Raw genomic sequence first — 242,672 nt, 5'->3', positions numbered from 1 at the left:
GGAGGAGGAGGAGGAGGAGGAAGAGGAAGAGGAGGAGGAAGAGGAGGCCGCCGGGCCAAACATCCGCTGCAGCTGGCTGCAGCTTCTCAAGGTCCGTGCACAGTCAGTGGAGCGCTCGGGGCAAACGGCATTACATATGTAACACTTGTTTCCAGCTTGATGTGTTGAAGTCAACCACAGTCCTACAACTCAACCCCAGCAGACGACTGTTTGGGTCAGTTTGTCAGTGTTTGACCTGTGCCGATAATATATTTCAAAACATAATCCCGATGTGACTGAAACAGCCACACAGAGCTCATTGTACAACTTCTTTGGAGGCAGCGCCTCAGCAGACGGGTGTTTATCCATGTCGGTGTGAGTTGATTGACAGCTGCTCTGGAATGTTGCGTGAAGCCGTTTCACAGTTGGGTGTCAAGGTTATGGAGCGTCGCACAAATCCGCGCTAATCGTAGCCGCGAGTAAGCTCCACCTGACAGTGAGGAACTCCACCAGCGGTGAATTGTTGACATGTTTTCTGAAAGCAGCGTGCCCAGCACATTATTTCCCCTTAAGCCAATTCACAGACATGGGGAGCGCTGAAAGGATTTTGATTGTCTGCGAGAGTATTTAATGCACAGCAAATGTTTTCGCCGCTGCACATGGAGCGGAAACAAAACACACACTTTACTGCATTCTCGGTTAATCAAGCAGAACAAAACAAACCGAGCAAGTGGGAGGAAAGGAGAAGAGAATATTGTCCTTTTGCCGTGTGGGGACGACCTGATTCTAAAAGAGCTGCTCCGTTTATTTCACCTACTTAGAATTTATCATTTCCAAAAGCACACTTTGACTATAAGTATATGATTATTCACCTTATTCTATCTGGCTTGTAATAAATGAATGATGAGATCACAATGGGAGTCTTCAGTGAAATGTAACAGCATTACTCTCAAATAAACTGTTTGCCTCTACCCTGCGGTGGTTAAAAGGATTACTGGAAAAACACAATATCTTCTTTGTCAGCACTTACGGTCTCTATCGCCGTGCCTCAGGATATCCCTTTCCCGAAAGGAAGGATTGCCCCATTTTATTTTATTTTTTCAACTCTCACGCTGCTCATCACGTTAACACCTCAGCTACACTCCAAAGCAGAGACTCCCACTTGTAATTGAATTAGTCAGAGCAAAGTTGGTATTTTCTAATGCAATGTAAAGTGCTGCAGCCTCTGCGTGAAGATAAAATGGATGTTTAGTCTTTTCTGAAGAATGCGAAAAGACACATTCTGCTTTTTTTTGGTGCAGCTCAGATTTCATGTATTGGTTGGACAGAAGCTCTTACTTCTACTGTTCCGACAGTTTTATATTCCAACACGAGAGTGTGTGTTCCTTGCACCATCCACCCGTGTCGTGCAACACCCGAGGCCCTTCACACTCCCTTCCTCCCCTGTCCCCTTCAGACTTTTATTTTTGACTTCCTCTCCATCTGCCATTCTCTCGCTCTCTCTTTGACAAAATCAATATCAAGTCCATTTGCCATATCATACTGTAGCGTCTCCCCAAACTCCGGATGATAATGATGCGATGATAACCCAGGGGTGAGGCGCATAGGGCAGAATTTTAGACTGATCAATACAGCTGGTGTACAGTATGACACAGTCTGCATACGGATGCACCTTCCATTCACAATATCTCACATTGTAATACCATGAACTAATATCTGTTAAAAGAACATGTTAGTGGCACAAGTTGTTGGTAATATTTATTCTTTTGGTGGATTCTGTCCATCATCATTAACTGGTTCAGGGTCAGCATATGGGTCACATACTTGAGTTTCCCCCTCTCTCCGGTCCCTGGACAGCAGCGGTGATATGAGCCACCATGACATCACTCCATTAATGTGCTCCTCAGCCGGAGAGTGGCCCTTCCTTGGGGGGGGTTTCAGCGAGGGTCTTTTGCGTTATGAGCTGCCCCAGCAAACCCCACTTAAAGCCAGCCTTCTGCTTCCTAAACATGGATTTAATACCCTCATTAATGATATATGACAGGGACGATCAATGCGGACTGCAAGTTAGAGCCCCGGATCTGTGTGTGTGTGTGCGCGCAAGCATTTGTACGTACACATGTGTGTTTATGTGTGTGTGTGTGTACTATGCGCTGCCTGTAATAGGTACATGCTGTCAAACATCACAGAGACTGGAGAGCCTCTGGATATGTTTTCACCTCATGGAAGAGAGGCCGGGAACAGCAGGCGGGGGGATGCATTTGGAGGTCACAGCAGCTGATGAATCAGAGAGGAAAGGTGCACCGTGTCGTCTGAACACCTTTGTTACATTACCTTACATTACCTTACATTACCTTACATTACATGTAAGGTAATGTAAGGTAATGTCCAGGCGTCTGCTGTCCCAGTCCCACGTGTGAATGAGACCTGATTGTTGCCGTCTTATTTAATCATATTTATAGAAAGTTTGAGAGTGAATGGATTCAAAAGATAACAGTCCTATCAGGAGAACATGTCAGAGGATGGCAGACCCATTTCAATGACACTGTAGATATCAGCTGTCACTAAAATGATGTATTTAAGAAATGTATAAATAATAGTCTTCTACATTGAAACAGATTTGTTTTAAATGTGTCATTTTTTTTCTGAGATACTGTCCCACAATAATGATTTTCTAAATAATGTATGTATTGATCATCTTTTTTTATATGACGAATGGATATGAAGGATATTATAACCACATTATTATTTAGAGCAGGGCGTCGCTGTGTCGTGAACACCATGTGTCTCCAAAATGCCTTTGTAATGCATATCTCAGATTATTCAACAGGTCTTTAAATTGTTTATTTAATCCAAGAAGTAGGAACATTTTCTCAACTCATAAAGAAACACTTTTCAAAATTGCCCAACATGGAGATTCATGGTTTCCTGTGGACAGCATCACTCTGTAAAGTGTGATCTCTATGTTGCTTTGTCTTGATATTCATTGCAATGTCCAGGATCGTCCTGTATGGCCAATGTAATTCAGAACTATTGTTGCCATAGATACATATCAGTCGGATATTTTATTACAGCTCCGTATACAATAAACGGTTCACCGTAGAGGCAAACTGCCAAAGACATAATATCCAAGGCTGGTATTGAATTATTACAGTTTACTGAGCATCAAGGTTAAAGCCCAAGTTCTAAAAATCAAAAATGAAGAACCATCTACTTGACCCAGTGACACTATATTTGGAAATAGCTGAGGTGATAGCATGTTATAAAGCTCCAAGATCAAACGTTTGCATTTGATTTCCAGCCAGCATGGCCCGCTGAACCAGGTCCAACAAGCCCGTCCAGCAGACATGGCAACCATTCAGCGCTTTATTTTCTTATTAGATTGCTCTCCCAGAATTCCATTTTTATCCACACAGATCTGGCCGGTGAATCACCATTAGAGGGCCCATCAAGCTGTCAGGCCATCCGGAGTGCAGGTGCAGCGGGGCCGCTCCACTGTAAACAAGCAGCGCAGAGCCTTGAATAATGGAGAGCCAGACTGCTTCATGTTGTTCAAGGGGACTTGAGGAGATTCATCTCCTGCTGCTTCTCACCAAGTTTGCTTCACAACTCCAGGAAATATCCTGCTGAATGTTACCGTCTCATATGAAGGGAGGGAGAGCTGGGGAGGAGAGGCAGGGTGGATGTGGAGGGGGAAGGAGGGGCGGTGAAGAAATGGAAATCTGTTCCTACAATCTCAGACCGTCACTGTGAGCCGGGAAGCTGTGTTTCTGGAGAAGGGTCTAAATGGCACATTTTATGCCTGGCTAAGCACTGACACTAAAAAGCTGAGACTTCTTCATATCTGACAGATTTTCTTTCATTATCTTTTCCTCCATAATTTCTTCAGTAGTTAGAGAGGCTGCAGTTCTTTGTAGAGAGGCGAAATGTCCGACTTAACTATTCCAGACACCAGATAATTGCCCGCCGGTCGCCGTTCCCCCAAGGTCAGAGAGAGAGAATGGAAGTGCCCAAGAAAAACAAATGCAGAGCACAGTGTAGTTGTCACACGCTCCACTAACACATGTGAAGGCTGGCTCCTCTTTTGTTCTCAAATAAATTGCCCTGAAGAAGTGCTCACACATAAATGTGTCCCGCATAAACTGAAGCAAGAGGGGCATTTTTCATGATTTGCGAAAACGGTCCTCTGAGTTTATCTTATGTCGTTGAGTTTGAGTGGCATCGCCCCTCTATTAGATTATTACGCATCCAAGATGTGCGGTGTTTGCTAGAATGTGTGTCTTCAAAACCCAACACAGAAACTGGTGCATGTTTACTTGCAGAACAAAAAAATCAAAGTGTTGCACTTATCTAAAAGTAGATTTTTTTTCCCAAAAAATTCTGCCCATTACTATCCAATTGGAAAGTATGAACTTGCAGATGTGTGCTAGATCTAGCTCTGCGGGGTGGTTAGCGCCGTAGTGCCCTGTCTGTGAGGGTGTCTGGTTGTCATTAGGGGTGATGGCCGACGGTGCAGGCAGGTGGGGCTTAGCGCTTTAGGATCGCTGACAGTTTTGTAACTGTAAAAGATATTATCCAAGTGGAATGAAAACAGCACTCAGCAGGTCTGTCAGGGAAGACAGACCCGTTAAAACAGATGATGCACGTCCTGGTGACTGCCCCATCATTTTAGTGCCCTGCTACACATGCAGCTGCAAAGAACCCCGGGTCGCCACATCTGGCCGGGCTTACCTCGAGGCTGGAGGCGGCGGCCTGAGGGGACAGACATGGAGACTAAAGGAGACCTGTCAGACCAAACCACGGCCTGCTGGCTACCAGCTAAATGCGGAGAGGGACCCGGGACGTGGCTCCTGCTCCTGTTCGGTCCCCATCAGCCTCTCAGAATGACACCTCACAGGGAAGGGGATGGCTTTTATTTCAGTGTTTACAGTCTGTGGCTAGCTTCTGTTTACGGTGCTGATGATATAATGATGCATTTAGGATACCCAAACGGGAGCACACAGTACACACAGCTTCCACCGTTAAAGATGATGTCATACTTTGACATGTGTATGCCAATGCTTCACTGAGATACGATTCATTTAAATGCATGTCAAAGTAAACATTGTTTGGTGTATCATCCTCATATGGAACTGAAACCGTCTCCAGCAGGTATGTGAGATATGATAGCATAATCATAATCTTTTGAATGTCCTCATGCTCTAATCGTCTACAGAATCCCATAACCGGGGCGCTGTGAGCGTTACACATTGAGATCACAGAAACATTTGTGATCGCCCATCAAAGCGCTGGATGTTCCTGCTCATTGTGTAGCCGCCCAGGCCCGTGACCTCTGGCCCGTGACCTCTGGCCCGTGACCTCTGGCCCGTGACCTCTGGCTCTGAGGCCTTGGAGGAGGAGAGGCCCGGGCCAGAGAGGGCACAGGGCGACATGGGGTGGCTGGAGGACGCAGTGCGGGGTCACACTGGGGCTCTTCCTGCGCCGCATGCCGCATGCCCCTCTGCTCTGGAGGCCAGGGCCTGATTACTGCGCTGGGATCCAGCCGCAGAGCGTTTTCATTAGGGAGAGGGCCAAGATCATCCAGGAAGGTTCCGGCCCATTAATACATTTGAAACGCAGAATGAAAGGGGGGGGGGCTGTCAGGGGGTTTGAAGGGGGGCTGTGGGTTATTTTGAAAGGGGAGAACCCTGTGGAACGACCATGAGAGCCTTAGTGAATAAATGCCCTGTGGATCATCTTAACCCCCCCCCCCCCCCCTCCCCCGTTCTCTCTCTAAGATCTGAAGCCAATTTTCCTGCAATTTAGGATAAATTGTTTGTGAAATCCTTGTTGATCCTTCCACTGGGAATCCACCCTCAACAGATAGAAAGAGGAGGGCTGCGCTGGACGTACAAGTGCAGTGAGAATGGGAACGATGTATTGATCATGATGAGATCATCTGCTTCCTGTTTCAAACTTGTGCTTTTCTTACAGATAATCAAAACATGCCACAGAAACATTTTGCATTCACACTAGAAGTGATCAACGTTCCCTCATATCGTGATGTCTGCACAGGGCCGTGATGCCGTGGCCGTGTGCTCTGAGGTCAGCGGCTCGGGGTCAACGCGCTCACAGATGCAGGAGCTGAGTTTCACCGGGTTTCTATGATCTCACATGTCCTCTACAACGTCATCCTGACAGAACACGCGAGACAGCAGGTCGGGCCGATTGTACGGGAGGTTAACTGCACATCTAACCTCTCTTTGGTAAATATTATATTTCCCAAGCAAGTAGTTGCACCGCTTTAGGTGTTTATTATCAATAACCCGATCAAGCCTTCACCACCGGAGGAAAAGAAATCTCCTCAGGTCAGTTTCCAAACTAGTTAATATTTGATCCTTCGTAGTGCTGTAATGACTGATATTGATTTGTCATCATCTCTTATTAATGCAGTCTGGTGCCACAGCAACATGCTAATCATATATTAAGCCTCACTACATTTTTCATTTTAACTTCTTCAATTACTGTAACTATATATCTCAATTGAAGGTCTTCGAAACCCGTCGGCAGTCTTTGTAGAAGTCTTCTGCGGCGTGTCTCCCAGTCGGGTGTTTGATGTGAGTTGTTTTAAATAAAATGTTCTCCTCTCAGCAGCCAGCCAGGGAAATCAGTGGTGTCCATGTTCTGCAGACGATGAGTTTCTGTACTCATCCAGGCTTCTTGATTCATTGAATAGATTAACAATAGAAGCCAAACATGACCCTGTGTGCTCCACTGGCCCTGCACACACAGCGGAGAGCCACTCTGCCAAGAACACAAAAGCTGGCCCGGCGAGCCGAGCCGGGTCAAAGTGAGCCGGTCCAGCCTGACGTGTGTTTTGTCATCGAGGCCGACGGTGAGCACTGAGCAGCGCTGTGGAGCGGCGGCTCGGTGACTTGGCAGCGGGGAGCGCGGTGTCTGCCAGCGCAGCTGTCCGGCAGCGTCTCGCTCAGAGCTCTCCCTCAAGGAAGCGACGGCCGATCTATCGGCACAGCAGCCGGCACGCGGGGACGGGAAGGTGTGAACCGGGCCTCGAGGAGAAGGGCTCAGCAGTGTGCTGACAGAGCTTTACACGTCAGGGTCCACATGGACTTACATGAGCTAACGGGATTTCATCGGCCCGTCGGTCTCGATGGGGAACCGATCATCTGATGTCTTCATTAGACGTGTGGGTCAGTTCTTAACTCGCTTTTTGATTTTCTTGAAGGATTCCCAACAGCGTATCTAATGTCACGCGGACTTAAAGCACTACCTGTTCTTAGGAAAGTTTTAAAGCGTGTTGTTCAGTCAACTGTTAATAACTGGCAGGGCGCCGGGCTGCTGGAACCTCGAGTTGAGAAGAATGGAGAGAGGAGGTTTTATGAACAGGCGTGTGTCTCATGTGCCAGGTTGTGTTTACTTTCATTATACCTCCACTATATTGTCTCGTGTCTACATCCTGAGTCCAATCCCGCGGTTAGAGTTTAATCTCCCGACGCACTCGGCTCACTCCCCTCGCTGTCCTGTGCCACACAGGGAATCGGAGAGGGGTTATATTACAGCGCATGAATCACGGCAAAATGAAATGCACTCCAGACGTTTTCAGATGGTTTTAATTCATGGCAGAAGTCCACGGATACAAAAAAATGCATTAAATGTAATCTGATCACTTCATTCGATGTTGAATTTATGAGCAATCGGACCTTGTCTGGCTGAGTGATTTTAAAAATAGACTGTGTGATAGATTACAGATCTTTAACCCTGGAATATGTTAATAGTAGTATTAACAATGAGAAGATGTATAAGTTCTATTACCAAGGGGGAAAGTTAAGAATAAACTGTACCCACTAGATTCATTACATATTCCAATAAAATGCTTTGCGATTTGAATTAGTTTGTTTGGATACCGTATATTTCATTTATTAATCAAAACTGCAACCTCACTGGAAATGAGACAAACGCGGTCCAGATACTCATAACCAGTCATTTGAGGAACACGTTTGATTTTTTCCCAGTGCCAATTCAGCTGGGATTGACTTTCTCCATCTCCTCCTTTGTGGTCTACGTTCCATTGATGTCTCAATTGTACAAATCATCTCTCTTTCTGTGTCCTCAGAGATCCAATCAATTTACGAGTGCTGGATTTCTGTCTTTGGACCAAATCCATTATGGTCAATTCCACCCAGCACACTAAGAGGTCCACAGGCATTCACCGGGCAGTGAAGAGACGCGTCAGGTTTTAATGCTCAAAGCCACAGAAACCGTTGAGGGTTGAGTCTGACTCATCGCTTGACATTAATGCCTCGTGGCATTAAAAAAAGAAGTGCAAAATGCTGTCGAACTAATATTTTGTTTCTTTCAAAACACAAGTGATCGGAGCTTGTTTTTAATCTTTTGCTCTGTCTAGCAGATAATTCATGGCCACAAGCAAGAACATTAGCATACAATCACACCATTTGTTCCAGCTTGTGTGTGTGTGTGTGTGCGAAGACTCCGGAAGTGCATCCATCAGCAGTTTCAGGCCTGTGCTGAAAAACAAAATTGCCTCTTCCTTCCTTCAACTCTGACTCCAGTGCAGCCAGTGACATCTGGCGGGAGAGGAAGTTCCAGTGGATGCAGACGGACGTGTCTCCTCCAAATGTACAGTATCTTTGGAAAACCACAAGATGTGTGTTCTCAGGCTCGGACAGCGTGTCTTCGTTAAGAGGAGATGTTGATGTTCTTTTGACAGCAGCTTGTGAACATCTGTGTGCGGAAGCTCTTCACCCCCCCCTCCCCCCCCTCCCACTCATCCCATCCCCCTCCTCCCACCGCTGTGAAATTAAGATCAACTTCAAACCCACTGCTTGTGCCCATCTGCCTGCTCTCTCACTCCACTTCATAGATGCATTCCTTCCTCCTCTCAGTACCAGGAGTTATTTTTCAGTTAAGTCCCCACGTTGTAGCCATGCCGGCGGCATCGGGATGGCGGTGTCAGTCGGTCCAGCCTTGTTACTAATATCAACATCTACTGAATCCCGTGAACTGTGCCCCACGGAGCCGTGAACACGGCCGCAGACTCTTGGTCTTCTTTATGCGCCACACTCTGTGTCACATGTCCTCAAAACGTTCATAAGATCTCATTTGGTACGAAACTCAACTTAATAAAACTAAATTCACAGTTCTCAAGAAAAGAGTATTTTATTTTCTAATCAGACTGATTTAATTTATACGATTTCGATATGTAGATTTTAGAATATACTCTTGTGCAGTCTGTCAACACTGCAAGTTGCTGTTGTGTGGTTTGTGTTCATGTTTACATCACCAGTAAGTGACTTTTGTTTTGACAATCTTTCAAAAAAGACCCAGAACTTCCTTCATTATTTCATTGTTTTTGCACGAATGACTAAACTTTGAACAACATTCTTCATCTTCAGCATCTCAAACAAACACAAACAGCAAACAAATTGCTTTTACATCTGAAACATCGGTGGAAATAAGTGCATATCTGGACATATTTGTTCAAAGATGATGCACAGACTGAAAACACAGCCCAAGAATGAAGCAATAACTGTGAGGAATGCATGTGTTAAATCTGTTCACTCTGCTGTTTCTCCAGCCGTGCTGCACCTATCTGGGAGTAATTGCTACAACTGGACTCTCTAACTGGAATTGTTAAAGGCCTGTCTGAATGCAAACACACTTTAAAACACAGAACCACACAGAGCGAAATCACAGGCATCCGTGTTTTGACAAGTGCGAGACGAGTGTCCACACACGACGCTGCTTTACAACTGGATGAGCTACCCACAATGCCTCGCTCAGCCCGCCGCCCTGACTGTCTCCCGTCTGACGGCTCACATGAGCTCTTCTTTTAATGTCGAGTTCTGAGCCCAGTTTTGCAAACTTTCTTCAGTTAAACAAAGAGAGACTACTACTGTATTCCATCTCTTTGCTTTCTCCACTGCAAGTGTTGAAATAGTTACGAGGCCTTGGCGGTTGGTTCTGCAAAGATAGTGTGGGAAAAAAAAGAAAGACTTTTGGATCTTGAAGAAATTATTCACGGCTCTAGTTCAGAGGAGCGCTCACATGCTGGGCGTGACAGAGTGCCGCTCTGAGCACGTCCCTGCCAGCCTGGAACTCGGTGCCTTCCACAGACACCATTAGCGCTCTGAACTGGGGGAGAGGCTCGTCATCACACGCCCACAGAGGAACACGGGGAACCGTGGTAACGTTTCTGAGATTTGGCGGCAGTGAAGTTTGTTTTGAAGGCTCGCCAAAGTGCTTCATATGATCTGAGTTTTGAGTTTTGATTTTCGCTTTTAGTCTGGTGATTCATGTCAAAGATCTTCTTACTAGTTTCTCCCATTTGTAGCTGATGGAGCAAATAAACACGTTTCATGTACGTTGGGTGTTCTGGTTCGAGATTTTGTTTCAAGTCACTTGAAAATCCCAAAATTAAGTGTTGGCATATTTGAAATAGGAACTTGAAAAAAGAAAACAGACTATTCTTTCAAACGGACTTCAAGATGCCATGTGTTTTGTCTGTAATTGCCCTGTCCTGTTTTGAGGTCCAGACAAAAAGGATTTATGCATTCAGAGACGATAACAAAGGAGCTTCGCTTTAGGCCGAGCGTCGGGACAGTGACATGTCACCCATGTACACACACATCAGAGAAGGTGATGAGACTGGGGCCGTCCCGGACTACCATAACGACCCCACACTTTCCTCTCATGCATGTATTGAGATATATGTGCCTTTGTACCTTTGGTCTCCTCTGTGTCTGCGACTCGGCCTCCAGCTATGCGGATGAGTTGGAGTTGTGTGCGGCCGCAGACCTCGTGCCGTCTGATGGGGAGATGGAGGGTTCAAACAAACCAAGCCTGTGAATTATGGAGTACAGCTTGCTCAGAGCGCTGTGTAAATTAGCCTGGTTACATATGCACAGGCCTCCTCGTGCCCAGAGGTCACACACCAACCTGGAGACGATGGTGACATCACTCAGACATTCTGCGCTCTGCAGACAACAGAATTAACACAAAAACATAACCAAAGAAGGCGTGTTCTTATTTATTCATGTATTCCATGTTTTTTTATTGTCATGCCAATGTAGCGGAACTTCTCCAACAACATCCTCGTTCGGTAGGTTTTCTGTTCTTTTCGTTACCCACCTGTCTGCTTGCAACTGGTCCAACACAAACTCACCTTTATCACTAAATGAGAGCGGACGGCTGCTTCCTCCTGTCAGGTGATTATTGATCATTTTCAATGCGCTGTCAAAGTTAGATCTGCCAAATTGCAGGGTTGGACTTGGGATGTTGTCCATCCATCCAGGAGCCGTGAGTTGTGAGGAAGGTCGCCAGCAGGCGAGTCAAACCGTCGTCTTAAAGGGCATTTCCGTTCTGACAGTGATCTGCAGGGTCAGAAACAACCAGTCTGTCTGTCAGCATCGTAACACGCCTCTGGCATCTCGTGCGCCTGTGATCGATCCCTCGGCAACGCAGACGTTTCACTCCAGAAAAAGAAAATACATCCACAACATTCTGTGAAACATTTTTAATGGAAGTATGGTCCTTCACGGGATAGTTCAATATATTGGGGAATACGCTTTTTGATTTGTTGCCCAGAGATGAGAAGATTCTTACCACTAAATATAAAGCTACAGCCAGGAGACGTTGAGCTTCATTACAACTGGTAGAATGGGAGAAACAGTCAGTGTGGCTCTGTTCAAATGAAACAACACCTTCCTAACAGCAGCTCTAAAGATACATAATTAACACATTACATCAGATTTCTCTAATAGGTTATGGTTTATGGGTGGATTATGATCCTAAATACCATCTCCTGGTTTTAGCGAGCGGAAATCCACCCCTTTCTTTTAAAGCCTGTTTACAAATCACGAGGAGCACTACGCACACATGCGTGAACACACGCCGGAAGGACCTCCAGAAGGACGTCCGATGCATTTGCCTCAAGTGATGTCACTTGAGTCGGCGTGAGTTGGGTTTGAAGACGACAAGTTTGAGCCAACCAGACTCTGCTTGAGGCTAGAGGCGATGTTCGCTGCTGCGGACCTTTCTGCGGGGGAGATGCATTATGGGCAATGTAGGCGCTAGGTTTTGACAAGGAGGAAGAATGCATTAAATTAAAAAGATGTTGTTACCAGTTCTGCTGCATCAATGTGTAAACCTTAGTCTTGCATTCGACGCAGTTTGAGTGTCCTCTCGGAGCTTCCTGTTTGAACATTTGCTTCCGGGTTTATCTGTTCTTTTCTCTATTTCCCTCGTTTGTCTCTCTCCTTATTTTAAATGGTGGTTTGTGTTATGTGCTTTGTTCGTTTCTGGATTTGCTCCCGGTTACATTCAACATCAACATGTGCGAGTTTTCAATATTCTTTCCTTAATACATGTAGGAACATCGATATATTCTCATCCCAGATCTGAACCTTCCAGACACTCAGACCAAGACATTGGCAGGCGGGATTTAGGCCGGGACTTTCCAGACTGTCAGCTGATGAGCAGATCAGGGAGTATCAGTACTTTAAGTACCAGCCTGACTGCATCGACTACAGTGCTAACCCATGCACATTCGCCCCCTCCTGTCGTCCACGCTGCACACACTCATCTGCAAACAAACGCTCTCCTCCGACTCCTGCCGTTTCCACTGCCCTCCCAATGACTCTCCTATGACTTGTATTTCGAGCCAAATGCTGACGGCCTACTCCAACATCGCGGTGCTTCCAGCAGGCTGCCATTCTGCCCCTCGCTGAATGATCTAAGGTATTACAAATTCATCGAGCTTTTGATTTACTTACCTAACTAAGCTACTCATTATCACAACCATCCACATAACCTTAACACATATCAAAATCAATAATAATTTATGTCATACTGAGCATCTTCTATCACAGTTAAGAACCACTCCAGTAACAAACACTGGCAACGGCGGTTGACACTTTAAATCCAGCCTAGTTTGTTCTTTACAAGTAAGTTGAAAAGCTCCAGCACTGAGAGCACCCGAACTCTACCAGCCTGTTAAAATACCGCCATCCATAATTCCACGTGGACGATCTGAGCAACTATGGAAAATGGGTATGCAGCTGCTCCCCTCAACATCTTCTTAACTGTGCTGTGTTTGCCGTGCCTTGACATTTGCCCGTCGAGTGGAATTGTTAACTTTCCCCAGAGAAACAGTAGCATTTAGCCTCGGCCAGCGGGTGGGTTGTGGGATTATCCTCTCACATTAGCCTGTTCGTCTTTAAACCTATTCTTAAGTTCGTCATTGTACTAATCATATTGTATCTCTCATTATTGTATCATCATTTCAACGCTAATGTCAGTTAATGCACATAGTTCCAAGATTAAATGCTCGGTCATCTGTGAAAGCATTTCCACAGGCTCACAGCCCATTCTGACTTCAATCACACGTCTCCACGATCTCTCATGTCTTCAGTCGCTGCACAGTCCGTTAACATGTGTCTGTATGACCCATCTATTGTCACTTCCCGACGCTGGTTGTTGACTAGTCGTACCGACTCTGAATTGCAGTGATGTAACGCCAAATGTCTACACTTTTCTGCTATTATCAGTCGGGCACAATTCTCGCATACCATTGACTCACGCCACATGCTTGATTCTGGCTATCATCTATCTCTCATTACTACATGACATTTCTCTTCATTTGATTAACACAATTTCATTTCATGAAGTCCAATTTATGGACTAAGCATTGGATTACACTCATGGTCTCATTATCATCGATGTAAATCATATGCTACTGATAAATCTGTGACTCATTGCGGGATCTTGGAACAGTACTTCAGAAGTACTATGCAAGTGATGCTAGTGACAGCGCATCATCAACTTTAATGTCAATGCAGTACAAGCTGACCTACAAGTTGACTATTAATATTGGCAACTACATTGTACCTTAAGTACTTCCTTGAATAGATAGGAATAATATAAGATCAATTGGGACTCATCAGTCTTAACTGGAACACGAGTGAACAAAGTCAGTCTGAACCATCATTATTGTAACGAATTCAACATTAAATCAGCTTGAGAGATATACTTCCTGTCCTGTCCCTACTTGATTAATCTGCTCTCGTAATTCCACATATTCTTAATCTTAACCCAATCGGCTTGAAATTTCGCATACATACTGGAATAAGACTGTGTAAATAGTGAGTGCCGCCAGTGTCTTCGTCACTACATGATCGTATCATATCTACCAATTAAGTCCTAAATTTCCTATCATATTTTCTAAATGTTCTCAGCAATTGTCCACACTTCTCATTGACTCAACTAATGCTTTCGTATCGCTCCGGCCTTCGTCATTACCTGGTCACGTTGACGCTCAAGCCTCGAGTCCCAAGCGTCAGTGAACCCATGAAGCAATCGTCGATCATTTAATCCAACGTAAACACGCATTTATGTCAGTAACATGTCTACCAGCTAGCACATAGTTGACTTCCACCTATGCTGCACCTCCAAGCTCACGGTCACTGAGTGAGTGGTAGTCCAGTTGATCCTGCCTGGATTAATCATGATGACAGTGGGCTGATCCATGTGAATTGCATCACTGCACAGGCTAGGTGTACCTGATCTGAGTAGAGATCCAGTGCTTTAGATGCTGGCTGAGCAGTTAGTCACGGCACGACTGGACTACATCATCCTCAGCCAGTATGGCAAGAATATTCTGTGTAGAGTCATTCAAAACTGTAAAGGATGCATATCCTACAGTAAGTCCTGGGATAATCGTGATGCGTTGTCATTGCTCAGTCACCATCAACATCTGTGCAATGATCATGCTCTGTGTACATCTTCAGTGACCAAACCTCGCATTGGGATGAGCCTACCTGACATCTGGCATGGAGTGATATCGGATGCATCTCTCCTGTCCATGGAGTGCGTCGATCAGTCTGCACGATCGACGACTGCCAGATCACAACGAATTGCAAAAGCATTGCTTATCACTTGCTTCGTTATGCTTGTTGAGCTCATAGACTGGCTTATATGTATAAAGATGGAACGTTTAGTAGTTTTTTGGAGATGTAAAAGGTCTCCTTGGCTAATGTGTCCGGCTGTCACACCTGACTTAAGAAACCTTAAAGTGCTACACATGGTTCAACCGTGCGTACAAACGTTCGTACCAACCAGACACGTCCTGACACGCTACCAAACAGTCCAGAGTCCGGTTAGCAGAACCAGAACCCCACCCACACGACCTCCTAAGCTGCTATCCACTTGGAACCGTATCTACCGAACAACCGCTTGCCACAGGTGCAATCGCTTAAACTGTGACAGTGATCAGTACGAACAGAATGTACATGGGATGTGTTTCCGTGATCGTCCATTCAGCGTACCAGCATCCTGACAGACACGTCACTCCCGATGACAACGGGCATGGAGTGGGAGAACAGCCGAGCAGCCACAGCGACTCGAGGCGTGCAGGTAGACGGCGGAAGAATCTGAGTAGTAACCGCATGTGCTAGACCACGCAGTCCTGCTGAGGGGCGCTGCAACGGCTTACAATGTCCTTGTTTCCACTAGCTTGAGTGACCTGCACATACCAAGTATGACCACTGGCAGAGCACGGTCACACTGTCTACAGATAACGATGTCATTGATGGCGTAACAGATGTCTGAGAGCCAAAATATGTCACTTGAAGCAGCCTAGAGCCTTTACATCAGCTCAGCTGATGAGTACACGTGCTCTGAAGCCTCAGATGGGGTCAACCGGAGATCGTTACGTGATGAACACGCTATCGCGTGATCGGTAGACTACCGACGAGGAACTATTTGAACCCACAGCGATGATTTGGCAGCTTATCATAGTCCAGCCATCTCTCTCAGTAGAATGCAAAATGATTCTGGCAGATAAGCAAGAAATTTCCTTTAGCGCTCACAGAGACGCATGATTCTTTCGTATGAGTATCTAAGCAACAAAACACGCAAGTCGGCAGAAAGGAAATCTGCTTACGCGACGGATACATATTAACTATCTCATTGTCACATCAACTCTGAATAGAATGATTGATCCATTTATTGTGTAAAATGAATGTAAAAATGGGCTGTAAGTTGATAATGTCTCTCGAATTTTCAAAAGATGACTTTACTTGATTGGACTAAATCACAATGTTGACATACAACTCTTCTACAGCACAGCTACACGAATCAGGAAATGATCCCATCAGATGAAGTGTTTTACCAGCTTACGAACTCATACGCTCTCAGTCACTTTATCACTCCTAAAGCTTGCTCATTCCTCAACATGATTAGTATGAGAATTATTTACTTTTACCTGCTAGTAATAGACATTTTGAATCGAAACAGAGCTCTTGTAATGTATCAGATTGCAAACTATTGTTCCTACTGTCCAACACGAGTGATCCTCACTACTATTCCCTTTAGACCTTAGCTTTACATCCTCTGCACACTTCGACTTCTCTTGATCTTCCTCTAATCTTCACACGCCTCTTCTTCATATATAGCCATTCCATCAAGTGCATTCACCGGAGCAGGAAGGCAACGTTGCAAGGCCAAGACTCATTAAACCTTACTCAAATAATATAAGTTTCAGTTAAATCCTTTTTGCTCCAGTCAGATCTAGTTGACAGATCTTTTGGGTATGGCCAAGTTGGCAATATTCTTAATACTTGTTTCCTGTACGTGTTGTTAGTCGCACATACACCTCACATTACCCATTCTCTGCCACAGTTTGACATGTGACTTGGCCGATCTATTATGTTTCCCTTGCCTGTGCATTAAATAACCAGCCTACATCTTTTACCCTATAAGCTGAAGGCAAGCTAAAGTCAGCCTGTGGCGTACATGCACTTGTCTTATTTTGTATATACATGAGTAAGTTCAATGCTACCCGATTTCAAGTAAATGCAAGATGGATTAAACATGTAATAACAAGTGTGACGCCTTTTATTACATTTTATACTAGTATAAAGAGCTTGTCCTTATGGTATTTTTTCTAATACGTCCGAAAGAGTGATTTAACAATAAAAATTGATGATTTAAAAGAGAATGCCGTTCAAATGTTTACATTTTTAAGCATTCACAATTTAAACCTTTCAACTAACATTTTTTAAAATTTAAATTCAAAAGGTATGTACAACTTGAAGTGGGCTAATCATGAGTCCATCTTGTTGAAAGATAGTTTGAATTTTAAGTGGATTCTAATAAAGTCCTTCAATACATCAGGATGCTGTAACATTCCAATGACACTTGAATTATTTACATAATGAACCTTAGCATTATATAATTGGCAGACAGATGAATGGGTAACGTATTTCAGCAGAAACAGTCCATATCAATGGATATTATTAATCTCAATTAAACCTTCTTTAATACAATGGAAAACATTTAACTGTAAGCTGCACGTAAGGAATCTTTTCAGCCTAGTATAGTCCCGTACTCAAGGCTTATTTTTTAGATTCAGACATTCCACTTGTCATTCTCAAGCAGCAGAGCGTGCGCCTTAAGACCAGTCATTCACCAACTGTGAACTTAAGCTTATGTCTTTATAGGCAACCAGTATTCTTGCTCATGAAACAGAGTATGTGGAATTGAGAATCGAAATCTATTCAATTATTACAATGTTTAAAGAGAATCATACTAAAGCAAGTTTTAACTCAATTTTATTTCTCCATATTGGAGGGCTGAAAGGAGTCTTTAAAACCGGGACTCTTCCAATAGTAAGCATTAAGCATTTTCCAGAAAAAATTTATTCTGAATATCAACAGGAAATTCCCAACGATTTTTCCTGTCCACCATGCTTATGTAGTAGTGCTTCTTATTAGATTCATTCCATTCATTCCGATCCCTAAGGCCTATTGCCCATCTGCATAGGCCTCAGCCAATTTAACAGATAGTAACCAAACGCCATGTAAAGGAACTGAAGTTCTCAAAACCATGTAAATAAAGATGTCTTTCTGCAGCTTTGGCTTTGAGGCTTGTGAGGTTGAAGGGCCGCTGCTTTTTGGACATGCTTGAAAGGTTTTGTCTTTATTTCACTCACGGATTTATCTGGACGTAGTGAGACTTCCTCTCTGCAAACCGCCAACGTTCTAATGATAGATTTGAAGAACACCAAGAAGACGGCTCAGATTCATGGCAACACTGCTATTGTCCCATGTGGCGAGTTCTGGAAGTGAATTCAGATTTGAAGCTCTAATGGCAGCAGCATCATCAGAATGATCAGATCAGTATGAATATATAAATGCATTGAACGTTTTGGTTAATGCAGTCAGAGTCTTTTGGAAAATACCTAAGGACATTAACTGAAGTGTACGGTTTGCCCTATCTGTGCTTTACTTAAATATACTGCTCCAAAATGTATGTGCTTTTGTAGTCCACTACATTTATTTAACAGTTATTTAGCCCAAAACAATCACACATTTGCCTTTGGGGGCTTTACAATCTGTACAGATGGTGATGCATTTTTCTAAATTAAAATACCCAACAGTTCCACCATGACCAACTACAGCATGCTTATCATGCACATAATAAGAGTCATTTATCTATCTTTTATAACAAATATATAATATTTAACCAATGGCTGTTCTCCATTAAGTGCTCTTAGTATCTATGCTAACTGTTTGTTGGCCACTTGGGGGCAGCAGAAACAAGCTGTGAATACAACACGTACATATTATCATTCTTTTTAAATGGCGTCGCATAGTTGAAAGCAATCATTGTTTTGGCAAGGGTTCAAATCTGAACTCGGCAAAAAGTATTCAGTCAGCGGGAAATAACATGACTACTGTTACTCCAGCAAAGGAAATCATCTCATTCTGATGGCAAGAATATAGTGAACAGACGAAATGAACCTGCATCGCTATCATTGAATATTCCTTGCATGCGCATGTGTTTCCTGTGATGTGTCCACTGGCAGAAATGAGTGGTGGCTGAGGGGAGGAGTCCATGTCTCTCTCTCTCTCTCTGTCAGCCAGTAAGGAACCCAACACAAGGGAACTTTTGAATGAGCCTTTGTTTTGGTCGACTCTCCTCCTCTAGCTCCCCTGTCATCCTTTGATCATGTCAGGCTTCTTCTCTTTCTCACTCTCTGTCTACCCTCATGGGTCTGATGTCCCCCCCCCCCCCCCTCAGGATCTCCAGTCAGGTGACAGAAGGTTAAAAAACAACCACTTCTGGTTTGGTTTAGAAACCAGTAGACTTCTCCAGCTGAGGCCCATATGAGTCTTCCTTCCAGTGGTGTTCCACTGACCAAGGCTGCAGCTCCACACCTGTGGACAGCATGCCAAATGTCACAACGTGCCGATCCCCAAACTTGACTTGAGGAATGAAGAGAATGTCTCGTGTTATTGTTGTTCTCCAGGTCCTCAGCCTTTTATCGCTGACAGCTCAACCCCCAGGTTCTTGTTGTGTCTTTATTGTTGGAATTATTCACCAGAACTAACCTGGGAAACAGTTTGGAAAGTTTCATTATTACACATCAAAGTGAACCCCGTGCGCCCACTTATGTCCCCACACTGTTCCTCAGTTGTATTTAGGCGGCGTATTGATCTCTCCACACCCCGGTCGTGCCCATTCATCTCTGGCCGCGTCGCCTCGGTCCAGACGCAGGAAGTGTCCGTCCTCTGCTTTGCATCTGGTGCTGCTGCCCAGCTTCAAATGCCCCCGAACTCTGTCAGTAATATTGATGTAATCCACAGCCGTGTTTGAGCGATCCTGCTGTCGCAGGGACGTAATGACAGGCCGCGGAGGCCTGATTGGATCTGCACTACGGCGAGGTCGGCCGGCGCACAGCCAACACAGCCAGGCATTGATAAAGTGTCACCGACTTCAGTGCTTTGATTAGCCCTTCGACTAATGCCATGCTAAGCAGAAACATTACTCTGCCCCCGCTAGCTATCCCGCTAGAGGAGGGGAGGCGCGCTGAGGGAAAGAGAGAAAATATACTCTACAGGGAAATTAACCAATGCGGATGAAATGGTGTACCAAGGAAATTCTTGGATAAATTAACAACGCAATTACATTACATGACACACTGCAAGATGGATGAGGAAAACTTGGCTGGTATTATGTTCTGTTTTCCAAATTGCAATTTATTTGAGGGCTCTAATGGATGCCGTATTAAAACATCTTGGGCTGCGGTCAGATTTCATTGTGTGTCACCCAGACGTGATTGATGACCCTCTCTTCTACACCCTCGACCCCCCCCCCTCCCCCAACCACGTCCTCTCTTGCAACCTCTTACTTCCCCCTCCTACTCTCCCCACGCTGCATTCTCTGCACATTTACTTGGAATTTCAAACATTAGCAACATCTATATGGATCCAGGAGTATGCGATTGATTTTCTTATCACTTAATTTCCTTGCTCGCTCCTGCAACAAGGCGATAAATTCTCTGCTGCTTGCATACCGAGAGCCGCAGTCCATCTCTTCTCTTGATCTTTCGCTTTCTCTCACCCAAAGTAAAATGTTATCAACAATGTCAGTTTCTTGGAGTCCCACCCGCTCATCATCTCCCTCTGATCTTGCGCTGCTTTTCATGTGCTTTGGTTCCAGTTGTAATGATAGCTCCAGCTATTGTTGAAATGAAAACATAATATAAAGTATTTTTATTGCTGTAGCAAATGCATTAGTGAGCAAGAGACATCTGGAAATCATTCACAGCGAGCTTGCTCAGTTATGGCAATATCATAGTGACTTTATTTTACCATAATTACTCACAGGACAGTGAAAAACCACATGCTATCTCTTTGAACTTGGGGGAAGAGGTTTTGCCTAGATTGACCCGAACAAACGTGAGGCAACCCAATCCTTGATACACTTTGCCCTTTTCAATCATAACCCCCCCCCCCCCCCTTACCTTTTACTCTCACTCGGAGGTGAGTGGAGCCTTCCGGGGAGGGAAAGGTTAATAACATTCTGAATAAATCAACGAGCAGCACATCCCCTGGATGACATCAGCGAGTGCTCCTCCAACCCATAGGGCCATAAACAGCTTTGTTTTTTTTCAGGTTTGTTTCAGATGTGAGCAAACGGATAAATAATGAATGAGCCGCACTGACGGGACACATATTTCACTTAGCGGAAATGGCTTTAATGCAGTCGGCCTGTATTACACTCCCAATCACGGAGAAACTGAGACGCTGCATGGGGGAAAGGATGTTCAACAACAGTCAGAGAGCGGTGGACTCAGGTGTATCACAATGTCGATGACCTAGATTCCAACATCCTGAGTCTCACCTGCTGTAGCGGTAGAAACACTTAGAATAAATAATTGTATTAATGCAAATAATAATACTAATCATAGAATAAGGTAGAATGTGAACAAAACAGATGGCAATTCTTCATCAAGAAAAACATCTGGAAAATTACACAATGTTGACTTATTTTTTTGCATTGATTAAGACATTACATTCTTCTGTCAAATCCTTTCCCAAACCACAAGACTGCAGCACTTATACATCCTGGCATATAAATGAAATGATTATTTGTACTTTTTGGGAGGGATATAATAGGAAACTACTTCATATGCACACCCATGAATTTCCACTTTATGGACTTTGATTTTTGGTACGCAAAACGGCCGAGACGTAACTGGCCAATCTTGTTCTAATTGACTATTTATTTATGTAGTCCCAACAGAAGTATTCTCCTTGTGGTTTCGGGGAAATTCAGCGTGACTTTCCCGTTTCCCAGGTCTCGATGGTTAAAAACAAAAGTGGGCCTGAAGTTCTTTTTGGCCATCACGTGGCTTTTAGAGGGTTTGTCTAAACAAAGTTTGGGGTTTGTAAATAGCGAAGGTTATTTGGCCATCGAGGCCTCCAGATGGCGGCTGAGCCAGACCACCTGCTGGGGAAATGCCTTTGCTGTGAGGACTGGGTGGAAATATTCAGGCCCTAATTCTACTTTCTCACTCGCTGTGTCTCTCTCACACACACACACACACACACACACACACAGACACACGTATTTATGGTTAACATGGTTGGAGCAGGGAAGACTTTGGCTCATTTCCTTTGAGCGCCTCTATCGACTCTCTTTTTGCCTCCTCCCCTCTCCCCCAAACATACCCCCCATCACTCTCCCCAGACCTTACCCTCAGAACCAAACAGCTGGACAGGGGAGGGCTTTCCTGCAGGTCCAGACCTATCATGTAAAAAGATGACACATCTTTTGAAGAATCCGGGCAAAAGGGAGAAGAGGCGGTTTCAGGAGAGAAAACATAAACAAAGGTGGTTTAATATGATGGTTGCCAGTGGCACACAAAGAAAAGCGGGAGAGGGGAAAGGAAAAATTGCTTACGATCCAAACCCTTTGAATGACAGGCGGAGACCTGAAGCACGAAGCTCAAACCTTGTGTTCAGAGCCTGAATGCAGAAAAATGGCTTTTGTGCTTGTCTAATAATTTTTCTGTTCGAGTCGAGATCCAAGTGACGATACATTTTTTTTTCCTCTTCTATCTGGTATTTTTAATACTTTATAATCCAGTTAGAGAATCTCTGTTTCATAGCAGCACATCTTCAGTAAATAAGAAGAACATCCTTCCGCAGCATGTGTCTTCGTGTCTGAGAGCAAAGCCAGTAGATCTTCACAATCCCCACACAGCTTCTCCATTGCTTTAAAGACTAAACTCCTCCGGTACCATATCACCCCATTGTCTGTTTTGACACTCGACTTTGATCGATAGAGGTTCGGCGTTGTGGTCGAACACCCGCCGTCTCCCCACAACCCTTAACTGGCCATGAGAAGCTCCACTGTTCATCAAAACAACCGACACAGTCCCCGGCGCATCATTCAACATGACACATGTGAGACAACACTGACCACGACGATGGCTCCACCTCTTTGATGGTGAAACGCTTCAGTGTTTGTTTACATCGCCTTCGGTTGTGTGCGGCGCGGCGGGATCTTTGAAGTCCTCGGGGCGCAGCAGTGACGCGGCATCCCGCCCAAAAAAGCGTGAAGAAAGGCGGCCATATTGGCAGCACTTGTTGAAGACACATGGGCGGAATGAGACTCACGGCGTTTGATCAGGGACGGTATCCGACCTTAACGGCAGAGAGGAGGAGGAGGAGGAGGAGGAGGAGCAGCTATTGCTGCGGTTTTTTTTTATTTGTCCGATGCAAATTGCGGTGCAGATATATTTGGACTCAAAGTGTTTGTGATCAGAAACATCCGTTTGCCTTTCAGAAAGATTTGAGTTAATCCCCATCCAGTTGACTGTATTAGTAATGATTAGGACTGTGCATCGGCAAGAAAGGTGCAACACGATACGTATCCCGATACAGGTGTGACACGTCAAGATATTGAAGGCAATATATTGCAATTTTGTACATGTATTTTCAGAGTATAATGACCACTGTTTTGTTTACTTGCTTCATGCAATTAGTGGGATCTGCATCTTAATTGATCACAGTCCCTGTGACATCGCCGATGATTCTTTGCATGAAATCTATTAACTATTAAAAATGTAAACAGTGTTTCTGATATGGTATCACAAAACATAATATCGTGATACTCGAGTATCGCGATATTATGTTTAATAAGGAAGATACAGGAAACCCACTTGTACCTGAACATATATTTTTCTTTAAATACTGAGAGTGCACATAACATTGTCTCTGATATGTTGATAATTAAGTGACAGGAACATACAGGAAATGTGGAGAAAATGTCCCTGTGTGTGATATCGACTGATTTCATTTCTCAAGAGCACACACACACACACACACACACACACACACCCCATGGACACTCACATGGACACCCACACGCTTTGCTTCATTAACATTGATACAACCACAGATCTGCATACAGGCGCCAGCCTCCACCCCCGCCTCCACCCCCGCTTCAGCCCCGCTTCAGCCCCGCTTCAGCCCACACTGTTAATTAAAGCTGAAAGGTTACAGAAGGTGGGTGCCAATAACAAGGCCACATATTACCTTTAAGTTGCTTCTTTTTCTCACACCCTCTCAATAATTCATGCTATCAGAGTGTCTACAAGGAAGTGAGGCTTCTCTTCCTCCCAGAAAGCCTCAGACAAGGATCATCTGTCCTCCGGACTCATAGTAAGTAAGGAAGTGTGGGCAACAATACATACCGAGTCAGCCCCCAGCCTCATAAATAAATATGGTGATTGTTAATGGGGTTTAAAATTACCCATCCTCTGCTCCCCAGCCGACTACCAGTGTGACCGCTGTGGCACGGAGGAGGAGGCTACACGCTCCTCCAGATAGAATGTCTGGCACCGATGAAACCACAAAATGGCCACAGTGCCTCCACTTCCACTTCGTCCTTGCAGCTTTCTCGTCTCCAGAGGCATCAGCTTCCTCACCTTTTCTCATGTTTCAAGGTGGCTGTTCTGCTTCTCCTCCAGTGTCTGTATTCAAAGCTGCTCTTCATTCTTATGCTCCTGAGTGTTTACTGATTCCTATCAGTGTTTGGATGTCATTACACCTGCGGCCACCGAGGCTATCGGTCTCCAGGTGTATTTTGTTTATCATCTCTATCATCTGAATTGATTTCAAGCATATTCAACAGACTGATAGCCCTACTTGACTCAAAGGAACTACTATTCATGTACAGAATTATGCTGTGTGCCTTTTAAAAATATCCCTCTCTTGGAGATGCTCTTATGACTTTTAAAGAAATGTTTTTTATCATAGAAAAATAATTGAAGCGCAGTCTTTCCACCCACTTGTACTTGGAAATATATTTTTCTGTTAATACTGAGAGTGCACCGAACATGATCTGATATTAATGTAAACTGTCTGTGGTCCATGTTTATAGAAGCACTGATAAACATCATGAATCTGGTCTTAAGGACAGTGTTTATCTTGTACTGTGCAAGAGAGATGATTTATTTGATCCAGATTCCTTTGGTTCTGTTTCAATATTTCTGCTTGTTCGTGTTTATTTCCATTTATAATGAATGTTCGGAAAATGAACTTGAACAGGTTTTTGAATGGTCACATTTATTATTTATTATTAGTGTTATTGTTAATGTTATTATCTCCTTTTTGCAAGAGTATACAAGAAGGTTCTTGATTGTGCTGCGGTGTAGGTCACGTCTCTTTTCTCCAACATGGTGTGTGTTTCTGAGGCTCCATCGCATGCCTGCATCTCCCCCTCCAGGACAACCGGCATCATGGTCCCATTCTCCCTCACCAGCCACAGCTCCTTCTCCTTTCTCAGAGTCTGAAATATGTCTCTCAAATCTCCAAAGGAAAAGAAATCCAAATAAAATATCCAACAGCCAAATGATGCTCTGTTCTGAGACAAAATAGTTGGAGGAGGGACGCGAGCAATTTGCCTGAATTGTGTTATTCCCAGCCCGGTTCTCGTCTGTGTTCTCTACTCCCCAGCGCCAGCCTGAGCTGATAACAAGTGACTGCACTCCCTGGAATGATGGATGGGCTTTAGCCATGGGCTTGTCAGGAGAGGGTGCAGGGCCATATGGAAGTGGCATATGGAAGCTCATAGTAGAAGATGGGGCAAAAGGAGGGGAGTGACAGAGATATACATTAAAGACTCTGCTTTGCTCTTAGAAATGCAAGGTTCATCAGTTTAGTGGGGAATATCAGTCAGTGGCGCTTCCTTCCGTGGGACTGGAGGCAGACAAACACTCGCAGATGCAGGAGGTTGTCCTTTTGTGATTGAAGCAAGTTCCTTTTTTAATGCCTTTTCTTCAGCTGGGGCTGCAGTAATGGTGTGCAGTTCATCCCAGAACTGGAAAAAGTAAGAATTTATACAAAGAGAGAAAGAATCCCAAAGAGCTTCGGCAGAAAATAACTAAGAAATAATAAAATGGAACTTCTGTTTTATATTCTGAGCATTTGTGTATTGATTCCGTGTTGTGCTGTTGTCAGTCACATTTCATTTCCACTTAAATTCGGAGGCGTGCCTGCACACAAGTGCACCCATGCAGTCCTGTTAACAAGCATTAATTATGTCTTCAGATCAAGTCCCGATCAGTCTATTTTTACCCTTCTGTCCTTGTGTCTGCGTGGATGTGTACTCCCAGGCATGGCTGTGTGTGTGTGTGTGTGTCTGTCTTAGTGCCCTGTGGAGTGTCTGTGGGCCTTAAGGAACTCTGTTTGATTGTTTAAAGCCCTTCTTAATTGGTGCTTTGTCTGTGTGCTCCTAAATGAGGCGGGACACCCACGGTGGGGGTTCCTGTGGAGACCGTGGGCCGTTTGACAGCCCCACGGAGGGGCCTGTCCCACAGCCCTCAAACTGCCAGCCGCGTGACAGCGGCCCGTGCTGCACCACCCTGGCCAATTAAAACTCAGCTGTCAGGGCGAGACACTGTACCAACACTGGGTGACTGAGTGTGACTGTGAGATAGCAGAGAGAGAGAGTGTGTGCGTGTGTGTATGTGTGTTGCTGGGGTTCATGTGTTTTACAACCATTCGCTGATGAATCGTTGCGTTTCTTTTTGTGTACAGTATGTATTTGTTCCAGCTGCATAGGATGTCGGTGCTGCATTAACACGTCCATGGTTGGTGTGTTGGCGTTGTGTTGGCGCGTGTGTGTGGAAGTGTTCTCCGTGAAGTGCTCAGCAGACAGGCTGTATTGGGTTACATGCAGACAGATTTGTAATTCGGAGTAATCACTTAGGACAAGCCCGTACACCATTTTATCTGGTCATGACTCTCGGCCAAAGTCAATACTCATAGTATAGTCATGAGTTGGGGCTAACTGAGCACGTTTTATTAAAGCTCTGAGGGGTGAATCTGATGCCAACCTGCTTCCCCATGAAAATATCTCATTCTCTTTCTTTGACACATTTTCTTCTGTCTGCCTCTCAGTCCGTTTCTACCTGCAGCAGCTATCAGACCTCGGGCCTCCCGTTCGTAGGTGGTAGCTGAGCCTCATCGCTCCCTTTTGTTGTCCAACAAACGTAAATAAATCCCTTTTCGAAGAGGATAAGGGGAATTATAATCAGCCCTTGGTAGGCTCGCGCACAAACACAGTTGTTGTTTTGTTTGCACCATCGAGCGAGTCTCTGCAACATGTTCGCTAAAAATATCATATTTAGGTTTTAGACATAAAATCACGGCAAAACAGGTCTTATGTGAGGGGATTACTCTGGAATGACAAAGATGAGTTAAACCCGCCTTTGGCAGGATCCAGATTTGTAATCCAAGATTCCAGCATTGGGCATAGATTCAGTTTAATCCCCGCTGAAGGCAAAACACAGTTATTGGAAACTTCTCACCTCGTCATAACCGTGTTCAAGCATCACATAAAAGCTCACCTCAGCAATATAAAATCCTCAACATTCTTTTCCACAAAGGGGATCGTCTTACCTCTCGGTCCCCTTATTGAATCCTCTGCCTCTCTGTGGAAGATATGCTATATGTCGTGAACAATGTAACATTGTTGAGAAGCTGCACCAGCTCTCTCCCCTTGGGCTACTCGGTGAAGGAGCATGATGTGATTGACAGACAGTTTCTTTGGGGGTAAGTAATAAAGTCAGATTCCGAAACAGTGCAGCTGCATATCCACCTTTCACCTGCTGTGTGGATGAATAGAAAAAAACAAGATATTATTTTCCTTTTGTTAGGAACGGCACCTTTCTTTAAAAAGTTTTTTTTTAAACAAAAAAACATTGATTAATAAGTAGAACATCTTTAAAACTAATTTGCAGGCCAAAGAAACTGAATAATTGAAGGAGTCAAGGACGGCAGATAAAAGTAGAGCAATCATAATGTCCACCTGTAGAAAAGCCCGTCTTCTTACTTCCTTCATTAGAGATATTGACATACATTGTGCTTGACTACGTGGTACAGTAATGACATACACATGGAAAAATACAAACACACACAGATGCACTCATCTCATCCTCGGTGTCCTGCATCTGGAAGTTGCTCCATGAAAAGTGGCTTCTTCCGGCTCTCGCTGGAAACATTTTCCAACCAGTGGAAGGCTTCTTCTGGGAGTTGGCCCGCATCCAGGAACACTCCGGCTTCACAGCTGTCTTCCAGCATTTAAATGCAGCATATGGTACCCAAGTACCATTGTTTCACCACTAAAGACCCCGTTGTTTCATCAAGGAAGAAAAGCCATTTAATGTCAGTTTCACTTGGAGAGAAAAAAAATAAGTTTTCAAAATGAAAACTAAGCTGCAGAAAGAGTGATGCGTTTTGGGCTGAGGTTATTTTCTCAGACCATCACTAATTTTGGCAGTGATGACATTTTGATTCTCAGCCTGTGAGTTTGTGAAACAACACCATCTGTGTGCTTTCCTCTAATTAGGGTAATAGCCACAAATATTGCTGCAACAGTTCCTCATGACAAGCTGTTCCATGCCAGTGTGTGAGGACTGCTCTGCGTTTGATAGGCACAAGTTAGCGATCGCACTGATGTTACTGAACAGCAGAGCTGCCTTTTAATAACCATCAGGATACCTCCTCTCTCTCTCATTTGGCATTGTTCCCAAGTGATAAATAACATCGCAACTATTGTTTTTATTTTAATTGCGTCTTAAACATTATCTCTGTGTTTCTTATTTCCTATATTTTTTTGTATGCTGTTTATTTTTCGGTCACATATTGTGAAATGGGAAAAGACACGACATATTAGCATGCGTTCAGACAATAAGACCTTTGTGCTGCGTGTGATGAGAGCACGACTGCAATTACCGAGCTTCACCTGCTGCGCAACACGCTTCACATTACCTCAAAAACAATATCACATTCATCATCGCAGCCTGACAGAACCATTCATTTCAGGACACACTGTACATCACATTATCTTCTCAATCTACTTACTTCATTTTCTTTGCAACCATTTGAACCCAAAATCTGACATTAACAAATGGAAGTTAATTTGCCTCCCTCAGAACACGTTATAATCAGTCTAAAGGTTAATGTTTCTGCTAATTTATAAATGCAGGATTGCTGTCAGCATGAGGGGGAAATGGTTTTGAAAGGCCTGACATTGTAAATTAAGCCTGTCAGATCGTCTCTCTGCAGCGGCGGATCAGAAGATGCCGCAGTCTCTGATGTCAGACAGGCAGGCAAACAGCCCTGGGGGACAGAGCTCGCTCCCTTACTTCCAAACACCGGAACGTTGGGAATCATGTGGCTTTGGAAAGGTAGCCGGGCGCACAGGCGGGGAGGCGGGCGGTCTCACCTCAAGGGCTGCACTCGATGGTCAACATGTTGTGTGATGTTGACGGCTGATGAGATTTTAGCTAATTTACCGAGACTCACGGGGGAGGTTCACTGGAATGAAGATGTCATGCGTTACCATTGCATTGCATTGTGGGAGAATGGCAGCCAGAGTGTAAGACCATGTGTCTGTGATTAAATTTGCACTGCAAAGCTTCTTTTTTCCTCTCGTCCTTTTTTTCCTATTCCAAGAACGAAAGGAACATAATCTCCATCTATTGGCATTCTTCATGGATAGATAAACTGGATAGTTAAAGTTAGTAATGAATGGCATGTGTGGGGGGATATGGATTTAAGAAAGAAGGTCATTCAGACATGGTCAGTAATTCAGGATTAGGGTTGCATCAGATAATTGTAAATCAGTTTACGGTTTGTGTGTAATGCCGAGCATAGGTTTATGGTAATACTCGTCTACTGGTTTAAACTAGTTCTAAAAGCCACGCCCATCTGAAGGAAGCGTGATCGCTGCACCAATATTCAGATTCAGATTCAATTTATTGTCATTGCAGAGTAAAAGTACTGAGACAACGAAAAGTATTGAGCATCTGACCAGAGAGCAAAAGAGAAGCAGGAGTAAAGGGCAATGCAGTATGTGAATAAATACAATGCTGGACATTATAAATAATATAAACAACAGAAACAGATATGGAACCAAGGGCCGTCGAAATGTGTCTGTAGCGAGTTTAACGCGTCGTCAGCACGCCACGGGATAGTTTGAGCTCCCGATGTCGACCAGGGTTGAGAAATAATGATAGTAAAAGTTAGCTGTTCATGTTAAAATGAACTATTGGGCACTTCCAAACATAATACTGCAAAGCTTATTGATTTTTCCACATTCCACTAAGAACATGTGCATACTGTAAAAATGCTTTAGCTTTAGAGAAAAGGCTTGCTGTACAGACAGACTCACTGACAGGAGGGATCCCACATGTTCCACATTCCTCACACTGATGTCTTTATAGAGGATCACTTTTTGGTTTGGCGACGTCTAAAAACTAAGTGCTGCGTTATTTCCCTGTTGGTAGTGAATCCAACGCAACGGCAGCTTGTAAGCACGTTATTGTTGTTTGCTAGCAGACCAAAGTGACAAGAAGGCACCTTCACGCAGTGGGGGGGGGGGGCTTCATTGAGCTCCATCCTCATAGCATCACAGAGGAACCTGTGGATGTGGCTCTGCTCCTGTGTTGGCTCCAGTTCAGAGCGAGGAAGCCGAGAGATGACCACAACATTCTCACGAAACGTGTTGGAAACCTTAGGAAATGTGAGTTTCTGGTTTTATTTATTTGCAGTTCAGATTGAGTGGAGAAAAAAAAGGAATTTAGCAATTTCCTTTGATGATGTTTGCAAAACGTTTCATTATGTGAGATGTTTTATGAAGTGTGAAGTTGTGTTCCCCATTTCTAACTTTAATTTGATAAATAACCTTAAAATCTAAACAATTAATATATGCACAACCTAACTCCAGCCCTCTCAGGCAGCTCTGGTTGCTGCGGTCAGATCCACCTGGCAGCTCGTCGGCTTTGTGTGCAACTCACTCAAATCTAGTGATGTGCAAATCTACATGTTTGCAAACGCTTGAGTTATGACTGAGCTACCTTTGAACTTACAACAAACTGGGGCATCCAGAACTCTGATGAGTTTTTCTTCAAGAGCCACATAAATGTTGGATTGCTAATTTTGACTGGATGGGGGGAAAAAAGTCATCAATGCCAAGTTCACATCAACTATCCTTCCTCTGGGATTGCTCCGTTCATGCTAAGTATTAAAGAGCCTTGTGGGATGGAAAGAATTACAGGCGATAGTAGAGCCTCTAAGCCAATCAGACATCGGGGGGTTGTTAAAAGGGTTTGGGGAAACAGCCAAGCTCTGACAATCACCAATCTAGTACTGCTAGATGAGGAGGCCAAGAAGTATGATAAAGATTATGTCAAACCTGTGGTAGGAACACACACACACACACACACACACACCTCAAGAATGTGATCATGGCAAATTTCTTCCTCAGTGAGAGGAAATGGCAACCGCCAGATTAGACATCTTCTCCTGTAATCTGTATAAAACTTTGAAATATATGTCGGCTGCATGCCAGATTATTCTTCTTTCTCTGTCTGCCATCTCATCCCATCACAACCACACACACACACACACACACACACATACACACCTACACACACACACACACACACACTTTAGTAAAAATGACCAGAGGACTGAGAAAAGCTGCAGACAGAAAGAGGTCTGGATATAACTGGACACTTGTCCGCCGCGCATCTGTAGCAGCTGTGTGTGTGTGTGTGTGTGTGTGTGTGTGTGTGTGTGTGTGTGTGGATCCTGTGAAAAAGTGTTGGCCCTCTCTTCTACATCGGCGGTCATTACTGCAGCCTGTCAGGACCGTCTAATGGTGTCTCACCTGACAGCCTCCCAGCCCTGCACCAAACAAGCAGCATACTGTAGGAGGTGGAGGTGGAGGGGGGGAACACCTTCTGGAAAATAACAAACTAGATGGAATTTCAATCAATAAAAAAAACAATGAAGTGACAAAGTATCAGACTTATTGTCAGGATGCTACTCAAAGAGAGTATCTCCAGTGCGATGGCCGTGTTGTCCTGTGAAGACCACGTTGCACATAGAAGTCTATCTTAAATAAATGACATTATAGTCAGCAGGTCATTTTGTTGTTGTTTTGGAGCAATTTGCAATATTCCGAAAGTTCTGCAAGTAGCATTAACCCCTTGCACTCCCTCAAGTCTAAAGGTAGCAGCAGTCGGTACTCCTGATGAAGGACAAACAGGAATATTGCTGCGCTGTGTGAATCGGGTGCGATTCCCCGGGGGTCCATTGTCCCTCCGCCGCCGTGTTTCTGTCCAGTCTGTGGCTTCAGGTGAGGAGTGTGTGTGTGGGAATCTTTTGCCTCGTCATCCAGTTTTCTGGTTTCAGTCTTGAAAAGGGTGGCTGATGAAAAGTGTGAAATGTGTTTTGTTAGCAGAACCGTACATATTGGCCAACAGCTCATATTCATGACTTCACTTTTGATTTAAGCAAGCGATGCTGTCTCTGCTAGCAGCAGGAACATCTCTTCTGTTGCCGGTTCCCGGGAGCCTGCACATGTCTGGTTACGTCTTTGAGTTGACATTCCACGTTGTGTGTGTCCCGCGATGACCCCGTGCTGGGCCTCCGGTGCCCTGCCAGAAGGTCCTGAGACACATTCATACACACAGACGCACTCATCAGAATCAGAATCAGAATTGTTTATTGAGATGCACACACAAGGACACAAGCACTTGCCCTCGCATGCAGACACACAGAAACACCAGTTCACACAAGAGCACCGGGCTCATGTCCGCAGAGCGGATGTCGTCCACTGTTTGCACCTTTCTTTCGTTTCAGAAACATACTCGGATTTCAAAATGTAACCATTAGAATCTGAAACAGCGGGAGGTGGATGTGGAATGGCAAAGCTCTAATGACTCACTCCCTTAATAAATCTCTCTCCGCACTAGACACACCTGGCCGCCGCTCTCCTCCCTCTCTTCTTGCTGCTCCATAGCCCCACCCAGTGTAGAACAAGAAGTGCATGACGCTGCTCTCTTGGACATGAGGATTTAATAGGTGACCCTGGGCTGCATGCTGGGTCTCCCGCTGCCTGGGCTCATCCAGCCGTAAAATGAGGCCCAGGCAGGACCCGGCTGGTAATGAGAACTGGCGTTTTGCTCAGGATAACCTCGGGAAAATCGCTTCTATAAATACCTTCGATAAATAAAAGTATACCTTGGCCCAAGACTGCGTACGGGGCTTTCCCTGGAAAGGTCATCTATTGCCCCGACTTTGCCTCGATCTACCGTGTTCTGGTGTTCCTCCCATAACTCTCAGTCTGTGTCCTGTGCTTCTCCCTCTTTTTCTTTCTTTCTTCCTATTTTATAAGGTCTGTGTGTTTTAACTGCAGAGCATGTGGTAGGTTATCCTTCATGTGGTGTGACCCTTTGTGGGGCTCATTCATCCTTTTCATGTGGATCCTCTCTTCTAATGATTCTGTGTATCCGTGACCTTGGTCAGGTGTCAGGACGTTCATCCTGGTGTGGGAGAAAAGGAGCTGCACACAGATTCAGTATGTACAAGTTCAATAGAGATGTAATGAATAAACTCTGCAAGAGACCAGGTTATGGGGTCAGAGTTGAATGCTCCCCTAAAGGCTTGTGGGTGTTTCCACACTCTGGCCAAATGTCATGTTTCAGTGCTGCGCGTAATCAGTCAGATTCAACTGGAGCGACCGTCTTCTTCCTCTCTGAAGACTGTTTACGTTTCCAAATAGAAAAGAGTTGCACGTATAACCTGAGACATCCAACCAAGAGAAATGACTGGTCCACGTTCCAAAACATTACGTATGTTCATGATTGAATGATGTCTTTACTGGTTGAAAATATTTTCCTTCTTCTTAAGATCAATTAATCATTTGAGGGCCTGAAAAATGCATGAACAGAAAACTAAATAAATCAGTGTAGTTTTTCTTCTCACAAAGAAATGACAGTAAGTGATATTCTATTTTACTACAGATGAGACTGAAAATTAAAGTTGCGTGACAGTTTCATAAGTCAATTAAATGATCTGAGATATCAAATGAAAGTCCTTTTCTCCAATCCTCTCCAGGCCCGGTTCCTAAACTTCTCTTAACCCCCCTTTACTGCCCGTGGACCGCTTAAACTGATTAGCCTCGACCCGACTCGGACCGGCTGACCTCTCAATGCATCCAATACCACTTATTGATCAATATTCGTATTGATCCGGGCCCCCCCCTTGCCGGATCAAGGGTGAATATTTCTATTGATTGGACCAGATTAGAGAAGACGAAAGGTTGCCAAATCTGTTTAGATGCAGCCTGCCAACGGGATATGACAGCGGGGTGCGTGGGGATTTCCAGCCACGATTAGATTTGATGAGAGTTAACTGTGAAATTGATATTGCTGTAGGACTCTACCGATCGGTAGCTATTCACGTAACACAGTATGTTAATGCAGTCATGCGTGCCCTTTAAATGCATAAGGTTATAACAATCGATTTACCTGACTAAACCCGGCGTGAGATCAAATGCAGATGGAGTCACTCATAAGTTATAGCTGGGTTTTGATGATTGTGAAAAATGAGGTAACCAGTGTATTGACCATCCATACACGGGTCATGGGATGCTTTTCATACAAGGCTTCACATTTCAAGAATAACAAATAGTCCTCATTTTAATTAGGAATTCAATATTATGAAATGTTTCTTTCAAAATTAGTTTCAATTGCTAGCTTTGTATTTTTCTGCGGACATAAATATCGCTTTCATGTTTTCTCTTCTCAAGAAACCCTAAACCTAAATTTCACCCCGTGACAAGAACCTGACACACACATTCACATTCTGTGCGTGTGTGCGTTGCATGCACACCCTCTTCCTGATCAAGACGTGGGAAAGCATTGTTCCATCACTATCAAATATGGATGTCCTTAGTTGGATAACATGAGTGAATAAGTCATGAAACACTGGCAATACAACTCAAAGAAATAGAGAGCATGTGTGTCTGCAATGTGTGTGCCATGTTCCCACAGAGAGCGAGCGTGTGAGGGCGAGAGAGATACGACGACAAACAGAGAAGCACCGCATGGTAACACAAGTGGTGGTCCTGCCAAATGAAGAATTGAGAAGGAAAGCGGGACACCGTGAAGACGTGGCCGTCCCACTTTGCGGTTTGTTGACACTGAGTTGACCCCACTTTGTTCATTGTGTGCTATGCGCAGCTAGCTTTGTGGGAATAGAGGCGGTTTCTCTACACTTGTGCCTCTGCTACCCCTCGTGGATGCTTTGGCAGCTTCCCGTTGGACAAATAATCTCAAGTGGACCTTTTCCCTTTGAGAGCTAAACGATTATTTTAAAGATCAGGTCTCACCGGCTGACAGTGGCCTTATAACATCTGAAGAAATATCTACTTCTCTTTCGTTGTCCCTGGTGGTCTCATTTTGCGGACATCACTTTTTTGGGTCAGTGAGTTAATCCCTTAAATATGTCCTGCCAGAACCTTGCCATTTATATGGGTGGGTATTCTGTGTCAAGCTCAGCATGGCTAATTCTCTCTGGGACTCCCCTCTGCTGTGGAAGACAGACCTGACTGGCAAACTCTCACATTATCGCCACAGTCATCTGATACGCCTCTTCTCTTCTCCTCCCCTCATTCTTCTACTGGAGAGATCTGCAAAAAAAAAGAAAAAGCGGGCTAAATGACAATGAAGACTTCATGTGTTGTTGGAATACAAATATAACTCTAAGAATACAGCTCTAACGTAATTAGGGAAAACCTTTCTGCTGCGTTCGGTCAGACATTGGATCTTCTTGGTCCTTCGCATGGTATCAGCCCTGAAGACGTTCCAGTCAGTTGGATTCATGGTGGCGTTTGCCATAATGCCCCACCCCCACTTCCAATTTAACCTTTCTTCAACTCTCTCTGGCATCCAAAGGAGAATTTACCGTCAAGCTGAAAATCATTGAAGTTGTTCATAACATACAAAGTCTAAACACACTTACAGAACCCCCCCTCCTCGACGCAGTGTGTATTTTCTCCCATCAGGCCTTTCAGGAAGCGGAATTCATAGACCTGTCAAGAGCCGTGCAGGGGTTGAGTGTGGTCATTTAAAGGAAGCCGAGTGGAGCACAAAAAGAGCAGGAGAAGCCATTTTGGTGCTGTCAGAGGGTTGTGCGGCTCTAAGAGGTTGTGGTGATGTGCTCTGACACTCGGGGTCTTGTATGGCGCTTTTAAGAGCTCTGTGTGGGCACTCACTGCATCACACACGGCCAAGCCAGACAAAAACATACCTGTCACTGGCAAACACCAGCGCCGCTGCACTTAAAGAGACTCCAAGCTGATTCCATGCCAGCGGAGGTCTTGAGGTGACTTTGTTTCATTTCTGTTGTACAGCAGAGCTTTTGCTGCTGGACGTTGAAGCCCCATTATAATTCTTCACGTGCTGAGAGGTTTAATTGCATTTCTCTGGAAAAAGAGTTGAAGTCGTCTCAGGGTTGAGAAGTCTCAAATATAGCAAACAGAAATGTTGTATGTATTTTATTTTCCTTGCTCTCTCCCTCTATCCCTCCATTGCTTTACCATCTCCCTTCACCAAATGACTTTAAGGTATACGGTCATCTAATTAGATTTTTTTCATCAACATTATTGCTGCTCAAGTGTGAATACTGATAAAACATAATTAATGCTGATACATTTTAGTATTAATGCCCCTGAAAAATAAGTGCTATACTTGTTTGAGTTGGCACAGTATCATTTTTTTAGTGAAGTTCACTTTTTGGTCAAACTAAGTGTCCTTCATTTAAATCTGTTGCCTTACAGGAAGGTCACAGTGTGCAAAACAAACAAGAGGGAGGACAAAGGAAAGACAATCCTCCATGACGCCCCCCTTCCTTCCTTCCCCCTTCCTTGCTTTCTCTTTCTCTTCATCCCCTGCTACCTTTATTTGCTGCCCTATTAACAACTGTTACTGCGGCTTTAATTATGCCCCTGTGATCTCCAGGAGTGGCGGGCACGTGTCATCAGCTTCCCAGGGGACCCTGGGTAATTACCAGCATCCATCCAAGGGCCGTTGCTCCTGTTCCTCGGTCGCCGTGGCGATAATCACACTGCCGCGGCTAACATCTGTTCCTTGGGCGAGAAGTCCGAGTGGCCTAAGCCTGTCACACCGTGCCTCCCTGTGTCAGGCTTGACCTCTGACCCCACCCATGGCTTCCCAGGGCTAATTTGTTTACTCTCAAAGGGACAAACCAAAATCATGCACAGGCAGTGTGGTTTATGAACATAGATGTTAAAATACTGTATGCGCTGTATGTCTGATCATGGTTCTTTCTTTGCCTGTTGCTCTTTGTTTGGAGGTCTTTGTCAGCATCAAACAGTTCTGCTCAACATTTCTAGTCTTTAATTATCAACTTCAGATGTTTTCAATTGACAGCTTCCAAACAGCCACACCTTATGTCATTTGTAAATATGAAGTTAAAAAAAAGAGTCAGTTTCAGAGGTTTGGTTCATATGCATTCACAAAATATCAATATTTAAATATAAATCATTGCTTCAGTGATTACTTGTTTTATATCTGATTTATTAGGTTTCTTTTACAGCATGATGCTATTCCAAACAAATAAAACCAGGCGCTGATGACAAACCAAAGGATGTTAGTGCAGATTATGATCCTCAGATTAAATGAAAATAAACTCTGATAAATACAAACCACTCAGTAAAAACACAATTTGAACCACTGTAGGTATTAAATTAAATATGAAATGTAACATATGTTCTGTTGATTGTCTCATTGAAGCCTTTCTCTGAGTATAGAGGGCAGAATTATAGCACATTAGTCTGATGGGACTATCTCTTCGATCCAGAACTGAGGTTTCACAGCAGAGTAAAGGACTTGTCCCGTTTTATATACATCTCTCCAAAACTCTTCCTCCCATGTGCAGCGCTCTGCAGTTCTTTGCCAACTTTTCATGGGAAAAGAAAGACGCAGTTACAGAGTGCGAGTCTGAATTAGGCAGCAATCAGCACACAAATCCTCAGAGACTAAAAAGCTATTTCCCTCTTTCTTACTGATGAGACCCAGCAGCAAGTTTTGACCCGCTCGCAAACTTTTCCCATAATGAGAGCACTTAGATGTCTCTGACCACACTTAGACGCAATAAAAGTCAGAGGATTAAGTGCAGGTACAGTTGATAAAGGGATAGCTGGCTACTCTAAATAAAGATATATCGCGTATTCGCAGCAGATGAGGTGGCAGAATATAAAGAAGCATGGAGGACTAAATAACGAAAAGCTTCCTGATCAAAGGGACAGGAAAGCGATGTATTTAAGCAGGGCAAAATCTCTAAAAGCATTTTTATTTATGCGCTTTTTAAAAGAACGTCATAGTCAATATTTGGCAGCTGTGACATTAACGAGCTACGTAGTGTAGGGGAGGGGGCTTCATAAATATGCATAAATATATTAGTGGGGTGTTAACAGTAAGCACCTGTCTACTTAACTGTGACAGGAACTCAGTGAGTGACTTTACAGAGACCCCCCCCTTCTCAGCGAGCCACATGTGTCCTTCTCTACTTATCGTCGCCCCCCCTGCCAGTGACAGTACCTCCGACAACTCACACTCCAAAAAAAAAGAACATGTTTTCGGAGATGTCAACCAGCGATGGGGAGAGCTCAAGGTTAGGCTGTGCTCGTTCCCTCGTTGGCACATCCACCCGGCTGCTCGCCTGCCTGTTCTCCCACTCTATGAATATTGGCTATTCACATTGTGAAATTAATAATGCATTTTCTTTTTTCCCCCCCCATCTCTAGATGTGGGGAATAGCATCTGTCAAGGCGGTTTCGACACCCAAACTTTTGAAAGTCAGAGGGTTATGCATCTTTTTCTTTCCTGTCGGGGTATTCATTTAGTGAGGGAGCACTTCTTTACCGTCGGCATGCATCATTACGTTTGATTCAGAGTTGTATTAGAGAAGGTTCATCATCATTCTTTGTTTCCTCTCATATGAAATGTGCAGCCTGTAAAGCATTTCTCTCAGTCAGATAAAATGCGTTTTAACAGATCACATACAGAAGTTTAAGTTTCTGCAATAACACAAACTATTTCACTTCTTTAATTACTATATCATTAATAAGAGGATGAAGAAAAAATAATAAATAACAACGGAGTTCCTTAAAATAAGTATTTAATGAGAATAATTGTATTATCTTCATAAGGTAATTGTATACTCGATATCATTACTCCTGAACTGATTCAGACTTTAACCTGAAGTCTTCATCATTACCTTCAGCGTGGCACTGCTACTCATCCTCTCTCCACTGAACACATTCAAGAGGAAGATGTCTAATGAGCTGACTGCGTGTCGGCTGGTTGCCACGTCCCGGTTGTTCGTTCCCGTTCCTCAAAGTCACGCCGAGTGGCTGTCCCCCGTTGACGGGTGGAGAAAACAATGGAGGCGTAGAGAGAGAAAAGGAAAAGGTGATGGCCATCTGGGATGACTCCACGTCTATTTGGGGGATTGCTGAATGCACCGAGCGTCTCTCTAACCGCCGCACGCCGCGGGACGCCGGGCTCAGACACGCAGGACAAGAGGTGTGTTGTTTACTGTTCGATCCCGCTGGCCCGCCCTCCCTTCATCCCCCCATCCTCTCTTGGCCTCCGCGGGAGACAGGACCCTTCCTGCTCCAGTCGAGCCGGCGCTGTGTGGCTGATGTGAATGTGATGGCAGTGTGTGTGTGTGTGTGGGGGGGGGGGGGTTCTGGGGCTGTGGTGGGTCAGAACCCAACAAGCTGTGCTGGGAGGCGTTGCTCCTCTCTCTCCTCCTCTCTCTCCCCGGCAGCAGGTGGCGTGTTACCTGTCTCCACCTGCTCACCTGACAGGGTTCGGGTTCGGGTTGGGTCGTGCAGATGAGTCACCAGCGTGAGCTCAGGAGGCAGACGTGCGTAGGACCCCGAGGTTGTGAACAGGCGTCCGAACTGCCAGCCGCTCTCGTCACAGCGGACTTCTGCTCCCCCTGGGCCTTTTTGAATAACGTTGAGGACTCCGAACGTGAATACAGACTTGATGGTTGATAATGCACCAACTTGGATTTGTAGAGTATTGTGCTGTATCTGTGTTGCTTTTCCCCATTTCTTGTTTTAAATATTTAATCACTGTAATAGACCAAGTCGGTCTGTAACAAAACAATGCCTCTTGACCACGCTATTCATCAAAACACATCCTCCGCCTGACAGAGCGTTGTACTCGTTTCTCCTCTCTCTCTCCGCTATGTTTGTTCTTTGCCTGTTCGGTGCTCTTAAAGGCGGAGAGAGTCGGGCCTCTCGACGCCACATGGGACCGCTGAGAGCCAACCTTCTCAGACTTCTGGCTAACCTTCATGTTTAATCAATAACTCTATAGAGGCTCCATCTTTGGAGTTTGTTTGTTTCTTTTCTCCTACTTGCCCCGCTACTTACATCACAGCCAAGATGATGAAATTGATCAATCCTGATGCTTTTAACCCCAAAATGAACTAGAAAAAATGAGCAGAAAAGACTATTGGTTTCACAACAGAATAAAATCATATGGCTTTTCTTCCGCAGCTGCCAACTGAAGTCTCACAACTTATGCTCAACACTGCAGTCACGCCATAATTTCCCTTTCATAAAATCATAACTAATCTCTTAGTTGTGTGGCCTGGGGTTCCAATTAACTCTTTTATGCAAGTGGGGAGGTTTCCCCCTGAACGCTTGCTATTTGATACCCAACAACAAATACCTTCGGCCTGGAAGATGGATGGACCCTGGCTGCTCCGACAGAGGTCAACGATTTCCCTTCCCATGTCAGCTGAGAAGTAAACACCAGGACACAGGCGGCTATTTTAGCTCCATGTCTGGGCCCACGAACTCTGCTGTGGAGCTCAAGATCTCTATCTCTGAGAAAAGAAAGAAGGCCTGCCCTCCTCCCACTCTCCTCCTCCCCCTCCTCTCCACGCCACCCCGTCCTCTGTCCTCTTACCTTCATTACGCATTTCTTTTGTTTATGCTTGGGCGCAACTGTGGCTGCTCCTGATGGTTTGAGGTCAGGCGTGACTGGCCACGGGTTACTCTAAATAAATACACACGGACTAGCCAGGAAGGAGCGGGTCGGCTGCGCTTGCCGCCGAATCACCCTTGATTAATCAGCTGGCAGATTCAGGGTGACTTTTTGTGTACGCTCCCCACCGCCACCGTTCCTTCCCCCAATCAGCCCCCACTCCCACCCCTCTCCCAACCCATGGAAGGTGATGGAATCAGGGCAGCACAGACGGGGTGACCCAGGCAGCCGGGCAGATGGAGCGTCGCCACCAGGTCCTGCCTCTGCCACAAAGAGACGCGCAAATACACAAATATGATGAGAGAATGCACCTTGCCATAGTCCCTCTGACCAGCTTGTGGTCTCTTCCCAAAGTGACAGAAAGTCCTATTGTCAACGCTGCAGTGAAGCAGAGCACATGGCCTGGTGGAGCCGGCTAAGTGAATAAACAGCATTCTTACTATGCAAATGGTGAACAACGGGGAGAATGTGAACCACCTGACTAACAATTGCACTTCAAATACAGTTTTTGCAGATTAAATGAGTTTTCTTTCCTGCTGCGGCATCATAGTTGCATTGCAGACACGGCTTGTCTGAGGCCGCCACCGATCTGTGATTTGAAACATCAGTTGAAACTAAAGCTTTACACTCAGTAGGCTATCACGGTTGAGTCCATCACTTCTCCCACGACTCGCTTCACAGGGAGAGTGTGCCCGCCAACCTGCACCAGCATCTCCCCAAACTGCCATCATTAGGGCGCTGCTGTTCTCTCACGTGTCAGCTCCACTCCACCATGGATCAGTGGAGCCTCAGCTGGACCGTGCAGACCCCCGTCACAAACCCTGACCCTTCTCTGTCCACCTGGCTAAATATCTCTGCCTCTCACCCCTCGCTATGCCCCCTTCCGCCTGCCCTGACCTTCAGGCTCACGCAGCTGTTGCCCCAGCATACAGCTCGTTTCCCCTCGCCGCGGCTGCAGCTAAAGCTCCCGGCCCCGACTCTAGACCTAGCCCCCGGCTTTAGCCCCCTGGCCCCGGTGTCTTTGTTGCCCCCAGCATGGATGGACCTATCCTCAGGCAAGGTGTGGCCCCATGTGGCACGCCTGTCCAGAATACAGGTTATCGGCTCTGATCGCCACAATAGTCTTCTACCCGAACCTGCTGCCCTGAGGGGACGGAGGGATGGAGAAACTGAGAGAAGAAGAAAGAGAGAGTGAGAGAAGATTGAGCAAAAGAGGGAGTTGATGAGTGAGGGGAGAGGAGAATAGAAAAAGAGAGGCGGTAGGGATTGGGGTGGACTTTTGCCTGGAGGCAGGGATGAGGCAATGAGTTCCCTTCAAAAACAAGCAGCAGTTGGAGACCACCACAGGCACTTCTACAGAGAGAGAACATGGAGGCGTTCAGGTGCTCTTTGTTCTCTGGTTCCTCTCCACAGCGACAGGCTGCAGCCGCCCCATGGACGACATGAACAACTCCAGCCAGACAGCTGAGCTGCTGCTTTAATGACTGTTTGATTTAGTAAACTCCTCTTTTGCATTTAGTTTCAGTTGTCTCCCCCCCCCCCCCTAACGCCCCCCCGAGTACTTTTCTTATTGATCTTTTCTTTGTGTCCATCGAGTTACTCTTAATGAACCTGAAATGGATCCGTTAATGTGGTGCCATATCACTTCCAGTCTAACAGATTTCATATCTGTTGCTGGACGCTGAGTGTAAAAACCAAACCTTATGCCACCAATTGCTGTAAATTACCCGATATCCGGATTATCAGCTGGAAAAAACCTGTCCGAGTTTGAGGCGTCATTAATTCTGCAGCCGTTTTGTTTTGCGATGAGATTGCCAAGCACTCAGTGAGGGTTGGTTTGTTATCGCGGTCGCAGACGTCGTAATCAGGCCTCAATAATCACACTTCCACAAGCGGAATGTGCCTGGGGCCCGTGCCAACAGGCCCTAATGCGGGGCGCCGCGGGCCGCTGGCCTGCAGACACACGGGGCTGGCAGATGGAGGCGGCCGTTAAACACGAACACACAGAACACAATCACCGAGCAAGATGCCGAGCCCAGAGGAGGGCGGCAGTCCATGTGCACGGCGTATTGTGGATTTAGAATCATTCCCAAAAGCTGAGCCCTGATGTGGTTGATGGCAGGTTGATAATGAAAAGACCTATTGACACAAATACGAGTTAGGAAGTGATTTTAAAGAATGGAACGTCTCAACTCCTCATGCAGCGAATCAGATGCACGCGTTGGGGCTTCGGCAGAAAAATATTTAAGTCAGATTTAAAAACTAGCTGAAGATCAAAGGCCCTGAATGTCAGTAGCTTTTCAGTAAAATATTGTAGCAGAATGACGTGATGAACGCGTCACTTTAGCAACGCAACGCAACTCATTATTGTAATTAATAAGTTAGTTAGTAATAAGTTCAAAAGATACATTTTGACATGCGTTATGACACCGGGGGGTGACCTACATGTTACACGATACCCTAGTTAAAGAAAACACTGTAACATTATAATACTCTACATATGCCATAGACACATTTAATATGTTATGACTGGGTGTCGTCATTAGAGCAATGGAAGGCTCAGATACGAGTATCACTTGTTTGCAGTTATAGAGACAATTAGTAGATAATAATCAGAGATTTGGTTGATAGAACCGCTCCTCCACACATGTGTCTTTGTCCCAGTCTTCTTCTTTATTCTGTACTTTGACATCTCTCCGTCCCCGTCATGCAGTCGTACGTCCTCCAGTGTGTTGAAGGACTCCAGGCTCCTTGAGTCTTGGAACATGACTCCAAATGTGTCTGTTTCACTTTCTGAGAGGAGAAGTGTTGGTGGAACTGGAGGAAAAAGTAATAATCTAAGAACTGAATTTAGCAAACTCTGCCTTCATGCCACATATATCAGCGTGACTTGTGGATTGCATCTGCTGTGTTAAAGGCAGGAGAATGAGGACATGACACAGCACAGGACCTTTGAACCCGAGAGGATGCAATGAGGCCACCAGTGAAGTGACACCTAAACAGAGTCCGCTACAGACCATCAGCACTTTCTACTCAGACTTTAAATTTTCTTTAAATAGCACCTTTGTAAACTATAAATCTTTTTCCAAAGAGATGCAGGCTTTTGTGTTTCCTTTCTCTAATTGTCCAATGTCTTTGGATTCGAAATCTCCCAAGGAAGATTATCAAAAAGGGGCTGCCACAGGGACATCACTGGTCCCTTCACATTGAGAGGATGTCCAGAGACAGACTCAAGACATAAGTGTATGGAGTTGCAGTCAATTCACTGGGGTCAGATGACAGCATGTCTGGCCTGGCAGCGCTGCTTTTCATGTCAGCCACCAGCTGGTATTGGGGATGTCTGTGGTTAAAATGGTTTCCTTCTCAACTCTCAGAAGAATTACATGTTTGCATAATAAGCTCCGTGAATGTCATTGTGTTTGGGGCTGTATTCTAACTGCTGCAACTAGTTTACAATGTGATCTGTTTCCTGCGATCATTTGCTTGATGCATCGTTGCCCAACACAGTCGGTACAACACTCAGCTGACTCATCACATTGTAGACAAAACAATGGCATCAAACAATGTCTGACTAAATCAGTGTTGTAGAACACAGCAACCCAAGTCCCTAATGACGAGCAGCTCTTAATATATATATATATTTTTATATATATATTTTATATATATATATATATATTCATATATATATACTGTATATATTTATATATATATATATAAAATATATATATAAAAAATATATATATATATATATAAATATATATATATATATGTATGTGTATATATTCTTTTTTGTACCATCCATGCAGTGCTGTGAGTTGTGTGTTTCATGTGTTCAGGCCTTAACCCAGGGTGACGGCCAGCTCTGGGAAAACAACATTGTAAAGACTTCTCAAAATCAAATATCCTGTCTTAAGTGTTTTGGGGGAGTTTGTGTAAATAAGAGCCGGTCTGTGCAGCAGTGGAGTGATTTCCTGTTACAAGCACAGTGGCTTGCTGATGAACATCAAGAGGGTCACAGCAGGAACTGGCATCATGTAACACAGGCCTGGTATTAACATAGAAGGATTGGAAGGGTATTTTTGCACCCTCCACGTGTGATAAATAGCCGTTTCCATGTTGGGGAGATTAGTTTTTCAGCAAGTGTCATTAAGGAGGAACATATTTTTAAGAATTGCTTTTTACAAAATGTTCCCTTGGCTTTAATTAGATGTAAGTAATTCCCTTCCATACCTGAAGTCGACAGTAATATTATCTTTAATATGGTAATGTTTGCAGAAAAAACACCGTTATGCCTTGACTTTAAGACTGTAGAACAAGTGTGGGGAATTTATGACGAATCTATATGAGCGTACCTTATTATTACTATAAATCATCTAAGAGCAGAGGAACAGAGGTATGAATGACCTTAACCATTTCATTAAATCTAATTAAATTGAATTGACATTAAAAGTCATAATTTCTGGCTCTTTTTTCATAAGTGCAGATTAGATATGAGCCATGCTGGATCTCCTCCGTGTTAAACACATACTGCATACAGTATTACAGAGTTAATGGGACAGATAATTGACAGTGAACCATAGGAGGTTAATAATAGATGCTTAATTGACTCCTATCAATTTGTTACACTGAACATCACTGTCTAAAGATCTCATCCAGGGAGCAGGCATATTCCCAGCAATGAACACATTTCTTTTTTATGATCAGCACTTTTGGGATCCACAAAGACAATGGAGCGCTGCGTGGACCAGTGCAGCAAGAAAGACGAACAGGAAGTGATGACACAGAAAATACTCAAATCTCCAAAATACATATATGCCTCTATGTCACTAGAAATGTTTACAAATGATAAATGTTACCATGTCACATCAATGGTTTAAAATTGTGATGTAAACATTTATTGTAGCTGGTCTTACATGATGTTGCCACTTTCCTACAGCATTATATAATATAATATATACATATTAAAAACAACACTCACCGTAGTGTGTTTTCCTTAACCTGCATGCACAAAATAAATGTGTACTGGCTTTAATCACGCAAGAAAAAAGGCTTCGACATTTAGTCGTCAATATCAGAGTATCTAAGAAATGGTTGAATTGTTTTAGTACTTCTTCCTCGTCCTCTGAACTGCTGTCTGGACCTCGAGAGTACGAAGGGTTTCATTTTTATTACTTGAAGCATTAGGTCAGAATGTAATTATGTAATTGAATTAAATTATAGAGTGAAGCACACATCCCAATACTCTCTCCTCTCCTATGTCATCTGTTTTTCTTACTGTATATGTACTCTGGACCGCCTGACATGAGTACGATAAATGTTTCCCACTGGAGTTTGAACTTGTCCGTCAACATCAAGGAAGTGAGAGTTTATTTTTTCTGACGCCACTAGACAGAATGTGGCAGACCTGGCTCCTCGGTGTGAATGGGGAATATGACGGGTCAGCTACTGTCCCAGGCCCTCTAGGCCTCGCTCGACTTTCTGCAAGACCTCCGCTGTTTATACATATCTGTTTCACCTTTTTCCTCCGAAACAATTAGTGTGCAGGCCGAGAGGAAACCCGTCGTGTGAGAGCCCCGAGCACATTCCAGCCGGCTGCAGGACGACACGGACATCTCCATGGAAACGGTAAATGTGGAGGAACGCTCAACTGTCTTTTTTCATCTGTACAATTCAATTAAATTGTAAAACTGTTTGGAAAAGGAGACAAACAGAACGAGTTTGGATGTCATCATTTCAGCTGACACAGGGAAAAATTCATTTTGTTGCACAATGAAGTTAAAACATTAAATAGTAAATACTCTGGCCCTCTCCCTCTTCCTACCTCTTTAACTCGTGGTAATGTGATGCTTATCGACTCATAATCTGAATGGATGTAAATAGCTTGCATTGCAACTCAGGGTTGGCAGCGTGCCATGCATCACTCGGAGGACTTAAACAGTTTGAGAGCAGACTGATAGATGAACCTCGCTGGAGATATGTGGCTGGATGGAGAAGGGAAGGTGTTGGAAGGTTGAGAATATTAATCAAAGCAATTATTGAAAGTGTTTTTCCATGACATCATCGAGCAGACCCATATATCACCAGCAGCAGCTTATGACTTAGTGACGAAGGCTGAGTGGAGGACATTGAGCAGTAAAAATTAGCAAGTTATGCCAAGTGAAAAACGAAGCCATCAGAAAGCCATAAGCAGCCAACATTTGTTATTCTAAATAACCCAATTCAGGAAGCAGCACTTTGCGGGTGTCATTGTTTGTACCGTCTTTGTCTTTACTGTGAAATGCCGTAACAGAGTTGCTTCCATTGTGTGCAATCATAGTTGCTTGGGAAGTAAGTGGGCCAGAAGACGGAACAGCAGCTGAATGGTATTTCATATCCGCAGGAAACAAAAGAAGTACCGGCATCAATTGATAATGTCAAAGATTCACACGCATGAAATCTAAAAATGCTAGAGGAGTATGTGTGCATGGACGTTGGTGTTCTCTTTGTCCTGCAGCAGGAAGCCACAGACACCACGCTCCAGAATCAGCGTTCTCTGGGCCGGAAGAGACTTCCTTAAGTAGAAACGAACAACAACAGAATGTTCAGTCCTCCATGGAATCAGCTAGAACTCATAGGAGCCAACATGCCGGTGCTATAATGTCACAACCTGTTCTAATTATTATACATGCTGGCTCTTCTTTCTTTCATCTCATTGTGTGTCTTTATTTCTCTATTTTAATGTATATCTCTAACTATCAAGAAGAGTGATTTACGTGTCTTTCATTGTGTCTTCCTCTTCGGGTGTTTAGAACTTTAAAAAGATCTTATATTGCAATGAAATGGAACCAATAAAATAGAAGCAGGGATTGCGTCCCCGGTCTCCATGTCAGCGATGTGCTCATTGTTTCTATCAGCCTTTGATTGCATTGGAAACATCACATACTTCTTTTTACGTCACACTTCGACTCCGCCGCTCCGCGTCAGCCTGTGCGCTGCTCCTATCCCCTAAATCAAAGACGTTGTAAACACACCGCGGCCTCTCCCTCTTTGGAAACTCTTGGGAACGTCAGAAAGGTCCCTGGGTCTCTCACGTCTCCCCTGCTGCTCGCGGCTGCGTCAGCTCCTCTGGGCAACCGCCCAACTGGCTGGGAGTCTGCTGCCCTGACCCTGAACCCTGGATACGAGGGGTTAGCCAAGGGCCAGTGCAGAGGCTGAGGGTGGGTGGGTGGGTGGGGAGGGGGAGGGGGCTATTAAACACAGCAGAGGAAGGCCCATCAGGATGTGTCTTTTATAGCTGGCTGGTACTTGAAGGCATCTCAACCCCACTCCCACAGATGAGAGGCAGTCAGGCCAGCAGATGAATCCTGTAAGGGTGGAAATGATGAGGTCGGGGTTTTTTTCAAGGTCAACACAAGGTTAGCGGAGGGGCAGACACCTCGTAATCCCTCCTTTTCAGTGCAGGACATTGGATGTCCGTTAACTCCTTCACACCAATACCCTCACACGGTAGTTTGTAACATGTTTAAATTCCATGATCTCAACCACCAGTTATTCAGGGGGCTGGAGACCATCCCAGCTGGCATTGGACAGAAGCAGGGTACACCTTGGACATGTCTCCAGTTTATCACAGGGCACATATAGAGACAGACAACCATTCACACCAACAGGCTGCATGTCTTTGGACTGTGGGAGGAAGCCGGAGAACCCAGAGGGGACCCAGAGGGAACCCAGAGAGAACCCAGAGGGAACCCAGAGGGAACCCAGAGGGAACCCAGAGAGAACCCAGAGGGAACCCAGAGGGAACCCACGCTGCCACGGGGAGAACTCCACACAGAAGGACCTCCTGGGGTCGGACCTCGGCCCCTCTTGCTTTCAGGTGACGGTGCTAGCCACTGCACCACCTTGCAGCCCTTGAACTAAGATGCCCTTGAACATGTTGGGAAATACTCATATACGTTTTCTTGGTGAGAGTTAGATGTGAAAATGAAAACTATACTCGCACCTATCCAGTAAATATGTAGCTAAAGCCATTCGCTGCTTAGCTTAGCATAAAGACTCGAAACGGCTAGCCTGAATCCGTCTCAAGAAATCTGCCTTATTTCTATTCATCAAAGTGATACTTTTATCCTCTTCATTTTTTACCAGTTTTATATTCAAACAGCATCAATAAGGGATTATTTGGAAAGCCGGTGATGTGCGTTTGATGGACTATCTGACAGTCCACAGCCAAAACGTCCTGGATTCATAAGCAGTGGGGGAAAAAACTATAAACAAACATGGATATTTTGAAAGTGATTTTTTAATTCATTGAGTTGCTGTTTGCCAGCTGATGTTGAAAGGTACACCATCCGGGTGTCTTGATGGTCAGCTCAGTGGGATTGTTGATGTCTTAATGGCTTCACCACAAGGTAGTCTTACAACTTCTGGAATACTTTGGATGAAGGTATATATCATATCCTACATCCTCAAACAAACATACGTGTACAGCTGATCTGAGTCCATGTCTCCTCCCACCCTCCAGATGACCCCGTCCCACTCACACCTCCTGCTCCTTCACAACCTTTCGACCCTCCAACCCGATCCTCCCAACGCCGTCTCCTTCCTTGTTTCATTTTCATTACAACCCTCCTGCGGGGACTTGAACTTGTTGCCCCGCCTGAACCGGTGTGACAGCTCACTAAATCACGGCCTTTTAGTGGTGCTGCCCCCTTTTTTATACACTTTAATCACCAGACTCCAGTAACCACCAATATTGGGCTCAGTGTATGGAATGTTCCTCATAAAAGGAAAGGCAGAGGCCGCTGATGTGCTTCTCATGGCTAGAATTCATCTTGTTCTTGCTGGGAATTGATGGAGGCAGAGGCTCTTTCTTATGGGTGACAATCAATTGCTCAGGATCAACAGGTTTGAGGCTGTAAACTTGAGGCCATCTCCTCTCTACGCGACAGTTTCTCATCGGGCGTTGCCGATGTTAATGCTGGAGGGAGGCCTTGGATTTTGTTTGTTATTTATGGTTAGTCACATGTTTAGAAATGGTTCTGAATGATCGGAGGCTATCTTTCACACTGGACTTGTCCCCGCTCTAAAATGGTTCCCCCCTGTGTACACACTGTCTTCGGGAAGTATAGAAAGACAGAAGAAAGACAAGCTGGTATCGTGGAAAAATGTAGTTTTAAGAGACAAATGCAATGCTGTATGCTTCTCATCCTCCTCTGCTCGTCATGGACATACAGCCTTGATCAATCCCTTTTCTCAAGGCTCATCCCTCCCCTGCCCTCCTCCTCTTTCTCTGTTTCATCCGCAACCAGCATTAATCCTTCCCCTCCCTAAGGAAGTCCACTTCGTGCAGCAGCAAGGGTATTTAGAGCCAGTGTTGACATTGGACAGCATGTTAGACAAATATCCCCAACTCAAAAACCACAAGACAAATGGCAGACCCGAGCTCGCTGTGTTCTGGCAGTGAGTTTGCTGGTTAGCTTTTCAGCCCAGGTGACGTCTTACTGCAGGAAGAAAGAAAAAAACTGACCACAAATGAGGGCCGGTGGATAGATGAAAGAGAGTGTGGGGGAGTGTAAAAAGCGGGAGATATGTACAGGAAAGGAAAGGAAAGAAGAAACGTGATTAATGCTGAAAACGGAGAAAAAACCCACGGTGATCAAAACCAGAATAGTTTTGGAAGGCTTTGGAAATAACTGGAAAAATGTATTAAACATACAGAATATGTCCGTGGCAAAAATGTTGTGGTGACGATGATGCTTGATACTCAAATGGAAGAGGAAGCAGAAGAAAAAATAACATTATTAAATCATTTGTCTCCAGAGACCCTACGCTTTTGGAAAAGCAGCAACTCCCCCCGACAACAAGGTGGTGGCTTTGATTATGGGTGCTCATGACATCATGGTGGAAACACACACACATCCCCCCCCCCCCACACACACACACACACATCCCCACACACAGACAGAGGTCCCTGTGACTGTGACAAGCTATCTACACTCACTCGACACGTTACCGCATTCAGAGCAACACAAGCACCAGAAAGACTCACTCTTCAGAGATATGGGCTCCGTTTTGAAAACCGCCAAGTTGACTTGGCGTTGGTCGGATTGGAGCGATCCAAGAAAAGCAAAGCGGACCCGCGAGAGGGCTGGGGCTTTTGTGTTTGTGGAGTGTCACACTTCATCACGGGGGAAACCCATAATGGGCCCGGGAAGACCTTTGAAGCAAGGGGAGGGGTGTGTGGGAATCGCCTCTGTGGCTACCTCTGATGTCAACTCCAATATTCTGATTGCCGGCTATTTCCTGGATTAGGATTGTGTTTGTCGGTTGAGAGGAAAATTGTCCACGGATTGTATATCAGAGAGCAGACGAGCTAATTACACCTTCCCACCAGACAATTTACAGATTAAAAAGTATTTTCACCAATGTTGGCCATTATTATACTTCAGTTACAATGTGTGTTTATCAGTCACTATGAGCAAAGCAAGAATCTAACATTTTAATAATATATCACAGAAAAGAAGAGGATAGAGAAATAATGATCACTTTAGTTTGTTTCCCAAATACATATTGAGGAATATATCAATCTGATGATTTTATTTAAGGAATGCATTTGCATATTGCTATGAGTTATTAAGACTTTCAATCGTTTAATGCAACTATTGGCTAAATGTCCAGTGGTTTAGATGAGGAGGGAGACAGTGTCTCTGTGAGCCATTAGACTAAAGATGGTGCGTGTAGAAGAGTGTCTGCAGCGGGGTCAGGTGACAGCCCTGTGTGCTGTTTGCTTTGGCTGCTTCGTAATTAGTGGAATGGTGGAGTCCAGTAATGGACCACATCCCTTTGGATGGAGCTTCACAGGGCTCAACCACTGAAGCCATAATTTAATTCCGGGACGCTAGAAGCACGGCAAGACAACTTCAAATCAAGGAGAAATATTCAGGAAATGACATCTGTACTTTGGGATGTTTGGCTTGATTGAACGTTGGAAAGTTTCTTTTCCTGCAGTGTTGGATAGGCCAGAGTTAAACTAAATATATATTTTGATAATCCTGATTCATGAAAAGAATCCTCTTTGAGACTCTCACTTAAGTGTATTGTCCAAATTGGTTATGTATAATGGTTGAGAATTAACAGTAGATCCAGCGTACAGTGTTGTATGACATAATATGGCGCTTGTGATTTGATACACTTATTAAATCAACTATTACTTTAGTAAATGCCTGATTTATTTCCTTAAAAGGGACAAAAGCAGTTGTTTCAAGGTTCATGGTGACCTTTAGTCGTGCTGCCAGCGCGGCTCTGTGTTCGCCTGTCGGTCTGTCTCACGAGGTTCTCGGTTGGTTGGTCCGCAACTTTGGGAGAGGATGAAATATCTCAAGAAATATTGGATGCATTGCCATGGCATTTAGTAAATACATTTTTGAAAGGATGAATACTGACTTCCATTACTTTGACCTTTCCTCTAGTGCCACCAGCAGGTTGACATTTCTGTCTTTTAGTGAAATGTTTTGACAACGATTGGATGAATGGTCATATGGTCATCGCTCTCAGGGTGAATTGTAAGAGCTGATCTCCAGATGGATCATCCAACAATACCATGAAGTCAGAAATATATGTGGTCAATATTTTGGTGAATGACAATAATAATCCCATCAAACTCAGCGGTACGTTTACTGCTAAAAAGCAATTTGCCTGACTGAGATTCTGAATATGGCAAACATTATACATGCTGAATGTCAGCATGTTAGCATTTTCATTGTGAGCATGTTGGGCTTACCTCACCTCAAAGTACCACTGTGCACTCAGTACTGCCTCAAAGGGCGCTAGCTTGGCTGTCGTGTTTAGTACTACCACTACTACTACTACTAATATGCCATGGCCCTGCTGAGACTCCGCCCCCTGCTGAGACTCCGCCCACTCCTCCTCTCTACCTCCACCTGATGGATGGTGGAGGTCTGGATAGTGGAATATGCCGACTACCAACTCTTCATCCACTCTGTCATCTTCATTGTGTTGTTCCTGTGTTTTAATGTGTGTGTAATGATTCCTTCTGGTCACATGACATCTATGACACCTGTCCATCCTGGAGAGGGATCCTCCTCTGTTCTCTCCTCAAGGGTTCTGACCTTTTACCCTGAAGGGTTGTTTGGGAGTTGTTCCTGATCCCATGTGAGGTCAAAGGTCAAAGGTCAGGGATGTCTACGTGTACAGATTGTAAAGCCCTCTGAGACAAATTTGTAATTTGTGAAAATGGGCTCTACAAATAAACTGAATTGAAACTGAATTGAATTGAATTAATAATGCGTCAAAATATTGCCTGAAGTCTGGTTGGATCAAAAAACGAGTCATGTATAAAAGTAAATGGCACCGCTTTCAAATGGCCTTAAAAGGCACTTTTCTAAACAACTTTTTTAATTTTTAAACCCAACTAGTTCTCGGCAATACTATCTCTAAAGATTTAAGGCAAAACATTTTTTTAATATCCTTTCCGATGCTTCAGCTGTACGATGTAGCAGCTAAACGGAAGGGGGCCAAAAGCCAGGATTCATTTGGGGATTGAGAGAGGGAAAAAAAACCTCAATTACTGTTTGCAGACTGGGGCTGTTAAGGATGATGTCATGATCAAACACAATTTGGATCAAATCAGGACTTTATTTCACATTCTCTCACATTTCCAATCAAGGACCGATTAGCTTCAGACATTAATGAGCCTACTAATCCATTTGGGCCCCTCGTGATAACAGTTAATTGTCTGTAAAAATGTGTACAGATCCCCGTTTGGGTTGTTTACTAACTGATTTGGATGTGGTTAGGCCCTAAAGAGGTATCATTATGTTGATAGTTCTTTGGAAAATGAGCCCCTGATGGAGGCAACAGCAGAGTGAAGTAGAGTTAAGAATACACAGGACTGCTTTCAACCATTGCTCACTTGAGTGCAAATTTATCACTATCTTAAGATAACATTTGGCTGTCATCAGCCCTCATCTATAATTAGCATGCTGACTTTTCTGTTTTGCTCAGCGCACTGCAGTGAAGGACGTTAAAATGTCTTGCATAAACCTCTTGCATTCAGATGGGGATTCGCAATCCAGGAAAGAAATCCAAAAACCGGACAACATGTTCCAGGCAAACGTCTTGACTTGGTTTCCGCGCTGCTTCATGTTTGTGTTGCAAAGTTAAAACCTAAATTTGATTATAGTAAAATTAAAATCCCATTTGTGTTCTGCATAAAGTCAGAATAAGAATTGTACATTAGTTTGAGTTTTAGCAGAAAGTCTGCTTGACATCAGGTTCTACTAATGTTTACCCAAATAAGAGAACATTAAAGTGTGCGGCTCACATTCCTTTATTGAATAAAGGTTTTCTAAAATAATTTAATCTGTTACATTTTGCTCCCAGTTTTCTATTCAGTCTCATGTTTATCCCAATTATTAATAGTCAGCATCTCTATAACAGAACATCTACCCAAAGTATATTCATAAAGGATTGTTTTAGTTTGAGTGAGGCTGCAAGTGTCTGATGTAACATGTTGGACAATTTAACAAAAAAAGAAGAAGGATGTATCAACAAGGAGGGTAGAAAGGAGAATTGGTACTACCATTGTTTGCATGTAATTTTCAATTTATATTTTACTTTAATGCATGTTAAAAACTGTTACTGTGCAACACATGAACTTGATGGGAGCTGAAGAGACTAGAAATGTGTATGTGCATTTATTCTGTCCACTCAGCGTGCAACCTTGGCTGGCCTGCTCTGACACTCAATTTATTGTCCTGTGATTTGAGGCCTTTGTTTCTCATTACACACAAAGTTTTGTGTGTCCTTGTGCGACAAAAATTAGTTTGCTTTGTCTGTGTAAATCACCTGTCATATGCACATGCTCCTTTAAGGAAAGGCCAAGGGTGCCATTTGATTCCTGCTGCCTTGCTTTCATATTTATGCGTCTCATATTCATTCCCATTGGCTGTGTCTCAGTTGGGCTATCCATCAACACTTTTTATCCCCATGCACCAACAATACGGAGATAAAACGTTTTTTTACGTCAGCAAAAAGCTGCCACAAATAAAATCGGAACAACACACCTCTTTTTCGTCTCGGTAATAAAGTACATAAATTAAAACTGATAAGTGACAACATTTGCATGAGTTATATCCGATGGTCTTGGGCTTTAATGGAAATGACCAGAGGCAGTAAAGCTGTTTCGTAAAGTATAACCCACAACATTGGAGAACGTATGAATGATTTTACCAAACTGAGGGACAGCCAGGTGTCCTGCTTTCCCCAAATCAAGGCCATTCTTCAAACCAACATGTCAAAGAATCATTTTTCAAACTATATCAATCATCCTGTCAAATAAAATGTCCCACACTGAAACTAATTTATTTATAGTCGTTTGTTGTCATGGTACATGTATTGTTTTTTCGTCCACCTGCCCAGGGAGTGAGGCTGAATATGACCTGTAAGGCGTCTCAATAAAAAACATCAGACTTTACGGAAGTATATGTTTGTATTTTAGACAGATCAAATAATATGAATATGGGCAATGTAAAAGCACATATAACAAGAAAATACACTGAATTGAAAACCTTACATCTTTTATTTAATCACCTTTTTGTTAAAATTAGGAATACAAAAAAGAATCCTGTCAAAGATGTGCCCTTTACCAATAAAGTCCCATCATTAGAAAAGTGATGCCTGTTCTCAGTCTGTACCGCTTATACCACAAGTGATTTGCATCTGCAGGTAAGCTGTTGCCATATATTCAGGATGAATAAAACAAACACAAACAAAAAAGGGAACCTAGTTAAAAGCGACGGGATGAAGAGACATCTCTTTCAATTTTGTACTCTCAAACAAAATCAGTTGCCTTTAGCCTGCTTAGGGGTAGAAGGGAAGGGGAGCACACAAAAGCAGCGCAATTATTCTGCTCTGGCACAACAACAGAGAGCAAAAAGAGCATCAAAGGCTTTCCTCTGAGCAGAAAGGGGCTCCCTCAGAGCGCAACCTGTTTGTGAATACCACCTCATGGACGTTCGGTCCTCTCTTGGGACGCAAGAGGCAAAGGATGTGTCTCAGTGTCAGTATTAGAGTTACAGTGCATATCCACTGTGATTATGTTTTGGTAAACTCATATCCACATTTGTTATTTGGTAAGTTTATGAGAGCTGAAAAAAGATATACAATTTCACATATTGATTCCAAAATCAAAATTTGGAAGATACAAATCATGCCAAGTGTGTTTATGTAATATTACAGGTGAAATTGCTTCTTTCACATTTAAAGTCTTCTTTCATCTTACTCAAATTTAACATGATGAATTAAAATGACCATAACAATAAAGCACACATACACACATGCCTACTGTGTCTGCTTGCATAGTTTGTGTGTGCTGTTGCGTTAGATACGATTACTTGTATTTATTTGTACATATTTTATTTTTCTTATGTGTTGAAATGACTTGCTGTCACAGGTTTGTGTCTTTTCACTAAAGTATAGGTGCATAGTAATCAGAATCAGAATCATCATAGTCATATAGTCATAGTAATGTGAACGTTATTAACTTTTTTGTACATATATATCTATATTTAAAGAGATATATAATAATGATAATAATAAGAGAGAGAGAGAAAATGAAAAGGACCGATTTACTATCAGGCATATAACAGGGCAGCTTGCTACACGGAAGGGTCCTTCAATAACCCGGAAGTCAAGCGCTCACATGTTGTGTACATGCACCGGTTGCGCGGTTATCGCGTAGAGTTCATCACGCAGAGTCCCGCGACAGCCACGACGTGTCTGTCATTAGTTCGTTGAGCAGCACGATAGAAGATGAACGTGGTTGCGTTAATAAGGTAACCGCCTTCCTCCGCCGTCACTGTCTCAACGTGCGATCACTGGTTTGTTTTGGTAGCATGGCAGCAGCTACATCTCAGATATGTTGTCAACAGACGGTCGATAACTTGTTCCCATGAGCTTTAAGGTGTTGTATTTCGCTCATAACAGTTTAGAAAGCCACGATGTAACATATCACTTTTAGAAATCTAAGGTTATTGACTATAGAGGTGTTGACAACAACTAACGTTACAAGAGTAGCACCAAGTCCATAACTTACTGCATCATCCTCAGGACAGCAAGCACAGCCGCAAACAGGCTCTTCACCACTAATATCAATGCTGCTGAATCACATTCCGATGTTTAAGTTTGGTACTGATTAATCAGGATTGTCTCGTGTGAATGTTGGACTTGTTTTTATGTTGATGTTCTGCTTTAATGTTGTTTCTATCTTTTATGCTTTTACCCTGTATTATTTTATTGTAGGGTGAATTGAAAGGCGCCTCCAAATGAAATGTATTATTATTATTATTATTATCATTATTATTATTATTATTTTATTTTATTATTATTATTATTATTGTGATTATTATTATTATCATTATTATTATTATCATTATTATTTGTATTGTTATTATTATTATTATCATTATTATTATTGTAATTATTATCATTATTATTATTATTTCGCCCCGGTACACCCCTGATAAGAGGTCGTTATCTTAATGATTCTTACGCAGCTTCTCCTCTTCCTCCTGCTGTGTTCCAGTGGAGGCAAAGACAGCTGCTACAACATGATGCAGTGCGTTGCTGCTGGGCACCGGATCGCAGCTCTGGCCAACCTCCGTCCTGCCAACACAGGTTAGGAAGACGCCCTGCAGGGGTTCATGCTCTACGAGGGCTAGCTGGGCTATACGGGCCAGCCAGTTGCATTTCTGCAGTCCGAGACACTAATAACTACACAATCGAAGCACTGCAGAGCTCTATGCGGTGTATCCTACAGCAGAGTGTGTAGCATTATTGTGTATGCTCAGTTATATTATCTTCCTGCGCTGTTCTTGGTACCTGTCATTTGGAATTTAGTATTGTCCAAAGGTACATTTATAATAAAAACGCAATGAAGTAAATATGCATATGAAAAAACAGCATAAGATACACACAATACTAAATTGTGTAACATAAAAATATAAATAATGCCGCTATCGCTTTAAACTAAAAAAATATTAATTCATTTAAATTGTGTTACATTTGGAACTTAATGTAACTTTTTAGTATTGAGTGTTTAACAGGTGGTTTTAGCTTTGTCGTTCGCATATTGTTGTGTAATAATTGGTTAAAATCTGAATGTCATAGTTCACCCATCCAGCTGCTGTTTAACATCTTTTTCCAACATCACGTCCTGTTTATTACTGCCAGAGCCGTGATCAGTGGCTCAAAACAAGGCGGCAGGCTGAATATCTTTTCCTTCACAGACGAGTTGGACAGCTACATGTACCAGACCGTGGGCCACCAGGCCGTACACCTGTTTGCTGAGGCCATGGATCTGCCCCTGTACCGACGCACCATCCGGGGCTCGAGCCTGAACACCAGCAGGAACTACAGCGTGACGGAGGGGGACGAGGTGGAGGATCTGTACGAGCTGCTGCTCCTCGTCAAGGTAGGCCTCTTTGTGATAAATATCGTAGTTTATCATCTTACATCCAGCTTCAACCCAGGTCATCTGGCCAAATGATAAGTGATACTTCCATTAGTTATCAAACTGATATGTTTTGAACATACAGAACTAAAGCAGACAAAGCAAAGAATAAAGTAGTTCTCCATATTGTATGTTGTTATACAAGCTTTATTCTTTCTTCACCAGCCGTACGTGGATGTTATTGCATGCGAGTTTCTTTTGTACCCCACCAGCAAGCTAATTGTCGCCGCTCTGTTCTCATACTGCGGCAACCGCTGACGACGCCGTTCCGACTTCCGACCCGTGGCTTCGGTCGCGGAAGCATATTCCAGTTTCTTCACCAGCTTTTTATTCGCTTGGCTTTTTAAAAACATTTTATATTCGGCAGATGCAATCCAATTATTTTGTTTATCCCCTATCTATAATTTAAATGTAAAAGGTATAATATATGCACACGTTTACTACATACAGGACTGTCTCAGAAAATTAGAATATTGTGATAAAGTTCTTTATTTTCTGTAATGCAATTAAAAAATATTAAATATTAAAAGAATAAAAGGCTTGCAATATTTCAGTTGATTTGTAATGAATCCAGAATGCATGACATTTTTGTTTTTTTAATTGCATTACAGAAAATAAAGAACTTTATCACAATATTCTAATTTTCTGAGACAGTCCTGTATGTATATTTTCATTTTTCTTAACTATACAGGAGTTGTACAATATGTTTTTTGTAAGCCTCGAGTAAAAATCTCCAAATACAATTTGCACATGTAATATAAGAGTGTTGACGTAGTTATGACATATAAAGTAGTCTTATTCAGAACAGTGTTATAATGCATCATAATGTGAGCACGCCATGGCAATGCTGCATCTATACTATCGTTTTGACTCCTTGCCACCACTGACATATGCTTGACTGCTTCTTAGTGAACGAGCTCTCAGAGCATTCCTAAAGTCCTCATCTCTGCTCAGGTCCGTGACATATGTCACACTGTTGAGACGTTTTACAAGTCATTCTCTGTGGATTCAGAGCCACTCAGTGCCTCAAAGAGACCCTGCTTGTCTAGTTTCATCTGGCCTGCTGTACACAAACGGTCCTTCGCACCTATTGCAAAGTGCAGCCGAGCTGCTCAGCAGATTAAAGAGCGATGCTCGTGCTTTCCGTCCGTCTGTATGTCTCCATTTCACTTTCAAAGTGGAGGAAGTTTTCTTTTAATCTTACTCTGGGAAAATAGTGTTCCTGTTGTATCAGTTAATGAAAGTTGTGTGTGTGAAGTTGGACAGAGGTGCCCTTGAACAACTGGCTTCACAGGAAAATATCCATTTATTTTTATTTTTTAATCTCACTTGACAGAAGATCAGATGCAAAAATTAATCACCAAATTAATATTTCATCAAATACCACTTTTGCCAGGACATTGACAAAATATTCATTTGATGCCAAATTATGTATGAGACCTCGGTGGTCTGATGCGCTGCTGTGTGGCTGACTGACAGGCTGACTGCGTGTGTGTTTAACACACCGCTGGCACCGCCCGCCTACCTGACCGCCTGCAGCCATGAGGAAGCTACCTGGACACACACTTTCTCAGCTGTCAGCGGGAACAGGGTGTGGGATTGATCCTGTGTAACACCCTTTCCCCTCCATTCCCCTACACAACCTCTCATTGCAGCATCAACATTTAAGATCTTCTTATGGGACGGTGGATACGGGTTTGTTGTTGAGTTTGGAGTCGGCTTGACGTGGTGTAAATGAGGGGGGGGGGTGATGCTTGGTTAGGTCTGTGTGGAGACATGTTCATCCAGAGCTTAGAGCTGCTCCAGGGCACCTGCAAGTCTGCACACCACCTGGGTGGCAATGGCCAGTCAGACCGCCTCGGGGCGTTTTGCGCCCTCTGTCTGACTTTCTTTGTCATCTTCTGTATAAATCGCAGGTTTTACACATGCAGCTACACGAGAAAGCTCTTGTGTGTGTGTAGTTCTTGAGAGTTTACGCACACATACATCCAGTCCAATTTCATTTTTTTTGCTCTCCTGAGCGTTCACAGTAAACTAGTGGACGTCTATCTGGTGCGTGATGCAATATACCATCTCTGCCTGTGGTCAGGTTTCTAATTGCAAAGGGCTGCTAATTTCCCATTTCCAGGGCTTCTCTGGTCTGACCTCACCAGTCACACGGGCCATAGATCAGGGCAGTTGGACTCCCATGGGGCCCTCGCGGGCTAGCAGACCTCCAGTCGTCTCCCCGTTTACCCCTCTCACCATCATCAACCGACCTGCTCCATAAACAACAGGCTTCCTCTCTCTCTCTCTCTCTCTCTCTCTCCCATGTCAACCATAAGAATACACATTTCTTTTTCATGTTGCTCTTTTAGTATTCTGACTGATCTCTAGGTTTACTGACTCGTACCATTTGTACCACATTGAGAAGGGTTGTAAAGTCATTGCCTCCCGTATGATTTAGAAACTTGCACAGTTCTGTCAGAGCATCTTAAATATGCTCTTAAAAAGTAATGGATTGTGGTCTTGTTCAGTTCTGCTCACCACACATACCTGGTAGTCCAGGTATTTTGTTCCCACCATAAAGTGTGTGGTGTTGTTGATTAGTGAAGAAAGTGATAGAGGGGGGAAAAAGAGAGAAGAAACACTTCTTTTGATAATGAGCTGTGAAATCACCCTTACTGGAAAGAACAGTTTTAGCATGGAAAAAAAAGGTGATCTGTTTGGAAAGTGTTATATTTTGAAATATTCTTTCTCGCAGTTTGAATTAATTAGAAGTTACAAGATTATATTTGGCAAATGACACTTGAGCATAGATGAAATATATTTTTCTTCTTCTCAGATCCAGAGTTGATGAGTTTTAAGTGGAGGTTCGGCCTTTTGCAGCGCCGGCAACAGAAGCTTAGCATGAGCCAACAGTGCCATCTATGGATCGCTCCCAGAAGCCGACAGACCAAAGACACTCTACACGTTGGCCTCTCGGAGAATGTTTGGAGCCCTTTCAAAAGATTCAAAGGAAGAGATCATATTCTTCAGAACCATTGTTGACGGAGGAAGAGAAGTCCAATTATCATCGAAAAAATGAGTCGTCCATCCCCTGGCAGCAGTTCTAATGGCAGAATGACAATGTGGCCCTATCCTTGGCCCCTTTGCTCTCATCGCTGGCTGTGTACGGCAGTGTGTCTTTGAAGTGTGTAACCTGATAGACATGCAAGCCACAGCGTACCCCGTCCCATCCTGCTAGGTGCTGATCTTTAAACCCGCTCTTTGAGGGAGAGAAATAACAGTTTTGTCAGCAGCGGGGGGGATTGTTTGCACATCTATGGCCGTAAGGGTATTTTATTTATTGAATAGCTGAATTCCTTGGGTCCTCTGCCAGGCTACAAGGGCAAGCTAAAAAATGAACATTAAGTGCCAGTATAATATTTGTATGTGAAGTTTATTTAATTACTCTCCTTTTTTCATTTGGAAGTATCCTGGTTTTTGTGGATCGAGACATTTGATTTCCGGCTGTGTGTCCATACCTCATGTGTGTGGCTGCTGTGATCTGCTCTGATGTGTGATACAGATCAGCAGTGTCATTCACCCCAGGCTGTAACGCCAGTCCCCCCGAAGGCCTGCAAAACCCCTCATATTAGTCATATCACATCCCTCAAGTCCTTTATCCTTCTCTCTGTGCTCTGTGACCTGACACAGTGGCTCTTTATGCCCCGTGACCCTGTTCCTGTGTGTGAGTGCGCGCACACATGGGCACACTGGTGTGTTCAAGGTCAGGTCAAACCGGGCCTCTGTTACATGACAACAGGACTATCTCTGTTCTCCTTGCACACCTCTGCCTCTCTTTTTGCCCCAGTTTGCCTTCTTTCAACACTTTCCAGGTGAAAGAAGTACTCTCACTGTTGTCATCCATACAGACTCCTTTTCTCTCTGCCGAGTGAAACGTGTATTCGTAGTATTTTTTTTAAAACACTACATTTGTAAGTTTATAGCATATTCTAATCTAGAACATCGTGCACAACAGAAATGCTGTGACCTGAAAGTCGCACGGGCTCTAGGGCACGGATGGCATTGAGTTCTGGGAAGATGCAAAGAGAGTTTCATTCACTTGATGTAGTAACAGATAATATATATGAAAAGATAGTGACTCCATGCAGCAACTCTGCAACCTTTGAGCTGATGAATGAAGACAAAGACATTTAAGCTCATTAGCGTGATGAAGAACAATAGATGATATCTATGCACACGGCCCTTTCTAGCAGCTCTAATTAGCTGCACTGTGACATCTCTGTCATGCTTTGAGAACGAAATGTTGCTTTCAAATCTTATTTGTTATCCTGTATTGCATTCGACTTTTCAGAAAAACACCCGTCCTTTAATTTTTTTTATGCAGAACCTACACCCGACTTCCTACCTCCCATTTTCTTTTTAATCAAACCAGCATTTTTTTTCCAGAGAAGTCTTGGAGAGGTGCAGTGAGACCTTTAGCCTTTGGAGATGAAACATTCTCTTTCGTTGGTGTGTTAAAATGCCTTGTTTTTAGTGAGATAATCCTCTTCTTAACCCCCCTTTCTCTTGCCTTTATTACACACACACACGCTCCCCCCTCATCCTCTGTCTCGACTGCTGCTCCATTATCGACATCAGCAGACAAGAGTGGGGCCCTCTGAGATCGCAGAGGCAGTCTGTCCACAAGTCCAAACATTCCTTTTCATTCTCCCTCGCTCCTTCTCTCTTCCCTCTGCCGGCATCTTTGTCTCCATTTTGTTGTCGTCGCACTTTCATCCGGACCCTTCAGAAGCCTGGCACTGCGCTTTTGCATGTGCCCTGATGGAGGTGAATCCTGCTGTGAGGAGAGGAAGGAGAGGGATTGAGGGAGAAGAGAAAGAAAGGAGTAGAGAAGGAGGAGGAGGAGGGTAGGCTGGCTGGCAGGCGGAGGAATCTCCGGTTGAACGAGCAGCTCTGTGTTATTGATTAGGGAGCTGAGGTGTTGTGAGACAAGTCGTTGAGGAGGGGCACTATGTAGGGGGGTGGGGGTTCAAAACCAAACATGCAGCCCTTCTCTGATTACCAGCATGGTGCAGCATTAGATGTACATCGGGGGTTCAACAGGAAAATGGATTACTTTAAAAAGCTGCTTAATACATAAATCATGACCTCTGGGGTCACAGCGAGGGTTAAGGAGATCCGATCAATAGCAAAGCGAATGCGAGCTGGTTGTAGCTGCTTGGTGGTGCAAAGGGACCTCCAAATGGTGTTATTGGACGTAGCCTAAAAGCGATCTCAAACCAATGGATAATCACTTTGTGGAAAGTTTTCTTCTCTTACATTTGCAGTGGGAGTTTAGAGCGTCGGACTTGAGGATATATTTCAGCGTGAGCTCGTCTGGATCCCTTCGCCCAGCTGTCTCTCTGTCGCCTCTCGGTGTGATAGCCATTGTTATCTGTTCCTTTGGTCTGGGACCGCCGGTATTTACGTTGGTCGACACAGTGGCAGTGGGGTTGAGATTGCGGGCTTGTTTTGCACATGAGGAAGGATAGCATTAGCGCTGAGATAATGGCGCTGTGTATTGTTCGCTGGCCGTGTGGAAGTGGCGGGACAGGATCTATTAGACGCAGGCCCGTTTCCCTCCAACTGACGCTAACAGTCCCCACAAACATTAGATAAAGAGCCGAGCCTCAAGCCTTTGTAATTTGTTTGTATTTTTCTGCTTAATGTACTTTGCTCAATCTTGTTTAGCGATGATGGAAGCTGATAGCCTTATCTCGCCTTGCCAAGGGCACGAACCACTGCTTGGTTGAACATTGTTCCAATGAAGAATGTGTGCGTGTGCGTTCATGGTCTCGTTTGTGTTTTTGTATTTTGATGCTGGATGAATCGTAGATGTATCTCTAGCAGTTATTTGCCTTTTCAAATATTGGCTAATATGTTTTGTTGTGCACTAATGTAAATACGCCATTATGGAAAGTATTTCTCTCGAATGTATCTTCTGTTTGATTGTATTAAAAGTTCGGGGACATAATGTGATCGTTCTCTAGGCCTGGCTGACCAAATCTGATTGATTTTTCTTTTTTTTTCTCCACTACTTTTGATCATGAGAGATCTGTTGTTACATCTTCACTTTCACCCTTGATGAAAATATATGTTTTTGTTCACTGTCTACTTTCTCCCCGAGAGAATCCGAAAGTATGAAGATAGATTTACATGGCGCACACAGGCTAACGTATTCCTCCAGTTGTTTTGACTTTCAGCTAATCCGGCTCGTCACTGTGGAGGTTGGACTTTTGACCTCGTCACCAGTACTAACAGCTAGTCAGGCCCAGTAGTGTCAGAACAAACGGCTGAAGAACAGCGCTCAGTCCACGCCACAATTAAGAGGACTTTATGTTTTGTTTTGTGAACCGTTCCCCTCAAGAAATATGTATTTGTGGCAGGCCCATCACCTCCCACAGTCATAACCAGCCATATAAAAACACTGTCTGGAGTCTGGAGAGTGGGTTAAACCAGCATCACTGCTATACTTTCCTCCAGTCTCTCTGGGGAGGGAAGGGGGGATGATGGGGGGGGTCTGTTGGAGCTATGGAGGATAAGAGGACAGGAGAGCCAAGATGCCAAGAGCCTGGAACCTGACCCTACCAGAAAAACATTTACATTTGGAGTGTGTGTGTGTGTGTGTGTTTGTAGGCCACTTGTTACTGTGTGTATATACGTGGACGTCAATACATGTGCGTGCATACACCCTGTGGACTTGGTGGTTGTTATGGACCATGAAAAGCAACTGACATCGTTTACCTCTCTGTGGCATGAGACTCGTCTTTGATTCTGTCCTCCTTGCAGCTTCCTGCCTCAGAAGCTCAAACAGTCTTACCTCAGCCAAGTGGGGAATGCTGCAATGACAGAGCTGGGATTATGACTTTGTATGTCTGCCCTGTTGTAAACGGTTGCAGAACCGTATTAATTGGAACAACTTATCCTTTTAATGGCGAGACCTTAAATATTTGGAGGAAGTCACATGATTTCTTGTCTTCTTAAAAAAATCCCATCGAGGCACAAAGTGTTAAATGTAGAAGCCACCAATAGATTATTGCATTTAATAAGAGCTTACTGGATGTGTTTGCTTGAATTGCAAGTATTCATGGACATTACAGTACATCGATAAACAACCCTCCTGTGCCTCCCCCTGCTTTCCAACATTTAGTTTTCCATGCGTGTAGATGTGGAAAGCCTCCTTGTCCTTGGCCTGCTGAAACTAGGCCTTTGTGCTTGCTTTGGCCGAGGCCTTCCACCTCCCCGCCTGACGACTGGCTGGCCTGTGTTTACGTAACCATATATATCTGAGAGGAAACTCCTGAAACGTTAATCTTTCTACTTTTTAACCCTGATGAATTTCTACATTTTCCAGCTGTGCGGCATGGCATATTTATGCTCAGGCTGTATCGCTGAAAACAGCTCTGTCATTGTAAATAAATCACTACCCAGGGAGAGGGAGAGGGAGAGGGAGAGAGGAGAGAGAGAGAGAGAGAGAGAGTGTGTGTGTGGGTGTGTGGGTGTACATGTGTGTAAACTTCAGGCTGGGAATTGTACAAATACAAACTCGGCCATGAAGAGCTGCACTGCTCCACGAAGTCGATGTTTCTCCTTTTTTCACTTGTCACATTCCTGAGGGCCGATGAGAGTCCCTCCGTCATCGCGTCTCCTGTCACGTCCTCTGTCGGTCAAACCTGCATCAGTGCCTCAACGAAGGATACGGCTTCCCCCTGTTCGGCTTCCTCTCTCCCCGTCTTGTCGCTCTGACCTGCGTAATCTCAGGAACCAGTCGGAGTATTCGGGTTTGTGAGCGGCCGGCTTTGTGTGCGCGGTTTGTTTTTCTTAGTCCGCCGCTCTGTGTGGTTGTGGACTGACACGTGGTGAGTCATCTCAGCCCATCCACGAGCACAAAGAGAGAGCCCGTCCGTCAGCAGCTGCTTCACACAGACGGCACCACGCGTCTACCGGAGGGAATGTCTCTGAAAGCCTTTTAGAACGAGGCTTCGGCCGGTGTTTGTTTTACAGAGACATTTGCTAAGCTCGCATGTCCGTGTGTTGCTTTATTGTGATGGGTCAGACACGGTGCATCGTGTCGGAGCCTCAGTATATAAAAGTGGAATATAATCTTGAAAGCATCGGGTGTAACTTCTAACATTATAATTGGTCCAAAGTGTATCCCGCACCTGGTGTTCACCTCTGCCACTTCCTATCACTCCTTCACCGCCTCCGGGAGTCACCTTGGGGTGTCACCGGGCAGAATGTTAATGAGGAAGCTGATTTAAAACAAATAACCAGCGTCTCCTCCTACTTTCTGTCAGATGTCCGCATTACATTAAACACAACCGCTTGACCCTCGCTGGCCCGACCCTCTGTACCACATCCACTTGAGCTCCTGCTACACGGTCCAACCCCCTCCCCATGTTCCCACCGTGTCGGGGAACAGGGGAGAACAATCCCATTACAACGGGTCCAGAGCTGATCTAATGGAGGGAACATTAAAGCCGTGGTGCGTCCAGTCACTTACTTGATGGAAGATGGGATGGAGAGGAGAAGGAGGATTGGAGAGGAGGGGGAGGGATAGGAGGCTGTGGGTGTTCATGACAGTGCAACACCCACCATGGAACGCGTGTGATGGTGCCCCGGTGCCCTTGAGCAAACTGTCATTCAAACCACTTTCATTAATTTCTCCACTTTGTCTTTCTTCTCCGCCGAAGAATGTTACATGTACGAATGACTTACTCACTAAGCCGTTATATAATAGCGTACGTGTCAACAACTTTGGACTCGATAAAAAGAGTATTTTGCGTTGGAAGTATGCGGCCGCGTGTAAACACGAGGTCTGCCAACGCCGGCTTCCTGTCGTCAGAACAGGCTGAAGCAGGCATTTTGGAAACCCTCCATTTTGCAAAATGGAGCTTTGTATTGTTAGGGTGTATAATTAAGACCTCATTGTGACAGCCATTGAGAGAGAGCTAATGAGGGTTCTGATGTGTTCGATATGAATATTTAATCTTTAATAATGTATTGCTTTATAATTGCCTCGGTTGTCTGTTAATGGCCGTGAACGTTGAATACTACCCGGGCTGAATATGTGGAATGCATAAGTACCTTTAAGCGAGAGCGGATGAAACATTCTCAAGTTGAATTCGGTGCTTTATGGGCGCCGTGTATGTATCTTTGGGGCAGATGCATATCTTGACTGAAGGCGTGACTGTGAATACATTTCAACCACTCTTTTACTCCCTTACTAAGATGAATGTATATATAATTACAAAGTATATCACACGCACTACCTTGATGTAGAGTTTAATGGCCGTGTCGTTTCTTTGTGGAGCATGTCTGCTGGCCTTAATCTTCCCCACAGCTGACATCTTAATAACTCAGTCCTCTCCATCCATTTCCACGAGAGACATCCGGATGTGGGGGAAGGATTAGTTTAATGAATTTGACAATTAGTAACAGAAGTTAATGACTGCATGGGGCTAAGTACCCTGATGGACATGGCTGGGGGACCGAGGGCTTCCATTGCTCTGGGCCATAGATCCTCATTAATAGCTTTTCTGCCTGCTGGAGAGGACCGAGGAAGCCAGGCCCGGCCTTTGTTTGGTCTGCCTCTGACGGGGCTGCTGCGGGGTTGCACTGTTGCACAACGCCACGCCAGAATTAGTCCCGCTCTGGGCGAGAGTTAATGCAAGGCCTCGGGTCCTGGATCAGGTGAAGCTTCCTTTAATGAGCGGGGGGTCATTAAATGTTGAAAAAAAGAAAAGTGACATGTAATCTGGGCGCGCAGGGAGCTTTTCCTCTGGATCCTGAGCCAACAGTCATGAAGAGAGAGAAGCGGCTCGCGGGTCACAGGAGTCCTGGTGACCTCTGCCTTGATTTGTCGTTGTGTTAGCTCGCTACCTCTAATGCAGTCAAAACATCGTTTATCCAGATAGCTCTCGTAAAGATTTTATTAATATTTATTATTATACTGTGCTTCATGAGCCACTGTGTCTCTTTGTCATGTATACCCACTATAAACCATTTTGATAAATTTTTCAGTTGCCATAAAATCAAAGTTTGTATTTTTTATGGCATCATGAATACACATGAAACAATTCCCATAATATCCATCAATTCAGATTTATACTTACATATACCACTTTTTCTGCTATAAGTCATCCCACCTTTCCTACAGAAGATGTGAAAGTGTGTCTAGAATTTCTAAAATATCGTCCAGACCAGCGTCAGCTGCCCCTTCATTTCTGCCTGTCTCCTGGCGATGGCTATAACAGCGTCTAAAACAGAACCACATCCAAAAAGAATCATTTTTCAAAACTGTTTGCCAAAAGTTATTTCAGCTGGAGTCTCCATTGAAAGCGAGGGGATGTGTGAGACATGTTACCCGTGTTGCCCTGATGATGTATTATAAGGCTGCGTGGGGCAATGTAATGAGAGTAAAAGGAGACGCCGTTTAATTGTTCGAGTCGAACTTCAGAGAACCGAGAACCAACGACAGCTTGCCTCCCGAGGAGCGGCGGGAGAAGACAGAAACACAAGGATGCTGTTGCTCTGTTGCTCTGTTGCTCTGTTGCTCTGTCAGGCCAAGTCGGGTACTGCCTCATTTACAGCCAAGACACTTGGTGTTGATGTAGCACACTCCTTCAACGCTTCTCTTTCCCTGTTTCTCTCTCTCTCTCCTTATCCCACTCTCTACCTCCTAACATGCCTCTTTAGGACGTGACAGTTGCATTTAGGGAAAAGGTTATCATTGTATTAGAATAGAGTGCTGGCCCTGAGGCGTAGCTAGAATCACACGACACCGCCTGCAGCCCGCGTCGCGCTGCGCTCGGCTGAAATGTTATCAGTCTGACTTAATTGCTGTCACTGGCCGGTGGAATTGGCTGTCATGTATATTCCAGTGTTGGCCACCGAGAGATATTACAACTTGAATCCCTAACTTGAAATCCCGAGATCGTAAGATCTCCCAGCGTTTAACTTGAGGTCAAAGAATTACGTTTGGGTTGTTTCTGTCTGTCTGCGTTTAACTTCAGCTTTATACCTCACATCCTCTGCTGCACTGTAAACAGAACACACACGCAAGTAGCCACACACACACGGAGCACATCCTTTATCTGATTAGCTGGCACGCCTACAGCTGTGTGTGTCTGTGTGTGTCTGTGTGTGTCTGTGTGGGTGAGGCACAGTGCGTTGCAGCGCAGCGTCGGGCCCCAGGCAGGGCATGGATTTCATTTAGGAAAGTATCAAAGGTTTACACGCTGTTCGCTTTAATCAGCATGTTTATCAGGCAGAGAAAAATTGCAGGAAGGGACCACAGGGAGAAGGAGGGGTGTGTGGGGGGTGGGGTGTGTGTGTGTGTGTGTGTGTGGGGGGGGTATCTTAAGGACCAGTAGCCAGGGAAATTGATAATGGCTACGAGGTAATTTACTGGAGACTTGTGCATCCCTCCACTGCTCCTACCCCTGCCTCTCCTTCTAATTACAGCCTATGTAATGTTCTAATGCTTCTTCAGGTGTGTTGCTGTAGGGGAGGGGCACGGAGGGAGGAGGGAGGTTGTGCAAGCGTGTCTCTGTGTGTACATGTTTGTGTACATGTGTGTGTGTACACGCCTGCACTCTTCTCAGGGCTGCGTCGCTACGTCTCGAGTGCATAGTTGTCTCCCTGTTTCTGAAATATGAATATGATATGAAAAGCAATTAGATTAGCCCTCAGCGATATTAAAGACGCACGCCACTCTCAGACACGACGCTCTGCTGATACTTGTTGTCGCTGCGGTGGCGTCTTCCAGCTGGGCTGAGCGGAGAGGGAAGAGGCTGCGGACACGGGTCAGGACCTGCCTCTCGTCACACACACGTACCCACACATGTACGCACAAACACACACGTACCCACACATGTACACACAAACACACACGTTCCCACACATGTACACACAAACACACACGTACCCACACATGTACGCACAAACACACACGTACCCACACATGTACGCACAAACACACACGTACCCACACATGTACGCACAAACACACACGTACCCACACATGTACGCACAAACACACGTACCCACACATGTACGCACAAACACACACGTACCCACACCTTCTTTGGCTCTCTTCGAAGGCGGTCGCATTTTCTCTCCCTCTCCTCCCCATGACCTTCCCTTCCCTGCTTGGCTTCTCTCGTCATGTCTTGTCTTGTTTTATACTTGAGACTCTCTCATCGCTCTTGAACTAAAACCATGGACCGATCAACTGATCATCTGATCAACTGGTCTCTCAACGCAATTGACACCGTCTTCTCGATGAGAAGCTTGGGTTCGGGGGAACCTGCCCGTCCTGCCGGGACGTTGCAGCTGGTTACGATGGGCGTGTCGTGTGCCTAGCAGCCCTTTCCGTGGAGGACGTAGATGACATCTACCTATTCGAACTATGATTACAGGATTTCTGCTGTTTGGATTTGGCGTTGCCCTGGTTTATCGGAAAATTAAGGAAACGGGACAGCCGTTAAAAGCCCCTAAGGCTGCCCGGCGAAATTGGATCGATTTGAAAAATGGGAGGAAAGTGGTGGAATAGTAGGTGCGCAAATTGGATGTAGCTGCTGGAAGACCAAACAATCCCAATCTTATCTGCTTGCTCCCTCAACCAGAACGGGCCTTGGCCAAGGCCGTTACTGGAACAACAACTCCCTGAAGATCGCTGAAGTGAGAACCTCTCATTCCCTTCCCCCTATCCACAGACACCTGTGGTTGTTTTCTCCCAGGACCTTTCAAGGCTATCTCCATGGCAACGACCATCTTGCGGACTGTGAACTCTGTCTGTTGTGGCCTGGGGGAGGACGACATACCAGACCACGCACACACAAACTTTCAATATACTGATTTGCATTCACTACCCCCCTCCCCCCATCCCACGCCTTCGCCTGCTTCTTACCCCCAGTGTGACCGGACGGGGCTGTGGCTGGCGCTGTGAGGCTGGCGCCGGACCGGCTGGCTGCTTGTCGGTGCTGGTTACCTTCTGCCCCCAATGGATGGGCTTAGATCACCCAGTTGTTGGATTACCTCCCTCCCCTTCCTACTCGTTGCAAGTCATGTCTAAAATGTATGTGCTTATGTGCTAAGGTGTTTTTTTCCTGCTCCCACACTGTACCCCTCTCGGGGCATAGTCGGGGGGTTGGTGTTTTTTTTCTCGCCTTCTTCCCTCATGTTATGCTGTAATCTTTCATCCACCCTTTCTTGCAATTTCGATGCTTTTGTACCTGTACTCTGGCAAACGACAAATAAATTCAATCAATCAATCAATCAATCAATCATGTACGCACAAACACACACGTTCCCACACATGTACACACAAACACACACGTACCCACACATGTACGCACAAACACACACGTTCCCACACATGTACACACAAACACACACGTACCCACACATGTACGCACAAACACACACGTACCCACACATGTACGCACAAACACACACGTACCCACACATGTACGCACAAACACACGTACCCACACATGTACGCACAAACACACACGTACCCACACATGTACGCACAAACACACACGTACCCACACATGTACGCACAAACACACACGTACCCACATGTACGCACAAACACACACGTTCCCACACATGTACGCACAAACACACGTACCCACACATGTACGCACAAACACACACGTACCCACACATGTACGCACAAACACACACGTACCCTGTACGCACAAACACACACGTCCACACATGTACGCACAAACACACACGTTCCCACACATGTACGCACAAACACACACGTTCCCACACATGTACGCACAAACACACACGTACCCACACATGTACGCACAAACACACACGTACCCACACATGTACGCACAAACACACACGTACCCACACATGTACGCACAAACACACACGTACCCACACATGTACGCACAAACACACACGTTCCCACACATGTACGCACAAACACACACGTACCCACACATGTACGCACAAACACACACATGTACGCACAAACACACACGTTCCCACACATGTACGCACAAACACACACGTTCCCACACATGTACGCACAAACACACACGTTCCCACACATGTACGCACAAACACACACGTTCCCACACATGTACGCACACACACACACACGTACCACACGTACCACACGTACCACACACGTACCACACACGTACCACACACGTACCACACACGTACCACACACGTACCACATGTACGCACAAACACACACGTTCCACACATGTACGCACAAACACACACGTTCCCACACATACGCACAAACACACGCTTTCCACACATGTACGCACAACACACACGTACCCACATGTACGCACAAACACACACGTTCCACACATGTACGCACAAACACACACGTTCCACACATGTACGCACAAACACACACGTTCCACACATGTACGCACAAACACACACGTTCCACACATGTACGCACAAACACACACGTTCCCACACATGTACGCACAAACACACACGTTCCCACACATGTACGCAAAAACACACACGTTCCCACACATGTACGCACAAACACACACGCTGCCACACATGTACGCACAAACACACACGTACCCACACATGTACGCACAAACACACACGTACCCACACATGTACGCACAAACACACACGTTCCCACATGTACGCAAAACACACACGTTCCCACACATGTACGCACACAAACACACACGTACCCACATGTACGCACAACACACACGTTCCACATGTACGCACAACACACACGTTCCCACACATGTACGCACAAACACACACGTTCCCACACATGTACGCACAAACACACACGTTCCCACACATGTACGCACAAACACACACGTTCCCACACATGTACGCACACACACACACGTTCCCTCACATGTACGCACAAACACACGTACCCACACATGTACGCACACACACACGTACCCACACATGTACGCACAAACACACACGTTCCCACACATGTACGCACAAACACACACGCTGCCACACATGTACGCACAAACACACACGTTCCCACACATGTACGCACAAACACACACGTACCCACACATGTACGCACACACACACGTACCCACACATGTACGCACAAACACACACGTACCCACACATGTACGCACAAACACACACGTACCCACACATGTACGCACAACACACACGTACACACATGTACGCACAAACACACCATTCCACACATGTACGCACAAACACACACGCCACACATGTACGCACAAACACACACGACCCACACATGTACGCACAAACACACACGTACTCCACACATGTACGCACAAACACACGTTCCACACATGTACGCACAAACACACACGTACCCACACATGTACGCACAAACACACACGTTCCACACATGTACGCACAAAAACACACGTACCCACACATGTACGCACAAACACACACGTACCACACATGTACGCACAAACACACACGTGCTCACACATGTACGCACAAACACACACGCATTTCCACACATGTACGCACAAACACACACGTACCACACATGTACCACACACGTACCACACACGTACCACACACGTTCCACACATGTACGCACAAACACACACACGTCCACACATGTACGCACAAACACACACGTATCCCACACATGTACGCACAAACACACACGTTCCACACATGTACGCACAAACACACACGTCCACACATGTACGCACAAACACACACGTACATGTACGCACAAACACACACGTTCCCACACATGTACGCACAAACACACACGTTCCCACACATGTACGCACAAACACACACGTTCCCACACATGTACGCACACACACACACACGTACCCACACATGTACGCACAAACACACACGTACCCACACATGTACGCACAAACACACACGTACCCACACATGTACGCACAAACACACACGTACCCACACATGTACGCACACACACACGTACCCACATGTACGCACAAACACACGTCCCCACATGTACGCACAAACACACACGTTCCACACATGTACGCAAACACACACGTTCCACATCACATGTACGCACAACACACACGTTTCCACACATGTACGCACAAACACACACGCTCCCACACATGTACGCACAAACACACACGTCCACACATGTACGCACAAACACACACGTACCACACATGTACGCACAAACACACACGTATTCCACACATGTACGCACAACACACACACGCTCCCACATGTACGCACAAACACACACGCATTCCACACATGTACGCACAAACACACACGTATGCCACACACACACACACACACATGTACGCACAAACACACACGTACCCACACATGTACGCACAAACACACACGTATTGCCACATGTACGCACAAACACACACGTTCCACACATGTACGCACAAACACACGTACTCCCACATGTACGCACAAACACACACGTATCCACACATGTACGCACAAACACACACGTCCACACATGTACGCACAAACACACAGGTTCCCACACATGTACGCACAAACACACACGCTCCACACATGTACGCACATGTACGCACAAACACACACGTTCCACACATGTACGCACAAACACACACGTTTCCACACATGTACGCACAAACACACACGTTTCCACACATGTACGCACAACACACACACGTACCACACATGTACGCACAAACACACACGTTCCACACATGTACGCACAAACACACACGTCCACACATGTACGCACAAACACACACATGTACAAACACACGTTCCCACATGTACGCACAAACACACACGTACCCACACATGTACGCACAAACACACACGTCCCACACATGTACGCATAAACACACACGTTCCACACATGTACGCACACACACACCCACACATGTACGCACACACACCGTACCCACATGTACGCACAAACACACACGTTCCACACATGTACGCACAAACACACACGTACACATGCCACACATGTACGCACAAACACACACGCCCACACATGTACGCAAACACACACGTTCCACACATGTACGCACAAACACACACGTATCCACACATGTACGCACAAACACACACGTTTCCACATGTACGCACAAACACACACGTTCCACACATGTACGCACAAACACGTACACACATGTACGCACAAACACACACGTTCCACACAGGTACGCACAAACACACACGTACCCACACATGTACGCACAAACACACACGTCCACACATGTACGCACAAACACACGTCCCACACATGTACGCACAAACACACACGTCCACACATGTACGCACAAACACACGCACACGTACGCACACACACACTTCCACATGTACGCACAAACACACGTTATGTACAAACACACACACACGTACTCCACACATGTACGCATAAACACACACACGTCCCACATGTACGCACAAACACACACGTCCCACACATGTACGCACAAACACACACGCTCCACACATGTACGCACAAACACACACGTTCCACACATGTACGCACAAACACACACGTTCCACACATGTACGCACAAACACACACACACGTGCCACACATGTACGCACAACACACACACGTGCCACATGTACGCACAAACACACACGTACTCCACACATGTACGCACAAACACACACGTATTCCACACATGTACGCACAAACACACACGTCCCACACATGTACGCACAAACACACACGCCACACATGTACGCACAAACACACACGTGCCCACATGTACGCACAACACACACGTTCCACACATGTACGCACAAACACACACGTTCCCACACATGTACGCACACACACACGTATTCCACACATGTACGCACAACACACACACGTTCCCACACATGTACGCACAAACACACACGTACCACACATGTACGCACACACACACACATGTACGCACAAACACACACGTGCACACATGTACGCAAACACACACGCTCCCACACATGTACGCACAAACACACACGTTCCCACACATGTACGCACAAACACACACGTTCCCACACATGTACGCACAAACACACACGTTCCCACACATGTACGCACACACACACACGTCCCACATGTACGCACAACACACACGCATCCACATGTACGCACACACACACACGCTCCCACATGTACGCACACACACACGTTCCCCACACATGTACGCACAAACACACATTCACACATGTACGCACACACACACGTACCCACACATGTACGCACACACACACACACGTACCCACACATGTACGTACAAACACACACGTTCCCTCACATGTACGCACACACACACGTTCCCACATGTACGCACAAACACACACGCATGCCACACATGTACGCACAACACACACGTTCCCACACATGTACGCACAAACACACACGTTCCACACATGTACGCACAAACACACACGTATTCTCACACATGTACGCACAAACACACACGCTCCCACATGTACGCACACACACACGCTCCACACATGTACGCACACACACACACGTTCCACACATGTACGCACAAACACACACATGTACGCACAAACACACACGTTCCCACACATGTACGCACAAACACACACGTACACACACATGTACGCACAAACACACACGTTCCCACATGTACGCACAAACACACACGCTCCCACATGTACGCACACACACACACGCACACATGTACGCACAAACACACACGTCCCACACATGTACGCATAAACACACACGTTTTGCCACATGTACGCACAAACACACACGTCCCACACATGTACGCACAAACACACACGTATCCACATGTACGCACAAACACACACGTTCCACACATGTACGCACAAACACACACGTCCACACATGTACGCACAAACACACACGCCCACACATGTACGCACAAACACACACGTTCCCTCACATGTACGCACACACACACACACACGTACCCACACATGTACGCACAAACACACGTTCCCACACATGTACGCACAAACACACACGTTCCCACACATGTACGCACAAACACACACGTACCCACACATGTACGCACAAACACACACGTTCCCACACATGTACGCACAAACACACACGTTCCCACACATGTACGCACAAACACACACGTTCCCTCACATGTACGCACACACACACACACGTTCCCTCACACATGTACGCACAAACACACACGTTCCCACACATGTACGCACACACACACACGTTCCCACACATGTACGCACACACACACACGTACCCACACATGTACGCACAAACACACACGTACCCACACATGTACGCACAAACACACACGTACCCACACATGTACATATACACACACACACACACACGTACCCACACATGTACGCACAAACACACACGTACCCACACATGTACGCACAAACACACACGTACCCTCACATGTACGCACACACACACACGTACCCACACATGTACGCACAAACACACACGTACCCACACATGTACGCACAAACACACACGCTCCACACATGTACGCACAACACACACGTACCACACATGTACGCACAACACACACGCACTCCACACATGTACGCACAACACACACGTTCCACATGTACGCACACACACACACGTTCCACACATGTACGCACAAACACACGTTCCACACATGTACGCACAAACACACACGTACCCTCACATGTACGCACAAACACACACGTTCCCACACATGTACGCACAGACACACACGCCACACATGTACGCACACACACACGTTCCACACATGTACGCACAAACACACACGTACTCCACACATGTACGCACAAACACACGCTCCCACACATGTACGCACAAACACACACGTGCCCACACATGTACGCACAAACACACGTATTCCCACATGTACGCACACACACACACGTTCCACACATGTACGCACACACACACACGCTCCACACATGTACGCACAAACACACACGTTCCACACATGTACGCTCAAACACACACGTTGCCACACATGTACGCACACTCACTCACGTACCCACACATGTACGCACAACACACACGTTTCACACATGTACGCACACACACACACACGTACCCACACATGTACGCACACACACACGTACTCCACATGTACGACACACACACGTTCCACACATGTACGCACACACACACGTTCCCACACATGTACGCACACACACACGTTTCCACACATGTACGCACACACACACGTTCCACACATGTACGCACAACACACACGTCCACACATGTACGCACAAACACACGTTCCACACATGTACGCACACACACACGTGCCCACACGTACGCACAAACACACAGGTTCCACATGTACGCACACACACACGTTCTCACACATGTACGCACAAACACACACGTTCCCACATGTACGCACACACACACACGGACCCACACATGTACTCACACACACACACGTTCCACACATGTACGCACACACACACACCCACACATGTACGCACACACACACGTTCCCACACATGTACGCACACACACACACACGTACCCACACATGTACGCACACACACACGTACCCACACATGTACGCACACACACACGTACCCACACATGTACGCACAAACACACACGTACCCACACATGTACGCACAAACACACACGTTCCCACACATGTACGCACACACACACACGTTCCCTCACACGGCCATGTACGCACAAACACACACGTTCCCACACATGTACGCACACACACACACGTTCCCTCACATGTACGCACACACACACGTTCCCTCACATGTACGCACACACACACACGTTCCCTCACACGTTCCCTCACATGTACGCACACACACACACGTACCCACACATGTACGCACACACACACACACGTACCCACACATGTACGCACAAACACACACGTTCCCTCACATGTACGCACAAACACACACGTTCCCACACATGTACGCACAAACACACACGTTCCCACATGTACGCACACACACACGTACCCACACATGTACGCACAAACACACGCATTCCACATGTACGCACACACACACACGTCCCACATGTACGCACAAACACACACGTTCCCACACATGTACGCACACACACACACGTTCCCACACATGTACGCACACACACACGCTCCACACATGTACGCACAAACACACACGCTCTCACATGTATGTACGCACACACACACGTTTCCACACATGTACGCACACACACACACACACGTACGCACGCACACACACATCCACATGTACACACACACACACACGTTCCACACATGTACGCACAAACACACGTTCCTCACATGTACGCACAAACACACACGTTTCCCACACATGTACGCACACACACACACGCACTCCACACATGTACGCACACACACACGTTCCCTCACATGTACGCACACACACACGTTCCCTCACACGGCCATGTACGCACACACACACATGTTCCCTCACATGTACGCACACACACGTTCCCACACATGTACGCACACACACACACGTTCCCTCACATGTACGCACACACACACACGTTCCCTCACATGTACGCACACACACACACACATGTACGCACACACACACGTGCCATGTACGCACAAACACACACGCTCCCACATGTACGCACACACACACGTTCCCACACATGTACGCACACACACACGTTCCACACATGTACGCACAAACACACACGCTCCCACACATGTACGCACAAACACACACGTTCCCACACATGTACGCACACACACACACGTTCCCTCACATGTACGCACACACACACACATGTACGCACACACACACGTTCCCTCACATGTACGCACAAACACACACGTACCCACACATGTACGCACACACACACACGTTCCCTCACATGTACGCACACACACACGTTCCCACACATGTACGCACACACACACACGTTCCCTCACATGTACGCACACACACACACACACGTTCCCACACATGTACGCACAAACACACACGTCCCACATGTACGCACACACACACGTTTCCACATGTACGCACAAACACACACGTTCCACACATGTACGCACAACACACACGTTCTCACATGTACACACACACACACACGTTCCCTCACATGTACGCACACACACACGTTCCCTCACATGTACGCACACACACACACGTTCCCTCACATGTACGCACACACACACACGTTCCCACACATGTACGCACACACACACACGTTCCCTCACATGTACGCACACACACACACGTTCCCACACATGTACGCACACACACACACACACACACACACATGTACGCACACACACACACACGTACACATGTACGTACAAACACACACGTTCCCTCACATGTACGCACACACACACACGTACCCTCACATGTACGCACAAACACACACGTTCCCACATGTACGCACACACACACACGCCCCACACATGTACGCACAAACACACACGTTCCACACATGTACGCACACACACACGTTCCTCACATGTACGCACACACACACGGCCACATGTACGCACAACACACACGCACTCCACACATGTACGCACACAACACACACGTCCCACATGTACGCACAAACACACACGTTCCCACACATGTACGCACACACACACACGCCCACATGTACGCACACACACACGTTCCACACATGTACGCACAAACACACACGCTCCACACATGTACGCACAAACACACACGTTCCCACATGTACGCACACACACACACGTTCCTCACACATGTACGCACACACACACACACGTTCCCACATGTACGCACACACACGCATCCACACATGTACGCACACACACACACGTTCCCACATGTACGCACAAACACACACGTTCCCACATGTACGCACACACACACACGTACCCACACATGTACGCACACACACACATGTTCCCTCACATGTACGCACACACACACACACGTACCCACACATGTACGCACACACACACACGTCTCACACATGTACGCACACACACACACGTTCCCACTCCACACATGTACGCACAAACACACACGTTCCACACATGTACGCACACACACACACGTTCCTCACATGTACGCACACACACGCCTCCACATGTACGCACACACACACACATTACGCACACACACACGCCCTCACATGTACGCACACACACACACGTCTCACATGTACGCACACACACACACGCTCCACACATGTACGCACACACACGCACACATGTACGCACACACACACACATGTACACACACACACACGTTCTCACATGTACGCACACACACACACGTTCACACATGTACGCACACACACACGCACTCACATGTACGCACAACACACACACGTCCTCACATGTACGCACACACACGTTCCCACACATGTACGCACAAACACACACGTTCCCACACATGTACGCACACACACACACGTTCCCTCACATGTACGCACACACACACACGTTCCCACACATGTACGCACACACACACACACGTTCCCTCACATGTACGCACACACACACACGTTCCCACACATGTACGCACACACACACACACACGTTCCCTCACATGTACGCACACACACACACGTTCCCACATGTACGCACACACACACACGTTCCCTCACATGTACGCACACACACACGTTCCCACACATGTACGCACACACACACACGTTCCCACACATGTACGCACACACACACACGTTCCCTCACATGTACGCACACACACACACACGTTCCCTCACACGGCCATGTACGCACAAACACACACGTTCCCACACATGTACGCACACACACACTCCCTCACATGTACGCACAAACACACACGTTCCTCACATGTACGCACACACACACACGTCCCCTCACATGTACGCACACACACACACGTCCCACATGTACGCACACACACGTTCCCACATGTACGCACACACACACACGTTCCTCACATGTACGCACACACACGCCCCACACGTACGCACACACACACGTACCCTCACATGTACGCACACACACACACACGTACCCACACATGTACGCACAAACACACGTTCCCTCACATGTACGCACACACACACACACGCCTCCACACATGTACGCACACACACACGTTCCACAACACACACGCCTCACATGTACGCACACACACACACGTTCCTCACAATGTACGCACACACACACACACGCTCCTCACACGCACCACATGTACGCACACACACACACGTTCCTCACATGTACGCACACACACACACGTTCCCTCACATGTACGCACACACACACACGTTCCCTCACACGTTCCCTCACATGTACGCACACACACACACGCCTCACATGTACGCACACACACACGTTCCTCACATGTACGCACACACACACGTTCCTCACATGTACGCACACACACACGCTTCACATGTACGCACACACACACACGCCCTCACATGTACGCACACACACACGCCCTCACACACATGTACGCACACACACACGTTCCCTCACATGTACACACACACACGTTCCTCACATGTACGCACACACACGTTCCTCACATGTACGCACACACACACGTCGTTCCTCACATGTACGCACACACACACGCTCTCACATGTACGCACACACACACGCTCCTCACATGTACGCACACACACACGTTCCTCACACGCTCTCACACGCACACACACACACGTTCCTCACATGTACGCACACACACACATGTACGCACACACACACACGCTCCTCACATGTACGCACACACACACACGTTCCTCACATGTACGCACACACACACACGCCCCTCACATGTACGCACACACACACACGTTCCCTCACATGTACGCACACACACACACACGTTCCCTCACACGTTCCCTCACATGTACGCACACACACACACATTCCCTCACACGTTCCCTCACATGTACACACACACACACACGTTCCCTCACATGTACGCACACACACACGTTCCCTCACACGTTCCCTCACATGTACGCACACACACACGTTCCCTCACATGTACACACACACACACACGTTCCCTCACATGTACGCACACACACACGTTCCCTCACATGTACGCACACACACACGTTCCCTCACATGTACGCACACACACACACACGTTCCCTCACATGTACGCACACACACACGTTCCCTCACATGTACGCACACACACACGTTCCTCGCACACACACACATGTACACACACCACACACACACCGCACACACACACATGTACGCACACACACACGTTCCCTCACATGTACGCACACACACACGTTCCCTCACATGTACGCACACACACACGTTCCCTCACATGTACGCACACACACACACGTTCCCTCACACGGCCATGTAGGCAACCCTTGCTGTGACCAGAGTGTAAACATCCCACAGGATTGCGGTCCGATGAAAGGAAAGCCGTCAGGAATCTGCTTTCTTTGTCTGTTTCAGTCCGTGTGTGTGTGTGTGTGTGTGTGTGTGTGTGTGTGTGTGTGTGTGTGTGTGTGTGTGTGTGTGTGTGTGTGTGTGTGTGTGTGTGTGTGTGTGTGTGTGTGTGTTGTTTACATGTGTTTGCGTGGTTTTGGTCAGATAACGCTTTTGGAAACCACTGTCGGTTGAGCAAGGCGTTTCGGGCCCCATGGGACGGTGACATCATATTTCCGTTAGAATGCACATGGAAGAGGCGAGACATCATTGCAGTTAACTTTCCTCCATCTCCCCCCCCCCCCCCCCAACACACACACAGGAAAAGGAGGGTGTCGAGGCGGTGTCTGTAGGGGCCATCCTCTCCGATTACCAGAGGGTCCGTGTGGAAAATGTGTAAGTCCTAACACAAACGCACACTCACGACACGGAACCCGTTTGCTAACTTAAGTGCGCACGCACACACACACACACACACACACACACACACACACACACACAAACACGCACACACACACACACACGTGTTCCGTTCAGGACTCTGAACCTTTGTGACGCACACGGAGGAAAAAGATCACATCCTCTGGAGTCGCCGTGTTCCAAACTTGGACTGATGTTGTTTAAACACACGGTTTATTTATACGGCTCTGGTCTTCACGGTGCGTCTCTGTTTCTACGGAGCAATGATTCCAAGAGAAGGAATGCAACGGATAGTTCCAGAACTGTCATGTGTTTTGTTAATATTATGGGAGAAACACAAGAGTTATTCCCAGAAAGATGAGAGGGCGTCCTTGTGACTCGTCTCCTCTTCCTTCTCCTGGCTCTGGTTTCATTCGTCGCCCTCTTTGTTTCTCTTGTTGTGAACGCACACAGACACGTTGCAGCGCTGCAGTGTCCTCCTGCAAACAGGTCCTGCTGTCACTCGGCTATTGTTTCCCCTTTTAGACGCAAGATGCAGAACACGTAAACATCTCACGCATTCTCGTGGGAAGTAGACATTTTTGTGCAGACTCTTTGAGTCCAGTGAGTTGCTGAAGATGGAGTCTTTTGTTTTGTCTGTGAACAAAGCCCCTGGCAGTGGTGGCAGGTGGTGTGGGCCTATCGGGGGGCAGCCTTCCCGCACATGGAGAAGGTGCCCGGCCCAGTTGGCTGAAGTTGTTCCGAGGTGGCAAATATTCAATATGAACTTCTTTGCTTTTATTTTTCTGTCCACAACCCACTGCTCTCTCTCTCTCGCTCTCTCTCTCTCTCTCTCTCTCCCTCCCTCTCTCTCTTCCCTTTCACCTCATCCCCAGATGTTTGCGTCTCGGTTTGCAGCCCCTGGCTTACCTGTGGCGCCGAGATCAAGAGTCCCTGCTCTCCGAGATGATATCGTTTGACCTCCACGCCGTCCTCATCAAAGTCGCCGCCTTCGGTGAGTTTGTGTCTCACTCTTTTGTGTCTCGGGGAGCTTTTTTTTTACTCTCTTTTAACTTTCTCTGAAAGTGCCATGTTGGTTAAGTGGGGTTTGGCTCACAGATAGAAGGGACAGAATTTGGATAAGTGAGTGATAGGAGGAGGAGAAAGGGAGGTGTAACCAGAGAGAAAAGGAGAGACAAGCAGAGTAATGCCCTAATCATTAATCTGTGGCTTAGCAGCTGTGTTGAGACTTGTGCCAGCGGCGGAGGCATTGAAGCAGAGAACAATATGAAAAGATAAGAAGCGCAGAGGGAGGAGGCGTGAGGGAAGTGAGCAGTGCTGCTGGGTGGGAGGGGGAGGAAGGGTTGGCAGTTGAGAAATAATCACAGGTGATTGCCCCTCACATTAATGCAAGCTGTCAATAAGCGACGCACGGCCCCATTGTGGGAGAGAAACGCGGCGTTCTCCGCTTATGCATAGCTCGGAATACACGGTCCGTGAAGCCAAGATTAAAATCTCTCATTTAGGTTTTTCAACTGCTTCAGCAATCAGCACTGGGGGAAGAGGTTAATGTAGTATCACCTGCTTTTTACCTGCCTGTTTTGGAGCCGGAGGACAGGAATATCAGATTACTGCATAGCGGAGTTGAAGAAAAGTTGTCTTTCTCTTCTCTCTGGTACATGACGTTAAGAATCCAACCTGCATCTCTCTGACAGTGCAGCCGGACGGTGCCAGAGATAAATGATGATTATGGCTACAAATGGTTCGTTTTACTCTCAAACTCCTCGTGGCGATCGATCATCACGGAGACACTGTTTACAGGCCGTTAAGTGCTTGTTGTCACCTTTGGTAGCAATCAGTCGAAGAGGGGTCCGCGGCTGACTGATGACCCGGAGAGCCGAGAGAGCGTTCAAGATATTCTGCGTGTCTTTCCACGCTGCTCGGATAACCTCTAATGGAATGCACTTGTCAAGCCATTTATCTTTGGTACTTTATTTTACTCCTCATTTTTAATGGTCTCATGATAATGGACTTTTTGGTCATGAATAATATGATTTGACAGATGCCCATCAGAGCAGCGATGATGTCAGAATCCATGTTTTCCGTGGGATTCTGCTGGATAATTGTTGTTTACCAGACACAATGCAACCAGATAAGTCTGCATTTTATATTAATTGATCAATCAAAATCCCAAATTACCCCTTCTACCATAACACACATATAAAGGAGAGCCACGCCCTTACGACCTCAGTCACCTTGTAACCCAGCTACCTCTGCCAAGCCCTCTACTCTAAACACAACTTTGTCTCAAAGCAAATTCTCAACATTTTTTGGAAGATTATAATTAGAAAGGAAAATCACCCCGGGTGCCTTCGAGTGTGTATCTCGGGCCTCCCACTGTAGGTGTTTGTGTGAGTGTGTGTGCGTGTGTGTTTTGGCTACAGGTAAAATAGAAAGATCTTATCACCCCTGACTCCTCACCTGTCCCGAGGCAGTGGTAATTAGAAAGGAGAGAATTGAATAGGGGTGCAAGCGCCCAAGGCATTTTAGGCTGCACTCACATAATTGCAGCTTTGGAGGGAGCAGGTCTGAGCAGTGAGGTGTGCTGTTTAGGGGAGATTGGGTGATAAAGGGCGTACCTGGTGGCCTTTGGTGTTTGCGTGTGTGCGTGTGCATGCGAGAAAGAGATTTAGAAGGATTTACTGGTGCAGACCTCATGAGGAGAAGAAAAACAACAACTTTTACAGGGCATAGGTCAAGTCTGCGTCTGAACTGACATCCAACACGCCTTATGATAGACATCCTTTCGGAGTATGAAATGGAGTTCGGTGGGCCCTGAATGGTGAATTATTATAATGAAGATTAATATTCCTTCTTTAGGCACTCACAAAGACAGGTAGAAATTAGCAGTGAATGGATACAAAAGGAAAAAAGTACTTTCTTTCTCAAGGAAGGATATATTCCTTTATGACAAATCCCTGCAGAGAAAAGACAGCTGTCCAAATGCAGGATGATCCTCTAAGTGAATTCTCTGGAAGTATTCATTCGCTTGCTGATGGCAGTCTAAAATCATAAAAGAGAAAAGGAGGATTTTAGTCTTTGAAGATGCCAAATTGCGTGTAGTGAAGTTCAACTATCTGAGTGGAAGCCTATGAATGTCAGAAACGGCTTCTAATTAGCAGAAAAGGCATTTCTCTCTAAGGGAAATGCCTATTTTTGTTTGGAAACTGTCTCTTTATAACGCAATATCTCTCGAGTTAACCGTGGTAATTGGCCATTCCAAAAGCTAGTATTAAATATTCATGTAATTAGTTAATTGATTGATTAGTGCAGGTGTATGTGAGGGCACAGGTTCAATAGTTAATTGGTCCTCAGCTCCAGAGATAATTGCATTGTGTGAAATCAAGGTCTATGTGCCAGAAAACCTTTTATCACTGCGTGATCTTTTACCCTTCACACGAACATGGCCTTTGTATGAAGAAGGTAATTTATTTCAGAAATTTGCTTTCATTCCCTTAAAGACATTGAATATAATTTAATATTTACTTAAAAGACCATTCATGTTCAAAGACATTGAACGCACTGGATAGGCAATTTAGATTTCTGTTAAACTAACGATAACTTTAAATCAATGCAAATTGCAATAAGTTTTTTCAATTACCTAACGTATGTTTAGGAATGTTTGAGCTATAGTTCCAGGATACCTTTTTTTTAAAAACGTAAACGACACCATGCGGGCTTCACGGCGGTGTAGTGGCTAGCACCGTCGCCTCACAGCAGGAGGGCCCCGGGTTCGGCCTCCGGTGTGGGCGGTCCTTCTGTGGGGAGCATGTTCTCCCCGTGGCAGCGTGGGTTCCCTCCGGGTTCCCCGGCTTCCTCCCACAGTCCAAAGACATGCAGCAGGTGTATTGGGCTCTAAATGTCCCGTAGGTGTGAATGTGACGTTCCTGGTTGTCTGTCTCGATGTGCATGGCGACCTGTTCTGGCTGAACCCCGCTTTGGGCCAATGACAGCACCCCGCGACCTTAAATGGGATACGTGCGTCGGATAATGGGCGGATGCATCCATACCATGCAGAAGCTATTTTTGCAAGATAATCAGATATTATATTAGTAGCCTCTGCAAGAAGGCGAGACGCAACGGGCTGATGGATTGAGGCGTGCTGTCCTCTAACCCAGGCCAGATGAACACTTAGTCTTCTCAGTCCATCAGTCCATGTTCACTGTTGCTGACATGTGCTGTCCCATGCTAAAGGCTTCTTGGTCAGATCATACAAATTCAAATACAAAATTGAAGAAATTGCTCTTACATTTTTTTACCTACCTACCGAATACGATATGGTAAGCGACGCCAACGATGCGCCGCACTCCCCCAACACTCTCTAGCGGAGACGACCTCCAGCCGGAGGCGGGTTCATGTGTTTTGAGGGAGTGACCGGAGGGTGTCCTGTAGGGTGTCCTGGAGGGCGTCCTGGAGGGTGTCCTGGAGGGCGTCCTGTAGGGTGTCCTGGAGGGCGTCCTGGAGGGCGTCCTGGAGGGTGTCCTGGAGGGCGTCCTGGAGGGTGTCCTGGAGGGTGTCCTGGAGGGTGTCCTGGAGGGCGTCCTGGAGGGCGTCCTGAAGGGTGTCCTGTAGGGTGTCCTGAAGGGTGTCCTGGAGGGTGTCCTGGAGGGCGTCCTATAGGGTGGGGGCGGAATACTGTTGGTTGGATCCTTTCAGCTTTCTCTCACCTGTTCCTCCAACGATGCCTGCCCCAGCTTTAAGTACCTGTAAAAGCATCTGACGGGCGCGTCCTGGTGGCCGCTCTGATCGTGATCTTGACTCGCCACTTGAAGCAAATTGATGTTCTTGACTAGTTCGACCAATTAGTTTAAATGTGATTGGAAGCAATTGTTTCTTTTTCTTTCTTTTTTTTAAAACCACCTGTTCTGTAAAGATTCCTACAGCTAAATAAAGGATGTATTCATTTGTAATTATGTGCAGGTTAAGTTCTGTTTGGTCGTGAGCACTCCCAGTTTCTTCTTTTTGATTTGTTAAACTGAAAGGATTTCATCTTAATGCGATTGCCACACAATTCATGCTGCCTATTATTCTGCTCACAGAAGCTGAATTTCAGATAAGAGCCTGACAAATTTCACATATAACCGTTATCTTATCATCCTTTGTACGGTGCACCTCCCTCTCCTTCTTTTCTCCTCTCTGTTCTTCATTTCTCTCTCTTGCCTAGATTGGGTGATAGTGAACAGCTTTTGTTTTGGCGGGGGTCTTTGAGAGCGTTGTTTAAACGCTGATGCAGCTCACCTGTGAGGGAGGAGATGCTTATTTCATCCATTTAAAGGCTAAAATGTTACACATCATGAATCCAATTTGCTCTGCCTTTTCTCTCTGAAGGTAGGGACTAAAGCCGAGCTGTCGGCTCACACGGTGTGAAGACGGCCTTCCGCTCGGCTCAACGAGTATCTACAATCTCCCGGCTTTTAATTTAGCATTATAGTCAGTAAGCAAAATCACAAGCGGTTTCAATTAAATAGGCAACTCGCTGCCGTGGGTTTACCTGAACCAACCTCCTCATGTGGGTAGAGGCCAATCATGACCGTTCAAAAGAATGAGTGCAAAAGGGTGCTCTGGGAATAATGGCCATTGACTTCTTTCAGAGGAGTGAGAGCAGCATTTTCTATTAAGTTCATAAGAAGAATACATTTCTATTTGCACTTGAAAGATTTGACTTTTGGTCTCAGAATTTAATTGAAAAAAGACATTTCTAAGCAGAATCAAAAGATTTTCCAGATTCCACTTGTTATTGTATGCACTCTACTATTGAGCCTCATCATAACCTGCATAACGTTTTTTAACATCGGTTCTTCATACTGTTAATATGAAAACTAACTTGAAGCCAACATGGCTCTTGGTTTACTTCTTATTCATGGTTAATTTCAAGGCCCTAAATGCCAACACGGTTTTCGAAATATGCTCTCCCTCATTACTGCACTCCCTGGTTTTAAAGTTCACTGAATTTAATTGGAGTTTTATAGGATAATATGAGGTAAAAAGCCTTTTTAGAGGAGAGCCATTTCTCCCAGTCTCTCTTCGGGAAGCTCCTCTCTCTCCAAAGTGCAGTCTTGCTATCTCTGGTGGCAGACTAATGGCAGCTTCGAGTGGGCTTATTTGGGTTTAATGTGGCATAATAAGGTTAGGTAATTGGGTTTAGGTCAAGTTGTAAAACAGGTTCAGAGGAGACAGCGATGTGAGGATCGTGTAAATGAGTGGCGTTGGATCGCTGGAGGCTCACACCAGTGGCTACTCAAAGACTTCTCGAAGCAAGTACTGTACAAGTGCGCGTTTATTCCACCTATCCTCATTTCCAAACGGTTTCCCGGAACCTGGAGTCAGTCAGGGACATCAATTAAGAAAACACTCATACAAGTGCTAAGTGGTCTTGGGAGAAATGCCTCCACGTTAATGCCATCTTGGTATTATTTCATCACTCACTCCGGTCTTCCTAGATTTCCATCGTCCCCTCCTCGTAAATATCATATCAAGTATCATATATTATTTAAGAGCAGGGACGTTAATGAACGTATTAAAAAAGTGGCATACCCTCAGCAATTTGGAGCCAATTATTAAAATTTGTTAAAAGGCATGACTAATTAAAGTGGATATTTAAATGGGATTGAATTGTAATGATTTTTTTCCCCTTCTTCTTCTCCTGCCTTATTACCTTGGTGGCAGGGTTAAAATGAGAGGATGTTGAGATTAGATATTCCCACAGTAATTAAGTCCACAGATCCCCTGGGAAGAGACTAAGGGCCTTCTCTGCCTCCACGCTCGTCCTCCCCCCCTCCGCTGTGGCCCACTGTCTCTCTCCCGTCGCGCTGGACCACCGCGGCCCGGAGGAGCGACACAGCTGGGATTGAGATGAACCAGGATGGGACGCCACGTCCTTCCTTCACGTCCTCTCACCCTTTCCTCTCGTCTGCCATCCAGTGCTCCGCATGGGGCCCACGGATGACACATTAACCTTTGAGGTTGTCAGGCCATGAGAGAGGAGAGATTCTCACATTACGATTAACTTTGTTCCTTTAATTAAACACGTGAACGTGCCGATGAGCGGGGCCGTACGATGCCTCGGAATAGGGGAGCTGTGGATTTTCTGGCAAATTATGAGGAACAAAAAAAAGTATCGCGATGGCATTACTGTCAAAACTGCACGTCGCTCCATGGAGGTCATCCGTAACTCGATAATGATTATGTCAATCAATTAGGAGGCAGCCACATAAAAAGGAAATTCTTTGAAGAATATGGAAAGACCTTGTCAGTGACCGTTAACATGTAATTGCTGGGTTCCAGTAATTTCACCCTTTTTTCTTTTTTTACAGTGGCAGGAGCGTATAACGACATGGTTTGGAATTTCCTATGATTTTTCATTTTACAGTCATGTCCTGTTATGTTTTCTATTCTTTGTAGAAAGCACCTGGTACTCTGGGCTTTTGTTTTTTTTGTCGGAACAGTAAAGAATGAAAGTAGGGAAACGCAGGCTTCACCCTCCTGGTGAAAGGAGTTGTTTACAAGGTGAGATGGAGTTCAGCGTGGCGGCGTCTGAAAGACACAAGTCAGGATTTAGTGTCACGAAGGAGGAAAGCCCGACAATGCTCAGCGGGCTGAGTGAAGGGTTTCCTGTTTAAGGCTGCCTTTTTATTCCTCATATATACACCAGCTCTAAAAAGGTCTGATCGAAGAGCTTTAGACGAAGCTCCGCTCTAGATCCGGTCATCTTGTTAAAAGTGCAGCTGGGCAAGTTTCTCTTTTTCACTCGGCCGGTCGCTTGGTAACTTGATTCATACAAAGCTCTCCAACCTTCCTTCCCCTCCTTCTTTTCTCTCCCGTGCCTGTGAGTCACTTCCATGCACCATTTCAGGGGAAGGGGAGTGAAAAAGGCAAATAAACAAGATCCCGTTCCAGAGTTTACATTCCCAAAGGGAACTCGATGAGAGGGCGAGGGGGCCAGCAATTGAAAACTGTTGCCGTTTCCCGGAGAGATCTGTGTACACGACTTGCAAAGACAAACAAATAGATCCAGGCTGCAGGTTTACGTGTGTGTTTGTACGTCTGCCTGTAAACCTCCCTGCCCGTCATCTTCAATCACTGTTCACCGATCAGACCTCTCTCTCTCTGTCTCTCTCTCTGTCTGTCTCTGTCTCTGTCTCTCTCTCTGTCTGTCTCTCTCCTCTCTCTCTCTCTCTCTCTCTGTCTCTCTCTCTCTCTCTCTCTGTCTCTCTCTCTCTCTCTGTCTCTCTCTCTCTGTCTCTCTCTCTCTCTCTCTCTGTCTCTCTCTCTCTCTGTCTCTGTCTCTCTCTCTCTGTCTCTCTCTCTGTCTCTCTCTCTCTCTCTGTCTCTCTCTCTCTCTCTCTCTCTCTCTCTCTCTCTCTCTCTCTCTCTCTCTCTCTCTCTCTCTCTCTCTCTCTCTGTCTCTGTCTCTCTCTGTCTCTCTCTCTCTGTCTCTTTATCTCTCTACACGTGTGACATTGTGTCTGAGTATGTATTTGTGTCTTTGTGCGTTTCCTGTGTGCTTTTCTCACGTGGTTGCCAGGCCTGGATCCAGAGAAGCACTTAGGGAAACCTCTGGCGGACGTGGAGGCCGAACTGAAACAGGTCTCAGACGAGAAACTCTTCCACACTTTACACTCCTGACTGCAGCACGTTAATGTGTAATCTACTGTACGTCTCAGGTTAGCTGATGTGAATGTCTTAAAACATCTTGAAGTGCAGGGAAATATATTTTATTTCCATTTTTAGTCTTAGAATGATTGTAGGGATCTGTTTCATGTCTTATTGTTCTTAAAGTATCCTGACTATTCCAACCACATCCATCATATTCTCGTACAATTGCTGTTTTGAAGTGGTGTCAAAATGTGATCATGGAGATACTTTCAAATTACTTGGAGCCTATTTCTAGACTATACATTTATATTAAAAGTTACATGATGAACATTTAGTGGAAAGTGACAGTAAACACAGAACAACAATACAACATGTTTTAATAAGGTGCTTTTGCTTTCTCTGATCAGCTCTCCCAGAAGTATGGAGTCCATATCTGTGGAGAAGGAGGTGAATATGAAACCTTCACCCTCGATTGCCCCCTATTCAAAAAGAAGATGGTCATGTGAGTGAGGGAATGTACAATTACACTAATGTGTCTGTATTGTGGTGACACTATTTGACTGTCTCAGGTTTGGATGTTTAGTTGTCTTTATTATGAACACTATGTTGTTTTTCTCGTGTGTTCAGCGATGCAGCGGAGATGGTGATCCACTCGGCAGATGCCTTTGCTCCTGTTGGCTACCTCAACTTCACCGCGATGCACACGGAGAACAAGGATGCCGTGAGTCAAATCTCTAAAGGAATCCACGAGCACAACGTGTTCAACGCCGTATCAATGATCTCACAACAAAAGTTTGAGTCACCTTGGGGTTAATTACTTCAAAACAAACACGAGAACAAAACCTTTGGGTGTCTGATAACTTTGCCGAGCAGAGGAGAAACACGGCTCTGCGGGGCTCAGATCGCCCTCCAGAGGGCCTCTCTCTCCTCCGCACACACTCTTGCTCTCGGTGTCTCCCTTCATCCCTCGCTCTCTCTCTCCTCTAGCCCCACATGGCCTACTTTGACGTCTGCAATATTCACTGCAGCCTGAAACGAGGCCCAGCTTAATAAACATGTCTGCTCACATTAAGGCGCTTTGCATTCAGGTAGCTGGCTAAGCGGACGCAGGCGGGGGTCGCGGGGGGCATTAGGAATTGGATTTTGTTGTATGAGTCGGGGCACAGACCGGACGGGGGACGCTTCGTAACGTTTCCCTGCAAGAACAGACAACTTTATAATAATTAGGGCTGTCAGCGTTAACTTGTTAATCTATGCGATTAATTTGGCCGCGATTAACGCACTAAAATATTTTAACGCAACTTTGTTTACTTCCGGTGTCGTTGAAGTTGTTTCACTCCTCTGAGTGTCAAGCCGCGGCAGTCCGCCTCCTTCCTCCCGTCTGCTCCTCCATATTCACAGAGGAGCAGAGGGCGACGTGTCGGTGACGCGGGCGGAAGGTGAAGGGGACTTTGTTGTTGCTCCGCCCCGATGCGCGCGCAGACACGCCGGCATGGAGCTCTGCGGCGAGACGGAGAGAGAAGAGTGACCGACACTAGAGACAGAATGACATGCTGCTGGAGAGACGACCAACAACAGACGTTTAGTTTAATAAAAGAACAAACACGTCTTTAAGGAAAGAACCGTACATTACTTCTGCTGTAATCTGGCGCTTAGAGAACATGACAGGGGGGCGGGGCCTCACCCTGATAGAATGGTGGGAGAAACTCTGGGATGTGTCACATGCAAAAGACTTTAAAAGGTGAATTTACATTTTTTTGTAAAATCGAGAAAATGAGCCCAGACTCCAGAGGGTTAACGTGACATATGTGTCAGTTTACCAAGGCCACTGGTTCTGCTGTTGATCAGTGTTAAAGATGACAGGACCAATGGGGTCTCAATATACTTCTTTTTTTTTTACTAATCTGATGTTTCACTGAAGAAACAATTTATCATCCATGATATTAAATACCTCGCTGGCACTTTATAGGTAGGAGCCTCTTTGAAAACACAGCTCTGTGTGAAGTTTTGTCTTTAAAAAATAATACAATTAAACAAGTGTCTAAAATACACGCTGTCTGAAGGGATTACTCGTTCATTTAGAAGATTTAGTCTTTAGAAGAAAAAAGACCTTTTAATCGCGATTAATGAATTTCAAAATGTGCGATTAATTAGTTAAATTTTTGTTATCGATTGACAGCCCTAATAATAATCGTTAACTCGTTGTCAGTGATGGAGACATTGATCTCAGTTAATTACTCTGGTTGGAACTGTCTGGTTGAATAGGACACCGACTAGTCGAAGTGTTTTCCAGGCGACAGGAAGTGCTGCTCGCGTTGTGTTTGTTGCGGCGAGGTTCTCTAAGGGTTCCACTGAGGGATGCTCCTCGCCCGTGGCCCCACACGAGTAAGACGTGTGCTGTGCTCGTGCATTTCGTTTCACATCACACAGTAATATTTACATTTGATAATGTGTTTGTTGGTCTGTGTTTGTAGCCTTGCGTGTGTGTGTGTGTCTGCATGTTGGGTGGGGGCTGGCACCGCTATGGACAGAAGACATACGCCCATCCCACAGCGGCGGTGACCCTGCAGCCTCACTCCCTACAGCTATATATTTTGTTCACTCCCCACGCCGCCGCTCCCACCCCCATCACACAAACACACACTGCACACACGCTCCCCCGGCCCCTGTAGCCCCCCCTAGGTTGCTGGGGGAAGAGCAGGGAGATCCAGGGCCTGCAAGGGGAGGGGAAGGGAAGGGGGGTGGCAACCAGGGGAGAACCTGCCCTGGTTCAGCCTTCTGAAGCTCTTCTCGTCAGGGTGACAGATCTGCGGTGACACTAGCACGAGAGGAAACTGCACCGGGCTCAGGGGGGGGGTGGACCGCCATCATTTGCCCTGCGTTAATGCTAGTCAAGCTATTTTCTTCATGCTGGCCAGGAGAGGGGGGCTGAAGTATAATTAATTTGATTATCATATGGCCTAATGCAGTTGACAGCAGATGAGGGGGGTGGACGAGTGTTCGGCAGGGTGAGGGGGGCGTTGAGGAAATATGAAATATGTATTTAAATGTGTAACGCCCCAGCATGCTTTGGCAGCTAATATGAATGCCTTAGAGAATGGTAATGATTTGTTATTTAAAAAAGTAGCAGGGAAAGTAGAAGTCAACAGAAGGGAGAGGCTGGTGAAATCCCAAAACACGTCTCTCCCATCCAGTCATGAGTTGTGACTGACAGCCGGCATGATTGAATCCACAGTATCGGAAAACACCACTCCCTGTTCGCCTGAACCACGAATATGTTAGCGTGTTGTTTCGCATTCATTCACCTTGAAGTTATATGTGTCCGGGCCCTCGTCGTGAGAGAGTGACACACACGGCCCGCTTGGTGGGGAATTTGAAAAGGTTGGCTAATTATACAGCGTTTTGTCTGTCTTTGCAAAAGGCTCAGCTCACTTTGGTGGGCGGTTGGCCTGATGGGTTCCCTGTGGTGCTTTATTGCAGGATGTGGTGGCGAGAGCTTTGCCCCATGGTAGTTGTCCTTGCCAGAACGCCATTGACAAGATGACTGAGGAGGTGGAATATGCTGATCAAGCTCAAGACAACCAGCAAGAATTTACATCAGATTGTGACCTTAGTTGTCAGCAGGGCCACGGTGAGATTCATTTTTGGTGTGACATGCACATGCTGACATGCATGCTTATGTGTGTGTGTGTGTGTGTGTGTGTGTGTGTGTGTGTGTGTGTGTGTGTGTGTGTGTGTGTGTGTGTGTGTGTGTGTGTGTGTGTGTGTGTGTGTGTGTGTGTGTGTGTGTGTGTGTGTGTGTGTGTGTGTGTGTGTGTGTGTGTGTGTGTGTGTGTCAAAATATATTAGTGTGTGGTGTTTGCTCCCTGAATCTGTGTCATGCGGCCTGCATCATGATGCTAGTACTTCATTGTGAGTCTTTGACAATAAATGTCATTTTCTTTTTGACAATCTCTGAATTAATTTCTCTTTCGACATGCATGAATTTCCTTTCGTACGCCACATGCCTTGGTTGTAAATGTAGGGGAAAAAATGGAATTACATACCTATTTTGTGTGTTTCTAAAAGTGTTGAACAAGCATTATCATCCTGGACCAACTATTTGTACTGCACACAACACATGTGACGATCCCAACCTGCCAACCCTCTTTGTGTTCATCCCTTCCTGCAGATCTCCTCCCCTCCTGCTCACCAAGAAGCTCCGAAGGCTATCAGTGGATCTCTGGCATCAACGGCCTTCAGTGCAAAGATCTCGGGATCCAGGGCCAGACATCGGCTGCTTTCAAACAGCTGCAGAGTAAGGGAAAGTGTGAGGGAGGGAGCGCATTGAGCAACACAGTGAGCGGTTTTGAAGAACACGATCTTACCGCTGCTCAGGACATGCTTTGAAATATCTCTACACTTTGGAAACTTATGAGAGTCTACGAGAAAATTCCTTTTTGGCTCCCTTAAATCGCTGAAGAAAAAGGCATACAGAACGCCATTTGCAAGTGAACTAACCTTTAATAAGTAATGTTTTCTTCAATCACATAAAAAGTGAATCTTTGATATGACCAAAGGAAGATGATACAGAATTCCTTTGTCCAGAGGTGATTTCAAGCAGCTCAGCTAAAGATATTGGGGTACTGTACTACGTGAGAATCACATGGGGAATATGTTTTGTTCCCAAGGGTGTCTTTCTTTCTCCTTACTGCGTTAGCGTAAGACATAGGAGGAGGAGGAGGAGGAGGAGGAGGAGGAGGAGGAGGAGGAAGAGGAGGAGGAGGAGGAAAAAAAAAAACCTCTGTCAGGCACTGCGGTCGTCACGAGATTGAGATCACGAGTTGGCCACCAAACAAGGACAAGGACTTCAAATCAACCCAAAACACACACACACACACACACACACACACACACACAGACTACAGTCATGTTGGGTGGGTTGTCGTTTCTTGCCCTGCAGAATTTAAAAAGGGCACGCTTTTACACTATACGATTCTTTTTTTTCTCTCGTGCTCTTTTTGTGGCGGAGAAAGAGGAGCGAAAGATGAAAAGCATATTTAATGTTTACGGTGGTGCTCGGCTGAGCAGCCTTCACAGTGCAGAGACAATATTAAACAAGTTAATATTTAATGAACAACCTCTTTGTATGAGGGCGAAGTCTCGTCTGAGACGCTGGTGTTGGCAAAGGAAAAACAAACTTGAAGCTCTTTCAAATGGTTGTTGGGTGAAGGGCTTTGAGCCTGTGTGCCTGTGTTTGCATCCACAGCCACGATATGCACACACACTGCTCTTCATAGAGGGAACAAAGACCAACGTAAACGCAGTTTCAATGGATTTATATGTCAGGGGAAAACAACTTCTATCCACCTCTTAACTACAGTGGAGATGGCTTTCAAATTACTTTTTGAACAGACTGACTTTATGGAAAGTTGTAACCCTCTTAGACTCACGCTCAGGGTAGGACATTTACATATTTTTCAGGGGCTGAAATCCAGGAGCATTTCAAAAGAATTTGGGGGCGCTTTTTGAAACTTGTGAAATAACATTTAACCTTTGTTCAAAAATAATAAATATACTTAATTAAAACATGATTTGGCAACTGGACCGGGTCATTAAGTTCATTAAATTCTCATAATTATTAGAGGAAATTACATTTTTTGCCCCTCTCCTAGTGATATCAGGGACAACATTATATTTCTCAGGTGCAGTTTTGCCCTTTGTCTTCGTGTATTTCTGACGCTGCTTAGACAACATGAGTATTTGTTTGTCACTGGCAAGGTTGTCCGTCGCAGTGGGAACAGATAACACTCATAACCTCCTCGAAACCAAATGTCACAAAATTCTAGAAGTAGAATATGTTTATAGAGGTAAACCAAAAAGGTCTCAAAGAACAAATTGCATAGAATTGATGACCTGTAATAAATATGTCTATACACGGCCAAATGCAGCACGTATTGTTGGTCAAAAGCCACTTTATTTGTGTACACATGGTAATCTTTTATATTGCGTTTTATTTAGAGGCTTCTGCTATATGCCACTTATATTATCTGGTACACACAAACACTGACCAATGATGCACCAGTTAGCTTAGTCAAGATGTGTTGGAGGTCAGGTTATGTGACTAAATGTATGATATGCTATGCTCCAGTTCTTTACAGGACAACGCTCTCTGTGTCCAGGTGAGCTGGACAGCAGAGGCTGGAAGATGAAGGACATCCTCCTTGTTCATCTGTACGTGAGGTCCATGGAGGACTTTGTTGCTCTCAACGCCGTCTATAAGGAGCACTTTGGCATGAACCCGCCAGCAAGGTAAAGGTACGACACACAGGCCGACATTGACATCCAAATACACGAGCTTCTCTTCAGCAGCCTTATTCTCAAATTCAAGTTATTGTTGTCTCACTCGCACGGCGTGTCCTCTCCTCTCCTTGCAGGGTGTGTGTTCAGGCTCCTCTCCCTGCCAGCCGGCTGCTGCAGATGGACTGCCTGCTCCAGGACTGGACCGAGCCCCCGGAGGAGGGCTGCTTCCACCAGAGGGAAGCCCTGCATGTCCAGAGCCTGTCCCACTGGGCCCCGGCCAACATCGGGCCCTACAGTCAGGCCCTCAGGGTAAGGCTCCACAGCAGGGGGGGGCAGACAGTTTATCAGACTCATTATAAACTAAACTTTTAATAGATAAATAAATAAATAAATAAAGCCACCGGCTGATTCATCCCCGGTGTCTAAGGGAGAGGAACCACTGCAACACACTGCAGGAGATCACTAACACACTGCAGGAGATCACTAACACACTACACACTGCAGGAGATCACTAACACACTACACACTGCAGGAGATCACTAACACACAACACACTGCAGGAGATCACTAACACACTGCAGGAGATCACCAACACACTGCAGGAGATCGCTGGAGATCCTGGCAAACTTGGCACTTTACTTTGTTTTCCCCCTGTATATTTAGTATTAGTATTTAGTTTTTAGTATTTAGTTTTGTGTTTTATATTTACTTTTATTGATGCTGCTGTGATTTTTGAAATGTCCCCACTGTGGGACGAATAAAGGAATATCATATATCATATATCATATCATATATCATATATATCATATATATCATATCATATATCATATCATCAATAATTCAGCGAGAGACTTCAGCATCGCGGTCTTGTCAAGCGGAGAGCTGTCCACTTATCGACACACATTTATTAATTCTTGTTTATTTCCTGTTAATTCCGTTTTTCGCATAACTTCTCCGGCCACTAATTGCAAATGACAGTAAAACTGAATCCCTTGATCCTCGTCTTGGAGCCAGGAACCATAAATATAGTTTTTCTTCAGCAAAGCTATTTAAAGCATCACTTTATACTTTAGCTGAGTAACAGATCGATGGCGGACTGGAGGGTTACTCGGGTGAGGAATCTGTCCGGTGACTCTTGTGACGTTGTGCTTGACGCGTCTCCGGTTCCACGCAGTCCGCTGTGTTTGTCCCTGTTTACGTTTTGCTGCATGCGTGCAGATGCATGTGATTATTGTTACGTGTGATAGTTTGTCCTCGTTGCTGCTTTTATGAACATACCCGTAAATATGTATCCCGATTGTCGTGGGCAGTGTGTATCCATCGCTGCACTTGTTTGTAAAGCCACCGAAACGACTTCTTTCATATTGTTTCAAACGCAGGAAGAATGTGGAATTCAAAGGCCGAGCAGAGGAAGTGTGGGCCGCGGTTGGTGTTTAGTTTACCCAGTGTGTATTATACGGGATTACACTTGTCAGGGTACTGTCAACAAGGATAGTGTCCATCTCCGCCACACCGTCCTTGATCCTGCAGCCGTATCCGTCTCTGAGTGAGAACATGTGTGGATTAGCCGTTCATCGAGGGCTTGACGGCACATCTCAGCAGCGTGTCGCTGAAGCTCGGAGGCTTGGTTTCCCGAGATGTAACCTAGAGAATCCGGTTTGCTTTTTGACTTGATTTCCTCAACGGAGTCTCATCGAGACATGAAATTGAAGTCGGCTGTAGGCGTGTGATACTGCCTGAATCTCTCATCCCTCTAATGATCATTCATATCCAAAGCAATTTGAGAAAACAATGAGAGGAGTTTGCTGTGCACAAAGCCTCACGCGACCCCTGCGTCGCCGCCCAGCGTGACTGCTCCTCTTCCACGCTACAATGACTTAATTTGATCAAAAATGTATTAACAACTCTTCAGTACGGCTCGAGATTTTTACATATTGATACAATTAGCCCCTTGCTGTGAGCAAGCACGCTGCGCCACCCCACCTCTCACCAGTACATTGACTCCATCTTAATGACGATTTCCCTCGGTGACTGTTGCCGTGTGACGCCGTGGTGACGGCGCTCCGGCATCAACAGAGGCGGAACTGCTGCTGTCTGAGACCAAATAACCTGGAGCCCTCCGCTTTCACTGGCTGTGGAAAAGAATTAGTAATTAAAAGAAGGAACTGGCTCTACGGGGGGGGGGGGGGGGGCTGAACCTGAAATGATTAAAGGATGCATTTGTGATCTTAATTATGTCCAGAGAATGTAATCAGTTTTGTGCAGCAGAGGTGTTTTTGTGATGAGCTCTTCGAAGGTGCAACGACTTAATAGAGGAACAAAATATATAATTAAGAATCGCCTTTGGTGAATAATTGTGAATAAGTGTTACCGTTGTTGCTGGTTACATTGACAACGTGTATATAGTTGTGCTAACCATATGAATGGGCTTCAAATGGGGCGGCAAGCTGATCAATGTGCAGCTCTATAGGGACCAGTTTATTCTTTTGACGAGTGTCCAGTGGTTTGAGAGAGAGCACACGGCCTCTGACAGGCCACGCCCCCTGCACCGTGCAGGATGGGATTACAGTCGGTTTCCACATTGAAAGGGTGGCTCCGGTGGAGGTGGAGGGGGCCGTGATGGATGCTGGACCGTCAGACGCCATCCGTCTATTCCTCTCTCGGCTTGTCACTCGGCTGCAGCTCTCGGGAATGGAAAGCTGACTGGCTGTCGGCGCCTGGCAGGCTGACACATTCAGATCTGACTTGATTTAAAGAATTAGTTAACCTTTATGATGTCAAAGCTGCGGGCCTCTTGGTGTATTGTATGTTAATGTATGATATACCGGTAGTTTAGGTAAAAGCCGCAAGCTATAGAGACAAGAACAGGGATTTTAATGTATGCTTTGTTTTTACACGGTTTGTTATTGTTCCGTTTCTGACGTGTGTTTAGAGGTTGTGTTCACCGTAATGTGATTTCATGTTGTATATCATTTGTGAGTGCAGCAGTATCAACTCTTTTGCCACTGTTTTTTGGTTTTGCTGTCTTATTTATCAGAGATCTAATGCAAATGTAGCCGTAATTTGTTTAGATGTAATTTGCATAATCTAATTAAGATGGAAGACATTTCCCTGTTTTAATGCATCAGTCAATGTATTGAAGACTAAAGATGCGCTCAGACATCCAGTGTTTCTGTTGCAAAATATCAAAACTCATTCTCTCATTACAACAAAAGCCTGCAAACAAACAAATGGCATGCTTTTGAAATAAATACAAGTTATTACTGCACTTTCTGTCAGTTGTTTCTTAAAAGGAGCTTTTAAACAATGACACTGCATTAAGATAATAGCAGAAGAAAAAAATAATGGGTTTCTTAAGCCAGTAATGTTCCAATTGTTCAATTTTACACATAAATCTATTTGTACAGACAATTACATCATATAAGTTGCCAGATGGAAACAACTTTGACGTGTCATCCACTGAAGGCAGATGTAACATCAGGAGTCTCAAACGGCACAACGCTTTCCAGATCTTTTTAGATTAATTCTTCCTGTTCCGTCACAGTCCCTTTGGAGCCTCGTTTACACGGGCAAACACAATAGCCAACCAGGTCTGAATGGGAGGACTATCGGTTGAATGGCTGTTAAACATCTCCTCTTTCCTGTTAAGGTAAGTGGCTCACCCCTGGGATATTTGCTAGGAAATTATACTCGCTGATCAGATTCTGCGGGGTGTGCTTTGGGAGCCGCCTGCTCTAGCCTCAGGTTGCTGGTGAACACTCGCCCCTTGCCTCATTCCCATAATTGTGAGTGACAGTCAATAATGTGGAAGACCGTCTTGCTCAACCCGGCGATAGGATTTGCATTGGATTTTGAAAATTGTCAAAGTGGACTGCGAGGCTTCAGGAGGGAAGTGGATCTGACGCCGCCAATTAGCGTCACAGGGAGGAGTGTACTGTGGGCGGTGGTAGCATTTGAATAATCTCCTTTAAGGAGACTTAATGTCTCAAAACAATGAGCTGAACTTTGTCTGACTCTCTTGACGATGAGTTCAAAGGTCATATTGACGTCGGGCCACCTATGTAGAGCCAGACTAAAGGAATACAGCAGAGGGAGAAGTTTCTTACTGCCTGTTTTGGAGAGTATTATACATCACTTTAAGGACGTATTGAGATTCTTGACAGCAAGGAGGATGAGGTAGAAGATGGATGCAAACAGCCGCAAACATATTTTGTGGTTACCTGGTCACATGACTATTTCACCTATTAATCTACATCTGTGTTTTAAAAGAAACATAAAGGTATGTTGCAGTGATTTCTATTAAAAATGTAGTAGGGTAACACATAGTACACAAAGAGTTTGTGATATAGCGGCATGGTGAACAATCAAAGGGCCGACGGATAAATATGAGTGAGAAAGCAAAGATGTTAGTGATGAAGAGCAGAAATGAAGCAAAGTGCTTTAGTTTTATAGTTTGTTGTTCTCTGTCAATGTTTCACTTGGAAAAGAGTCAACATGCACATTTCACATCAAAGCCCCCTCCCCAAACGTCCTTTACATCGAGAGATTGCATCTTCCTCAATTAACACAGAAGAGTAATTAGCCAAAAAACAGTGTGTGTGTGTGTGTGTGTGTGTGTGTGTGTGTGTGTGTGTGTGTGTGTGTGTGTGTGTGCATCTGCCTTCAGGGAGGCATTCATGCAGCACGAACAGATTAATTAGGACATTTAACTTCATTTCTAATACAACAAAATTAATCCCATAAAATATGAGAGATCTGGGAGGAGGTGCCTGTCAGCATCTGACGCTTCTCCCCTGTTTGCCATAATCTATTAAAACCTTGCTTTTATCTCACCTCTCCCCTGTCATACTTTATGGATTTTTTCATAAACACGGCCCATACTTCATAAATGTCTCAATTTTCTAGTCTATTAACATTACTTCAGAAGCACTTGATGAAAGAGGAGGGCATGCGTGAAATAATGCACCAATAATACGAAGCGCTGGAGGCTAGAACTGTGAGGGGCGGCGCGCTAGCGTGCACACTCAGACAATGCAAGGGATGTTATCAACTTTAATAAAGAACAAATGATCACTTCCAACCGGGGAGGAGGGGCGACGAGGACGGGAGGAAGGGGCGGGACCAGAAGGGGAAGAGATGTCGAGTAATTGAGTCGATGAAAAACGAGGTCTTGAAGGCTCGGCGGTCTGAGCGGTCTTGAGATTGAAAGCTCCACAAATCTACGGTCTTCAGTGGTGGATGTTAACACAGATTTGATTTCTCTTTTCATTTCAGTGAAGGCACAGGTAGAATAGGCTCGTTGTTTCCGTTCCTGAATGCCTGAATCGTGTGTAATGAGTTGAACCTTTTGTCCGGGGGAGAGTCAGAAGGCTTTTTGACAGTCGGGTTTCACCTCGCAGACGTTCCCCAGCGAGCATCGATTCAGTTCCTGTCTCCTGCGTCACCTGAGCGTGTCTCTGAAGGCTTTACTCATCCTGCCCAACACTGGGGTCAACTGTCATCATTTGAACTGGACACACACAAAACACGCTGATCAAACCCAGTCAGACCAGACTGCAGTGGCTTGTCGGCTGTATGCCCTGAGGCCAGGTCTTACACACACACACACACACACACACAGACACGATCACACCTGTGAGCTTTTTGTGAAAAGCCGAGCTGTATCTCAAGGTAAACTGGTTTGGCCGTGACGATGAGTCACAGCTGACTCGATGGAACACTCCTGGCTGACATGACGGGTGAATGCCGCCTTCAAGCTGCTTTGACTGACGTGCAAATACAAAAACGGATGTAAGCAAAGTGGTTTATTGAGCCGACGCCTTATCTTAAGCTATGAGCACCGAAACATTTGTTGGCAAATGTTTGCTCGTGTGCAGGTTTGCATCCTCTCGTACGCAGGACCGGGTCTTCTTCCCCTTCACGGCGTCCCATCGGGAGATGTGTATCTGCGTTGCCACGCGGCCGTGGCGCCGGGACGTTGCTGCAGCTTTGGGATGGGGGTTGGGCATCGTGCCTGTCATGTGTACACATATATGAGAGGTAATATCGGACTGTGTTTTTAATCTGATGAGGGGCAGTTTTATGGGATGTGGTACACGACAGAGGAGGTCATTATGTCCGCCCCCCCCTCCTGCTGTGACCACGTCGAGGCTGACCTGCCATGGCGGTGGTCATTTTCAGGACTTTAATACATGACCCCGCGCCGCCGCTGCAGCACCACGTGGGGGCGGACTGGTCTCGGCTCGGACCGGGCGAGGACAGGGGAAGGACTGGATCTGTCAGGGCGCATCGACTCTCAGGCGGACGGACGCCGGAGCGGCGCTTCCACCCCGGCCACACGCCCACTCCTTAATGGGCCCGGCCCGGACAACTGATCCTAATTGCCTTTGAACAGCTCTTCATGTATTATTGGTGCCTGACTGCCTTGGTTCATGTCAACAAGCCATGGGACGCAAGGACAGGGTAGCTGCCGCCATCGTCCTTCTCATCCTATCTAGAGCTACACCTCTACTAGATGTGCATATACGTGCCCCACATAACCATCGTTAATCACCTTCAGAGAACAGGTCTCTGGTGTCTCTAATGAATGGACAGCCCCCCCCCCCCCCCCATCAACTTTGCAGATCTTTGCAAATTTCTTCAAAGTATTAATGTAAATATTGTTGTAACTACGGTATAGGAATAGAATATACGAGACCGTTTAATGGAACGTAGATGAATAATGTAATCAGTATTGATGTATGAATATGATTTTATTTGATAAATGGATCACACTTCCTCTTTTCTTTTGAGACGACCGCGTGCCACACCAGTATGTGTGTGTGTGTGCGCGCGCTGGCCGTCTTCTCACTTTGTCACTGCAGATGAGCAGCGAGGGGCAAACGGTTCAGAGATATCAAGAAGGCATTTGAAGAACGTCATATAAAGATCCCACCGCAGCAGATGTATGCCAGGACATTTGCAATGTTACAATGCGATCACAAACACTCAGTCAAAACACGTCATTATTTGTCGTCCCTTGTGTGAATTATTACCCCCATATCGAACTTTTTACTTCCCATTTTACCCCTCGATTTAAATACGGCAAAAGGAGAGGTGCATTGGCTTGGCTTTTTATTTGTGGGAAGAAATAACTGAATACCAAATGCATAGATAAAAAGCATAGCGCCATGTCCTGTCCACTCCCATCACTGTCTGAGAAAGGAGAGGCGTATGACCATCCCATTACTATGGTAACTAGCCACTATATTCAGAGCTGCCCGGGTGTGTTTCTTCCCCCTGCAGTGACGAGAGGGCATAGCTGACAGGGCTTATACACACACACACACACACACACACACACACACACACCCTGGAAGATGCTCCTTGTGAAACATACACGTGTGGCAGAAATACAGACAGAACAATACAGGAGGCGTTTGCCACACACATACTCGTGTGTTGACATACAGAAACTAATCGGCAACAGTGTTGGGGAGAAATATTACCCTCTAACTTTTCAACATTTCACTCATAGACAAAATATTTTATCCCGAAAAAGTGACACGGCAACCTTTCGAGGATTCTAGCTGTCCTGACGTGTGATTAAAACATATGCAAACAGGCACAGTAAAAAACTGACGTATAGTTATCAGCCAAACAGAATTGAAGGAAATTGTCTCGAATTGTATTAATAGTGTTTTGTTAGCTCATAATAAATGATATATAACAATAAGCCATGATTGATATGTTACCAACACACACAGTGTTTGTAACACTGATGTCTGAGTGGCTTTAGAGACGCCTTGTTCCTGCAGCAGATCCCCTCCTGACTGTCGCTCGTGTGCGTTAGGAAACTGCTATTATAGATGGTTTCTATCATTTTTGTAGGCTCTTCTATGTTTCCCCAATTCCATAAGTTGCACACATTAAAATTGTCAGTCTGCACCTCGGGTTGGAAATCATTATTACATCTGCATGCAATAGTGTGCGAGCGTTGCCATTTTGTCTTCATGTATTCGTTCATTCTTTTCCCCAGTACTACAGAGGAGTCGGACAAGAGTTAGTGCTTGTACTCCATTTACTTTCGGACACTCGCTTCATCAAAAATTTCACATGGAGCAATTCTTCTGAGTACTAACTTCTAACCGGGGTCATACATTTTTCAAATGCCATTGTCATCAAAACACGCTTTAGTGAGGTAAAAACGGCTGCAGATGAATAATATACAGACCCGTTTTTTTCCACGGACATATCGGCATGTTCATTTTTAATATATGTACATGTATATATATGTATATATATATAGATATATATTATTGATATTATGGATTTACAATGTAAGGAGATGTCAGGCCCTGTAATTCTGGGTAATATAATGTAGTTGAGATGCTCAGGGTAAGAGTTCATTCAATATAATATAGGGTACACAATATTTTCCACATGTCGACATTTATTGAGTTGAATTTGATGCTCCGACACAAATGTTAAAATGTACTCTATTTTGAATGTTACAGTTCATTTTCAGGACATTGTATTTTATCAGCTATAGTGAGAATTGTAATATCTATGGTGCACATTTACAGTAAAATAACATATAAGCAATAATTTCTTCAATGGAAAATGTGTCTTCTTAGATTCTCATTTAATTTCTGTTTATTATTTTTCAGTTTGATTTTCCGTATTTGATAATAAAAATAATATAGATAAACCCTTTTAATAGAATTGCAATGAAAACCATATACAATTTGGAGACTACTTTTTATAATTTCCCCCCAAATGTTCCTCCATCTATATTAATGGATTGCAAGTGGTGGAATTTGTGGATTATTTATGCAAACATTTTGAAATAAAGAAAGTACAAAAAATCGGAGAAGTCTTGGATGCTGTCTAGCCAGCCTACAAGGAGTGGTTGGACTTTGTTTGAGCAGCATTGTGGATCCTCCAGCCTCCTCCTGCCTTTCTAGTGCAGCCATACTGCCATCTGGTGGCAGCAGGCGGGACTGCACCTCTTTGCTCTGCACTGCATTTCACCGTCTTGTCTTTCTTTTTCCTTTCTTTGTCTTTGTTCGTCTGTTGTCCATCTTTAATTGTGAATATTGAACTACATGTAGTGTCAACAGGGCAGAGAAGTGTGTGTGTGTGTGTGTGTGTGTGTGTGTGTGTGTGTGTGTGTGTGTGTGTGTGTGTGTGTGTGTGTGTGTGTGTGTGTGTGTGTGTGTGTGTGTGTGTGTGTGTGTGTGTGTGTGTGTGTTCAACTGGATGTCTTGAACGTGGATGCAGAAGACTTTTCTCTCTGGAACCAGCAGCTTCATGTTGTTAGGTTTCAGGCTGGTTTGTTTTTGACACTCAAAATGTCTTATGCTGAATAGACATATCACACTGTGGTCCTATCCTTCATATCGTACACACACACACACACACCCTGTCACACACACAGACTTCACCACTTCTCATAGTTACGCTTTAATGGTTGTGCCATTTTGTGTTGACATAATTCTGTTGTGCCCAGGTTAGTTTAGTGCTTCCATTACCAGACTGGCCTTGAGAGATGGGGCTTCAAAAAGAGGAAAAATATGAAAAGACAGAAGAGACAAGGTGGTCACAGCTGGGAGAAAGCACGGGGGTTGAGGGTTGCAGTTTCAGCATCATTCAATCAGACAACATGCCCCTCAGCTGAAACAGCCAGACCCTCCCCGATTCTCTCGAATTAGGGAGATTAGCGGGAAAGCGCATAATGCAGGATGATGGAATTTGTCATAATTTGCATTGTCCTGGAAAGATTCGGTTTGATAGAGCGATGCATGGAGGGGCTTGTCATATCCCACGGGCAGGTCATAGAGGAAGCTTGGCAGAAATGATTTTTGCGATATGTGCATCAGTCGTAAAAGCCTCAAAACCAATTTGTCAAAAAATATGAGGTCGGGACAGTTGAAGGCGGCGGGGCGTTCTGCCTAACGCGGTGAAAAACCATGCCGCTCCATCACTCTCCATCCACAGCCCAGTCCACAGTACTCAATAACCACAGACCATTTTATCACATCGGCTTTGAGGATTTACGTCTTTATTTGATCAGATTTTTTAAATTTCTACATAGTTACCGCAACAGAACAAAACACAGAAGACATGCATCAAAATGTGTTTTATTTTGCGGTAACATTTTTATATTTGGATTATGGAAAGATGCATTTATTTATCTGTTTATTCATGCCTGTTGGCATTCTGATGCGTCTCCCTGAGCGTCCGGCAGTCGGGCTCCTCTGACCTCGGTCATCGGACTGAGCGGCAGCTCCTGACGACCAGAGTTGACCAGAGCGGACATGGCGGTGTTCCTCCTCCACACGGCTCAGTGTCCATGGAGTGGGCATGTCGAGGGCAGACATCCAGGCACAGCAGAGACACAGAGGCTTGGAGAAGGTGGGGGTTGGGGAAAAGGCCAGTGTCGCTGGCTTGGTCTGACCACACGTTGCCTAAACAATGGCTCATTGCAGTTGTGTGATTTTTAGTGTACTTCTAAATGTGTCATCGATACAACCTTGTGTTTTGAACCTACGGTTTGCTTCCTGAAATAAATGTGCAGTTTTAGAACCGAGAGAGCGCGTTGAGAAATGCCCCTTACTCTTTGTGCACTTCATCTGGCTATTTATGTCGCCGTTAAGTAACGCTGATGTCGTGTGACAGTTGAGCATACAGGGGTTCGGCTCAAACTGGAGCACAAACGGGAAGAACAAAAGAAAGCTGGTGGAAAGAAAAACAGGAGGGAATAAAAGAGGCAAATTTCTCCCTCCCCCCTTCCCATGAAGCCTTAAATGAGAAGCTCAACATGGGGAGAGATTCAGTAGAGAGCGGCCGTGGTTCTCCTGAAAGGTTTGTATTTGTAGAAAGGAGGTGTCCGAAGGGGCCGGTTTCCTCAGGGCGCAGCACAACACGAGCCCGTCGCTTATCATCTCCCAGACGTGATCTGCTTTGAATGCTCTAATGCTGAAAGAGAAGATGAAATCACAGACACGTCCTGACAAACTGACATCCGCCACCCAAGGATTAGACAGTCGCTGCAAATCACATCCCCGCCAAAAAGCAGAAATAATATATGCGCTTAAATACATTCAACAGAACTTCAACTTCTGTTTTTTGATCCACACATTTTGAACTATTTTGAGCTATTTGCCAACCCTAAAATATTCAAGAAAAGATAAAAAATGACAAACGACATTTTGAAATGTGTCACATAAGAATGTTCCATAAGGGATTAAAAGCAGAACCAGAGAGCATCCCATTTAAAATAAATTATAGTTTATACATCAAATCAAGATTTGAATGGAAGATAAAATGTAAATGCTGCATCCTTGGTTTACTTCTGACCTGTTTCTACTCATCCATGTCAAACTCCTTTTCACATTTTATATTCACTATTGACTATTTAGTTAACCCTCCTGTTACCTTAGGGTCAATTTGACCCCATTCAATGTGTAACCCTCCTGTTACCTTTATATTTACTGACGTATTTTACCCTTGAGGTCAATTTGACCCCAGCAATTAAAACCAGAAAATTATTAAAATTAATATTGTTTTCCAAGTTTAAGTGTGAGGTACTTTATGTTTGTTTGTTGACTACCTAAATAGCCCTTTAAATATATAAAAAAGTTGATATTTCTTATATGTTTGACACAGTGAAAAACAGCCTGGGGTCAAATTGACCCCAAAGAACACCGACATTAAACATTGAATGGGGTCAAATGGACCCTAAAGGTCACAGGAGGGTTAAAGCATACCACAATCTTTCAAAAGTTTTAAGCTCCGATTTGGAAAGCCTGGTCCTCTGAAGATGAACTATTTTACCCGTAGTCCTTGAAGGCTGTAAACAACACTCAAAAAGATGTAGTACCAACTCCATGAAAGGATATATTACAAATATTACTTACAGTGTGCTTTTAATTACCCCCCCTGTAGCTGAGACTGCTTCCATTACCATTCTAGCTTGGTTACATGTGTCCTTGCATCACGGAAAAGTTACACCACATTAATCTAACCTATTTTACACATTTAGTATTATCATTTTCCTGGTTAAATTATGCATGAGGTCTCAATGGGGAGAAATGTGACCATTAGCATATCTGATAGTAGCGGTGAAGCAGTGTTCCACCTCTCCATGTCCTTGGAACCAGGCAGGAAAACTTGACTGTTCGTCAATACCAGGTCATTTTATCCCGGCCACCCTGGTTCATCCATACCATCCAAAGCTCTGCTAATGACGCTCGGAGACGTCCTCGACACGCCGGGGGCCCGGAGGGCTCCAACACCAATATGAATATAGTCTCGCACTGTCTGGTCATCTCTGGAAGCTCGTTGACAAAAAACTGCAATTAGAAACACCTCAGACGCGGCCGCCTGAAACGAGACACGGCTCAGAGCCAGGCGCTCCCCGTACCTCTACATGCGTGTTTCTGTCTGCAGCTCACAGGGACGGCGACCTTTTGACTCATCGTTGGGCTTACGAGAAAAGCGATGTCGTTTTAGCCTTGAAGTAAAGGTTGATAAAGCATGAACAAAAAAAAGGGCCTTGTTATTAATAGTGAGAAGGAAAGAGTGTGTTGTGTAATACTCTGTGGTATTCTTCAATTCACTGAACAAGTCAGACAATTATTAGGAATAGATCACATGATACTGTTTGCTTTTCTTAAATTTAGATTATTTTTACATTTGTATTGTATCAAACATTAAAAAAAGAAGAATAAAAAAACAGTTGACAAGTTGAACTTTTAATCCTCTTGAATTCATCAAATATGGAAAATTTGACACTGCTTTTATATTTATAGTGATGTGAATGTTGTCCGAACTGCCTCCCCATAAGCATTGCGTGTTTGAGATAAAATAAAACATATTCATTTCTGTACATAAAGGTAGCGACTAAAACCCCCACATTTCTGAAAGTCTTTGAAGAAGTAGTCGGACAAAACGTGTCGTATTGATTCAGCCTTTTCTCTGTGGGCCACTTAAACTGCTAAGACTAGCATTTGAAACATACTTACCTTGTTATAGAAAGTTTAATGTCATATGCAATTGTTTGACCCTTATGAATATTAAAGGATCCCATCTCCAGCCTATTAAAAATGCATGTGGCATTGTGGTTGTTGATCACGTTTAGAACGCCCATGCAAATTGGACTGTCTTCCCTGTCAAGGCCTCAGATGAATAATGTAGCTGTGTTGTATATTCAGGGACACACCATTGACAGTCAATTAACAAGTTTGATTGGTGTGTGAACTCATTCTTTTGAACTGTTAATTTTATGTAAATAGTATTCGCTCTCCTGCTCCACTGTCTCCCCCCCATCCAGGTTCACCAGAGAGAGACGTGCCCCCACCACCACAAATCCCCAATTCCACCTCCCACTAAGAGTAACCCGAGCGGGATCCTTAATAATTGATCATCACACACCTGCTTGGTAGAAGCTATGGGAGCATGCCTTTCACAGTCAAGGGGCCCCATCCAGCCCCTTTTGATATTCAAATACACAAATGGTCGCCGGTCTTCATGAATTCAAAGTGGTGGGAGCTCTTTTCACGGGGACTCGCTTGTGAAGAGACTCGGGCCGCCCGTCCGACCCGACGGAGCCCTTCTCTGTGGAAGTGGATATGATGGCATTTGATGGCTCATAAATGGAATGCCAATGACAATTTGTTGTTGGTGTGTGGGAATCTGGCTTCTGTGTCAGGCAGACAGAGGAGTGCAGGCGCTCGGGCAGATTGTGCTCACAGGTAAATTATCCGGGGATTGATCGGACCGGTTGAAAGCAGCGAGGGCCTTATCTCCTCCCTTTCCTCCCCCCGTCGCTCGTCTCCCGCACTGTCTCGGTAATTTGGAGCAGCAGAGATGGAAACTGAAGATTCATCAAAGTTGACAAGTGAACCCAGGAGCTCGGGATCACGGCAAACCCATCTGATTATGGAAATAGCCGTGACCACGTTTGCCCTCTAGCTAAACAGTTGTCTAGCTGCAGCATCCTGTTCTTCCAGGATCCCATTAAAGACGAACAATTTGGTTCGGACAAAATATTCTGTTTTCCGTTTTCCTCCTTTGAACAATTTGTGTCTTGGCCGATCTGAAACCGAACTGAGGAAAGGAAACAAAGGGCGTGTTGGAAATGAGCGAGGGAGGAAGTTTGGTTGAGAGGGTGCTAAGTCTCAGACATCTGGTCCTGACTGGTGAAACATGACACCCCTGCGGAGTCTTTGCTAATCAGCGAAGGACCTTGTCTCGGGCCGTGTATCAATTGATTCGGGCCTTCTTGATCCTCCCTGGAGATCTGCATGTGCTCTAAGGTCCCTGCATATCGGCCAGCAATTATCAACGTGTCACCAACAGCTATTTACATTGACCAGCAGCTCGTGTTAAGCCCCAACGCCGCGATGCTCAAACCCGGGTGAGCCGCAGGGTCTCTAAAGACATGACCTCCCCAACGCCAGCCCTCGCCCCGACTCCTCTCTGCATTAAACAGATAGATTTTTGTTCAGGTTCCATTATACGAGGAGCTTAATTCTCACCGAGGTATTTAACAGAGAATTGAGCTTATTATCACACCATAAATAACACGTGTGCGACGCAGACACGTCGGCAGCCGGAACGCCCGCTTGTGAAACGAGGATTGTTGGTGATAAGATGCTGATAAATGGCGGAGGTGAAACTTGTTAATTAATGCACTGCTACTTTAACATACACTTATAATTCATGTTAATTTGATTATAGCACCTCATTGATGAATATTGTACTTTGGGAAAAAAAGAATAATTTTGGAGTGACGTGACTTTTGTTTGAATATGTTCAGAGTTCAGAACTGTCTAATTTATTTAACCCTTGTGTTGCCTTCGGGTCATTTTGACCCGATTCAATATTTAACAATCCTGTCGCCTTCGTGTCAATTTGACCCGATTCAATGTTTAATGTCGGTGTTCTTTCGGGAGTCAACAAACAAACATAAAGTACCTCACACTTAAACTTGGAAAACAATATTAATTCTAATAATTTTCTGGAGATTTTAATAGCTGGGGTCATATTGACCTCAAGGGTAAAATATGTTAGTAAATATAAAGGTAACAGGAGGGTGAAACATTGAATCGGGTCATATTGACCCGAAGGCAACAGGAGGGTGAAACATTGAATCGGGTCAAATTGACCCGAAGGCAACACAAGGGTTAAACAAAATGTTTGGCTACTTTTTATTGAACTCATTTTCACGACATAGACGAAATGTTTTATTCACACGCGTGTATTTCTATAATTGTGTGCATGTGCATCACCGTGCCTTTTTAAAACGGTCATGAATGACTCTTTGGCCCTGAGGGGCAGATTCCCCCTCAGTCTGTATTTCTTTTGTTCAGCTCACTCCCAAACACCAGCCGACCACATCAGTTCACGACTCTACCGTAGTGTCAAGCGTGGATAAGGAGAGGGATGTGAGTCTTTAGCCGGTGTGTTTTTTGTGTGACATAAATATGTTCAGGCCTTGGAATATAAGGCGGCAATAACCTAAGACAACTGCAGCGCTTTAATCCTCACGAGTGGCTTGGTGGAGCACACATTCATTTCCCCCTCACGATGAATTGTACGAACTTTGGTGAAGTGCAAACTCCACCCTCACCGAGCTGCTAGTTTGGCTCTAGACTGTTAATATTGTGTTTATCATATTAAATCCTCGGTGCTGTGTTTTTCTTGTGTGCTCGTTTCTCCAGGTTGACGAGTCAGTGTTCTGCGCGGGTCAGATTGCATTAGTCCCATGTACCATGCAGCTGGTAAAGGCTGGGACCAGGATCCAGGCCCACTTGTCCTTCAGCCACGTCAAGAAGGTTCTGGAGGCCGTGATCAGCAGCCTGACTCTAGCTCATGTGGTCCAGGCCCACTGCTACATCACAAGACGCCAAGACGCCCCCATCGTCAGGGCCGTCTGGGAGAGCATGCTGAGGGCTGCAGAGGAAGAGAAGGTCAGTCTCTGGGGAACCAGATGTGTGGTCATGAAATATATACCAGTGGTGAACAAGAAGAGCAACGACTGGCGGTTTTCTAATAGATCCAGAGGAAATATTGATAATTTACTCCCACATAGAATACACACATGTTGAATCCATTAAACGACAGCGGGATGTGTTGACGAATAAGTAGAAGGAGAGAAACTTAATATGGTGTCCAGGTTTTTCAGAATTGTATTTCTTCTGATTGTGAAATAAGGAAGAGTTCCTCGCCCTGCGCTGCCCCCTTGAGACGCAAGCCGCCCGCCACGGATATTTACCAGAGTGTGCGCTCATGAAAAGTTGATGATGTGGGAAGTGCTGGTGTCTTTGATAATGTGGAGCTTGGCACAGAAGCAGATGTCTTCCTCGGAGCGTTCCTAATCCTGTGCCCCCACACACCATTTTAGAGCTCCGTTCAACTCTCCGAGCAGCTTATCCCCCTCTACCCCTCTTCCCTGCCACCTCCCTCCATCCTTCCCTCCATTCCACCGCCCCAGCTTACAACCCCTGCTCCATACGGCTAATAGAGGAACCAGTCTCCCCTGGCAGCCCTTCTCCTCCCACAGTAATCTGTCTAGCCATGGGAATAGGGCCTCAGGGAGAGCGCCAGGAGCCCACCTCCAACACGTGGCGCCGCTCAGTGGCGAGCAGCGCCACAGATTACAGAGAGGACGTCAACTTTGTGTCAATTCCGCACGATTCTAGCAGTGTGTGATATAATAAATATGTTAGTGAAGGCCAGCGCTCGTATTCTCAAAGCCTTCAAGTTACACTTTCTGAATCCAAACACATATACGACAGTTCAGCTGATCTCAGCGAAGAGCCAAACTCCATTTGTGAATTCTGCGACTTATTAAACGCCTCATCGTAACTCACGGCGGAGTATCGGCATCCCTTCGGTTTAGCATGCAGAAAGGCTCGTTCAGTGAACAAGGCTCACCAAGGGCAGCGCTCTGGGAGGTCACACGACTCGAGGCCTTTGAAGATGGACAACACCGTCCATCTGTTGTGCTTCCATCTCCGTTAGCTGACCCAGGGTTGCCCACCAGAAGGCCATGTTTTATTTTCAACTGATTCCCAGATGAAGCAGCTCTAATTGACAGCTCCATCTGTGAGCAGGTGAGTTCTCCCCTTACGGGAAGAGCCGGCGGAGGTGGTAGGTTACCGACCTGAGCACACACTCTTTATTTGCCTGTGAGGCAGATCCTCTCGGCGTGACTTCCCAACTCGGCCTTCACATTCTCCGCTCTCTTCCACTTGAAGGAAGGCGGCCGTGGTGGGGGGCGACCGTTTCATCCTAAACTAGGTGAACTGCTCTCTCCCCGGGGTGCGGATTACGCTGCTCATTGGATCCGACGGTAATTAGAATGTTTAACTCGGGTCAAACCCCGATAACACGACTCCCGCCGACAACAGAGACGACTCCACCGGCCGGCAGCAGCAAAGAGAGCCGAGCTTTATTTACAGCAGCTTCGTGAGCTCAAACACACAGGCGCTTCAAATAAAACAACTTGGTTACTATGAATGAAAACGACGGTTTCCTCCTTTTCAAAACACAATCGATAAAGATTAAAAAAAAGAAAAGGAGAAAATAAGACGAGGAAAGAAAAGACAATTTGTTAATACGAGGAAACATACCGACCAATAACCAATCAAATATTTATATATATAATCTAATGTGCTCGAGTGTTTAATAGTGGCAATCTGATTCATTAAACTGAATTAAAAACTATTGTAAATAAAATACAATAATATAAAATGGAAAAGTTGTGTTTAATAGTTGATCCAAAACTGCAGTTAAATATCTCATTACTTAAATGAAGGTCTGGTTGAAACCAGAAGCACAACATGAACTATGTGGTTACGTTATGGATGCTGATTGAAAACCAGGTGTTAAATGTTGGATGATGTACACTTTAATTTCAAATAATATATATGACACCAGAAGTTTGAAGGGAAATGATAGAAACGCCGTGTTTAGGGAGTCTGAAGCCACAGGGCCATGTTGTTGTTGTTGTGCGTTGATAATTTCTCTAATCAGGTGGATAAGGAAGCTCGCCGGGTTAATTGGGAGCAGATACTGAAGTCGCTACACGTGTGAAATTGTATTTACGGTGCATTAAACCACCGAGAGCTCGTCTGAGTGCAAGAGGTTTGATGAACAGGGAGATCCTGATGTGAAGTCAATACATGTTTAACGTCTCTTTGTTTGCACAGAAATAACAGGTTCTGAAAACATGTTGACGCGTAAAACTAATATCATGAAGCAGATTCACATTTTTGATTTAATTATGAAGTTTTAAAACAGCATTATCATTTATTTTTTAATACACACTATTCCTAAACGCCTTGTTATTTTGGAAATGTGGAAATGATTTTCAGAGTAAATGTCGTGTTTGTTGAGATGCTGATGAGCAGTGTTGGGAGTTTCCTGCATACCAAAGTAAAAGCCTTTTCAAATGATTCCTATCCAGCTCACGTGGGACTCTAGGAGTCACCGTGGCCCCTGCCTGGTTCTCTAATGGCCCTTAAACTTGTCCTCACCGACACGGCCCTGTGTGTTTCATTGACACCAACAGTCTGACGAGCTTCAGAGTGGAATCTTAAGCAAAGAGAGTGGATGAGGGAGTGAAGGGGAAGGGATATTACAGCAGCCTGACGGCACTACAGTAAGTGCTGAGACACGAGCCACATGCTGAAGGCGTCCCGCTGGGCAGGAAATGTAGGGGAACTGGCTAAGCAGCGCAGTCCCATCAGCTCCCCGCTGCTCGCCGCCTTCACACCACTTCCTTATTACCGTGTTTACCGTTCGGCTTTCACGCCTCCCGGCCCTCCGACCCGCCGCACGCTTCAGGCGCACGGACGCCAGTTAGAGGGAGGAGAAAGAAAACAAACACAAGGAGAGCAGGTCACAGCCCATCAGAGAGGAGGGCTGAGCGCTGCAGACGGGATGCGTTTACCTGCAGGGGGGGGGGGGGCATGGCCTGGAACTGAAGAGGGATGAAGTCATGAGATGGAGTGTGTTAAGTGGCTGGTGGAGAGCAGAACAGAGCCCTACACACACACACACACACACACACAGAGACACACACACAGAGACACACACACACACACACAGAGACACACACACACACACACACACACAGACACACACACACACACACAGAGACACACACACACACACACACACAGAGACACACACACACACACAGAGACACACACACACAGAGCCCTCACACACACACACACAGACACACACACACACACACAGAGACACACACACACACACACACAGAGCCCTCCACACACACACACAGAGACACACACAGAGACACACACACACAGAGCCCTCCACACACACACACACACACAGAGACACACACAGAGACACACACACACAGAGCCCTCCACACACACACACACACACACACACACAGACACACACACACACACAGAGACACACACACACACACACACACACAGAGACACACACACAGAGACACACACACAGAGCCCTCCACACACAGACACACACACAGAGACACACACACACACACAGAGCCCTCCACACACACACACACACACACAGAGACAGAGACACACAGACCTCCACACACACACACAGAGACACACACACACACACACAGAGACAGAGACACACACACAGAGACACACACACACACAGAGACACACACACACACAGAGACACACACAGAGACACACACACAGAGACACACACACACACACACACACAGACACACACACAGAGACACACACACACACACACAGAGACACACACACACACAGAGACACACACACACAGACACACACAGAGACACACACACAGAGACACACACACAGAGACACACACACACACAGAGACACACACACACAGAGACACACACACACACAGAGTCACACACACAGAGACACACACACACACACACACACACAGAGACACACACACACACACACACAGAGACACACACACACACACACACAGAGACACACACACAGAGACACATTCTGCCACCGGCCTGCCCCCCCGTCTTGTCACTCCAGCACTCGGCTCGGCTTTATCAACGTTTGCGTTTCATGGGATTCATTTAATAACTGATCTCAGGTCGGGGAGCGATGTCAGCCAGTGTCCCCTCTCCATCCTCTGGTGATGGAGGTCTGACCACAGGCCAGTCTGATCCATGCAGAAACACTTAATGATGCATCTTCAGCACATTTAGTTCCACAGGACCGAGGAACAAACCACCTGGCGTCACATTCCGGTGGCTCCGTGAAGACAGGAACAAAAGGGGGCCGATGTAACCTCGCCCGACAGCTCTGAGTGACGGTGAAGTCCTGCCAGAGGCGGGAGCTGCAGAGCCCCCTGATCTCCTGGAGGACGGTCGGTTGGCGGAGCACCTCTGCACCCGAAGCCTGCAGGGTGGCCTTTCAGCCCCCCCCCCCCCCCCCCGCCCTGTCACTTCTCTCCCCAGTTCCCACTTTCTAGTCCATGTTCAATCACTATTGACAAGTGCAGGAGCAGCTCCCTCTAGGAGAAGACCTCGCCGCTGCCAGAAGTGCTAATACAACATTTATCAAAGCAGAGGACACGTATCTGTGCTGTCACTCTGTCTGACGTGCTAAGAGCTCCCGCTGACACGGCTATTGTTCTCCGCTCTTGTGATTGTTATTGTTGATCACCGCCAGCTCGGCTGGTTTCTAAACCAGCGGGGTGAAGACATCTCAACCCCTGCTCTACACACACACTCATTCAGGACACTTGCTTTTTGTTCATGTTTTTCCCCCTCTCCACGGCAAGAGGTTAGCTGTTGATACACAATTAAGCGTCAGCTAAAGTTTAATCTGGAGGTAAGTGCTGCCTCGGTGAATATGGCTGATTGGGTCACGGCGGGTTCGTCTGCTGCAGGGACAAAGAGGCCGTCGTCTGCTCTCGTCAATGATTTCTCTTTTTTTGTGAGTGAATATCAAAATAAAATGTAAGTAACCTGTTATTATTCTGCACTTACGAAGTGGGGCGTAAGTGGATGAAAATTGATCCAGCAAATTGAAAAGCGGGTTAAGTGTTTTTGCCCTATCGACTCCGACTGAAATGGCGGTTATATAAAACACTCATTTCTCTCCAATTAGCAGATGAAGCCACAGCCAAGTATTATTAGAGGGCCGCATTGTAGCGGCTCCAAGACATTGTGTTGCTGCTAATGGCTCTCAGGCCCGAGGAGAAAAAAAGAGAAGAGAGATTTTTGGCTCTATAGATAAAATTGAGGCCATTTTCCACTAAATGCGTGTGGTGAAACTGCCATAACATGTTGTGAGTGATCCTCTCAGAGAGGTGAGAAGTCATCTTCGATAGGACCTGTCATGTTAGCGAATGCAGCTCAAAGTGAATGTGTGTGTGTGCAGCGCGGCTTCTTTCTGAATAGTTTGTACACACTATCATTACCTCACAATCTCCCGTTAATTGATAGCCTGTCAGTCCGTCACATGACGATCCTGTGTGGTCGCGGTTGTACGATGCGCCTTTCAACAATGCTTCATGTTGACGGAGGAGTGTTTGTGGTCCCAGCAGGAGGGCCACGCGTGTGATTCATTTAAATCCCATCTGTATGCATCGCAGGACATCCGGCGGGAGCCTGAGGCCCGCCCCGCGCCGCTGTCGGTCGTCGTGGTGCCGGCCTTACCCAGGGGGGCGGCCGTCGAGCTCCACGTCACCGCGGTTCAGGACGACCCCGCCAGGAGGACTTCCTGCCGCACGACCACCGAGCTGGCGTGCGGCTCCGTGGAGTGCCACGCCGTGACGTCGGCCGCCGCGCGCCGCGCCGCGCTCTCGCTCTCCCTGGCTGTGCCCGGCGATGACCCGGAGGTCACGGCTGGAGAGGACGTCGCGGACGCCGTCGCCGCCACGTTCAAGCGAGCCGTGGACAAGATGGACGCCCGGCTGGTGCCGCTGTGTGCCAGGGTGTTCTACAAGTGCCGCCACGCTGTGGCACGGCAGGTTGCTCGAGGTATTTCATTTCATTTCCCTCTCGAGACGCGTGCACTTTGAATTGATCTCATACTTTTTGCTTTTATTTTTTTTCTCCCAAAATGTGTTTATTTTTTCCCCTAAAAGGAGGAACAAGTTACAAATACAGTAAACAAATGAAACATGCTACCAGACGATAACAAAATAAAAAAACAAATAATGATAAAAATAAAATAAATTATATAAAATGACACTCAATACTGGATGGCACACTCATTGGTACATTTGGGGTATTTAGACAGTGGGTTGCTCAGAGATTGTACATGGGTCATGACTGTAAGGTCACTTTGGAGCCCTAATAAATTGGGGGGAATTGATCTAATACTTAGACTCATGAAGATGATTTATCCTCAACAAGTCGAGCTCCCATCACTCTATCCATGGAAACAAACAGCCCACCTCTCGCTGCACTCGCTTCCAAAGAAAGTTTGAGCTGACACCGGTTAAGTAAACTCCACGAGATATGCGAGGGAGCAGCGTCTCCAGAGGAGCTCCTCCTCCTCCTCCTCTTCTTCCTGTTTAATTATTGTAATCCATTTGTTGTGTCTGCACTGCGTACAGTAACCCGAGCAGCCGGCACCGTCTTTTGTCATCGTTACACTTTTATGCGGCTCCGGCTCCCAGGGTTCTCGGTTCTCGTCGAGGCAAACGCGGAACGCTATTTGTTTTATCCAACGAGATATTTCTCGGAGGGAAAAGGGCGAGGAGCACATCGATCACGCGGGCTGAGTTGTCAAGTCATCGCTGAAGCAGTCAATTAACATTTTGGAATCCGTGCCAAAGCAGCCATCGAGCCATCTTTCTGTCATGTTTAGCTTTGACATAACTCATCTTCTTGAGGATGTGAATTATGGTACCCGGTGATTAATGAAGAAAAGGTTGATCCAATTTGAGTACGTGTTAATATGCGTGACAGACGAACAGTGCTATTTGTTTTGTTAACAAATTATATCATTGTTATTAACATTGTTTCATGATTTACGATGCGTATTATAAATTTGTTCTCACTATCCGCAACAGGCGAAGAGCAACGAGCAATAAGCAAATATTTAAAATATACATTGTATATGCAAAATCTATCAAATACATGTAGATATGGCGTCTTAGCATTGATAAAATAGATGTGGATATTGCATCATAAATCGTGAAACAATTGTTTTGCACAGTTGAACTCAAAATAATTTTGAAGCTTCTCTTTAGAAAGAAAACAACCCATTACGTTTGTTACTGGGTCATTGGTTCACTGGAGCCAAATCAACCTCAATCTTCACCCTTGAGATGTATGTTTCTTTGATTATTGGCTGCACAAACTGCTCCCCTAAAACCATTTCCTGACTCATCGTGGAGCTGGAATCTGTTACCTCAGCCTGCACGCACAGCCGAGCCCCGGGAGCTCCCCCACGGGCGTCTTCACGGGTCACAGCCGATGCTCATCGGGTGATGAATCCAAAAAGTCAAAGGAGGAAAAGTAACACCTCTGGCGCTAGCAGTCACGGCCTCAGAACCGCCGCTGTCAGCGAGCAGACAGACCACACTGGAGCAGAATGTGACTGCCCCCCCCCCCTGGGTTACTTGCGTTAGGATTCGCAGCTGATAGACATGACATATGCTCCAAATGAAACCTTTAAACATCTTGTCTCAACTAGTTACTTACGATCGACAGGTTCTCTGGAAGATAGATGTCCACGACTCGACGCAAACTCATCACGAGAGCCTCAACAACCTCTTGTGATTCAAGGAATCCATTATTTGACACCACGGGTACCGAGATCAAATGTTTTGATGCCATTGCTTCTAAATAATAACCCTCCATAGTTAAAGCTCCATAACTTATAGGGGGAGCTGAAAAAACCCGGAGAAGACAATGTTAACATGTTTTCACCGTTTTAAAATGGTGAACTTTGAGACCTCCAGCAGATACAGAGCAACGTCGGCATTTACTGGATGCTGTGTTTGTGTCGATCGTCAGTTCAATACTCTCCTTTTAGCTCGGTTTGGATCTCCACCAGCTCCACAATGTTCACTTCTTCAACAGCTGAGAGCGGTGAGAGCGAACCAAAGCAGTTGTGGGCCGGAGAAAACATCCAATGAGCTAAGAGATGCTCTCAACCTCTGTTGGGCTGAGAGGAACTACAGAGTTGTCATATATATAATATATAATTAATTATATATTATATAATATATTATATATAATTAATTATAGATATATTATATATAGTATATATATATAATTAATTATATATAATGTAATATATATTATATATATATATATATATATATAATTATTTATTTTAGCTGCTTGTGGGGGGGGGGACATTATCCGTTCCTCCATGGCTCTACTCCACACACCCCTCATCACAGCCCCTCATCCTCTTCGTTCATTCTCCTTGGACTAAATGAACAATTTTCATGAGCCAACACTTGCTAATTACCTCCTCGTTTACCGGTTAATTTGACCAGTTTGGAAGTCAGTGTAGCACAACAAGAAGGCTCTGGCTCTGGGCCTTGGCCACTGCTTAAAAGCCCCATAAGCCCAGCAGGCATCAAGCATTCCACTCAGAAACCTCCTCTTTCTGCCTTTTACCGCTGCCTTCACACACACCCCTCCTTCTATTCACTTAGCCTGACAATATTTATATATTAATCAGTTTGAACAAAAATGGCTTTTAATGTTTAGCATAAAGTGGTGGTGTTGGTTTTGGTAATGGTTTGTTATTTAAAAACCCAGATTTAACAGCAGCCTATTCAAACCCCCGTGTGTTCGCCGTGAAGCAGAATAATGGCCGGTCCTCTTGGGGAGATGGTTTAGTTCCATCCCATTGCTAATGTGATGGCTTTTTGAGTCTTGCAGCCTCTGTCCACTGGGCCTCTCAATGAGGCGCCCCATGTAGCCCAGAGGAAGGGGGTTGTGGGGGATAGGGATTGGCTGTATGACGGCAAGTGTTCATTGAATTGTGTGTGATTTTACAGAAGCATTCATAGAAAAGCGGTCTGTGTCTTTACTCACTTATCCCTGGAGTCACCTTCCCCCCCCCTCGTGCACCCCATTCATGCACGAGCAGGCACGTCTTTGTATAGACACCAAAAGACACCCTCAAAGAGAGAGCGCCAGTACTTCCCATCCGTAGTACAAAGATTAAAACATCCGGACATGAAACGGGCTTAGTGCGCAAGGTGTGATGAAGGGTGTGTTTCTTCTCTTCATCAAACCGTCCTGTTTGTGATCGCTCTCATCTCCAGAGGACCCCGCTTCCCAGGGAGCACCACATGCTCTGATAACACTCCGTTAGGCTTTTAATGCCCTCCAAAAAAGACCCATGTTCAGCGGGGGTCATGTTAAGCTGTCGTGCATATGAGCTCATTAGGGTGTGTGGGCTCTTTCTAAGGACGTGTGGCATGCTGCGTGTGCCTCAAATGAACGAGAGGCTCGTCAAATAGTGCCAAACCGCTCACGTCCCGATTCCTCGCTCTGCACATAAATGTCAGTCGTGTTATGTAAAGAGTATTGGTTTGTGTTGGTCCTCTGAGACTCCGGTTTAGTGGTCAGCAACACATGTCGACACGCATCACATTTGACCGATGTGGTGAAAGAAGATTGATTTGCACGAGCGATGGTCCTAAAGTGAAGCACACTTCCCTTATTATGACCGTGCCAAATCCCAGTGACCACACCCAAGCTCCACACCGCATGGCGAGCAGGGGACGCTCCGCCGGAGACGGGACACTTGTGACCACTTTGTTCCCCGAGCAGAGGAGGGAGGCTGCTGCTCCAGAGACGGGCCGTCATCGGAGCCTCGAGGAATCCTCTCATGTCCACTGCAGTCCGGCCACACACACACACACACACACACGACATCTCTTGGCTCCAGTAAAATGGAGAGGAGGTCCCAACAGAGCTTCTCAACATGCCAACACAACAGGAGCAGAGTATGCATTGCGCTATTGTCCAAAAGGGCATGTCAGGTTTGCCCCCCCCCACACACACACACACCCCTCTCGTTCTTCTGTGTATACGTGTTTGGTTGTGTCTGGCTCTGTTTTTTTAAATTTTGTATAATGGTTTATTTAATAAGGGACCGTGCACATTGATAAAAACATTTCAGTAAATGTGCCAGAGTTAGCCAAGAGGCTATTTTTCATCTGTAGTCCTGTGTGTGAGTTTGGGAGGGGTAGCTTAGAGTTCAGTCCTTGCTGACCATATGTCTGCATTGCAGGGAGTCGGATTGGGGAGGGGGGGGGGGGGCGCTACAATCTGCCAAGGATTTAAGAATGCCAATAATTTGTAAATAGGCCCGTGATCTCTAGTCGAAGGGTTAAGTGCAGCCTCTGTCATGGGAACGCCCCAGTGGGGCCGCTATATGAGAACCTGACGTCCAACTCCAAGCAAACTTCTCATGAAACTAACGCCTCCCTCTTTTTTTTGCCCTCACCCCCTCGTCTTCCTCCCCTCACCCCCTCGTCTTCCTCCCCTTCTTTATCTGCCAGGACTGGAAGAAAGTTTGAGAAGCTCTCTCGGAGCATCCAGTCCGTCTGTGGCTCTGGTTCCGGTCCTGGACTTGCCTGACTCCCAGGTCCTCCACCTGTCCTGCTGGCTCAGTGGATAGAAACACAGCCGAGTCGTCCACGGCACTGGAATTCATTTGGGCTTTTCTGCAGGAGTGCATCTGACAACAGAACACCACATGACTTACACCACCACATCAGGGCATGTGGAAAGTACAAACTGCATCACTGCTCCTTAATGTTGTCACTGCTAATTGTCGAGAATGCAAAGCTTTTCTCTGTCTGCGCGTGGTTTTGATAATGTTCTGCTTTGAGGGTGTATTTATTCCACTTCATATCCCAGAATGTGTAATTCACTCCTCTGGAGTTAAATACTGCAGCAGCTGTTATTCTGGGAGAAGAGTCTTACGGAACCTCTCCGAGCTCAAGCTGCATACCAGAGGACTGGAGACCGTCGGCAGTGTCTCGTTCCACGAGGCGATAAGCTGTACCCCTGATATCCCACTGTTCCTCTCCCCACGTCGGCTAACACCCCTCATAAAGGCCGAGTGCCACCGCTAACACCATCTGTTCACTTGTAAACCTATAGATTGACTGAGCGACGGTTTGTGGCAGTGTGTAATGTGTGCGCATGAGGTGACTGTGTTGATCGCTCTCATGCTCTATGGGATCCAAGGTGTGTTATTATTGTGTAATAGGCAATCAGCACCAAGCACCTGAAAAGATTAAGCCTCTTTATGTTTTCTATTGATTCTAAGGCAAGCTGGTTAATAGGAGGGGGACACCACCACACACACCGCTGCAGGGCAGGTGTGTGTGTGGTGTGTGTGCGTGGCTGTCGATGGACATTGTGACGATGTGGGAAGAAAATAACACCATTAAGCATTGCTCCTGGAACATTTGTTTTCTCAAAGATCATGAACCGTATTGATGATCGAGTTGGAACGCTTCTTCACTCTCTTCTCTTCATTGTGCTTGTGACGGCGGCAGAGTGGAGTGAACTATTGATCCCGACCCACCGCAATGTGGTTTTGATTGTTATCAAAAATTGAACAATAGAGGCAGCCAATAGGGCCTGAAGATGTTTATTGAGAGTTGAAAAACACAAACAAGCAATTATTTATGAGAAAGAGCAAGCCGATGCGCCATAAATATACAGTGTGTGTGTTAATGTGCACCGGTTTGGTTTTAAAGGGCCTCACCAGGGGACATTCACAGTTGTTGAATGATGCAGCTGTCCAATGCACACCGAGATGAAGGTATATTTTAATAAAGTACTTTCATTATATACTTGTACACCCCCAAGTCAAGTAAACACTAGACAGTCAATCCACAAATATTTGATGATACTTCAGTGTTTTCAATAAATAGAGCTGTTTTAACAGCCACACATCTTGCAATGACAAAATAGAGCTGCAGACATCTTCCTAAAAAGGTTTTCTTTGTCAATGTTTCTTCTTTAAACGTCTAAATGTGTGTAACATGTTGAATGCCGAGCAGCGTGTCGACAAACGAGACCGCTGAGCAAACACGCGCGTTCTGCAGTCTTGGTAAACATGCGGGAAAGATTGAGAAATGTTTTGGGGTTCAAATTTATCAATGAAAATAAAGAAACGGCACACACCAGCCCAGTTATTTGTTCTTAAATTTCCACATTTGCAAGACATGTCTGTATTACGGTATGAATGCATGTGTTTTGATTCCCCATAGTGGAGCAAGGGTTAAATTACAAGGGCTTCTAAAGCAGCGAAACACGACTCGACCCTTCTGTAAACACGGAGAAGCTCTGCTGCGAAAACTGAGCACGACAACCACTTGTCGATCCCACTATCAACATCACATTCTGTCTTTCAGCCGGCCTGTTTTCACAAATATCATCACACCCCTCAGCCCATGTGATGGCCTGCAGTACACACACTGCTTTGTGTTTGTACCGCTGTGTTCCCTCACAAAATGAATGAAGACAGGGTGACATTTAGTTTTCTCATGTGTTTTGTCAAATGTACCTGTTCTGCCAAGCTGACCTGCAACCGCTCTGCAAACACACTGGTTGTTGTGGCTCACATTGTCCTTTGTGCAGTGTCCCAGCCTGCGGCTCTTGTCATTGTGGCCTTGCACATGGACTTGTGTGTTTCTTCCTCCAGGCGAAGCGGGCTGGTGCGTGTGACTCTGTTTCCCCACAGCGGCGGGCCACAGGAGGGGAGCGCCGCTCAAAAGTGGCCGCATTGCACAAGACGCCTCTTAACATTGTGGTCTGTTGGCCTCAGTGATTGTGGTTTTGTTTGTTTGCATATTTGAATCCTTTTTGTTACAGTCATATTGTTTTCTTCCCCTGACATGTTGTGAAAGCATGTCTTCATGGTCACAGCACTGACGAAATGAAACTTGTTCTAACTGGCAAGCCATCACATGCTGTTTATTGAGTGGTGTCTGCCGCCCTCTTGTGGTCAACAGAAATGCTAAATAGTTATCAATTGCATTTGTGCAGTATTTCCACGATTGAGTGCCACACTTTTATAAATGAAGCCACGAAGCTTTAACATATTTTATATTTATCTCGTTTCTATAATATATCACTTATATATTTGGCTCAGTGCTCAATGGTCTGTGTTAACTATGAACTATTTGTATGTTATTTTGAATTAAAGGAGGTATTTTCATCTTTATTTCATCCCTGATGGTCAACATTTCAGCTTTATATTAAAGGCTGTTAGGTATCTTTAATTTGATTTTATATTTTGCCATGCAAATTTTCTTTTTTCAATAATTGATGATCAACAATGACAATGATCCATTTTTGTCAATTAACTATACACTTTTACTTCTACTAGATATAGGAATATGAAATGTCCAATTAAAAATATTGGCGAAAACCAGAGGAGTTTAAATCCACCAGGATGTGAGAGCCTGTGGTTGCTCTGGGTCTTGCTAGACTAAACTAGGTTTGCAGACCAAACACTCGACCAAATCCATTAATCTGGAAACAACAAAAAATCTAATCACAACGCCATCTCTTGGTAAGGACTCCCTCCTAAATGTAACATTATTATCGTTTTCAAACTTGCCAAAACACTTGGTACAGACGAGGAAATTCCTCGGCTCAGAACAGCGAATTGTAAATCCATTTATAAATACATGTGGGAACCAACATGAGCATATCAGAGGGAACAGCTGGTTTAATTAAGAAGTCAAAAAGGCCCTCGCATGTGATGCTTACAACACCGGTGCAGCAAGGCAAGACTTGTTGAGCCATCTGAATAAGGACAATGCATAAGATGAATGAATAATGAGTGTCCTCTTCACACCCTGGCCTATACTCTGCATGCTGGATGTTTCATCCAGTATGTGTTGATTTGTTTTCAATACATGAGTGTAAATATGATTTGAGAGATGTTTGTAAGTTTAGTGTACAGAAGGCAAACAAGGATTAAAAGAAGATGTATTTCTATTGTAGGGGTCCAATTATGGAATAACGTTAAAATGGATGTAAGCATGGTGAACTCCTTTTTGCTTTTCAAAGGAATGATTTATAAAACAATTATTGAGAGTTATAAGTGTGATTGAAATGTATTTATATGGAAGATGTATGTGGATGTTATATATTATTATTTTTTTATTTTCATATTAATTTTCTGATTTGTTTGTTAATAATGTAGGATAGGAATATATACGCATGTTTTTGCTTCTACCTATACCTTTTCAGTCTTTCTGTTTTGTATATTATATATAATAATTCTGTATTGTGGTTGATTGACTGAATGAATAAAAAATGAATACATACAATACAAACACAATTACAGTAAAATAAAAAGGGACTTTTTACATATTTTCCTCATTCATTAAAAATAAGTTTAAATTCGGCCAGTTGTCCACAGAGGTGCTCTAAGTCAACAACAACATGTCAACGTGTGTTCCGGCTTGTGGAGCGAGGTGTGATGTACAGCAGCCTAGCCTATCTACCGTGGGACTTGAGGACATGTTATTAAAAATAAAATAACATTTGGGATTAAACAGAGCACTCGGCAGCTTATTTAGTTGACTTTGTTTTGACTTACAAATGGAAGAAAAGGCTTCGCTGAGCTGTTTTCTGTTCAGAGCTATTGAAAGGGTTTGTCGTCCTATCGGTAGCATTAGCATTATGATAATATGACAGTAAGATTTAGCAGAGCCTCTGTATTCTCAATATAAAATATTATTATGCCGAAAATAACATGTATTGCCCTGCTGGGCGTGCGGCCCGTTGCTCTGCAGAGAAACGGAACCCTTTGTTTCCTGCCGTACATTTTCAGGGACGTACAGGTTTGTTGCCAGGCTAACATCCGGTGACGTCACTCACGTAGAGTTAGCAAGAATGCTAACAAGCTACAGACACTGACAACATCTAATGGGGGCACGCGTTTCCCTCGGACTTCAGACAGCTCGCAGGTGTTTAGGGAGTACCTGTGACCGGAAGTGGTGTCGCTCGTGCGTCGGCGGCGCGACCTGCTGCACGCGCTGATTACCGAGGCGACGTGGTTATCGCCTTTGTCAAAGTCTTAAAAGATGACGCATCGTGTGAACGCAGCGAGGTTAGTGCCGTGTGTCACGTGCTCGTTGCATTGAGCGCGTCTCGGTTTTAACGCCTTGTGTTTTCTCCAGGTTCAATGAGAGGAGGACCACTTGAGGGGGAAATCACGGATGTCGTGATTTGAAAATGCATTCCTGCCCTGCTTGTCCAAAGTCTTTCCCATCACCATATAAACTTCAGAGACATTACGTCATCCACACTGGCCAGAAGCCCTTCATCTGCACGCTCTGTGGGACATCTTTCACCCAGTCGGGTCATTTAAAAACACACCTGCAGAAAGTCCACCACCCGAGGCTTCCGCCAGACTGTCGGCAGGATGGCATCGTTCCTCACAACCAGCAAGCAGATCACCAGGAACCCTTTTTGGGGATTAACGCGCGTGGCAGTTATAACTGCAACGCAATGCCTTCGACGTTGTCATCTTACCAGCTGGAGTGGAAAAGGGACACTGTGGCTCACAGAACTGAGCATCCACCAATGAATGTGCCCCGTGAGAGCGACGCCTCGGCGGCTCGGAGCAGCGGCTCAAATGTTCCGCATCCAATAACTCGGGAGCGAGTTGATTCTGCAAATGAAGACGCGTCTACGGTCGACGCCCACCGTGGATACACCTGCAAGTTCAGCTTGAAGTCGTCGACTTCATCTCCTCGCCTTTGGAATCAATCGCCAACTCGTAACAAACCAAGCCGGTGCGAGAGGAGCGGCGCGTCGGGCCAGAGCTTCTCGAAAGGGCTCCGACCGTCACAAGAATCGAGCTCCAGCGGATGCAACATGACTTTCAGTCACCGGTGTCCTATATGTCTCAAAACCTTCTCCTCGCCATCAAAGTTACAACGGCATACTCTTATCCACACGGGGCAGAAGCCCTACTCGTGTGGGATTTGCCGGAAAGCCTTCAGACAGAAGGTGCACCTGAAGTCCCATTTGAGTTCAGCAAACACATGTTCGCTCTCCGCCCGAACGGAAAGGGAAACGCTTCGGTTTGGCAAGAGCAGACCGGCCTCCGGTCAGCAGCGGCGGGGGAACTCCTCTGTAGAACTGGAGCTACAGTGTAAAATCAGTTTGAATGCCGTGCAGGACCTGGTCGAGACCCAAATCAAGTCGGAAGCCGTCGTGAAGCCCGAAGGATCATTCACGGCAAGCAGCCGGTGTCTGCGTCAGATGAAGTCAGACGAACGGGAGCAGCGATGCGTCACGCAGAAACCCATGCAGCCGTTCCAGAGCGTGATGAACAACGGGGCCTCGAAGTCGGAAGGTCCTCCAGTACATCGTCATGAAATGCATCAGAACCTAAATGAATGTGGAACTCCTACCACTCTGCAAAACAGCAATAACTTCAACGTTTCTGATATTGAGGAAATCAGACGTCTACCTGAACCCAGTCTTGCGGATCCCACTGCCCCGAACCTCATCGTCAAGCCAGAAACATGCAGCGTGAACTGCAGCGACTACGATGACCGTCTTCCTCGCGATTGGGAGGGAGTCGCATCGGCAGAACGGCCGAGGGAAACCTTTGAAGCCACCGGCAAGCAGCCGAGGACACACGAGTGCCGTGCATGTTTAAAATGTTTTCCGTCTGCATCGAAACTCCAAAGGCACACGATGACTCACACGGGACAAAGGCCCTTTGGCTGCGAGATGTGTGGGAAGAGATTTCGTCAGAAGACGCACTTGAGGGTCCATTGTCGCACACACCTGTGGTCTAAATATCGCAGACAGCGATCGCTGTATATCAATCGGCCGCCTTCTTGCAGAGAGTTCACCAGAAGGACCGCAGCAGAAGTGCCAGTCCGGGACGTGGCGCTCCGTGAGGATTCTGGAACGCACGCTGGCAGTGATGTCGTCTCTTTGAAGCATCTGGATCAGACCCCCTGCGCCGTAATTATTCCCAGTTACAATAGGGAGTCGGAAAAGTTGTCGCCACACATCTCAAAGCAAAAGGAGGTTGCGCCACCGGTTTCCACGGCGACCGTGAAAAGGACTCCGATCGCGAATTCGATGCAAAATCCGAGCGCCGTGCAACACGAGTGCTCCCGCTGTTTAAAGTGTTTTCCGAGCGCCTCCAAATTACAAAGGCACGAGATGATCCACACGGGCTTGAAACCGTTTCTGTGTGTTTTATGTGGGAACACATTTAGGCAAGCTACACATCTGAAAAGCCACGAAAGGACTCACTGTGAGAAGAACCCGTCCGAGGAAGGCCGTCGACAGGAGAACGTGAGAACCCCGAGAGCAGAGAGCCAGTGGCAGCCCGGGATCAGTGTTGGGATCCCGCAGCGGAATATATCCGTGAGCGGAGGCGGCGCAGCGTCCAGCTCCGGTGGTGCAGAGGGGAACGTCGTGAGTGCGGTGCTGTGCACCGGGCCCGCGTCGCCCATCACCAAAGGGAACAATCTCCTTCAGTCACAGACAAAGTTTAAAAGTCACCTAACTTGTAAAAAAAGGAAACTTTACACGTGTCGAATATGCTTTCAGAACTTTGCGTTTCCGTACAAGCTCTCGAGGCACTTGGCCACTCACGCTGGGAGGAGGCCGTACAAATGTTCTGCGTGCAGCAAAAGCTTCACGCAGCTCGGCCATCTCAAAGTTCACGAGCACAGATGCAGGCGGGTTGACGGGGTCTCCGATGTCCAAGGAGAAAGGAGAAGTACCGACCGCGTCCAGGAGAAATGCCTCGATGACCCGAGTGGTCGTGCGGAGGCAACAGGAGAGCAGGTAGAGTCACAATATGCACGTGTTGGTCCCTCGTGTCCTGATGGAGGTTCATCTTATCTCTCTGAGGAGATACAGCCTGACTGGTTGGCCGTTTCCGAAGTAGGCTTCCAAGAGGAGGATAATGAATTGGGGAAAGAGCTCCGAGATGATTATCAGGCTCCATGCGACTATGATCAGGCTGCAGACCTTTCTAGTTATACCTTTCCCTCTGAACTTTCCTTTGAAATGGACAAGCTTGTTCAAAATCAAAACATGGCCGCGCCACTTTTCTCACAGTATGAGAGCGTTGCACATAAAGTGGAAGTACCACGTCGGCCTGAAGTCGTCGCGGCCGTTTCAACGAGCGACGAGCTGCTCGGGGTCGAGCCGGCCACTCCTTTGGCTGACAATCAAATGCGGCGAGGTAATAACTGGTGTGAACCACTGATTGTGTTTGAGTGTAACATGTGCTCTGCCGTTCTTCAGAGCCAGAACGATCTCGAGCGACACATTTGTTCAATTGACGCTCAACCGAAAATGACAGAGTCGGCTCGGAGGAATCGTTGCGACATCTGCTTCAAGCATTTTGTTTCTCCCTCTAAACTTAAAAGGCATGATCTCATCCACACAGGTCTGAGGCCGTTTCGATGTGACATTTGTGGCAAAACATTCACACAGTCGGGACACGTCAGAACGCATCGACTGACTCATTGATGTTAATCTACATTTCCGTGTAATATTTGTTTTGTGTGTAAAGTTGTATTATGATCATGATTGAGTTCCCTGTATGTACACTACCGGTCAAAAGTTTTAAAACACACCCTTTTTTCAAGTGCAACACATGTGGGAACTTCTTCAGTGTTGGGAAGAACTTTCTAAACAATATTTGATTTCCATTGTGAAAAGAATGCATACGGTGGCTACTTTGTTGGAAATGTCCTATTGTTAAACAAAAGAATTCCATGATTTATTTATTTTATCTCCAATTTGTTATTTGTTCTATACTTTAATTTCAGAGCACATTGAGAAATTAAACTGTACATTTCAATAAAAACTGGAGAAATTGATGTGTTCTATAACTTCAGACCTGTAGTGTATGTAACGTGTCAGATACAGGTGTATACATGTTTGTATTTCATTCATTAAACGTGTTTTATATTTTAAAAATGTGTGAATCTTGTTGAATTCGTTTCGGCTTTGTTAAATGTATTATTATAATATTTTATGACGGCCTCGGATCTGATTTGGTTTATTTTTTAGATGTACAAAGACGTACAGAGTAGGAACTAAGTACTAGTGTTTTGTGCTTGGGGACGTTTTTTGAGGACGGACTCATTCAGGAAGTCAGTCGCATGCAGCGCGTTCTGCTGTGTCCATGTGAAACCAGCCGACGGCAGGTACGTTCATGCTGGAATAAACGACGGTTTGCGAGCTGATTGTGTTATTATCATATATTTGCGTTCGCTACGGGACGATCCTGAATATGACCACAACTGGTGTCCACGAGTCAGCCTCCGTATTCGAATTAGCTTAGTTTAGCGCCTAAATAGCTTTGGTTAATGTTACCCAGAGTATGTATTTTATTACGTCTGCTATATAACTAATACCTAATATAAACATTTAGCATTGGTACGATGTTTATTAAAGCTTCGGGAATACTTCATTTTTAGCGTTCTAATGTTAAGAATTACACACTTGACTAAACCTGATGTTTAAAACCTAATTTAGCTAACGGTAGCTACACTGTAGCGGCCTCTTATTGTACGGCGTTAGTTCAGTCCGTAAAGCTAAGTGTCCGTCAGTAACTTCCGGTTACCTTCATACAATGTGCTGTGTCTCCAGCCTACAGCAGCTCGAGGGGCCGCCATGGAGAAGCAAACTCCCGCGAAAACGGCTTCGGCGCCTTCTGTGTCCCAGATCAACGCAGAGTACGTCACACAGGTAACCACTCAGATTATGTCACACAGGTAACCACTCAGATTATGTCACACAGGTAACCACTCAGATTATGTCACACAGGTAACACTCCACAGAGTATGTCACACAGGTAACACTCCACAGATTATGTCACACAGGTAACCACTCAGATTATGTCACACAGGTAACCACTCAGATTATGTCACACAGGTAACCACTCAGATTATGTCACACAGGTAACCACTCAGATTATGTCACACAGGTAACACTCCACAGAGTATGTCACACAGGTAACACTCCACAGATTATGTCACACAGGTAACACTCCACAGAGTATGTCACACAGGTAACACTCCACAGAGTATGTCACACAGGTAACACTCCACAGAGTATGTCACACAGGTAACACTCCACAGATTATGTCACACAGGTAACACTCCTCAGAGTATGTCACACAGGTAACACTCCACAGATTATGTCACACAGGTAACCACTCAGATTATGTCACACAGGTAACCACTCCACAGATTATGTCACACAGGTAACACTCCACAGAGTATGTCACACAGGTAACACTCCACAGATTATGTCACACAGGTAACACTCCTCAGAGTATGTCACACAGGTAACACTCCACAGAGTATGTCACACAGGTAACACTCCACAGAGTATGTCACACAGGTAACACTCCACAGATTATGTCACACAGGTAACACTCCTCAGAGTATGTCACACAGGTAACACTCCACAGAGTATGTCACACAGGTAACCACTCAGATTATGTCACACAGGTAACACTCCACAGAGTATGTCACACAGGTAACACTCCACAGAGTACGTCACACAGGTAACCACTCAGATTATGTCACACAGGTAACACTCCACATATTATGTCACACAGGTAACACTCCACAGAGTATGTCACACAGGTAACACTCCACAGATTATGTCACACAGGTAACACTCCACAGAGTATGTCACACAGGTAACACTCCACAGATTATGTCACACAGGTAACCACTCAGATTATGTCACACAGGTAACCACTCCACAGATTATGTCACACAGGTAACACTCCTCAGATTATGTCACACAGGTAACACTCCACAGAGTATGTCACACAGGTAACACTCCACAGATTATGTCACACAGGTAACACTCCACAGAGTATGTCACACAGGTAACACTCCACAGAGTATGTCACACAGGTAACACTCCACAGATTATGTCACACAGGTAACACTCTACAGAGTATGTCACACAGGTAACACTCCACAGAATATGTCACACAGGTAACACTCCACATATTATGTCACACAGGTAACACTCTACAGAGTATGTCACACAGGTAACACTCCTCAGATTATGTCACACAGGTAACACTCCACATATTATGTCACACAGGTAACACTCCACAGATTATGTCACACAGGTAACACTCCTCAGATTATGTCACACAGGTAACACTCCACAGATTATGTCACACAGGTAACACTCTACAGAGTATGTCACACAGGTAACACTCCACAGAGTATGTCACACAGGTAACACTCCACAGATTATGTCACACAGGTAACACTCCACAGATTATGTCACACAGGTAACACTCCACAGATTATGTCACACAGGTAACACTCCACAGAGTATGTCACACAGGTAACACTCCACAGATTATGTCACACAGGTAACACTCCACAGATTATGTCACACAGGTAACACTCCACAGAGTATGTCACACAGGTAACACTCCACAGATTATGTCACACAGGTAACACTCCACAGATTATGTCACACAGGTAACACTCCACAGATTATGTCACACAGGTAACACTCCACAGATTATGTCACACAGGTAACCACTCCACAGAGTATGTCACACAGGTAACACTCCACAGATTATGTCACACAGGTAACACTCCACAGAGTATGTCACACAGGTAACACTCTACAGAGTATGTCACACAGGTAACACTCCACAGAGTATGTCACACAGGTAACACTCCACAGATTATGTCACACAGGTAACACTCCACAGAGTATGTCACACAGGTAACACTCTACAGAGTATGTCACACAGGTAACACTCTACAGAGTATGTCACACAGGTAACACTCCACAGAGTATGTCACACAGGTAACCACTCCACAGATTATGTCACACAGGTCACACTCCACAGATTATGTCACACAGGTAACACTCCACAGATTATGTCACACAGGTAACACTCCACAGATTATGTCACACAGGTAACCACTCCACAGAGTATGTCACACAGGTAACACTCCACAGATTATGTCACACAGGTAACACTCCACAGATTATGTCACACAGGTAACACTCCACAGAGTATGTCACACAGGTAACACTCCACAGAGTATGTCACACAGGTAACACTCCACAGATTATGTCACACAGGTAACACTCCACAGAGTATGTCACACAGGTAACACTCCACAGAGTATGTCACACAGGTAACACTCCACAGATTATGTCACACAGGTAACACTCCACAGAATATGTCACACAGGTAACACTCCACAGATTATGTCACACAGGTAACACTCCACAGATTATGTCACACAGGTAACACTCCACAGATTATGTCACACAGGTAACACTCCTCAGAGTATGTCACACAGGTAACACTCCACAGATTATGTCACACAGGTAACACTCCACAGAGTATGTCACACAGGTAACACTCCACAGATTATGTCACACAGGTAACACTCCACAGATTATGTCACACAGGTAACACTCCACAGAGTATGTCCCACAGGTAACACTCCACAGAGTATGTCACACAGGTAACACTCCACAGATTATGTCACACAGGTAACACTCCACAGATTATGTCACACAGGTAACACTCCTCAGAGTGTCACACAGGTAACACTCCACAGATTATGTCACACAGGTAACACTCCACAGAGTATGTCACACAGGTAACACTCCACAGATTATGTCACACAGGTAACACTCCACAGAGTATGTCACACAGGTAACACTCCACAGAGTATGTCACACAGGTAACACTCCACAGATTATGTCACACAGGTAACACTCCACAGAGTATGTCACACAGGTAACACTCCACAGATTATGTCACACAGGTAACACTCCACAGAGTATGTCACACAGGTAACACTCCACAGAGTATGTCACACAGGTAACACTCCACAGATTATGTCACACAGGTAACACTCCACAGAGTATGTCACACAGGTAACACTCCACAGAGTATGTCACACAGGTAACACTCCACAGATTATGTCACACATGTAACACTCCTCAGAGTATGTCACACAGGTAACACTCCTCAGAGTATGTCACACAGGTAAAACTCCACAGATTATGTCACACAGGTAACACTCCACAGATTATGTCACACAGGTAACACTCCACAGATTATGCATTTGCATGTAATTACCCCTCCTATTACCTTTGGGGTCAATTTGACCCCAGGCTGTTTTTCACTGTGTAAAACATATAAGAAATATCAACTTTTGTATGTATTTAAAGGGTTTGTTTATGTAGTCAACAAACAAACATAAAGTGACACTTAAACATGGGAAACAATATTAATTCTAATAATTTTCTGGAGGTTTTAATTGCTGGGGTCAAATTGACTCCAGGGGTAAATTTGAAGGTAATGGGAGGGTTGATCTAGAATGTCTTTCTGAAGGGAAGCAGAATGATGCTCTCAAAGAAGATCTCACCTCAGAGAACACCTGCTAATATGTGAGGTGGGGTTAAATGGAGAAGTGTGCCTGTGACAGGACTTAAGCACATCCTGTTCAATCGAGAATAGTCAATTCAATTTAGAAAATATTCCCTTCTTGAGAGTTTACTATTCAAACAGAAGCTTATGAATCCAAATCTCAAAAGTATAATGTATATATGTAGTTCAACTTCTGAGTTTTCAAACTGTCCACCACCCTGTAAAACATCGTCATGTTTATGCTGCAATTATTTACGACTATTGATGTTCTTGTTTCTTGTTTCAGTTGGCTAATAAATATTGGGCTCCACATGCAAAGAATAAACTCCCCTTTGACCCGAAGGTGAGTTACACTCATTGCTGCATCTTAGAGTTGTCAACATAATAGTTTAACCGATTTTGAAAACACATGTTCTATGTTTTGTATTTATCAGAGTTTTAGTTATGTGTGTTTTTTGGTTTGATAAAATATAATAATGAAGAGTAAAGGGCTGCCGTCACGGTTTTGATCGGGAGGGGGTTCATTTTGACCTGAACCCTTAAGACTTTTTACATTTTCTGCTGTTTGTTTAGGTGATGGAAGATGTTTATGAAAAAGAGATTATCATGTCCAAGTAAGTACATATATATTATATTTCCATAAACTGCTGTGTGCAATCCAACAAACTCATGTTGCACATATTTATCTTGTTACCTTCTTTCCTTTACATTTTCAGATTTGCCATCAGAAAGATCATGCTGCTTGAGTTCAGGTGGGTTACCTCCTCTTTTTATGAAGCAGTCCTCGAGTAAAAACAACTTGATGTCCAGTATATTCATGAATAATGTTCTCACCTTGCAGCCAGTATCTTGAGAACTATCTGTGGGTGAACTACACCCCCAAGGTGTCCAGCAATGCCTACCTCATGTCCATTTGTTGCATCGTCAACGAGAAATTCCGAGAGAATGTCCCAGCTTGGGAGGTAAGAAACACAGCGTCTCACCTGAGGCTAACTGTCATTGCACGCTGAGCCCACTTGTATGAAGAGACCATGTTCATACAAGTAACTGTAAAGCTACTGTCACCATCTTTACGGTTACCATTCAAATAGATGCCTTGATATATATATTTTTTAATTGTGTGTGTCAGGTGTTCAAGAGGGAGCCCAGCCATTTCCCATTCTTCTTTAAATATATGATGGAAGCTGTACTGGCTGGGGAGGAGTCTGCCCTCACTCTGAAGGAACAAACCGTTCTGCTGGTCTTCCTGGATCACTGTTTCAACAGCCTGGTGGGTGCCACTACTTTCATATGCAATGTTTTGACTCGGTGAAGGAGTATCTACCTTTTGAGTCTGATGCTGCTGCATTTAAGGTCAGCAAGAATGTTTGTTTTCTTTTCGATACTAAGATTACGAGGAGAAATATTGAGATTACAACATGTACACGGTGTTCAGGTAAAATGGTCTGTCGAATTAACATAGGTTACACAGATTTAATTAAATGCTATTGCTTATTATTTCACAATGAAAGGAGTAATATGAACCAACCTATCAAGCATTTTTTTGTAATTGTACATTCATTGTATCATGAATCAGGGCTTCTAGGCATGGCAATATATTTTCTTAGTGTATATCTGGACAAGACCATTTAAATGCTAAACCTCACAGTATATTCACAGTTTAATATTTGAACACTTTGATTACTTATTTCATTCTGGTATATTTGGCTGTGTACACCATATTATATTATTTTGCTATGTGCACCATCTAGGTCCAGTATAACTGCCATATTATCTGTCTCCAGGGACAGATAATATGGCAGTTTTTCAAACACACTAAAGTATGGTAGAGAAATGTTCTCCGTTGTTTGCATCTGATGAACCAGGGTTCGGTTTTGAGCAGGCATGGGCGTCTTACTTATTAACGCAAGCAATGCCAAAAAGACTTCTTAATACAGTTGCTGGTAACATCCACTAGGGGGCAGTAGCAGACTAGGCCGCAGCACATTGGCCGGTCCACTCCTCTGCAGCAGCATTAAACCACAGGGAAGCACTGCAGATGTCTCACTTTAAAATCTGCAGTGATAGCCTCCTGCACTTTGATTGTATCCTATAAAGCCCTCTAAATATTTCAGTTGCATACTTTTATTAGGGGCTTAAGTGTAATAAAAATATATCATAAACATGCAGTGCATTTTGACGACTCTCTCTCTCTGTCTCTGTCTCTGTCTCTGTCTGTCTCTGTCTCTCTCTCTGTGTGTGTGTGTGTGATCCTCCCAGGAAGTGGATTTGATCAGAGAGCAGGTGCAGCAGCTCATCTCCCTCCCTATGTGGATGTGCCTCCTTCCAGTAAGATGTCAACCTGTTCCCATAATTACTTTTGTTTCTGGTGGACACACCCCAATTATTTTCATAGATACACTGACTTTTTTTCCCCCTGTCACGCTTTGCAGTCCAGACTCCAACACGAGCTTAAGAAAGTCCCAAAGCTGCAGAAGTTCTGGAATCTAATCAAGAAGAAATGTGAAAAGATGGATACTGACGCAGCTGAGCAGTAATATTGTTTTCTTTGCTTGGATTTTCAGTTGTAGGCAGACGAGAAAATTGTGTTTTGTATCCCCTGAGTTTCTGAGCTTTTTGTCTAATTTGCTTTATTTGTGTCTTCCATCAGGGCAAAAGGAGAGAGGGCCTTCCTCTCGGCTCTCATTAAAAAGTTTCTTGGAGTTCTCATGTCAATTCCGCCTTCAGGTAAACAGGGAAAAATACATTTATTTCCCTTGGGATATTAATTGTTGTCCAACTACAAACATGGTATTCCTTCGGAAAAAAGAATGGCTGTTAAATCTTCGTCTTATTTCATGGAAAGAAAATAATGCAATACCGTCCTCCATTTATTGAGTAAAATGAATAATCTCCCTCAGGCTTTTCTCCCAAAGCAGGTCTTTGCATGGCCTCTCTTCATCTTCCCAGCATGACTCATGTACTTAAGTGCTTCTAGACGAGAGCTTGCCGTGTCCAGGGCCGTGTTGCCAGTATGAAATTCCGGGTTACCTTTTGTTGGTCCAGTTGCACTCCTCCCTCCTTTCTTCCCGAGCGGTGCAGCTGCCGTACAGCCACCGGCTCTGACTGTTGTAATGCAGGCGGACACAGAGGCCCCCCACCTGAATGCTAAAAACAGAACGTGTGTGTTTAGGTGGAATTCAAGGCTGACAGAGTAGATTACAATCTGAAGCCCAGCAGGATCCACATCACTCTCTTGCGTGCTGCATATCTCAACTTTAAACACACGTACACACCAACATGCGTCATGAGGGCTGAGGTCCCAGCATGCTGCTATGCTGGCTATGCAGTATCTCATCGTGAGGCTCACACACTCGGCATGGCAGCGTGGCGTTGTCCACATGGGTTTGCTGTCCTCATGACCTCAGTGAAGAGGACACAACCCCCTCTCCACTACCACAGATCCTCATCTTTTTTTCACCTCCTATGTTCACACCGTCACGTTGCTCGTCTTTCAGATTGCATTTGGCGTTGAAAACATGCATTCGCAGAAAAGAAGCAAAGCGCTAACCGCCTTCCTCTTCCGTAGGGCCCGTCTCCATGGACAAAGTGCATTACTGCGAGAGATTCATTGAACTCGTGATCGATCTGGAGGTAAGACATAACCTTCCATTCCAACGCTTTTTTTGCGTTGTTGTTTTTTTAATCTTTTTCCATTTGTACTTCCTCTCTCCCTCGAATTGATTGCTCTATTTCTAATGTACACTGCAAGACGATGCACTCTCTCCTCACACTGCCGAAGCAGACAATCGTTTCCACTGTGTATGCGCTCTGTATTTGCTTCATCATGGTCTCCTGTTGACAGGAGCAGTGTAGACATCTGTCTCTGCAGAGCTCATTTGCCTTCTGTCCTTCAAACTTCCAGCTAACTCAGGTCCACAGACAGCAGCTAAATGTCCAGCCTCAGCTCCACCCCGTGCACGTCTCTGTCATTGCGGTCTGCAAAGCTCTGCAGTATTTGAAACGGCACTCTTTGATTGGCCTATATGAGGTTATTTTCAGCCTGAAGACTTTTGACATCTGGTATCGGGGTTGTTGTTGTACAACAACCCCGATACCAGAGGGTTTGTGACCTGAGACCCAATTCCCTTCTGGAACGATGCCAGTGTCTGAAGAAGTTGATAAACACATGTTTGATTTGTATTCTTCCATGAACACTGTTCGGTTTTTAAATATCTCACCTTAAATGTGTGCTGTGTCTATATACACACGAGCATTGGGCATATTATGGAAGTTGTTTTTAAACCCATTGTTATTTCTGCTATAAATATTTGCGCTAATATGTTACTTCTTCTGACTTGTTGAGGCTCATCCGTGTCGGAACAGGGACTAATTAGATTGGCAGTGTTGGTCTAACCTGTGTCACTGCGGTTAAAGGGTTTCAGTTACATCGGCTCCTCCACCACAGATAGCTTCAGTTGTTGTTGACGTGCAGTGGAGGATATCATCCTTCTCTTCTCTCACGTAGTTCTACAACAAGAGTTGTCATTTTCAGCGTGATGAAATAGCTCGTAGAGATGAGAAACGTCTGTTAATTTAACGTAAATCATTGTAACTCGTAGCGTTTGGCAGCGTGTTGTAGGCGGCTGTGTGGGGCGAAGGCACAATGTCACATGAGCTCGCTGCTGCTGCCGGTGCAGAGCTCCTGTTTCTAGCTCGCGAGCTCAATAGATTTCCTCCGTCCGTCCTGCTGACAGGCCGGCCTCGCTGTTCCTGGCAGCGGCGAGCGGCCGGCCAGCTACCCGTCTCCAGAGACGCCTCCTGTCCTTCAGCGCTCTCCTTTTACAAAGCCTTAGTGGTCTGAAATCCATACTTCCCCTCTCTGATGAGGACCTGAAAATGAATGCACGGATAAAGATCCCTGTTTTTTATGCCTTGTGTATGCCGGCTGTCGGGGCCATGTTGAGATCAGAGATGGCTGCTGGATATAACGGTATCCATTCTGTGTTTCGGTGTCGCTTGCGGCCTTTGAAGAGCTGTTTTCAATGAATAAAATAATAGATATTTCGTTGTGTTGGTGTTTTGGATTTCAGTATCCCATTTCATTTTCACAATGCATATTTCTTTGGGCAGTTCTTTTTCAGCCTTTACAATGTGATATATTATATAACCCCCTTTTTTGTTCTGTGTGCCAGCAGTTCATCAACATGTTGGATTATATTCCTTCCAAAGCAGCTCTGTTATCACATGGTGACGGGTGCTCTGTGCTTGCCTTGGTATCTTTAAATGATCATGCTTCTAAAAGTCTTCATCACATCTCACTGCCAGCTTGTCTCACGACAAGAAAAGAACACGGATCAATACATGTTTGGATAATTGTGGTCCATATGCTGGGAAATGTGGTCGTTGTTGAGCCAGTTGATTGGTTTGACCCCTGAGGGAGGAGGGGGGATGGGGGGGGGGGTATCGCACCATTTCCACTGAAGTAGGATTTCCCTCAACGTAAACGTTACCAAATGCATTCGGAGCACACAGTTGTTGAGAGCTTAAAGGTCACGTATGTTGGCCACACCTGTAACAGGGTTCGGACGCTCATGGAAAACCTGGAAAAGTCATGGAATTTTAAAATGGTCATTTCCAGGCCTGGAAAAGTCATGAAAAAAACTTTAATCATAAAAGTTTTGGAAAAGTCATGGAAATGTGTTATAATGATATGTTCATTTACACCGAGTTTGAAATAATTATTATGTTTTTTTATAGAAAGACGCTCAATATATAAGCCGGCGTACACTCTCAATACGCAAAGTGTTCTACATTTTTTATGTTTATTCCGAGATTTCAGTTTGGTCATGGACATTTGTTTTAAAGTCCTGGAAAACCATTGGTCAAAATGTGTAAGAACCCTGCTGTAAGCATGTTGAAACCTGTTGTCGTGTGTGCAGGCCTTGCTGCCCACCAGGCGTTGGTTCAACACGGTGTTGGACGACTCTCACTTGGTGGTCAGCTGCCACCTGTCCAGCCTCTCCCATCGAGAGAAGGAGGGACACCTCTTCTGCCAGGTACCACACACAAGCAGCACTTGAAGTGATCGTCTGCTCGCACTCTGAGATCCAAACCCACCTCGTGCATCGAGGTAACTCGTACCGTCTCATCTCTGTAGCTGCTGGACATGCTGAAGTTCTACACCGGCTTTGAGATCAATGACCAGACGGGAAACGCCCTGACGGGGAAAGAGATGACCACGCTGCACTACGACAAAATCCTCTCCCTGCAGGTAAGCCGCATACTGGAGGAGCGACAGACAGACGTGCGGTGCATATCCTCACCGCCAGCCGCCTGCTTTGGCTCTGCGGTTTGTTCAGGATATTCTTCATTGGTGTCTGTGGGTTTTATTCTCCATGGGGAGTACAGGGCTTCTTGTTGTGGAATAGAGCAACATGAATACTAATGATGCTGCCAACTGATTGTCTTAGTCAGGATAATACATGTAGGGATCCTTGGTGTTAAATATGTATGTATTGCCACATGCTGGACAATTTCTTATTTTTTACACTCATTTTTGAGTTGTTTGTCAAGGCCATGTGGTGTATAATGTATTCTTTGTATCGCAGTGACCTGCTCTGTATTTGGACATAAGTCTGAGTGTTTTGCTTTGTGTTTTCTGTCTTTCAGAGGGCAGCGTTTGCTCATTTTCCAGAGTTGCAGGACTTTGCTCTTTCCAACGTGGCAGCAGTCGACACTCGGGAATCCTTGACCAAACACTTTGGGCATCTCAGGTAAATGAAAACATCCGGAAGGAATCACGAAACCAACAAGTGCCCCTTGCGGCCTTTCGGTGCACAGATGGAGGGACGGGGCGGAAGGGCATGCATGACTGGGCTGAGTACAATTGGAGTGAACTGCTAATGCGAAGGATCACTCGCACTGGAGCGCTGTTTTAGCCAACGGGACTTTTTCCTGATGTGTAAATGTTCCGTTTTTTACATTCTGCGAGAGAGAACATCGTAACTTCTCTAAGGGCCATCGGTGGCAAAGAGTTGCTCACGAACAAACCCGACAGCAATTCACCAGCCGGTCATTTAGACATCGTACCTTTTCATTTGAGGTTCTTCTGATCACCGAAACAAACGAGCCTGCGTTAAGCACACATGCAGACAGTTCCTATTTTGGTCCCGTGTTGCAGAATAGCATCATCAGCACCGTTGCTGCCGACTACCCTGCTAAATGGCGAGTGAGCCCTTGAACAGGCAGCTGGTACCAGAGAGAGAGAGACACGCCTCATTAATGAAATTGATTTGCAGTGGCTTGAGAATGAACTCTCTGAACAGCTGTGTTTGTCGGATCATGTTAGCTTGCCAAAGGGATAAAAAGCATCCTCACTTTGAATTGACCTGTGTAGGGTTTTAAACATGCGTGAGCAAGAGTGAAAAGCAATTGATTCATTGGTCATTTGTAATTACTGTCTTGGTATTTTGATATCCCAATGAAAACTCTAAATGAATGAAACTGTCTGTAAACCAGCATGTTTCTGCTCAAGGGAGTGGCTGATACCTCCGTGTGTCTCGGATGTGACGTCGTCCCTGTGATGGTCGTATACCCGTCACCTCTTTTTAACTTCTGTAGTGGATTATACATTCTAAAATCCCAAACTAAGTTCCTTTGAGTCAGGCGGAGGGTTATGATGCGAGTCGAGCTGAATCAGGTAAAGACTTGGACCGTTTCTCACGAGGGTTTTGAATGTAGCTGCGGCCGCTTTGTTCGCTGCTCCACAACCGTCACCAAAGCTTCTCCTGGGTAACTCCAAATATGCCGATCAGATTTAACGAGGCACTTTTCATCCAAACGACTCATGCTAATGCCAGTTCATTCCAGCTGCGCTACCCACAGGCTAAGCTCCCGGTCACCCGCCGCTCTGAATTTATCCGCTAAGTCCCCCAAACACACAAACGCAGCATTATTGCTTAGTCTGCCCACACACACACATTTAATTTCACACACTTTCTGTCAGTTACATAAAATATGTAAGTTTGTGTGAGTGTCATTTCAGGCCAATCCCAGAGTATGCATCACTTTGTGACATGAGGGCAAAATTGAAGGAAGTCATCACATTTGGAAAGTGCCAAAATAATGGGTGTAATTAATTCTGTGGATTAGTTCTTCAGTGGGGGCCTGTCTTTGGAAAGGGAGTTGAGATTCAATCAGTTCCACTCATTTATTTCATATTCTGAGGATATTATGTGAGAAGAAAATATCTGGTGAGAAGATGAACCACCTTCATTTTCAACAGATTCCGACAGCCATGAAAGACATTTGTTATGGTTTTTGTTTGTCGGGCTTGTGTTGTCTTGTGTTCTGGTTGTGTGTACACAAAAGTATCAAAATATCTGTAAAGTGCCCATATCTATGATATATGATATTCCTTTATTTGTCCCACAGTGGGGACATTTCTAAAATCACAGCAGCGTGTGATTTTAGAAATAAATTTAAAAAATGGAAATTGACATTTTTTTATATTTCTGATCCGGTTATGCCTTTCTCATTGCTAAGGTGGTAACACATAATCTTAATAAAGTTTCTGTGGTTTCTGAAAGATCTGCACGAGGGTCACGACGCCCTTCGGGCTAAAGAGTAAAGTAACTGAAGACTAATTTCCGTGATGGCCTCATCCTTACCTCAGCTGCCCGCCATGACCTGGACCAGTCGTCTCCATTACTATAAGTTGTCGCGCTGCAGTTTCTTGCCAAGGCAAGTAGTGTCCACATGACCGATGCCGGGTCAGCTACTCGGCCACGGAACCGCAACATTGGCAGAATTGCCCCCACGCTGCCCAAGCGCGACAACACGAGCAGCACAATGCATGCACGACCACGGATACGATCGGTCAGCGCCACGCGGGGCTGTCACGATGGGTCCGGCGCCTGTCCTTCGTTGTGCACCAGGTGTCACAGTGCGTCAGCCTGATTAACACAGGCCTGTATGCAGAGAGCCATGCCTCAGCTTTCCGAGACGGAGACGGGCTTTGATTTTCATAATCCTGTCACGTCGGTGCGCCCCGACCCCTCAGCACACACATGCTGACAGAGGAGAAACGAGTCAAAGCAAACCAAGAGTTGCTTTGTGCAGCCGTGCTAACAATCACAAACGATTTGATACGGCTGCGTACCTTCACACATATCGTGGTGTTGGCATCGTTCTTTGAAATAGCTTCTTTTTCCGGAGGGAGAGGCAGTGCCTTAAGAGAGGCGGAACATACACCTTTTTCTTCTCTTTTTGTAAAGCAATGAAACGTCATCAGTCCGCGTCTCAATCTCTACCCTCTGGACAAGAGGGTCAGCTAAATGTGTGACTTCCAAACGCAACTTCTCTAACCGACTAACCACTTGTCTATCTCCTCTTTCTCCGCAGTCCCAATACGCTCCACCGGGTGGCCTCGTATCTGTGCTTGCTGCCGGAGCTTCCTGAAGGGCAAGACACCACCGAAGACAAGGAAGTTCTCCTTGAGCTGCTGGTGGGTGCAGTCTCGGTTTTCATTCAATCGCCCGTGAGGGTATTTGAGTTTTCAAAGTGTCGGTGGCAGCTTTTCTTTGGGGGTGGAGGGGGAGTATTTAATTTCTTGAATTAGAAATCAAATACCATGTATAGTGTCTTTCACACAGTGAATGATAATCACATCTGATACAGAATATTCTTGGATTGAAATGCAGACGGGTAGATATGCGGCTTGTGAATGTGAGAGCTTATAAAATATACAATTTAGGACACTTTTTAGAATATAATATGGTCTTTATAATATTGCTTTCAATTTTTATTGCTTCAGATATTTTAATTGATTTAGATGGAAATGGTGTCGTTGTATGAGGGAATGAAGCAATACTTCAGGCACGATGTGTTTGTCAACTGGCAACATAAAAGATGCGTATTATTGCTGCAGCTCCACAAACGATGTAAGTGAACGGTTATTCTCCAGAACAATAACTGGCCAGTCAGCGCGACGGCATAATAGGTTTTGTGTTTCTCTTTTTAAAGTCATTAATCTTGACCTTGGAGTACATACAGTATCCCCTCCTCACAGCGCGCCCCTCTTGGATTTGCCTTCTAATCCAATTACTGCTTTATGTGGGCATGTGTTTGACGTAGGGTAAATTAAAGACGGTGCTGATGAGATTGAGAGCTGTTTTTTTTCTTTTTAATTATCTCTTGAAATGCTGGAGCTAGTTTGATTGTGCTTTCTGGTTCCTCGGCCCTCGCTCTCCCAGTTTTCATTTTTAAAAACCCTCCGGGAAACTACTGGCCCCTCGTCTGCAGACCGTTTCACCAGAATGGTGTTTCAAGGCTGTCCTGCGGTTATTCCTAATTACCCACTCTGACCCTTCCCGGGTCCTCTCCGAGAAGTGACGGAGAAGAGCTCTTTCATAAGTATCTGATTAGATTGATGCGGAAGACATTGTCAGGGGACTCATTTGTTTGCGCCTGAGGTTGCCCCCGGCAACCAGCATCTCTGGCCGAGTGGATTTAAGAGAAAATTGCCCCAGGACTAAACATCTACAACACAGGAGCAACATAATCACATTTTCTGCAGAGACCATATTCATGAATATGTTTAGGTACGAGAACCCATCTGAGAGGCAGCGCTGCTGTTCCACCAGAGCCAATCTGTAGGCTACTTCACGATGTTGGCCTCTTCTGGTGGAACAGATGAGTTGGTATTGCCAAATAAATATCACCACCATACTTCATAGTAAATAATTAATGTAATCATGTATTTTTAGGACCGGTGCTGGAGGTTAAAACGATTTGTCGATTCACTATTAGTTGATCAACAGTAAATTAAGCGGAAGCTGATTTGAGTTTAATAAATGACCTGTTGAAAACAAATATCTGTTTTCAGCTTCCCAAAGTAGAGAATTTGCTGCCTTTTTTTTCCTTTAATACATCATTCATGTAAATCAGGTGTTTACCGTGGGTATGATGGGTTAGAGTTCATGACTGACCTGATTTGGTGGAAATGTATTTTATTATATTTTCTGGTCTTCTCGTAAGCAAGAAGATAAATACCCGAGACAGAGGCAAATAACCACTTCTTTATTAACCCAATTTCTCTCTCTCTCTCTCTCTTTGGCACATGCACAAACAGGTGTCCCGTCATGAGCGCAGAATCTCTCAGATTGAGCAACTCAACCAGATGCCTCTTTATCCAACAGAGAAGATAATCTGGGATGAGAACATTGTCCCGACAGAGTACTACTCTGGCGAAGGTGAGTGTTCCATGTGTGAATTGTGAGTTGTTTTTTTAATGATAATAATACATTACATTTCTATAGTGCTTTTCAAAATACTCAAAGACGCTTTACAACACATAGTTAAAATATCCTAAAAGCTATGCAATAAAAATAACTTAAATTACAATAATATCTCTGAGTGAATGTGCGCTATAGGCACACATCCTGATTCCAGTGACACCTTGTAACCCCCACCTTGTGGTATCTCTTATCCCGAGGGCACTCATCTGGCATTGAACTGACACCTCTCTCGGGAATCCTCTTTAGTTGTAATCACGCATTTGGATTATTGTTCACTCTGTTCGTGTGTGTGTGTGTTCAGGCTGTCTAGCACTACCTAAGCTGAATCTCCAGTTCCTGACTCTTCACGACTACCTGTTGAGGAACTTCAACCTCTTTCGTCTCGAGTCCACCTATGAGATCCGACAGGACATCGAGGATGTGGTGTGCCGTATGAAACCATGGTGAGATGTCCCTCAATTCTCTAGGCTGGAGGGACATTTGATCCGGATTCTATCATTGTCATCTTGTTACACATTTTTGAATCCTTCACATTTTATTAAGACAAAGATTTCAAGATGTTTTCATCCCATACTCACATTTTCAGTTATTGAATAGTATTCTCATACTAGTTAGCATCTAGGAGTAATTTCTCCCGTCAAATCCGCTACACCGCACTTTGTCTTTTTACATCAATGAATAAAGATTCTTATGGTCTGCCTCCCTCTCACAAGGTGGCATAGCACATTGATAATGTTTTATTAAAAGACTGACATCTGGGACACCATATCTGGATCCCCATTGCTTACCATGCTACAGGATCTCATTATATCAACTGATGTAGATACTTGTTTGTTCCTGCAAAGGTAAATAAGTAAGCGGTGGTGCCATGCGCTCCCCTAAATCCATCTGATTTCATTCTTGCCAACAGCCCAGAGCGCTTGTTCACGTCTTGCTGCGTCTCCCTCTGTGCAGGCAGTCTGAGTACGGCGGAGTGGTGTTCGGAGGCTGGGCCAGGATGGCTCAGACCATCACCTCCTTTTCTATCGTGGAGGTTGCCAAGCCCAATATTGGGGAGAGCTGGCCTGCCCGCGTGCGAGCTGACGTCACCGTTAACCTCAATGTACAAGATCATATCAAGCACGAGTGGGAAGGTATTCGTCTGTAAATCATCTTGGCCAAATATTTGATTTATTTGTAATCACTTTTAATATTTTTGTTTCCATGATGGCACCATTTTTAATGGCAGGGGGAAATTAACAAAAAATGATTCATCCTTGCATACCTTATGACTATTACAGTTTATTCCTCTCCTCTTTTATTTCCCCTTGCTACATCTTTTCCTGTCCTCTTTTTTCCTCTTATTGTGTCTTCCAGCAGTTCCAGTCAGCAGTTTATAACCTCCATAAAGGCATCCCTCACCTCTCGCTCTATTCTATCCCACTGGGCCTTGACTCATGACCCTTCGCTACCTCATGCCTCTAAAGGCATGTGATGTCTGCGGAGCCTCCACCACGAAGCCTCTTTGTTTTATTTTCTGATGGTTTTTATCTTCATCTCTCCGTGTAGCCGATAAGAGCGCTGTAGATAATGTTTACGGGAGCGTGTCAGCCTTGAAAGACAGTGATTCACTGATAACATAGAAAGCACAATAAAGCTGAGCACTATAGCTTCACAGAGACGGTTATAGGATATGTACACCCAAAAATGGTGTATTGTGCTAATTCATATTGTATGCTTTCAGTAGGCAAATGCTGTAGATGTAATGGAGTGATCATTGGCGAAAAAAAGAAAAAGTATATCCCTAATATCCCAATTTAATGTCTTCACTTTCTTAATACCCTTTTTAATGATTTACCTTCTGTATTGTAATTCAGTGGAGGAGTGAAGTATTACTTCCTTCTATCCACTCGCTCATCCCCATCGTATAATTAGAGCTTCATGTTTTAAAGATTAGGCGATTGCTGACAGGGTGGATTCTCTCGCATCTCCCAACACCCCCACACTACCACTCTGCCTCACAACCCCATTACTTCTTGCCCTCTTCCTCTTTCCTTACCTGTCTCTAAAACCCCTTTTCCCTCTCTTTCTCGCTAACTCCTCTCTCCGTCTTCTTTCCCGTAAGGGCTGAGGAAACACGACGTTTGCTTTCTGATCACGGTGCGGGCCAACATGCCCTTCGGCACACGCTTCGACCGGCGCCAGCCCTTCGTGGAGCAGACCGGCTTGGTGTACGTGAGAGGCTGCGAGGTGCAGGGTATGCTGGACGACAAGGGGCGCGTCATCGAAGAAGGTATACTCTCATCTGCACACGCCTGCACACGCGACACACAGCCGACACACAGCCAACAGCAGACCTTCTATATCCACAGCGACGGTACCTCGGTAGAGGGTCAGACAGTTGTTGTCATGGTGACCGGCCCAGTGAGACCCGACCTGTTCGCATTAACATTCCATTAACCTGAGGTCGGCAACAACACCTGAGAGCTTTGGGCCCTTCCCCCTGCTTTTTTAAATTAGAATGAACTGAAGAGCTGCATTGGCTATCTTTGGATGGATGTGCTTCTGTCAGATAACATGAGCTTGTTCTGCAGAATTCAGTAACGTATCACACAGGAAACGCTTCCCTTTGTCTTTGAGACGGGGTATAGGCGGCAACAACGCCCTTCAGCTGCATTTGAGCACAGCAAGAAATTATATCTGTAATTTAACATATTCTGAGACGAAAAGCTTGAAAAATTGCAGTTGTCAAAAAGTGTGCGTGTGCGTGTGCGTGTGCGTGTGTGTGTGTGTGTGTGTGTGTGTGTGTGCGCGCGCGCGCTGCAGATCAAATTCAAATCCCTGGTCTTATGTTTATCCAGTAACATGATCTCTTCTGTTGATTGTGTTGTTCCTCCCAGTCTCTCTGAGTGGGTGGTTTACCTAAGCGCGCCTGCAGTCCTGCTATTCTAAGTGTATGCCTTCTCCCCTGTGGGAACATGTGTCCATGCACTGAAGCACCCTTTGCCCTATCCTTTCTCATCTGTTTGGATTAAATATGCAGAGGGCAGGGCTTTCTAAACGGACGTGCTGCCAGGGAACATGACCTGCCAGTGTCGGCTTGGTTAAACTTTCAGATCCCCAACAGGGCTAAGTAGTCCTCTAGGTAGCTGGGTGTTGGGTGAGACATACATCACTGGGCTCTTGGTGAAGGTAAACTGAGAGCTGGTTTGTGGGACATTGATCATTGACTCCCACAGTGTGATTATAAAAATGGGATTGCAGCTCAAATACGGAATATTTGTCAATTATGATGCTACAAACATGCAATTTATTTGCTAGTTAAATAAACAAAAGAGATATTTGTTTTAATCTAATTGTGTATTGATTTAATCCTGCCTTTTTCTCACTGACAGTTTAATACAATCCTCACACACCTTGACCCAGCGTTGTTATCCCATGGTGTTAAGGGTGTAGCTTCTGCTCTTAAGCCACCACTAGACTCATTTTAGTAAGGGGGATCTGATGATCCCCACATTGCTCTGCACATGTGACCGCTGACGGGCGTACACATGAACGGACACACACCAAAGGCCAAAAGGATTCTGTTTCACTCTCCTGCTCTGCCCAGCAGCGCCATACAATAATCTATTTAGACATCTGTGAAAGCTGCACATGCTGCACCACACAGGCTCCCTATGGGAGTACGCCTAAAGCTGTTGACCTGTCAGTCAAGCATCGATGTAATTCCTGTTCCCGAGGAGTCCGACCAGTAGAGGGGAGCAGCAAGGCAGGCCGAGTTGAGCTCCTTTTTAAAGAGTTTTATTTTTTGGTGGAAGGATAGGATGGAAATGAATATTTAATGTGTCCTTCAGAAACTTTGCCCTGCAATGTTCTGTTTGTTTTGTAGTACTGGCATAGATTAATTTCTTCTAGACTTAATCACAATTCGTGAGTGATTTCCTTTCAAATTTAGATTTATTTTTTATCTCTAAAGGTTATTCCCTGTTGCTGTAACACGTATTCTCCCCAACCACTCTGATCTAGGACCTGACCCAAAGCCGAAGCTGAGAGGAGATGCCAGAACATTTCGTGTATGGCTGGACCCGAATCAGTACCAACAGGACATGACCGGCAGCATTCAGGGTGCGACTGAAGACCCGTATGAGACCTTCAACATCATCATGAGACGCAAACCCAAGGAGAACAATTTCAAGGTATGGAGTATGTGCTGAAGCACGGACATCAGTCCTCATTGCACATTGTGTTTGAGTTCTTTATCTTCAGACCTTGAGCTCGAGTCTTACCAACACCCTCCCCCCCCAGAGTGATGTATTGCACATATAATACTCCTTTGGGTATTGCAGCTGAACGGTTGTGTCCAGGGCAGCTCTAAGATTACCACCCACTCAAGGCCCTCCCGGTGATTCTAGTGAGAGACGCACCTCACTGGATATTTGATGTGTTCACCCACTTCTTTCTCACCTTTATGAATCCCCCTGTGGCAGCGAGCCCACATCGTACAGTATATAAGCTCGCTTCCTATAGGAGGATATAACCATGTCTTGTTAGTATAACATACAGGTGTTTTCTCAGATGTTAAATGTATTTTTAGGTCATAGTTAAGTTTTCTATGCAGTTGTTTGAAACTTTTGTTTGATTTGTTGTGCTCCATTTTGGTAAACTTTGTTTTCTATTCAGAATGTTAAAAAAATATGTACAAAAAAACCTTTTCCGCTATAGTTTTTTTAATGTCTTTGTTGAGAGCTTCTCATTACGGCTTTGTCAAATCTGCTATTTCTAATTCCGCACACCCATTCCTGTCTTTCACAGCCAGAGCAATGACAGATGATTTTGAAGTGTTTCCTTTTTTATGAATTTGAAAAGAGCCGGAACTAATCGGTATTCAAGAAACATTCTTCTCCATCTGTGATGTGTGCCAAAGATAAAAGAAAACGCGTTCCCTTCCCTAATGTTTGATGCTCGGGGTTTTAGACGGTTTGCAGTTCATTAAAATATAATTGACAGACATACAAATGACCTGCTGTCCCATCAGCCCACCACAAAGCTATTCTCATCCAGATAGACCTCCTCTTGAGGGATGCTTGTCTGGTCTGACGCTCCTCATTTCTCTGGCTCTCTTGCAGGCCGTCTTGGAGACGATCAGGAACTTGATGAACACAGAGTGTGTCGTCCCAGACTGGCTGCACGACATCATCCTCGGCTACGGTGACCCAGGCAGTGCCCATTACTCCAAAATGCCGAATCAGATCTCCACCTTGGACTTCAATGACACCTTTCTGTCCCTGGACCACTTGCGCTCGTGTTTCCCGGGTTACACCATACAGGTCACAGAGGAGAACCCTGAGCTGCAAGTCTTCCCTTTCAGGTGAAAGTCAAAGATCCAATAATCAACCGATAATAAGGTTTTTTCTCTCACCATGATCAAAGTAAACGTATCAACACTGATGTATTTACTCGCTGTTGTATAATTTGCTTACATAATACAATTATTATACATATTGTATTAATCCATCTTCCTTTTTGCTTCACCAGAATCAAGTTTCCCATCTCAAACAAAGCCAACAAAGGGAAGAAGCGAAAGGCGGATGAAGAAGTGGAACCCAAAGAGGAAGACATGTCCTTGATCGTTGAGCCCTACGTCACCATCAACCGGGGGCCGTATCCCTACAACCAGCCCAAACGGTGAGCGGTCACAGCCAACACCGGGCCTTCCCGTCCACATTTTAAAAGAATTAGGGGCCGACGGGTTCTTCAGCGCTTGGTTAAAGCTTGACTTCTCTCTTAGGTCAGTGTACTGAGCATACTCTACATTGTTAGCCTCTACAAAACATATTTCCAGTATAAAACAACACAGGCGTATTAATAATATCTAACCGGCCCTGGCGGTGCTGTTCTCCACGGTATCTGCTCTGTTCTCCGTGTATTTTGGTTGTTGTTGTGCCTCCACCAGTTGGATGGAATTGTTTATGCAATTAAAGGTTAACAGAAAAGGCTTTAATATTCCTGTACTAATTATAACGCCACAAAATAATTGCCCTTCATGAAATATTAAAGATTCATCTGGTGGTGTTTCAGTATTTTCAGATTGCACTTTAATATTTAAATGTGGTTAGCAGTAACATGTCCTTGGGGAAGCCCTGATTTAACTATCTTTAAAGATGGTCTCAAAACAAAAGAAACCCAGCAGCAATAAGCATCTCTTTAAAAAGAAAAACTTGTTGAAACATTTGAACACAAATGTGTTTCTGCTGTCGAAGCTGTTCACCACCACAGACTTACTTCATGATGTATTAATATCCGACTTGTACATGTCTTACAGGAATACAATTCAGTTCACTCCAACTCAGATTGAAGCCATTCGAGCCGGCATGCAGCCAGGACTCACCATGGTAAGGACTGGCGTTTGTGTTTATTTATTGAACAAGTTTTAAGGCTGAATGGAAGCGAATCTGCAAGATCTATTTGGCATAAACATTTCACCAGAAGCCAACAAATCATGAGTATTTATGAGTAAGTAGTCATCATGGGGATATCTGGTTTTCCTGGAATACTTGTTTACTGAACCCATCTATGAAGATTGATCGCGGTATTGAAATCAGTCGTTTAACGGTTATGTTTTCGGGAGTCGGATCCTTTCTCGTGAACGGGACATCTTTGAAACGCCTGGAGGGTTTTTCCTTAAAATAGGGCAGAAATGTTATCTATGAGTAACGGGGGGAAACGATAAAGTTTATAGGAGTGGACATAATTATAATCCCCATACAATGATCATGCATTACTCATAGTACAATTTCTGCCAAATTTGAGGAAATTCCCTCCAGGCGTTCGGAGATATCACGTTCGGGAGAACGGAAACCATTATTGGGCAACGCCTCTCGCCAGTGAGCGCCGATGCTGCAGCGACATACTGTTCCCGCTTATATATAGCCAAAGATTTGCAACTCTTAATCTCAGTGACTATTATGTGCATCACGCATGTGCATGACGGACATGGGGATGACACATTTCTCTGAAACCCTCTCTGTAATTGTGGCATTGCCAATGAAATCGTCAAGCGCACATAAGAGGACACATTTTACAGCAGTGAATACACTCAGTTCATGCACACAATCACAGCCTGCTGCTGTTATCTGAAGAGAAGTGTAATACACACTGTTGACGAAAGTGCTATTCTGATGTGCTGATCGGGAACTGGCAGCACGGCCCGAGTTATTTTTTGTACAGCCGGCCGAGATAGACGTGTCTAGGAGGCTATCCGAAGAGTCGTAAAACAACTCCTCAACCATGTGAACTTTCCTCCTTGGCATATGTTGTTCGTTAACAGCCCTAACTAACTAACTTACAAATACACACACACACACACAAACACATACACCACCATCCGGCCTGCCTGACTTTCATGTAGGGGAACCAAGGAGCTGATTATTTTCTGATTTATACAGGAATATCTAATTGCGCTATAACTTTTTATATACTTTGTTATATATTCTACTGTTTTTAATGCTTGTTATATTCTTTATTTTCTTTTTTATTGCTTATTATATTACTTTTTTATTTATTATTATATTATCAGTGAGCTTATCTATGAGCTATGTGATCCTTTCCCCACTGAGGGACTAATAAAGGAATATCTTATCTTATCTTATCTTATCTTTTACAGAAATTGCTCACCTGAGAAATCTATACTCAAACAAGCCGGTTTCATGAATATTTATTTAGTAAATGACATGCTATAAGTAAATATGATGCTCAATATTATGGTAGCCGAGATAGTGAGATGAGGCGCAACTAGCATTGGAATGACAAGAAAAGAAGACTTGAAGACAGTTTTTGCTCATCTGTGCAGTAACTGGGATTCTGCACACCAGGCAACACCACACAGTTCTGTTACTCTGTGTATCAGAGCTAACAATGGGGCACCAACCTGATCTGACATGCCCAAAGCCTCCCTATCACCACCAATAGGGTGCCTCCATGGCTAGCCCCTTGGCACCGTGACCCAACGTCTGGTCGTGCTTATTTTATTTATTTATTCTCCGTTCTGATTCTTTCCATTAAATGTGTTTTAACAACTTCCCGTTGTGTCACCAGGTTGTTGGACCGCCAGGTACCGGAAAGACGGACGTCGCTGTTCAGATCATCTCAAATCTCTATCACAACTTCCCTGAGCAGAGGACCCTCATCGTCACACACTCCAACCAGGTAAACCCCCGACCACACCGCACACCCCCAGCTGCCTCGGCACGTCCCCGATGTCTAAAAGTTCCACAACGCTCTGTTCAAAAAGCTGTTGCGCTGTATGGATAATTTAAAGGTTGTACTCATAACCGCCCATTAATCAGGCGATGGTTGAATGCAAACTAAAGCAAAACAAATTATGTTCAAGCTCCCTTGTGATCCGGTCTTTTTCCCGTAGTATTTAATCATTAAATAATCTTCGACTGGTTTCTACCAGTGGAAGCTTGCCAAAATGAATTTTGTTCATAAGAAGCATAGCTGGATATAAAGATGAAAACCATACTCCCCCTTCCATTTATTAAGCTTCATTAAGATTTATGTTGCTGCCGTATACATTCCTTATGATGCAAATACAATTAAACTACAGGAATGCACTACAGCTTTTGTTTTGATTGTGTTGCAAATGGGCAAAAGATGCATCTTGTCGTCCACCCTCGTGTTGCATCACGATAATAAATTATCCTTGGATCGTAACAAATCTATAGAGAAGAGACAGAAGGTCAAAACAGGTTTATGTGTGAAAGTAATGTTGCTGGATGAGAAAATACACACGCATGTCAAAGAAAGGATGTTCCATGTCTGATCATGTTTATTCAATGATTCATTCCACACCAGGCTCTGAACCAGCTGTTTGAAAAGATCATGGCTCTAGATATTGACGAGCGTCACCTCCTGCGTCTGGGCCACGGAGAAGAGGCGCTGGAGACGGAGAAGGACTTCAGCAGGTGAGGACGAGCGGAGAGGGAACACGCACAGATAGATGCACCTAAATAAACCCAAACGCCCATGTGTAAACTGTGGATTCACACGTGTCTCAGAAGTGTGGAAGTACATTTAACAAATGGTTACAGACTGAAAATATGTCACACAGAGGCGACCCTTAAAGTTTTAACAAAACACATACACACGCATGTACACAAGGAGCCCAGCTGCCCGCAGACGTAATTAGTCTGAGCCAACAAAGTGACAGGGTTACTCGATCCTCTCGTATGCCAGGCCATGGTTTATCTTCATTAGCTATTGTTGGCCTCCGGCCTCTCCGCCCATGTAAGGGACCTCTCCCTCCAGCTCCGCACTCGGAGGCCATTCCTGTCTATTTTACCCTCATCACTCCTCTGTACCGCGAGAACTGATCTCTGACCCATTTGTAGAGCGGCAACAAGCTGTGTGCAGAGACATTGAAGGATTCATCATGATCCTTCTTTTACAAGTTTTTCAAAGGTCTGACTAAACATCGTGCAGAACTAAATGTTTTCAAAACACAGACGAGGATGAACTGAGAATTTGGCTGTCAGCAAAAACAACTGAAGACTGAATAATCAAATCAATAAATACACAAACTAAAATGGGCACTCGGTAGAGCGCATACCTTCGCATATCACAAGATTGGGCATTGAATTATGAACATTTTGGCATTAGTTGCATGCCAATTGGACACAAATGTACCGTGCTATGGTAAAAAAAAAAGATTTTGACCTTTCCATGACCTTGACCTGTGACCCGATTGATCCCAAAATCTAATCAAATGGTCCCCGCATAATAACTTATCATCCCACCAAATTCCATGTGATTCAAGAAGATTTGACCTGTTCATGACCTTTGACCTTGACCTTTGACCCTATCGATCCCAAAATCTAATCAACTGGTCCCCGGATAATAAACAATCATCCCACCAAATTTCATGCGATTCGGTTCAATACTTTTTGAGTTTTGCGAATAACACGCATACAAATAAATAAATAAATACACGCCGATCAAAACATAACCTTCTGGCATTTTCAATACGAAGGTAAAAATGTAATCGCATGTATGAATACATTTATTTTTTATAATTTGTATTTATCTCAGGAAGGAATCCTCTTACATGTTTGGTGGATGACATCATCGGACTGGGATTTAATAAAATCAACATATATATTTTTAATTATTTTTTACCTTTTATTTAATTAAAGTCGATTGAGAACTAATTCTCATTCACCATGATGACCTGGCCAAAAAGGAAGCACGTTGTTAAAACCAAATAATAGTGTTAGCTTTTAAAAACTCATTCCAGTCGCTGGGTTTCAACACCAGCTATCTCCACCCTAATGGGTTAATTAACACACTTTAATGCTCTGCTGCTATATTTCATGTAGTCCGGGTGGCACAGAACAAATGGCCTCTGACAAAAAAACACTAGAGTCCTGTTAAGGAAGCCCCAGTAATTCCCAGCTTATCCACATCTCTGTGTGTGTGTGTGTGTGTTGCCTTGAAGCCTAGTGACTCAGTCCTTACTACTGAGACAGTGATATGGGGAACGTTTGGGGGCAGTGCACGTATTACAGACTTGTGAAAACAAAATGATCTCTAGATACCCAAAACACTTCCAGTTCTACATGACTGCTGCTATATTTAACACAAATAGAAGATGAATCAGCCAGAACCTTATGTTTTTAGTTTTCTTTGCTAGCCAAGCTTTTTAGCCAGTTCCTTGAGATAAATAGCGCAGTGGAGTTAATATGCTGTTCCTAATTAAAGTTTCCTTATAGCTTTCTTTATTAATTGCCACCGTATCCATCTGTGGCGCTGAGCAAATTGCACCCTTTATCTCGGAGGGGAGGGCAGATGAACGTTGATCCCTTATCCTCCGCGTCTGACTGCTGCTCACGACGGGTGTGTGGATAACAGTGAACGGGAACTGGTGTCTGCACATTGAAGCAGTCTGTTACATTCTTAAATTATGCAGCAACACGGGCATACAAGAGCTTTAGCTTGCAGCTTTTAATATTCCGCCTGCCTGGCTGCCTCATAATAACATGCAGACTCCACACTCCTTCCACCCCACTGACACCAGCGAGAGCGGAGAGCCACAGAGTTTTAATTAACGCTGTATACGAGACCACAAAATGGAAGGCAGTGCTCCCCCGATGCCAAACACAGGGAAAGTCGTGCTGTTTCAATGATGTTGGAGTAGCATTTAGTTTTTTGTAGAGGTAAATCCAAGTTGTACACAGTTGTTGACGGTCATGATTCCACTTCCGCTCTCGGTAGAAATTAAAAGCTGCATCATCATTCAGGTTCATGTAGAGTTGCTTCCGTTTGAGCCAAGAAATAATGAAAAGACTCAATCTGGGAGACGGATGCTGTTATTCATACCTGTGTATCTTTAATGTGTAACAAGGTCACTCCCCATTTATATTTATTCCGGCGAAACAAGGAGACCACTGTGACTGTCTTTGAGTCATCTGCTGACTGAGGATCTTTGCAGAGGGTCTAAAAATAGAGTTCACCTCTAGTGTTACCCTGTGACTCCTCCCACTTCCTGTGCATTCAGCGTGTCCAGTTGTCACCCGATAGATTCTCTATATAGGATTCTCGATTGAACCTAAACCCACCGTGTGTTTACATTCAAGGACATGCATTGCTCTCTTTATACTCCAATGGATCATATTTACAATATACTTTACCCTTTTAAACTATGTTCTCAGACGAACCTGTTTGCTATTGTAACTCAACTATCACATCATCAATATTAACTCTGTTCTACGAAACCATTCGGCGATTAATAGATGGATCAATAGGGCAACTGTGGCTCAGAGGTAATAGTGTAACAGTCAGTGTATTTTTTGTAACGCCACCATGATCTGATTATGCATTTCTAATAAATACATAAAACCAGCGGGTTGAACCGTCAACATGAATTGTCTGTCTGTCCCTTTAGAAAAAATTTAACTTTTTAGATTGTTGCGTAACTATGCCGTGCCGTTTGTCTGCAGGTACGGCCGCGTGAACTACGTCCTCGCCAGAAGGCTCGAGCTCCTCGGAGAAGTGGGGAGGTTACAGGAGAGCTTGGATGTCCCGGGCGATGTGTCTTACACCTGTGAGACTGCCGGACACTTTTACCTCTATCAGGTAAGCCTATAACTGGGTATGTGTGGAAATGTTCCTGCAAAATGCAGAGATGAATAATGTCATCTTCAACGAATGTTGCGTGGGCTTTGCACGAAGCTAAACGTGTGTGAATTGACCGTTTAACATTCGTACAGGTTTAGCAAAAAAAAAATACAAAATTCAAGATGTTTTCCGCATACAGTCAACCCTCCTAGGACTAAGCCTCTAAACATTCTTGAATTTTGTGTTTGGATATTAATATTGAGAGATGTTTAAGGGGATCCAGTAGATATTTTTGCTGAATTAGAATGGATTTCTGCATTGTCTGTCCTTTTCCTCAGACGTAGGCATGCATCACCCAGGTATTAACATTTCCATTCTTCAGTTTGCCAAGACAGCAAATACCCAGAAACAGTCTCAACCCTTGCCGTGTATGCCTGTCACCTAATTATCATTGTCCTCTCAGACTGCAGGAGAAATGCCACTGCAGACATTTACATACTTGCAATCACATGATTTCTTTTAGAAGGTTTCTAAAGTAGACGCTATAGACGGTTGTTACATAAAGCAGTTCATCGTGTAGCTGTTATCTACAGGGGATAGGAAGCTCAACTTAATGTCCAACCGTTTCTTTTTCCGAAAAACAAAGTAGTGTATTTAAGTATCGCATCACAGCAGTAATGTGAGAGCCGTACTGTTAAAGCAGTGTAAAGATGCCAGTAACATAGTTTTAGTGGTGGTCATAGCTCAAACCTGATCCTTGTTTGGTGAATCCAAACCATAGCGAATACTTGGCTACCATGGCTGTTATTCAAGCTCTAGTGTCAGGGTTCATTTCTGACGATCATGCTGCCAATTTTGCACCATGCCAGAAATCTGTCGGTTGTCTCCCCCCCACACACACACCTCTGTGGTTACTTATTAATGTGGTGTTGCATGGAGACCATCTTCTCAACACGCACTTCATTCGAGCTGAGTTCTTGTATTTATTTTAGCTCTGAAAACTGGCCAACGGTGTAGCTCGGTGACATTTGAAGAAGTAAATGTCAAGAAGTTTTAAGGGGAGTGCATCTGTGACCATAAGTAGACTACTGTCGGTGATAAATGATATCGATGCACATGAAGACATCCGTAACGTTTCGATGGTGGTCTTAATCGTCCATACCGGCAAATACTTAACATGCAATTAGGCTGAGTCCTCTAGCATTATCCCTAATGTTGTTTTTCACAAGGGTATTCATAGAACTAGGTTACCCCGCTGTTTGGTTGAAGCTGGTTTATTACATGCTGGGCCTGTATACAGAGTGCACACGTTGTGTGCTCATGGAGTATTCTGGTCGACCCCAGACGGGTATCAACAAAGTTAAGGCTCATGCATGCCAGAAAGAACCTTTAATGAGTTTCTTTATATAGAGACCGTATCAAGCCCTTAATTTGAACCCGTGTTTAGTTATCGTCCAAATGAAAACTCTACCGCTGTGCTGCCACGGTCCTTTGGTTGAACAGGTATGGTTTTTCTGTCCGTATAATTTAAATTACACCAGTCATGCATACCAATCCACTCCACTGCTCCATCACTTGCAGCTAAACATCTCGCCTTAATTCAGAAGGCCTGTCTGTATTTGTGTCATCACACAACGAGAAAGCACCCACACACATACACGCCTCAGAGATGTGCAGGAACCTCCAGCATACAATAAACATAGACTTTCACAACTCTGGCTCCGCTTCGTAACATTCAGAGTGTACTCTGTGTGTGCTCCGTCTCCTCTACAGGTCATATCTCGCTGGGAAGAGTACATGAGCAATGTCAGGCCTAAACAGAGCAAGGCGGTGGAGGTGCAAGCTGTGGCTGCACACTTTCCCTTCCACAAGTACTTCTCCAACGCGCCGCAGCCTGTGTTCAAGGGCCGGTCGTACGAAGAGGACATGGACATCGCAGAGGGCTGCTATCGCCACATCAAGAAGATTTTTACCCAGCTGGAAGTAAGACATACTCACTCAAACTGTAAGGGTTACAGGTACTGGAACCCAAAAGCACGACACGAAAACAGGGATGCAGGAGGAGGATCTTTCAGGCGGGGTCAGAACCGGGTGGTCCGTCAAACAGGGCAACAAATCCAAAAAGGGGCAGTCAAAAATCTAAAGTCGGGTCAACAGGCAAACAGGGTCGTAACGGGCAGATAATAATTAGTATTTTTGAATTCACTGGAGAGTTTGGCAACGACACACAAGACAATCTGTCAGAGGACGAGTGGAAGTGAGGGAGCTGAATAGTGAGGGACTAATGAGGGGAGGGGCTGCAGGTGAGAGGGCGTGAGGACCAGGTGAAGGGAACGAGACAATCAGGTGAGGATGACAGGATCTGGAATGACAGGAGAGTTCATGAAGCAGGCAGGATGAATTTAACTATGAAGGTGTGGAAATCGTGACACAAACTCACACTGGAGTAGTTCCCTCACTGCTGAGCAGCACCCAGTGGGATGTAAAGTGGTAACTTCAATGCAATAAAGCAATTGCATTTGTAGTGCACATGCCATTACTGTTAATGCAATGTAAGTTGTATTAAAATGCATACAGCAACAAATACACACATCATCTCCAACAAATATGCCAGCTCTGTCCATATGTTGCACCCATCCACAAATAACGTCTTACTGGCCAGCACAGCGACATGTTGGTGAAGATCAACAGTGGCGGTAAGACGTGTCTTTGTGCATGTGTCAGCCTATTTGTCACTTCTGCATCTCCTCTGAGATTGAGTCATCATTCACCTTTCCCTTTTGATTTAGTTGATACAGTACATGATTATATAAGACACTTAACAGTACTTGTTTGTTTGTAGATATAATTGCAGAACCTTTTGAAAAGATAAGCAGCTCAACAAAGTGATGAAGGCTATTGCTGCTTATCTTTTTTACTCTCCCTGTCACTCTTCTTCACACTTACAAACACCCAGCAGGATGTGTTATCACTCCTTCTCAGCCCATCAACTTTTTCTTTAGGGTTAACGATAACATTTCAGATTCATGGGAACAGAAGAAGGTCTCCGAAAAGCAATAAAGAAGTTATTGGCTGTAGGTAATATCCGAATACGTGTGGTGACCTTGATATATCTGTCTCTGTATCACTGCATCACAGCACCTCTCCCTCCTCCCTCAGCCTCACCCATGCTGCAGTGAAATCTGTACACCCATTAAGAGGTATAACTGTCTGTGGTGCAGGTTAGACAAAGCAACATTCTGCTGAATTTGCTTCTCTGTCTGACTCTTCAAATGTTAAAGTAGTTTGGAATAAGCTGTCATAGGAATATCCAGCGGATTTATTGCCAGACAGACGGATACACAGCAACACAATCTGCCTCCTGGGTTCCTCCTGAATAGACATCTCCCGTTTCCTCCTCTGCAGCTTTACCGCTGTTTACTTTTTTCTCTTTTCTCCTCCCTTCTCAGTATCTGTGAATCTTTACCGTCTCGATTCCACCCTTCAACCGCTCTGGAGCCATGGGGGTTAAAAATAGATCTCATCAATATTACATGTTCTGATTAGTTTAATATTAATGGTTAAATAGTAGTGCATCAAATATTCATACCCCAGGGCTGTCCGAGTCTTCTTCTTCCCCCCTTCTCCCTTCCCTACCCCCTGCATAGCTGGTGGGGCAACCTGAAAATAGCACGTCTATTTACCCAAATTCCTCCTCTGTGATGCCCCCCCCCCCCCCCCCCGTGGTTTTCATACTGCCGTGATATTGGCACTCTGAATTTAACTGATTCAGATTTTGTGAAAAAGCGGTCCCCACATTCCCAGTCATATCAGAACATCTGGGCTGAAGTGCTCCTCAAGCTGCAGTTATAAAGAAAAGCCCAGCCCGATCTGATCTTTGTTACACTGCATTATGGGAAAAGAGGAGTAAGTGTTTTCAAATGACAATAGAAAGCAGAGGGGTTATTTTAACATGTTTAATGAAAGTGGGTTGAAATAGGTTGCTTATCCCTATATCGTCATGTGGGGCTATTAATTAATATGAATATGAATTAAAAGCAGAGGCAAATGGAGCTAATAGACCGCTGAGGTGAAGTCTGAGTTTTTCCAAATACCTACACTTTCTATGTCAGCAGACACAAAGATGTATTGGTGTTGTATCTGAATATTGAACAGTGCCTTTTTTCTTTTGGAGGTGTGATTATGTCACCCTAGATAATCACCTTATCCATCATCATTGACAAGAGCCATCCATCATTTTGTCAGAATGCCATTTAAGTTTCCCATAAGGTCTGAAAAGAAAACTGAACTTCATTCCCAAAAAGAGGACTACACATCTATTCAAGTTCAATGTTACCAAGTTCCTCCCAGTGGTCATTATACAATTAGTTTTTAATCACCCATAGGAGCTTGCAGTTTTTGGTTGTTTGCAATCCCAGATATGTATGTGCGCAGTGATTGATTCCTCATCTGCTCTCTTTTATCTTCTAGGAGTTTCGGGCCTTTGAGCTGCTCAGAAGTGGATTGGACCGCTCTAAATATCTGCTGGTGAAGGAAGCCAAAATCATTGCCATGACCTGCACACATGCTGCACTCAAACGCCACGACCTGGTGGAGCTGGGCTTTAAGGTACACTCTTCTCGGTTGGCATAAACACAGAACACTGGTTGAGCTTATATGTTGTGCAGTTAATTAAAGTACTTGGTTTAAATTGCTTATTCTCTTTTTTAGTATGACAACATCTTGATGGAAGAGGCTGCTCAGATTCTGGAGATCGAGACCTTCATCCCCCTCCTGTTGCAGGTAACCCTGTCCAAACTAAGTCTTACATCTCACACTTATTACGTGCACGCTCTTAACTAAGATAATAATAAAAACTACAGACAGAAAATTCACTGCCTGGCCTCAGCACTGTCATGAGTTCCGACAACAAGCCTGGTTAATCCTTCACTCTGGATTCTGCCTGCTACCACCTGACTCTTTCTGTTAAGTGATAAGCTCCAAACAGTAATGGTGCTTGTCTTTGGTAGTTGTGCCTAATTGTCCGAGATAGTGCTAATGTCTGTTTACAGATGAGACCATTAAGCACATCAGGCCATCCAGCAGCCTCGCCAAATCCCCTCTCTTTATCGCCCTTCTTTAGTGAGTCACAGTGAAAACCTTCTGCCACATAGACGTCACAGAGAGATCATTTATTCCCCCCTTTCTTTCCCATTCATTATCCAATCATTCAACTCTTATCAGTGATTTCAGAGATTAAATTGCTCTTGACCTGCAATGGTTGGTATATCAGATTTGTCTGAGGTCAAGCTCCAAATAAACCACATCTAATTAGCAAAACCTGGCAGCATGAGGTAGACGAGCGAGAAAAAACCTGTCCAGGCCCTTCATGCTTCACTGCCCTACGGTACTGTTTCTCTCCGTCAAGTCATTAGACAGAACACAATGTAATAGAGTTGAACAACACGGGGAGTGTGTTGTACACCGGGATTCTAATTTCTACAATGTTCTACCGATACTGTGTAAAATAGACATATCATTTTTTTACTGAGGGTAGTCCGGACCCCTGTTACATTTAGGTGTTCTGTACCCGGTGTGTTCTTACCACTTTGTTTCTCCATCTTCCCCTCTTTACAGAACCCAGAGGATGGCTACAGCCGGCTGAAACGTTGGATCATGATTGGAGACCACCACCAGTTGCCCCCTGTTATCAAGAACATGGCCTTCCAGAAGTACTCCAACATGGAGCAGTCCCTCTTTACCAGATTTGTGCGCCTGGGCGTGCCCACTATAGATCTGGACGCTCAGGGCCGAGCTCGTGCAAGGTTGGTCCCCCAAGCAAAACCTGAAGCTGTTTAGACCAACTTCATTTCACAAATGATGCCCTAGCATCGTGATTGTTACTGTCTCCATACGGTGTCACTTACTATGTATCTGTCCTCTTGTGCCACAGCTTATGCAACCTGTACAACTGGCGCTACAAACAACTGGGCAACCTGCCTCATGTGCAGCAACTGCCTGAGTTCCAGGTGCCCAACCCGGGTCTGACCTTTGACTTCCAGCTCATTAACGTGGAGGACTTCAATGGGGTGGGAGAATCCGAGCCCAACCCGTACTTCTACCAGGTCAGTAGTCGTGCACACCACGCTACACAAATACACACACAGCACAACTGTTTCTGTCGTAAGGACATCGCAAGTTACGGATGTAAACTCTGGTTCTATGAATCCGTGATGACCGCGAGAGGCGGTGCTTAGCACTGGATGTCTTCCGTCTTGCGCACACGCAGGTCGAGTATTAATAACAACAAAGTCACCTGTGACCTTGGATGACCCCCCCACCGGGTATACGTTCCGGTGTCATCCCGGGAGCTTAGCACTGGGAGACTTGTATCAACAGAGTCACGAGGAATCATCAGGAGCTTACCTCGTATGATTCAAGCAGTAATTTGGACGAAGAACCACCTCCAGTGGATGGAGGTTGGCAACGTTCACTCTGGTCTCTGGTGAATGTGCTCGGCTTGAGGCTGCAGCCCATATATTCCCCACGGGCACACCACTGTTGGTAGAACGGCCCCCTACTCTGGACGTTCACTCCGTATCCACAGGCAATGGCCTCCACTATCCTGTGGGACAAATAATTAATTAAAGACGCTCAAAATATAAGCCGGCGTACGCTCTCAATACGCAACATTTTCTAAATTGTTCATGTTTATACCGAGATTTCAGTTTGGTCATGGAACTTTGGTTTAAAGTCATGGAAAAGTCCTGGAAATCCACTGGTCAAAATGTGTAAGAACCCTGCTTATACCCAGCGGGGGGTCATCCGAGGTCACGGGTGACTTTGTTGTTATTAATACTCGACCTGCGTGTGCGCGAGACGGAAGATATCCAGCGTTAGCGCCGCCTCTGGCAGGAAAGAAGGATGAAATGGAACTACCAGTTATAAAACACAATAGTCCCTTTCTCCCAGCCCCTTCAGGGCGTAGCTGTTGCACTATTATCCTGCTCCGCATGAGAGGTACAGGGGTGGAACGGGGGACCGACTCGTCCCGGTGCCGACTCACCGAGCCGACATCTTTGTGAAATCACACACTGGGGCAGGATCACGTCTCTGTTGTTGGGCGTCCTGGTGGATCTTAGCTACGGCAGTATTGTGGAATCTTTGTGTTTTGGGGGTTTATGACTAAAAACTGAAATGAGTGAAGTGGGTAATCTCCCAAAAATGAAAACTGTTCATGCATTGTGTACATTTACTGAAACACACATGCAATTGAATAGAATGTAGACGTGTTTTCGACTCTGCTGCTTCCTGCATGAATCCATGCAGACCTATATGCATCTCTTCAGTTTCGATGTGTGACACCTGTGAGCGCTCGTGCAACAGCATTCAGTCTGTAGCACGGGTACAGACACACTCTTGGAACAGCAGAAATAGCTGTGTGGCATTTTCCAAGTGCAATCTATACACACCTCAACACGGATCCACACTCACGCACACTTAGTTCCACCAGAGCAGAGCGCCATACTCCTCTGAATCGGTTGTTTTCCAGCAGTTCATTCATTACCTTCACATTGAAAATGCGGAAGGTAATGTTTTGATCGCCGTGTATTTGTATGCGTGCGTGTTATTCTCATAAGTCAAAAAGTATTTAACCGAATCGCAGGAAATTTGGTGGGATGATTGGTTATTATCCGGGGACCATTTGATTAGATTTTGGGATTGATCGGGTCAAATGTCAAGGTCAAGGTCATGTAAAGGTCAAAATCTTCTTATTACCATAGCACGGTCAATTTGTATCCAATTGGCATGCAACTAATGCCAAAATGTTCATAATCCAATGCCCAATCTTGTGATATGCGAAGATATGCGCTCTACCGAGTGCCCGTTCTAGTTTTAAAATGGTTTAGCTAGCAGTCCATATGATGTATTCATAACTAGGGATGCACCGATCTGATCGGCGCCGATCCATATCGGCCGATATTCCCATTATCGGTTTTGATCGCCGTTCTCAAAACGGCCGATCAGATGACGTAACATCTGCGAGAACTATCAGACGTTTCAATCGCGGCGCAACGGAGACGATGCGCCCGGCGAGGGCCGCAGAGTGAGAGGTCAGAGGTCAGAGGGGATCCTCACCACCGAGCGGCGTCCTCGTCCCCCGAGTTAAATCTTTGGGTCGACTCAGCCGACTCTCACATGTCTGCCCCTAGAGATGCTCACGCTAAACACATTCCATCGGGAGCAAAGCGGGTTCTGATAAAGTTAGCGGAAGGATTTAAGTGACAACATCCGGTTTCGCAAAGTTAGCGGAAAGAACCACGTGAAACAACATCCGTTTTTCAAAATAAGATGTCGACAAATCATACACAAGCATATAAAAGTAAACAATGAACTGATTTTGTATCTTTAGAGATCGTTTCTGAGATTTAGCTTAAATTATGCTAACATTAAAACATGTTTACTGTACCAAGGAAGAGTTTATAAAAATAAGTCAGACTTTTTTATGTTAAGAAAAGTCCTGTAAATAGATTTCCCCAAGAGTTCCAGGAAATGAATGATGCAGATGTGTTCCATACATATCTGAAATCCCCTACAATAGCAATCAAACAATTTTAATGTATCAATTAGGACATTTTTCAAAGTAAAAGTCCTAAATGTTTAAAGAAATCTGTAATTTCTTTCATGTTTGAGTTGCTTTATATATGTATTTCCTCATAGTCCTAGGCAATAATGCTACACAATAAATAGAATGCTTCAATCGACACCGTGATCGGTGTTATCGGATCAGCAGATACTGATTCCAGTGATCGGCACCAAACACCTGATCGGTGCATCTCTATTCATAACCCTGTTCAGTCCAGAGCGACCGCTGGCTGCTCGGCACAGACTGGTGGGTCGGTCCGTCCCACCAGGAGCCAGATTGTGTTTCAACATGACATTGCTGAGACACTCCAGACTGCGTGGGCGTGGAGGAGGGTTGATGGAGAGATGTAAACAAAAGAAAGGTCCCCTTTGGCACAGAAGCCCACATGTTACCGTGTTGTGCTACCGCGTTACGCTATGAGTGGTTCTGAAAAACAGTGTTTTCTTTTTTAATAAAGGATGGAAACTAAAACTAGAATGGTTGTTAAACAACAGTTCTGGGTACACAACAGAGCTTGTAGCAGCACTGGACACGCACAAGTCAATTGTGTAATGATTACTATATGAACTAATATCAGCTCATGGCTAATGAACAGATCTCTGAGCTTCATGAATGTCTGGCGTTCAACACGGTGCCGACTCTTGTCCCTGAAGCTTCTAATTGTTCTTAAATCCAGACCATGTGCACTTCTCGAGGCGCCAGGTCACATGACCCTCAACTCTGTTTGCCTGTTGCCGTTTCCAGGCTCCTCTAGGGGATTTCCAGGATCACTCAGTCTGCCTTATACACACACACACACACACACTCACCCCCATTCATGCACTTTCCTAGGAAGCAGACAGAATAAATTGGACACTGGAGAAGCAACGGCATGGAGTGCACGCTGTGAATGTCTCACAGCTGAACAAACACCGCCACGAGCACACGAGCTATACTCAGACGCCACAGGCCAAAGAGCTGCTCCTTCTTCCTCGCCTCATTCGTCAAAGCACTTTCTACAGAGTCTCGGCACGTTAATAGTCCCCAAGTTGTTAAATGGCTCATAAAGGGTAAGAAGCATATCTAAATCCACACCACCGCTGCTGTTAGAAAATCTCTTTTCTCAGCCGCTGTGCTTGTTAGTCAAACCGTTTCTGCTTCACAAGCTCCACTTCACATTGAGCAGGAGCAGAACGCCTCGGGGGCTTCACAGGTTGACTGGAGGTATTGCTCATATTGCCTCGTATGCGTTTGTATCTGCGCCACAATTTCGGATCCTCTCTCACCTTCTTATTACCTTCGCATTGAAAATGCGGAAGGTTATGTTTTGATCGCCGTGTATTTATTTATTTATTTGTATGCGTGTTACTCGCATAACTCAAAAAGTATTAAACCGAATCGCATGAAATTTGGTGGGATGATTGGTTATTATCCGGGGACCATTTGATTAGATTTTGGGATCAATCGGGTCAAAGGTCAAGGTCATGAAAGGTCAAGGTCATGAAAAGGTCAAAATATTCTTTTTACCATAGCACGGTCCATTTTTATGTATTTGTGTATTGGTTGGCATGCAACTAATGCCAACATGTTCAGAATTCAATTCCCAATCTTGTTATATGCGAAGGTATGCACTCTACCGAGTGCCCGTTCTAGTTGCCCTCTGTTTTTGCTCTGCAGTCCAACTGTAACCATGCCTCATTAGTATTTTTTGCTAAGTGGCATCTTCAATTCCTTAATATGATGGACTAAAGTAATTCCTGTTTCACGAGGAACCAAACGGCGAGGAAACGCACGGCCAGGATAAAACTGCAAGGCCCCCAGCACACCGTTTTCCTCTCGTTATCGCCGCCTCGTGGGCAGATGAATAATCCGTCATGGAGATGATTTTTGACATTTTGCCAATAAATGTTAAATATCTTTCCTCTTGAGAAAAAAACAGCTCGTACCTAACATTAACTGCCAAACTTAAATATATAATGTCTATCAGTAAAAACATGGTTTTGCCATTAAGGATATGAATGTGTGCCATTGGTCGACCGTCATGGGGGGAAGAAGAACAAAGGCTACCGCGTGTTTTGATGTGTTAACTCCAGTGCAGCTGGATCAGGAACTGTTGATGAAGCCGCATACATTATGACCCAAGATGTGAGGCTGCAGTCGGGGCTTAATTGAAACTGTATGAATAATGCAGACTGTTGGCTTTTTTTGGACACATTTGAAAGACAAACTGTAGCTTTGGAGCCGGCATTCACATGCTGAGGAATCTGTCGGTTGCATAGTGTGTGAATAATGCGACGTCGGCCTTTACATTTAGTCACGTTCGGAGAACAGGATCATGTGTTGTTGTTTTATTTGTATGGGTTTCTTTGAATATACTGTCTTTTTTTCTTCATCTTTATATAGAAAGTCTGTCCTTTACTAGTTTAAATATAAATAATGTGATGCATTGTCATAATGCCTCTGTTGATGATGCCGCCTTTTGTCACATTTCTAAAACCACAATTCGATATGATTCCTTCGCCATCCTGACTTTTATGCAGAGTTTCCTGTATTTGGACATTTTGTCCCAGCCTAGTTGGTGTTGGCATTGAGCTTTGTCTGAGGCAATTAATTCCTACCCGAATCCGATGGTGACTCATGAATGAGTTGGCTTTTATCTGGCTGAAAATGTAAACCCTTGACAGGCGAGTAAGGGCGATAGCGTGTTAACCCTCCTGTTATGTACAAACATCTTTTACCCCTTTGAGGTCAATTTTACTCCAGGAAATTCTTATAATTCAAATAATTTCACAAGTTTAGGTGGCAGGTAGGCTACTTTATGTGTGTTTGTTGACAAACTAAATAGTCTTTAAATAAAAAAGTACATGTTTGTACATGTTGCCCATGTTATGTGAACTATCCATATCTTCATATTTCCCCTCCGCATCATGTGTGAACTCAGTGGTTTTCGCACTACTACAGCTGTGGTTATGTTTGGGCCCGGAAGTCTTTTGAAGATTATGAAAGTGCATGTTATAGTGACCTCAATATGATCCAAAACAACTTTGGGTGAATTTGAAAAAAAGTCATGAAATATGAAGCAAAAAACATGTCAATCATATATATTTGAGACCTGTTAAACATTGAATGGGGTCAAATTGACCCCAAAGGTAACAGGAGGGTTAAAGTAAAAGGGAACGAGAGCAGCGAGGTGTCACACGGCAGTGTTCTCTCATCCGTGTGTCTGGGTCATCCCGCTTAGCGCTTTAATCACTACAAAATGACTGGATTGCCTTGTGAGTTAATTTTCCCAACCAGATCTCTTTTTCCATCTCTCATTACTTGTGTACGATACTGTATAGTTAACGTATGATATTAACCGTACCTTCTCTAACTCCTTCTCTCCTTCCTGTGTAGAACCTGGCGGAGGCGGAGTATTCTGTGGCTCTGTTCATGTACATGCGTCTGCTGGGCTACCCCGCTGACCGCATCAGTATCCTCACCACCTACAACGGACAGAAGCACCTGATCAGAGACGTCATCAACCAGCGTTGTGCTGGCAACTCCTTCTTTAGTCAGCCGAACAAGGTAAGGAGACACTGACCGCAGCTCTGTCCGGTGAGTGTGTTCAAATGATTATAAAGCATGTGACAGGAGAAGTAGGTCCTCCATGAGATGTAAATTAAGTCTGAGAAAACGTGTTTCTTATAGATAGATAGATATATACTTTATTAATCCCCAAGGGGAAATTTGTCGTCACAGTAGCAGCACCAATAAACTAAACACACGAGAATAAAATATAAAATATAAAAAACAGGGATGAAAGATATTGATGTATACAAGTAAAATACAAAATGAAGTATATATATGTATATAAAATGAAACATATATGTATATATATACACACACACACAAACAAATATAATACAATGACTGTGCAAAGTAAAATATAAAATACAAAATAAAATATATATGTTTATATATATATATACAACATATATGCATACACAATACAATACTAATGACTGCAGTGTAAAAATTAAATTAAATATTAAATATAGACAGTGTGCAAAATGCAAAGGGTGTGTATGTGTGTAGTGTAAATAAATGAAATATGTGTGTCGTGTAAATAAATGAAATGTGTGAAGTGCAGGAAGTCTGGATGTGATCATGAAGCATTCCCTGAATGAAACGCACACAAGTCCACGTTCATGTCCTTGACACATTTATTCTCTCCTGTCAGGAAGACATATTTTCACCTCCTTATATGCGTGTAGGACTCACTACTTGCGTAGGAACATGCACGACACACATAATATACACACAGTGCTTTCACACCTCTAGCTGTCCGCTGCATTCACTGCACCAACCTTCTATCCTCTGTTGCACTCAGAAATATATTCACAGCTCTCGATTCTCACAAGGCGTTTGCTGTTCCTGCCTCCCGTTACCACAAACACACTCGTATCAAAAGCCTCATTTTCTCAACTCTCCTCCTTTCTGCAGCGTGACACACGGTATTCATTGAATTTAGGGGATTTGCATGATTCTTGAAGGGTGGAAAATTACTGAACAGTTACATGGAAGTTCTTAATTCAAATGTTGCTGTTGTAGGCAAAGCTAAATAATATAATTGTCACTTTGACAGAGCCCTGCTCCATCGAATCAAAGGACTATCAGCTGCTGCGGGTCAGAAGACCTCAGATAGCAAGCGACTTGCTGCCCTCGGTCTGAAACACTTTACACACCAGCTGACGAAACGCCTCATCGGCCTCACCACGGTTTCTGTGTGTTTGAGGAAAGGATTTAAATGTGCATACTTTGAGAGTGGGTGTAGATTCCATGCTGTGTTCATCCCTGAAGGATACTGTTGGGTTTTCTTCAGCCCACGGTGTCCCCCACCGTCTCTCCTCTTTCCTTCCTTTACTCTGCGTTAAGTCAGCAGCCCGTTGGCACGGTTCTTCATCCTCATTCTGTTTGGACTGCTAAATGCTTTTACCCGCTCGCCTCAGGTTATGCTTTCCTCTCTCTACATCCTCCCCCACAAAACCTTTTACTGACTTTCCAATGCCACAGACTCTTTAGCCTCACCAGAGAAAGTTGCAAGATTGCAAATGGCACATCACCAGTCATTAGCAGAGCCTCCAATTATGTTGTGTTATTTAAATATGTTTGTCTTGAACACATTTTTAATCATTTTAAATTACATTCGGAAAACATGATGAATATTTCATTTTCTCATCTCAATTCCCACCGAACATAATTAGAAAAGGCATCTGTGACCCAAAAGAAAGTCACATTTAGTGCAACTGTTCAGAATGGAACAGTGAACAAATCCTAATAGAAAAGTGTATTTTTGTATATAATGAACTTTAAGCGTCCGTCTGCCCAACATTTCTTAATGATATGGGGAAAATGCTATAAAGGTGGTATTATTCAGTATTTGTCTTGTCAACAAATATCAAGACATCATCAAACCCTGTCTCCTGATAATCTCTGAGCATGTAAGGCTCTTTAAGAACGACTCACAAATTCATAACTTCTCTTGGAGCTCTTTGTCTCTGTGGACTCGATTGCATCCGGCTTTTTTAGTAGGACCATTATTGTTATTATATATCTTTGGTCTTTTCGTGGGATTTGATGACGATAACAAAAAGAGAATATCTCATTTGTAAAGGTACAAACACAAATTGCAGGTTGTTACTGTTATAAATGATCCCACAGTGCAGGCAGAAGTGAGTCCGTCTCATGGCCTCGAGTGCACGGTGCGTTCTCCCACCGGGGTTTCACTCTCTATTCTGCTGTTTGTGTTTTGTGCCGCGTTGCGTTGTCGTATCCTGTTCTCACAGCGAACAAGAGATTGTGCTTGGTCATGTTAAATGTCCTAAAATGTTAAGACATAAAGTGTCATTCGTCGCGCTCATGGCCGGAGTCGGGATGCATGCCTCGGAATGAAGTGACGGGCTGTTAAACTTGCTGAGGATAGGGAGGGCTATGAAGAAGAAAGAGGGCTCTTATGGGAACATGCTGAGCTGCTCAAAGGTCATGGGGTCCACCGTGTTTCTGAGGATATGTCACAATATCTAAAACAACAGTCTTCTCTACAACTTTCATGAGTAAGATAAGCAGAGGAGGGACCGTTAGCAACAGTCCCAAAATCAAATCAACATACAAGCCTAAGCTGTCTCCTGCATCTCAAAAACAGGTGGCACTCATATGTTCATGTGCATCTTTAACCTCTTGAGCCCCACACGATGTTTGAGGTTTCTGCTCGAAATGACATACCCAAACTAAACTAAAACAGCTGTTTGAATAATGTGGTGTTATAATAAAGGCAACACATGTGAGCTTGTGTTCAGATGTGTAAATATGAGTATATATGTTACTGGTTAAGAGTAAATAAAGATGAAACTTCTATGAAAATAGAAGTTTCAGGATCGATTAGGAAAAAATGCACTTTCAGGATTAATATCTCCTGGATGGATGCACAGCAAAGGCCTAAAATCATCCAGATAATAACAACTTGTGAACAGACTCTGAAAACTATGACTCAGGAAAAGTCATTTTTTCTTCTTCTCAAGAACAAAAGTAAGTTGAATTTGCTGGCTGTAAAGCTATGAAGCGATTACTATGTCTGTGTCCTTTGGCTCATATCTCCGTCATACTTTGGTCCAGAAGGATTCTGTAAAGATATTTAGAATCTGTGTGACGTCCTCTTCTAACATCTCGTTTTTCATGATTGCACGAAGCTACATGTCGCTAGCTCCGGAAACGTTCCGAGTGGGCCGACGCCTGACAACATTATGATTATATTTTTATTTCAGTTGCTGTTTGAGTTGTGTTGACATGGCTCACTGATACTTGTAGCCCAAGTTGTCTTCTTTAATTTGATGTCCAACATCAATATATTTGCTCATGTTTATTATAATGTTATAGACAGTTTATAACACAATATCATAAACGCACCCAATTGGGTGCATTGGGGCTAAAGTGATGTTTTTTTTATTTATTTTGCCCTAATAATTTTACAGACGAGGTCCATTTGAGCTCTCTTTCTGTTTGTGCTGTATATTTTAAACACCAGAATAGTGTTTATTCATTCAGTTTGCTTATTAAAACTTTATTACATGAATGTAAACTCGATTAAAAGTCATTGGGTCCGTTCCTCCCACACAAATCTCAGCCCAGTTCTCACAGGCAGCCAAGCAATCAAGCAAAACAATATTGACATTTTAAGCAATTGTGATGCAGTTAATCCGTGTTTAGTCAGTCAACACATCGACAGTCTCGGGGAGATGCATTAGAAGTGACGCGTGTGCATATTTCATCTTCGAAGTTCACCTTCTGCATCCCTCCCACCGTTGATATGTGTGGCTGCACATGTGGGATGCAGGAGCCTCTTTCAGGACGTGTAAGCAAATCTTGCTGTGGGACCGGAACCAGATTATATCCAGATGTATTGACGTATAGATAGGGAAACATCTTCCTGACATCTCCCAGAATGCCTCTTCAAGACCGATATGAAATCCTTAGACACGTGTGGATATGAAGGCACAATAGATGAGTCCGAGCATTGTTAACGCTGTCACCCTGAGAGTCTCTTGTGAGAAATTACTTAATCTGACAGTCTGACTTGTGTACAGTCCGGGGTGTAATTCCCATGAATAAGACACAGCAGGAATGAGAGTTGGTGGGGGGAAAAAGAGTCGAGATCCAAGCTTGACCATCGGCTCAGAGACGGTACGTCATTGTCTTCATGAGGAGGAGGCCGAGATGAAGGAACATTTAAAAAACGACTTTCTCCTTGCAACAAGCTGCGTCTGTGTGCACACGTGTGCCTCACAGCATATTCTGTGTGTTGTGCTTCCTTTATCCACAGACCTGCATGTGCCACAATGACATGACCTCTGTAATTCACTCCCTGGAAGGTTTCTCATAAATAACGAAACACCATGCAAAATGCTGCGCCGTAGGGAGGCTTTCTATCTGGCCTCGTTGTCACTGTCTGTGGGCTGTGAATAACTCCCTCTTAAGTGCCCTTTCTCTGATAAACAAGTTGCACTGTTCTGGTTGAAACTATGCAGCTGTCGCCCCTGAAGTCGACAGTTATAGTCTCCTCCTCCAGCGGCCGTGCTGGAGCGTCTCTGTATGCCGTATGTGTTTGAACTTCTGCATGCCGTCTTCAAGCGGCTGTTGGACTTGAGCATGCAGCCCAGGACGCCTCGTGCTGCTGTAAACCGGCGCCCTGTGGCCTCCGGTGCTGCGCCGGCTCTGCAGAGCAACAGGAAGACGTGAAGAGGGTTTAAGGATCATTTCAAGTTGCATTAGCTAATCGGAGGTGACCACGGCCACCGGATCATTTATTCAGACTGGCTGGTTCGTAGGTTCGCAAGTCCTGGCCCTGTGTGGCCTCTCGGTGGGAGCAGCTGTCCCATTGATCCACTCTACAGGATCAATATATAGAGGAAAGGCCAACCTTGTTTATATAACTGCAGAGTAGAATTTTTTTTTACGGAGGACTTAAGACCTGTTTTGTTTATGTAGCTGCTCTACGTACAATACAGCTACTTACTACTTCAATTCAGTTTATTTGTAGAGCCCATTTTCACAAATTACAAATGTGTCGGAGTGCTTTACAATCTGTACACATAGACATCCCTGACCTTTGACCTTTGACCTCACATCGGATCAGGAACAACCCGTCAGAACCCTTGAGAGAACAGAGGAGGATCCCTCTCCAGGATGGACAGGTGTAATAGATGTCATGTGACCAGAAAGACAGATTTAGAGTTAAAACACATTCAATGAATATGACAGTGGATGAAGAGTTCATAGTAGGCATATTGCACTTCTGAATGTGTCATGGCTTCTGTTTTACAGGGTTTGCATTTCAATTTCTTTGCTTTGTATCACGTTGAAAGTTTGTTTTCTTTATTATGACAGGTGTACCAACACTAGTGAAACCACCGCTCCATTCTTCATGTACAGGAATGAATATGCTTCTCCGCAAGACAGTATTACTCGCGTATAAAAGCAGGTTGGCGAACACAAGCTTCCTTTTGCTTTGAAGAAGAAGAGAAACACGGAGAGCCCCTTCTCCATTCTGTCTCTCTGAAATCATCTGATCCAGTCGAGCAGCGCGGTACCTGGGCTCGGCGTCAGATGCCCTCTAAACCGATTTAGCCCACGCGGCCCACAGGGATTACAGCAAGAAAACACAGGCCTCTCTAATGAATGTGTGTGTGTCTTTGCAGGTAACAACAGTGGATCGGTTCCAGGGTCAGCAGAACGACTACATCATCCTCTCACTGGTCCGAACCAAAGCCGTGGGACACCTGAGGTAATTACTTAAAATACACGCCAAGCAGAAAGACTTGCCTGTCTAAAAATAGACGGCGTAAGCGGATATTCCACACACACAAAACCTGTTTAATAGCTTCTACTCCTTAGATACACATCAGCCTGGGAAACGACACAGCAGAAAGCTGGCGCTTAACTGAAACACCAACTCTCTCAAGGGGGCTTCGCCTCCTGTCATGTGTAACCACGACATGGAGTTTGCTATAGGACAAAAAAAGACTAACCCTGTGGCCGTCTTGAAGTATGCATGATCTTAATGAGGCAGGGGGGATAGAGTGCTTCAGGAGCGTGTCTGTGGAGCCGTTCTGGTTTAGAGAAGCCATTGTGCTCTGATGATTAACAAAGAGATGCTCAGATCAGAGGCAGACCGTCATGAGGAGACGGGGCGGGTCACCAAACTGCAGGGGGAGGTTTCCTGTTCCATGTCTCATTGCCGTCCCCTCAACGATCCTCCCAGGCTGGATTCTCTTCTTCTCTTTCAGCGCAGGCTCTTTATCTCTGTGCTCCCACTTCTCTTCACGCCCACCTCCTTCCTCATTTCACTGAATTGATTTGTAGTGAAATGGCCTTTGAGTCCTCTGCTGCCATGACATCCCGATGAGCTCTTCACACCGACTACCCTCCGTGTTTCAGTACCAGGCGCTTAAGGCTAAACTCTTCCCCAGTACTTCTGCTCGCCATGGTGGCCGCCGGTGCCGTTCCAGCTACTGTACATCACAGCTTCATCACAGCTGTACTGCCAGTGCCTTCACCCGCCCCCACATCGGACCGTCTGCCAATGGGAACCTCTGTGTGAATAATAAGCCATTCCTCTCTCGCGCCACATCCTTTTACCCGGCGGAGCAAATGCTTAAAAGCTGTATTTTGTTCTTTCCTCAGCGCTCGGATAAAGAAATGAATTGCTGTAGTTGGGAATGAGAAGCGCAGCGGGCCGCGGCGAGTGGTCGTTTATCTCGCTGGCCGCGGCGCTCTCCTCTCGGTATCGTTCATTTGATCTCGTCTTACACTGGATGTTACACCCTCATTCACATTCTCAGCTCGCATACAGTGGGGAGGGTGTCAAAGGTTGTCCCTTTTTAACAATGTGCTCCAACTCTAGTTATCAGTCCATCGAGGGTGTACGAGGGTTTCCATTCCTCTGGATAAGCAAGGACGTTGAACTTAAAAAACTATTTCTATGACCTCATCACTCGTGGCAAGAAGAAAACCTAGTTTTGAGGTCATAGAAACGGAACAAAAAGTGATCATTTAACAAGTGTCAAAAGAAGATTGCGGTTGCTGCAAAGCGTGTTACACACTAGTTTTGAAACCTCAGTCCAAGCCCGACATCTGCATGAAGTCGCTGGTTTCCTTGTCGATCGTCACGCGGCTATTATTTTCTAGCGGCAAGGCGATGGACACAGAAGTGGTCCTCCAGGGCTCTTCTGGTCGTTGCTGTGCAGCCTCACCACAGTGACTCCGCCCACTGCAGCGGTTGCAGAGCAACAGCACACGTCCACACGGCCGCCGCTCAGCCTGCTCCGATGGTTTAGATGAGACCGTTCTGTTTCTGGATGAGTTGCCTGAACTAGCAATGTTCCGTATGAGTTGAAGCAGTTTATTTTATATGAATATTACACGTCAAAACCTGCAGCCTGCATCCCCCACAATGCAACATGCCACCCACAGGTGTGACGTGTGGGTGCGTTATGCCAGTCAGAGCTGACGTGGCTCCGGGCTGATTTTAGGATCGATCGGGTCAAAGGTCAAGGTCATGAAAAGGTCAAAATCTTCTTTTTACCACAGCACGGTCAATTTTTATCCAATTGGCATGCAACTAATGCCAAAATGTTCATAATTCAATGCCCAATCTTGTGATATGCGAAGGTATGCGCTCTACCGAGTGCCCGTTCTAGTTTTTGTGTTGTTATTGTTGTTGTTTGTCTCTGTGGAAATGTTTTGCTTTCTCGTTTTCTAGCTTTAAAGTTTCATTTTCAAGCAGTTTGCTTGAAACATTACATAAACCCACCGGCTGCATTTATCAACTCGATCATAACCCTGCAGAATGGTTTCCATCAGCCTCGTTTTCCTTCTACATATTCATGGAACTCATCATGCATATTGTAAAAAATAATCCTCTTAATCCCAGGAAGTGCTCAGGTGGACATATTCCATATTTGTTGGCTACATCTCAACATGCGTATGTGTTTCTGTAAGTGCATACAGACATGGGTGTGTGCCAACATTCATGTACATCAAACGAAAGAGTTTCCAGTATCGCCACAGCTGCTGGAGTCAGTGAAACGCTCCCCCTCCCGTGCTCCGCCCTCTCCTGTGCTATATGCATCTCTATAAACCAGCAGGATTCTGTCTCAGATTTATAGGCCAGCTGGTCACATTCTGCTAAACTCCATTTTGTTATATTCAAACACCTCAAACACACAATGGTTAAAACAAAGGGTACCATTACAGAGATTAATGTCATGCATACAATTAGATTTTAGGAGTTGTCCACGGGTTTTTCACACACTTCTTTTTTACATAAGACATTGTATGAAATGCAGTGTTCATGTTTTTAGTTGTTTAACTGGTTTACACAGGCTTTCAGTGGGAATTCTGTCAAATGGAACCAGAAAACAACCTTTTTCGCCACAAGAGCAAGTCGAGCAGGATTCTGCCGTTCTGAGAAATGACTCCCCCGTCTCTAATCTCTTAATTCTACTGGATGAATAGATGACCCGTCTGCCCGCTCCTCCTCTCCCTCGCTCTGCGCGTCTCGTTCATCTCTGCTTTCTGCCTCTCCTCGCTTATTGCTGCTTATCTTTCACTTAACCTCTCTCCTCCTCCTCTGCACTGCCTTGTCCCTTTGCAGTCTTCATCCTTCTACTCTGATCCCTTTCTTTCCGTTTTGTTTTTCGCTCCATACATACGGTTTCTTCGCACTTTCCTTCCACTTCCCGGAGATTTGTTTTTCTCCCTTTCTGTCAAACCAATTTTAAACTTTTGGTTTCTCTCGCTCCACAGGGATGTGAGGCGTCTGGTGGTCGCCATGTCACGAGCCAGGCTGGGTCTGTACGTCTTTGGCCGGGTGTCGTTGTTCCAGAACTGCTTTGAGCTGACTCCTGTCTTCAGCCAGCTGACTGCCCGACCCATGCAGCTGCACATCCGGCCACACGAGTACTACAGCCAGGAGCAGCCCGTACGTCCACCCGCACGCAGGCACACACCCGCATCCTAATGTTCAGTTGTTCTTACTCTACATCCATATGTGCCAACAACAACTGAACTTGTATTTCCACATGTTCCACATCAGCCCATTTCCACTAAACTGTTCTATCTCCAAGCTGCACCGGCCCTCTGTCCAATCCTGCCTCTCTCTTCTGAACGGCATCTTCTTTCCCTTTTGGTCCTCACGGGTCCCGAGTCTCACTGCAGGCATTGGCCTGTTAGCCGCATCCTGCAGGCGCCGTGTGCGAGCATTGGAAACGTGACATGAGGTCAGAAAGCAAAACCCCTCTCAAAACCCGCCAGCCGCGCATGAGCCGACTGCCGTCTGGTCCCTGTGCGTCGCTGAGTGGCGCGTGAGGCAACAGGGGCGTCTGAAATACCCCATAGCTCCTGAAATACCCCATAGCTCCTGAAATACCCCATAGCTCCTGACACTTCCTCTGACTGGAGTGCTCGTCCCCATGGGGGACGGCTCTGCTGCGCCGTCTCTCCGGAGTCAGCACAGCGCTGCTGCTTACACGCACATGCAGATTAAAAGGCCCATTTGTGTCTTGCAACACGACCAGATGTAAAACAGGCTCCTCATTATTGCTGACTCAGAAGCAGTTATAGAGATACGGGATAGGCGGCTGTTTAATGCTCCATATGGATGTATACATATTTACAGACTGTGAAATGTAGAGTCTAATCACACTCATGCACCAAACTAAATAATGCCTTGATGTTTTTACTGTACTGGGAGCATCACTCCTGTATTTTGGAGGTAACAGCCCAGCAGATTGCATATTCTGCCTGCCCCACTCCTCACTTTAGGATGTAAAACTCTGCATACTAATATTGTCAAATTAGAACTCTGCATCCTCCTTTTGACGGTGCGTGAGCAGCAATCGCTTGAGGCAGCAAGTGAGACATTTGCTTTCAAATAAGCAGCCGGTAACGGGCCGGCGGATTGTAATTTCCTTGGCCATTTGCATCCGATAAATCATTTCCCAAGCGGAGCCTGCTAACAAGACAGACGTACGGTTTCATCACATTCCTTTCACATCACAGCCGGGATTCCAAATATTCTTTCTCTGACTGATCTTTTTTGTTTCCTTCTCCCAGAGAGATGCTTCTGGACAGCCGGACCAAATTATCAAGAACATGCCGGAGATGACCAACATGGTGTATAATATGTACATGCACATGATCCAGACGTCCCAGAAGTACAGACAGGTAAACGCCTTCGATAAATACAATAATGACGAGAGCCATCAAACAACATTTAGAACGACCCGCATTGCAGTCCCGTTGGTGTATGATAGAAGAGAGGCTGATATTACTATTCAAAACTGGTTCTTTTATAAGAGTAGAGTAGACCCACACACTATTAACACATATTTGTATTGATTTTAAGTCTTGTGACATTTATGAACTGCTAAAAGCTGTCTGTCTCTCCCTGGTCGCTTTGGTAGTATCTTTAATCTTTAATGCAGCGCAGTAAATGGGTCAGACGTACGAGAGCTAGTTGTGTATGTGGCACCAGCCGAGTATATTGCGATCGGTGAATTCTCCACTTTTTATCCAGTCACATATTGTCTCTTGTGCAATTTTTAAAAAGAGGATTATGACATGACTGTAAGAGAAAAGGTTGGGACTTGTTCAGACTGCCAGCTCAATTCAAAGTGTTGGCTCATCCCGTCTGTATCCAGATTGATTTAAGAAAGTCTAGAACACAAAGAAATACAAAAATTAAATGCAATTTTTAAAAATCAGATCCAAACCACTTAGGGAGGTAGTTTTGAAACGCGCTTCTAGTCTGATTCCCACATTCCAAACATCCCGGGGACACGAATCGTCATTGAAAGTGTGGAAGTGCGCTATGGAGGACAACAGATGAGAACAATAATCCGTGGAAAGGTGCCAAAATAAATTGTCGGCTGGCACACCGAGCTTCTCTGGAGGAGGAGGTCTGCACTGCAACTCCACTGCAAACAATGTGATTGTTTCCAAGTTAAAGGCTAAAGCTGCACCCCCAGCAGAGCCTACACCGTTACCATAGCAACCCGTGTAGATGGAGTTGGTGAAGTCACAACACGCAAATCTGATCTGATCAATGGCAACTAGCAGCGTGGACAATCTGCCTCTTTAGGATCGGATTTGCCTGCAGTCTGACCGTCGCCTTGGAAAAAAAGACTTTGCTTTGATGGTATTCTACTTTTCCCTCAACATAGACTATTTCCCGGTAGAATACAAGTATATTTAATATTTTAGTAATAGGATCATGTGACATCGAGGTCGGAGAATTCTTCATTGTGCATTCATGTTTTTCTTTCCGATGGCTTCTCAGCAGCAACAGCAGAAGCTCGCCCTGCCGCCGCCGCAACAAACCACGGCCGATGCTGTGGTGGAGGAAGAGCCAGTTGGCTCTGGGGACCTGCAAGAACCAACCCCCAAGGAGCAGGAACCAACCCCCAAGGAGCAGGAACCAACCCTCAAGGAGCAGGAACCAACCCTCAAGGAGCAGGAACCAACCCCCATGGAGCAGGAACCAACCCCCAAGGAGCAGGAACCAACCCCCAAGGAGCAGGAACCAACCCCCATGGAGCAGGAACCAACCCCCAAGGAGCAGGAACCAACCCCCAAGACGGAGGAACCAACCCCCAAGACGCAGGAACCAACCCCCAAGGAGCAGGAACCAACCCCCAAGATGGAGGAACCAACCGCCAAGGAGCAGGAACCAACCGCCAAGGAGCAGGAACCAACCCCCAAGGAGCAGGAACCAACCCCCAAGATGGAGGAACCAACCCCCAAGATGGAGGAACCAACCCCCAAGGAGCAGGAACCAACCGCCAAGGAGCAGGAACCAACCCCCATGGAGCAGGAACCAACCCCCAAGACACAGGAACCAACACCCAAGGAGCAGGAACCAACCCCCATGGAGCAGGAACCAACCCCCATGGAGCAGGAACCAAGCCCCAAGACGCAGGAACCAAGCCCCAAGACGCAGGAACCAAGCCCCAAGGAGCAGGAACCAACCCCCAAGGAGCAGGAGCCAACCGCCAAGGAGCAGGAACCAACCCCCAAGACGGAGGAACCAACCCCCAAGGAGCAGGAACCAACCCCCAAGATGGAGGAACCAACCGCCAAGGAGCAGGAACCAACCCCCAAGGAGCAGGAACCAACCCCCAAGATGGAGGAACCAACCCCCAAGATGGAGGAACCAACCCCCAAGGAGCAGGAACCAACCCCCAAGGAGCAGGAACCAACCCCCAAGATGGAGGAACCAACCCCCAAGGAGCAGGAACCAACCCCCAAGACGGAGGAACCAACCCCCAAGACGGAGGAACCAACCCCCAAGACGGAGGAACCAACCCCCAAGGAGCAGGAACCAACCCCCAAGACGGAGGAACCAACCCCCAAGGAGCAGGAACCAACCCCCAAGACGGAGGAACCAACCGCCAAGACGCAGGAACCAACCCCCAAGGAGCAGGACCCCCCAGAAGGAGAGTCAAACTCTGAGGACACCAGTGAGAAGGAAGAAAGGCCAGACGCACTGGGCCACGCGAAGATGCCAGAGCATCCTGGCAGAGACAGAGACGACGAGGTGGTGGAGAGTGGAGCGGAGCAAAAGCCGTAGAGCGGTCACATGCGGGACTTTAATTTATGGCCTCGGTTATTTAGGGAACCGAGTGGAGTCCCCTAAGGAAAGCTCAGTGGGGAGTCAATGATTGTGAATTAGTTTTTCTACGGAAAGGAAATGCTGATGATAATGTTCCATTAATTTTTGTAAAACACATTTTGTAACCGTTACTTTTTTATTAAAAATAAATCCAACTCCATTATTGTGTGAAACGTGTTTTTCTATACGTCGACCCATCAGAGTTTATACGACTCCTAAAGATGTCGTAATCGTACGCACAATCTGACAGACAAACACGATGTATCGTCAACATGCTTACGCCTTGTTTAAATCATGACACTTCATCCATTCATCTGCTTCCTTTCTCAGCTTTAAGCACAACTCAAATCTGATTGGCTCCGCCTATACCAGCCACACAGGCTGCGACTAAGCTGCATTAGTAGGTCAGGCACTTCACCCAAGGGCCGTGTTGCCATGTCCGCGGTTTTCCCGCGGACATGGGCTACTTTTGAAGTGTTGCCGCGGGTTGAATTTTTTTGTCCGCTGATTCGGGTAGACCTATTTTGCATGCAAATTACATGAACATCTTTAAATAAAAATCCATATTTTTAACAGAAGACAGCTCTATACCTTCGACTGGCGGAGTGAGCGCCATGATGACTTCTGAAACAGTCGAACCCCCCCCGTGGGTCACTTTCCTATCTCGGGGGCATCATGAAGAAGTTATGCTTAGGGCACCAACATGGTTACCAGCGGTACTGGACATGGACTTTAAAAGCAGTGTATATGGTTTGGCACGGGCATATTTTGAGTTCTGATATTGGGCTGGTTTTTGTGCTGGTTTTATTGGCCATTGGGCTGGTTTTGTCACACAGACCTGGCAACCCTGCCCAAGGGCCGGTGTGCATGCTGGGGGATTTCAACTCGCGCTCTGGGTGTACAGTCACTCAACTAGCAAGCCTTGAATTATGTGGCATTCCTAACTGTGGAGTATTTATACAGAATAACTTCAGGTCCAGGTTCTGACGACCACATGGGAGGCTGAAGACTCGTGTTGGCATTAAAGCAACAATTAAAAAGCAAAGTTCCAACCCAAGTTGTCGTAGTTCAAACATAAATTCAGTTAAAGTTGAAGAGGTTAACACAGTCCACAGCCCTGAAGGCAAAAACACAGACTGGAAATTCATTCATTATCATGCACCAAAGGTGGGCCGAGTCCGTCTACACACTGCGGATGGTTTTGGCATGAAGCCCACAAGACGGACCAATTTACTGTATCACGTGATGCTGGAATGTTGTATTGATCGGCTACTGATTGAATAAACTGTGTTCCATCACATGTCACTCATTCCTTCTCTGCAAAACCCGTGACAGCAAAACTTTTGCCGGAGTCACATGAGTGTCGGCGTTGTGCAACGTCCTCCCTCTGCGGAGCCTTTCAGCCACGAACTGTCTGTCTGCTCCCAGCCGGCTTCGTGAGGGAGCCTGTGGCCCCGTGTTGGAGAATAGAGCCAACTGGAGGGACCTCTGCTCACAACCAGGAGAAGGATCCGGGAGACGTGAGATCAGGAGATCAGGAGATCACATCCTCCAGAATCTGTCTCTGCTGAAGGTGAGCATGTCTTTTATTCAACAACGATATTCATTTGGTTAAAAGCTACTTCGAGCTCACTGCTAACCTTTTAACCTTTGCTACAGGCGGATGTGTAACAGACAACAGGCTGGAAACTAGATCATTATTTGGTCATGAGTTCAGACGGTATTATATATATATATATATGTATGTCTGTATATATATATGTGTGTATGTATGTATATATATATGTGTATATGTATGTATGTATATATGTATGTATATATGTATGTATGTATATATATGTATGTATATATATATATATGTATGTGTGTATATATATATACATATATAATGCTAATAGGACTGATGTGTGACGTGTGAACCATCCATACCTGATGATTTATATATATATACACATATACACATATATATGTATATATACATATACATATATATAAATCATCAGGTATGGATGGTTCACACATCACACATCAGTCCTATTAGCATTTTTTCATCACAGATAATACAACAAGCATTTTTATAGCTGAGAAATAACCACACATCATCTTCCAGGCCACCGTTCATCGTCAGCGTGGACAGATAAAGTTATGCATGATGCCGGTCTGCTGTTAGCGGGTGGCTAACAGGCCGGCGTCGGTCTTCGAGACCCATAAGCGTGCGGCGCGTTGACCTCACCAGGCAGACGGGCCCGGTGGCTGTAGCTCATCACGCTTTGTCAAGGCCAGCTCCTAATCCTGACAAATAAATCCAGATCATCAACCGGCACGTTTCAATCTGATAATCTCCAATCATTGCTGAAGCGGCGCGGCCGCTCACAGGAACACGCTCTATTGTCGTGACTGACGGGCTTTCAGTTCCTATCCTAAAGTGCACTTCTGCCAGGCTTCCACTCAAATTCCAATGATGAGTTCTCGTTGTATGAATTGGGCTTTGCGGAGCAGGCCGGTGTTTGCTCCGAGTCTCCACCTTCACCGCTCTCTTCCTTCTCTCAGGCGAGGATGGCCGGTTGCGGGTCTTGTTTCTGGGGCCTTCTCTGGCTGGTGGTCCTGATCTGCGTGACCTGGCCTCTGAGCATCACCTTAGGAGGTCTCTACGGCCTCATCAGCCCCCTCACCACCTGCCTCGGCCTGGACCGGTTTTCCGACTTGCTCCTGGAGGGGGCCAACCTGGGCCGACTTTGTGCCAATAACATGAGGCGCGGCACGCCTTTGTGCTGAGGTCCACCGCGGGCGATCCGCACCAGACGGCAGGACCAGAGACTGGAGGCGAGATGTGAGAAGAGCATTTGCCTTGAGAACCGTCCACGTCCGTTTCATGCCGAGATGACGTGAGATGATTGGGACTTGAGCAGCTTATGCAACAAACGGCTCCGCATGGTTTGAGTCCTCTTGTTCTGTTAACATGTAATTAACCACGCATTTCAAACTGCTATGGGGTCGTCAGGAAGAAAATCGGCTTTGTGTTCATGGTCTGAGTTTGATGCCACTGCTCGGAGAAGATAAGAATGGAATAGGCAATTTAACAATGGAAATACTTAGACTTGTAAATGACTGGATGTAAACTTTTAATGCGATTAAAACTGCTTCGGACTTGCCCTCTGTGTTTGTTGACTCACTTATACAGTATTTGGTGGGAAATCCATGTTTGAGAGTTTTGAAGGTAAATAGAGAATCAAAGAAAGCCAAAGATTTAACGAATGGAATACTCTTTTGCCTCGATGTCGTTGACCTGCTGTTCCTCTCTAACGCGTCGCTGGTTTGGAGCTCATCCCAACACGGCGTCCAATGCAAGTCGGGGAGTGTTGAAACAATTTGCTTCGTCATCTCAAGCCCAAAACAAACTGAAACACTCGCATCCATAATAATAATAATAATAATACATTTCATTTGGAGGCGCCTTTCAAGTCACCCAAGGTCACCTTACAATAAAATAATACAGAATAAAAGATAAAAGCATGAAAGATAGAAACAACATTAAAACAGAACATCAACATAAAAACAAGTCCAACATTCACACGAGACAATCCTGATTAATCAATACCAAACTTTTAAAAAATCCATCGCGTACATCAACAACTTATGGCAGTATTATTCTTTGGTTTGCTCCTTGTGGATGTTGTAAACTCAACATTCCTGTATAATCAACGTATAAAGTTGTCAAAGTGGCAAATTAGTTAGCAAACATTTGCCTGTTTAAACATCCAACAGATGGGTTAGGGTTAGGGTTACATTTTGTTGCATACTATAACATTACTTTTTGTTTTTTATAAACGATAAAGATGTACTCGGTTGTGGGTTTGCAACGACTGGATGAAGCCACACACGTCTCACCTCGGTGTGAGTGCCGTACATCCGTTAGCTACTAGCTGTTAGCCACATGTCTTCTCGCCCTGGAAAGACAAAGAGACGGATTTACTCCATACTTGGACACATGGAAGCGATCCCTTGATTCTGCTGGCGAAGCTCGTTAGAGACTCAGAGGTGTTGGTAGCTTTCAAAGCTACGCTAAGTTATCCCTCTCAGCTGCTGCGTTAGCTGCAGACATGAGAGCGGTATCAAGCTCTTCATCGGACTCCTGGCAAGAAAGAAAATGAGTTTGTTAAAATCCTCATTAATTATTATTTGAATAAATCTTGTTTTTGCCTTTTTTTCAATGAATTAATGATTCCTTATTTATAGTATTGCCTGTGTGCATGACCTCCATCCTCCTCAATCCTTCTCGTCTGTGTTAGATCAACTGCCATGGAACTTTAACTTTGACCTAAAGTCCCGTTATCTCCCGTTAGCTCGGGGCTATTATACCGTGCAGTGTCTCAGAGGGACATCGAGCTATGTTTAATTCCATTTCTTTTAGGTTAGTTTCAACTCGTGACTCAGTGTGCTCTGAGCTATCATGACAAATGGGGCGGGCACTGCTAGTGGATGAGCAAACATTTTGGAGGAATATCATGATAAATTACCATTTTCATCTGGCACATACTAATTTAGTGACCTTAAGTCCCCCATGTGCTTCTTTGCTGCGGTTGGGGTCAGTTCAGTTCGCTTCAGTTGAGCTCGTGTTGAGCTTGGAGGTCAGAGGTCACGTTGTTCAGGACGGTTGATCCTCGTTAAAAAAAAAAAAACTGTCATGAAACGTTTTATTTTCTGCTCTGATTGACTCGTTTATCTTTCTTCTTTTTTGAGATTATTTTGCAATAGCAAGGGAAACCAAAGTGTTATATGGTGCCCGAGGTCAAGAGAATAATTCATTTTAGCCTAATAAAATGTGTATTGTATTCAGAGGAGCGATGTTAAGCATGGCTTTGAGGTATATGAGTGTTCACATTTTCTGATGCTTTGTCCTTCTACATAACTGCTAAAACATCTTACATTTTACCTTGACTTCATTACTTCTGTTAGCTGTCAAATGTGTGTGATACATTTCTACAAATATAATAAAGAATAACATTTGACACGTTTTTAGGATTCAGTTATAGACAGAAATGTACATTTGGAGGGTTTTGCAGATTAAAAGGTATGATAAATAGACACTTTGCCAGTTGTTGTTTGTACATACAGCATTCACAATGTGCCCCTCTTCTCCTCCTGGACAAGCCAACGAGAGAGAGAATGAAAAGAGAAAAGAGAGGCCAGCGTCATGGAGAACAAAGCAGTGAATCAGAAGAATAAAACCATCTGATTGTTTCATGACAGTCACGTTTTTACACAGCCATAAACACGCCAACGCCTCCTCATCGGAACACCGTTCCACCGCTGAGATGTTTGTTATAGGTAAAACTATTTTCATGTGGAATTAGCAACTGGAATTTAAAATGACTTTTGAATCTTTTACACATTTTGAAGGCTAACTTTACTCTGTTCACAGCCAACGTGACGGTAAGTTCACTGCATCAAAACTCCTTTTTAGAGACACCTTTTTTTGCTTTTATCTTGTGATACACGTCTGAAGCTGTGAGTCAAAAAGCAAACCGTGAAACGCCAGCGGAGCAGATGGAGTTGAAAGGAAATGCAATAGAGAAGCAACCAAACGACACCTTGAATTGTCTGGAGAGCAATGTGCGTAAAAGAGAAGAAAGCAACAAGTCCCAATTACTAATATTATATTCCTAGTGGAAGCTCGAATATATGCGAGACTAGAAAGCAAAAGCCTGTTTAGCTGGACTCCTTCTAGGCCAGGTGTTTGGGTCCTAAACTAAAGTTCTGTCCTATCAGGTTTGACCGGCACTGCACACGTGCTGCTACCACTAAAAGAGCTCAGGATTCAGTACTTAGGGACCTCTATGAAGAATTATCAGAATACTCTTGCTGAGCAGCCTTCCTACTTCTGGGTAGCTTTATATTTAAATTTGATTCATGAATATTTTTAATTTCAATCCAAAGCGCTATTTAACCTCATTTTCCAGCCTTCACTCCTGACTTGTTCAAATCTGAGACAAATTCCTGAAAAAATACGAGGTGGCCAATGCCCAAAAGTGTATTGCACTGAGTGTCACAGACCTAGTTACATCTCTGTTTCATCACTTCTGCTTCCAAACTTCCTGAGGAGAGAAGGAAAAATGTCCCGATTTTAGTTTAGATTTCAGTTTTTTTGGCAATCTTAGCAGAGGATACAGCGGGCGAGAGACCTTGAAGCCAAGATGACAGTGCCCAAGGGAGGAGGGGGGGGGGGGGGAGAAGAGAGAGAGAGAGCGAGAGAAGCTGGAAAAAAAAGCCTGCTTCTACTGGCTGTAAGGACACTTGGGAGGGAGGGAGGGAGGGCGAGCGAAAGAGAGGCCTCCCTATTCAAGTAGCCACGTCCCGCTCTGTAATTTCACCCTCACATTCACAAACGGCACAAATGCCACACAGCGGAGCGGCTACTGTTAATGGCTTCTGTAGGAAACGTCAGTTTGCAAAGCGTCACTTCTCTCATCCACAGGAGGAAGAACGTAATTAAAAATGTGCATTTGGGGTAAACAAACCTTCCTGTCTCCAGTCTCACTGACAGCAGCAGTCGGAGCCCTGCGGCTTTAAGGCCAGCAGCCTGTCGCTCGGTATTCAGGGCACAGGCCGAAGAGGGAGGACACCATTTTCACTGAGCAATATGTTTCATTTCTTCTTTCGCTGTGACCTTTGAATGACCCCTGACGCTCAACACAGATACGCCATGTTGGAAAGAACAAAGTGCGTTCAGACCCTTTCTATTCAGCGAGCTTTTGATGAACGGCTCAAATGCTCCAACCCAGCACATTCCCTCATATGTGCACATTATTGATTTAGGTACAAAACCTTGCCAGCATCAGGCAAATAACTTCCCCTCAGGGTTTAAAAAAAAAAAAAAAAAGAGACTTGTACTCCGTTTATGATGTGAAATTCCCAGAGAAAATCTATAGTTTTTGAGTTCTAGACGGTTTAGTCATAATCGTCTCACGAGGCCGATCTCCTGAAGGGTTGAATCATCTTGAATCGTCTTGAATCATCTTGAATCGTCTTGCCCCAGTGACTCAACCTCAGTCGCAGCGGCTGAAGTGAAAGTCACACTGCAGGACTGTTGGAGCAGCCTCCAAGTGTCTCTGTGTCTAATCCCGACTCTGGCACCAAACGCTCACACCCGTGGCTGCCCAGAGAATGAGCACAACAAATATTTTTAAATTGAACAGCACCTAAATCCTGAGCATTTGCCCTCAGTGACAGCGCCCGAACGCACCATGGAAAAAGATAGCGGCAAACACTGAAATATCATTTTACAACAATTGTTCATATTTTGGTACAAGGACAAACGAATGTTGAAAGACCACCTGTCCCTCTGGATCTTAAGGTCTGATCTCCATGGATGTAATTAACTAAGCTCTGGTCATACAATATGATCATTATTTGAATACTGGGGCAAAAGGATGCTTAAAGCAGATCCATTCATTACACAAGACCAAAACAAAGAGTCACACAGCGAGGGGTCATGGCTCGGGGTCGGGTGACAGCAGCATATGATTCATGGCTCGCTGTGCCCTTTTGTCTCGTCCTCCTGGTGGTGAGACCATCGACTGCTCTTAGCCGACGTTATTTCACAGCCTTCAGAGCTCGCTCCATGTCTGCTTTAAGTAAACCGGCAATGTCATTTCCTATGTCTTGTTCTTTCCTCAGTGCAGAAATAAAGAAAGAAATATGGCACGTGTCACAACAAGAGGTGTTCCTTTGTCGTCATTGTTTTGATGTCGTACACAAAAAGGTATCTGCCTTGCTTTTGATTTATCTGTAAAGGTTTCTAACATGCATCAAGTCATTGCTTTGACTTTTATTATAGACAAAAAGGTAATGACCAGACCAGCGGCAGGTGTTTGAGGTACCATGTGTTCAGACAGAGGAAGAGAAATATGCCAAGGAGAACAAATGTGATGCACTGCGGTAACCTTTGATATTATACCCAAGCCAAAGTATTTATTCCCGTTAGATCTTCTTCCTGACAGAATATTGTGTGCTGCTGTTTGTGTTTTGTGCTGAGGACATTGATCAATCTTCATGGTTTGCACTAAGATTTTGCTTTAAAAGGTCAATAAAAAAAATGCAAATGGTGAATAGGAAAGCATGACTAAACTAAATGTTCCATATGCAGACAAAGCATATTACATGGCCACCACATCAATAATGTCCAACCAGCTCATTTGAATTATGGAAAGTTATGGATTTAATGCAAATTATATATATGAATGTATCGGCAAAATATTTTAATATAATTTATTTTCGTATGACTCCAGCACAATGCTTTTGTTCATGAACATGTGTGCTCGAGGATTAAAGCATTGAGTGCTAGGCTAACGTGCTTTAGCCTCTTTGCAGCACATATCTGAAATGTGGAGTTTGGAGCTTCTAATAGAGTCAAACAGCTGCTGCACTCTGTGGCACAGGCTCTCCATATGGAGGGCCATTTGCTGACAGTCTAAACTTATTTATGTTAGGATACTTTCCAGAGTCAGTTTGTCTAAAATCTATTGATTCTACTGATGGGTGTGTCCTTCAATTGGATGTTTTACTCAGTTTGCCTTTTTTTAAACCCTGATATTTTATGAATATTATCCATAAATAAGACAATGTGTGTCATAGTATCGCTTATCATATAGAGTAGGCCTTCTAGGGTGTGTTTTAAAGTCATATTATCGTGCTTTATTGGCAGAGAAGAGATCAAAGGGAGGTCTGTCGGTGCTCATGCTGCCCTGCACAGATATCTGCGCGCTGGAGTTCCCTTCATGGAGTGGCTGTTGTCAATGCTGCAATGGGCTACCAAATATGGACTCTTGTCTGGGTATAAATTGGTCCGCAGTGACAGTTCGGGACCCCTGATTTACACACTCAAGATCCGGCGCCTTGTGCTGATCTGGTGAGTACTGCGTGGCTGACCGGAGCACTGGACGTAACCAACCAGTGGATTTATCACTACAGGATCGATACATGTTAACACCTATGGCCGTGACGTCCACCTTGCTTAACCAAATCTCAACATATTACTAAAAAGGATAATCGCACAACACCAGCAGGTATAGTTCATCATCTTGTTCTTGCGGATTGTGGATTAAAGTTGTTGTGAAATACGAAAACAAAATGTAAGATGTCACAACTCGAGAAAATCCGAATACTGACCCAATGCCATGCACTTTAAGAGTATATCATATTAACATCAGCAACAGCCACAACTAGAAACAGTTCGTTCTCTTTTTGGTCGGCATGTTCTGTGTTCGCTGTGCCTGAAAAAGAAAAAGAAAACGTGAAACATATCCCAAACAAACAGGTGATTTTATTACGGGATCTAACAGTGCCACTCTGTGGGTGTGCACGCGCACCGCCGTGTGTGTTTCAGAGCTGACATCATGTGTGAGGAAGAAGAGACTACTGCCCTGGTGTGTGACAACGGCTCCGGCCTGGTGAAGGCTGGGTTCGCCGGTGATGACGCGCCTCGCGCTGTCTTCCCCTCCATCGTCGGTCGCCCCCGTCACCAGGTAAAGTACACCATGCCTATAGTCCACACACGTTCAACATGAGTATCACTTTCAGTTGTTTACATCAAACAATCGATGGCGTTAAAAGTGCACGTGCCGGGTCCCCCTGCGCTAACTGAGGAAAACTGGACGTTCCTATTCGGAAAACAGCTTAATTCTGCGTATAGTGGTAGTTATGATCCCTGTGATGGAAGACGTGTTCATGATCCATCTTGTTATCAGGGTGTCATGGTGGGCATGGGCCAGAAGGATTCCTACGTCGGCGACGAGGCACAGAGCAAAAGGGGCATCCTGACCCTGAAGTACCCCATCGAGCACGGCATCATCACCAACTGGGACGACATGGAGAAGATCTGGCACCACACCTTCTACAACGAGCTGCGCGTGGCCCCAGAGGAGCACCCCACCCTTCTGACAGAGGCCCCGCTCAACCCAAAGGCCAACAGAGAGAAGATGACCCAAATCATGTTCGAGACGTTCAATGTACCCGCAATGTACGTGGCTATCCAGGCCGTCCTGTCCCTGTACGCCTCTGGACGTACCACAGGTATGCACAGGGCGTGAACGCAATGTTGTTTAGTAAGTTAATACACATAAATAAATGTTCACACATGCATTATCAGGTATTGTGCTGGACTCCGGAGACGGTGTGACCCATAACGTGCCCGTGTATGAGGGTTACGCGCTTCCTCACGCCATTATGCGTTTGGATTTGGCCGGTCGGGACCTCACAGATTACCTCATGAAGATCCTGACGGAGCGTGGATACTCCTTTGTCACAACCGGTGAGTATAAACGTCTCACTCACACTCTTCAATTAACTCGGTAATATATTTACACCCCATGACCTGAAATATTCAGAGAAGAAAAACACGTTTCATGTTTGATGTCCCAATCATTTACCTGTTGGTCAAATGGAAATAATGAACTTTGTAAAATGTTCATTTAAAGAAAGTGTTTGAGCAATTGCAAAGCAGGTGACACTTTTCTCGTGAACCAGTCCTCCCATATCTGTTGGTGATGCACATTTTACTGACTTGAAACACATCTGACCCCCTCCAGCTGAGCGCGAGATCGTGCGTGACATCAAAGAAAAGTTGTGCTACGTGGCTCTGGACTTTGAGAATGAGATGGCCACCGCCGCCTCCTCGTCCTCCCTGGAGAAGTGCTACGAGTTGCCCGACGGTCAGGTCATCACCATCGGCAACGAGCGTTTCCGCTGCCCGGAGACTCTCTTCCAGCCCTCGTTTATTGGTGCGTAAGGGCGCGCGACACTGACCCAATCACAGCTGGCTTTACATGTGTCATAAGGATTTGATTTGCATTATTAATTGACATTTAAGTTAGCCTAAAGTGTAAAAGAATCTTTTTTTAAAGAAACAAATACATTATATTTTCACTACTTTTAGGACACAAATCAACTTGCATTCTAGATCGTAATTAAATTATCTTATCATACATTTTAAAAAAGAAGGATGATGTGAAACGGTGTTGACTTTAAAGTGTAAGGCTACTGTAATATCTTCTTAAATTGGAATTGACACCAGTTGAACTGTTTTTCCCCTCCAAAAATAGACGTGTTGCTCATGAGTGATTGGCTGGCTAAATATAATCACCCTGGTGGTCACAGTTTGTCCACCTTGGCTTCACCACTTCATGGCTGATAGATAGACATCAGGAATCTAACGCATGGGCTGATTGTTCACGTGCACGCGCCACAGAGCGCGCGGCTGTGTCCGGAGCTGTCCATTTCAACACCGGTTCCGACCGCGGACGCCGGTGTGGATAGTGTTGTGCGCAGCAGGGGGTGACACGCCACTCACCTGTCCGCTCTGTTTGCACAGGCATGGAATCTGCGGGCATTCACGAAACCGCCTACAACAGCATCATGAAGTGTGACATCGACATCCGGAAGGACCTGTACGCGAACAACGTCCTGTCCGGCGGCACGACCATGTACCCCGGTGTGGCTGACCGCATGCAGAAGGAGATCACGGCTCTCGCCCCCAGCACCATGAAGATCAAGGTGAGCGGCCGGTTCAGTGGACGTGAAGGTGACGTCACTGAGCAGATCCTGAGAGTCACAATGTGTTTGTGTTTTAGATCATCGCCCCCCCTGAGAGGAAGTACTCGGTGTGGATCGGCGGTTCCATCCTCGCCTCTCTGTCCACCTTCCAGCAGATGTGGATCAGCAAGCAAGAATATGACGAGGCGGGACCCTCCATCGTCCACAGGAAGTGCTTCTAGGCGCCAGACTGTGTGCCAACAACCAATTAACGGATCCAAAGCTGAAATTCGGGCGTTGTCATCAATTTTTTTGTTTACACTCAAGTGCCATTTATATGTGGATATGTACAGGTTTATAAATAAACGAGAACCGGGTCTTGCAGGGGACGCATCTTAAATGATGATTTAAAAAAATATGAAATCATAAACAAGGTTTTTTTTCGGGATGTGGTTTAGAATCTATGAAAATGTCCCTCCCTGTCTCTCGAAAGCAGCGAGCCTCTGTCCTTCCGTCACGTGATGGATCAGTAAAGGTTATTAAAGATTTAAATTAGAAAGGATTACAGTGAGCGGGGAGGATAAGCCACCTCAGGAGAAATTAACCGCACAAAGTTTCATTGAGTAAAAACACGGCGGTCACGTGATCGCAAATCCTTCATTTCCCAGACACGACAAAGTCCTCTCACTAGAGCTGTAAACCTATACTGGACACGTTTCGATGTCTCTATATGAAGAATACACGGTTATGTGAAACAATAGGTTATGCTACATGCAGTGAAAATATATTTAGTTTAAAGAGACAAACAATGTTCAGCATCAATTCACTCAATAGTCAAATATTAGTGCTCACGCGATGCAACGGTCTACATTGATCAAATCTTAGAGAGCTATAGGGCGGGGTCACAGATTTTGCTTCTATTTTTAAACCTCCACACAGACACAAACACACAGAGAGAGAGCGAGAGAGAGGAGGGGGGGGGGGGCAGGCTGCCCTGTAAAGCGATTAGCAACTCAGATAAAAACAACCACCAGCAGCCGCGCAGGCTTCTGCCCCCTGGGGAGGGACACCTCTGTGCAAGGCATATTGGGTCCATTGATAAGTCAAATAGTCCATATCGAAAATAAGCAAATAACCAAAGTAGTTTTCTTAAAATCCTGCAATATGCTGCATATGGCATCGTCATGGAGCCACTTCTTTTCAAGTCAAGTCTTTTATTGTCAGATACACAGAATGACACAGGGTCAGACTGGGCACTGAAATTCTTAAGACACTGTGCCCGTCATGCAGGTCAAAAGTTATGTGGAAGTCACCTTGACCCCAGCGCCCAGAACACGGTGCACCCAGCAGCCCTGTCGCACAAAGGATGGATATTGTTTTAGTGCCCATGATCTGTAGCTCAGTGTATGTGTGGAAACAATACAGCTCGGGTTGCGGGTTTAATTCTCAGACGGAGACATCCTGAAGTATAAAGTGGAAAAGGCGATAGCTCAACACTGTGGACACAACAGAATCCACTGAGTTGTGAACGATATGTAGCTCCAACTGAAATATTGAAAATCAGAAGTCCTGGTGCTCCTGGCTGCGCTCCACCGACCTGTCTGCGCGTCCGTGACGCATGGGAGGGGGAAGACTACTTAAAGGCGGATTAACGCTGGCAAGACATTAAATCCAACCTCCCTCCATCCAGGCGCAGCGCGCAGCCCATCAACCTGACCTGAAGATCGAAAATAGGAGGGCTTATAGTAATCAGCCCGTCAGACTCCCATGACAAGGAAAAGTGTGGCAACGTCGTGGGAGCGCTCGGCACACACAGCAGGACGCTTACTGGCGCTTTGCGCTCAGCCCATAACCAACCAGATAGCGCGCAGAGCGACGGGGAGAAACGGGGCCGGCCGCAGCAGCAGCAGCATCTGTAACGGATGCCTTTTTGAGCAAAACATTGGACGCTCTGGAGACTGAAGACAGCGAGAGGCAGAGAGAGGCAGGACGGGAAATAACGCGTTTTTTGGAAGGATTTGAACAGAGTGCCGTTGTGCTCTAGTTTTCTCCGGATGCACAGAAATGGGGGAATGGACTATACTAGAGAGGCTCCTGGAGGCTGCTGTCCAGCAGCACTCTACTATGATAGGAAGGTAAGATGATCAACAGAAACCAAGAGCCACCGAAGAATCGCAGCAGCCTCCAGGATCGTCTTTAGCATGGTTCCCAGTCCCCCGTTTCTGTGTTGTGCTTCAAGGATCTTCTCTAGCATGGTGCCCAGTTCTTCGTTGTGTTGTGGATTTTTCTCTCTCTAGTTTCACAGATTTCCCTTTTTTCCTCCTTCTAAACGAGACAGCTAAGTAAACCACTTGACGGCTGTCCTTTCAGAAGATGGGATGGTGTCGGAAACAGCCTAAACCAAACAGAAATCCACGCCATTTAATGTGTTCATCCATCCACTTATCCCTGTGATGTTTGGTATTGGTGAGTTGGAGTGGTGGTTGTGCACTCACGGGTGGCAGACAGAGATCGAGAGAGAGTCGGCGTTGCGCCTCTCTCGGTTAACAAAGCTCACACAGGTACAATCAAAGCGATGGCAATTGCTTACATGTCATTTCATTTCAGCCATCAAATCAGAAAATGCACACCAAACACACACACACACACGCATATTAACAAAAACACATAAAAACACACACCAGGAGCGTCCGGCTTCAGCACTGGACAGCTCCCCAAACCAAACACACCCGAATTGGACTGTGAGCGCTCCGGCCATCGAGGCTGCGCACAACGGAACCACATCTGTATCAGTGAACACACATATACTAACACTTATTTTCACATTGTTTGTTTGTTTGCTTGCTTTTTAGGATCCTACTAACAGTGGTGGTCATCTTCCGGATTCTAATCGTAGCAATAGTTGGAGAGACTGTCTATGATGACGAGCAGACCATGTTTGTTTGTAACACCTTACAACCGGGTTGCAACCAGGCATGCTACGACAAGGCATTTCCCATTTCACACATTAGATATTGGGTTTTTCAAATCATCATGGTGTGCACTCCGAGTCTTTGTTTTATCACGTACTCGGTGCATCAGTCGGCCAAGCAGAAGGAGCGGCGCTACTCAACAGTCTATCTGACACTAGATAAGGATCACGATTCACTGAAGCGAGACGAGAGCAAAAAGATAAAGAACACCATTATCAATGGAGTACTTCAGAACACAGACAACTCCACCAAAGAAGCCGAGCCGGACCGCTTAGAAGTCAAAGAGATCCCTACTTCGGCAATGAGAACTACAAAGTCCAAAATGAGGCGACAAGAGGGCATCTCCAGGTTTTACATCATCCAAGTGGTGTTCAGAAACGCGCTGGAAATCGGATTTTTGGTGGGTCAGTACTTCTTGTATGGATTCAACGTCCCGTCGGTGTACGAATGTGACCGCTACCCCTGCATTAAAGACGTCGAGTGCTACGTGTCCAGACCCACGGAGAAGACTGTGTTCCTGGTCTTCATGTTCGCGGTCAGCGGGTTCTGCGTGGCGTTGAACCTGGCGGAACTCAATCATCTGGGCTGGAGGAAAATCAAAACGGCCGTGCGAGGTGTGCAGGCTCGGCGGAAGTCCATTTATGAAATCAGAAATAAGGACTTGCCGAGGATGAGTGTGCCTAATTTCGGGCGCACTCAGTCCAGTGACTCTGCTTATGTGTAACACATGGGAAAGAAGCAGCGACGACATGTAGAGAACAGCAGGATGGTCTGGATGGACGAACAGCTCCGCACGCCTGATTCGTGTCATGACTTTAAGAGTGGGCAGATTTCTTTGATTTGTTGGTCTTTTAAGGACTTCATGGCAAGCGTGGGTTACACGTTTGTTTACTTATTTATTATTGCACTGATGCAACTTTTTAGTAACGTTTATACTCTGTAAGATGCTTGTTGGAGACCATGTTAAAGTGTTCACACATTTACTCTTTGTGGGCTTGTTCTGCTGTACTTGAAAGAGAGTAAATGCAAAAAATTGCACTAAGAAGTGAACACTTGAGGGCCTGACCTTATCCAAAATGTGCTACTGACCTGGCGGTGTTTTGAACACATTTTCTTTCCACCTGTTTTTGGCATCAACCTAATTGAATGGCATCATGCACAGTGGTTAAATGACAGATCTATCATCCAGATTTATATTTGCATAGATATAAAAATCCTTACAGACAATGGTTCGACCTCGTTAAAATACATCATCGTAATCCATGTTTTGTTGTTGCCTGTGTTCCACCACTGACCTTAACATATGTAACCATTCCATTGCTTTATAGCTGACTTGCAAAATAGTATCTGGTGAATCTGCTGCACACGCTAACGTCTGTGACTTCCTTAATTTATGACACACCAAAGCGCCCACTGCTTTTATTTGGGAAGTGTTTTTCTTGCTTTTGTGTAATCAAGTGCCATACTTGTACATAAATATGATATATGTATACATATAAATATATAAATATATAATAATCATCTTGAAAGCTGATTCCCTGCTTGGATTGTGCTAAATGCCGCCCAATTTTTTTATTTGCTTTAAATGTGTTTGTTGTGATTTAAATGAAGAGCAAAAAAAAAAAATTAAGATATACAGTTCTCCGTTTTATTTTGCAAATGACTGGAAAAAGAAATGAAATGCTAGTCTTTTTTATATATATACAAGAAGTAAATGTTTCTCCCTAATCAACGCTGATTACAACTGAAAAATAGCACAAATTGATATTTTTATCAACGAATGGGCAATAGAAATCTGCTCCGGTGCTACAGGTTTTCATAACGGTTTCAATGTAATCAAGACAAACCAGAAAGAAAAAAAAACATCATTTTTTTCTGTGGAAAATAAAAGTGGGATTCATGTACACCAGCAATGTGTGAGGTGCAGTACTTTGTGTCTGCTACTCTATCTTGTGTCGCCTGACCCATCACACATTATATACATATATATATATATATATATATTATACAGTATATATCCAATGGAAGTTTTGCCTTGGTGCAGTGGAGATGGTAGCCACACCCACTGCCTGTAAGAACTCCCCACTGCAGGACACACCTTGTAGGAGCTCTGCACTCTGCACTGTGTTGACTTCAAGAGTGGGCAGATTTTCTTCGACTTGCTGTCTCAGTGACTTCATGGCAAGCGGGTTACTTTGTTTTACTTATTTATTATTGCACTGATGCAACTTCTTTTAGTAACGTTTATACTCTGTAAGATGTCATGGAGACTACAAGAAGAATGTTATTACTTCCCTCAAATACTTGCTGTACTTGAAAGAGAGTAATGCAAAAATTGCACCTGGAAGTGAACACTTGAGGGCCTGACCCTCATCCAAAATGGAAGCATTGACCTGATGTGTGCCTGGAATACATTTTCTTTCCAATTTTGTTTTTGGCACTTCAACCTAATTGAATGGCACTATGGTTAAATGACAGATCTATCATCCAGACTTATATTTGCATAGATATAAAACTTACAGACAATGGTTCGACCTCGTTAAAAGTACATCATCAGAATCCATGTTTTGTTGTTGCCTGTGTTCCACCACTGACCTTAACATATGTAACCATCTCCATTGCTTTTTATAGCTGACTTGCAAAAATAGTATCTGGTGAATCTGCTGTGACACGCTAACGTCTGTGACTTCCTTAATTTATGAATACACCAAAGTTACCCACTGCTTTTATTTGGGAAGTGTTTTTTCTTGCTTTTGTGTAATCGCGCCAGCACATTGCAGCATACAATATGATATATGTATACATATAAATATATAATATATACAGTATAATCATCTTGAAATGATTCCTGCTTCGGATTGAAGCTAAATGTCACCAATTTTTTTATTTGCTTTAAATGTGTTTGTTAAATGAAGAGCAAAAAAAAAATTAAGATATACAGTTTCTCCGTTTTATTTTTGCAAATCGACTGAAGAAATGAAATGCTGAGTCTTTTATATATATATACAAGAAGTAAAATGTTTCTCCTAATCAACGCTTGATTACAACTCAAAAATAGCACAAATTGATACTTTTTATTCAACTTAATGGGCAATAGAAAATCTGTCCGTGCAAGTACAGGTTTTCATAACGGTTTCAATGTAATCAAGACAAACCTAGAAAGAAAAAACATCATTTTTTTTTCTGTGGAAAATAAAAGTGGGATTCATGTACACCAGCAATGTGTGAGAGTAGTACTTTGTGTCTGCTACTTCATCTTGTGTCGCCTTTATTCCATCACATATTATATATATATATATATATATATATATTATGTACAGTATATATCCAATGGAAGTTTTGCCTTGGTGCAGTGGAGATGGTAGCCACACCCACTGCCTGTAAGAACTCCCCACTGCAGGACACACCTTGTAGGAGCTCTGCACTCTGCACTGTGTTGCAATACGGATGCGGCTTCCATAAGACGAACCGATGCTGGTGTTCCATAACAGAGTGGTCTGAGGGAATCTGTAGTCTCATATGCATCACATCCAAGACTACCCTTAGCCTTTATGATGAACCATATATTCTTAGTTTCTTACTATGAACTTAGTTTGGCACTTCTTTGTACTCTGCAGGAATAATAAACAAACGGATTATGATTATGAACACGGAGGGTGCTGCTCTGCTCGGACGCTCTTCTCTCATTTGACAAAAGATGTAAGAAAGCAGCCTGCAGAGACGGAAAGGTCGTGTACAAAAACAAAAGATTGAGTCATGAAAACAGAGAAAGTTTCACAGAATATGCATACACTAGGAGAGAGATGGTGAGAATGGAATAAAGAAGCAGAAATAAGATGTGATGCATGAAGTTGATCGTTGCAGGTGATCCGGGGAGGGCTGGTCTCTTCCTCTGCATGGATGACTCTGCACAGCAATTGAAGACCAGCAGCACCGGCACATCCACCCAACTCAGCAGGGACACGAGAATTCTTCCTAAGACATGAATTTAAAAAAATAGAAATATAGAAAAAAGAAGAACCGTTTGTCAACTTCCGTCTGATGCAATGCAGTGCATGCCTGTGTCTTCGTCTGCTACTCATCTGTATGTGTTTTAGGCATCTGGGTTTGTCCTTAAATGTCCTATGACAAAACCTTTAAAACACTCGGGTTCATACCTGACAGCATCATAGAATTAAAAGAAAAATGATAAATCAATCATTACCAATGAATGTACTGTACTGCGCAAAGTCTCCATGCTACTGTTGTAGTATTTGATGCTTTAGTCATTTTATTTTCCCATATACAATATTTAAACTCCGGCAAAATGTCAAAATTATTGAGGTATGTTCCAATGAAATGATGCATGCTGTCATGCATGTATATCACGTGAGTGTTGCAGGACTCAGCAGAGATGACACCGTACCTGTGCGTCTGCATGTTTTTATGTCACATTAAAGGCCACGTCGTGGACGGTATGTAACATGTGCACGTCACTTCACGTGGTTCAGATTCACACATTTAAGATGATGCAAATGCTCTGTGCTACTATGTACAGATAAAGTCCTCTCAAGGCCGATGCATTCATCTACTGGCCTTACCCGTCCTGACAAGTGCAGAAGAACACATCAAGGCTGCACACGAGCTATTTTAAGACTACAAGGCAAAACACTGCAGGAACACCTCCAATTTCATGTGATTGCAGGTGCTAAGGGTGAAGGCAGAGCTTGGTAGAGACGTATCTCCTCCCTTAATATGAGTCATCGACAAAGAGGCACCCTAATACTGAAGTAGAGGTCTTCTGTTTGAGGACTGTGGGGGTGGACAACAATTAGATGACAAAGAAACTCCTGCTCTATGCTATGTGGGCCACCTCAGCGTTACACTGCACCATAAGTCAGGATTTAAACAAGTATTATTAAAGTTACAATATGATGCACCCACTCATTTTTAGTAGTCTGTGTCTTTGTAAAAAAAAAAGATAATTTTTATTTCAAATTTAACTCCACTTTCCATAATTAAACACAATGCAGATAAATATTCAGTACTAACACGTAAACACTAAAAAGCAAGGTCTACAGTTTGAGTATAATGTAATAAAATATTCTTACGTCAGTAGGCCGGCTGGTCCAGAGAAAAAACCCAACAATTCAGATTAATATTAACCCTGTGTGACTTAATTATCTGTTTATTTGCGTAGAAAAAAAAGGAACTTTAGCAGTGTCTTCATCATAAGGACATATATCGTGATTTAAAAGGTTCAAAGATGCGGAAGCGACTGAACATTTCAGAAATCAAGTTGTGTGTGGCGTTCATACACATTTGTTATGTAACATTCACACTTTCCCCCCAAAGGCAGTTCATCCAACAGGCATTGTGTTGCTTGGACTGTAAAATGTTCTTGCTTGTAAGGGAGGATAATAAAATAAATACAAAAAAACCATTTACTGTAATAATCTCTTACATAAAAAAGAAAGTGTTTTAGACAGAGAAAATCATGTGTATTTGTGAAATATGTTTTCTACTTGTACATTAACCATTTAGATGTTTTCTTTACACATTACATGGATCTACAGCAGCATTGTCATCATTTGTTTAGCCACAGAATAGTTTAGTCCCGAATCTGTTGGAAACAGTCAGGGGAGACTTGAGGAATCGTTGGTGTTTAATACGCAGATATTTTAGTTTTTTGGTTGTTTCCTATTGAGAAGGACATTGAAAGAAAGAAATTGTGATTTGGAATTGCAGATATGATATCCTGTATATGTTGAGACCAGAGTGTGTTTTTATTTGAGGGACTGGCAGAGGTGAGTGATGGAGCTGGAGTGCTGACACTTTTATTAACAATCATGGCAGCCGCCTTACATCACGCTGACAACTCCCCAGGGGTCAGGTGTGAGATGAGGACAGGTGAACACATTCCAAAATACAGGCAAATTAATCCTAAAAGGGCTCAGAATAATTTAAACGCTTTACGTTATCTTGTGTCTGTCTCTGTATTTGTTTACTATTTAACTTTTATGTTTTTTCACACCAAACACACACAAACTCATGGTTATTTGTCTTATTTTCTTAATATTTAATATTTACTAGAAACTACAATACTATTATTTAAAAGAAATAAAAATGCCAACACATTGTTGCTCTTACAGCAGCCTCTCCTCAGTGTTGCCTTTTAACAAAATGTGACAGATGAAAGCAGAACTTTCACCTGAGAATGAATCCTGGAATCCCTCGGCCACAAAACAAGCTTGTCCTCACAATTTGTCCTCTTTTGCCAATCTGAGACGAGAAGGCTGGCTCCGGGGGAGCGCTTCTATAATTCTGCCTTTTTGCGCAGATTAATACATGAAAGGGTGAGAAAAACAGTGAATGTGGGTCTTTTTAATCCACTCAACCAGAAGCAATGCAATTCGCCTGGTTACTGCAGCACATATGCACGGCATAGCATGGCAGAGGCAGATATGACAGACATGGCAGCCATTGAAACAAAACGTACTTGATGTTGGCCTCCATGTGGAGGTGGAAGCTTTAATGCATTTCTACAATGTGACCACACTTCTAACTTTTTGTCTGCCAGGGGAGAAAAAGCATCGCCTCTGTTCTGGCTGTAAAGTTTCTCTGTATTCAGTTTCTGTCTCCTCACCACTGAGAACATCAGGGAAGAAGAACGCACAACTTCTTTTTGTGTGATCTGTGCTTTCGGTGTTTTGTTTTTGTCACTTCTCCATTTTAATAAAATATTCACAGCACAAAAGGACAGAGAACATTTCACAGAGTCTGCACAGAGGGATTTGGGTGGCGGGTTTGGTTGGTGGTTAGGCCCTATTGGCTCACAGGAAAGGATTTGGTTGAAAAGAAGCACTGGCACTGACACAATATACCTGACAGACTTGACAGCAGATTAATTTCTCATCCATTTTTTTAATGTGACCCCAGGATTAGGAACATTAGGGGATTATACACAGATTTGTCAACCAGAGGTTCGCAGTGGGACAGCCAGCACCTGGGCGAGGACACAATGCACACCAACCTAAAAACGTACACAGTCATCCTCTTTTTAGCCAGGTCAGACGGAGCTAGAATTAGTTAGAACTTTGAGAAAGAGACCTGATAACATTCCCGATTTGCATTGTACACATTATTTTCTCGATATTCAGCATTTTGCTGTGAGGAGGCTGTATAGCTTTTGGAGGCCAAACCCCTCTGAATGAAACACTGTTTTGCAATAGTGCAACAACTTTCTCTGGCAAAGTATTTTGTCATTAATGCAAAGCAGGCAGTGCCAAGCCGCAGCAAAACAAACCCGAAACACTTTCCTGCTCGTCAAATCTTTCATTTCCATTCTGGCAACTGCTGCTTGTTCAGTTCAATTAGATTCAATTTATTTTATATTGCCCAAAATCACAAATAAAAATTTGCCTCAGAGGGCTTTAACATCTACGACATCCCTCTCCCAGGACCCTTACATCGGATCGGGCAGAAGGGAAGGCACCTCTAACTGCCGATGCTCATGCTCATGTGCCTTCTTCCTCTCCATCCCCAATAGCTTCTGTACTATGACAAATAGGACCAATCATCGATCTATCAAATAAAATGTTTAGGTTCTGCACCATTACACAACCAATAAAAGTCAGAGTCTGTCAAGTTATAATTGGACACTTGACACGGAGCTGCTCACCGCCACACCACTTGAACCAAAGTGGAGTGAGACAGCAGCCAGGAGCTGGCGCTCAGAAGATGGAAGGAGCTCTAATTTAATCTACAGCCCCACTAGCGAACACACAGAGGGAGGAACGCAGATCCGGTTGTGCAAGAACGTATCCCAGAGGCAAAAGGCAGCCATGGATGCAAGATATTACTCTTCTTGAGAGATTTGTGACTGAGAGACGGTAAAGGATCAGATGTACATCAAAAGGAAGACCGTGATTTTAACCTCGTAGCATGCTGAGCTATGAAGATGTTGCTATAAACAATGAGTATTAAAACAAAATGGTTTAAAAACCCGGAGACGGGGAGTGAAACGCAAACAAAGAAACAAAGAAATATTGCCTCTTTGATGGTGAATATTGCCTCTTTGATGGTGAATTCAGCCCTCAGTCTTAATCCCCCGAAGGGATGTGGCCTCAGTTCCTAATCCCTCGGGAAGTTTGGACCATTCATCATCCTCTTCTCACACTTGGTTTACCTCGACTCGGATGATGAACCTGCACAGTGCTCTCACGGGTCGCTTTTGTTGACAAGCTTCTGATGAACTCCGCCTACAGTGCTTCTGCTTTTTTTAATATCCTTCCCGCAACTCTGTTTTGGCCATCCTTCCCACAACAACCCACCCTTCTTCTCCAACACGTTCCCTTCTACAATTCCTCCCTCCCTGTCGCTTTCTCTGTGTGTTGCGGCCTCCTCCTTAGTGTGTACCTGCTCCTCTTCCTTCGCCTACCCCCGCTTCCATTTTGACGTGATGCCCGTCACGCTTCATCACTTTGACGTGATGCCGCTTTCTGAGCCTCATTCATCACGTTTAGCTGTCGTTTACTGAGGTTTACCTTGTTTCAAGAAAGAAAGGTACCAGACCGTTTGAGATCAGCACTCACCGTTTCGTTTTTGTTCTTTGTTCATATTGATTTGCGTACATTTGAGAAAAAAAACACGCTAGGGTAGGGTTGGAAGTTATTTATTAGAAATACAATTGCGGAAGGAAGTTAGAAATTGAACAATAAATGGTGATAACAGTAATATCTGTACAGCACATCTGTACAGCTAAACACATTTCATTTTAATGTAGACAAATGATCTTTTCTTAAATCTTCATTTGAATTGGTATGTAAATAAAGTTACAGGTCAGATTACACTGGATACATGTGAAATAGCAGAGCAGTACTAAAACACTTCTTTACTCTATTCCTCATGCTTTGGTCACATTGGCTCACACATCCATTCCTTAAGGACTAAGATCATCATCGATCTCTCTGCTGCTCGGTCTTCATTTTTGCTCACGTTAATATGCCTACTATGAACTATTCATACACTCATATGCCTACTATGAACTATTCATACTTAAATCTGTCACTTGAATTTTAAACTGTCAACTGTCCTAAACTAGTCCTTCTGGTCTCATTACATCTATGACCTCTGTCCATCCTGGAGAGGATCCGGAGAGGGATCTCCTCTGTTGCTCTCCTGAAGGGTTCTTCCTCCTTTTCCCCTGAAGGGTTATTTGGGAGCTTTTCCTGATCCATGTGAGGTTAAAGGTCAGGGATGTTCATGTATACATTTCGATTGTAAAGCCCTCTGAGGGGAATTTGTAATTTGTGAAATTGGGCTATACAAATAAACTGAATTGAACTTGGAGAGTTTTCTATTGTTGCTTAATTAAGATGTTTGTGTTTGTTTGTTGACATGAATGCATTTTCCAAAAGGATTTAATCAAATGTTCCCATCCAGTTACTCTACTGTTTAGAAAACAATCTTCTTCCTCTTCTCCAGTTCCTGAAGGTATCACAAGACAATGCAGTGGCTAATCTGTAGAGCTTTCATTCTCAGAGCCTTCTTTTCTATAACATGTTTTGGGAACAACCCATCTCTCTCATCTCAGAACAAACATACAGCAACATAACACCACATGTATCCCATAATATGGGCCTTATTGAGTTTTCATCCCATGTCCATCTGTTTGCCATGAAACTCGAGCTTTCTGCATCTTGACAATTTGATGCAGATGCGAGCAACAACCCCAAGTGTTGGCTACCGACCAACAATACTCCACTAGTGTATCGAGATGCAGCATTTGCCCAAGATGACCTATAATAGGACACACATACTCAAAAAAACACACACAAGTCTCTAAGCACACACGCTGAGCTACTCCCTCCTCAGTGTTTCAAATGAATAGATTGAATTATTAGTTCTTTTCTTTCTGTAATGCAATTAAAAAACAAAATGTCATGCATTCTGGATTCATTACAAATCAACTGAAATATTGCAAGCCTTTTATTCTTTTAATATTTAATATTTTTTTAATTGCATTACAGAAAATAAAGAACTTTATCACAATATTCTAATTTTCTGAGACAGTCCTGTATGTAGAAACATATGCTGGCGTTGTTGTTTCTGAGGTGTTAATTAGTCTGAGAAATATTGCGTTACACCCTCCTTCCAAGCCGACCAGTTACACACACACACACACACCAACACACACCTCCCACCAGAAGATCAGCTATGTGTGCCGGAATATGTCTTAGCTGTTAGCAACCTGAAATGTGTGCATGAAATCCCCTTTGATATAAGATCAGCTGTACTCTGAGAGTCGTTCACTTCTCTTTCCAGCCGTCAGCGTTGGATGAGGTCGCAGCAGCCGGGCTTTGGCATGAAGCAAGTGTTGATTGTGCTAATGGATCTCGGTTCTCTCATGCCAGCTTGCTTTTACGGCCAAAGGTAACACCGCCATCATTTTATAGCATAATTAACACGCTGTATTTGCTGTAAGAACAAAAAAGTGGAGATGAATTTCAAATAGAAAAGAAGGCATACATTAAATGACATAATAAAAGCAGAACCATTGTTAACAGATATTAACAAATAAATCTTTTCAGCGACAAATGTCTTGTAAAAGTTGGACGAATTCAAATTACTTTATGTACTTAATATAGAATCAAACACTTTTAGAAATGGAGTTCAAATAAAATGGAAGAAATGTAAATAGTCAAGTAAAGAACCAAACTTTACTGTCTATATGCTGCCAGGCTGCACTACACACTGCAGCAGATCGCTGGAGATCCTGGCAAACACTGAACTTCACTTTGTTTCCCCCCTGTATATTTAGTTTTAGAATTTAGTTTTTAATATTTAGTTTTGTGTTTTATATTTATTTTCATTAATGCTCTGATGTGCACGGCTGCTTTGATTTTTGAAATTTCCCCACTGTGGAATATCATATATCATATGTAGTTTCTTAAGTAAATGTTAGTTCCATTCCATCCCTGGAGAGACGAGATCATCACAGGGACGGTCGGTCCGCAGGAGGCCGGCGAGGGCAGCAGGTCCTGTAGCTTCAGGGTGCTGATGCAGTGGAATCCTTCTAGAAGCGGCTTAATGGTATTCTGGGATCAATACGCTAGCAGCAAACAGATGGGCTCTACCTGCCGAAGACCTGCTTCTCCTGACGTCAGCTGATTTATGTTCCAACACTGCAAGAAATGTCTGTCTTCACAAGTAATTTAGTCATAAACCCTTATTTTCTGCAAGTGAGGCATAATAATGCTGTTTCCGTCCAATAAAGCTTCAGTTGTTATCGATAACTCCATTATCTTGAACACAGTCGACTTTGCACACGTCAGTTAGAAGAATTATTACAAATCACCTTGAAGACAACTTGGATTGTGTTGCAGGACGAGTACAAAACATTGAAAACATAATTATCAACCACAATTGTTGACCTGTATATTTCATGCATTGCGTCGGCATAAAAATAAACTAAAAAGCTGGCAGCTGTCCAGCGGTGGGATGTTGTCTCTCCATCAGACTGACGCCGCATAGCATTTATAAATATACTATATGACAGAGAGTAGCCTTTTTAAAATAAGCTCACCATTTTATTATTTTATTAATATTAGGAGTTTTAATTTAGTTGTAGTGCAAACTCAGGAGTTTAAAAAAGATACTCCTTTCTCTCCCTACTCTTCATCGCAGGCAATATGTTCTTCTGTGTGTCTATCCAGGTTACCGTGGTTACCGTACTCACCAACAGCTCCTTCTGTCAGCTCAGTGCATGAACAGAGAATCAGGTGTATTTAATCTGATTCACCTGTTTATCTCATGAACTGATGATCTATTAAACATTAGGTTATTACATGAAATGCAGATTTCCTTTATCATTTTTCAGTCTTGATGTTCATTCTATATTGTGTATGTTTACATGCGTTAGATCATGCTGACTGATGCATTATGTATGTATATATGTTGGCACACTGTTTAGTATAGAGAAGCCTAACAAAAGTGCTGAACCACATCTTGAATTTTTTATTTTTAAGATTAGCTTTTAGGTTTTTCAAATATGTAATCTGATTACAAATGTAGTCCCAGCTCTATCGAGGTGTTTTCTCTTTCTCTCATGTCTTTGTTTTCCTCCCCCTGCATGTAACGGGCTGTGTGCTGATCAGAGCGAGCTGCTCCCGCTGCTCTGCCGTTGCCTTGGGAGGAACAACTGAGACAAGCTGGTTCCCCTCCAAACAGAGGTTTGGGTCACATGACCTGAGGGGCAGCTGTCCCCCACGGCCCTGCAGAACACAGCAGAACCACTGCTGGACCTCACTCTGCTGGACGGGGGAGTCCTCTGAGCTCCCGCTCATGTGTAGTCAAAGGATTGAACACAACAGAGCCTCCTCTCTCACACACACACACACACACGGGAAAATGTTCAGTGCAAACATTCCCATTTGTTCCTACTTAGGACAACAATGTTGAAAAATGGGTCACTAATAAAACAAAATAAAAAGGCTAAGTCACTTTCTATAGTAGCTGGGCGCTGTAATGTTTGGTAAACAATAATGATTCACGTGACGATCAAAACCGCGGCTGGCGGCCGACTCGGGGCCGCTGAAACGCCAGACATGAAACACTGATGCCGTCTATTGAGAGACACACGAGTCATCACTTCATCTCTCTGTGCTTATGTATACAGTATGTCATCTCAGTGAAAGGCGTGTGTGTGTGTGTGTGTGTAAGGGTAAGGGGCTGGAATTGGTTATCCATCAACGCTCTCTCTCCCCTCTTTTTCTCTCAGTTCGATTGCCCGGGCATGAGGGAAGGTTTTAATTATGTTTCCTTTTATTCAAACGATTAATCCTGAAGCCCAGCAGGGTTCCCCTCGGGAGACGCCTCACATCTGGCAAAGACCGCTCCAGTAGCATCACTCTCTCTCTTCGGTTTACTTGCGCCCTGTTCTTGCTCGCCTTCTAGCAGGAGGCGTATCAAACACACACAAATTCAGACATGCAGTCACACAAGAGCATTTATGTAATGCTGATACTAATTTTCCTAAATCAACTTTTTTTTCTTGATCAAATTCCTACTTAAGTTTCACTCTTCTAATCTTTCCCCTTTCTCCATTTGCAGTTTAAGGGCAGCAGCTAGAAACCATTTTCAGAATCAATTTTCTCAATTAATTGCTTTGTATGGAACACATCAGAAATGTGTGTCCACATCTCCAAAATATTCACAATAATATAAAACGGGGAGAAGAAAACCCTCACATTTGAGGTGTATATGTGTGACATTCCTCCTTGTAGGACATTTGTATCAGTGTGATTCAACAGAGAAGAAATTTCAACACAAAACACATTATATTACTTACTATATGCAAATGTATGGAATTGGATGTGCTACATGCATGAAAGAATAGATTTATAGATGCTGCTATATGTTTAATGTCTTCCAAATGGCGTAATCATTGTTTAATTATCATTGTCTTTTCTCAAATCTACAACTTTTTCTTCACAGGATTGAGAGCACATACAAGACCACATGTGCACACACACACATCAGTCATTTCCGGCTTGGCACTGGCCGCTCATAAGACTCAAATAGAGTGTGAAATTTCCACTCATACATTCATGAGTGCAGACCTGCATTACATCATCTCTATACCTCATCATGGAAGTTGTGAATCAGACCAAGGCCAGAGCTAAAGAGGTACGGGTGGGGAAATGGGAGGAAATTACACTTCAATGGGAGAGAAAGAGAGAGAGCGAGAGAGAGAGAGGTTAAGGGCAAATGGGAAGTAGAAGTTGCACCGGATGAGGCCAGAGGCACGTTCCTCTTAGTCTGCCGTCTCTTCTAGCTCGCCAGACATGACTCCACCACAGCTTCCTTGTTTGTGGAGATGACCTCATGCAGACGGAGCCATCAGCATTAGCTGGAAGTGTCCGCAAGCTGCTGCCCTCCGCTGCGGGAACCTGCAGCCGTCAGACGAGCTGCTTTCTAGCCTTTGATAACTCATGCAGTGTTTACCACCACACGGGGTACAGCCGAGCAACCCACATCCCCCAAAACATGGGAGATGATCCTGAACTGCATAATTCATCAGAGCTGAGGTGGAATTTTTGCTGCAGCACGAAGATGTCTGGCAGGGGACGCCCATCTCTACACATGCCGCTCTGTCGAGATGGGCAGAATCCTCGTGTTCGTGCACAGAATCATATGTCGGCCCCAGTTTTACATTTTTATATGTCGTGTAAAGTCATTTTCCTGTGTCACACCCCATTCCTTTGAGGTGCTAATCTTGTTTTAAATTGTTCTTTTTGAAATCTTTAAACACTGAATACACACACATTTGGATTCATAATGGCAGGCAGTGATGAGCTGAAAGCTCAGTTGAACGTGGTAAACTCGATCAAATGAGGCGCTAAAATCACCGAAGCCCCAGAGACACGAAGCACCCTGCATGTGGCGGGAAGCCAAAATAATCTTTCCTCAGGAAAAGTGTCGGGCTTCACGCGCCACAGGAAGTCCTCACGACATTAACACCCGTCAGAAGCCACTGAGAGCTAGCTAATGTAGGCTAATGATAGCTGCTCACGTATAGTGCAGTTGAGAAACCCTGCTGCAACACACTGAAGTGTTCCTGTGCATCTAAACATAAATGTTTTGGTGTCGAACACATTCAATAACTAGAGCGGGCACTCGGTAGAGCGCATACCTTCGCTTATCACAAGATTGGGCATTGAATTATGAACATTTTGGCATTAGTTGGATACAATTTGACCGCGCTATGGTAAAAATAAGATGTTGACCTTTTGATGACCTTGACCTTTGACCCGATCGATCCCAAAATCTAATCATATGGTCTCCGGATAATAACCAATCATCCCACCAAATGCCATGCGATTCGGTTTAATACTTTTTGACTTATGCGAATAACACGCATACAAATACACGGCGATCAAAACATTACCTTCCGCATTTTCAATGCGAAGGAAACAAGACCCCGGTCCCCTGGAAAGCCCTTTTGTCCCTGGATGGTTGGGGCCTCAGTCACATGACCGTGTTTGTTGTCCCCGTTCTGGCACCTCTTCAGTCCCCCACCTCGGTCCGCCAGCCGAGCAAAAACTGTCAGTCATGTTTTGGGTCAGAAGGCCGAGGGTGTTCCCTCAGGTCTGACGTCTCCAATCGGCCAAAAGGTTTCCGCCTCTCTCTCCGCCCGACGTCCCGACGCACGCGTTCCACTTCGGCCTCTCGGGCGACGATCCAGAGGAGAGCGGCACGTGAAAACTGAAGCTGTGTTTGGCGCCGCTGACAGACGACCGGGATGCAGGGTGTCCTGATGTCCATCTCCAAAAAGATGGAGTCAGTAAGGACTGAATGATGAAAATGTAGAATATAAAAACCAACGCACACAGGAACCTGAGCTTGGAGTGGTGACTGGAGGATGTCTTTGATGAGGGGCTCAGAGTCGCTCCTGAGTCTCTCCATTGCTCACCTGAGAGGCCACACCTCCACACTCGGCTAGTGGCACACTTTCTATTCATTTCATTTCTTTTGTTCTATTGTAGCCGGCGGGAAAGAACAATAGCCTATATTTATTGTAGTTTAAATATTCTCAGGCATAACTCTTGGATGAGTGGGGAAGTGGTGTGTTGGGCATCAGCTTGGAATAAAGATTCATGTCTCATTGCAATCTGTAATTCATTTAAACTCAACCATCTCTACTTAAACTGCATCATACATAACGTGGTCCGCTGGTGGTCTATTAACACCTGTTAATATCATAGAGGATCAAACATTATCAGCTAACTTTCACCTGACTCGGTGTGTATGGGCCGCACCTGGAGACTCACATCTGAGTGAGAGCCGTCACCCCCACACCCTGACACCCCCACACCCTCCGTAACCCCCACACCCCCCGTCACCCCCGTCACCCCCACACCCTGTTACCCCCGTCACCCTGACACCCCCTCACCCCCACACCCCGTCACCCCACACCCCGTCACCCTCGTCACCCCCACACCCTCACACCCCGTCACCCCCACACCCCCCACACCCTGTCACCCGTTCTGACTCACAGGCACGACAAACAAACAAAGACCAACGTCAGAGTAATTATAAATGGCTCTGTTGAATTTCATTGACAAAAACTAAACTGCTGCTCGTTAAAACAAATGATGTGTGATTGAGGGGCCACTTTTTACTTGCAGTTAGTTGCCATGGTTTCCATTTTGTAAAGCATTCTTTCCCCTTAACCTTGGTTTCCCTCCTCATGTATATTTTCTGTCTGTGCACCTGCTGAAGATTAAAGCGTCGTCGACGGTCCGGGGCTCTTTTGAATGTGGCGGAAACAAGAGGCGGGGCTTCTCCATCAGCAGCAGGACTCTGTTCTCTGCCTCTTCCAGTCGATCTTCTCTTTTCACACTCCCAACCTCTCCTCTGCTCCACAGGGCCAACGTGGAGTAACGTGTGTTCACTACACTCTGAAGATCTTTCCATGTATAAGTCATATACTTTGAATGCTGTTTCCTTACTAACAATGACAAGAGAAACCTCTGGAAGAGAAACCTGTTCCCACACATTGTGCAGTGTCCACTTTGTCCTTTGTTGCCCTGACGTCGTAATGCAGTCGTTGGTATTCTGCACAGCTCGGCTTATACTCCTGTAATACAGAAATGTCATTCAGCTTCACGCCTCTCTCAAACATTACCAGGAGAACAAAAGGATCGGAATTTATGTTCGGCATGAATCTAAATCACGGCGCCAGTGAGCTTCATGCATCACAGCCTCGCTAATGATAATACTAAAAGTAATAAAAAGCTGTCAATTACGAACATGCAAAATATGGATTGGACTAAATTGGCCTAATGAATTATTATCTTTCAGTGGTGAAGCCGTTCAAGGAGTGAATTAAATAAACATACTGCAGCGCTGCACATCTTTTATTTATTCAAGCTACGTTTACATTCCAGGTTCAAGAGTTCAGGAGTTTATTACTGGATGAAACTATCATTTTAAATGCAATGGGCTTCATATCCTTGAATTTTTATGATTGAAATACAAATACAATACGAGTTAGAAATAAATCAGGTAAACTGCAAGGACAAAGGTAATAGCAACATTAAGTAAACCTGCTCCAAACAACGTGTATATTGGAGCATCGATAACACGTTGCAAGAACTAGGGGGATGCATTCAAAGATGTTGGTAACTTTATGAAATAGATAATGCAACAATCATGCCCACCTAATGCAGAGATTAGCCAAGTGTGTAGAGAAGAGAAAGTATGCAAGATATAAGTAGATATAAAATATAAGTCTGGCATATCTACATCAAGATATCTCTCAAATTGCTTTTTTTGTGCATACAAAACTCTTAATGCCTTAAAGGAAATTCTGTCAAAAAGTGTGCGCTGTGAGAGGAGAGTTGTAGTTTAATGATGGGAACTCGTAGGCTAAGATCAGGCCACGGGAACTCAGTCAGCTGCTGTGAAATCACCCGTTTGTATACTTTTCAGTATTTTCTTACCAATTCAATTAAATTAAATTCAGTTTATTTGTATAGCCCAATTTCACAAATTACAAATTTGTCTCGGAGTGCTTTACAATCTGTGCACATAGACATCCCTGCCCCAAAACCTCACATCGGATCAGGAAAAACTCCCAAATAACCTTTCAGGGGAAAAAAAGGGAAGAAACCTTACCATACCAATACCGGAGACTCCCAATCTGCAAACAAAGCTGAGATGCAGTTCTCAGCCTGGATTCTCAATTTATGTTTGAGATCAGTACTGGATGTGGATTATCTTGGTCCAAAATGCTCAATTATATCATCTCCAAAAGAAGTCAGCACAATAGATGGAGAACTTGTGACAATTTTGGGATTGAACACAACACGTTGGGTCCACGCTGTCTCCCTCTCCTCATTTGGAGCATGGCTTAACCGAGCCGGATGAAAAGCAGCACTACCTCATTGTCTCCAAAGCAGATTATCTTTGACTTCAGGCACTACGACTGCTGCGCTGTATCCAAGCCACTACTCAGTTTTACACCATGAAGGATTCTGAAAAAAGTGAGTTAATCTGCTTCCCGATGCAAACCCACTCGAGGAAGGTGTAATCTGCCCGTTTTGTTTTGGAGAGTGACCTGCAGTACAGACCGTCTCTCTGTCTCCATCGTTGCGTACATTGGCTGCTCTCTGCAGGCGAGTCACACGCGTGTTGATGCGTACACGTATGAGTGTGTGCCAACGGATTCCCACAGTGACTGGCTGCCACCTTGTCAGTGCCTCTCCGTCAGGGGATGGAGGGTGAAGGGTATTGTCACAGGAGTGTGAATGCAGGTTTGTGTGTGGGCGTGAGTATGTGTGCCGTCACGGGATGCCCAATGGCACCTCGGACACTCTTGTTCCTCGTGTCTCCTGTCAGGCTTCTGTGGAACCTACGTCTTACTTTCAGCTCCTTCATTCTGACCTAAAGTCTCTCTTTTCACAACGTCCTTGTTTTCCTCCATGAGATTGAGGATTGACAGCCCTCGCTGGAGGAGTTGTTCTCCGATTTAGATCCTTTACATTCGAACATGAAATACTTTTTTGCCAAACAGAACAACATTTCCATACTGTGTATAAACCACAAAGTATTGATTCGTCTGAAATGTCCTCATTGTGGTCCAGGTTGTTATTCGGGTGATGGAGGAATCTCCCATAATTCCCATTCTCATCAAACTTTTCCAATAAAACATGCATATTTATATAATTGCAGTACATATTCAATCTGACAACATTACCATATAGATCATACTTGTGGATACATTTTGATCTTTCAGTGACGATACTTTGTTTACTCCTGGCATGAAGGCCAATAATCTGACAGCTAATCTACGTTCTCCTTTTGTGAATCCATTCATTCAACATTACATCTCTGGGCTAACGCTTATTTATTTTAGTTTTTTAAAATGTGAAACTATGATTACTTGTTTATTACAGTGTTCCAGTGTCATAGTTGCTTCAAGTCTTTTTTGGAGTGTGTTCAACTGGCTGAGAAGCTGTTGCATGGTTACAACTAAAGTAAGAGCACTGTCACAATGACCGTTAAAATGTGTTGCCCCGCTCCGGGTAGCACCATCAATGGCATGTAACAGCAACAGACAAATGTTCCCATAGGTCAATGAAGTGAAGCTCGTCTTGCATCCATCGCGTATTCACGGTCTGTGCATTGTGTTCTGCATCTACTGGGGCCCAACTCCTTCTCAGGACACACTGTTATCTTCCCCGCATGCCATTGTCCTCTGATATAATGCTGCATGATGCTGCCGTGTCCCTCTGCCTGAGCCTCCTCCCCGCCCGGTAACAGATCTATCTTTATTCAGGGCCAGGACATCAATCCGCTCTGTGTCTGCAGCCTCGCCGTTCTGCTCCTTGCCTCTCTGGGTGGGGTACGGTTATTGAATCGTCTCTGGATTTGTTTTGGCTTCTCTTTTTCCCTCTACGCTCCAAAATCACGGCCCATTTATTCCAACCCAATTATTATTGAAGCCTGGCTAAGCGGAGTGATAGATGGTACATTGTTAAAGCTAGGCTATCTGCTTCCGTTGCAGATGCACCGATTAGGTACAGGCGCACACAGAGTACAGACATTATCCTAATTTATGAGGGATGACAATTTTGTTAATTAACATGGCGGTGTGAGGCAATAAAAAAGATGTGAACATGAATGGCCGGACTAATTGGGCAGTGAGTGTAAGGGAGGGTTTGTGTTTTATACGCTTTGTTTCGACACAGCTCATAAGTCACAGCACAATGGGCACAAAAGACAATGTTTAACCCAGGAGAATTTATTTTGAAGGTAAAAATGGAGAAAACACATTTCTGTCGCCAGTATTTATAAAGCAAAGCCTTCGTCAGTACATTTCTATTCCAGTTGCAGATTGGTACCTTTAATCAACCTCTGAAGAGCTCATGATCACACTGCACATGGTGGAGAGATTGCAGAGCCGTGCTAATCCCACTGGATGATCCCGTCTGCCTGGGAGACTCAAACTGGAATCACACCACGATGACCTTCTCTCTACCTGCAGCCTATAGCTCAGCGCTGCAGCGCTGCTGCCCGGAATGAGGACATCACTTGTATCACACAATGTACAATACAATTATTGTACATTGTGCTTAATGTAAAACACATCATATCACATTTAGTCTGTATGCTTTTACGTTGTATCTCTGACATTATGTTTTTATTCTGTCCATTTTAACATTGTTCTCCCCTATTTTATTTGCTTTATCTGTAGATTGTATTTGCAATCTTATGTTTTTAGGTTTGTTCTTAACATCAGCAACATTGGGACTACAGATGAAAAATAGCCTCTTGGCTACCCTAACCCTAACCCTAACCCTAACCCTAACCCTACCGGGAACATCAGAAGGCCTACAGCAAATCCCTCAGTGACACACGGTCCCGGTTCTACTCCCACATCATTAACAATAGCCCTGGTAACTCCAAGCAACTTTTCTCAACCATTAATCATCTCCTTAAACCTCGGACCCCCCTACACTCAGACAACACGCAGGAGCGATGCAACAGCTTCATCTCTTTCTTCAAAACAAAAGTAGGCATCATCCGCTCCCTTCTTTCCAGCCTCCCTCTCCAGCCCCTGCCCCCAGCCCCTGCCCCTGCCTCACCGCCCCCTTCTCCCAAGCCCCCGCCTCCCTACCTCCCTGCCCCCATCTCCAGCCACCCCGCTGTCCTCTTCTCCAGCCTCTCTGCCCCCTGCATCTCCAGTCACATCCGCTGACCCTCTGTCCGAACTACTCAGCCCTTTGCTGTTTCACGGACATCACACAGCATGAGGTTGAAGTCATCTTGAGGAAGATGAAGCCTCGACCTGTGCCCTGGACCCATTTCCTCAGCCCTGATAAAACCACTCCTCTGCAATAAGTCCCTGATCACTAAAATCATCAACCACTCCCTCCGGTCTGGCCATGTCCCCCGCCTCTGAAAACTGCTGTCATCCGCTACTCAAAAGCCCAGCCTTGACCCCCAAGTACTTGCCAACTACCAATCTCCAACCTCCCTTTCCTATCAAAGGTGTTGGAAAGGCCACAACCATCTCAAATCAAACAGTCTGTATGAGAAATTCCAGTCTGGTTTCTGGCCACAGTACTGTAACTGCTCTGGTCAGGGTCACAAATGACCTGCTGATGACGGCTGATGCTGGCTCTCCATCACTACTTATCCTTCTTGACCTCACTTTGACACCGTGGACCACTGCATTCTTCTACACTCCATCGGACTCTCTGATTCTACCTTGGCCTGGTTCACATCATATCTCACGGACAGAACGGAGTATGTGTCAAGTCAGAAATGCACCCTGTCAGCTGTGGTGTCCCTCAAGGATCAGTCCTTGGCCCCATCCTCTTCACTCTGTACAAATATTTTCCACTGTTACGCTGATGACACCCAACTCTACATCAAAACCAACCCAACCCCCTCTGCAGCCCTATCCACACTCTCCACCTGCCTGGAGGAGATAAAGGCATGGATGACGGCTAACTTTCTGCAACTTAACAGTTCAAAACGGAAGCCATTCTCATTGGCACCCCACACCAGACCCGGTCATCCACTATCACCAGCATCAACTTCTCCGCCACGACATCCACCTTTCATCCTCAGTCACTAACTGTCAGAATGGACCCTCACCTGACCTATGAGGCCCACATCAAACATCTTTGCAAGACCTCCTTTTTCCACCTCAGGAACATTGCAAAACTCCGCCCACACTCACTCTCTCTGAAAAAACTTGTCCATGCCTTTGTCTCCTCCAGGCTGGATTACTGCAACGCACCTCATCGATCCCTAGCAAGAACATCCAGCAGCTGCAGTACATCCAGAACTGTGCTGCTAGGATCCTGATGAGGGTGGAAGAACCACCACATCACACCCGCTCCACTGTCCAGTACAGGATTAAATTCAAAGTCTCCTGTTGGACCCACCAGTGCCTCCATGGCACTGCCTCTACCTTAAAGAACTCATCACCCCCAATCCTCCCCACGCCATCTCCGCACTGGCCAACCTCCTCCAGCCTCGGAGGACAAGGTTCAACCATGGCACTGGGCAAGTCTGTGGAATGCTCTCCCGACCATATAAGGGCACCGCAGACTGTGGATTCTTTTAAAAAGGCCTGAAAACCTATCTTTTAGAAAGATTGACTGCTTTTTAAACTCTAAAGTCATTTATGTTTGGTTTTATTTTATTTATTTTAATTCTTCTCCTTTGTTTGTTTTTAGTTTTTCTTTTTTAGCAATGTAGCACTTTGAGATCCTATAAATTAAATTTATTATTATTATTATTATTATTATTATTTACTGCAATGTTTTTATCAATATGCACTGTCCCTTATTAAATAAACCATTTAAAAGAACAAAACAAAAAACAAGGCTGGTGTTATTTTAAGCTTTAAAAAAAAGAAAAAGAGAATACATTTTACGAAGATGTGCTGTCTGTTTATTCTGTAAACACGTTATATTGTGGCTTACTTCTGTGCAGAATGTCGTCCACAAAGACCTATAATTCACATATGGAGCAAACCTATTTCACTACATTTGACATGACCTTTGCAAATAATTCTGAAAGAAATCTCCAGCTTCTTAAACTGTTGATCAAACTTTCCAGAACAAGAGAGTCAGTTGACCTCGAGTTAAGATTGTTTTGTCAACGGCTGCAACCAAGGTCAAGAATGAAGCTCTCCAGTTTCAGCCTCTGGAGGGGAGGAGATGGTCAGGGAGTAAAACACTACCAATGCTTTGTTCATCATCATACAATAATGGCTTTTTGCTTTTTGTAGTTTTTAAATGACAAATTAGTTTCACAACCAAGAGGCCTATCTTTCATAATGTGAGACAAATCATGTTGGTGTCAATATAGTTATTTTCATCATAATGTGTACAAACTCACCAGCCTTATCCATACATTAATGTTGTTCTAATTTTGATTTAATAACCTGATCTATATGCAAAATTGCCGTGTGGATGCCTGAGTGGACATGTACATTAAATTACTGGGAAGCAGAGTGAACATAATACAGAATAATTGGTTGAAAATCAAAATTCGATGCACATGGACAAATATAAAATGTATGAAGCAGCTGCACGTACCATTTAACTTGGCTATCATATTCATGGCCTATTAGCACAGGAGCTAGCTGAACGTCACCACTCGACGACGACAAGGACCGTGACACTCGATTGTAGTGCGTTAATCGTAATGCCTAATATGATCTCCTCCGAGGGCAGCGAGGGCTGAACGAAGTCCGGGTGTCATGAACATATGGTCGTCACAGCTCACGAGCCGCTCGCTCCACAGAGAAGCGTACTCTGGTGGACTGGAGGAGAAGCGCCGCCTGCATGTCAATGAGCCGCTTCCCTGTTAACCGACTGAGGCAAAGGGTCTCTTGTCTCCCACACACGAGCTGCCATCTGCACCCTGAATGGCTGTGTGTGTGTGTGAGGATGGAGGTGTGGGGCAGGGGGTTATGAGAGAGAGAGCTCTTCAGAGGGAGAGCTGTATGAACCGCGGCATGCACACGCCTGTCTTACAGCCTGCTGCTTTGAGAGGCTGAGAGATCATTGAGAAAAAGATCTATTTTTAGACACAGAATGAGGAGGGGATAAGCATGAGCCGTGTGCGTGTGGACGTGTGTGTGTGTGTGTGTGTGTGTGAGGCTGTTTGTTTCGCTGGGTGAGCATGATATGTCGTGATATTCTTTTCCAAAACAACGTCGCAGAAGAGGCACAAGCTATCTTAAACTTCACACGCAATCATATAAGCCACACATGACACACACACACACACACAAATCTGGACTTCGTCCTATTGTGCCTGCAGCTAGGCCTGACAGTGGTGTTGGACTTACATCACACACACACACACACACACAGCCTCCCTAGCAACGGGACACGTGATGCTATATTGTACGCCCAACCTTTTCACGTTCCCCCTCTCTCTCTCCCTCTAATCCGTGTCTTTCATCCTGACAGGTGCCGGCGGCGGGCGACCCCGGCTGCAGATTGATGATTAGACCGGGCAGAATGGACACATGGACTGGTACCGACCCGAGGTCATGTAAACGTCTGCTTGTTTGTTGGGAGACGATTTTAGGAATCACAATTTAGGCTGCGAGTTCATCTGCTGCTCATGGGCTCGTAGGTAATCTTCACAGTACACAGTAGAATCAAGGAGGTTGATATCATCCAAGAGAACAACATGGCGTATTGCTTCTGGTTTCTGGGCATCGGCTGGAGAAGTATTTCCAAACCTGGGGCCGTGAAATGTGTTGCAAAATAAACTGCAGGGGGGCATGAAATAATTATACCAGAATATGAAAGCTTTTCTAATCTTCGCTTCTATCCCTTGTGAATCGACTGCTGGCAAACCCCCCCACACATCTATCGGCCAATCATGACTGAGCAACTGTATCTCGGCATGGCAGGCGTCTCAACCTGCTGGAGTGGAGCAGACAGTCAGAGCCATGCTTGGCATCCAAAGAGTTAAGGGGATCCTGTCTTTCTTTTGCCAATTAACTTAACATGGAGGAGCAACATTGTGAAGAATGGATTAAGCGCTGCTCTGCAGTCAGCGAGGAGCATTGCCGGTCTGGAGCTTAGCACGCTTTGTTGCTATTACACTCAACAACAGAGCCGCTGTAGGAACTCGGAACCGTTTCATCATTTGATTCGGGAATCACACTTCCAACCAAACTTCAAATCAAATCCTTCTCGAAGCCTTTTTTTCTTCTTTTTACTGAAACAGTTGAAATTGTTTTTAAATATAGAAGCAAGCACATTGAAAATGAATGTGCATATACAATACCGTTAACACGTGGAAGCTCGTCTTCTTCTGTGTGAAACTTAACAGCCATCGTTTCAAAAGAGAGTTTACATTTAGAGTGATACATCTGCCACAGGGAACTGTATAAGTATTGTAAAATACATAACATAAAGACATTGGACAGGTGCAGTAATAGTGACTAATGAAGGCAACTGGATAATGTTACATTTTCAGGTCTCTTTATGAATTCTTACTCTTTAAGTTATTTAATAAATGGGCAATAAATCACTGATAAGTTGAATTGAGACATAAAGTTCTCAAAAAGTCATTTTACAAGACCAAAAGTATCACATTATTAGTGGTGCTAGAAGTCATATAAATCATTAGAAGAGTGAGTAACATGTTTTAATCTGCTACTTAAAAAGCATTAACAGTTAATACAGAGTGTAATCTCTGACAACACATGCTGCTTAGCAGTCAAAGTGACAGCATTGGAAACACACACACACACTTTACAGTTCCTTTCATGTAAACATCGACGTGGAGCCGTCTCTCTGGCTCTGTATCTGAGAGTCTGACGGCCCATCTCCTCCCAAACAGAACAAAGGCAGACGGAGAGGTCGTTGTACAGCAGACATCCAACAACTTCTCAGCTTTTAATTTGTTGGGATCAGCTCAGAAAGTCAAACGTCCGTCTCTCAATCCAATTTAAGTCATGTTCAACCCTCACCCAATCTCACCACCACACCTCCCTTTCGTCCGTGTGCGGCGCGGCACCAGCTCGTTTCCCTCCCTGCCCCCTCGAGGCCCCGCCCTCGACCTTTCCTCCTGATGGTGCGCTGACCCTGCAAAAAAGCAAAGGCGTTCTTTCGGTTTTAATTATTCATGTGAGATGAGAGGCTCCGGCTTTTCTCCACTGCAAGCTAAGAAAAAAGTGCCTCTACAGTAAATGTGTGTGTGTGTGTGTGTGTGTGTGTGTGTGTGTGTGTTCCAATGTAGTTTTGTGTCAGTTTGAATTGAAAGCGTTAATCTTCAGTCCGGCTCGACTTCCACAGGTTTGACGATCATTCCTATTTGTAATTCTAACAATGGAGACGCTGAGAAGAGCAGCGAGACGGTGACACCGCTAGAGACGAGACGGTGACACCGCTAGAGACGAGACGGTGACACCGCTAGAGACGCGGTGAGACGGTGACACCGCTAGAGACGCCGTGAGACGGTGACACCGCTAGAGACGAGACGGTGACACCGCTAGAGACGCAGTGAGACGGTGACACCGCTAGAGACGCGGCGAGACGTGACACAGGATGTCAATAAACCTCGAGGTTAGCAAAACTCAAGAGGGAAAAGAAACGGTGACTAACACGAGATATTCAAGAACACATGTAAAGACATGACTCTGGAGAAGTATAGATGTTTATAGACGCATCGATGAAGCATAAGAAGTAACAGGTAACGGGGACAAGTTCTTGAATTTCTGGTTTGTTTGTTTTTTGTGTATATATACACATATATATATATATGGTTCGTTGAAATAAGTTTTTTGTTGAGAAATCATAGGTTAGGGCTCTTATAAGCTCGACAGCTTCAGCCTCGACCCGTTCGGTCAGCCACTTTCTTCTTTTGTTGAATTCTGATTGTTGTACATTTTGCCGATTGAAATAAACTAAACTAAAATCTATTACTCAATGAATATTTTAAAAGACTAAACCATTACAATAACCAATTCAACTCAAATGGAATAACTTGTGCACGTATATTAATATGACTTTACTGTTGGCTTGTTTACAGCCTTATTGTTTGACCAATGTTTCTGATCCTGTTGGACTTTGTTGTTGTGATGTCCTCATGTTCCCAGATCAGCTATTCTACTTTACTACAATGTTATCAAAACCTATAGAAATGAAGAAACTACGAAAACAATTCATAAAAGTTTAAATAATGCAGAGCTATTCATTAAATGTGGGGCAATTAACTTACAAGAATATCTTTAATATGCTATGTAATGCATGCATGCATCCAATTTATGTTTTTTTAACTATCATCAATATATATATACACAAACATGCACAGCCTCATGGAATGCTATACCTCCATTAAGCAGCTTTAACTTGTTCAAGTTTAAAGTGATTACTTTTCACACCAAGCAGCGAACTCACTTATTTCCTCTGACACCACTGATAACTCCACGTGACGCCTCCAGGAGAAGCAGGAATTTAAACTCCTTACACATTTCACCATTAGGCTGATGTCGGAAGAGCGAGCCTCAAAAGCTGTTCTGGAGTGGATAGAAGGAGCTTATAGGGGGCTTCATCTCCCCAACACGGGGCAGAAACCACCGACAGTCCAGGCAAGAGGGAGCGTCACGCTCCTGATGTACAAGTCTGAATGTTCATTACCCCGCATATCATCACCCAGCAAACAGAGGACCCCGGAGCGCTCTGCATTCCTCTCGCTTTTACACCCTCTCATTTTCACCGTCTCCCCCTCATCCTCTCTGTTGCTGAATGTTGAAATAATGAGGAGCAGTCATCATTATACACCTCAACTCCATGAATGTGTCACGGTGTGGCCTGTCACGCAGAATAACGGCCACTTACTCAGACTGCTGAAGCCATGTCGAGGTCCAGTAATATGGAAAGGAGAAGAAATATCATGAGATGATTTGTATAAAATTGTAGTTTAAATGCAAACACACTTTTCCCTCAAGGTACTCACTCACTATGGTTAACCACTCTGTCTATATTTAATTTAATTTTACACTGCAGTCATTAGTATTGTATTGTATTTGTGTATGCATATATGTTGTATATATATATACATATATATTTTATTTTTTATATTTTACTTTGTATACTTTGCACAGTCATTGTATTATATTTGTTTGTGTGTGTATATATATATATATACATATGTTTCATTTTATATACATATATATACTTCATTTTGTATTTAATATTTTACTTTGTATACTTTCATTGTATTATATTTGTTTGTGTGTGTGTATATATATATATACATATATGTTTCATTTTATACACATATATATACTTAATTTTGTATTTTATATTTTACTTGTAGACATCTATATCTTTCATCCCTGTTTTTTATATTTTATTCTCGTGTGTTTAGTTTATTGGTGCTGCTACTGTGACGACAAATTTCCCCTTGGCGATTAATAAAGTATATATCTATCTATCTATCCATCTAACCGTGGGAATAGTGTGCATACACTAAATGTGCGTTTGCATACAGGAGAGAATCATAAAACAAAATCAAGGTGTTCACTCCCCCTCGAACGGCACCTCCACGACACCATGACTCAGACCCGACGCCGCCGCATCGCCATGGCAACACCACTCCTCTCGCCAGGGTCACCGACTCAGGCACGCTCATTAGGACTGTTGTCACGTTGGCCATGCTGCCGATGGGTGCAGTTGAAGATGACACTGTGTGTGTGTGTGTGTGTCACTGTTGGTGCGTTTCCAAAGGTGTGTGGGGATATTCAGATATAGTGTGACAGCGCTGCGTCATTAAAAGTGGGCTTGCTGTCACATGTTCATGTCTAATCCCGCACCTTTCAGAAATAAGCACAGATGCTGGGAAGGTGAACTTTATCTCAGTACTGCTCACCCAACTCCCCCCGCCCCCCCACACACACACAACTCGAGATAGCGCACAAAGAAGCTTCTGAGGAAAGTTAAGTGAGATTGATTGGCTCAGATGATTTCAGAGCAGTTCTCTCCAAAGGGCAGCAGTCGTCGCTGAAATCCTGACAAATGAAACAAATCACGACGAATGAGACGAACGAGAGCCAGAGAAAAGTTTGAGTTTGGAAGATTTAATTTTGTTTGTAATGAATTTATTTCTTACATTACATTTCAATCTGAGCTCTTACTAATTATGCTTTGCTTGGTCGTACTTCCACTGGTATTTACAAAGCATGTAGAAAAACAAAGTATTAGAATATGTTAATGTGTACGTATGATTGCCTTTTTAAATATGTACATATAATACAAAATATAATGAAAATTCATTGCAGCAAACATGCTAGAAGCCTTCATTAGGCAGATAGATGCTGCAGAACTACTCAGGCAATGACTGTGCATCTCATCTCCTTGTAAGAACATCCTCCACATAAACAGAAAAGAAATTGCAAAACGAATGGCTTCTTATTTTAGAAGGAAGTTATTGATCGTTAGCGAAGCCCTGCCCCACACCCTAGTTACTGTTGCTATGCCTCTCACGTTTTCTATTCCGGTGTAATAGTGGCAGATTTACCCCTTGAAATATAGATATATTTAAATAAACAGTGCGTCCTTGATGGGACTGTTGCTTTTATCAAACATCTCAGCTATTTCAGGTCAAATAGGTTGTTGGAGTGAATGTTTCCCTTTGACCAGTAAAAAGCAGGACAGATCCGTGAGCATCCCCCTCGAGTGGACCCTGAACACATCGAGGACTGTGTTCCATACATTGGACAAGCAAGTCATGAGAGGGGCTGTTTTAAAGTAACCCACACGCTAGTTAAGAGGATACCACGATGTGCTCTTTACTGTTATTAGCAGCAAATGGGTAGTGGGCTAGTTAGCCAGCCATGCTAACGATTGCATATCACATGGTATAGAGTATAGACTATAGAGGGTGCTTACAGTAAACTCTAACAGCTGACTTGTCGTCGTAACAAGATTTCCTAAATTCACATTATTTCCATCTCTTGTTTTCCCTTTCAGCTTCTGTGTTCCCGTCATAGTTTGACACAGATGCACGACCTATCCCTCCGACGGTGTGTTTCCTGTGTGTTCTCTGAACTCGGCAGACTGCCGGCCAGCCTCCAGAGTGGATTCACTGTGACGCCGTCTCTTTGAGGGCCTCGTGACGGGAGCTCGGCTGCCCTCAGAATGGCCCGGGAGCTCGTCAGTGGGCTGGCTGTCAGCACACAGTCAGGCAGGGGACGCTTGATGTACCGCATGAGAGGACAGATGGGAGGAAGGAAGCGATGGAAGAGAGATAGAAAAGGAGGCCGGGTCAAACGACCACATGCACTCGGGGAGGGCAACTGTGGACACGACTATTATGAGGTTTATTATTCCCTTTACACCTAGAATTGTGATGCATGACAGATGGCACAACCAGGAAAGGCAGCGCCTTATTGCTGAAGGGACTGATTTATACTGTGAATGGAACAAGCAGCCTCGTCTTCACAGGAAGTCAAGCAGGCATAAATGTGGTTGCTAATTCGACAAGTATTGATTTGAGCGTTTACTGCATAACCTTGGAGATAAAAGGCCGGATAAGGGAAACATTTTCCATTTGAAGCCTGACAACGTCACAAAGTGAAGACAATTGGGAAGTAGATCATCCTGCAAACATTAATCCCCAATTTTCTTTTTCGGAATTGATAAACAAATCCTACCAAAATACCAAATTAAGACAAGACCTTGAGGAACACTACGGCAAAAGGTATTCTGAGATTGACATGTTTGGCAATGGGATGACAAGCGCCTCCGTTCTGGAAACTGCCCTCATCGAAAATGAACCTCGGGAATCCGTTCATCTCCTGAGTGCCGTGTGTGTAGTTCATGGTGCAATGAGGCTGTGACGACTGGAGGGCACAAGTCATCTGACATGCTATGTGAAATGGCGACTAGACCATGGGGCCTAACACAATCACATATGAATATGAAGGGGCTTAATTGGATCCACACAATTCAGTCATACCCAATTCACCCAATTCACAGAATTCAAAAATGCATTTTTACTGCACGCACAAAATAAATCTTGATTTTAGCCCAAAACTGCAGGGGATTAGCAGACAATGGGCAGTTTGAAAAGTGGAGACGTGTTGATTCCCAAAGAACCCATTTTCATTAACACATACATTTGTAGTGTTATTTAGCTCCTTTGCCAACAAGCTAACGCAACATGGTTTCAATGCAGACCTGAGGTCGTATTGTTTCAAGCGATAACTTTAAAACAGGCTCCAGCCTCTTAAAGGCAGTCACGTTGTCATTGCCGTAGAGAGAGGACCCAAATGCCGACATAACTTCCAAACCAATATTTCATTCGGAATTACAACTAGACAGGTAACACAGGACGACAAACGCCATCCAAACGGTACGAAGCCACACTGGGGATGAGACGAACAGGGTCGACATACACAGGCAGGTGGAGGTGATTGGACAACGGCGAACGAGACACAGGTGGACACAATGAGGGCGGGGCCAGCAATCACACAGGAGGAAACAATCAGGACCAGGGCAGCCAATCACAGGGAGACAGGTGACACAAGGACTTCAACATAAGACACAAAACAAGACAGAAACTCAGAGTCATGACACACGTGTCTGAGATTTGATAAGATATTCTTCCAATTGACCACAACAAATCAAGTAGTTTGATCTCAGTGGGTGCCAGAAAATTGTCAAACGTGTCATATCGCACTATAATGACATTTTAACTTTGATTTTAATTGCAGCTTTCTACTGTGTAGTAAAATGACGACATGCTCAAACTAATACTAATCATGACCTACATTTAAGAAAAAGAAAAAAGGAAATTACTCGTCTGTGCTGCTCTCGCCTCGGCCATTTTCAGAAAGGGTACTGTTTCTGATTTAATTACATGAAGGCAAGGGAAAAATAATAGCCTTTTGGCACTTTAAAATTCATGCATCCTTGGTGCCCTCATTATATGCACATACATAGTCAGAGCTATAAGCTTAAGCGTCTTTGAGTACTATGAAAAGCGCTATAGAAATTGTATGTATTATTATAGCTGCATTCTCACCTTCTTGCAGCACATGGAATATCCCAAATGTACCCTGCTAGGTCTCTTTATAAAGGGCCTTACTCTGGGTTCCTCAGGATGCCTTCCATCACAATACAAGGAGAAGCTAATCATACCGTACATGAGAACAAGGGGTATTTTTTCCCCGGTATTTTAGTTAAAGCTGAAATCTGCTTAATCTCCCTCCAGTTGTCACATTAGCCTCATCAGTGCATGTGTGTGTGTGTGTGTGATGTATACAGCAGGCAGACACGATCACAACGTGGAGTGAATACCCGTGTTTGCCGCAGTTGAGCTTCTCTTCAGCTAACACGGGGAGGGTCGGTGGCTGGCCTCCGATCTCGGATGCTTTGGGGATGCTCCAGCCACACTGGAGGCACTGCACCATTTGTTGCCCTAATTAAGAATTCATTGGGCACTAACGATGAGTTCTGACCTCCATTTCCTGCACCTTTGTCTCTCCTACAGCGTAGTAAATCAGCCTGGAGCAATAGACGTGACACACACACAAACAGACACACACACAGAATGATTGGTACAGCGTGGCATGCAGCAGAAAGAGGAGGAGTTAGGAAAGAAGAAGGAAAAAGAAAAGACAGGAGGAGGGAGGAGAAGGCACAGATAGGAGGCTAAGTGGAGAGAAATGAGATGAAAAGAAGGGAGGAAGGAGGAGAAATGAGTTGGCCAGCCTCCAAAGCCAGCAGCCCGATGAAGACGCAAGTATGGCTGCATTAATGTGAAGCATGGGGAACGCCCCTGGTGCTGATCAGCTCCTGTGTCTGAGCTGCATTCTCTGTTGCACTGTGCGAGATACACCCTGTTCTCCCTGTGGGAGACAGAAACACCACGACTCTCCCTCTGAGGCGACACTGGCACCTGGGCAGAACCCCAGATGTTGGAATGCTGAGCCCTGTTATTACTATTTTCGTCATTGCACACATACACTCCATAGATCATAGCTGTGAAAAAAAAGCTTCCTCCTGTTGTTAAATTAAGCATTATTGTACTCATCACATATTTTAGTCTGTGGGTGACATCATTTGAATGATAGAAAGCATTTAGAACACCCAAAAGGTGACAATAACTTGATATATTGAGTTGAAAAGGAATTTCTCGTATTTATATTCCAATAAAGGGGCTGGTTTCTGTTTTTACATGTTGTCTGACTCGAACAAGCATTTTAAATTGTCTATGTAAAGAAAGCTTTAGGAGTAACGCAGACCCAACATGCATTATAAGTACACTGCAGATTTCCTGTTTCCACTCTTAAACTGGGTCACGCCTACTGGTTTTTTCAAATTATGTTGTTCAGCCAAACATGTTAAACCCCATAGAAATTAATACAAAATTCTTCTATCCATCCAAAGTGTCTAAAGATACCCAATATGTTGGACTTTTTGTGAAAAGTACATCAAAAAGATGCGAAACATTCTACAATATTCCCATTTGTGTCAGGCTCTTGTCACGGGGTGAGGCTCAGGCGCAGAGAAACAAGCTGGACTCAATATGAATAACAAAGAGGCGCTCTTTAATGAGGCAAAAGTTACAACAAAACAACAAGGTCCAAAAAAAAGGCAGGCAGAGAATCCAGCTTCAGGGGTCAGGGTCAAACAGGCAGAACCAGGAATACGGACAGGGCGACGGGAAAAGGACACAGAACTATAGACGACAATCCGACAGGAGACAAGGGAAAGACTGACACAATATATAGGGGGGAAACACAGGTGTACCACATCAGACTGTAAGAGACAAGAGAGGCTGAGGGCAGGTGAAGGGAATGAACCAATCAAGACAGAGAAGACACGGAACACAGGAGAAACAGAGCAGGGTGTTACAATTTGATATTTAACACTGTGGCAGCGGGGGGGGGGGTGGGGGGTGTTCAGGCTTGGCTGCAGACTGGGTGGAGCGGGGGTGGTTCAGGGAGTCTGATTGTCATCAGCTGGACCGATGGGTAATCAGTCCAGCTGATGACAATCTGTGTTTGTGTATCTGTGAGGCTTTGTCTTTAAAAGGAGCCGGACGGACTGAAGACGGGAGTGGAGTGCCGAGCAGAGACACGGTCTGCGGTCCGGAAACAATAAAGTATATTCACTAAGGAAAACCACGCCAGCAGTGATACATGTTTACAGTTAGTTTATTGTGAAATAAATGAATGAAGGGTTGAATATGTCTGGAATGAGAAGGGTCGTGAAGAGCGGGTTGGAGGGGTGCTCTTGGAGACTGCTGACGTCTGGTGGATAGAGGGAACGGCGGGGGTGGAGACTCGTGGGTGGGGGTTGTCTCTTCTGAAGCTCTGGCTGTGCAGAGTCCCCCGTTGTTCCCGTAGTCCTGTAGTAGAGAAATGGGAAGACAAGAACGGGGTCGGGAGGGAGGGATGTCGCCGCTGAGACGAAGAGGGCGTGAATAGGTGTGACGTGTTTAAGTACCGTCGGCTCGAATGAGGGGCGTGGTCTCCCCTACCGAACTATGTTCTGTAAAACCTCATTTACCAAATATCACTCGGGCTGCTCGTTCCGTGGTGCTTAGAGGGGGAACCTACTAGTGACGGCTAGAAACGTGTCACAAACACATACCATTTGAACCACTTCATTTAGTGTGAGCGTGTGAAAGCGTCACCGCCGTGTTGCAGATACAGAACAAACATGTGAGACTCAGAATCATAATTTTCCATACAGAAGGAGAACATGCAGGGGGGCAAATACTGTTTCCTCTCTAAATCAAATACACTTTGCATGGTTTGTGATGGTCGAACAAAAGCTGAAATCAAGTGGACACGGCATCAATATAAGTGCGCATACATCTTCCTTATCACTCAATAAACTTAGAGACATTTAAGGAAAAAAAGAGTTCAATGGGTAGTTAAATGTAAAGCTAAAAGAATAGTAAAAATTGTTTTTACATGTCCAACCCAAATGCAACATGTTGACTTCAGTTTAATATAAATTACAGCGAACATAAAGTACACGTTGAACTGTCGGCTGATATTTGAGTCTCTGGATAGAGGATGGCTAGCGGTTCAGTCTTTATGCTAAGCTATAGGCTAAATGGCTACTGGCTGCTCCCTCGTAATTTAATTTGCAATACAGAGAATGTGGTATGAATAAAGATTGACAAAGTAAATATTTCTGAGTGAACTTTAGCACATCTGATATCCAGTGATATTGCTGCACTATTAAAATCCAATGATCACTGTCCATGTCTTTTCTATTGTTCGATGTTTCTGTGCTCTGAGGATAGTCTGTACCTGCATTGGTATCTCAGAGATGATGCTACTCTTATTGCTGCTGACGGCAGAAAACAAAGAGATATATCCTCAGCATAAGCACTTCCCACTGCCAGAATAATGTCAACTGATTTAAACCTTCGCCGGTCTTCCTGTCACCACCGGGGGGGGGGGCGGATACGCTCGGCTGAATACGAGCAGGACAGGGACAGATTGCTCATTCGCGCAAAACACTGACGAAGACGGATCCTTCAAAGTCTCTTGCACTCGTACATCCAAATGCACCAACTGGAACGCAAACAAGCATCCTACACACACACACACACACTGCATGATATATGGGGAAAGACACAAAGGTCAGCAGTCAGCAGGGCTTCACTTAGACAGGACTCTGGATCACCTTGACTTAGGAGATGGAGCTGACCCAAACTGATACTGTCCACTGTCATTGCTTTGCACTATTCAGCACCGGTCAGCAGCTGTTTTAAAGGGCAAGGGGTGTTAAAGGATCCCGGTATCCCCCCCGCGGTTTAACCTGCGCTGTGCCGACTGTCACGACCGTACTATTCTCCTCATTTCCCGTCCATCGGCACGTGAAGAAGGGGTCCCTTGTGGTTGTGAATGACACGTGCATTTATCTTGTCCTCGTTTGCAGATCAGCAGTCCCGTCAATGTGGTGGTATATCTCCCTGAAAAGCTACCCCCCAGGGGAAGTGATATCCAGAACATATCATGCACATACACACACACACACACAGGCATGCTAACGGACACCATCGCCCCCACGGTAAAAGTTAGGGTCTTTCCTAATCAAAAGCCGTGGGTTGATAGATCCATCCGTGAAGCTGTGACACCGCATTGCTGCCTATAACTCCGGTCTTGTATCCGCAACATGGGCCAGTACAAGGCAGCGGTCTATGGACTGAGGAGGCGGTGAAGGGCCAAAAGAAGTGCCGAGACAGAGTGGAATCACAGATGGAGCAGCGACACCATGCAGGGGGCGCCTTGCAGGGGCTACGGACTATTACAAACTACAAGAGCAGACCCCGCGCATTGGTGAGTGCCGACGCATCCGAAGCGGACGACCTGAACTCATTTTATGCACGGTTTGAGGCTGCAACAACAGCGCTAGCTCTGCCGCTAACAACAACACCGTTAGCCGCGTAGGTGAGTTCTACTACCGCCCAGGATGAACACACACTCTCTGTGACCGAGCACAGTGTGAGGAGGGCTCTGTTGAGGTGAACACCAGGAAAGCTGCAGGTCCAGATGGCATATCTGGGCGAGTACTGAACCTGCTAACCAGCTAGCTCCAGTGTTCACCTGGCTGAGTCCGTGGTCATGATGATTGAGCTGGGACTGAACACCCTGTGCTTGGATCCTGGACTTCCTGACCGCCAGGCCACAGGTGGTCAGGGTGAAGGCCTACCTGGAGGAAGTTGCTGATCTGTCACTCTGGTGCCAGGACAACAGCCTCATCAGGAGCTGATTGTGGACTTTAGGAAGGTACAACAACAGAGGACGTACTCACCACTGGGGATTGGACTACTGTGGAGAGGGTGAGCGGTCCACATCACCTCTGACATGGCTACCACCTCAGGCATTTCCCAGAGGATCCTTCAGTCCTTCTACTCTGGAGCTGCCTGACAGGAAGCATCACAGCCTGGCAACTGCTCTCAGGACAGGAAGGCTCTGCAGAGAGTGGTGCGTTCGGCTGAGCGCACTATTGGCTCCCACCCTGCAGGACTTGGGAGGTGCAGGAGCCGGCAGGATCATGAAGGATCCTCACCAACTGTTTCAGCTGCTGCGGTCAGGCAGGCGCCTGGGTGGGGCTGCATTCCTCCTGAAATCCACAACCATCTCCACTGTCTTCAGGCGTTGAGCTCCAGGTTGTTCTGGCTGCACCAGGTCACCAGGTGGTCAGTCTCCCACCTGTAGGCGGTCTCGTCCCCGCCAGAGATGAGTCAATGAGGGTGGTGTCATCCGCGAACTTTAGGAGCTTGGCGGACTGGTGACTGGAGGTGCAGCTGTTGGTGTACAGGGAGAACAGCAGAGGGAGAGAACACAGCCTTGGGGAACCCGTGCTGGTGGTCCGGGAGCCTGAGACGTGTTTCCCCAGCCTCACGTGCTGCTTCCTGTCGGTCAGGAAGTCTGTGATCCACCTGCAGGTGGGGTCGGGCACGTGCAGCTGGGAGAGCTTGTCCTGCAGCAGGGACGGATGATGGAATTGAAGGCAGTGCTGAAGTCCACAAACAGGATCCTGGTGTAGGTTCCTCGGGAGTCCAGATGCTGGAGGATGTAGTGAAGGGCCATGTTGACTGCATCGTCTGCAGACCTGTTGGCTCTGTAGGCGAACTGCAGGGGATCCAGGAGTGGGTCGGTGCTAGACTTGAGGTGTGATAGGACCAAGGCTTCATATGACTTCATCACCACAGAGTTCAGGGCAGACGGGCCTGTAGTCATTGAGTCCTGTGATCTTGGGTTTTTGGGACGGGATGATGGTGGAGGCCTTGAAGCAGGCTGGAACGTGGCATGTCTCCAGGAGGTGTTGAAGATGTCGGTGAACACGGAGACAGCTGGTCAGCACAGTGCTTCAGGGTGGAGGGGGAGACGGAGTCCGGGCCCGCTGCTTTGCGGGGGTTCTGCTTTTTAAACAGCCTGTTGACAGCTCTCTCCAGGATGACGAGGGGCGTCGCTGAGTTGATGGAGGGTGCTTCAGAGGTGTGAGCCCCTGATGGGCTGGGGGAGGGTGGGCTGATGGTCTGTGGCTTGTTGGTGGGGCTGTGGGGGATTGTCTCAGGACTGCTCCATTGTCTTTCAAAGCGGCAGTAGAACTCATTTAGCTCATCTGCCAGAAGCACATTGTTCATGGAGTGGGGTGATTTGGGCTTGTAGTTGGTGATCTGCCTGAGCCCTCTCCAGACAGAAGCAGAGTCGTTTGCTGAGAGCTGCTGTTGCAGTTTCTCAGAGTACAGTCGTTAGCATCTCTCACCGCCTTGCTAAACCTGTATTTGGACTCTGTGTACAGGTCCTTGTCCCCACTCCTGAATGCCTGGTCCTTCTGCAGTCTTAGCTTCCTGAGCTCCGCTGTGAACCAGGGTTTGTCGTTGTTATAACTCACCCTGGAGCTGGATGGAATACAGCTGTCCTCACAGAAGCTGATGTAGGAAGTTACAGCCTCTGTGTACTCATCCAGGCTGTTGGTAGCAGTCCTGAAGACATCCCACAGTCAAAGCACGCCTGTAGATCCTCCAGAGCCTCACTGGTCCACTTCTTGAACTTCCTCACCACAGGTTTGCAGAGCTTTAGTCTCTGCCTGTATGAGGGAATCAGATGAACCATGACGTGGTCAGAGTTTCCCAGTGCAGCTCGAGGGACGGCGTGATAGGCCCTGCTGATTGTTGTAGCAGTGGTCCAGAATGCTCTTCTCTCTGGTAGACATTTAATTAACTGTCTATATTTAGAGTTCGTGGCTGAGGTTTCCTTTGTTAAAATCCCCGAGTACAATAACTAAAGAGTCCGGGAAGGTCCGCTCCACACGCCGTATCTGTTCAGCGAGTGTCTGTTGTGCCTCGTTCACGTTCCCCTGCGTGACATGTAAACTCCGCCAGGATGAATGGAAGCGAACTCACGTGGGAGTAGAAGGGTTTGCAGTGGATGATAAAGATTCCAGGTCCGCGAACAGTGCTGTAGAATCACCGTTACGTCGTTGCACCAGCCGTTGTTGCGGTAAAAGCAGATTCCTCCACCCTTTTTTTACCGGAGAGCTCCGTGGCCCGGTCCGCTCGGAACAGCTGGAAGCCAGCGAGCTGGAGCGCAGAGTCTGGTATCGAGCCACTAAGCCATGATTCCGTGAAACACAGAACGGAGGATGAGGAGAAGTCTCTGTCTCTCCCACCAGCAGCTGGAGTTCGTCCAGTTTGTTGCACAGTGAGCGGACGTTGAGAGAAATATGCCCGCAGCGCTGTACGAGATCCCCGTAGCTGCACAAGCGCCCGAACGTTTCCTCTCCGCGGCGTTTCACCACGATGGCGAAGGTGAGCACACCTTTTACAAAAATGTCCAGTAACTCCACAGAAGTTAAAAACGTTGGAAGTAAATCCGCTGGAGTTGTTCCCCTTATGTTCAAGAGTTCTTCTCTGGTGAAAGAGCTCTGGGAATCCCAGCAGAAAACAGTATTTAAAACGAAAACAATAAAAAACATCGCGCACCAACACACCGAGGCGACCTTTCGCGGCGCCATCAGGACATTCAATAACTACAATAATAACTTCATATCCACTCTATGTTGATCTGCACTTCACACATTTCATTTATTTACACTACACACACATTTCATTTGCATTACACACATACACACACTTTGCATTTTGCACAATGTCTATATTTGGTGTTTTTATATTTAGTTTAATTTGTCATTAGTATTGTGCATGCATATATGTTGTATATATACATATATATTATTTTATAGTTTGCTTTGTATGCTTCTATATCTTTCATCCCTGTTTTTTATATTTTATATTTTATTTTTTATTCTTGTGTGTTTGGTTTATTGGTGCTGCTACTGCTACGACAAATTTCCCCTTGGGGATTAATAAAGTATATATCTATCTATCTTTATGCTCATTGATTATCAAAATAATAAAGATTCTGAGTGTAATTTTCTCCTTATTAGTTTGCAGTTGTCAATGGATTTTGATTCACATGAAGGAATAATAGAACCTGTTGCAGGGCAGATTGTGGTGAAGCTCATCCTAAATAACGTTGTTTCCTCAGACACGATGGCTCATCCGCTACTGTGCAGGGACTCATTCTAGCTCCTTCTGATTGGCCTGACCTGAGGAGGAGGATTCTGGGGGAAGCAAGTCAACGTCACAAACAGCACGGATGAGGTTAGGGTGAGAACTGTTAATGAGCCGAGCTGATAAAATAAGAATGGCCTTTTGTAGAGAAACTCCCACCTGATATTTTAGATAATTTAGCCTGAGAGAAATGAAGACGATGTGGATACAAACGCCGCAATTTCACATTCATGGGAAAGCTGCAGGAATCAATGCTGCCAACGTTCACAGGTTTAAACAGAAACCCACAAACAAGGTAACCAAACCTTTCCAAAGCAGTTAGAAAATAAATGTGGAAACAATAATTAAAGCAGCCCTTTTTTCATTGGACTTCAAAAAAATGGTGCTTGTGGCAGCTGTCTCCAATCTGGCCTCGGCTGCTGGCTGGTTGGCAATCAGTCGGCTGCTGACTGATTGGCAATCAGTCAGCAGCCGACGCTGCTCATATAAAAGGGCAGCAGAGCTGGAGTTTAAGGGAAGAAAGTGAGCAGAGGCGCAGTCTTGCGGTCTGCTGTGTGTTGCGTGTGGTAAATATAGAAATGTTACCGAACAGAACCGCGGTCTTGTCGGCTGATCCTCGGTGCTTTGGGGGGAAACCCACGGGTGACGGCCAGGGAATCGTCACAGTGCTTTTCAAAGGATGAACTGGAGTTTATGGCCATGGAAATATGTTGTTCTACTTTATGCAAGTGCATAATGAACCCATGATCAAAGCTCAGAGTTGAGCAACATTGTTCAGTGAACAGAAATCCTTTTTAGATTAAATGGGCCAAGGCCAACACATCGAGTCTGCCTTGGCCCACTTTGGGTGGGTTGGAATCTTTCTCTTCTTGGTCTTCTGTTCCAAACTGCACTGAATATCAAAAAACGTGGAGACAAATTGTCTTTAGAAAACACGAGTTCATTGGTATGCAGACTAACGATACATCTTTAGCCCCAAATCAAAATGACAAAGTTCGCCTCAGAGGGGGTTTTCTTTACAGTCCGTACACATATGATAGCCTCCGCCCTGGACCCTCACATCGGCATTCATTGCTATTGCTTTGGCTTTTTTGTCCCTACAGTGGAAAGAGATGAGATAACATGACCAAGCATGTGATCAACTTGGTAATGAGAAACCACACAGGCATATGTGGTTCCTCCTTGGAGACATGGCAGCGACTAACGGGAAACCTCAAGCCTCAGGTTGAAGGCTGATAGTAACAGGACTGGGAGAGTTTACCATCTGAAGATAGTAAAGTGGATTACACTGGAAATCATTCAAGATCTTTGTACCAGCTGTGTGTGTGTCATCAGACATCTGCAACGGGATGCTCACTTGGCGGTGTTACGCAGCACAATACATACATTGTGCATGTGAATGGACCGTATGAACATTTCATTTCATTTGCGCGCTAGATTGCCGCCTTGCATCACTCGCATTATATATACTAAACAAGAAGCTGCATTAAATCAAATTGTATGGGGGGGGCGGCTGTAGCTCAGTGGGGCAAGAGGGCCGTCCTGCAACCGCAAGATTGTGGGTTCGATCCCCGCTCTACCCATTAGTTGCAAGTGGAAGTGTCCTTGAGCAAGGCACTGAACCCCCAGTTGCTTCCCGGGCACATCACTGCAGCCCACTGCTCCTTAATAACTAAGGATGGGTTAAATGCAGAGAACTAATTTCCCCTTGGGGATTAATAAAAGTCTATATTTATTTATTTATACTATATTTACAGCACATAGTGATGACACTATCCTGTCAGAATGCATGTCATCAGGTAGAATGATGTCAACAGATGCAACGGATGCTTTGTTGTGGTCTAAATTCTCATCAGCTGTTGTATGTTGCTAGATGTCAACTTAAACTTCTCGGTTGGCAGCAAGTATTCACTGAAGTGTTGTTTCCCCAGCTGTGGATTAGGAAACAAGGGAGCAGAGATCTTCTTGGCCATGGCTGTCAGTGTGGCGAGACAGACGGTGTAATTAGTGCTTAGTGC

General features: G+C 44.9%; 5 protein-coding genes and 1 long non-coding RNA gene across 14 annotated transcripts; 5 read left to right on the top strand and 1 right to left on the bottom strand.

Moving 5' to 3' along the window:
- The first annotated feature begins 56,449 nt into the window (after nt 1–56,449).
- Nucleotides 56,450–127,102, top strand: dph6 (diphthamine biosynthesis 6). Of its 3 annotated transcripts, XM_056426180.1 has the most exons (15): nt 56,450–56,574; nt 57,324–57,415; nt 58,027–58,211; nt 83,937–84,010; nt 84,910–85,028; nt 92,598–92,659; nt 93,076–93,170; nt 93,296–93,389; nt 96,149–96,299; nt 96,840–96,965; nt 98,830–98,959; nt 99,085–99,259; nt 114,658–114,906; nt 120,566–120,953; nt 125,459–127,102. In XM_056426180.1, exons 1-15 carry the CDS (start codon nt 56,552–56,554, stop codon nt 125,575–125,577), a joined length of 2,082 nt encoding a protein of 693 aa, XP_056282155.1. In that variant the 5' UTR covers nt 56,450–56,551; the 3' UTR covers nt 125,578–127,102. The 3 variants fall into 3 exon arrangements, with proteins under 3 accessions (XP_056282155.1, XP_056282156.1, XP_056282157.1); XM_056426181.1 differs by lacking the exons at nt 114,658–114,906; nt 120,566–120,953; nt 125,459–127,102 and having other exon boundaries at nt 98,830–98,965; nt 99,085–99,164; XM_056426182.1 differs by lacking the exons at nt 96,149–96,299; nt 99,085–99,259; nt 114,658–114,906; nt 120,566–120,953; nt 125,459–127,102 and having other exon boundaries at nt 98,830–98,947.
- Nucleotides 127,103–127,197: 95 nt separating this feature from the next.
- Nucleotides 127,198–134,079, top strand: LOC130201294 (zinc finger protein Xfin-like). Its single transcript, XM_056426179.1, has 2 exons — nt 127,198–130,044; nt 130,115–134,079. The coding sequence occupies exon 2, from the start codon at nt 130,170–130,172 to the stop codon at nt 133,449–133,451; it is 3,282 nt and encodes a 1,093-aa protein (XP_056282154.1). The 5' UTR covers nt 127,198–130,044; nt 130,115–130,169; the 3' UTR covers nt 133,452–134,079.
- On the top strand, nt 134,075–189,711 carry aqr (aquarius intron-binding spliceosomal factor). Of its 6 annotated transcripts, XM_056426174.1 has the most exons (38): nt 134,075–134,134; nt 134,580–134,678; nt 138,662–138,718; nt 138,949–138,989; nt 139,092–139,127; nt 139,217–139,337; nt 139,505–139,645; nt 140,635–140,703; nt 140,808–140,908; nt 141,026–141,102; nt 141,944–142,008; nt 144,297–144,413; nt 144,515–144,628; nt 145,027–145,130; nt 147,760–147,862; nt 149,489–149,609; nt 149,956–150,097; nt 150,609–150,787; nt 151,759–151,926; nt 153,660–153,829; nt 154,760–155,001; nt 155,169–155,318; nt 155,956–156,025; nt 157,728–157,838; nt 158,490–158,599; nt 161,630–161,765; nt 163,521–163,730; nt 166,218–166,355; nt 166,458–166,529; nt 167,364–167,551; nt 167,680–167,851; nt 173,749–173,919; nt 179,586–179,671; nt 182,695–182,869; nt 184,003–184,113; nt 185,228–188,132; nt 188,219–188,279; nt 189,110–189,711. In XM_056426174.1, exons 1-36 carry the CDS (start codon nt 134,090–134,092, stop codon nt 186,515–186,517), a joined length of 5,502 nt encoding a protein of 1,833 aa, XP_056282149.1. In that variant the 5' UTR covers nt 134,075–134,089; the 3' UTR covers nt 186,518–188,132; nt 188,219–188,279; nt 189,110–189,711. The 6 variants fall into 6 exon arrangements, with proteins under 6 accessions (XP_056282149.1, XP_056282150.1, XP_056282147.1 ...); XM_056426175.1 differs by lacking the exon at nt 188,219–188,279 and having other exon boundaries at nt 185,231–188,132; XM_056426172.1 differs by lacking the exon at nt 188,219–188,279.
- Nucleotides 189,712–189,978: 267 nt separating this feature from the next.
- LOC130201299 (uncharacterized) lies at nt 189,979–195,277 on the bottom strand. The gene is made up of 2 exons (XR_008833164.1): nt 193,078–195,277; nt 189,979–190,691 (listed from the first exon to the last, which is right to left on the bottom strand). It is a non-coding gene; the product is annotated as an uncharacterized LOC130201299 (long non-coding RNA).
- A 104-nt stretch (nt 195,278–195,381) lies between these two features.
- LOC130201297 (actin, alpha skeletal muscle-like) lies at nt 195,382–198,477 on the top strand. Of its 2 annotated transcripts, none has more exons than XM_056426183.1 (7): nt 195,382–195,467; nt 195,945–196,083; nt 196,306–196,630; nt 196,707–196,868; nt 197,146–197,337; nt 197,928–198,109; nt 198,187–198,477. In XM_056426183.1, exons 2-7 carry the CDS (start codon nt 195,955–195,957, stop codon nt 198,328–198,330), a joined length of 1,134 nt encoding a protein of 377 aa, XP_056282158.1. In that variant the 5' UTR covers nt 195,382–195,467; nt 195,945–195,954; the 3' UTR covers nt 198,331–198,477. The 2 variants fall into 2 exon arrangements, with proteins under 2 accessions (XP_056282158.1, XP_056282159.1); XM_056426184.1 differs by lacking the exon at nt 195,382–195,467 and adding an exon at nt 195,507–195,624.
- A 588-nt stretch (nt 198,478–199,065) lies between these two features.
- On the top strand, nt 199,066–202,973 carry gjd2b (gap junction protein delta 2b). The gene is made up of 2 exons (XM_056426185.1): nt 199,066–200,223; nt 200,941–202,973. The coding sequence occupies exons 1-2, from the start codon at nt 200,153–200,155 to the stop codon at nt 201,782–201,784; spliced, it is 915 nt and encodes a 304-aa protein (XP_056282160.1). The 5' UTR covers nt 199,066–200,152; the 3' UTR covers nt 201,785–202,973.
- Nucleotides 202,974–242,672: the final 39,699 nt, after the last annotated feature.

Source organism: Pseudoliparis swirei, chromosome 11 (assembly GCF_029220125.1).
Source record: "Pseudoliparis swirei isolate HS2019 ecotype Mariana Trench chromosome 11, NWPU_hadal_v1, whole genome shotgun sequence".
In the NCBI taxonomy this organism is placed as follows: domain Eukaryota; kingdom Metazoa; phylum Chordata; class Actinopteri; order Perciformes; family Liparidae; genus Pseudoliparis; species Pseudoliparis swirei.
Note: the sequence above shows the minus strand (reverse complement) of the source record. Positions and strands in the feature narration are given on the sequence as shown.

Excerpts from the sequence above, each read along its gene's own strand:
- aqr (XM_056426172.1), top strand. The coding sequence starts at position 134,090 with ATGCAGCGCGTTCTGCTGTGTCCATGTGAAACCAGCCGACGGCAG. Across the intron at positions 157,839-158,489 it reads TCGTCACACACTCCAACCAG|GCTCTGAACCAGCTGTTTGA; the intron begins GTAAACCCCCGA and ends ATTCCACACCAG. Across the intron at positions 161,766-163,520 it reads GACACTTTTACCTCTATCAG|GTCATATCTCGCTGGGAAGA; the intron begins GTAAGCCTATAA and ends TCTCCTCTACAG.
- dph6 (XM_056426180.1), top strand. The coding sequence starts at position 56,552 with ATGAACGTGGTTGCGTTAATAAG. Across the intron at positions 84,011-84,909 it reads AGGGTCCGTGTGGAAAATGT|ATGTTTGCGTCTCGGTTTGC; the intron begins GTAAGTCCTAAC and ends CCTCATCCCCAG. Across the intron at positions 98,960-99,084 it reads GGCATGAACCCGCCAGCAAG|GGTGTGTGTTCAGGCTCCTC; the intron begins GTAAAGGTACGA and ends CTCTCCTTGCAG.
- LOC130201294 (XM_056426179.1), top strand. The coding sequence starts at position 130,170 with ATGCATTCCTGCCCTGCTTGTCCAAAGTCTTTCCCATCACCATATAAA.
- LOC130201297 (XM_056426183.1), top strand. The coding sequence starts at position 195,955 with ATGTGTGAGGAAGAAGAGACTACTGCCCTGGTGTGTGACAACGGCTCC. Across the intron at positions 196,084-196,305 it reads TCGGTCGCCCCCGTCACCAG|GGTGTCATGGTGGGCATGGG; the intron begins GTAAAGTACACC and ends TCTTGTTATCAG. Across the intron at positions 196,631-196,706 it reads CGCCTCTGGACGTACCACAG|GTATTGTGCTGGACTCCGGA; the intron begins GTATGCACAGGG and ends ATGCATTATCAG.
- gjd2b (XM_056426185.1), top strand. The coding sequence starts at position 200,153 with ATGGGGGAATGGACTATACTAGAGAGGCTCCTGGAGGCTGCTGTCCAG. Across the intron at positions 200,224-200,940 it reads CACTCTACTATGATAGGAAG|GATCCTACTAACAGTGGTGG; the intron begins GTAAGATGATCA and ends CTTGCTTTTTAG.